At 46.5% G+C, this 288,358-nt stretch overlaps 3 protein-coding genes and 2 long non-coding RNA genes across 7 annotated transcripts in view; 2 read left to right on the top strand and 3 right to left on the bottom strand.

Moving 5' to 3' along the window:
- HIPK2 (homeodomain interacting protein kinase 2) overlaps window positions 1–49,552 on the bottom strand; it is a 174,251-nt gene extending 124,699 nt beyond the window's left edge. For all 3 annotated transcript variants that reach the window (XM_041002163.1, XM_041002164.1, XM_041002165.1), the window contains exon 1: window positions 49,320–49,552. In XM_041002163.1, the coding sequence (XP_040858097.1) occupies window positions 49,320–49,338 (19 nt within the window). In that variant the 5' untranslated portion in view covers window positions 49,339–49,552. The remainder of the gene's footprint in view (window positions 1–49,319) is intronic.
- On the bottom strand, window positions 25,211–37,874 carry LOC121170827. The gene is made up of 3 exons (XR_005886060.1): window positions 37,076–37,874; window positions 28,564–28,568; window positions 25,211–25,223 (listed from the first exon to the last, which is right to left on the bottom strand). It is a non-coding gene; the product is annotated as an uncharacterized LOC121170827 (long non-coding RNA).
- Window positions 38,825–44,372, top strand: LOC121170826. Its single transcript, XR_005886059.1, has 2 exons — window positions 38,825–38,973; window positions 44,185–44,372. It is a non-coding gene; the product is annotated as an uncharacterized LOC121170826 (long non-coding RNA).
- Window positions 49,553–87,541: 37,989 nt separating the features above from the next.
- On the top strand, window positions 87,542–234,909 carry TBXAS1 (thromboxane A synthase 1). Its single transcript, XM_041002369.1, has 13 exons — window positions 87,542–87,798; window positions 123,031–123,124; window positions 125,636–125,688; window positions 157,792–157,888; window positions 173,465–173,581; window positions 186,833–186,921; window positions 187,683–187,831; window positions 189,271–189,401; window positions 193,485–193,799; window positions 227,509–227,600; window positions 229,686–229,823; window positions 230,649–230,811; window positions 234,655–234,909. Exons 1-13 carry the CDS (start codon window positions 87,710–87,712, stop codon window positions 234,727–234,729), a joined length of 1,602 nt encoding a protein of 533 aa, XP_040858303.1. The 5' UTR covers window positions 87,542–87,709; the 3' UTR covers window positions 234,730–234,909.
- A 2,798-nt stretch (window positions 234,910–237,707) lies between these two features.
- Window positions 237,708–278,994, bottom strand: PARP12 (poly(ADP-ribose) polymerase family member 12). The gene is made up of 12 exons (XM_041001945.1): window positions 277,800–278,994; window positions 272,650–272,785; window positions 269,437–269,737; window positions 265,895–265,996; window positions 258,842–258,965; window positions 252,581–252,776; window positions 249,498–249,639; window positions 246,918–247,014; window positions 242,162–242,237; window positions 241,018–241,148; window positions 240,111–240,262; window positions 237,708–238,834 (listed from the first exon to the last, which is right to left on the bottom strand). The coding sequence occupies exons 1-12, from the start codon at window positions 278,138–278,140 to the stop codon at window positions 238,512–238,514; spliced, it is 2,121 nt and encodes a 706-aa protein (XP_040857879.1). The 5' UTR covers window positions 278,141–278,994; the 3' UTR covers window positions 237,708–238,511.
- Window positions 278,995–288,358: the final 9,364 nt, after the last annotated feature.

Here is a 288,358-nt window from a genome sequence, read left to right as displayed (position 1 = left end):
TATGATATGGCTGCTAACCCTCTTTAAAAAAACAAAAAGCAAAAAACATGTACATTCTATTACTCTGTGATGCTCTATCACTGTGTCTCTCAAAATGATACGCTGAAAATTCTAAATCACAAAATGCTGCACGTGACCTGTTTGGAAATAGGGTCTCTGCAGATGTAACTGAGTTAGGATGGGGTCATGAAAGTGAGTCCCAATCCAATGTGACTGGTAAACTCATGAAGAGATATTTACACACACACAAGAGATGTAGATGTGGAGGTACAGAGCTGCAAACCAAGGAACTAAGGATTGTTGCGACCCTCCCCGGAACAAAGAAGGAGGCAAAGAAGGAGTCTGCCTGGCCTGGGACGTGAGTGTCCTGCTGATAACCTTGATTTCTAACTCCTGGCCTCCAGAGGTGAGAAAGTGAATTTTGGTTGTTTTAAGCCACTTCATTTGTGGCATTTTGTTACACCGGCCCCAGAAAACCAATTCACTGTGTAATATACTTTAGGATGTATTTCATGGAAAAAACACATTTGAACTCAGAGCTATGATAAAGTATTTATAACAATCACAGTTATACCAGCCAAATGGCAGGTGCCTTCACAGCCTTACAGCCTGTGTTTGTGGCCTCTGGGTTGAAAAGCAACCACGGCTTTACTCCCACGTTTTAGTTCCAATTCCTGCCAGGGTGCTAAACACCTCCTCTCTCTATGCAAATATATTTATTCATCGTGATGGAGGCCTGACTTCAAACAATGAGACTTCTGAAGAAGGCATACGAAAGTGGAATCTGCCCTCCCAAGTGGCAGCATCAACGGCTCAGGAATGCATTTGCTCAAACCTGCCTTTCCCCACTTGAGCTTCTTGCTATAGAGTCATACAAAGAGACCAGTACAAAGGACTGTCATTTGTGCTCTGCTCTCCCTACAACACCTGTCTGCTGCCTCCTGCACTCATGTTTATGTATGTCTTGGAACATTTCTTTCACAGCCTGTTATCTAACTGCAAAGAAAACTTTGTGAAAGACATTATCCAGACACTGGGATGCCTGTGATGCAGATGCATATAACCCTCTCCCCTGGGTTCTCTTCCATTATAGGATTCCTCTCATCCTCTCCCTAACCTGTAATACTCAATCCTTCCTACTTGGTGTAAATGGCAACCACTGTTTATAACAGCAGCTCTGCGTTGCCACTCTTCTATTCCCTGGAGGGTTGTTCATTCCTTCCAGTTGCCTTTAACTGACATCTGACTAACCTCCATTAGTGATCACTTTGGGAAGGTGGAAGAAGCACCACCTCCACAGAATGACAGAGAGCAGGAAGGGCAGCGAGTTACCAAAGGAAAAAAATCCACAGGGACAGGGGGAGAGAAGGAGGACAAGGAAAAAAAGAAAAGGCAAGAAAAGAGAAGGCTGGAGAAATCGACAAGATGCTCAAAATAATAAAGTAACACCATCATAAGCTTTGGAAAACTACTAAGCACAATAAAAATATAATGTGCTATTAATTACAATACTAAAACTGGTCTTTCTGTATGCATTTGTGGATATGAAAGTTTAGCCCAGGCTAAACTGTGCAAGTTAGTGAGTTCTTTGGTTCCATGCAAGGAAATTTTCACATTGTAGGTCACTGTCATCCAAAGTGCCACAGTGCCAGGAGGAGGTGCCACTCTGATCATGTTCCATTCTTGCTGTGGGGCACCTTCCTCTAAGTGCTCAGCTGAGAGGCAATAGCACTGCAATGGTTTGCTTCCTAACAGACAGGATGGCATTTGGCCATGCAGGCCATTGTCTCCAACCTAACAGTGTCTGTATTACCAGAGCCCATTTACAGATTGTTTCCGAGTTTCCTACCACCAAGTCAGCTGCCAGCTTGCCCGGTGCTGGATGTGTGACCTCAGCAAGTTAACATCTTTGTGTCTTTATCCCTTTGTCTAGAAATGGAGGCAGCATCTCACAGGGCCCCAATATTTGCGGCATTTATTTACAACTATACACTATGTGATAACAACGCTCCTGAATACACCCACACACATGCACACGCACATGTAAAATCACTAGGCGTGGTGCCCAACACAAAGTAAACCCTAAAGAAGTGTCTGGAGAAAAATGAGAAGACAAAGGCCAGAAATCTCACCCAGGCTATCCAGCCTAATTTGGCCAATGCAGTGCTTACCAGAAAGATGAACACTCATGGCACTCAGCATGCTTCCTGGCACATGGGATACATTCAATACTCTGTTTCTGAATGAACAGACAATGGAAATAGACCATGGAATGGGATAAGGGCTCATTTGTCCCTTTTTTCAACTGCGATTCCTTGAGAACAGACAAGTTAATTAGGAAGACTGACTCCCCAAGATTCCCTAGAGGATGCTTGGGAAATGCCAAGGGCTTCCAAAGACTCAAATACAAGTCTGTGCTTTATCTAATTTACCTTCAAAACTTGTATTTTCTAATGTATCATTTTCATCAAAAGCACTAGCCTTTGTTGTAACTGAGACCCAGTTCCCATGCACAATACATATACAGTACAGGTACTGCATATTTGTATTTGTTAGATACATAATGATGTCACCTTTGTAGATGGAGTGCCTAAAAAAATTGGATACTCACTTTTTAAAAAGCATTTATTTATTTTTGTTGGAAAGGCAGATATACAGACAAAGGGAAAAATAGAGAAAGATCTCCTATCTACTGGTTCATTCCTCAGTGACCGCAAAAGCCAGATCTGAGCCAATCTGAAGCCAGGAGCTTCTTCCACGTCTCCCACAAGGGTGCAGGATCCCAAGGCTTTGGGACATTCTCTACTATTTTTCCAGGCCACAAGCAGGGAGCTGGATGGGAAATAAAGCATCCGGGACACGAACTAGCATCAGTGTGGGATCCTGGTGCTTGAAGAGGGGAAATAAGCTAACCAAGCCATTGAGCTGGGCCTGGACATTCACTTCTAATATATGTGATATTTATTTTCTTTAGAATATGTGTATTTGTACATATGTCCACTTCACTAGTCTATTTACTAAAAACACAAGGATAGAAAATGTTGAAGGATGAAATAAAATATACACATCAAAATACTTTCCTCCGTGTCCTAATAAATTGTGTTGAACTCACTTCATTTTGAAAATGTCTGCTAAAACTTGGATAACTTGAATGACGCAAAGCAGGATTAGTCCTGGCTGAAGAAAAGTACATAGGAAGTTATCCTTTTTGGGCCAAAGCTTTTCAAGCCAGCATGTCGGTTGCTCGTTGGAGCTCTTTCCTTTGCTACCGTAATCGGCAGAGATCCAGGAAGGAACCCTCCTTAGCCTGGGAAGTGAATAAGGATAAAGAAGAGACTCAAGAGGAGTCAAAGCACAGAGTGGGAGAGTAAGTGTGAAACAAATCTTTGTTTCCAGCCCCTGAGATGGGAGTTGTTTGTTACTATAGTGCAACTTGGCCCATCCTAAGTGCTGTAATTTTCCTTAATGCTGCTGTCCCTAATGAGTCTGAATTAATGAGGTTTAATGCAATTACACTGTGATGCACAGCATACTCACCCATTAAAACCAGACCACCCATTCTTAGAGACAACTTTACATTTTCCAAACGTTCCACATTTTCACACTGCTTTCAAAACTTATCAAATTGTTTAATGAGATCAACGTGTTCAATATTGCAGGAGTCCTTGTCATCACCATTATCAGTGATTTGAAATGTGCATATACTAATCACCACCTATAACTTGTCTGCACAACTAGGAGGCTTAGGATTATCGGCTACAAATGTGCCTGCTTTGGAAACACTGAATCAAATTACTTTATGGTGACTAAATGGGAAAAATTTCCTTCAAACTGGATGTAGGAGTTTGGCACTACTGACTAAATGTCCTGATGGGAGAAGCAGCTTTTCCCTGGGTTGGTGTTCTTCCTGGGGAAAATGGATTCCACACACCCTGGCCTCAGGGGCATTCTCACATTCCAGGAAGCAATGGTTCTGCTCTTGGTGAAGAACATCCACATTCTGATGTCATAACAGTTGTGACTACTCCCAGTAAGCTCAGGCGCTCGACAAGGCACATTCTGTCCCCTCTTTGTCATTGAAGTCAGCATTGAATTTAAAAATAGCATTGCTTATAACCTAGGGTATCATGGATTCATTAATGGGCCAAAAAGTGCTATTCTAGGTATCTAACTTAGATGGGGGTTTAGATAGCAATTTCTAGAATTTGTGAGGTGCAGGCAATTGTTATTTCTCTGGTAGAGGCATTATGTTATGCTAATTAAGATTTAATTTACAAAGAGCAATTTTCAGATCCTAACAGGGAATCATAAAAAATTATAAAATGATCAGCCTAAAATGCAGTTAATGAGGATATCTATAAACTTGGCTCTATAATATGTTGACTTTCACAAAATGAAGAGCTGGTATCATAAAGACCATCGGCAGTGCCTGTAGTAAAGTCAAGAGGTAAATAGTCTGAAGTTTCTTATTGCTAAGAAGAAGGATTTGACTTCTAGTCCCCTAAGTGGGCCCCCGGAAAGGGGCCTCTGAGCAGGCAGGAGGTGTTCCCACACATGTAAGGCTCACCTCTCTGGATGCTGGGCTCTGCCTCCAAAGTGATTCAGGCTGATCACTCGTGGGGTGAGTGCTTAGTGTAGCAGTTAAGATGCTACTCTGGACTCATCCCACAGAACACTGCCTGGCTCCAAGTCCCAGGCCTACTCTGCGAATGTGTCTCCTGGAGGGGGCAGCTCGAGTTTTTTGGGTTCCTGATAGCAATGCGACTTCCCAGTTCCTGGCACTGGCCTGATCCAGCCGCAACATCTGGAGAGTCTAATAGCAGATACAACATCTTAAATCCACTTCTTTCCCTCTTTATCTTTCAAATAAAACTATGAAATGAAAAAAAAAAAATAGTGCGATGCAGTCCTTCAGAATCTAATAATCAAATCAAATTCCCAAATCTGTTACGTGGAGGAGTCTAGAGGTCACAGTGAGCACCCAGCCAGACCCACTCTTGCCTGTGGTATGCAGGTACCACCCCAGCAGCTACAGGCAGACTCCAGACATTGCACAGAAACTCCTCCTTGCTTTTCAAGATACCAACATTACAAAATGGGTAAGACCAGAAAAGGGAACTGACCAATATGGTAGCTTGTGACCATCACTGATGGAAAGTCATAGGGCTCACAGGAAAGATGGGGTGCTCGTGGCAGTGGATGCCACCTTTTACAGAAAAAGTCACCTCAAGGGAAGGAGGAAGGTACCTGAAAAATACAGGTGAGTAAGCAGCAAACATTGCACTGGATTTGAGGGGACAGAGTCGAACCATTTTTTTTTTAAAGATATAAATCTTAAATTCAGCTACATCCCAGGGGACCTGGAATAGTTTGCAGGTATATAAACAACGACGGAGAAATGAGATAAAATAGGACTGAAGCCATCAGAAGGGAACACAAAGAAGAGTGAAGAAGCTGACCACAGCTGAGAGCTCCCATAGGACAGGAGCAAACAGGTTTAGAAAGACAGGTTGGAGTTGGAAGATAAGAGGTCTTGAGTGCCAAGTTTTGATTTTATCTTGCAGCCATCAAGGAGTCACAGGGGGTGTTTCTGGATGGGAAGCAGGCTTGGACCTACCCTGGAGATGTGTCTGTGAGGTAACGGGAACCTGAAAGAAAAGATGGTGCCAACAGAAGGCAGGGCCAGGCCTGAGATAAGAGACGCTGAGGAACAATCTAGCAACCTAGACCACTGACTGGAAAAGGGAGATGGCTGCAGAGGACTCCATGCTAATGTGGAAGGTCCAGGCCCAGGAGTCAGGGGGATGAGGAGAAGGGGTGCCCTGCTGGTCACAGGCCAAGCTGCTGCGTAGTTAGTCCTCTGCCCTGACCAAGGCTGATCCATTCTGCTGCTAGCAGGAATCCAGATACACCTGGGTGGATCTTACTAGAGAGCACAGAAACTCAATCCCTAAGTAGGGGACCTTGTAGAACTACAGGGTCAATCAAAGCAATTTTGGCAATCACAGAGAACATGCGACTTTCTGTTTTCCTTCTGATGGCTGGAGGCAGTGAACTCTGCTTCTTTCACCAGCAGATACACTCAATTTACTCCTCCAAATGAGCGGAGCAGGCACAGGCTGGAAGTCGTTTTGGTCAGTTTTCAAAAGGTGGAGAAGGGCAGACACTTTGGTGTGCTCTTGCACCACACAGCTCTCAGCTGCTCGCCTAGCAGTCCTGACCCTGCCAACCAAGCCCTTTTCATTCTCTTTTAGTTAAGCACAAAATAAAGTTATCAGCTCCATTCCCCCTCTCACTGCATGAATCCATTTCCCTTTTCCATCTTGGCTCAAACTATATGGTTCATAGAGGACTCCCACTGAGTTCTTCAGTGATTTTAACTTGCCAAACAGTGTTCCCTCTGAAAAATTGCTGAATCAAAACATAAGGTGGGGAAAGAAAGTTTAAAAACATATTTTAAGGACAAACAAATACAAGGAAAGGACAAAAGAGCAAGCCTGTTGACTTCTTGTTCCCCAGTTTTTATATCCATCAAAATGCTACAGATTTTGAGGAATAAGGGCAGGGGGATTTCTATGGATGCCAAGTCAGCAACCTGCAATCTGCTTTTGCACTTACTCATTTCACAAAACCCCACTAAGTCACCAGAAATCCCCTAGAAGAGAAGCTCTAACTCCAGTCAGCTCAAGAGAAGAAAACACTCTGTAATTTCTTGATTTCCCTAGCTCTTTGGGCAAACCTTGTAGTAGCTCAGTGGCAGGAGTCTGCTGGAGGAGAGCTGATGACAGCCAGAAAGGGCATTCCTGGGTCCTGCACATCTGCCTCTGCCACCCACATGAAACCTGGGCAGGAAGTTCCCCTGTGTCCCAAGAAGGAACCCAGTGCTCCAGATTCATGACTTAGCCAAGAAAACAGAAAACAAACATGGGACATGACGAGCTTTTGCTTCATTTCAGGGTAAAATGTGGGCAAATGATTAGAAAAGAAAAACAGTAGTGTTGCTGGGGAGACTGATTTCCTTTTACTTACAGGAAATCTTTCCTGCCGACTTCAGAGCAGGGCTGCACCTGCTCAGAGACCAAATGTAGAAGAGGAGGAAGCCGTGCTTATAACACCAGTGACAAAGACATGAAAACAATCCATAGCTACAGAGATCCAAGCTAGGCTCCAGGCCTCAGACCAGCTCTCTCACTGCACATGGGTTAGAGGAAGCATTCAGGTTCATGGAAAGAAAGGCTGTGCAGAGGAACACCCTCAACTCTCGACCTCACAACCTTTACTCCATTCATGTGGCTTGAATTCAAACTAAGCAGATGTGGGCTCACAAATAAGACCTAAGACCTACATTCCACAAGAAATGAGAACACAACTGGACCAGCCAATAAAACTGGATTGCAAACAATGGGTTAGATAACAATGTCAATCAGTGTTAACTTTTTTCAAGCTTCTAATTGTACTGCATCTCTCTGTGAGGGTGGTCCTTCTTAGGAAACACACATTGAATCATTTAAGGCAAAGCAGCATGGTAAAGCAGAACTATGAGCCATACCCAAAATGCCTTATGGTAGGCTGTCTAGCTAGTCACACATGTGGCTACTGTGTCCTTGAAAATGCAGCTAGTGGGCCCGGCGCGGTGGCGCAAGTGGTTAAAGGTCCTCGCCTTGCACGCCCGGGATCCCATATGGGCGCCGGTTCTAATCCCGGCAGCCCTGCTTCCCTTCCAGCTCCCTGCCTGTGGCCTGGGAAAGCAGTCGAGGACAGCCCAAAGCTTTGGGAACCTGCACCCACGTGGGAGACCCGGAAGAGGCTCCTGGCTTCGGATCGGCGTAGTATCGACCCGTTGCGCTCACTTGGGGAGTGAATCATCGGATGGAAGATCTTCCTCTCTGTCTCTCCTCTCTGTACATCCGCCTTTCCAATAACAAAATAACAAAAATAAATCTTTAAAAAAAAAAAAAAAAGAAAATGCAGCTAGTAAGACTGAGGACCTGAACTTGGAATTTTATCTAGTTTTAATAACCACTGGTTAACAGGTGGCTACTGTAATAGATGGCACAGTAATAAAAGGCCTAACTTACTCTCAAATCATTCAGAAAAAATATCATCCAAGAGCCAGTATTGTGGCAGCAAGGTGAGTTGCCCACTGTGACACTGCATCCGTATAGGCAATAGTTCAAGTCCACATTGCTCCACTTCTGATCCAGTTCCCTGCTAATATGCCTAGGAAAGCAGTGTAAGATGGCCCAGCAGCTTGGGCCCCTGCCAACCATGTGAGGGACCCACATGAAATTTCTGGCTCCTGGCTTTGTGGTCATCTGAGAAGTAAACCAACAGATGAAAAGTCTATGAGTGTCTTTGAGTATTTTTGAGTGAGTGAGTGTGTGTGTTTGTGTGTGTGTGTGTGTGTGTGTGTGTGTGTATCTCCCTATAACTCTTTCAAATTAAAATAATTTTTTAAAAATAAAAACATCTGCTTATGTAGATACACCACCAGCCATGCAGCACTGGTTCCAAGAACCCCAGAAGATTCCAAAATCCATGGATGCTCAAGTAGTTTACATAAAATAGTGTGGTCTTTGCTTACAGCTAACTCACAATTTCCATATACGATCCATCATCTCTAGATTACATATAATGCATAATACAGTATGTTATCTAGATAGTTGTTACACTGGACTGTTTAGGGAATAATGACCAAAAAAGGTCTAAAGTCATTAAGCTTAAATGCATTTTCTTCCTGAATACTTTCTACCTGTTGTTGGTTGAACCCAGGGATGTGGAGTGCAGAGTCACCAAGTACCAACAGTGTACACATACAAAAGGTCTTCAAGTTCATAGAAATGCCTAACATGAAATATGTAGGGAGCTCAACTTTTTTTTTTTGCACCACATAAACATATCTTTTAATTCCACTTTCCACAAATCTTTCAAAGTACCTTGTACACACACAAACATGTTGATGCCATGGTCCCAGTGAAGGCCCAGAAGGCAGTGCTATGGAAATGTCTACTCTTCTGTCATTCCATGAAACACTATAATCTACATTCAAAGCAAGAGTCAGGGTCTGTTTGATTTGAGGTAAATAAATGAGAGAAGCTGTGATTCGCTCGTTGCCAGCAGTATGCTTATCCTTGCAGCATCTTGGAGAATGAGCCAGCACCTGGCATGGAGGACAAGGGCTGGCACGGCTTGCATTTGGTTGCCAGATGAAGAGCCCCTCTGTGTGAAGCGCAGCTGCAGCAAGATGCAAACTGGCAATCTCTTTCACTGTCCCATCACAGGGGCAAGGCTGTGCTGTGGGTTAGGGCCTTGGGGAGTGCTACTGACTGTCATCCACACACTGTACTCCTCAGAGTGCCTGCGGAGAAACTGGCAAAAAGAAAACCTAGAGGGGATATAGACTGTGAGGACTCTGAAGAAGGTATCAAAGAGACTGGCCTTCAGGACTACATGAGTGCTGGTGCTGGTGCGTCCCACACTGGCTCCACCACTGGGGCAACTGGTGATTTGGTATTAGGCACATGTCCTCTGAAAGCTGGCAGTAAACAAATGCTGGAGCTTCATGTTCAGGCACTAGACTAAATTCCTAGGCAGGACTGCAAATTCCAAAGTTACACAAGCAGGCTGGGAGGTGGAGGAGCTGGGTTAATGAGGCAAGGAAGAGTTCTGTAGAGGAAAAGAACTGAGCAAATCCTGCCGTGGCTGCCTCTGCATTCTGCTTCTCTCACAGCACTTCTCTCACAGCACATCCACCCCGAAAAGACGCTTAGCTTCACCACAGTCCCTGCGCTGTACCCTGTGGGACCCTCCTGCCACTGTGAACCTCAGGCTTGGCCTCCAACAGTTCTCTGGAGGCATTTCACTTCCCTTCCTTTGTCCTTCACATGTCTCCCTTTGGGACAAATTCTGTTGACAAGTCTGACACTATTTTTGCTTTTTAAAGGAGTCGTATTCCAAAGGCAAAATGCTATTGTTTTAATAAGGACACCTCGACAACACTTTTCCTCTATGGGGATAGAGGAGGGAGAGATAGGTAGCTTGAGATCCTGGACACAGCCCCTACTTGCAATCTGTTCACTTGGTCCCAATTTATCACTATACTCCAGTCCATCTCACTTGCATTTCCCATCTCTCCTCTGTAATCTCATGAATTAGATAACTGAGATCAAATCCTGGTGTGATGACAAAAAGTCAGCAGAAGCAGAAATAAGAGTTCAGAATCTTTATGTAAGTGGTTCCATCTGAGCCTCATAGCATCCCAGGGAGGTCGTCTTTGTCATCCTCATTTCATGGAAGAAATTCAGATGGACCAATAGGTTTAGCTGCCCAAGGTCAAAAGCTAGGAAAGAGAGCCAATATCATGGCTCAACTGGCTAATCCTCTATCTGAAAGTGCCAGAATTCCATATTGGTGCTGGTTCATGTCCTAGCTGCTCCACTTCCCATCCAACTCCCAGCTTTTGACCTAGGAAGGCAGTGAAGGATGGTCCGAATCCTTGAGAACTTGCACCCATGTGGGAGAACAAGAGGAGGTTCCTGTTTCAGATCACCTCAGCTCTGGCCAATTTGGCCATTTAGGGAGTGAACCAATGGTTGAAAAATCTCTGTTTCTTCTCTCTGTAAATCTCCCTTTCCAATAAAAAAAAAATTGTTAAAAAAAAAAAAAGGAAAGGATTCAAATGTATGTCAGTACAACTCTAGGTCTGTGTGTTTTTCATTAATAATGTAAACAGGTTTTTTTTTTAATCATAAACCCTTATTTAAGCAGGATATGGTTATAATATGTGAAAGGACAATGGAGTAGGAGGTGGAAAATCTGGTTTCAAAGTTCACTTTGCATTGACTTTGGGCAAGGAACTCACTAGTTCTAAACACAGGCTTACTCATAAACAGGGGAGGCAGTGCTTCCCAATGTGCTCACTGTCTTGTGAGGTGCTAACATCTACTATGGAAAAGAAGAAAAAGCACTGCTAGCAAAATGATTTAAGAGATGTTGGGTTAAAGCAACTGAAACTACTTTCTCTAATGATGGCTTTGACAGGCTGGCATATATTCTGAATATCCAAGGTGGCCCAGCAATACAGTCTGTGACCTCTATTTATTTATGCAAGGAAAACTTTTTTTCAACAAAGAAGATTTAATATTTTCGGTCAGGATAGGAGATGGGAAAATAACAGGTTGGTTAATATCCAGGCTATCTACGAGCTCCAACACTGAGAAATGTCCTGGTTTGACTCACCCTTGCAGCTGGAGTATAATGTACTCAGCTATAAAATGGGGAACACGGCAGGGAGGTAGCAGAAGGTCAGAATGCTCAGAGAAGCAAAAGGAGTCAGAGTTGGGTCTGCCTCAGAAACTGTTCCCATCTACGGAGGGTGTGTCTGACTCAAGGTACATCCTTCTAAAACATTAGCCAAATACTTTTGGGCTGGCTTTGTCCTCCAAAGGAAATTCCTGGACACTATATTTTAAACAGTTTTGACTGACTTAAGGGGAGGAATCAATAATGCTTGCCCATAAACTGTTGAACCCACAACTTGGCCCAGGCCAAAGCTTTAGGACCAGACTGCAGGGCAGCTCCACAAATTGGCAGAGATGGCTCTCTGGAGAGTGGTCCAGGCAGGAGTGCCCAGCTCTTCTAGGCACCTCTTCTCCAGTGTGCAGGAAATGGCTTCAGCCACAGAGAGCTTGAAGGCTGTGGAGGAGGGAGAGGAGACCTAGCTGCGTCTGATGAGAGATGGTTTGGGGTGAGTAAAACAGCAAACTGAGTTATTAGAGGAAGAGATGGTAAATGGGTAACATGCACAAAGACCAAGGGCAGTAAAACAGAGACCATGTCTCAAAGATGCAGAAAACAATTTCCCAGAATAATGTCCACATCCTCTTAAGTAGCTGACAGGGTTTCCTCCTCTTTAAAACAGACCCATGATTTTCCTTGGGACATTTTTATATGACTTAGGATTGTTAGATCACTCTTGGAAAACTCATTACTCATCCTGGCAGTGGAAACAAGCCAACATCCTCACCTATATCTCTTTGTGGTCTCCAGCCCCAGCGTCCAGACACCCACAGCATAGAAGGGAGGGTATGCTAGTGCCGCAGCAGCAAAAGAGCTATAAAATCACCCCAAGTTAAATTGTCCATCTAGAAAAATCTGAGAGAACAGCTCCTGCCCTACAGATTTAGCCAGAGTTCATGTCAGAACCTAGCTATTCCCTGCTGTCCCACCTTCCAGATGTGGGCTTCTGGATCAGAACATTGCATGGCTCTGTGCTAGGACTCAGAATACAGCAGACTTAATAGCTAGTCAGCTAGTTCTAGAGGTACCCCAGAAGATGAGACTTCCATGAAAGCCCTTAGACGCGGAACCAACACTGATTATCTGCCTATTTAAAAGGCACTGTGGGACAGATACCAGTATCCCATAGCAGTACGAGTTCAAGTCCTGGCTAGCTTACCTATGATCCAGCTACCTGCTAATGCGCCCGGGAAAGCAGTCAAAGATGACCCAATTACTCAGACGTGGGAGACATGGATGGTGCTCCAGGCTCTTGGCTTCAGCTTGGCCCTATTCTGGCCATTGTGGCCATTTGGGGAGTGAACAAGTAGATGGAAGATAAATCAGTCAATCTTTCTATCCACCATCCCCTCCTTCTCTTTTTCTATCTCCCTCTGCCTTTCAAATAAATAAACAGGTGTTAAAAAACAAAAGCAAAACAAAATGCTAAGCACAGTATCCAGAATATATAAAGAACTCTTCCAAATCAACAATAAAAAAAAAAAATTTAAAAGGAGCCAAGACTTTACAACCTCATTTCTCTAATGATGGTATATAAATAGCCACTAAGCACACACTCATGAAATGATTAACCATTGGAGAAATACAAATCAAAAGCACAATAAGACACCAACTGAAAACATATGTCCACACACAAACTGACACACAATGACTCACTGCAGCATTATTTATAACAGCCAAAAAGTGGAAACCACCCAGATGTTCACCAAGGGATTAATGGATAAGCAAAACATGGTACATCCATACAACATTTGGAAATAAAAAGCAAGTGGACCCAGCAGTAGCCTAGTGGCTAAAATCTTTATATGCACTGGGATCCCATATGGGAGGTGGTTCATGTTCCGGCTGTTTCACTTACCCCAACTTCCTGCCTGTGGCCTTGGGACCCTGCACCTGCATGGGAAACCTGGAAGGGGCTCCAGGTTCCTGGCTTCGGGTTGGCTCAGCTCAGTTCCGGCAGCTGTGACCACTTGGGGAGTGAACCAATGGATGGAAGATCTTTCTGTCTCTCCTTCTCTCTGTGAATCTGACTTTCCAATAAAAATGAATAAATATTTTTAAAAAGCAGTGAAGTACTGGTCCATGCGACAACATGGATGAAACCTGAAGATATTATTCTAAAAAAAAGGCATCACACACATAAGAAATTTTGCTGTATGAGTCCATTTATATGAAATGTCCAGGACAGGCAAATCCATAGAGACAGAGAGCAGATTAGTGGTAGCCAGGGACTAGGAAAGAAATGAAAGCAGAATGACTGCTAATGGGAATGGGATTCACTCTGGGGTAATGCAAAGGTTCTATATTAAGTGATACTGATATACACTTTGAGAATGGACTAAAGTGTGAACAAATTGCACATGTCAAGAGAGTAAACTTCATGACAGGTGAAATATATACACTATTAGCATAGGCACCAAAGTACAGTGGTCTTCCGTTGCCTGAAATACCACTTTCTACAGTTATACTTCAGTTAACCTTAGTCCACTGTGGTCTGAAAGTATCCAATTCTAGAAATAATACATAAACCCTAAATTCAGGTCCACTCTAAGTGGTATGATGCAATTCTGCTCAGTCGTGCCTAGGCCATGAACTCCTTTGTCAAGCACATGCACTGTGTATCTATTACCTGCCCACTAGTGGTGCTGGGTATCTTGGTCACCAGATCAGCAGTTGGAGTATTGAATGTTTGTATTCCAGTAACCTTTAAGTAGTAATCCAACACTGTTTCCCAGCGCCTACTTATCATCTCACTTCATCCCAACATACAGGCCTTGTATCAAGTCACATCATCATCATAAGGGGAAGGGTGAACACACTACAATAAAGATATTTCGAGAGACAGACCACATTCACATTAGTATTTATTATAGTACATTGTTACACTTGTTCTATTTAATGTTGGTTACTGCTACTGATCTCTTGTAGTTCCTAATTAGCTTATCATAGGTATGTATGGATATACATGAAAAAATGGTGTACATAGAGTTTGGTACTATTTAAAGTTTTAGGAATCCTTTGGAGTCTTAGAACACACCCCTTCCCCTTGGCCAGAGAAGGGAGACCATTGTGGTTGTCTGATATGCATTATCCTTCAGTGAACCTGAAATCCTATCACATTCCCATTTTATGGGTACGAAAATTTGAGGGCTGGTGTGGAGTAGCTAAGGGCTAAGAGTCACACTTCTGGCTGTGTGATGACTGGGTGGAGTGCATCTGAATAAGGTCTGCTGACTCCAGAGGCCATGTGCTGCTCCTCTCACCACACAGGGTGTGCGAGGATGAACCAACCAGCAAGTGTACAATGCACTGGACCCTCTGGGAGAAAGCTCGCTCCCTATACAAAGTAACAGTGACCGACATAAAATGCTAGTGTCGGAAGTCACAGCAAATGGCATCTTGCCAAATCCCTTCATCCTTTCATTGCCAAATCTCCAGATGAATAAGTAGGACTTCAAGGCACTAAACTGACCTGCCCAACCGAGGCTGCAAGGCTGATGGGCACACTCACCCTCTCATTTCACAGGAGACAAGCTGGTGCCCTGTTCCCTGCAATTAGTTAGGAATCAAAAGGTGGATGGAGTTCACCACATTGAGGCATGCAGGTCAACAGGCATTCACTGCCCTTCAAACATGCCAGCCTTGTTTCCAGGTCCCAGCTAGAAGATCACTGGGGCCAGTTATAGCTCACATTATTCTGCAGTTACCCCAGAATTTCTCTTATAACCTGGGGAGTGCTCTGAAAAGTCCCACCAGGGTGCGAGTGTTTCAAGGATCCCTTGGAGCTTTTGAACTACTTAGCAGGAATAGGGAGTTCTGGATTTAGCATTCAAACATGAGGATAAATGCCAGAGAGACTGAGGAAGAAACTTTCCTCCCCCCTAATCTAAAATGACTCAATGGGGATCCACTTAAGAAGGATAGGAAAGAAAAAGCCAGAACCAAATGAATTCACACTGTAACTACAGGACTTGAAGTACTCCAAGTTGGGGGTCTTTTTACTGCCTACTTCATCTCCATGGGGATGTCCTATCTCAAGCTTAGAATATCCCTAACCAAGCTCATTATCCCAGGTTTGAATCCCACAATCTCATTCCTTCTTTTGTTTTCCTTTTCTCTGATGACTACGTCCTTCCCTGGGTGGCCTAAGCTAAGTACATGGGGTTTACCTTTCATATCTTGCTCCCCTCACCTCCAACTTCTAGACAGAGGCTGATGCCTGCTGGCTCTCACTCCTCATCCCTTCCTGCTTTGCAAGCACATGGCAAGCATCATCCTAGACACTTAATAATAAATGTGTAGTAAATCAGAGGTCAACCCCACCCACTACTAGTTAGGTCTTTCATAGCAAGTAATAGCCATGACTAGACACAGAAAAAGAGAAAAAGAGGAGAAAGAGGAGGTGGATGACCTCATGTGAGCAGGTGACAGATGTTATAAAAGCAAAACTTGAGCCAGAAAGAGCAGAGCAGGTGGGGCTGGAAGCCCCTGTTTGTGTGTATTCTGCTGGAACACAATGGCACACCAAGACACCAGGACTACCAACTATATCTGCAAATTATTCATTGGTTCCTTGTAGTCCCTATGAACACTCCCAGCCACTGATGGCTATTACAGTCACATAGTCACATTCAAATGCAGAAAACCTGTGACCTGTAACTCAGTGAGTCAGAAATCCACTGTCCTCCAACCACATGCACCCCTATCTGGGGCAACCTCAGTCTGCTTTGCTGCTTATCCAACTCAAGGTTATCCTGCAAACAAGGCAGTCCCAGTCATTGGGACCTTTGAGTTTCTCTTTGTGTCGCTCCAATTTTTTTTTTTTTTACTTGAAAGGCAGAGTTAGAGAGAGGCAGTACAGAGACAGAGAGAGACAGGTCTCCTATCCACTGGTTCACTCTCCAAATGGCTGTCCCCCAAGCCTAAGCACATAATGCCACACTCAAGTAAGCTACCAAATCTGCAAACATGAACAACAGATTTCCCTCAACATCTTTTCTCTCCCTAACCTTTTCTCAAGACCCCATAATTCTGACTGGGTGTCACCATTCCCTCTAGGCCATCACTCCTCTCCCCCAGGCCTTACAGAGTCCTATCGGCCACCAGCAGGCAATTTCTGGGGAGAAGCTGACCCTTTTCTGACCTACAGTGGCTCTGCATAACACCTCTTGATTATCTCAGGGTTTAGAAAAATTATAAAAGATGCCATTTGCTTCTCTCTGAAATCAGAATGATAGCTAATTAGAGTTGGAGAAAGAAGCCATTTTTAAATTATACCAGGCGCAGAGCCAAAGTCAGTGGGGATACAATGACAACACTCATTTATCCAGGACTGGCCTAAACAGTCACAGGGACCCATTCTATTTCAGTGTGAAACTACATCTAATAATGCCCAGTTTGGGGTTCTATTTTGGATTCTGAAATATTCCTCACACACGCATTCCATGCAGTAACATCAGTTGAGAGGTAGAGGGGTGGGGGAGGTGGATAGTCACGAAAGAGCCCGTGGTAGCTGAGCTCTGTGGGCTGTCCCTGGGCACTGCTGATCACAGGGGTTGTAGAAACACTGCAACAATCTACCTTCCTAACACTGGGTCCAGAAAGAAGGCCCCTCAGGGCACGTCAGCAGCCAGCACGCAGAGAGCCTCCCTATTGCTATTGCTGGCTTTCCTCTCTTCTCCCCTCTAGTGTGTTCAATCTCTGTGTCTCTTCAGAGTGCTACACCAGTCTGAGACCCTATGGAATACAACACTGGTCTAAAATAATTACGCTCAGAAAAACAAAAACACAAAGAACAATGCCTTGCATTAGCATCTTTTTGACATAGCATCTAGAAAAGTCTGCTTGTGTTACTAACTTTCACTCCCGCCAGAGCCCCTCTAATTGAGAACAGAACTACAAGTGAGGGCCCCAGCAAAGCAATCCAAAGAACCTCGTTTTTGCCCTTGAGTTCAGTCCCACTGCTATCCTCATGTTTTAGATCTTACAACTAATATCATTCACATTTAATTAAAAGAAAATGCTTAGTTCCTCAGCCCCACTACCCAACAGTCCTATGTTGTCAAGTGCTATTATACCAGAGCTCATGGATCTAGAGCGTTATCATTAGAACAGAGCTGTTCTAAATAGTAAAACTTAAACGTGGAGGTGGCAAACTAAAAAAAAAAAAAAAAAAGAAAGAAAGAAAGAAAGAAAAAAAGAAACTCACTTTATGGTCTTGAAGAAAATGAATTTCCAACCCCAACGGACCAAGCTGCTTTTCTTAAGAAACTTAATCAAGTAAAAGGTTGCCAGAGCAGTGACTTTGGGACAAAAGCTTGTATTTTGCAGAAGTTGGGCTGCTTGTTGGGACTGTATCTCCTCTTTCTACCACCTAAACATTCAGCCCTAACTCCAAACTTACACACTGCAGTAGAAACTTGGGCCAGGTCACACACAGCCTTTCATTGCCCTTCTGAAGTTGGTAGGTCACTGCTTCTGCATTGGCCCTCCAGGGCTGCAGCAAAAGGTTTAACAATGTGGAGGCTTAACAAACTGAAGCACGTTGTCTCACAGTTCTAGAATCTACAAGCTTGGAAGCAAGGTATGGGAGGGTTGGTTCCTTCTGAATCTCGGAGGGGGAGCTTAATGTATTTCAGGCCTCTCTTCTAGTTTCCAGTAACATGCTGGAAATCTTTGCAGTCCCTCAGCTTGTAGACCTACTGCTTGACCTCTCTGCCTTCTTGTTCGCATGTTCATGTCTTCTCCCTGTGAGTGTGTCTGTGTCCAAATTTCCCCTTCCTATATAGACATTAGTCCTGTTGGATTAGAGACCCTCTCTGTTCTGGTGTACTTTCAATTTAATCGAACCTGCAATGACTGTATTCCCAAGTCAGTTCACAATCTGTGGTATCAGGTGTTAAGACTTCAACAAGTGAATTTGAGAAAGAAGGGAATTCAATTTGTACCATAACAAGTCCTCTAAGCCTCAGAGCAAAGGCATCCTCCTGGGACACCAGCTGCCTTACCTTACTCCACTAATACATAGGCTACGTAAAAGATCTCTGTCTGCTCAGACTTGCAGGAGCAGGTGGTGACCCCAGGCAGGAGCTTATGCTACGAAAGGCTAATTCCGTGATACATCAAAGTCAAGCTCATGCCCAGCACACTACATTTAACTAGGCCCCATACCAAAATGAAAAACCTGGACTTGCACAGAAGTGTAAAAGGAAACTGGCTACCAGCCCAAGTGTGGTGCTGATCATCTTTTCCAAGTTCATCTAGTTGAACCACTTCAGTGTACAGGCATGTTCTCCGGGCTGTGATGGCAAATATACATCACTCACATTCATTAGATGTAACCACAAAGCACAGAAAGTCATCTTGGTGGACCTAGAGAAGGTTTTGGTTGATGGCTCACTTATACCAACAGAGTTATCTGTAAATTACAGAACAGAGAAAAACAACAGGGCTTAATTTAGTGCTAAAAAACTCAGTCTGTATTTCAGCTTTGACACTTATTAGATGAAAGAGCTTGAGTGAACTAATTTGCCTTCTTAGACCTCAGTTTATCCACCTTTGCAATGGGGTGCATGATGCTAAACAAACCCATTTATGCTAAGACAAGTCTATGGATGACTGTCATTATATTAACTAGCATTTCCTGAGGTCTGACAATGTATTCAGACAGCTCCCAGTGAGTTTGGGCTAAGGCACCATCGTATCTCCATTGTCTTTTGGATGGAAACATTTGGACTATAGTCTAGAGCAAGGAGTCTCTGGCTACAAAGTCCTGTTCACCACCATTTCCTGATACTGTTTCCCAAAAGAGGTCAACAGGTGTATGCTAGGGACACAGTAGGAGCTCCATCAATGCTTGTTCCCTCTACTGGCTGATCTGCCTCCATCACCCGCTGCTCACCCATTTGAGATAACATGGAACCAAACAGTCTGGCTTTTGACATCCCCATTCCTTTGTAAGACCATATAGAATGACTTTGGTGTGTTGGTTATGGCCTAATGGCTTAAACACTCAGGCTTTGTCCCTGAGAAGCAGTTAAATAAAGACAGTTATTAGCACAGCTTCCCACCCAATTATCCTATTTACAGAAATAGAACTCTCCTCTGTGAGCATTCCAAATAGAGGTCTTAATTTCTACAGATGTCAATGTTACCAGGTCGGTTCCTAAAGCCTTCATCAGGGAGCTAGAACACACTGCAGTAGGCAATGGAATGTAATCTCCACTTGTTCTTGGCCAAAAGGCTGAGAAGTGATGGAAGTAATCTCAAACTATCTCTAGTTCTATGGGTGTTTATCCATATTACACACACATAGTCTTTACCTGTCTGAAGAGAGATAAAGCCTGTCTGAAGACGTGTACACCAGTAAGGCCACTGGGTATTCCGGGTCGCAGCACTGCACCAAACCCCTCCAGGGGAAGGTTAAGCACAAGTGGGAGACTGCTTGGAGAGGCAGATTTGCTGGGCTGCCTGGGGTGCTGTGCCCTGAGCTCCCAAGGAGGACTGCTATGAGAAGTCAAGCTTCCATGTGCTGAATACCCTGGTTCAGGATACCATGCAGTGCTTCCCTGTCCACACACAAAATGCAGCTGGAAGAATGAAAAGAACCGCTTTGCCTCTCCTGTGCACCTGCCATGTCTTCCTCTGGCCACATTTCCTGTTCTCACATATGTGATGTAGTCAGAGAAGCTGTGAGGCCTGGCTGGGCAGTAAAGTGAGGGCTTGAGTGTTCTGATAGCTGTGATTCTCCTCCTGACTCTGAACTTCCTTATTTATTCCATTTATCCTTATTTATTCTATTCTATTTATGTTAAGCCCACTCCCAAATTTTTGTATCACATTGTCAATTACAGTGTAAATAAAAATTTGCAGAACAAGGTGAAATATAAGTAGTTAATTGAACAGACCTCCTCTAAATAATTATCACAGTTGGCCTAGTGTGATGGCTCAACTGGCTAATCTTCAACCCTGCAAGCACAGGGATCCCAAATGGGTGCCGATTTGTGCTCTGGCTGTTCCCCTTCCCATCCAGCGCTCTGCTTGTGGCCTGGGAAAATAGTAGAGGATGGACCAAAGCCTTGGGATCTTGCACCCATGTTGGATATCCAAAGGAAGCTCCAGGTTCCTGGCTTTAGATCGGTTCAGATCCTGGCTGTTGTAGCCACTTGGGGAATGAACCAGGAGATGGAAGATCCTTCTCTCTGTCTCTTTATCTCTGTCTTTTAAATAAAAATAGGGCCCAGTGTTATAGCGTAGCAGTTAAAGTCCTCGCTTTGAACGCTCCAGGATTCCATATGGGCGCCGGTTCTAATCCCGGCAGCCCCACTTCTCATCTAGCTCCCAGCCTATGGCCTGGGAATGCAGTCAAAGATGGCCCAAAGCCTTGGGACCCTGTACCCATGTGGGAGACCTGGAGGAAGTTCCTGGCTCCTGGCTTCAGATCGGCGCAGTACCAGCTGTTGCAGTCACTTGGGGAGTGAATCATCGGATGGAAGATCTTCCTCTCTGTCTCTCCTCCTCTCTGTATATCTGACTTTGTAATAAAAATAAATGAATCTTTAAAAAAATAAATTAATCTTTTATTAAAAACTACTATAAGCCTGAATACTGTCATTAAAAAATAATTACACAATCAGAACAAAAAATGGAAAAAAAAAAAAAACCACTGAAAACACACTGTAAGCTGCCTCTACCTTCATTCCTTATTTCTCCTCTGGCAGAACTTTGATTTGATTCTGACGTCACTTTTGCGTCACTTCTCACCTTCCCCCTGCTGACTCAAGAGCCAACCGTGCTTCATATAAATTCATCATTTGCTGCCTGGGAGTAACCAATCTGGGTTATGCATGTTAACCAGTTCTCAAGTCTAAAAAAGCGAGAGAAAACCGCTAGAGCCTTCAGGAAAAGTTTCCTTATTTTATGAATGATCTGCTTAGATGGGTGGATAGACAGATGGAAAAGTGAATAACCACAGATTTTTTTTGCTGGGTGAGGGCTCCACACTAACTTTTAGCATCACAAAGCGCAAGGCGCTAAATAAGCTGCATAATTTGAAAGAGAGAAGTATAAATGAAAAATGACCAAGGGTTAGAGCAGATGGATGCTGTAAGTACTACTGCATTACTATAGCGTTCTCTTGATTCTTCCTTGAATAATGGGTGGTGTAGGACAGGGCTGGGAGCTGAAAAGGAAATCCCTGACAAACAACTGGGGAACTCTATGGAAATCCCAAATCACCCTTTCCATCTTGGTCCCCAGAGAAGAACCTCTGCAGGTCCACAAGGAACACAAAAGGGAGGCAGGCAGGCCAAAAAAACTTACTGGCCCACTCTAAAAGCATATTTGTACACTCCGAAGATTAGACAGAATTTTTTCCATGTGTCATGGCAACTACTCTAAGGCCACCAACAATCTTTTCCGATATATCAGACAGCACTGCAGGTTTGAGAACTATTTCAGATGTTCTCCAAGCCCCACCCGCCCTCCACCTAGAGACACATCTTTGTGGCAGATGAGGGACTGGAGTCCGCACTACCTATACTTTTCCCTGCTCCCCCTCTGGCCCAGATGTCAGGCACGACCCATTAGCCCACCTCTCCTTGCTATCTGAGAGGCACCACCCTGTGGTCCCTAAAAGTGCCTGGAATGTGAAGCAGGGCACAGCTCTTCTCCACTCTCTGATTCACCACACATATGGCAGAAGAAAATGACAGTCACCCTCAACTGTCACACTGTGTGCCCTCCCCTAGCTGCTCATCACTCGCACCCTGCTCTCCACTTCCCTGAATCCGAATCATGCTCACCTCCCTTCCGAACTGCCTCAGAACCAAAACCCTCTGGAAGGCACCCAAAAGCACTCTGATCTTTAGGGTTTTTTTCTTTTGAGAGTCAACTTTTATAAAGTAAAATATATTTCTTGCTGATCCATATTTTATCAAAGAGTTGACGCCGTTTTCTCAAAGCATTAAAAAAAAAATCCAACAATAAGCTTGGCTGCAACACAGGCAAGAAGCAGCCACAGCAGACCCACGGCTACACAAGGGACTTTCCTTCACTGGATTTCCCAGGCTGAAAATTCCTGAACTTTCCTCATTAGTGCAATGTGGGCTGAGCTCGTGCACATCAGATTTCATACTAAAAGGGTCCCAGGTGACAAGCAAGACAAAAAAGTAAGCACAAGTGTGGTCCCACTACCAGGAAATCAACTCCAAGTACACATTCCACATGAGGGTTGTCTCTCCAGGCCTGGGAGGGCACAGGTATGTATTTGTCCCAAAGTTCTTCTGTGCTGCACGGTTGTGTATCTGTTCTGTGCTTGCTGCACCACCCAGCACTGAGTGGGTCTCCAATGTGGCTGAAACTGACTTTGGAAAGTGACATGATGGGACATGGGTACCTCCAGGGGACACAGGACAACAGCATTGGCAGGCATACCCTTGGAGAAGCCTCTGGTGTAAGGTGAGCAGCAGGTGCTAAAAGCCAAGTCCCAAAGGAACCCAGCTTAAGGGGCTAGCCTGGCAGCTGGGCTGGAAATCAGGGAGGACGAGCAACCAGGGGACGTGGTACGTGGCCAGCTGTCCACTGAGGACCAGCTCTGACTTGCCAGGGATAAACAGTACCAGGACACACCTGCAGCTCAGAGTAAAAGCAGAGAAAGAAATACAGGTGGAGAATGACACCAAATGTCCTGCGTGACAAAGCAAATTTGCCTTGGGACTATGTAGAGAAAGAATACTTTTCACTTCAGGGTACAACTTTTCCAGCATTGTACCAAAAGCTTTGTGCGTCACAGTAACCAACTTACATTCAGAGCAAAACCAAAACATACCTGGGTTGAGAGTGGCAGGAAAGATGCAAAAGTAAAGCTTATGTATTCCTAATGACTCTTAACACTTCTGAGAAAGATCACTTTGGAGGGCTAAAGGATGGGACATTTGTGCACAAATACAGGCAAACACACAACAAGGCACCGCCCACCCACACCCACACCTCCATCTAGCCACAGTACAAGCAGTTAAAAAGGTGAATCTGTCCCTTTAATTATGCCAATTGTGAGATGGGGAAGGCGCCAGTGGAGGAGGCATTTAAAACAGATTGCCCCATTTAGGGAGATAGGATTCTTGGAAATGAAGACTGGCACTTTTCCTAGACTAAAGGTTGCACTAAATAACCAAAGAGCAGGAGGGCAGCAGCCCTGCCTGTTGGGCTCCCACCTGACTTCAAAGGCCGGCGCCACGCTGGAGCCAGCCACCGAAACGGAGCAGTAAGGGGGGAAGCTCAGGGCCTCAGGCTGCTCTCTGCTCCAATTTAGGGTCAAGTCCTGGTTCTCTGGGAGCCTACTCCTCCCTGACACACACCCCTAGAAACTGCAGAGAGAAGATGCTGTCTGTCAGGCCCTTGCCTTTCAGTGTCAGAACACTGATTTTTTTTCTTTTTAATCTGTGTCTTCTGTAATAGAAAGTGCACACTTGGTGGTTGCTCAAGAAGCATGAAGCTGAGGATCAGAACATCCAAGCTCCATTTTGTATTACTAGAAGAGGATCATTGGACGTGTCCGAACCATCATGTGGAACCCATAAGGAAAAAAGCCAGAAGCACATACCTTAGACCCAATCTTTCATAGTAAGACTGGGAGGTTGAGCAGGAAGGAGTCTGCAGATAGAGCAATAAAGCTGGTTCCATCAAAAGCCAGGTCAGAATAAAGATATAGGCGCGCGTGCGCACGCACACATACACACACACACACACACACACACACACACACACACACACGGTGAATGTGTGTGTATGGGGCCAAGTATGAGTTTGTATAGTACATGAAAAAAAACCCTATGGTTAGTTTTCTTTTACATAGTCACCTAAAAACTTCTACAAATTAACTTCTAGACAATAATGAGTTTCCTAACCAGTAAAACAGGCTGCCACACCTGAGGAGGCATCATCACTTCTGTGCACAAGCCACAGAGGGTTTGACAAGAGACTTCTCTGCAGAAAGCAGCCCTTGGGGAGGGTTGGGGAGGGTTGGGGAAGTAGGAGGGCACAGGAGGGAAAGGCAGGATGGACTCCAAGGCAAGAGGGGGCCACTCGATGCTCTGTGCTAACGAGGAAACGGAGAGGGGATGTGGCTTCCTGGAGATGACACAGTGAGTCTAGCAGGCACTGCTGACAGCAAAGAGGACACAGCTACAGTAGAACTCTCCACACTCACTGTAAAAGCATCCCGTACCACACAGTGTTCCTTAGGGAACACGACCTTATTCCAGGTCTAGGGGTACACACATTCTGATCAGTTTCACTCAGCTGGGGTTCATTCTACTCCTGTCCATGATTGGACTTAAGTCTCGGCACGGGACACCTCGCGGCCAATGAGATGGCATGGGAGGTCAGTAGCAAACTTCTGGGACAAGCCTCCTTGTTCTTACCAAAACAAGTCACCTAGAGTCACCTAGGAAAGGAGGCTACTGTGGCCACTTGGGGAGTAAATCAGCAGATGAAAGATCTTTTCCTTGCTAATTGTGCCTTTCAAATAAATAAACACAAATATTAAAAATAAATAAATAAAGATCAACTAGAAAGACATGCTCTCTTTTTGCCAAGCATCTTGCTAAGTTTGGATGTGCTGCCTGAAATAGTGGCATCCACTTTACCAATACACTGTGGGCACATTGTGGAGAGTGCAAAGAAAAGTACAGCAAGTGATTCTGTGCAGTTAACCTGCACACCTCACAAGTGCTTCTTACAGGCACTGAGTTTCCCTGTCTATTTTAAGCACTTAAAACTATGTTTCTGTCCCTGTAAGCTAAGAGTGCCCTCGTCAATGGTCTAATAAATAGTCCATAAAACAGACAGCAATTAGTCCTCTTCTATCCTGCTGTCTCCGAGGAGAAGTGAGTGCTGTTGAGGCCCCAAGGGGACTCACTACCTGCCTATTCCCCTACTTCTTCTGCACTGTGGTACAGTGAGTTAAGCAGCCACTCCAGATACCCTTAGCCCATGTTAGAAACAGGTGCATGTTCTGGTTACTCTGCATCCAATCCAGCTCCTGGCTAATATATCTTGTTAAGCAGTGAATGGTGGTTCAAGTATCCAGGTCCTTGCCACCCATGAGAGAGAACTGGATAGAATTCCTGGCTCCTGATTATAACACAGTCCAGCCCTCGCTGTTGTGGCCCATTTGGGGAATGAACCATTGGATGGAAGATCTCTATCTGTCATTCTGTCTCTTTCTAATATGAATCAATAAATCTCTCTCTCTCTCTCTTTTTTAGTCACATTTTAAAACAAAACTGGGGCAAATGCAATACTGTCAACGTCTAAATCCATGGGCAATGTCAAAAGTCTGCTGCAAAAACACATTGTAAATATGACATGACCCAACTGAAATACCTTTCCTCAATACTATTTTTATGACACTTAATATTCCCCTTTTCCTACAAAATGCACGTATTTCAGCAATATTCTATTGAAATTTTTGTGTATTACATTTGTTTTTAGAGAAGTTTATGCATCACAGCAAAACTGAGTGGAAAGAACAGCTTCCTCATATACTCACTGTCTCACATATGCACGAGAGCTATGTACGTTCTCTTCTATGTTCTTCAAGGCCATCTTGATAGGCAAATCTTAAATGATTCTCACTCTTTCTGTTATAAACAATAACGTGTATGAAATCCCCTTTAAAAAAAAAAAACAAACAAGTACTGGAACACAGCCCTCAGTAAGCTGAAGACTTCTTGAATGTATATGAAGTCATTGATTTCATGCAAAACTCCCTATTGCCAGTCCCAGACAAACAACTTCACCTAACTTCTCACTTCTGTTTTATGTATGTGGCCAAGCAGTGTCTAATAATGATAGAATCTAGGGCTGAGAATTATCCTCCCGTAAAGATAATGAAGCTTTTGGACATCTACCAGCAATGCTCAGTCATTTTAATATAAGAAGGAGTAATGCTGATCATTATAACCACATATCATACAAAATGGCTTTTACTAGGCTCTTTGACATAACAGATTAAAACACACACACACACCTTCTAATTACATCTTACCTAGGGAAAAACAAAAAACAAAACTTACATGTGCTAAACCACATTTTATCTCTAAACAGTAGAGCTGCTGGGACTGTTGTGGCACAGCTAATTAAGCTGCCACTTGAAATGTTGGTATCCCATATCTAAGCAGTGGTTTGTGTCCCTGCTGCTCTGCTTCCTGCTTACGCATCTAGGAAGGCAGCAGAGAATGCCGCAAGTACTTGGGCCCTGACACCCATATGGGAGCTGGGGATGTAATTTTGGCTTCTGGCTTTGGCTTGGCTCAGCTCTGGCAGTTGGGGGCATATGGGGAATGAACCAGCAGATGGAAGATCTCTCTCTCTCTTCCTGTCACTGTGTTTTATTTATCTATTAGATAAATAAATATTTCTACAGGGTAGAGGTGACCTAGAAATATAATAAATGCAATCATTCCATTAATAAGCAATTATTGTATATTAAATATTTGCCAAACACTATGGCAGGGAGTGGAGATTCAGAATTGAAATCCCATTTTTCACATTCAAGAAATCTCACAAAAGCTGGAGATGGGCATTGAGGTACAGTAGGTAAAGCCATCATCTGCAATGCTGGTGGCCAATTTGGGCACTGGCTCCTTCCCAGCTGCTCCACTTCCATTCTAACTCTTTGTTAATGGCCTAAGGAATATAGCAGAAGGGAGCTTGGGAGTCCTGAATGAAGCTCCTGGCTCCTGGCTTTGGCCTGTCTTGCCCTGCCCACTGCAGCCACCTGGGGAGTGAGTGAGTAAATGGAAGACCTCTCCCTCCTTTCTGTCTCTGTCTCTTCTGTTTCCGTTTCTGTAACTCTTTCAGATAAGTAACAAGTCTTTAAAAAAAAACTCTCTCAAGTGGGTCTTGAAAGAAAATTACACATAGAAATCAGCTAATCAAAGCCACAATTAAGATAGCATTTTATGCTCTGAAGGACAGCTACCCTAAAAAAGACATTGGTTTGTACAACATGCTTGTATTTCAAAAATAGTATGCTAAGTGAAGTAAGCCAGTTGCAAAAGACCATATCTTATATGTTTCCATTTACACAAAATGTCCAGAATAGAAAGTAAACTAGTTAGTTCCAGGGGTTGGGGGAGGATGGTAATGGGTAGAGTTTCTTTTTTAGAACGATGAAAAATGTAAAATTACAGAGCAGTAATAGTTGCACAGATCTATGCATGCATTAAAATCACTGAACTGTATACCTTAAATATGTAAAAAGTTGTCAAAATACATATGGAAATGAGATTGGCATTGTGCCTCAGCAGGTTAAGTCACCATCTGCAATGCTGGTATCCTATTGGGCATTGGTTCGAGTACTGCCTACTCCATTTCCAATTTAGCTCCTAGGCAATGTGTCTGGGAAAGCAGTGGAAGGGCCCATGCACCCATGTGGGAGCCCGAGATGCAGCTCCAGGTTCCTGGTTTGGCTGACCCAGCCCTTGCTATTGTCATCATTTGGGGAGTAAACCAGCAGATGGAAGATATCTTTCTCTACTTCCTTCTTTCTGTAACTCTGCTTTTTAAATAAGTAAGTAAATCTAAAAATATATATATACAAGGAAATAAAAAGTCTCCATGCATGTAAACAATCAGAAGAATGCAAGCAAGCAATTAGTTGGAAAGATATTATTTATAGAAATTAATAAGAAATATGTATATAAGCTATACACAGAACATTTTTAAACATTGCTAAGAAATGCATAGAAAAAGAAGAAAACATAATGTTTTGAAGATTCTACCTTATAAAGATGTTAATTCTGCTAAGCAATTTCTAAATATAATGTGATCTCCATGAAAACATCAACAGGTTTTTTTTGATTGTAAAGTTCATACGGAAAAACAAACATGGAGAATAACCAGGAAATGACTTACATGGAAGAGCAATGAGGGAGAATTGGTCCTTTCAAATATTAAGAGACAATATAGCTGTAAAATAATTAACAAGCAATGGAAAAATACATACAGTCCAGAAATGAACCCCCAAACCTATAGAATTTAGTGTAGGATATAGCAAACACTATGACACCATGGGAAAAACAGACTTTGAAACAGATGTTGAGCCAAGTAAGTACTGGGAAAACAGAAAGGCACAGCCAAGCCCCAGGATGGACTTCAGGACAACCAACTGCACAAACCAACAAATAAGTGGGAGAAAAAATGAAATTACTGAAGTACCCAAAGGGTCATGAAAACACAGGTAGGAAAAGTCCTTCTAACTCTGACTCAAAATACAGAAGCCATGAATTTGATGGAATAAACATAAAGACACTTTCAAATGGGAAAATTTCAACATCAGTGAATCAAACTTTATACATGAATCGTGGAAAGAAAGCTCATATTAAAGATAATATACACTGAGCTTTTAGAAATTAAAAACTGGTTAAGAATACAGTGAGGAAATGTCTAGTATATGTGCTGCCAAAGCAAGCAGGAGAAAATGTCTAAAGTATAGAATGCAATTCATAAAAATATAACATTAAATAAAATGATATTTACTCTCATTTATAACAAAATAAATATAAATCACAACTTCAGTGAAATATCATTTCTTATCTATCAGCAACTATTAAAACATTTGACAATAGAGTCTGTGAATACCGTTCTAGGGGAACACTTTTTAAAAATTTATTTATTTTATTATTTTTTTATTGGAAAGGTAGATGTACAGAAAGGAGGAGAGACAAAGAGGAAGATAACAGGCACTTTCATATATTATTTGTAGGAGTGAAATACGGAACAAACCTCACAAGGGAAATTTTCCAGTATGTTCTGAAAGCTACAGATGTAGCTATCCTTTGACAAAACAAGAACAACAACAACAAAAACCTAACCTAACTTCTAGATGCACCTGCTTGAATGTGAAATGACATGCAGACAAGATTACCTATTCCAGATGACTTATAAAGAACAGAGAACTGGAATACTTTGTGGCCATAAAAAGACCGAAGAAAATCTGTATGAACTAACTGGAGGGAGTTCTGGAATATGATCTTAAGATAGAGAATGCAGATTACACTTTATATAAAATAAAATAATATACACACAAACACACAACCTGTACAAAGGCTAAAAGGGTTAGCCCTCTAAAACAAAATAGTTACCCACGAAGAAACAGAGTGAAGATGCCAAGATTTCTTCCTGTATGCCTCTATATATTATGCTTAATTATTCTAACTTTTAAACATAAAGAAATAAAGACAGGATAACTCATCAAATTCCTAGATATCATCATCCAGATTTAATATCTGCATGATTTTGGTCTTTCAGTCATGTTAAATCCATACTTATCTTTAAAAAGCTCAATGAAATTTTTTTTATTAAATTGTAAAGAAATTATAAGCTCTGAGCCTATGTTTAATATTAAACTAATGACAGTCACTCTGAGTAAGAATCTATTCCTAGAGACTTCAGAAGATGACATTTTAAATAAATACCCTTGGTGGGATACATTCTAAGGATAAAACAAAATACAAAGAAATGTTAAAGCTCCATTTTTATAATATAAATGTTAGCATTCTAAAACTAAATTCTCTGTAGGCTAAAGAAAAAAATAAAGATTTTCTGCATGGGAAAAAGGAATTACAACGATGAAACCAAAGAAAGCACAGGGATGTTACATCTAAATTAAACAGAGGCCAGCATGACGGTATAGCATGCTAAACCTGTGCCTGTGCACCAGCATGCCATATAGGCACCGTTTCCGCTGCTCCACTTCTGACCCAGCTTCCTGACTGTGGAATGGGAAAGCAGTGGAGTATGGCTTAGGTCCTTGCATCCTTGCACCCTTGTGGAAGATCCAGAAGAAGCTCCTGGTTCCTGGCTTTAGACCAGCCCAGCTCTGGCCAGTGTAGCCATTTGAAGAGTAAACAGGCAGATGAAAGATCAACCTGATCTCTGACTCAGTCTACTGAAATACGATAAAAACAAGTCAACCCCACAGTAATAAGCACTTCCAAGTCCTGGCTGTGGTCTCCATTACCACTGATACCGTAGTCTAACACCTCTGAAAAGTGCAATATGAGATGGGGCATCTCACACCACAAGGCAAGAAAGCTTTTCAAGATTATGGAAGCCCTGCTATAAAGTCACAGGAGCTTGCTGAAAGGGTCCTGCTACCCAACGTTGTAATAAGAGACTAATGATGAAGCCAAAAGTACCAAGTCCATAAAGTTCATGACTGCATGGCAAAGAAGGAAAACTCAGGTCACTAGTCAAAGAAGTTACTGCAGAATTCCTAATCCAGAAATAGTAATTAGAAGAAAAATCTTACAAGAGCTCCCGCCTTTCCAGCTGGAACTAATGTCATAGTAACCAGATAGCCCCGACAAATGAGGGAAAAGCTCTATTCTATAGAGGAAGTCAAAGAATCAGAAAAATGGCTCACAAAACTTCAAGTATGGATCCAGGCAAGAATGATCATCTGATGCCATGGTAATTAAGTAAATTGTCTGTATACCAAAGCTCCACCACACAGATGCCCTTCAGTTCTCAAGGAGGAAAATGTAATGGACAATGGAGGGTTCAAGAGCGACACAACCTCGAACCAGGGGTCCATCTCAGCATCACTAGCAGTGGGCCTTTTCAGGGACAGACAGTGAAGTTTTTTTGAAATCACCTCTGGTGCAGTTAAGTCCAAACAATGAACTTGAATACAGCATGCCTTCAGATACAGGAAATCAGAGGATGAAGAAATCGACCCTATCACAAGGGAGCAAGCCCATACAGCCAGCAAGAGTCCATTACTCTGATAAGAGACAACGCTAGGTTTAAAAAAAAAAAAAAAAAAGGCTAAGAAGTCCTAATCAGACAGAGGGCATGGGTCTGATTAGATACTCATTTCAACAAACTAGTTTCAAAGGATATTTGAGGGCTGATTATGGAAATTTGCATAGGACTTTACTACTGAAGTACAAAAATGTTGGAACCTGTTAACCAAAAAAGTCAGGAAATAGTAATATATTTTATTTTTTAAAAAAATTGTACACATCTATATTAAGAGAGTATGTGTGGGGTGAGAAAAGGGAAGTGAGGCAAGGCTTCCTTGACTTCTCCAGAAAGTAACAATGTTATAGGGGTGGTGAGGGGGGTAGAATCTGAGAGGGCTGGGGTGAGGCCTTGTGAGAAGAAATGAGAACTTTTTTTTAAAGAGGTGCTGAAATGCTGCCTCAAGCACACTTTAACTCTACTTCCTGGTTTGAATACCTTACCAGCAAAATTCCAGAAAATTCCAGAGGAAAAGGGAGGCTGATAGGATTTAAGACAGCATTCAAGTCCCAGGAAGAAAGCCTCGGGTATTCCTGTTGGCAGAACATCACCAATCTCAGAATCACCCTTTAACACTATTTACAATGGTAACTTTGTTTCTAAGCATCACCGTGTAAATTTCAGAAGATACGCTGCACACTCTAAAAAGGGCAGCAGCTTCCTCTACTGTGACGTTACACACAAAAGACTGTGGTACCATCAGTCACTGATTGGTAAGCTGCAGGAAGTATCCATGACATGTGTAACAGCCACAAGGCAGAGGACACAAACCACCACAGAAAAGTTCCTAACTTCATGGAGCTCGGAAAACAAACACACACGGATAACTAGATGGCTGGGAAGTGTAAGTTTTATGAAGGCTAAGAGTCAGAGCTCTGAGATTAAAAGAGGTATAACATGATTTGCACTGCAAGGTCAGAGGAAGCCTACCAGAGGAAGCTACATTTCAGGTCTGATTGCAGGGTGAGCCAGGATATCCAGGTGAAGAGAAGAGCATTACAGATGGGCAAGTCTTTGTAAGGATAAAGTTCTTGTGCAGGAAACAGCTGGGAACCAACTCAAAGAACCCAGCATGTAGCAAAGTGAGAGAAAGACTGGGGTCAAATGGGCTTGAGAAACCAGCAGGGACTGTGATGTAACTCAGGTTATCTAGGACTGGGGACTGCATTCCAGGTATGCTGGGAAGCAGCCGGACATCTCAAGTGTGCCAAGACCAACTCCACACTTCTTATCACTAGGGGAAATCAATGGGGAGGCTGAGGAACAGTGTGAGGGGACAAGATAAGAGGTCAGGCCAGGTGAGACACGAGCATCTCAACTAGAGCCTGCAGGCCCAACTGCACTCCAAGTCTGCTTCTGTAAAGAAAGTTTCACTGGATCGCAACTCCACCTCCTCTTTCAGGCCTTGCCTGGGTGCTTTCACACTCAAATTAACCTGTTGAGGAGGTACAGCAGAAACCACACATCACATGGCTGGAACGTTGTCACCCCTGGGCTGGGGGTGGCAGCAGACAAAGAGGGATGGGTTTATAGCAGTACAGTCCACATTCATTTTTCTCCAATTCTGTGATTGTGAATTCACTAGCTTACTAAGTCAGAGCAACAAAAATTTGCTGAGCTACTCACACGCACCTGCTCATCTGAGGCCTAACAAGGCGAACCTTTGCCTTCTCCAGCCCCTACTACAAATGAACATCCTTTAACCATTCTATATGGCACCACAGTTTTAGCACGGTTGTGTTTTTGCCGGTTATTTCACTGTTGAAAATGGCCCACAAGTTCACAGAGCTCGAGTGCTATCTGGTGTGGCTCAGCGTTGAGATGGCTGCGCTGTGCCTTATTAGCAGACATCTGTGCCAGCTAAGCTCACTCAGGCATGAGTTACAGCGCTCTTGGCTGAGTTTGATGCTAGTGAGTCAACAATATATATTAAATCATTTTCAAAAAGAAACACAGGGACTGGTGTGATGATGCAGAGGGTTAGGCTGCCACTTGTGACCCCCATGTCCTGTAGCTTGGAGCCAGTTCCAGCTACTCTGCTTCCCATTTGGCTTCCAGATCCCATACCTGAGAAAGCACAGCATGTGGCCCAAGAACCTGAGCTGCAGCAACCCATGTGGCAGATCAGAACAGAGGTCCTGGCCCAGCCTGGCTATTACAGCCGTGCGGGGAGTGAACTGGTGGTTAGCAAGTGTCACTCTCTCAGGCTTTCCCTCTCTCTGTTGCTCTGCCTTTCAAATGGGAAAGAGAAGAGAAGGGAAGAGTGAGGGAGACAAAAAACAACATCTGAATAGAGACATCAACTAGGTTGTTGGCTTCAGGACTTTGTAGCTCAGAGAAGTGCAGATAAAGATAAAATTTCAGAGTCACTGACACATATAGATGGCACTAAAAGCCTGGAGATGATATGTCACCCGAGGAGAAAAAGCAGAATGAGAACAGAACCCAGGCTTGAGTTCAGCAATGAACTGTTACTTCTCAAATGATCAGATGGGTTAAACTAAGTCCTTATCTAGTTATATGTATCTAGAGCCTGATACATGTTAACACTCCTTAAACTAGTAAATCTGTTTTGGTGAAACTACCCTGGAATTCAGACAAGCCTTAATGTTACATAACATTATCCTGAGGAATAATTCATGACAGTAATATTAGAAATAACCTGAACATTTGAGGACTGTTTATACTGACAAAACTAATGATATTTTCCTCCATGTTCTAATCTTAGAAATTTCAACCCCTCCAGAAGTCTGATAAAAATAGCCACTTCTATTTCCTTCAAGCTTTTGTTAAAGTGATACATAAAAAATGTGCATACTGGTTGGTTATTGTTGTGCGACGAGTTAAGCTGGGTTAAGCCACTGATTGCAACACTGGCATTCCATATGATCCTTACTCCGTGTCCTGTCTGTTCCACTTCCAATCCAGCTTCCTGCTGATGGGCCTGGGAGAGCAGTGAAGCTGGTCCAAGGCCTTGGGCCCATGTATCCATGTGAGGCGTCTGGTTCCTATCTTTGGCTTAGCCCAGCCCAAGCTGCTGAGGCCATTTGGGGAGTGAACCAGTAGTGGAAAAATCCCTTTCTCCATATATCTCTATCTACCTCTCTCTATATATGTGGCTCTGCCTTTCACATAAATATTTTTTTAAATTGCACTTATTTATGTTCTTATTTATTTAATACCATGTAATGTTTCAATTCATGTATACACTGCACAATGTTCAAACCAGGGAAAGCCAACCCATCTCTTCTAAAAGTTCTTTGTCTTTTGTTAAGATTTAATAATTTGTTTGAAAAGTAGAGTCACAGAGAAACAGAGAGCTTCCATCAGCTGGTTCATTCCCTAGATGGTTGCCACAGCTGGAACTGGGCCAGGCCAGAGCTAGGCATCTGGAACTTCATCCCGGTCTCCTTTGTGACTGCAGGGGTCCAAGATTTGGGCCATTATCCACTACTTTCTCAGGTGTATTTATAGTGAGCTGTTTTGGGTAGTGACATAACTGAATGTACCAAAATGCCAATATTCAAAATCTTTTTGCATTAAAAAAAAGGTAAACCATCATTATCTATAATCACCTTACTGGGCATCAGAACACCAGAACTTCTAACTTGGCACCCATTAATCAGCCTTCTCCAGTCTTCACTCCTTCAACCTTTTTTTTTTTTAAAGACTTTATTTATTTATTGGAAAGTCAGATATACAGAGAGGAGAGACAGAGAGGAAGATCTTCCGTCCGATGATTCACTCCCCAAGTGATTGCAACGGCCGATGCTATGCCGATCCAAAGCCAGGATCTACGAACTTCTTCTGGGTCTCCCACACAGGTGCAGGGTCCCAAGGCTTTGGGCCGTCCTCAACTGCTTTCCCAGGCCACAAGCAGAGAGCTAGATGGGAAGCGGAGCTGCCGGGATTAGAACCAGCACCCATATGGGATCCTGGCGTGTTCAAGGTGAGGACTTTAGCCGCTAGGCCATGCCGCCGGGCCCCTTCAACCTCTTTTTAAAAACTGTTTGGGTCCTGCACAGTAGCCTAGCAACTAAAGTTCTTGCCTAGCATGCACTGGGATCCCACATCGGTGCCAGCTCTAATCCTGTTTCCCATCCAGCTCCCTGCTTGTGGCCTGGGAAAGCAGTCAAGAATGGCCCAAAGCTTTGGGACTCTGCACCCACATGGGAAACTTAGAAGAAGCTCCTGGCTCCTGGCTTCGGATTGGCTCAGCTCTGGCCATTGCAGCCACTTGGGGAGTGAATCAGTGGACAGATCTTCCTCTCTGTATATCTGAATTTCCAATAAAAATAAATACAGCTTTTAAAAAAACTGTTAATTTATTAGAAAGGCAGATTACAGATTAGACAGAGATCTTTTATTTGCTGGTTGGCTTCCCTAACAGCTACAATGGCCAAGGATGGGCTAGGATGAAGCCAGGTGCTTCTTTCAGATCTTCTACATGGGTAACAAGGGCACAAGCATTTGAAACATCTTCCTTGGTTTTTCTAGATACATGAACAAGGAGCTGGATGGAAATGGAGCAGCCAAGACTCGAACCAGTACTCTAATGGGATGCTGGCATTGCAGGTAGAGACTTAACCTGCCACAACACTTTGCTAGCTCCTCAAGTTCTTTCAAACTGTGTATAATTTGCCTCTATCTACTAAAAGGCAAGCTGCTTCAGGACAGGGATTTTTATGCATTTCATTAATTACTCTATATCCAGGACCTGGAAGAGTCCTTGGCATTCTGAACAAGATAAACAGATTTTTTGTTGTTGTTGAATTTTTTTATTTTAATCAGGTAGAATTTATGGTGGTGTAACGATGAGAGATGATGAGACCTGTTGAGATTTTTCAAATTGCTGTCACAATGTCCCACTCCCATTTGTCTAATCAGTTTTCCTTTCCCTGTTGCTTTGCGGTACTTCCTGCATCATCTGTTAAATGCTCACAGACTACAGGGCCTCAAATCTGGCTCACCTACTCTGCCCCACGGATGTGTCTGTCAAACTGTGAGCCAAATTTTAAGCTTTATGGGTCTGTTTTCATATTTTCAAGAGCCGGTTGCGCTGCACTCTTACCTTTTAGATCTGACTATTCTATGCTCACCTGCCACCTTATCTTTCCAGAGAAGCAAGAGAAATCAGTTTCTCAAAAGTTAAGAGACTTATTCAGATTTTAACTGAAACCAAGTCCATTCACATTCAGAAGAAAACTGGCAAATTTACACATTTCATATCCTCATCTGGGAAGGACCTGGGAAGATTCTCTAGGATGTAGCTACAAGCTGGTAGTCACTGTTATGATCTTTGGATGTAGACGACCTGGGGTCAATCTAGTCCTGCACTTAGAACATGGTGGAACTAGAGCCCACCATGGAGCACTAGCGCAAGAACTCAATGAATTCATGTCTGTAAAATCTCAGAACAGAGGTGGCAATGGCAAAGGTTCTTTAGGTATTTACTGCTCCAATCATCTTTTCACAACATTTTTTCTTTACAGTCTTAGTAAAGTTATTCTTAGTTGATCTGTTCTGCTGTTCTAGAAGGTTCACTGGAGGTAGGGTCGGGTTCTGCTGTTGCTGCTGAGAGTGTATGTCCCCTGTAAGAGTGCCTGATTTAAATTCCTGCTGCTCTGCACTTCTGATTCAGTTTCCTGCTAATGCTCCTGGGAGGCAGTAGCTTAGAGCCGAAGCAGATTCCTGCCACCCATCTGGGAGACCTGGATGGTGTTCCTGTCTCCTGGCTTCAGGATGCTGGAGTGCTTGGGAACAAACCAGTGGACAACAGATCTGTGTACGTGTGTGTATATGTGTGAGTTTCTGCATGCGTGTGTTTTTCCTTTTCTTCCTGTCACTCTGCCTTCTAATAAAGTAATAAGTCTTTGAAAAACCAACATCAACAAAAGAGGGTTCATGGCTAGGCTGTCCTTCACCAGACCCCTCCACTGTGCCAGTACTGGACTAAGTGCTTTACACCTACATGATGACTGTGAAGCAAATGAGACCACAGAGTGTGACATTTATGCTTAGGTTACTAACACCCTGTCATTAGAGGTCTCTAGCTTGGTTGCCTCTTCTCCAAAGAGAATCTCAGATCCATATTACTTGGGTTTAGTCTTGTGTCTTCTTGCTTTGTGCTCTGTGGACTGTTCCAGATCACCTGGGAGAGGCAGGCAGCCTGCCCATCAAAACAAGAGTGTGCTGTGGCATCAGGCAAACTCAGGTTCAAACTCTGGCTCTGTCAATTACTGGTTAGGAGACTCTGGAAACACTATTTCATATCTCAAAGCCTCAATTTCCTCTTCGGTAGATGAAGAAAATCACAGAGCTCTTAAATGTTAGTTAATACTAATAATTTACTGTTGAGAAGAATATCTGCCTGTTCTATTCTGGGGCTCCAGGACCAATGTGAATGGACTACAGACTGGCTCCTGCACTTGCTGACCTGCCCTAGAAGATGAGAAGTAGGGAGGCTGGGTCTACTTAGTTCCATGGTTTCTGGAAGTTGGAGACAAAAGGCACTAGAACAGTGAATAATATTAATGCCAAGTCTCTGGCTCTCACATGTCCAAGAAAAGCTGATTTAAAACTTCTGATTGTAATGATTTAGTGGTTTGTTTCCTTCTGAATGTGTTCTTCCAGAACAATGACCCTCAATAGGAAATATAATTTTTAGCCTCTCCATAGGCCTACTGATTTAGAAACTCTGAGGATGGGCTTAGCATGTTTCCTTTTTGAAGAATTATTTATTTGAAAAGCAGAGTGATAGAGACAAATTTCCTATCCCCTGGTTTACTCCCCAGCTGGCCAGCCAGAATGAAACCAGGAGCCAGAACTCCAACCGGGTCTCTCACATGCCTGACAGGAGCCCAATTACTAAGGCCATTTTCTGCTGCTTCTCAGGCACTTAGCAAGAAGCTGGATCAGACGAGGAGCTGCTAAAGTTCCAACCAGGACTCCAACTGGTTTTTCCATATGGAATGCAAGTGTCATTGGTCAGGGCTTAACCGCATTGTACCATAATGCCAGCATTCCTTTAGTATATTTCAAAAGGCCTTCTAGGAGACTGATGACCAAAAAAATGTTGGGGAATCACTTCTCCAGAAAAGTTCCCCACACAGATACACCTCCAAAAGAGTTCCAGGTGTATGTCCACAAGGACCGTCAGACCTGCAGGTATGTAGTAAGGCAAATTCCACATCAAGGCCTATAAAGTCAAAAGAATAAACACGTAGGGAAAGGAATCTGCGTTTGTGGGGAGATAATAAGTGGGTGGAAGCAGACAGGAGATGCCATCAAGGATGACAGAAGGAGAGGCCGTGTCTACTAATACCTGAGACCCACAAAGAGAAGAGCAGTCAGGGTCACTGAGTTCTCTGTGAGGTTTCATGAGTGGGATGGACATACCAGTTATGGAACACATTGAACAACTGCCTCAACTATGCCTTACTAAGCAACTATAAACCTAGGACCAAGGTGAGGAGGGAGAAAAGGAGGGCAGAGCTTGCCGTTGAAGCAATCAACAGCCAACGCTTATATAAATAGGAAATGTTTCAGGTTGCCTTTGTTGCCTAAATGTTTGTGGCAAGTTGTCCCCCTTATCTGCACTGCACAAGGGCTCTAGCCCTGGAGCTCATGCTGCCAACGCCCCTGCCACGCCCTCTTCCAGGGGAGAGGAGCTCCCAGGGTCTAGGCATATGGCTCGGCCACTAATGGGCACCCACCCTCTCCCAGAACAGGCTCTGTGTACCCAGAGCTGTGGGATTCCCTGTCCCAAGGCCTCACGCCCACTGTCAGACTCTTTCCCGGAACCTGGAGGCACAGACTTAGACGTGCCAGGTGGCAGAAAGCATCAGTAGGCTCAAGAAAAAGGTAGGGGTGGTCATGGTTTGGACATGTAAACCAGAAGCAGAAAAAGAATGGGACGGGTGGCAGGCTGGGGGCCTTGCGTTATATTCTTGCCCCAGGACCACAGGTGGCAAGGACAGCTCTTTGCTTGTGCCCTTAATTAAGTGTGAAAGTCTGTGTGTTTTAATGCTCCAAAAGGCCACTCATTTAAGCTGAAACACTTCCAAGGCAGGTCAGGAGCAACACCACACTAAAGATGCACCAGTAGAAGCCTGTTTGGGGTCAGAATGTTAGGCCTAAAAACTCATTTTGGTTCTGCCGAAAGCAAAGAATAACTATCAACTGTACTTTAGGAAATCAGTTGTGTTTTTGTTTTTTTGTTTTTAAGTGTAACGACTTCAAAGTGCTTTCAGGCTCTGTGAAACTCATCAAGATTTTACTGGTTTCTCTCTTGTGATTTTGCTGCTGTTGTTGTTAATGAGTAGCTCATGGTGACAAGCTGTGAACTTTCTCAGGGAAACATAAGGAACCACTTCCTAATAGAAGACTAAATGCTGGAGCTGAGGGTATTGCAGCCCTGCTCTCCTTTGCAAAAAGGGGACTCCTCCCTCAGGATGGGCTCGGGCAGCACAGGGGCTGCAAGGGGGCCCAGGAGGACTCCAGCAGCAGCTCCTTAGGGGTCTGGGCAAAATAAGAAATGGCTTCAGCAGCCTCAAAGAGATTGCTGATACCTGAAGCTCTACTTGATGGCATAGTCCAGTGACACTCACACAGGGGCTGTAGAGGTTCTGGGAATCCCACGCACACTGCCTGGGGGCCGGGGTATAGGAGAGCCCTGCTCACCCTCAGCCTCTGTGCCACACTGGGCCAGCCTCTTCACTGTTCTGGATGTTGGCTAAACATCTAGAACAAGTGAAGAAGTGAAGGCCCACAAAGGTTCTTCTGTGACCCAACAAAAGGTAGCAGGAGATAAGCAAACTTCCATGTAGGAGAGGTGTTTTAGAGAAACTTTTAGAGAAGCTTTCCACAACCCAGAGCTCCATGGCCCCAGCAACAGAATAAGGATATTCAGGAAAAACCAGTTGTACTGAACTGTTTATTCTCATCATCATTCCCTTAACCATACAGTATGACAAGTACTTACATGGCATTTGTCTTATTATTATGAGTATCAGTAATATAGAGATGATTTCAACTACATGGGAGGATGTGTGTATATTTAAGTACCTGGGCATTCACAGAGTCTGGTATCTGTGGGTTTTCCTCCAAGATACTAAGGGATGATCGTAAATATCATGGTATTGCCAACACCACTTAAGTTCTCCTGATTCTAAACCACTGCCATCAAGTATGGAGGGGAAAGCAAAACAGAACAAATACTGAATCCTCTGGACCAGATGACAGCCCTCTGGTAGTCTCGTACGACCCGACGGGATCCCACTCCAATCCTTCATGCTCACCTCTTCCTGCTCTCCCCCACCTCCCAGCTGGGCTTGCCCCAGGCTGCCTCCTTCCTTCTATTACATACAGGCCTGTAAAAATTACCTTGTTCAAGTAGCATTTTGATTTTATCGGTCCCCTTCTCCACACCATAAAATGTCTCTTGAATTAGAACCCCTTTTAAACCTTTCAACAACTGAGCCCAAACACTTACCATTCTCATCCACTGCTCTATTTTGTGCCTTACCACTCCAGCCAAGCAAAAATTACTTTGCAAATGAATTGCATTATGCACTCTCCTTACTCACCTTGTTAAGCCAGCACAAGAGCTTTGACTGTTCCTGTTGTCTCTTTATATAGGAATATCTCATTTATCCAGCTTCCTTGGAAATAAGCTGATCCACAAAACTAATCTACATAAATGAATTCTCCCTTCTACCAGAAACTTAACCCTTGATGTAGTCTTAGGTCATGGTATAATCACACACAAGAGTTCCTTTATGGTAAGCATTTTCATGTCTGCAGTACATTAGAGAACCTCCCAGTCTCGGTTAACAGAACATAATGAACATCGATTAATCTTTTCCTGATGGTGCAGGTCATACTTAATGAATGTCAGTAATCAGCCTGTGCTGTGGCTGCAGATACAAGTGGTTGAGGGGATAAAGCTGCATACAAGTGTGTGTTCCTCCTGCGCTCTCTCTATCTCAATCACCTTCTTGCTATTTCTCCCTGTCCAGGTCCCTCTCAAACCCACTCTCTTCCCAAAGATTCTGCTATCATCTTGGGTCCTGGTGAGCAGATGCAGTTACACAGACTCAGGAAGGTGTAGCTTGATATCTTTCTGCAAGCTTGCAAAAATGCACATGCTGGTTTTTGTTGGAGCCCTGGAAAGCCTTTGTGTGCAGTGGGTTAGGACACTGCCTGCAATACCTGCACCCCATTCAAGCATCCATTCTGAGTTCCAGCTACTCCGTTCCCCAACCAGCTCCTTGCTAACACATTTGAGAAAATAGCTGAAGATGGCCCAAGCACTCAGCCCCTGCAATCCATGTGTGAGAAACTCATGGAGTTTCAGGATCCTGGTCTGAGCCTCCTTTCTGTGGCCATTTGAGTGTAAACCAGCAGGTGGAAGATCTCTCTTTCGGTCTCTATTTCTGTAACTCCACCTTTCAAATACATAAATCTTGTTTTCAAGAAAAAAAGCCACATTTTTAAAAAGATTTATTTATTTATTAGTTATTTCTTGTGCTAAGTCTTTGGAAAAATCATCTTACAGTATGAATAACAATTGCACAAATCAAATCTTAGGAAGATACTGGTATGGGAAGAAAGTGATAAAAAAGTATACAAATGAGTCTTTTTCATCCAGATGGAGTCTTTCTAACTGTGGGCTGGAAGTGCTCCTCTGACCAATATTACAGAAGACTCCCCAGCAATCTTTCACTGCAGATGGACAGAACTACCTGGGGGGAATGCCCTTGTCGGCTCATACGTTATAGCACCTTCTGTGTGAGACAAAGGTTTTATAAAGTCCAAAGCACTAGCACACACAGAAGAGTCGATCAATCTTAATTCTGCTTAAGCACGGTGGCATTTAATTAATCAGAAACTACTAGGGCAACAGCAGTTAGGGGAGAACTACTCAAACAGATCGCTTGCAAAACCCTACAAATCTGTTCAGTGTTGAATTCAGAAAGAAATGATTGTAAAACCACAAGATCATTTTACAGTTTAAACTGTAGGCTGGTTTGGGGGTTTTGCATTTTTTGCAGTGACTTTATGAGCCTGCTCTCTAATGGTAAAGTCAATCCATCAGGAAACACACAGGCCACACTGAGGCTGCTCTCACCTCTTCCCTCAGCTTCAGATCAGAGTGAGGGAGCACTGCCTCCGAAGGAAGTCAGACCTGTGCTCTAAGACACCTAGCTCACCTGCCTCCAACAGCCCCGTAAAACAGGTATGGACTGTGCTGATTCAGAATCTGCCCTTGGTAAACCTGGACAAACTGACACTCCACTGAATCATCGGGATGCACCTGGAGTCTCCCAACGGTCATTCAAAACTCTGATGCTCATGTCCATCACTTGCAGTATGTCAAATCTGCAGATTGTTAAGACTCCAAACAGGTGGAGGCAGCAGGATGAAAGTCAAAGCAACCAACAGCATCAGACAGAGGGGTGGCTGTGTCAGGGAGTGGGATGCCAGCAGTCTGTGTGAGAGAAATGGAGACTTGAGGGTGAGGTTGATGTGAACTGAATGTGAGTCACCGAGCCAGGGATGCTGGGAAGTAAGTTATTACTTAGATCTATTAAAAGGAAATGTCAATTCATAACGTATTTATGAAGCACCTACTAGGATGAAGGCTGCACGGTTATTGTAGGTGATACCAAGATGATTCAGAGATGGCTCTTACCCTCCAGGGATTCACAATGATGCAAGAACCCTGAAGTCATTTCTCTTACATGAGCTGTACTAATGAGAACATTATTAAAGAACTATATTCAGTTTTGATCACCAGCATATTTTGTTTTGTTTTGGGGGAGAAACTAGAGAGAGTTCAAAGGAGATACTGTCAGGGACACAGAATGGCTCTGTAAGGAAAAAGCTACGGAAACCCAGTTACTATTTTCAAGTGTATGAAAGGTTTTTCGAGAAAGGACCTGAGCGAAAGAAAACCAGTTTGAATGACAGCAGGTGAGATTTCAGCCAGGGTCAGGAATGTCTCACCCATCAGGTTAACAGAACACTGGAACTGGTCACTGAGGGACTTCTAATGCCCTTTTCTAGGGGAAAAAACAAAATACATGAGCAAACCGACAATTTTAAGTTCTCCAGTGCCAGACATTCACCTTCCTGAGGGCAGGAAGTAAACCACATCTCCCCAGAGGCCTCCTGCTTTGTGATCTCCACGTCCCCAAGGGCAGAGCCCACCTTTTCTTCTCCCACAACTCCCCGGGTGAGCCACTCTGGGTAATTCGCCACTGATCAAGACGGGTGTCACTCCATCTACTTCCCCACCAGGAGCCACACAAGGCCACTTGAAACACAAGAGCTCAGCTGGGCAGCAAAGCAGGGAACACCTCTCCAATAGCCACGTGTGGGTGCCAGAGTTCCATGTGCAACACAGCCAGTAATACTAAACGCAGCAAACACAGGACTCCAGGCCAGCAGGTGCAAGTGAGAAGCATATTTGCATTGACAAGGAATGTAAAGTTTATGTAACGAAAAGAGGAAGACAGAATTATTTGCAAATGAAAAAATAGCAACACCTGAGAAATTTCTAAGGAACTTCACAATGAGTATTTTCTACTTACAGAAAAAAAAAATCTTTTTGAATCCAAATGAAAAAAATATTTCAAGAGAGAATGGGGAAATACAATCTTTCCTTTATACCTCAATGAAACATGAGCTTGTAAAAAGTAAGTACTGTCACTAAAAAAAGAAGAAAAAAAAATCCACTTTAAGTCAGACTCAAGGCCCAAGCAGTCCATACTTAAAATTCTTGACTTTCATTTCCTACCACTCAACACTTTGAGCACAGGGGCCAAGGCCAAGTCTCTGTCACTTCCACAACCCCAAAACCTACCTAGCACAGGGCCTGGCACAGAGCAACCCTACCTTACCAATGTTTGCCAAGTGAATGCATGCCCTGAACCCACATGGGCAGCGGGGACAAAAAGCAGAACAGCAGGTGGGGCCTAAGACACAATCATCATCACGAAGCTCTGTAAGGGGGAAAATTAAGAATCGCCTACATTTCACATTCACAATCTTCTTTTCTTCCTCCAACAGGGCACTGCTGTATGAAACGGAACTGTTACGAGCCTGGGACTTTCAAGTTCACACTGCATAGGTGGTTATATAAAGTCTGCTGACATTATCCTGTCTTTGATAGCAAGCCTGGGTGCTTGAATTGTCATAAGACTTCCAGAAAGCACTGGGAAATTGCGTGTTCAGAGAACAATAAAATAGCTCACATATCACACCCTGCCGATCATCACTCCTTGGTTCCGCGCAGACCTCAAAGGTGGTTCCCCCAGATAGCTCTCCATGGGAGGAAGGAAGAGAGAATTGAAGAAACATAACACGTAAGATACAAAGAATATGAGCAGCTGTAGCATGCATTGAAGCACCCAATTTTCTTTTGTAGGAAAGTGATGTTTTATGCATGATGAGGCAGCCCCTGGCTTGTGCTTGGCTGGGTGGGGGGTGTCTCTCCCCCACCCTCAGAGGAGACGGTGGGGAGCAGCTCAGGGGCGTGCCCTCACCAGGCGCCAGGCCCGCTATTTTGTTTAGGAATGGATCCTGCAGTAGGGCAGAGGTTATCTTTCCTCCTTGGGGATACTTTCTCAGGGGCACAGCTGCTGCTCCTGAAACTCAGTCCTGCTATAGCAATTTCCATGGTTTTTTAAGTGACATAGAAGGTGCCACTGTAGCAGAGAAATTCTCTACCTGAAACCAGCAGAAACTCAATGGAAATAAAGAATCTGGAAAGGTCAAGGAGAGCGGAAAAAAAAAAAAAAAAACAGGTTCTTTCTTCTGTGGCTATAGGGGGCTTATTGTTGCTGGTACCCAAACTGGAAAGGGAATAGCAGGAGATTAATAATTGAGATGTTGCTATTATTGGTTTTCTAAACTATTTGTTGGTTATTCCTTCCCTGGAGTCACCACGCCTGTCAGCAGCTCAGAAGACAGAGGGATGTAACACACACCATGAAAATGCCTGCGACTGCCGACACCTTATACACACTTGTTTCTAATGGAGTTTACACAGGGTCCAGTAAAGTTTAAAAAAATAAAACGAAACAAAACTCGGAGAAAGTAAGTATTATGCTCCCCCCGCCCCCGAAAAGCACACGGCTAAAGTCAAACCAGTTTTTTCTGACTCAAGCATCATATCAGATGTCTAAAACCAAGAAAAACTGTATTGATATTTACTCATTTTAAAAAATACAAAACACAGAAAAAGAGATTTTGGAACTTGTGCTATCAAATTCTCTCTTTTAATTTTTTTAAAAAAATTATTCATTTTTATTTGAGAGGAAGAGAGAAGGAGGTAGACACACAGAGAGCATCCAGCTGCTGGGTCATTTCCCAGAGGTCAGCAATAGCCACTACTGAACCAGGCCAACGTTAGGAGACTCGAACTCCATGCAAGTCTTTCTTGGAGACAGCTGTGACCCAAGTGCGTGAGTCACCACCTGCTGCTTTGGAGGGTCCACATTAGAGCAAGAAAGACCTAGAAGCAGAGCTTGGCACTGATCACTGCCAGATGCTCACCTCTCAAACTCTCTGGAACAGAAGATGACTCTGAATCTCATTTCTTGGTACCTTGGCACACAGGTGTTTACCAGGTACATGTGATGGTGGGCTGCAGCATGATGGCTTCTGTAAGTCTAGCTCTTTACACGTTCGTGTTCCCTAATACGAGGGAACGCTTACAGGCATAAAGCACGTCCTAGGTACAGTCAGGCATCATTAACCCGGAAGTTGCATCCCTCTGACTCTGAACCCACGGTAGAACAGAACTTTGTGGCTGGCCTTTGCACCACATATTTAAAAAGGCTTGCTAAGCAAGTTGATGGGGGTAAATACAACTGCAAGGCAAATGTTTAACTTTCTAAAGAAAATAAACCCTTTTAAAAGAGGTTTAACTTAATCAGCACCAAACCAAGCCATGGAAAATGAATGTGCTATTTATGAACCTATCCTTGAAGTGAGCCCTGGAAGATCAATTACACTTTGTTATTCATGAATTCATACTGTCAAACATACCCTGCTGGAGCAGGCGCAGAGCCTGGCAGCTAAGACACCCGAGTACCTGGGTTTCCATTCTGGTTCTAGCTTTCTGCTAATGCAGATTCTGGGACGCTGCAACGATGGTTCAAGTTCCGACTTGGGCTCCTGCCACCCATGTGGGAGGCATACATTGCATTCCTGTGTCCAGGCTCCGGCTGCAGCCCTGGCCTCGCCCTGGCAGCTACAGGCATCCGGGGAAGGAACGCATGCATAGGAGTGCCCCCTCCCTCCTCTCTCTCTCTCTGCCTCTCAAGTAAAAAAATCTTTTAAAATACATTCTTTGTTTCAAAAACAGCATTTCTCTCAAATAGCTGGCAGTTCTGAATGCTCCACTAAGCACTCGAGCCTTTGCTGGGTATTCCAACCTGGCGTGGCTGCACCCCATTTAACCAATTCCAGCTGAAAGGCCTGCTGTGTCATTAGACGTGTCTGGAAAAGAATGATGTTCAATTTTTAGAAGCTCAAAACCCATTAGAAATGCATCTTCTTGGAGAACTGCACAGGAAAACCCTGCTCACCCCAGACCCAATGCAGGCAGTCCTTGCATCCTGATGGGAGTATGGTAATAATCCGGTCCCCTGAATCCAGCAGAGCTGGCCAAGGAGGGACAAGGGACTCACTGGAATCTTGGAAGCACTTGTCACAGCAAGTGAACACAGTTCCCCGCAGGGGACCTCTGATCGTTTGATTGTAGAGATGATCTGTCTATTTTAGAGCATGCCCTACAATCCCTTTCGCGCAGACCTGGGCCTGGGCTTGGGGCACAGTGAAGCTGTACTGGGTAAGGAGAGATAAGACCAGGAAAAGAACTTTTAAAGATGCCAGAGAAACTTCAGCAGATAGGAAGAGGACAAGGCATGGAAATCCCTGAGAGAAGGCAGGGACAGACGAAGGGAAATCCCGCCTGGGAAGAGGTGATCGGGAGGTCGAAAGGTCGGCAAATTAAACACTGCCATCTGAGAGCTCTGAGCTCTCCAGCCAGCCTGAAGGAAGAACACCTTGCAACACACCTACAGCGGGGTTCTGTTACAACGCAGGGGAGACTGATGGGGGCTGGGGTGAGGGGAGTAAGCCACAGACACAGCTGGATGGCCCACATTCCACATGGAATGCACGATGTATGCAACAGGAGAACAACGCAATTCCCACGACGGCCTTCCACCAAGTTGAGAAAACGCACCCCAACCCAGCCCATCCTAGTAGCAGTCCAAAGGGCTACCACAGTTCTGAATTCAATGCCAAGTTCTTTCTCTTAAGACTCGCCCAGAGTGTCCAGCAGAGGGAGTCCGAAGGAGGTACTTAATAAAGAGAAAACTGTTTCATTTTAACACTCCAGACTGTGGGAGCGGTGACGGTTACCCCCTCCCCTAGACACAGAGGAACAATGAATGCCCACCACGGTTTCTCCTGTGTGGTTGCAGACTCGGCGGCAGGTTCCATTCTGCACGCTGAAGTGATTAGAAATTGCATTTTGTTTTGTCCCGCGGTTAAATGGACCTTGTGTTCTTCAGAATCAAAGAGGAAAGCCCCTGGAATAACATCTCTCTGTTGCCTTCTAAACAGCCCCTTTGTTTCTAAGAGAGTCCAGAAAAAAAAAAAATATTTACAGCGGATAGGTTATTTACAACCTTGCTATCCAGGGCCTGACTGGTAATTTCATTCCATCCAGAAACCTAATTCGTGCTGGAGCTCTGGAACTATGAACAGATTTTCTTTTCAGATAAGTTTCTTTCTTTCCTTCCTTCTTTTTGAAGGCACCTCTCGTCGGGGAGAGAACAGTGCATACGCCACCCCTGTCTCACTCAACACAACCGCTCTTCGGGTTTGCAGAGGAGCAACTCCTCTTGGTGTCACACAGAACCTCTCGCCTCTCACTGGCCATTTCACCCACAGGCAACAGAACAAAACCGAAAGAAAACCGGATAGACTCAAAGTACCGGGGAGGCTGCTCAAGCAATGATTTCATGAGAGAAACATGTTCGCAAAGGCATGACTGAAGGAAAAAAAAAAAAAAAAAAAAACCGGCACACTCTAGCTGGGGATTCCTCTTACTACAAGCACACACCAAAACACATCCAAGAGTAGAAACTTAGTTGATTCTGGTCTGATTCCGGGCTGCTGGCTGACAGAACGAACCAGAGAGAGAGGAGACAGAGAACAGGCAAGAGTGTGCGGGCCAGGCAAAACAAGCGGGAGCTCTGGCCTCAGGCTCCTTTCTTCCCCCGCGCCCCGCCAGGTGAAGTGCAAGCCCACGAGCTGGCCCCCCAACCGGTCCCGGCTGCCCCCCGACGGCCACCGCAGAACTCCCCTCTGCCTTCCCGCACGCCGCTGCGGGGAGATTTCGGTCAAGCTCATTGTTCTGGCCCGGGTCGCTAATGGACTTTTTTTTCCCCTCTCTACCAACTCCCCCCGCCTCCCCAACACACACACACACACACACCCACCCAGTCACCCACCCACTCCAGCCCACCCCGACCACCTCCCCCCCCGACGCGTGCTGACCCGACGAGGCACCCCTCTCCCCAGGTCCCCCTCAAAGCCAGGAGGCTGGCAGAGAAGAAAGGAGTGAGCGACATGGAGAAGGGGAGCCGCGAGGGCAGCCGAGAAGTAGAAGGGAGAGCCCCGGAAAGGTAGCGCTCTCCGGAGGGGCAGGGCTGGGCCGCATCACCTCCATTGATCACAAATAAATCCGAAAGCCTGGCCCCGCCGCCCCCTCTCCGTCCTTGTCTCGGGGCAGGAGCAACCCCCGCCCCCCCACACACTCCCCGCTTCGCCCCTTCCTCACCCCCTTATCCTCCCCACACCTACCCCCCCACCACCCCGCCCCGGCGCTTTCTCCTCCCTGGAAACAAGATCCTGGGAAATGCCGGATCCCGGTCATTTTCTGGGCCGGGGAGCCCCGCTGCAGTCCGCGGTGGGGTTGGTGGAGAGCCGGCGCTCCACACACACCCCCGCCACCATCCCCCATGGGGAGTGGGGGGCATCGGGCCGGGGAAGGGGAGAGGGGGCGTGGGGAGGGAGGGGGGTCTCTGCCCGGCCAAGGGGGGCGGCGGGCAGAACAAAGCTGCGGGGGCCGCGGCGGCCGGGCGAGCGAGCGAGCGAGCGGGGGGGGGGGGTCGTCCCCTTACCTTCGTACACGGGGGCCATCGGGGCCGGGGTGTCCGCGATTCATGGCAACGGAGCCGGGAAAGCGGCGCGCGAGCTCGGCCCCCCCAGCCTCAGTCGGAATCTGCCATCTTGAGCCTGTGTCTCCGCTCTCGGCGCAGCCGAGGCCGCCAGCGCCCGCATCACCGCCTCACTTGGCCGGCGCCGGGGGAGGGGGCCGGGCGGGCGCGCCACCGCCGCTACCGCTACCGCCGCCGCCGCCACCGCGGCCCGGGCCCTGCGCGACGGGCTCGGGCGGCTGGGCGGCCCGGCGGGCGGAGCGGCTGAGGGGGCCGAGCGGGCCGAGCGGGTCCGCGGAGGGGCGGGAGCCAGGGGCGGGCTGCGCGCGGCCAGGGCCCGGCCGGAGCTCAGCTCAGCATGGCTGTGCGTGTGTGTGTGTGTGTGTGTGGTGTGTGGTGTGTGTGTGGTGTGTGTGGAGAAGGGGGGTGCTTCGGCAAAAGTTGCTCGGGAGGAGGAGGAGGAGAGGGGAGGGGAGGAGGGGCGGCGCGGCCGAGCGAGCGAGCGAGCCGGGAAGAGCCACAGGGAGTCCGCGCGCAATCGAGCGCCGATGGCACGGATGCGAGGTGGGAAGGCCGAGCCGAGGGCAGGCCGGGCTGAGGGCGGCGGGCAGAACGCAGGGGCGCAGGGCCAGCAGAAGTTTGTGATGGGGAGGCCCCTCCCGGCTCAGCGGGAGCGCTTGGCAGCCGGTGGCGCCCCCAGAGAGACACGGCGTGTGTGGGGAAGGCACGAGGAGCCGCTGCTCGCCGTCCCCCGCGGCAGGAGGAGGACGGAGCCAAGGGGCTTCCGAAATCCACCTGGACCAGAGCCTTAGGGCGCTCCCTCTGCGGGCATCGGCCCTGCAGCGCTGTCCTGCGCGTCGCCATCCCCAGGCATCCCCTAGGAGACATCCCACCTACCCGGTTCCCCGGGCCTGATCCGAGCCCCCAGCCCCAGCCCTAGCCATTCAACCCCGGTGGTCTCCTGCTCGCCTGGGCAGGATGCCCCGCGTCGCCTCCAACTTTAGGAGGACTTGTTGAGCCTCTTCCTCTCTGGCTCTGTTTTATTCAAATGGTGGGTCGTGATGCAGGAGTAGATCATAAAAATACATGAGTGGAATAAAATCCGAAGACCGTGAGTCCATCGCCCTTAGCAAGGACGATGGATGTGTGGTGAACCCTTTGTTTCCGTTGCATAAAAACTGTACCAGTGCGCTGAACCGTAATGAAATTGCATTGCCTGCTTGAAGGTGGTGAGTCTCAAAAATGAAAAGCAGAAAGGCTGTCTTTGGGGATGTAACAAATGCTTTCTAACACGGTGCAAGCAAATTATGATTTTCTCACTTCTGATTAACCTCTCTGTAAGTCCCATACGCCATGACCAGTCAGTCCCCATCCCCCACTGCTTACCAGGTCTGGGTAGTGGGGCTACACGCCCGCTTCCTTTCAGGACCATCTTGGCACCTGCTGTTCCTTCTTGGCCATGATTGCAAGCAAGGCTGCCCTTCCTAGGGCTTCCCTTGGCCTAATGTCATTGGTCCTGGCAGAATCCCTTTAGACTCCTGTGGCTCGCAGGGACCTCAGAGATCCCCTGAGCCAGCCCTCCTCTTTCAGAGGTGAACTGAGGCCTGGAAAAGTCAAGTGCATTGCCTAACATCACAGTGGGTTGAATCTGAGGATTAGATCTCTGAGCTCCTGCTCTGCGGGGCTTTGTTTACCCAGTTCCTTCATCCCTTCTCTTCCAACCTTCCCACAATCCTTGACTGATCTCCCTGATTTGGGCCTTGGTCCCACTCCTGCTAAGTACTGCCATCTTCTTGTCATTTGCACTGCCCCAACTGTGTACCTGAAAGGACTTGACCCCTGCACGAAGAGCTGTTTCCCAGCTCCTTGGCTGCCAATCAAGACAGGCAGGTCCTGACTTACCTTGAGGATCCGAGTTCAGTAAGTCACCGCCTCTCTGGCCAGACAAGTTTACTTGTGGTCCTCTGCCAGCCTTGCCCATTAAGGATCTTTGCTTAAACTGTCACTTTTCTACCAGGGATCTCTTCTCTAGCTTTTCTAACTAAAATCCACCTACACCTGCTTTGTTCCCTGCAGCGCGCAGCCTGCACAGGTGCATGGGAGTGAGACAGGACTCTCTTTGAGTTGCACTTTTCCAACTGGCTGTGTGCACTTGATTCACTTGCTTAACTTCTGTCAAACCCAGTCTCTGCCTGTTGGTTGTAATGAGAGTATTGAGTATTAGTTTGTTGAGTATTAGTTTTGTTGAGTATTAGTTGAGTATTGAGAGTAATGAGTATTAGTTTTCTCCCTTTACATCTATACTTCTCCACCACAGCCTTTGCCATTGAAAGCATATACATACCTAGTGTTTCTCTGTGTCTTCTCAGTGCCAATCAGTAGAACTGTCTACAGTGATGGCAATGAGCTGCTTTGGCTGTGGATCACATGAACGATGACTGATGAATCTCATGGTTTAGTAGCCGCAGGTGGCTCGTGGTTACCATATTGGACAGTGCATCTGTAGCCTGTAGACTCAAGGGGAGGAAAAATAAAAATAAAACATGTATGATTGGCTTGCCTTTGCATTCCTAGTAACTACATTGTGTGGCACAAAGCAGGTAGGTACTGCACAAATATTGGCTAAATGGATGATATAGGTCCTGAGGTGATACTAGGTTGGAGAGAGTTTGTATGGCATTTGGGTACATAGTACGGGTTCAATAAAAGCTGGTTGTTTTTTTTTCTATGTGTCTTGTAAAGACACCGGCTCATGTCTACACTTCCAAAGCATTTCTTGCCTATAGCACACACTTGTCCCATGGCCTAGCTCACCCTAGATGGCCGACTCTCCCCTTCTGTGTAGGTACCCTAGGTTGGCAACTCCTTGGGGCAAGATCCCTGGCATCTTCTCTTGGATGCCGCTGAGCTCTGCATCTGCCGGAGTCCAGCTCCAGCTGAGTTCGGAACTCGCGAAGGGTGCGTGGATGAGGCGTAAAGAGGAAAGAAAGAGACGGACCACTAGGACTTCATGATCATAATGGACAAAAGCTGTCCGCTTTATTTATACAAAATCAGTCAAATTCTGGCTCAGACTTTTTACGTCATGACCAAGTGGGTGTTTCTAAGGATAATTCTGCCATTAGTTTTACCTAGAAACAATAGAGGTTCCTGCTAACATTACCTAGAATTTCCTGCTACGATTCTTATTCTACAACTCAATCTTGTACCACAAAGAAAAGGGGAGTCTAAAGAATGAGGAAAGAATGAAGGCCTAAATCTAGATCCCTTGATCAGCATAGGTTCAATGGGCACAGCCAAGACAGTAGGAATGATAAAGGGTCCCATTTGCAAGACACTGACCTCCAAGCTCAGGCTGAGCAAAAGGTTAACCTCGCAGTAGCAAATGCCAGGATGGATTACAATTCTTCCGCAGGGTGGTCCAGTGTCCATGCAAAAGAAGGTGGAGTTGCATTCAGGTGGTTGTAGAGACATCCTCCGGGTGGGCCCTGCCGAACAGCGGGAAATTCCTTGCGGCCCTGCCTGCAATGGAACACTCTTCACCCCCTCAGGTCCTCCACATCTACTGCACGGACCCCAACATGCATCGATTAGTGCCCAGTACTTGGCTCTAGCTCTATGTGACAGCCTTGGCTGTTGTGATTCTGAGTAGTTTTCCTTTCTGGAGTACTGCCCCATCCTCAACCCCACAGTGATCCCAAAGGAGATCACTTTGTCAACTGGAAAGAGCTGAGGGTGATCTCCTTCCCATGGAAAGGGGACTTTCCTGGACAAGGAAGTGGAGTCCCCTGAAGGAGAATAAATGTGCCACAAAGGTGGACACTCACCTCCTCTTCAGAACACCACCATGGCCACAGCGGTCTCTGAGTGACACAAAAACTCAGGAAAACTCACTCAGTTGAGCAAACAAACTTGGTAGCAAGTAGATTGAAAAATTCATTTACTGAAATGAATTGAGATTCTATTTTCCGTTGTTGGCAGAGTGAGTACACCTAATTGCCTCCTTTTCCTCTGATCACTGAAATCAAACGGATGCAACTCCCAGCCCTAACAGTAACATACACTGAAGAGGGGGTGGAGCTATGGTGCTACAGGTTAAACTGTGGCCCCTGAGGATGCCCACAACCCATAGCAGAATGCCTGGTTTGAGTTCTGGCTGCTCCTGCTTCTGTTCCAGCTTTCTGCTGGTGCACCTGCGAGAGGATGCTGGCTCAGGTATCTGGGTCCTTGCCAGCCACATGGAGGAAGACTCAGAGTTCTAAACCCCTGTCTTCAGCCTGGCCCAACCCTGGTTATTTCAGGAATCTGAAAAGTCAGCAGAGAGAGGAAGAGATGACTGAGAGAAAGGGAGGAGAAGAAAGAGTGTGAAAGCAAGACAGTGAGAGGATCTGAGACAACCCTGGAGCTCGTCAGTAATCAATGGATGAGAAAGAGGGGAAAATTCAGTGGAGGGGAAGGGAGAGAAGTACAACAGCTGGGGGAAAGTGAGACTTTGATATTCCAGGGCAAAAGTCACTTGAAGCATGGTCAGTAATGCTGTGAGCTACTGAGAGAGCACAAAAGATGAATATGGATAGTTATCCATTGGCTTTAGCAACGAGAGTTGTACTAGTAACGTTGATGAGACTACTAATTTCAAGAGAAGCCTAAGGCTCTCAAATTCTGCCTGAAACACGCAAGTATTGATAGGGAGTGGGATGTGCAGGGCTGGCAGGCACCAGAAGAGGGCACTAGAGAGCATTTTGGCTGGAGAGTAAGGCTAAAATCCAGGCACTGAAATGGGTTCCCAAACAGTGCCTTTTGGCTGTAGATGCTATGTGCTATATTTTATTCATTTAATAAACATATGAGAGCTTAGTGTTTTAAGAGGTTTACAGATCATGCTGGGCTGGGGACCTTTCCCACCCGGGGCAGGTGGCTCCTCGGGTCTCCAGGCAGCACACTCTGGGGATTTGAAGGTGTGGATTTGTAAGGGGACTGGGGGATCGCAAAGGTGAGGGTGAACAATGACTCGTGACTTCATGCCCATGTGAGGAATTACTGCTGAGGGGCAATCATGGACGGGGGCATTGTATGTGTAGGTAAGTAAGGGGCTGAGACCAAATATGGTTTGGAGGGGGAACAGGAGGGCCTTTGAAGGTCAGGGTGTAGGACTAGCACACATGTGAGATCTGAGCTGGGGTAGTTAGCATAGACCATCACCTAACACCACTCATTGGCACGCACTAAAGCTAAGGCTGGGGCCTACCTGTCATGGCAAGATCACAATAAGAATTGGAATAGGGAGTGGGTGATGTTAGGTTGAGCATGACAAGAATCAGGTCTGGTGGCAGAATCTGTAGGGGATATGTGGGCTCACCCCCTGTGAGACTGCAATCTCTGTTGGCATACCCAGAAGCTGTGGATGGGAACAGGCCTGGCTGGAGAGTTAAGGGGATGCCATAGCTGGGTCTGGGCTGGGTCCTGGGCCGGGTAGGGGGGGAGCGCCTGTGAGGTGGTTGTTGGGTTCATGAGCCCTGGGGTCGAGGGATCCAGGGGATCTTGGGTCGCCTGACTTGGGTCTCTTGGCCTGCCTGAGCAGTGGGTGCCAGGTTCTTGAGCCCTGGAGTGGGGGCTCTGACAGGGCTCAGTTCACCTGGTCCAGGTCCTGGGTTCCACCTGTAAGTGAAAAAGACAGAGCAGTGGATACAGACCCTGATGCACAGGGAGAATATGGCAGCTCGTTGGATACCATAGCAGAAGAAGGAGAACTGAACCAATTGAACAACTATCCTAGCCAAACAATGACAGCAAAAATCTGGGTCGACTTGAGGTTGACTATGGCAGCCAATGGACATTGGGAGGGCTGCCTCATCCTTGGATAGGTGAAACCAATAACATTTCAGAACTATCCAAACCACTTGGGCAGAACCCTTAGAACATACACTATAGCGGGACGATGGGTTGATACCGGGTGGCAGTTCCCCATCCCTGGGTGATTTGGGAGACTGGGCATGGCTTCCTCTTTATCTTTCCCCTTCCTCTGAGAGAAGAAGAAGAAACAGAAAATTTGGAAATAATGATTTCACCCACTTTTTGCTTGATCCTTCTCACCCTGATCAACCATATAATCATCGTCAAAAACAAGAAAAAAATAGGTTTATAAACACTAGTTTATTTCGTAGGTTGTTTTTTTTCTTTCTTGTAGTCCATAGAATACTAGTTTGCTAAAATACTGTTTGAAAGGCTACTTTGAGAGAGAGAGAGAGAAAAGATAAAGTAAGAAAACTGGAATGGAAAAAACTTGGTTACCACCTATGCAAGGTACCTCTTCCTAAAACCTCTTCCTCTGTGTCTTTCTACAAAATGACACAGGTTGTATCTTTCCCAGGAGTCAGCAGAGTAGATGTGGCAGAGCTTTGATCTTGTTTCAAATTGGTTTTGCATGCAGGACAGGTAACAGAGAGTCTTTTGTCCATGAATGCCTGGACTTGTGAAAATGCACCTGACGATATATTCAAGGTCACAGGTGGAGATATTTCTCTTTTTTCTGGGGTCCATTTATGCGTACATTTTGTCATTATTCTTGGCAGGTTCTTCACACGATGTCTGAGCAGGTGCATCTTCTTTTGGTGTGGTATCTGTTGCTCTCATTTCCTTGACAGCCCCCAAATTTCTGTGCCTGGGTTTGTAGCCACCTTTGCGAATGTATTGGGGAGATGCAGTTTACTATCTCAAATTCTCCCTTTCTAGGCCATGTGTCTTCTTTGGTCTCTAAAAATTGTTCCTATTTTCCTCTTTCTGAAAATGTGTGTGCTTCCTTTTCTTTCCCCGTGTATCATCTTTCCAACACATTATTTTTTCTTCCTTTTTCCCCCTGCTTTTTCTGTTTCTGAACAAGGCAGAATATTGACCTCTTTTTTGTTAATTCTTCAGAAACGACTTCATATTCCTGCTGTAAGCTTTTGATTGGTTTCGGTGATACATTTTGCAATAGAGTGGTGTTTAATAACTGCAGAGCTCCGTCACTGAAAGCTTCAGTGCTAAGACATTTCATGCACAGGGAATTTGAAAAGAGTAGGCACTGCATTCAAATGAGGAACAACAGAAACTATAGCTTTAAGGGCAAAGGGTAGAATGAGGCTTGGCAGGGTAAAGGCAATCAGACTGGAGATGGCAGGCTTGGAGAAATTACATAGGCAAAACCGGGGAAATAAGGCAGCATCCTTTTCTGCTTCAACTTCTCAAAGAAAGAGGATTGGACACCTGAACAGAGGTGTTGAAACAGTAAAACAGTGACAGCACTCAACAAAATAGCAGTTGTGTTAGGCCAAACAAAAGCAGCAAAAACCCACAACCTCACAATCCCCTTGTGCAAGAAGGAGAAACTGTAATGGAGAGGCCCGGAAAGTAGGGGTGGTTTTGAGGGATGTTGCAAGGGTGCAGGTGCACATGAGAAACTTGAGAGGAGCAACCCAGCCCCACAAAGAACTTTCTCAGTGATGGGGAGACCAGTAACACCTTGGTTTGCCTGACATGTGGGCCAGGCTGAACTTGGCCCAACTAGGCAGGAATGACCCAGAGAGAAACTTGGGGGAGGTGGTAGTATAGAAGGTAGAAGAGGATTCTTTTAAAAAGCCTACAATTCCTGTTAAGCTAAGTTAAGCCTTGCTCAGTGATTAATCAGTGGGCTTGAGCACTTTTGTGTCGTGTAAAGCTTGAATTGTGAGATTTCCTCCCACCAACATGAAAGAGCTTGTCCCTGTGTGGCAACTCTGGAGGGGCTGACCTTCGTGGCTCAAGAGCTGTCAGGACTGACTCTTTGCTTTGGGGTTGCCAGGGGCCTCCTGGGTGCCAAATCCTGGGCCTTTTCTTGGTCCCTCCCCTGCTTGATCTCTAAACAAACATTAGTTAGATGCTACTAATCACTTCATTCTTCTTGAGTCTCTCCCCTCCCTACATGTAATTTCGTAGTTTCCCTTTAACCTTCCTGGGGTCATTCCTTCTCTTTCTTTTGTTTTCACACCAAGAAATTCAATTCATTGTATTTTCAGCGGGTGGTGTACCGTGTGCTAGATCCTGTAGCAGGGCTGAGTAAGACACAGCCCTGGCTTCCAAGGAGTTCAAGTTCAAAGAGCACACTATGATACAATGAGGGGTGGGGGGAGAAAAAAGAAAAAAAAGAATGTGCATGGTCGAAAGGGATAACAGAGTGACACGTGTCAAGGAGTGCATGTGGAGGCAAGAGATGTGACTCTGGCGAGGGATGGCAAACAGGACAGCAAATGCATTCAGGATCTGATCTGTAAGAAGTCAGGATGTTGCTAAACAAGAGCAAGGTAGAAATCAGTAGTCAAGAACACTGGAGACTAAGCTCCCTGCCTGTGGCCTGGGAAAGCAGTCGAGGACGGCCCAAAGCTTTGGGAACCTGCACCCGCGTGGGAGACCCGGAAGAGGCTCCTGGCTTCGGATCGGTATAGTATCGGCCCGTTGCGCTCACTTGGGGAGTGAATCATCGGACGGAAGATCTTCTTCTCTGTCTCTCCTCTCTCTGTATATCCATCCGCCTTTCCAATGAAAAAATAATAAAAATAAATCTTTAACAAAGAACACTGGAGACTAGACATCAAGGGAAAGAACTTGTATTTACACAGGGAACACTTACTTGGTGCGTTTCTCCAAGCGCAGTCCCTGGACCACGTGCATCAAAACCCCAAGGCAGGGGTAGGGTGGGGATGCTGTGAGTTACATCCTTGTGGTGCATAGGGCTAAGCTGCTGCCTGTGACTCTAGCATCCTTTCTTAATCCGACACTCACGTCCCATCATCATCTGCCCCACATTCTCTTTTCAATTCCTTTCCCCCACTTTGGCCCCTTGTGCCTCTTGCACGTCTTCATCCTAGTGCATGCCAATCCCTCTGCCTGAGGACCCCTGAGCTCTGCATGCCATTTCCTGCACAAAGCCTCTCCTCCTCCCCCCATCCTATCTTAGCCCAGCCTTATAAGTATTTATCCTTTCATCTCCACAAAACACATTTTAGGTCCATTCTTGTGGCACATGTTTTCTACCTATTTATCATTATAGCATTTAAAAAAAATTTTTTTCAAAAGAGAGACGGAGAGCAAGAGGTGTTTATTTGTTTGAAAGTCAGAGCTATGGGGCAGGGAGAGGGGTGAAGAGTGAGAACAAGAGAAAGAGAAAGAGGTCTTCCATCTTATTGGCTCACTCCTTACATTGTTACGATGGTAGATGGAAGCCAGGAGCCAAGGACTTCCTCCAGTCTCATAAGTTGATCGCAGGGGTCCCAGATAAAAACCTGTTAGATAGGCCCGGTGCGGTGGCGCAGTGGTTAAGGTCCTCACCTTGCACACCCAGGATCCCATGGGCTTCGGATCGGCATAGCATCGGCCGTTGCGCTCACTTGGGGAGTGAATCATCAGACGGAAGATCTTCCTCTCTGTCTCTCCTCTCTGTATATCCGCCTTTCCAATAAAAAAAAGTAGTAAAAATAAATCTTTAAAAAAAAAAAACCTGTTAGATAAAAACCACACCAAACCAGTGGGGCTACCAAGACCAGAATAATAATAAAATCAGGCTTTACTGGGGTCTGCTCCTGGGCTAAGTTCCCTGGTCTACAAGAGAGTGGGCCACTGAAGCCACACCCAGACTGAGGCATGCATTCCTTAAGTAGTGGTGATGACAGGGCTTGAGGTAAAGGTATGTGTTGTCTTCTGATTGCTTGGCTCCATTTGAATGAGTCCTGGGTGGCTATTCTCTGTGGGAACTTTGGGCAGAAGCTAGGGACTTTGCACCTGCCCCTGGGCCCTCCGGGCTAATAGGACCATCCTCTGCTGTTTGTCCTAGGCCATTAGCAGGGAGCTCGATTGAAAGCATAGCCGTTGGGCACAAACCAGATGGGATGCTAGCACTGCAGGTGGTGGCTTAACTAGCTACTCCACAACGCCAGTCCCTTACTTTTTTTTAATGGCTTGCTCCGGGAGCAGTGAAAGGAGGGTTGCCTATCAGGAAACTTAGATCCATATCTTGATTATCTCGCTGCCAACTGATTGACAAAGGGGATGCTATTTAGCTTCTCTACAGTTGAGCTTTCTTATCTATACAGTGGGAAAGTAATGTCTGTCTTTTAAATAGAAAGTATGCATGCAAAGAAGGGGAAGGCAAGACCCCAATGCTGTGGCCTAGTGGCTGAGGTTTCACTTTAAATGCGCAGGGATCCCATGTGGGCGCCGGGGTTCTGATCCTGGCAGCTCCACTTCCCATCCAGTTCCCTGCTTGTGGCCTGGGAAAGTGGTCGAGGTCAGCCCAAGGCCTTGGGACTCTGCACCTGTGTGGGAGACCAGGAGGAGGTTCCTGGTTCCTGACTCCAGATCGGCACAGCGCCAGCTGTTGCATTCACTTGGGGAGTGAATCATCAGGCAGGGGATCTTCTTCTCTGTCTCTCCTCCTCTCTGTATATCTGACTTTGCAATTAAAAAAAAAAAAGAAGGGGAAGGCAGAATGTGCAAGGCTTTTGCCTCTAAGAGAGTCCCTACAGTTGTGAAGGTGTTTCACGAAGGTGTGCCAAAACAGAGAGGCTTTGAAGAGTTGTAGGATATGAGAATTAAATGACGTGATGGAGGATGGAATTAACTTGGGAGTTATCTGTTTTTATTTTAGCAAAGGTTTGTAATAGTTGCTTTACTAGCAATACTTTCAAAGCTTAGTTTTACTTTTAAGTCCAGGCCTTTTTTTCCCATTGAATTCTGCAACTTCTTACTCTGTGTAGCTGGCACTTGTGGGTGTTCCCTCTCCAGGTGTTGTCCCTTCTTTCTCACTCCCTGAACTCTCATCTCATTTGAGAAGGAAGGTACCCAGTCTCTGGCAGTGAATCATAGTGGTAAAGCAATCATAGCTCCAGAAGCAGAACGTGACAGTTTTAACCTAACTGAGGTGAAAATGGGGTCCAATATGATGGCTCAGTGACTAAATTCCCACCTTGCATGCTCTGGGATCCCATATGGGAACCAGTTTGTGTCCTGGCAGCTCCACTTCCTATCCAGCTCCCTGCTTGTAGCCTGGGAAAACAGTGGAGGATGGCCCAAAACTTTGGAACCCTGCACCTGTGTGGGAGATATGGAAGAAGCTCCTGGCTCTTGGCTTCAGATTGGCTCAGTTCTGGCCATTGCAGCCACTTGGGGAGTGAACCAGTGGATGGAACATCTTTCTCTCGGTATCTCCTTCTTTCTGTAAATCTGCCTTTTCAATAACAATGAATAATTTTCTTAAAGGTGAAAATGGCTGAGGGCCTTCTGGGAAAGTGCTTTTTGGGAAGATTGTTGCACTAGGAGAAGTGGTTCATTCTTTCCCCTCTTCTGCCACTTTAGCCTATCATAGCTGATGGGATTCTTTGAGTTGTCATTGGGGTCTCAAAGGAATCTGAGTGACACCTTGATTATGAAGAGGTCAACAAGTGAACTAACCTCAGAACCTCCAATCTCCAGGCTTATTGGCTGATCATCTTATTACTTGCTGCTAACAGCAGTTGAATTAATTTTAGGAAGAATTAAATTTTTGTGATTTTCTGAGAGTGCTTTATCACAGTCCACATGTAAATCTTTGGAAAAAAAAAAACTTCTATAGCATCAATGGGTAATTTTGAAAAACAAGGGATCTTTTATCATAGAATTGTGAGGATTTTTGCTGCCTGCATGAGGTACATTTGAATTTTTAAAGACTTCCTTTTGGAATATAGCAATACCTTCAGCTCACATTCCATTTGCCCTAGGTGACACGCTTAATCAACGTCAGAAGCTGCTGACTCGCTTATCTTTTCTTTAGAAGACTAGTGGATTGGAGCTGGTTTGTCTGCTTAAGGTGGATGTTTAAATAGAAGGCAGAACAATAACAAAATGGAATTTTTTGTATGTTTGAATTTACCTGTTATTTTAAAAAAATTTATTTGAAATGTACTCTAATAGGTGAAGAGAGAGACGGAGCAGAGAGAGCGCTCTTCCATCCTCTGTTTTATTCCCTAAGTGGCTGCAAAGTCCTGGTTGTTCTAGGCCAAAGTCCATAGCCCTGAAATCCACCCAGGTCTTCCAAGTGGATGGTAGGCATCCAAACACTTGAGTCATCCTCATGAGGGAGCTGGAACAGAAGCAGAGCAGCTGGGACTTGGAACCTTCATTGTGATATGAAATGCTGGTGTTGTTGTCAGTGGCTTAACCCTCTGCACCACAATGCCATCCCCTTCCTTTTGTTACTTCAACATACCAAACTGCGGAATGTTAAATCTTGTGTTAAAAGTCCTCTCATGGGGGGGAAAGCAGTGAGCTTGGGGAGAAGTGAAATTGGCTGGTATATAACAAGATGGTACTTTCAGGTAAAGCTAGGACCGTGACAAGATGATGGAGAGAGCCTGGGCAATGGATCAGCCCTTTAGCATGAAGCCACCCCTGCTTGTCCTACTTAGTACTCCCACCACTGTTGTCCACTACTGCCCTCTAGTTCTCCTTACCAGGTACTCTTTTTCTTTAAAAAAAAAAAAAAAGATTTATTTATTTATTTGAAAGGCAGAGAGAGAACTCTTCTATTTTCTGGTTCATTTCCTGAATGGCTGGAGCAGGCAGGCAAGCAGGCAGGCAGGCAGTGCCAGGAGCCAAGAACTCTTTTCAGTCTCCCTTGTAGGTGTCAGGAGTGCCAAGTTCTTGAGGCATCTTTTGCTGATTTCCCAGATGCCTTGGAAGTGGACTGGATTGGACGGAGGGCTTACTGGAATTGCAAACCCTGGCCTATCCTGTCACATCACAGCCAGACCCCCTTCCCAGCTTTTCTTAACCTTTTTTATTTGGTGAAATTCTTTGACATTCTGGCCTGGCCTCAGGATTCCTTCTTAAAACAAGGTTTTTGAATGCATTTAACTCGATACATAAGGTTACAAAAGTAACTGCATAAAAAGAGAGTTGCTAAATATGCTTTTTTTTTTAATTGATATGTTATAGAACATGGTCTCATGGAAGGTCGCCTAGCCACAAAGTAGTGATGAACGTAAATCATAGTTCAGAATCTCTGCAACAACCACCAATAGCATAGAAAAATTCTGTGGTTTCAATTGATCACGGAGTCACAGGGATTACTACCACCACAGTGGTGACCTGTCTGTAGTCATATTTGAATGTTTAACATCATTGAAAATAGAAGAGTCAACTTTCCCCCTATTCAACTTCCTACATGCCTGGAGTTGTGTGAATAAACCACTTGCAGATCTGGGACTCCAGGACAAGAAATTCTGCCCTCAGCCTATGGTCCTATTTTTGCTTAATACTGATCATCTTTTAAGAAGATAGATGATAGATTGATTGATCACATGCTAGCTTATGCCCACTGCCTCACTCCCTAAATGCTGGCAATGGCAGCAAGTAAAGCAGCAAGTAAATCAAAGTGTCCTATGTGGGTTGTAGGGACCCATTTACTTGAATCATCTCCTTCTGTTCTCAGGTATGCATTAGAAGGAAGTCAGAACTTGGAGCACTGTCAGAAACTCTGATACAGGCTGTGGTGTTCCAAATGGTGTCTTAATAGTTATGCTAAGTGCCCACCCCTCAAGCTTATTTTGGATGAAATGATTGCAGGAAATCTTTTAGTATGTTGCTCAGTGTTATATCCTGTGGGTCTGAATCAGTGTTGACACTCTGTAAAGACTGATCACATAATAAGGCCAGAAGGCACCAGCATCTGAGGTTAGGTGGAGGACAGAACATTCTCTGGCCTGCACTCTTATTTCTTCTTTTATTCCTTTTCTTATTTAATGTTTACAATCTCTATCTTTTTTCTTTGTCTTTTTGTTGTCATCTGTTTCCCTTATTTTTTAAAAAATGTATTCAAGAAATATTTTCAGAGCATGGAACTGTGAGGAGATAGACCTAGACCTTGAGTCCTAGACTATCATTCCCTGGACAACTGATAAGGACCTAGCCTTTGGAGTTAGACTAGCCAGGGCAACGTCTCTGTCATGCTTGCTATCTGATCAAGAGAAAATTCCTTAATCTCTCTGTGACAGTTTTGTTTTATGTCATTGATTCATTCATTGGTCAGTGGAGTGCTTCCTATGTGCGAGGTACCATGCCCAGCCCTTGTCATCAGGTGTGGAGACTCAAGACAACACACAATACTGATAGGCATGTAAAGCCAGGGTGGGGAATGTCTGGCCCATGGAACACATAAGGCCTGTGAAATCATGTGGTCTGGCCCTGCCAAGGCAACCACAGGCTGGACTTAAAATTCAATAAATTGATAGCAAGCTAATTTTTAAGTTAGTAATGTTATATTGCCTGTGAATGATGTAATAAATATACAAATCACCTTTGGTAGGAGAAAGATTCCCCACTCCTGCAGTAAGGCACCAAGAGCAAAACATGTTAGGAAAGAAGCTTTTGAAATTCTGATCCATGAAATTCAGTCTTAGGGTGGGACTTTAGACAAAAAGGACAGGCCATTAGCCTCAAGTCATGTTAAATGTATTCTGTTAGTTTCTTGCACATGTAAAATAATATTAAAGAAGGAGATTCAAATTCACAGTGCAGGACAAGGATTAGTTCACCTTATACTTCACCCCCATGTACCTTGGGACATCACAGTGCAAACTGACTTGAACTTTTCCTTCTAGCAGTGAAGGAAATGCGAAGGGCAGAAATTTCATTGCTGATGACTTTAGGGCTTCTTTGGTAGACAATGGAAATGAGTAGCATATGGCTATGACCTTGCAGCTAGCTTTGCCCACAGAAGCATGTGGGATGGTAGACAGGCAAGAGGAAGTGCTATAAATGCCAAACTCTGAAGGAGAAGTGTGGAAGGGTCGTATCCCTGGCAGGGTCAAGGTCTAGGAAGGAGAGATCATGGCCACAGCCAAAGGAAACCCACTCTTTCTGGAGCAAAGGGGGGGTTAAAGAGAGAAAGAGTAAGAAGGATGATGTAGTACAGTAGGTTAAGCTGCCACCTGTGATGCCAGCATCTCAAATGGGTGGACTTTCCTGCCCTGGGGGACTCACATACACTGCCATGTTGCACAAGAAGCCCTGAGCCACTGCACCCAGAAAGTCAACTGATCTGCTTGTGTTCTGAAGGGGTTGGGGAGGAGGGAAGCCTGGCTATGTTGGGAAGGGCTTGGGATACTAAGCTCCACCCACAGTGCCATGGGGCTACATAGATATGTGGAGGGGAAGAGGGAAATCCAAGGGCTGGAGATGAATGAATGAATGAATACAGCACCTGGATTGGTCATGTCTGCAAGATGATCCTGTCCCACACAGGGGACAGAAGTCAGGCATACAGAATACAAAATGCACATTGACGGTCAAATTAGACCTGGGGAGAGCCTTCAGTACTAAGCAGATGTGTTGGATTCCTTTCCAAAGCAATTGAGGATTGCTGTTTTTGAGCAGGAGTCCAGCTTTGAGAGTCTAAGCTAGAAAAGAAACAATAGGAAGCATGAGGTTTTGAGTATAGGAACTCCTCTTAGAACTCATTGTCAAATACTAGATGTAACCTCTTCCTCCAGTTCTGTCTGAGGCATCTTCAGACAGTTCATAGGAAACGAGGATTATGAAAGAGCCATGTGTGGATTCCAGCACTTCTGCGGTGAACTGTGTGTGTGTGGCAGCCCCGGATCAACTAAACGGGGAGATCTTGGTGGGATGTTCTCACCTGAATGAGCACTCCACCAGACACACACAACCACCTCTTTATTGTCATTGTCAAAATCTGAGGAATTTCAGAAGATATCCATCCTTTTAACATGCTTTCTCTTTTTATTAGTAAAATATCTGACCGAGTGGCTAAGATTTGATGGTCTTTTTGTATGCCCTCAAATCACTGCATCCCATTTTTTTTTTTCCTAGAGTATTTTTAGGTCTTTATGTGTAGTTCTAGGTCAATTCCTCCATCAACTCACATGGAGACCTAATTGCGGTTGCATAATCTGAGCCATGTGGTTAGTTAGGCCCATAGGCGAAATGCCTGAGTTGCCTGCTTCTGTGTTGCAATGTTCCCTCCGCGTCACAGAGTCTACTTCGATTCTATGACAGTGTGCTTTTATCCCACCTGGACCTGGGGCCAGATGGCAATTATCTTAGTCTAAACTGCTGTGGTGAGAAGTAGAGGTCTCAGGCTTACTAGAAAACTTGCCTTTAGCCATGGAATTGTTGGTGCCTTGGTTTCAAATGCAAGCAGGACACATGAGTATCTTTGGGGTTACAGGTTTGAAAGAAGCCCTCAAATTACTGTTGCTACTTACAAGTATGATTTTGGAGAACTGGACTATCAAAATTCTGCCAGTTTGCTTCAATGCCCCTTTCTTTCACTTCCCCCAGTTGTTTTCTTTTTGTCCTTTATCCTATCTTCAAAGCAAGAAAAACAAACAATTTATTTGGGAAATTTCCAGTCCTGTAAAATAACAAAGCCATATAAATCCAGTGATGAGTTAGGGACAATGACAAAGGACAGTGCTCAAAAAGGAAAACTGGTTCCTTAGACTTCTGAAGAGGAGAAATCCAGTTTGCACTGTGATCAAACCAAATGCACTTACCCAATAATAAGCTGAAATTTGAATGTCAGTCATTTTTTCCCCTTCATTTTCTGTCTTTATTCTGATGGATAAGGTAGGTAGTAGGGACTCCAAATTAAATTTGCATGAATTTGTGGATATTAGGATGGATAATGAATCCCTGCAGAATCAATAGTGTCCATTGGATTTTATGTTGTATTATCATGAAAAAACAGAAACACTTGTGAGGCAAGTGGTTGTCTCAGCCAGGTAGAAGAAGCTACAGGTCAACACCAGCACAAGGGGTGCTTGCTTCTGCTTACAAGAATGCAGTAGGAGTGCTCAGAAGGTGATCTCCTACCACCAAGAGAGAACCTTGGAGTCCTTCACTTCCAGCTGGTATACAGGAGAAGAGAACAGAGGATTCCCAAGAGGAGTTTGTTTGAGCATGTCCTTGCAATGGTGTCCTGTCTTCTGTCTACATTCTCAGAGTCCTAATACAGGACCATGGCTGTATCTAACTACAGTGGGGGCTAGAAAATCACAAATATGGTGAACCCACTAAAAATAACAAGCTTGCTTTATATTCCTTGGCCCAGGGAAAATGTCTGTGATGTGTTAGTGAGAAGAGTAAATGTATTGTGCAATATTTATAAAAGAAATGTGAAATTCCTCACTAGACTGTGTGTCTTTGTATGGACCTAATAAAAGGTGCAGAAACCTGCCCCAGCCCCATGCTCTCTGTATCTTTTCATACAGCGGCAGATAATAGGTTGTTGACTTTTCATTTACAACATTGGTGGATTTTTTTTTAAATATTCATTTGTTTTCCTTGGAAAGTCAGTTATACAGAAAAGAGGAGAGACAGAGAAAGATCTTCCATCTGTTGATTCACTCCCCAAGTGGCCACAATGGCCAGAGCTAAGCTGATCCAAAGCCAGGAGCCAGGAGCCTCTTCTGGCTCTCTCATGTGAGTGCAGGGTCCCAAGACTTTGGGCCATCTTTGACTGCTTTCCCAGGCCACAAGCAGGGAGCTGGATGGTAAGTGGGGTTGCCAGGACACGAACCGGCATTCATATGGGATTCCACGGCATGCAAGGCAAGGACTTCAGTTGCTAAGCTACCATGCAGGGCCCAGGGATTGGTTTTTTTATTCACTTTTCTGCAAAGATCCCATGCTTAATTTCAAGTTTTAAAAATTTAAGGACCTTGTCTTTTAAGTCATATTTCCTGTAGAACATGGTCCAGCAGGTGGATACAGTCCATTGACAATAAAAATGGACAGATAAACAAAACAGTAGGAGGGAGTACAGGTCGTTGCTCTTGAGGGATTGCACAAAACCAAGTTGGACGAGTGGTTAGCTGGCTCCCTTGGCTGCCAGGAGTGTGGGCAGTGACTGGCATCAAGTGCTGTGTCTGTTGTTGTTATAACTGTAGGAGCCTAAGTTTGCTCTGCCGGAGTCTTTGACTTCTCAGTTAACTCTGCCAGGGAGGGAGAGGGAAGGAGGAGGGAAGGGCTGTCAGCCTTACCCAGAGCAATGTCTTGGAAATTCACTATTTAAAAACATATTCATTTCTTTTTACGTGAAAGGAAGATTTACAGAGAGAAAAGAATGTGTATATACGTGTGTGTGTGTGTGTGTGTGTGTGTGTGTGTGTGTAGAGAGAGAGATTTTCCATCCACTGGTACACTCCCCAAATGCCTGGGGTATGCTAACAGGTACTATAGCCAGGCCTGGCCTGGGCTTCTCCCAATCCTGGTTATCACACTCACCAGCAAGAGATGCAGCTCAGCAGGAGAGTTCCCCAAGTTTCCTATCCAGCCAAGATCTCACAGGATCCTTGTGGATGTCCATCCCAGCTGGACATGGCCTGCAGTGGTCCCATCACTCACTAGTGAGTACAGGGGCCCCTGTCCAACCAACCTTTACCCATTCCAGGTTTTGCTGGCATATACAACAGCCCAGCCCTGACTGGTCTACTCCCAGATCTGGCTCTCATGTGGGCTGACGGGTGTCACAGCCTAGCTTATCCTGCACCCACTCTGGCTCTTGCAAGTGCCAGTGGTTGTTAGATCCTAGCCCAGTCTAGCCTGTTAATAGACCCAGCCCACATGCATGCTGAGGGGTGCTATAATCATGTTCAGTCCAGTCTGCCCCCTGTCTGGCTCTCTTTCACCAGTGACAGCTGGAACCTACTAGGGGAGCGCCCATAGTTTTCCTTCCAGGCCAGCTCCCAGTCCCAGATCTTGTGTGAGCCTGTGGGTGCTTTGACCTAGCCTGGCATGGCCCACCCCCTGTTTTGGGTCTTGCCAGTGGATGCTACAGCCTGGCCTAGCCCACCTGCAGTCCTGGCTCTCATACTCATCAGCAGGAACTGCAGCCTAGCAGAAGAGTTCCCCAAGTTCCCCTACCAGGTCCTTTCCCAGCGCAGGATTTCATGTATGTTGGCATGTGTTAGGCCTTTCCCAACCTAGTCTTCCCCCAGTCCTAGCTTTTGCATGCGCTGGTGAATGCTGTGGTCTGACCCAGTCTGCCCCAGACCCAGTTCTCTGGTGCATCAGTGGATGCTGCAGCCTGGGCTAGCCCAGCCTGCTTCTAACCCCAGCTTGCTTGCCAGTTATTTCTGTTATGTTTAGCTGCGCTCATCACCAATGCCCAACTTTCATGCAAACCGGCATTGTCTGGACCGTAATTCCTTGATCACACTGTCTCTGCTGTTTCTCACCTTCCTAAGGCTTCCCAGAGGCATTTATTGGCCACCCTCTGCTCTGTTTCTTGCCAGGCAGGCACCTGTCACCTCTTGCGTCTTAGCTTAAGTATACTCAGAGAATGCCTTCTGGGCTTCCCTAGGTGGTATCATTTCTTTCATATCATTTTAGCATAATTTGCAATTATTTTTTGTTATTTCTTGTTGATGTCCCCCCCCTTGGACCTTTAACATCAAGAGGACCTCAGCTGTGTTTACCTGATTTATCATTCTCCAGCTCCCAGCACAACATTCAGTATATGTTGCCTGCATAAAATATATATACACAGAATATATAATAAATACAATGATTCACAATGCTAGTCTCTTTTTCCATTACTTTTAAAAGTACTGTCATATGTAACAAATGCATGCAATAATAAAATCCACTAAGCGTTACATAGCACACAGGAACTATACTGCAGTATTACTGTTGTTTCTCAGTGGCTCTAATTGTTTCAGGTGACCGTCTTCCCATCTTTCCTGGGGGTGTCCATGCCCCGTCTTGTGTCCTATCTTGTCTCTTCTGGGTCTCCTAACAGTTAGCATCTCAGTAAACTAAATGTGACTGCTTAATTTTTTTTCTTTTATTATTAAAAGCCTCATTTGGTCCAATCCAATCTTTCCTCCCTTATTACACAAACCATCTGTAGGGATAGTTAATGCATCACCCCAAGTCCTTGTTCCCCTACTGCTGTCTTTCCTGTATTCAGCTTCTTTCCATGAACTGTTTTTATTACTCTACCTTTAGAAATGATTGTAGAAAATTTCAAAAATAACCCCACTGTATTTTACAGCCAAATGCAGGGTGTGGAAGGAAGCTGGGGGTGTGAGTTATCCCCACACAGAGTTCCAGTTACACTCACTGCTCATGCTAACTGGGTACATACCTTGTCTGAGAAGTGCACATGGATTGCCCTACTCAGTCCTCAATAACTCTGTGAGGTGTATGTCATAATAACTCCATTTTATACACAAAGAAACTGAAGGTTGAAGCTGGTGTTGTGGGGCACCAGGCTAAACCTCAGCTTGAAGCACCAGCTCCCTGCTAATGGCCTGGGAAGACAATGGGAGGATGACTCAAGTACTTGGGTCCTTGTAACCTACATGGGAGACCTTAACAAGCTCCTGGATCCTGACTTTGGAACTGCCCAGCTCTGCCATTACTGCCATTTAGGGAGTGGAAAAAGCTCTCTCTCTCTTTTTCTCTCTGTAACTTACTTTCAAACAAAAATAGGGCCCGGCGCGGTGGCGCAAGTGGTTAAAGGTCCTCGCCTTGCACGCCCGGGATCCCATATGGGCGCCGGTTCTAATCCCGGCAGCCCCGCTTCCCTTCCAGCTCCCTGCCTGTGGCCTGGGAAAGCAGTCGAGGACGGCCCAGCGCTTTGGGAACCTGCACCCACGTGGGAGACCCGGAAGAGGCTCCTGGCTTCGGATCGGCATAGTATCGGCCCGTTGCGCTCACTTGGGGAGTGAATCATCGGACGGAAGATCTTCCTCTCTGTCTCTCCTCTCTGTATATCCGCCTTTCCAATGAAAAAATAATAAAAATAAATCTTTAAAAAAAAAAACAAAAAAACAAAAATAAATAAATCCTTTAAAAATACACATACAAAAGAGAGAAACTGAGGAGCTACAGGTGCATATAACATCCAAGCAATAGTCAGGAGAGCCAAGAGCCAAGCCCAGACAGTGTGGCTCGCCCTTTGCTGTCTTGCCATCCACTAATGCCACACAGCTTCATTCCTGCAGGTTTTCTCCCTTCATGACTATTTGCCTGTGTCTGCTGGGATCAGCGGGTCGGCTTCCCAGGTTAGTTGAGGAGATTCCTGACCATCCAGGAGAAGCCTAGTAGTCAGGGGAGTCTCCTTGGAGAGGCCATGGCCTTTTCTTACCCCTGGGCCTAGGACCCTTGGGCCCGGGGCGGGATGTGGCGATCTTCTTGTTCCTGTCACCACACTATTGTTCCATCCTGTGACACACACTGACAGGTGAGTGCCATCGTGAGTCTGTCCTCAGGTAAATGTCCTCCCCTGATTTTGGTAGCTACAACAAATCCCTAGATTTATTGACTGTGAGGATGTCTATTTTATTTATTTGTCTTTTAAAAGATTTATGTATTTACTTGAGAGGTAGAGGTAACTTTTATCTTTCTCATCTGCTTCACTCCCCAAAATTTCACAACAGTCAGAGCTGGATCAGGAGCTTGGAACTCTAACCCAATGGGCCCATTCCCCATTGCCTTTCCCAGGCTCATTAGCAGGGAGCTGGAAGGGAAATAGAGCAGCCCGAACTCTAACTAGTGCCCACATAAGATCACAGAAAGTGGCTTTACCCACTATGCCACAATACCAGCTCCTCCTGCTTCTTGCACCCACTTGTCTACATTTTGCTTCCTTCTCCTCACAGCTTTTCTGGTTCGATCTCTCCCTGAACTCCCTCTTGCCTGTCGTCAGCCTGGTCTTACTCTGTTAGCCTCCTCGGTGATCTCTTGGTCCCTAAAGCCCCCACTGGCATCCACAGGCTTGGTGTCTGGTCCCGAGATGCAGGTCAGATGTCTCTGAGGCTTCCATTTAGCAGTCAGTTGCCTGCTGAGTATTTCTGTTCAGGGGCATCCTGAACCAGATACCACAAACTCGACATGTCATCTCTTGTCACCAATGTAAGGCAGATAAATCCATCTGAGGTGGGAGTCACCTGTGATTCTTAGCTCTGATTCAACCGCTCACAGTGGCATCTGCATGGCGAATAGCTCATCCTAACACCCTCCCATGCTGCCAGCTCCAGCTGGGCAGTGTTCCTACTGGGGTCATCCTAGATGTAACGCTGTGGACTACCCAGGCCCTATCTACTTCAGCTCCATGCTGCGCATATTCCCAGACCTCAGCATGGCCTGGAGTTAGGGCTCCTTGGCCCTGTTTGCTGGTAAATGGTCTTGGGGGCAGTAATTGGGGCAGTTTGTAGCAAACAACTAACATGACTTCATTGGCTGTGATGTCGGGAAGCAATGTGTGGGGCTGCCATCGCAAGACAGGAAGTCTTCCATACAGATGCATTAGACCCACTCAAGCACATGAATCGTAGTCAAATAATTAAGGAGTGATACATTTTTAGTATTTGCTCTCTTTAACATCATGCGAGTATAATCTTACATAACTTAATTTTTAATAATGTCCACATTTAGCAATCTGGCAAGATTCCTGAACACTCAATGATGGCCTATGCTGGCTTGAGACAGCACCAGTGTTTTGCTGAGCTCTCATCCAGAGGTTTTTCATCTCCACTGGCATCTGGGCAGGATTCATTCTTCCCTTAGTCCAGTTCTGCTTACGCTGAGAGGGTGCTCTACCTCCACTCCATCATGGCGCCCACTACATTGCAATGATCTAGTTATGCTCCTGTCTCCCCTCCTCCTTCATGCGCTTGTTGAAGACAGAGGCTCTCTTGTTCATCCTTGTGGTCCCGGTACAATGCCCAGTGCTGAGCGAGTGACTGCTTAAGGAGTGGGTTCTGAATTTTCTGTTGTCACTATATCCTCATCCTAATCGCTTTGAGATATGCTGTTGGCTGCAAGATGGAACAGTGTGCCAGGCCTCAGTAAAAGATGTTTGCTGATTGGATGAGCTGACCAAGTAGACCAGAGCATTGGAAGTCATAATAGTTCACTCGTATTTATTGAAGGTAGGTAGGGCTGTGCACTTCTAGCTAGTGCCCAGACATGGGAATCTTCATTTCATGACTGTGGAGGGCAGATCTTCCTCACCCAGTCCACTGTCTCCCATGGCAGTCTCCCCTGCCAACACCCTCCCTGCTTCCACTAGGATACTCCTCACTCCAGCCAGGTTGGTGTCTGAGATCAGCCATCGTGGTGAGCATTGGGGGAAGGTTGCACATTTGATGTTCTGCAGCTCTGTAAGGCCAGGGTCAGCTTTTTACTGAGTATAAATCCGCATTCTAAGTCGTCATTCTGACATGAAAAATCAGAGTGCTCCATGGGGAGGAGTTACATGAGGGATTGAGCAGGACAGTGATTGAATGTCCAGCACATCCGGGGCAGGGAGGGGGGTGTTCTGTTAGCCCTTGGGATGGATCAATGGAAAGGAATTTGTGAATGTCCTGATTTTTTTTTTTAGCTTTTCAATGGAATGATGGCTATTTTAATGACGCAGACTAACTTCTAAGCATTTTGGAGTGACTCACATGTGTGTGACCAATTAACTGGATAGGCCATTGTCACAGAGACTGCTGTACCATTCAGTTACAGTATTCCACACAACCCTCACTGAGAGGCAGTGTACTTTCTAGAAGTATTTTATACGCCGCTAGGATGACTTGTTTATATAACAGAATCTTTTTGTTTTCCCAGAAGATTCACAACAGTTCCATTAAGCAACAGCAGGTCTAGTAGTCACAGCTCCAGAGCAGACTTCAACCTTAGCAAGATTTATCTTTCATGAATAAATATTTAAGAATAAATCATTACAGAGCTAAAACTAACTATCTCACAGGCCCAAATGATGCCAGTCAGGTCTACATCTTGTAGAAATTATGTGTGTCTAAAACTGAGCAAGATCTTACTCTTTCCCTATAGTAAAGGCAAAGCAGGTGTACATCAGGTTATTCGGGATCTAGTTTTTTTTTTTTTAAGGATGTATTTTTTCCTATTGGAAAGCAGATTCACAGAGAGATGTAGAGACAGAGAGAAAGGTCTTTTATCCACTGGTTCACTCCCCAAATGGACACAATGATTGGAGCTGAGCCAATCCGAAGCCAGCAGCCAGGAGCTTCCTCTGGTTCTCCCAAGCAGGATCCTGACTCTTTGGGCCATCCTCTGCTGCTTTTCTGGGCCACAGGTAGGGAGATGGATTGGAAGTGGAGCAGCCAGAACACAAATCAGTACCAATATGGGATTCCAGTGCTTACAAGGGGTGGAGTAGCTCATTGAACCATCTTGTCAGGTTGAGACCCAGTCTTCAAAACAGCTAGGAGAAAGGAGGTCAAGAGGTGAAGATTCTGCCTCTTTCCTTTTTTTTACCAAAGCAAAGAGCTTTGCTGCTGTCTTCGGTGGTTGAATCACGTTTTCATCCTTCTGCCTGGCCCTATTTAGACATCTTTCTTTTGCACAGTTCTTGTGGCCCTCCGTCAGTGCACCTTTGCTTCCTGTGCCATGTTCGCAGCTCACTTCCCAGGGCTTCAGCCTGTGTCCTGGCCATGAAGGTTGGGAGTGTGGAGGCAGTGCATGACCCCAGCCCACTCCTCTCCCCTGAGTTGGCTGGGAGATCCAAGTGGCTGGACTCTGTCTGTAGTTTCCACACAACGGCAGAGTTCAAGTTGAACACAGTGTGGGGCCAGGAAGGAAAGCCTGTAATCCAGGTGCATGTTTGCCCAGGCTCAGTATACAGGCCCAGCTCCAGTGTAACTGCTTAGTCAAGCAGGTATCATCACAGCCTTACTTGAGTCCCAGAGTGGTTGTCACCATCAAACAAGAGAACAGGGGAAGTCCCGATGTGGCTTCCCCAAATTCCGATGGGTGAGTTCAAGGGCCTCAGTGACTTTGGGCCACAGGGACATAAACTATTGATCCTGGATCTATCAACAAGAGAAAGGCTGCTTGATGCGGAAGGGAGTCATTCCAGCAGAGACCAGGTGACGGGAGCCAGGGACACTATGAGGATAAAAGGTTAGGCCAAGTGCCTAGATTCTGTGATTCTTGGCACTGACTCACACAACCTCTGTCTGGATCCTATGGGCTTTACCTGGTCTGGAGTCTTGGTCACTGGGTGGTACACTCCCTGAGCCCAGGGCACTAGTCTGGGCTGTGGTCATCTGCTGACACCTGCCCCAGAGCCTCTTTCTCCCCTCGAGGGTGCTCCACAGGTATCTACTAAATAGGTTTCGGTGTGCTGACTCCTCCAGCTTTAGTGAGCAGCCTTAGTCCTGTGTCAGATCCACAGTGGCTTACTCAATGGACAAAATGGAGGGGAGAAACATCCAGATGATACTGACAAGGAATAGGAGAATAGGATTGAATCCCACTTTTGCCCTCCAGGGATTTTGATACACAAGTATATGAATTTCAAACTCACATTAGGAACCAGGTGTTTGGGAAGAGAGCCTTGGGCTTCGTGTTTCAAGGCTGTGAGAGAAGCGCAGGGAGAGGATCAGGCTGACAGACACAGGCTCTGCGAAGTAGCTCCCCCTGGGAGCTCCCAGGCCTTACCCTGGCCATCTTCTGAGTGTCCAGGCAGCTCAACCACAAAGACAGAGTAATTTGACCAATTCCATGACGAGGCTACCTCTTTTGAAATGTGTTATTCTCATTGGCAGCTCATTCAACAAAGCAAGCATAGTGAATAACACACCTCAAACTGATTTTGTCAGTAAACACCACCCAACTGTTTTCTTATTAATTTACCTTGGCAGTACCTCTCCATTATGTAATGATGTGGGATTCAGACCGTATTTACTTCCATCCCACACACCTTATGTTACATCAGCTTCCACTGCCATGCTGAGGGAAAGGACACATTTCTTGGTTCCCGCAGAACCTCAGATAATCCAACTGGGAGGTGAGGCAGACATCAGCTCCCAGCAGGGGAATGGTGACAGGGAACAGGCATGAGGGTGGTAGGGGACATAAGGGAGAGAAGAGAAAGGGAGGCTTCGTCCTGATCAGCAGGTGAACAGGGAGCATCCCACCCTGGGGAATAGCTGGAGCAGGTGTTTCTGGACTAACAAGAGAAAGCCAAGTGATGAGTGCTGATTGTGAAAGCTTCATCCGAAGGAAAGTCGGGGCACTTCTGGCTGGTTCACTACACCTGCCATGGAAGGTTGGGGAGCAGAAGAACGTGCCAGAGACACAAGGAAAGAGACATACCAGGAAAAAGCAGAGAATTTGTGTTCACCACCACCACACTGCAGCCTAAGTACAGATGCCTCTTTAAGTTGCAGGGGTTCCCTGGGGACAGTCGTTGACACTTAAGGATAGGTGGAGAAGTTCTTCCACCTGATTTTGACTCAGTTGGTCTGGTTAGGGGTTGGACTTCAGAATTAAAAACAAAAACAAAATGTAGCGTCCTCAGGGCTACTAGGGCACATGGGGGGCTAAGAAACTTGGATGCTCTAGGAATCTCCTGGGACCAGTGAGCTCAGGCCCCCGGGGACTGGGCAGCAGTGTGAAACCTCTGGCCTCAGTTCTAAGCTACTGAACCAGATGATGCCGGAGGGGGCTCAGCAACCTGTGCATCTGACCCATTCTCCAGGTGATCACGGCACTTGCCACAGTTGGTGAACAACTCTGTGTACTAGAAAGGCGGCGAGTCACCACAACTCTACTCAAAAAGTTGTCCCTCCCTTGGGCCTGGTGTGGTGGTTCAATGTGCTAATCCTACCCCATTTCAAGTGCCAGAATCCCATATGGGCACTGGTTCTAATTCTGGCTTCTCCACTTCCCATCCAGCTCCCTGCTTGTGGCCTGAGAAAGCAGTCGAAGATGGTCCAAAGCCTTGGGACCCTGCACCCGCACAGCAGACCCAGAAGAAGCTCCTGGTTCCTGTCTTCAGATCAACCTAGCTCTGGCTGTTGTGGTCACTTGAGGATTGAACCAGTGAATGGAAGATCTTTCTCTTCATTTCACCTTGTCTCTGTAAAGTGACTTTCACCAAAATTAAATAGATCTTAAAAATAAAAATGAAACAGTCCTCCCTTTGCCTTCCCCAGACCTTTCAGAAATCTGGCTCAATAAGCTGATTCCTTCATCCAGGCGTGGAGCTCAGGGTCTTCCCAGCAGGGCAGCATGGAGCAGCAGAGCAGGGCTCAGTTTGCAGGCCCTCTCCATCCGTGAGCTTTGGGCACAGGCTAATTTTCCGGTGGGTGGAAGTGAAGCTTCCTGGGGAAGGCCGGTGGGCCTTTTCTTATCCATGCAGTCAGTGCTTAGCCCAGAAGTCAGACTCTTCCTCTTCTACCTCCTTCCCAGTGAGTCTCCAAACCTTCTGCTTGCTCCAGCGGGGAACCATGTGAACGCACTCCAGATGTGCATCACCCATTTCCTCCCTGTCCCTTTCCTCAGCCCAGCTTCCCAGGCTCCTGGAGTGATCCCCTGCCATGGGTTTCCCTTGTGTCAGCCCCTCTCCCCACCTGCCAGCCAACTTTCTCAGCATCACTTGGTATCTGTCCATTCTGACACACAAGGACTTGAAAATCTGTGCACCCACCTGTAGCCACAGGAACACACATGTGCGTGACCCACAGGAGTGGTTTCCAGGCAGGCGGTGGCCTGTAGGGTAAAGTCCACAGCATTCAGCTGGGTATCCAGAGGCCTCCTCCTACGGGCACCTCCCTGCCATCCAGCCTTATCATTTACTGGCCTTCTTCATAATCCCTGTCTCCAGCCAAACTGGTCTACTGGTGAAACTCTGATAAGATAAGCAAGTAAAATTAGAGCCCACAAACCCGGAAGAGATACAGGCAACCAGCAGGGTGCCAGATAGGGACAGGTGCAGAAACCCAAGATGCTCCGGTGTCAGAATGGACATACCAGGCCTTTGAGTTCAAGGGCATTAGGTAGGGATCATGAGAATGGTGCCAATGAATGACTCCATGACTCTGTGGTGCCTCCCTCTGCCTCTCTTCATTTAGTCATACACTACTTAAGTCTTTCCTAAAAGATATAGTTTGAGAAGTGATTTTGCAATGAGTTCAATGAACTGATATATTGTCTAGAAAATGTACCAGGTGTTTCGATAATGGGACTAACCTTCAGGTGTTACCTGAGGGCATTACCAGCTACTTTCAGGACCTGAAGAGCACTATTGCCATCTGGTGGCAGCTACCTAAAATACAGGCTAACTGCCCTCAGAGTCATTCAACAAACGTTTCATGAACACCTACTGAGTGCCAAACAGGAATTCTCCTGGCTGCTGGGGAGACACCACTGACTCCATTAGAGTCTCTTTTCTCCAAAGGCTCATATATAGAGTGTGAGTATAGGCCATCCTATGGTGGTAGCTTGGGGAGCTGATTTGAAACACCTTGGAAAGTGTTTTCCTAAGGTGACATCCACTGAGTTCTGAAAATGCAAAGAAGGAGTCTAAAGTGGGGATATCAGATGACACAAGACTGTCATAAGCCAGGTGCACACAGGTTCAAGGAAGGTTGGGATTGCGGTACACAGACCAATATAGACAGGGTAGGAACTAGGACCAGTTAAGCCAAGTGCTTGGCCAACTATTCAAAGTTGGCTTATCCAGGCAGAACAAATATTGGCAATTTATGTTATTCATCAGGGTGTGGTGACTTGGGCCTTGGGTGCAGTAGGCGCCACATTCTCAGAGGGTCTAGCTAGGTGCCTGAGGAAGAAGATGATGTATGGACAGATTAAATGGCTTCACAGAGCTCAGGGCAGACACCCAGGTTAGAAAACATAGAGCAGAGTCCCAGGGAGACAGTTGGAAAGACTGACTCAAACATCAGCATGTGTGAGTTACAGCTTAGTCCATCTGCAGCCCGGATCCCTGTGTGCACTACTGGTCTTTAGCTATCCACCATTGTATGTACGTGTAGGCATCACTGGATGGAGAACACGCCCAGGATGGGGTTGCTGGAAGAAATACTGCATGGTTCTTCAACTTTTCCCCCTTTACTTCATGGGCTGTCTCCATCTTCCAGCTTCCTTTGCAGTTTGCTGTAGACACATTTGAATTCTGGCCCAGTGAGGTGGGTGGAAATGTTTGCACCACTTCCTGGCCCAACCTGTAAAATCCCTTACATCATCCTCTTCTGTGCTTCCTGTTTGCCAGCTGTTGATTGATGACTCAGCAGAAGCAGCTGATGTTCTAGAGCATGGTGAAGTCACATGGCAAGAGGAGCTTGAATCCCTGAGTCATTGTGTGGAAGGCTGCCTCCTGGACATTCACATTCAGACATGAGTAAGAAATGCACTTCCAGGCCTGGTGTGATGACTCAGTTGACTGACCCTCCATCTTGTAAGTGCCAGCATCCCGTATGGACATCAGTTTGTGTCCAAACTGCTCTACTTCACATCCAGCTCTCTGCCTGTGGCCTGCGAAGCAGGAGAGGATGGCCCAGAGCCTTGGAACCCAGCACCTATGTGGGAGACCCAGAAGAAGCTCTTGGTTCCTGGCTTCTGCTTAGCTCAGCTCTGGCTGTTGTGGCCATTTGAGGAGTGAAACAGCAGATGGAAGATCTTTCTCTCTGTCCCTCCTTCTCTCTGTAAAGGTGTCTTTTCAGAAGATAGGGAGGAAGGAAGGAAGGGAGGTGGGAAAGAGGCAGGGAAGGAAGGAAGGCAGGCAGGAAGGAAGGAAGGAAGAAAGAAGGAAGAGAAAGAGAGAAAGCAAAGCACTTCCATGGTGGTAAACCCTCACGATTTGGTGGCTCCTTATTGCGACACTTCATCCACTCTTGCCCCTGTACTCACTTATTTTCAAGTTGCCATGTTGGGTGGGAACCTATTACCCACTGACATGTTCCTTGGAGGCAGCAGCTTGGTAACCCTTCTGATTATTTTCTGCTTCAGGGTTTCTCATGATGAAGCCCTGAGCACATGTCACAGCAACCTCTTGACTATGAGGAGGGCCTTCCTGGTGCTAAAGCCTTGCCTGGAATTCCTCTGTGCTGTCTGACTGCAGATTGGAAACACGGCTTCCTAGGCACTCGGTCCGTCTCCTTCCACGCCTGCCTCACCCCGAGAAATTAGGAAGAGAAACGTGGCTGTTCCAGACACTGACTTACCTGAGCGTTTCAAGACCTGCCTTGAGGCAGTCAGGCCATCTGCTGACTGTCCCCGCTCCCAAGACGATGTCTAATCATCAGCATGTGGCCACACTCAGCCACAAGGAGAGATTCGACGACCATTCAGAGAGTGCCCACATCTGACAAGCTGAGATCATGGTTGACATAAATTGTTTGAGAGACTGAGATGTAAAAGAGATAGCGGGGGCCATGTCTGATGGGCATCGGGAAGAGCTGCCTGAGGTTTGACCAGTTGGTCTCTCTTGACTTGTGGCAACATGTGCAGCCACAGTCTAAATGGTGTGCTGATGCTGTGTGACATGGATACCTGAGTGAAGAGCGCTTTATTCGTTTTAATAGTGAAATTTTTACATGGCCCCAACGTTGCACATTCTGACCTCTACCTATTTCAAATCTCCTGCATAGTCCCCTCCTGCACGTTCCCAGCTCAATGCTTCCCAGCCATGCTTGTCTTCATGTCCTCAGGAACTCTCATCACAGTGACACACACCTAGGATGAACCCAAGGAGTAGCTGCATGAGTGAACCTCAGGCTGGGAGGCCAATCACGAGCCTGCAGCCATCTAGTGAGAGATCATGAGCTTAGATTTTGGGGGAGAGGACCGTGCCTCTTTGGGTAGAAGCTCTGTGAGATCAGACACATTGTTGTATCTGTGCCATTCCCATGGACTGGAATGGCATCTAACACCAAGCAGATGCTACTGTGCTGCTGAGTCAGTGGAATGGTTGAAGGGAATAGTATGCAGAAGGAGAGAGACTTAGTAGATAGAAACAAGAGGGCTTGATGACTAACTAGAGATGGGTTCGAAGAGGAGCAGAAAGAGAAGGAAGATATGGGAGGGAGCCTGTTTCCAACTTGGGGACTGAATGGAAGGAGATATGATCTACTGATAGGGAACTTGAGATGATGATGCATCCAGTTATAGAGCTACTGAGTCCACAGTCTCTTTGGGACAATGGTTAGAGAGGATCCACTGGGGAGCTGCATATTTTGATCTGAAACTCAGAAAAAGGAATTGGCTTGGAAGGAAGGATTTGGGAGTGATCAGCCTGTGTGGATGCTAATAAAAGCCAAGCAAGTGCCTGAGATGGCAACGTGACAGGTGGTGTGTTTGCACAATGATACGTAAAATATGGTCCCTGCCCTCACAACCAATACAAAATCAAGATTTGACATAGACCTTAAAGCTGTTTATGAATCCATCCATATCTCCATAGCAACCATGAAGCCAAGAGATGGCTCTGTCCTTACCACAGGCAGGGGGAAACATGCACAGATGGCCACATCTTGCACTCTGCTCCAAACGCAGGCTATATTCTCACTTTATGTGGGCCCACAGATCGTGACACTTGGAAATCCTCCACCTCTCACAGGCCCAAACCTGCATGATCTCCCATGCCTCAACCAGAGTGCTATAGGGGCAGGGGAGGGACAAACCTCCTTGTCCGGCACTCCACACCCGGCACTCTTCCCAAGCCACTGGGAGGGTGCTTGTCATGACTCAGTGGCCGAATCCAAAGACACTTGGGCCAACCATTTCTCTTCGCCCTGCTGTAATAGTCCATGGCCCCTGGGCATTGCCTGCTTTTTTGTGGCCCTCTGTTTTCAGTGTAGACAATCAAAGCATACACAGGTTAGGTGAACATCACCTCTATACCCTGGTTTGCTCACAACCACCCTGGGCAGCTGGGACAGCCGTCCCCACTTGACAGATGGGAGGTTGTGGTTCAGAGAGACTAAGTAACCTTTGAAGATCCTTTGGGAGAGAAAATTGGAGTGGCAGAGTTTGACCCTAGGTCTTTTTCAGGCAAATAGCAATGTTCTTCAGTGCTATAGTTAAGACCCTCTGCTGACTTTCCCTCCTGTTCTCACCCCACCTCCTCTTTCTTCCTCAACCTTTTCTTCAGGCTTTTCTTTGCTATGCCCCAGGTTTGCCAGTGCTCCTGGGGCTCTGCCCATAGCCTGCTGACCTGCCTATCAGCGCACTGCCTCTGTGGCCAGTTTTGTGTTGATGGTGTTACCCATTCCTTGGGCAAGTAGTGCTCACAGTGGAAACAGTCTCTCCACTTCAGATTTTTCTCTTGGTCTCTGCAAAGCTGGCCACTTTTTTCTTTAACATCTTTACCAGTGTAGGCACCAAGGTCCTGAGACTCAGCCAGCCAACTCTGAACCCACAACCCTTTCCCTATAAGTGTGTGAGCCCCCGGGACCTTCTGATGGCAGATGGTACCATCTTGGACTCAATCAACAGCTGTTATTTAATGTTATTTACACAGTTGAGAAGGATGCATGCCCATGTGGGCCACCGACTAGAGTGTGAGGGGTCAAGGCACAGAGGAAGGTGGGTGGGACAAATGTTTCCATTTTTTTTTTCTTTTTCTCCTGTATCTTTGGGGTGGAGATGGAGGGTATTAGAGGAGAGGGCCACTCCATGCTGCCAAAGTACATCACTGCTGCCAAGTTTTAGCTCCCTTTTCAGCTTTTTCTAACCTGGGAATGAGTGATAACATTTGTTGGGTAGGTCCACACAACCATGTAGGATCTGGCCCAGCGTGTTTTCCAATGTTCCCTTGCCCCTCCCCAGCTCACCATGTCTTTGAGCAGTGTTGGCTGTGTACTCTCAGCCCAGGACATCTGTCTGACTCCCAACTGCCTGGTGAGTTCATCTGTCTTGCCTAAGTTCAGGAATCATTGGTTTCAAACTTTTTACCATTCTTCTGTCTTTCTCCTTTTGTCCCTGAACTGTTTCTTTGTCCATACCCTAAACACATTTGTGTCATCACAGCTGTAGGTATGATGAGCTCTTGGTTGGCAAGAACTGGATCTTGTATATGAGGTTTTCTTGTTGTTTTCTTTTTCCAAAAAGAGTTCATGGAAAACTTATTTTTTAAATAAAAATACAAAGTTCATGGAAAATGAGTACTATGAAAAACTGCAAGGATTTCAAGATTTTTTTTGCACTAAAATATGCTGTTGTAATTCTACTGTCCACAAAATTTTGAAAAATTCTTGTGTATTGGAATTTTTTAAAAAAGGTTTACTTATTTTTATTTGAGAGACAGATTTACAAAAGAGATAGAGAGACAGAGAAAGATAAAGAGAGAGAGAAAGAGAGGGAGAGATATCTTCCATTCATTGGTTTACTCCCCAAATGGCCACAGTGGCTGGAGCTGAGCTGATTCAAAACCAGAAGCCAGAAGCTTCTTCCAGGACTCCCACTTGGGCACAAGGGCCCAAGGACTTGAACCATCCTGCTTTTCTTTCCCAGACTATTAGCAGGGAGCTGAATCTGAAGTGGAGTTGCCAGGACTCAAACCAATGCCCATAGAGGCTGCTGGTGCTTGCAAGGTGAGTATTTAGCCACTGAGCCACCACACTACGCCTACTTGCCTCAGCCCTAGGCAAGGCTGTAAGCTTAGCGCTGAGCAGCTGGGAAACTTCGGCGTAGAGCAAAGGCATCACTTAGACATCTGCACAGGCCATTTTTAAACATAGGGAACATGGAGGAAATACCACAGAATTTATGGAGTGAAAGCTTTTCAAAAGAAACATAGGACTTAAGTCAAAACAGTTGACTCAATGCTGGAGGAGCTGTCTGCCTGTAAGTAGGAGGAGAGAAAGGAGGCTTTGTCAAGGGGAAATACAGACAAGCAAAGCTCTGTGGGAATGCCCCAGCAATCAGGGGTAATTGGGCTCCTCCACACTCGGCTCAGCCTGGGACAAGCCATGCTCATCTGTACCCGGGGTGTTATCTTCCAGAATTTTAGAAACACATGTCCATTTCTAAGTACTCATTGGAAACAACTCACCCAGAGAGGCAGGGTGGCCAAGTCCTAAGTGAGAAATACTGAATCTCTGTGGATAGGGACAAAGAAAGGAGTGAGTGGTACAATCGGTAAAATAGGCCAGTTGCAGCATGACATGGGTATGACAATTACATCCATGAAAACTTCAAAATATACCTTTGTACAGGCAGAAAAAAGGATGAGAGAGGATAATTAATCATTTTTGCACAGTCTGTTAGTGGGAGCTGACACGGTATATTTTCTGTCAAGTTTTGGAGATTGTTTTTAATTGCAAAACTATTAAAAGAAAACTATTCAGGAAATAGTTAAAGACCTCATGTTTCATTATGGTAAACACTACGGCCACAGTCTGCTCTTCATCCAGGAAAAATCCTGGCTGGCGCGTCCCTGCATTGCATCACGGATTGTAGTATGTCCTTAATCATGTTATCCTCCTGATGGAAACCCATCAGCTCTCTCACGTGTGCCTCTCCCACTCCATCCAGGTTCACGTACTCTCCAGAGCCCTCGGAACATTTCTTCCACTCTGCACCCAGCCAAGAAAGGGTGGGGTCCTCTCCGTGGCACTTACAGTCTCCACAAATCACAAATCACTCAGGAAATGAGCCAAGAATGTTAGCCAGAACAACAAATGGATGAACTCTGTGCCCTGGGGGAGGCAGAGATCCGTGCAAGAAACGGGGGCATCTCTGAGCTGGCCAGGGACATTGGGAAGCACCACCGTCAACAGAATGGGACAGTGTCCATGGGGTGATGCGGAGGGCACATTTTTTCGAACGAGTTTAAGAAGCAAATCAGAGGCCTGGCTTCTATCACTAGTCCTTGTTCCAATCACTTCCCCATTATGGATTTTCATTTTTCCCTCTGTAAATAAGTGTTGGGCTTGGTCAACATTTCTCAAAGCACATTCTTTAGAACACTGCATCTGGGATGTATTAATAAATGCCCCTGGAGAAGGATCCTGTTGCCAAGCATACTTGAAGATGTTGCCCTCTGCCTCCTCCTCTTGGAGATGCCCAGGAGAAGGTTCAAGTCTCTGAGAAATCCTGCATTAAGAAAAGGATCACACTGATGGGGACTCTAGCATTTCCTAAGTTGATTGCACCCTGCACTCTTTAAGAATTCTTTTCAGCATCTTTCTGATCTAAGGCTGAATGAAATCATACCGAAGGTCACTTCTCCCTCTCTGAATCCACGGCTGTGTCGAGCCTGTTGCTTCCACTGTGTAACCTGGCTAGTGTTTCCTTTGGCTGACAGCAGAGTATTTCAGATGACTTAAGACAGGCCTCTGTTTTGTGAGAGAACACACACATCTGTTAACAGGTCAGCACAGCCATGAGGGAGTGGAGTAGGGGAGATGCAATACAGCAAGGGGAGGGGCAGGTCAAAGCTGCTGCCTGGGACATTTAGGTCAGTTGGGACAATGCAATCGGTGAACCCAAAGTGGGTTGACAAAATAGGGCAAATGTCAGGGGGAGGGAAGGAGACTTGGAAGGTCCTTGGTGCTTGTATGGTTCACTATGTTTTTTTTTTTTTTTAAGGTTTACTTATTTTTATTGGACAAGCAGGTTTACAGACAGGAGGAGAGACAGAGAGAGAAAGATCTTCCATCCACTGGTTTGCTGCCCAAGTGGCTGCATTGACCGGAGCTGAGCTGATCTGAAGCCTGGAGCCAGGAGCTTTTCTGGGTCTTCCATGCAGGTGTAGGGTCTCAAGAACTTGTTCAATTCTCTACTGCTTTCTCAGGCCATAGGCAGGGGGCTGGATAGGAAGTTGGGTAGCCAGGATATGAACTGATGCCCAAATGGGATCCTGGCACTTGCAAAGTGAGAATTTAGTCACTAGACGATCGAGTTGGGGCCTATGGTCTACTACCTAATTGGAAGTTGTGGTTCATCTAGACCTCTGGATTTAAATACTGCATTTAATGTCTATGATGTATACATCTCATTACTATCTTTTAATGAGGAGGATGGGCTCCAGGATTATACAGCCCTTGCCTGTTCCTTTTGACCACAAGCTTTGCCTCTTAAGCTTCTTCCCGAAAATTAGATGAGTAGACACACACGAGCCCTCTTTGCCTAGTGACTAATGCACAGGGTGAGTACTTTGAGTGGCATTATCACAATTCGTTGTTATTATTGCATTTTCAACCCAGAGTCCTCTCTAATTCAACAGCTTCACTCAAACATCTCCCAGGTATCTTAGACCTGGCAGGTCCACATCAGATTTCTTAATTTTTAAAAAGTATTTTATTTCATTTTATTTTAAACATTGTTTACATAGTTGAGGGATGCATGCCCAGGTGGCTCTCCACTCAGGGTGGGGAGGATGGAGGCATGGTGGGAGATGGGTGGGAAACGCTTCCATTTTTTTCCTTCTCTAATGTTGACAAGGGTAAAAGGGAAGGAGGCTACTCCTTGCTGTCACTTTACATCAGTAACTGGGGAGGGGGTGTGGTCATCTCTTGATGCCCTAAAGACCCTAATGTGGGGAAGCATGTTTCGAGGGTGTTACTGGAATGGTTTTGGTAGTTTTGAAATGTTGTCAGCATGTTGAAGAAATCTTTCCAAGGACTATTGACTGACCAAGTCCACCTTAGTGCCTCCACAGACCCAGACACCTGCTGCAAAGCTTGCCCGCGACAGTGATCCATCTTGTTCTGCTTTCCATCCTCTGACAAGGCACTCATGGCCTCTGCTGGCCTAGATGAGATACAGAGAGAGAAAGGAAGAGAGAGGGAAGGAGAGAAATCTTTCATCTTTTTATCTGCTGGTTCATTCCTCAAATGGCCATAATGGTTGTAGCTAAGTTGATCCAAAGCCAGGAGCCTGGAGCTTTTTCCAGGTCTCCCACATGGGTGCAGGGGCCCAGGGACTTGACCTGTCTTTCACTGGTTTCTCAGGCACATTAGCAGGGAGCTGGGTCAGAAGTGGAGCAACAGGGACATCAACCAACTCTGGCTTCCATGTCTGTTTCTCCTTTTTTTTCTTTTTTAAATTTTATTTTTGAAAATATTGACATTGTTGGTCAGGGTGGGAAGGGTCAAGGATCAGGCAGAAATGGCAAAGACCATTGTTTACACATTTTCTCCTTCCTCTATCTGGCAAGGGAAGGATACAATAGGAAAGAGTACCTGATACCATCCGAGGATCCCCGTTGTGGAGCATGTTCTGAGAGTTTCGATAGTCTGTGTATCTTTAACACAGTTAAGTTTTTTTTTTTTAATCTAAGATTGATAGACCAGGTTGAGGGTCAGATACACTTCTTTATTTGTCTTCTTGATTATTGTCTGTGCTGTCTGGTGCCAACATCATAAACTCAGCACAGACCCTGGCACCTGCATGCATGAAGAAAAGAGGGGAATGTCACAGTGGATGCACCCTTCTCATCACCAAAAGTGCGCTGTATTGACTGATATGCAAACAACAATTTGGTCTCTTTTGGTCAGATAAGCTATAACAAAGAACCTGTACATGAGCTTATGAATCTGCTTTCAAGAAACCTTTCCAGCCTGTGATGACTGCAACAGCCCAGGGCCAGCTTTGAGGACCCCATCCTAGCCTGGAGGAGCCTCAAGACCCAAAAACTAAGGACCTTGATGGGATGGCTGTTGCTACAGTTTGGCCTGGTTTAAAAGTGTGCCCAGAGGTTCCTGCGCTGGAAGGCTGGTGGGCGCTGTGCTGACAGGAGATGCAGGAAGACCTTGCAGGGAGGAGCCCAGCAGGACGAGTGCACGAGATCACGGTAGTTCTCATGGAACCCTGCTGAGTCCTCCCAAGAGGGAGCTGTGGAAGGGTAAGTCTCCTTGGCATTTGCTCTTGCCCTGTGCTGCCTTCCTTGTGTGTCCTGCCAGTGGCAATGCCTTCTGCCATGACACCCTCACCAGAGTCTGGGTCAATGGGGGCTGCCTGATCTCCAGCTTTCAGGTTCCAGTGAGCTCAGGAAACCTCTTTTCTTCACAAAGCACCTAGGCCCAGATGGTGCATTGTAGTGGCAGAAAGTGGACAGGACAACTGTCCTTAGAATAGCTGACGTTTTTCCATCAGGCTGGTACCTGGTCTCAGCTGTTCCTGGCATGTTTAGAGTCGCCCAGCCCATACTTTTGCCTACAGGTTTTTGACAGTGCAGAGACACAGATAGTGGAGGTGAGTCATCCCTTTGAAGACTACTTGACAAAAAGTCCACATTTGCAACCATCTTGTCTCTGGCAAACACGGGGCCGGTCTGCTGCTCTTCCCAGGAAAGTTAACATAAATGTTTATTGACAGAACAGTCATCGAGAAAATAAAGTTGCTGATTCATTGCCTTACACTGAAACCCTTTGTTTTCCCCCTCTGCTTCCTTCCTCTTTATAAAGAGACACGCTGAGAAAGAGAACATTTGGTGGGACCCGCTGGCTGGGATGTCTCCTTGATCGCCTGTTCCTGCACCTGCAGATCATAGTGGCTTCTGCCTGGACGGTGACGTTAGCTTCTTTGCCTTCGCCTTGAGACTGCCCCTTGGAGCCATGGGAGCTGCAGGCCTTCTCACGTTGGAGGTGAATGTCCCTGTGGTGACAGTGGCCCTGTCCGTGACTCTCCTGGCCCTCCTGAAGTGGTAAGTGCAGCCTGCCAGCATCAGGAATTGGGACATCCTGGGACATGTCAGCTCTGAAGCCTTGCTGGTGCCAGGGTGGGGTATGTGGGAGTGTTTTTCTTCTTCTCTAATCTCCGGGGAGTTGAGTATTAACACAGCTTCAGAATGAAAAGCAAACAGTCAGGTTAATCTTTTGCTAAAATGCAGGAGATTGAAGTGTTGGGGGAAGGCTGGTGATTCAGTGCCTGAGAACCCTACACATAATTAAGTTTGAAAGAGATGGGAAAAGAAACACATGGGAAAGGCACTGGCTTTGGGTGGAAGCATTTCCTTCGACCTGGTCACGTCTTCCCATAAACTTAGAGGCCAGTGCAGACTTGAGCTGCGAGCTGCTCCCTGGGTTTCTGGCAATGCTACCGCAGGCTCTGGGGCATCTGTGGATGGAAGGCCTTCCAAGGACGCTGCCTTTGTGCGGACTCAGGCTGTTGGTTAAACTCGTCAGCTTCCTCCATCAAAAGCACCTGGATCTAGGTGGCTTGCGTTTTGGAGGAGCAAGTGGAAAAATAATGGAATTGGAACAGCATTTCAATTTGTTTCCGGTGGTAATAAAGCCTCCTCTAGATTAATAACTGGGAAGGCACTTTGAAAAGCATCAAGCATTATGCAAATGTAAGGTATTCTTCTTTTGGAATTTGCATAGCTGAAAGTGGGATTCACGTTTGATGTTCTGTGATGATGAAATTACTTCTTGGAAATTGGCTCTGAACCTCAGCGCAAGTCCCAGTGCTGGTTCGCATTTTAGCTGGTTTAATTACCTTTTGAACCTTCCAGTCTCAGTGTAGCCTATCTTGCATTGAAACCGGTCAGGTGCAAACCAAAAGCCAATGGCAGCCTCTGGCTTCCACCCCCCAGTACCCTAGCTCAGGGATCCAGCACAGGGCCGGACACACAGAAGGTGCTTGGGAGACCTCAGCCTCTGTAGCGAACCAGTGACAGCAAGTCAGGGAAAGCAGGTCTTTTGCGGTTTAGTTTTGTTTTACTTTTTTAAAAAAAAACTAGTATGGTTTTTATTTAACATTTATTTTGTTTTATTTGAAAGGCAGAGTTACAGAGACAGAGAGAGACAAAGATGGAGTGCGACAGAGAGATCTTCCATTCAGTGGCTCAATCCCTAGACGGCTGCAATGGCTGGGGCTGGTTCAGATCGAAGCCAAGAGTCTGGAACTCTCTCTAGGCCTCCTGTGTGGGAGATAGGAGTCTAGGCACTTGTACTATCTTCTGCTGCTTTCTCAGGCATATTAGTAGGGCCCTGGATCAGAAAGGGGGCAATTGGAACTCAAACCCGTATGGGATTCAACATTGCAGGAAGCGGCTTAACCCACCATACCACTACACTGGCCCTACTAATAGGTCCATCTGTATTAATTTCTCATAGACAACAACGCACTGATGATGATTCCCCAAGGAGGTTCCCTGGAGTCCTCCAGATGGGCTCACCACGTCAGTGTTGGTGCTGCACACTTGTATCCATGTCTGCTTCTGTTTTTTCTTGTGTCAATTCATGTCTGTATTCGTAAAACCAATTTTAGTGAGTGACATACAGTGTGGACTCCATCAGTGCTTGATGAGTGAATGACTGAGTTGCGTCCATTAGTGTTGTGCTCACAAAGGGGTGTGTGTCCTGACTGATAAGCGGCTGTGGCTGGTGTTGACAGTCAGCTTGCAGCAAAGGCTCACAGTTGGCCACCTGACTCCAGCCAGCAAGGCAGCTGTACATTGGTAATCTATTCTGGGGGCCATATTAATAACCCGGTTCAAAGACACGGAGATTTAAGATAAAGGTGCTAAGTACAGATGGCAAATAGAGGTGAGAGCTGCCTTCCATTTGTTATCACCAAAATATTTATTGATCTGTTAATGTGTGCTAGCCATGGTGGGAGGTCCTGGTACAAGGTCAGGGAACAGGAGGAGTTCAGGGTCAAATGCCCAAGGCAGGTGTGGGGGACAGGCAGAGGCTCTGGGGTTGAGCTCTGTGTCTGGAGAAGGGGATGCTAGGGGAAGGAGACTGCAGGAGAGAATGGCCTTGGTCATGGTTATGTCGCCTGGGGCCCCATTTCTGATCCAGTTCCCTAAAGATGATCTTCCTCAGGCTCACATTCGTCCTATCTTGGGCAAGACCCTTGGCAAACACAAATGAAGCAAGGCTGGCAACTGGTCTCCCACTACAGAGGGGACACATGTGGAGGAGGGAGGTTGCTTGGACGGCAAGGAGAGGCTTCATGGATGGAGAGGGCTGCAGGTGTGGGGACCCTCACAGCCCCTGAGAAGGAGCTGTGGCACATGTAACATTCTGAAGGTTCAAACTCACTCGACCATCTTTGAAGAGCCGCACCTGCTACCAGGCTAGGTGAGACAGCACTGGGAAGCTGAACACTGAGCAGGTGAAGCCCCGAGGGAGCACAGGATGTGTTTCGAAGGCAGGGTCAAGGTCTCCTCTCATGCAGTTCTGGCAACGCATGCCCGAGGCACTGTTGCCCTCTTCGCCTCTGTCTGGATGTGGTCAAGTTCAGGAATCCACAAACATCAGCCCAATATCGAGGCTTCCCGTTTGGCTCTGCTCCTCTGTCAGCCTCCACTGCTGTCCCTCCTTCTCTCCCCAACACCGTGTGTGGTAGTCATATTGACCTGGAGCATTCTGCTCTGTGCCATGCCTTTGCCCCTGGCTGCTCCCCTTCCAAGGTATGCCCTCCTTCTTTCCCCAGTGCTGTGCCTAGGGCTGACCCCTCCATGAAGTGTTTCCTGCTTGCTCAAGAAACCCCCACTCTCCAGCTCTACTTTCATCAGATCTCTCATTCTTTGTTTCTCTCATAGCACCTGGCACTTGGCTAGTTCCTAGTAAGTGTTGGCTGAAGGGTCCCTTGAGTCTTTTATCTTGGCCAGTGCTTTTGCCTTCCCCTTGGCCTTCACAGTCCATTCTCTTGGCTTGGGGTCTCCCCACTGGGGCAGGCCTGCTGTGCTCGCAGCTTCCGTCTGCTGCCTGGCTGAGTTGGTGGTTGTGGTCCCTCACCTTGTAGAGCAGGGAGCCCCATGGACTCAACACACCCTTCCTAGCTATCAAGTGTGCATGTGAATCTGGAAGAAAGACAAAAAGGCTAGTTTCATCTAAAAAAAAAAAAGAGAAAAAATGATAAAAAAAATAAGCACATATATTGTCTTTTTCTCTTTTTCTCAATGATGATCATTTAAACTGACTGAGCTATCACCGAGTGGTTTGAACTGCACTGACATACGCTCAGGCCTCGCCACCTCCCCCCAGGTACTGGGGACAGAGTTGTGGATGTACATGATGGTGGCTAGGAACGCGTGCCAGGGTGATCAACATACAAGATAAAAATATTTCAAAAGTTCATTTTCTGTACAAAGTGACTAAAACATTACCGTTCTGGAAGACATTCTATGTGCAAGGACCAAGTTTCATGAGCTGAGTATTTCTGGAAGCAGCCTGAGAGACTTGTGTATTTCAAACCCTGCCCCCCCCTTTTTTTTTGGTTAAAAATGTTTTTAAGTTTGCATGAACTTGAAAAGCAGACTTTTCACAGATCTATGTAGTTCACTCCCCAATTGGCCATAACAGCCAAGATGGGAGCCAGGAGCTCGGCTCCTTCCTGGAATCTTACGTGGACACAGAAGCCCAAGTACTTGGCCATCCTCTGCTGTTTTCCCAGACACATTATCAGGAGGCTGGGTTGAAAGCGGAGCAGCCAGGACTCAAACCAGCACTCAAACCAGCACTCATGTGGGATGCTGGCATCACAGCTGGTGGCTTAACGTGCTGAGCCGCAATGCTGCTTGGGGTATTTAAACTTTCAGGCAACATTTGGGAACTGGTAGCTGCATTTCTCTTTGGAGGATCAAGATTTCTTTATTCTTCAAGAAAAAAAGGATAAGGAAATATCCCAAACACGAGTAGCAGCTTTTCCCCTCCTCCTTTTAATCTTTCTATATCTTTCACATTTCTTTAATGGGAATGAATATTTAGCAGTAACAAAAAAAAATAATGAATTTTACTGAAAGGAGTGGGAAACCTTTCTTTCCTTGGGGTGAGAGAGCAGCTTCACGGGTGTGGTGGGCAAGGGGGTTGGGACTACACGCTCACCCTCTAATAACAGAGGAGTGGAGTGTCGGGGAGGGGTGGGAGGACTTGAGGAAGGGGGCGTTTCCTAGGGAGAAAAAGGTAGTGAGTGCCCTGGGGGCTGGGGAGAGTGGCCTTGGGAAGGTGGAAGGGCTCCCCAGGCCAGCCTGTGTGGAGCGCTCGGATGCCAAGATGCACGTCCAATGTAAGAATAGGACTCAGCAAGGCAGTTCCTCACCGTGTATCCTCCTGTGCACGGTTTAAACTAAGATGCGAGTGGTGATTGAGACATAAAGTTCATATGGAAAAGTCCGCCACTACCCCGCTAGTTTCTCAGTGAACTTTTCTTCGCATGTAGAACTGGATTGTAATTCTAGACCCACTCCCACCTCCAGACTATATTTCAGAGAATCCACTGGAGTGGGCTTATGGACACCCAGAGAAGCCTGCTAGAGCTTGGCAGAGCTAGAAGCTGTTTGGAAGTTCCCTGGTATGGTCAGGGGTGGAGGAAGGTGCCCAGAAAGGGAGTATTTGCAGACAGAAGGTCAGTTTGGCCACCTCTTCTCATGTTCTTTTTGGGAATTAAAGTTGAGGCAGGCCTTTCATGGAGATTTGGAGCTTATCAAAGGCCCTGGGAGACTCGGCTCTAAAGAATCTTGTCTGTAGCAATTCAGACCAACAGGGACTGTTCCCCTACAATGGGCGGGCAGCTGGATGTGTCTGTGGTCAGGTGGCTGCCCCACCTGCTTGGAAGCTAAGGGATTGCTCAACAGGAACGGAATGATAAAATAACCCCCTTGGTCAGCTCTGAGGTTCCAGGCTGCTGTTTTGTTTACATCAGGACCAGGAGTGTAGGGCTGGCTCCAAGTTCAACATCAAAGGAAGCAAACAGCCACTGCTGTCCCGTAGGTGGCAGGGGTGCTGCCTCGGGAGGTTGTGGATATTGCCACAGTATGTATTTGGAAAGCACTTGATGCACCATTGAAGCAGTTGCAACCAATGACCACTGTGCCTTCCAGAGCTAGTTTACATGCTCAAAAGCTGCTTGTGCTGGTCTGTGCTGGTCTGAGCTGCCACTGGTGTGAAGGAAGTAGGGTGCAACACAGTGAGCCTTCTCTCACCTAGGCTCCCTGCTCAGCCTGAGCGTCAATTCCCAGGACTCACAGGGAGTCCCAGGGGGAGGTGTGGAACTGTTGTTGGCAGGCAGCTTTGTGGGGCCTCCTGGCCGCTGTGTGTGGTGACTGCTTTCCTTCTCCTTCCAGCCCCAGCCCACCGGTCTTTTAGGGTCACCAGGTAGCCAGATGTGACCCAGGGAAGTCGAAGCATCCTGCTATGTGGGTAGCAATTGGCCTGGCAGAGGAGAGGAAGTGGGCAGAGGGAGAAAAGGCCCAGGCAGCAAGTGAGGTAGCAGCCTTTGGTAGAACAGCACGCTGAGTGGGAATAATGGGCATGGTTTACAAAGACATTTTAAAGGCATGGACAATTTCTCTGAGCACCGAGAGAGGGAAGCGCACTATTTCCCCTTAAGCTTTTTTTTTTTTTTTCATTTGTCTGGGATACAATGATACTTGGGTTTAATAACTCAGCGATGAGCTTGGAGATAAAATTGAGCCTGCTTATGAAAGCTGGGTCTGTATTTCCTAGAGGACTATTTCTACAGAATATTATTTGTTTGGTTTTGTTTTCCCTGTGTTAAATAGTTATGCACAGTCTTCCTCTCTTTCTTCTTTATTGATTTTCCAGAATGGGAGTACGAGGTGTGACTGTAAAGTAATGTGACTGATGATTTTAGCATACACACCAGGCCTCATACAGGCAAATGAATGATATGACCTTGAGAGCCAGGCTCTACCCTCGCTGTAGATAGGCCACTATCAGCGAGCAGGATCCAAGGACATTTCCATGGGACTGGAGCTGGAGGTTTACATACCATCTTCCAAAAACCTCCAGGGCAACAAATCTTTGTTTGGGGTAGATTAATAAAAAAAAAAAAAAAAACAGAGAGAGAGACAACAGGTGAACTGTGGCAAGTAGGTGATTAAACTGGGTAAGTAGTCTTTGTAATCCAAATGGAAAATGTGATTATAGAATAATAAGGCATGCAATCATTTACTCAAAGGGCACACACATAGGTTCTGGAAGCCAAGAGTTCTGAGGAAGGGATCATGTGCGCTGGGCATATGTAAACACATACAAAAGTAAAGTTTAATTACTTCATTTGTTTTCATTTTATTTGACACAAAGAATTCCCATCAATGGCCAGAACTGGGCCAGGCCAAAGCTGTGATGTGGTACACTCAATCCAAACTAGCAGGGACTCAATTACTTTAACCATCACCTGCTAACTCCTAGAGTGCGTATTGTGAAGGGAGCTGGAACTGAGACTGAAGCTGGGACTTGAATCCTGGGATACTGGTATGGGCGCAGGTATCCCCAGCAGTCATTGCTTATGCATTTATTTATTTTATCTGAAAGGCAGAGTTATAGAGAGCAACACACACACACACACACACACACACACACACACACACACACCCCAGAATCTTCTACTTGCTGTTTTACCCACCAAATGGCCATTATAACCAGGATTGAATCAGGCCAAAACCAGGAGCCTGACACTCCATCTTGGTTTCCCATATAAATGCAGGGTCCCAAGTACTTGGGCCATTTCCATTGCTTTCTTGGGTGCATTGGTAGGGAGCTGAATCAAATGCTAGAGATTTTCAAAACTGTGTGTTGATCCTACCTCATCGATGAGCTCTGTGGATAACATCTAATAAATGCAGGTAGTCAAGTAATTCCCACTGTAAAAACTGGAGAGCAAGATTGCAAAAAAGGGAGATGTGGGTGAATGCAGGTCCCAGCCCTTTAAAAGACAGAGCATGCCTGAGGGAACGTGCCCAGGCTCTGAGTGGAGTGTCCTGATGACAGTATGTGTCATTCCGGTTCTGGCAAAGAGCAGAGTGCTTCCTGTTGCACTCCGCGGAACAGTCAACATGTAAAGCAGTGACGTCTGACCTCTTCCCCGACCCCCCATTCTGTTGTCCCAACCACAATGTATATTTAGATCATGATTGATTGCCTTTCCTTTTTTAATTATTCAAAGACAAACGCGTTGGAAGTCCTGCCAAGGAGCATAGCTGGTCAATGAGATAACCAGTATTTGTATGTCAAGTCAGAATTCCACCCCAATGCAAAGAAACTTGACATTTCACTTAACCTGCACCCTCTTGTTGTCAATACATGCACAATGTACATAAGGCTCTTTGAGGCATGGAGCTCTCAGATATCCCCTCCAACCATTCACAAATCAATACACATCAGGGAACCCTGGGAAGTGAAATACTCAGAGAGACAGTGTCGTCAGTCACACGCTTAAGGGTTTTGCTCCACCTGCACATAGAGATTGCATAAGAGGAACGGCAGCATCTTAGAACACATGAGCTTGCAGAGGGAGGTAATTGGGAAGCTCTTGGGAGAAGTGTGGAATTGTGGAAGTCAGCCAAAGTCTTACCATTTAGAGTCAGACATTTTTGTCCATAGGCCACAGTGGCTAAGTCGCCCCCACCCTGGCTAGCTTCCTTATTGGTGGGAGAGGGCCAATGGTGCTACCTCTCCACGTGAGACACACTTCCCCCTTGGCTACTGGGGCAGCTCTCCAGGGATCAGTCTTGTCCCTTTGCTTCCTCTCATCCCGACAGTCAGCCAGCCCCCAGGCTGGCCAGGCTTCCCTCCTAAGTGCTGCCAGAGCCAGGCCTTCTTCTCTGTCTCTTTCCTATGAGAACATCCCTGGCTGTAACAGCCTCCCCACTGACTTTCCCACCTCCTGTCTTGTTCTTGTAAGGATGTCCTATAACTGCAGCTGGAATAACTGCAGCTGGAATAACTGCATCTGGAATATCAACTCCTCCACTGGTCTCCCCTCAAGGTTCAAGAGACCCTCCCCATCCCCCGACCTGGTCCCAGCTCCCGGTGCAGGTTCATCTCTCATTACTTCTCTCTTGGCCCTTGCTTCCCTGCTCCCAAGTCTTTTGTATACCATACTGCTCCCTGCTGATTTCCTTCCCTCCACCAGCTCCTATTCCCTCATCATGCAGGACAGAGCTGCATCAGGAACTTCTGTATTCCTTTGGCTCTTGTTCTACTGTATTTGCTAGCTTCATATTCTCTCTCTCTCTCTCTCTCTCTCTCTCTCTCTCTCTCTCTCTCTCTCCCTCTCTTTCTCTTCTGCATCACTTACCTAACTCCTATATTTGAAAGTGAGCTTCCCAAGGCAGGACAGGTTTATATGAAGCTTCAGCCTGATGCTGCACATTGTACGAAGGCACACAATGCATTTCTATAGGGACATAGGGATACAAGTAGTTTTTTTGAATCAAATGTAATTCAAGGGAACAGCATAAAGGGTTTTGTGTGGCACATGCTTGGCATACATAGACACCCGAGCCTGTGATTTGGTCTTTGTTGCTTTGAATGTTATTTTAGAGAATCTCCATTCATTTCTGGCTGCATACCACCACAGCCAGCTACCTCCTCCACTTATACAACATGATTTCATTGAGTTGAGATATTGAGCTTAATAAAATATTTTGTCTTTGTAATTCAGGCTAGACTGGGTTGACTACTGATTGGTGTTCATCTCTGGGCTATGTATGAAAGAAAAATTGCAACACAAGACTGTAGTGCAAAGATGGCAGTTGAACTCATTTTAAAACAAGCAACTCTCAAGCAGTTTAACATTTTGCAGTTCCTTGCTGCTGCCTTGACAACACAGCACTTTCCCCCACCTTTCATAGTAGCCCAGAGCTGTGTGAGAAGCTCTCCTGGGTTCAAGTCCTGGCTACTCATGTGAGCTTAAGAGGGTTGTCTAAGATATCTGGGCCAGCTTCCCAGCATATACATAGGAATAATAATAGCACTTGCCTTACAGCCTGTTGGGAAGATTGCATGAGTTACAACATGGAATAGACTTGGAGCAGTGCCTGGCCCAGTTAGTGTTCAATAAATGTTAGTTAATAGCATTATCCAATGACCGCAGGCTTAGGCTCAACAACAACTGTCTAGGTGTTAAGCACATAGATCTTGGTTTCCATTTTGTTGATTTATTTTTAAAATAGTATTCTAATTTCTCACATCATCCCCAGGAAGGCATTGGAGTGAAAAGTGAAGAGAACTGTCTTGTAAACAAGTGATCTCATTTGCAATGAACCTAGACCTGAATGCCAGTAGATATCTTTTAACCCTGAACATATACAATGTGATTTAAAATGTCTGTTGAGCTTAGCAACTAAGGAGTCTTTTCTTTAAAAAGGGGGGGGGGGAGGAGGGAGGACACTTATTTATTTAAAGGAAGAATAGCAGAGAAGAGGAAAGAGAAAGTGACAGAGAAAGAGAGAAATATCTTTCATTTGCTGGTTACTCCCCAAATGGTCATAATGGCCAAAGCCAGGATCGTGGAACTATAACCAGAACTCCTATCCACATAGGGGCCAAAGCACTCAGATCTTCTTCCACTGCCTTCCCAGGCACATTAGCAGGGAGCTGGATTGTAAGCAGAGCAGCTAGAACTTGAATTGGTGTTCTGATATGCTGTGCTGGCATTGTAGGTAGTGCCACCACACTGACCCCTTGAGCTAGAGTGTTAGGATGTCAGGAGTGGTCACACATGCTGAGGTGGTGCCAGAAGCCAACATGCACCAGTGATGGGGAAAGAGGGCAGTTGAGAAGTCAGTGGGCTTTTCTTGGAAGGTCACAGATACCAACTGCCCCTGTGAACTTGATCATTTTCCCCTATGATGAAGTGGAGGTTGTTGTTCTTTGCCCCATCTGCTTAAGAGTAGGATGAATGCTTTATGAATGGTAAACCTTACATCTGTTGCTATTAGTTTGTAGATGGAAACTGTTTATTTCTAACTCCTCAGTAGTTAAAAATGAAAAGAGCTTCATTTCTTAAAAAAAAAATTTCTGTAACTCAAGATTTAAACTCAATTTGATTTCCGGAAATTTTTCAAATTTCCTTATGACAAAATTCACTTTTATCTTCTGAATTCAGCAGTAACAGCTCAGCTTCTCATTTGTTTTATGTTGGTGGTTGACACCTGTCTTGCCCTTGGGCTGGTGAACTTGAAGTGTAAATGATGCATAGCAAATCAGTAAATAAATCCTGCGGAGCCTTACTTTTCTCTCTCATAGACCAGACATTTTATTCCTTACTCTTGAGTCCAAATCCTTTACCACTGCCACCCTCAATAACTGCGAGGTAAATGTTTCTTTGCATGTTTTATTATCCATCTCACAGAGCAAACAAGTAAGCCAGTCAAACATCCCACCAACCAACCATCTCTTCTTTAACCGTAGGTTCCACCTCCTCCCCTACTCCACTCATCTTTCCCAGCCCAGCAAGTGACTGGAAGAGGCTCCTGTACTCTCTCACCTTCTTATCTTCATCATTCCTGCAATGGGGATTCTGCTCCATTCTCCACTGAAATGTCTCACTGTAATGCCACTGTTAAGTTCCTAAACGGAATGAACACTTTTTCAATCCTCCCCATTCTTTAGTGCTTTATAATATTGGCCTCAGGTATGTCTAGTCAGTTACTGCTGGGTGTATGTTAAAGAATGGGGGAAGAAAAAGGTTGATCAGCATTGGTGACAAGCCTGTGACAAGCCAATCTGACACATGCGGAGATGAAGTTCTTGAAAAGTTAAGTGAATTGACTGGTATTTGTCAGCTATTGCGGCAGTCACATTTTGTAACAAACCTCCACAAATTCATTGGCAACTGGAAACATTTTTCTTTCTTGTGATGCATGGGTTGGCTGGGGTAACTCTTCTTTAAGCTGAGGTTGGGCTTCAGATTTACCCCCACCTGCTTTTAAGGGGGTCAAGAGGCTACTTGTGGAAAGCTCTACTCCTTACAGATCATTGGAATGACAGCAATGACAAGGAGACAGCAATGTCTCTGTCTCAAGGTCTCAGCCTAGAAATGGCTTGAGACTTCTTCTGGGAGCTGGCGCCTTAGCACAGCAAGTGAAGTCCCCCATCTCATGTGGGCACTGGTTTGTATCCCTGCTACTCCACTTCTGGACCAGCTCCTTGCTAATGTGCCTGGGAAAGCAGCATAGGATGGTCCAAGTGTTTAAGCCCCTGCACCCATGCAGAAGACCTGAAAGAAGCCTTAGTCTCCTCCTTTGGACTGACCCAGCTCTAGCTGTTGCAGCCATTTGGTGAGTGAACCAGCAGAAGGAAGACTTCTCTCTCTGTTTCTCTCCTTCTCTCTGCAGCTCTGCTCCTCAAGTAAAAATAAAGAAATCTTATTTTAAAAAGTTTTCTTCTACTCATATTCCATTGTCCAAGCAAGTTCTACATCAGCCTAACACAAATGGAGTGAGGAAAAAGAAGACTCTGTCCATTGTGGTAGGAGGGACTGTCAAGTAATAGAACAATGAGCATTGAAGTGAGATTTTAATACAGAGAAGGAATGAAGAAATAGGAGCAAGGATTCAATCTAGCACATGCTTCAAGATCTCACATTGGAATTATCATCTTTGGCAAATCAGAAAGAGGCCATGAGAACAGCAAGGCAAGAATAAAGTAAAAACAAAAAATATATATACCAAAGTCTTGAAGTAAATGCATAGTTAGATTTTTATAATAAATGAAAACAGGAAATCTCTGGAAAGCTCAATATCAACCATAGATGCTGATGAGGAATAGATCAGCCAGACACTGATGTGGTGAGACAAAGGAGGTCTTGGTTATTCACACAGTGAATTTCATGTAAACTGTTCAAAGATAAAAGAGATTCCTCTCTTGCTCTCAAGCTCCTCCTTGTCATAAACTTCCTCTAGAAGTACATACTGGGGCGCTGCCCCAGGAGTGATTTATAATCTTGAATCAGCTACAGGATTTCATCCCTTCCCCTCTCCCTCAAAAGGCTGTGATGATTAAAACAACTGAAACAAAATGAGCTAGCATTGAGCATTGCTAACCTGGGTCCAGAGTTCACTGTAGCACTCATATTGGATCTGGGCGGAACTGGGCATGTCAGCAGGCATTTCTGGGTAAGTAAGGGGTTGGGATCAGGTGTTAAGTCCTGGTAGAGCAGAACATACTCTTGAAAACAAACAATGGACTCAAGGGTGGGATAGGCCCTGAGATTTCAACTCCAGCTGGAAAGGCAGGACTTAGGAAAGGCTTAAGATCAGGAGATCTGAGGCGAGCTACTGCAGAAAGCATTGCATGTTTACCATGTCCTGAAACACAGCAACCAGGGGACAGCCCTGGAGATGGGGAGCTGTATTGTTGAGGATAAATACATTGTTTCCACACTAAGCAGTCAATTTATGGATGTTGTTATGCCAAGAAATAGTTATGCTGAAAAAATAAGCAGTTCCAGAATTGTTTAAAATATTCTCACGGGGGCTAGAGCTCTATTGGGTTATTAAGGGAAAAAAGTGTTTATGATGTACTCCTTTGGCAACTACCCTAGGTAGTTGCCAGAAGAAAGGGCTGTCAGAAGAAAGGGTGTATTTCAGTAGCACAAGACCATTAGCATGTGATGGATTAGGCTTAGGTTCTCAAAGGTACAAAGAGACTTTTGTGCTACTTCTGAGCTCCACATTGTTGTGTATGTTGGTCCACTCTCTTCTAGAAGGGGAATCCAAAAAGAATACTCAATAACGATCTCTTAGTTGTTACAATCCATAGAGAAAGAGCGTGCTGGGCTGGCATGGTGGCATCACTTATAAAACTTTTGCCTGCAATTCTGGCGTTCCCATATGATCACCGGTTCAAGACCCAGCTACTCCACTTCTGAATCAGCTCCCTGCTAATGCTTCTGGGAAAGCAGTGGAAGATGACCCAAAATACCTGGGCCCCTGCACCAATGTGGGAGACCAGGAAGAAACTTTTGGCTCCTGGCTTCAGCTTGGTGCAGCCTTGGCTGCTGTGCCCATTTGAGGGAGAGAACAAATGGATGGAAGATCTCTCTGTCTCTGTGTAACACCACCTTTCAAATAAATACATCTTTAAAAATAAGAGTGTGCTGCTTACCACTAACACAGAGATGAGTTACAATAGTAATACATAACAAAACCAAAACAAAATAGAGAACCCAAGCCTAGCATTCAAAGTGAGCCAATAAAGCATAATTTCAGAATGAGTGTCTTCTTTCACTGGGGACAGTTTCTTTCTATCTGACCTCTTCTAGGATGGTGAGGAAGACCCTCCCGCTCACACCCACAGATGGGATGTTCTCTTTGGGCTTTTCCAGGAACTGTTGCCCATTCTGATGATCTTTATACTGAGCTGGGTGGGTCATCCCCTCCCTGCAAATGTATGTCCCCTGGGACCTCAGAATATCATCTTATTTGGAAGTTGGCTCTTTGTAGAGGTGAGTTGAGATGAGGTCATACTGGATTGTCGGGGAAGGGATTGCCTAATTCAATGCATTCTGTCTTTACAAAAGAGAGGAATTTGGACAGAGAAACACAGCAAGGAAGACAGGGAGAGCATGCTGTGGTGAAGGAGGAGAGACTGGAATGAGTGATGCGTGTATAAGCCAGCCAGTACCAAGGAGTACTGACTAGTCTCAGAAACTAGAAAGAGGCAGGCAGGACTCCTCCATTAGTGTCTTCAAAGAACATCTTGATTGAGACTGCTGAAGCATCTTTGTGGTGATCTGATATAGTGGTACCGGGACGCTAATGCTATCTCCTGCCCCTCATTGAACTTGCTGAGCCAGCACAGCCAAGCCAGCGGCTTGGTTTGAGGCTCCAGAACCTTCATTTAGGTAGATCCTAGGGTCAGTCTCTAAGTCTCAGTTTTCCCATCTGTAGAATGGTCATAGTAAGGATTTTAGAGTGTGAAAGTCTCAGCATTTGTCAGGTGTTTTTGAAATTGTGTTTGATGGGCCAGTCCGATGCCGACACATAACAAATGTGTAGTCATCTGAAGTTTCCTTGATTTTATCTTTCCAGTAACAATGAAGGTGATCCTGTATGTGCTGTCAGTAACGTACATGGCATCTGGGATAGTGCCAGGCCCAGAGTGGGCACTAAAGTCATGCTTAGCGGGTGAGGCATGGCTCACCTGCTCTTGCTTCCATACACCAGCCCAGGAGGAGAGAGCTCAGTGGTGGGATGAGGTTGTGATCAGCCTCACAAACCCAAGCTGCACTTTGGGGAAGAAGGAGCTCATCGCATGAAAGCCACCCAAGCAGGCCGTAGGTGATGTGATATTTGGCCTCCAAACACCTCATGGGGATCCAAATTTTGTTGGCCACACCATGCACAGTGTCTCCCCTACTGCACAGGAATCAGCACGCAGGCAGCGTAGGTGGTCACTGTGCAACAACCTCCACGATGAAGCTGCTGATGCCTGGAGCTTTGCTCCTGAGCCCTGGCTCCTCTTCTTTTGAGTTGCTTGTTCTGGGGGAAGTCAGCTTCTGCGCCGAGGAACCCCAGAGAGAAGCCCCCGTGGCCAAGCCTGCCAGCAGCTCTAGAAGCTTGTTCTCCAGCTTCATGGTCTCTGTCCGTAAGCACCTGAGCCAAACTACCAGCTAATCTGATCCCAATTGCTTCTCGGCCTTTTGGCTAAGATCAAGTGTAGTAATCTGATCCCAGATTCTTGACCCTCAGACACTAAGAAAATTAATGTTTGCTGTTTGAAGTCAGTTAGGTTTGGGGGCAATCTGCTTTGCATCAGTAGTTAAGTAACACTCAATGAGCAAGGGAAGGCTAGGATGTGTCAGGACCAGTACAAGGGACTATACTAATGAGAAGAACCTCAAGGTCCAGGGGGCTGACAAGGGACCAGACCCAGATGGGCAGGCCATGGAGAAGGGCCAGGCAGATCCTGTAGATCTTTGCACTTAGTCTAAGGCCATGGAGGGGGTTGGGGGCGGGGGAAGGACCAGGTTGAACCACACTGAGATGCAACAGGCACTGAGATGTTGATATTAGACTGGAATGCTCAAGTTTGCTTTCTCTAACCTCTACAGACCCACAGTTGAGCACTGTAGCTAAGAGATGGTCAAAGACCAGTGGGAGAACTCACTAAGAATCAGGTCATGATAGATTTTAGTGACTGTAGTAATAAACAAGTTGCAATGGGATTAAAAGTGGTGGGTTTTTTTTTTTTGGAAACACAATATTCCTTTGTTAACGGTGAGTTGTCTAAGCTCTTTGAGCTGCCTGCCAACCTGAGAGTCACAATTGGGTTTCCCAGGCCTTTCCCATTGCAATTGGGTGAGTCACAGAAATATTGGCTGGGTTTATAACTCCAATGCAATTGAGAAATCTTTTTTGAATGTCTATGAGGGTTCATATAAAAGAAGTTAGAGTCATTCCATGCATCCATTGCAAATGCCCAATATTCCTGCATACCAACACTGGCGACTCAGAGATATCTAAACTCAGTTGGCACAACCCTTCAACTTCTTGCCCAGGCCAGGCCTTCACGGCACAATTATCCATCCTTATTTCGTATCTAGGAGCCCTTCAGATTCAGTGTTAAGCTGATCAATTGTCATGGATTCTGGGAACAGCAGAGCACTGTAGAATGGCATGTGCCTCTCTAATGGTGTGTGTGTGTGTGTGTGTGTGTGTGTGTGTGTGTGTGTGTGTGTATCTTTGAGTCCTTAATCCACAACAGTGAACAAAGTAGAGTCGTTTCTCCCCTGGCTAATAGACAGGAAGAGGTGAAGGCCATTTTTGCTCTGCAAATACAGAACGAGAAGCAGTGGACACTGCCAGCTGAAAGCATGCACTCTGAATCTGAGCAGTTTCGCTTTGAAGCTCTGCTCTGCTCCTTACCGGCTGTGTGATTGCTGAGCCTCAGTTTTACCATCTGCAGAATGGAGATGACAGCCACAGCCTGTCTCCCACAGAATTAAGCACACCTGTGTGTGAAGCACTTAGAAGGACTCCCGGCCCACAGGGTAGATAGAGTCAGGAACGGTTTCCTTTTACATGCAGGACCCAGAGGTGTAAGTGTCCCTGACGATCCTTGCTGGGCTCTAATGTAATTATCTGCCAGGGTTCACTCCAGCAGATGTCGCTTTCACAGCAAGGTCTCCAGGGTTCTTTAAGGACTTCAGAAAAACAAAGGATTAACTACAGATGACTAAGCTCACACGATGGAAACAGAACCAGGTACAGTAAATAATGTACTTAGGCAGGATTATATTCCCACAAACAATACACCATGTTCTCTAGCTCCACCTTGGCAATCCTCCCCAGTAGGGAATCAGTGAAGCCCTAAGCAGCTGAAGAAAACATCTCCGTGTGTGTTCAAAAAAGTCTAGGTGGGCTCCTGGAGGAAGTGCCTTTGAACAGAAGGATCAGGACTTATGTGGGGAAAGAGGGCAGAGCGGGCAGGCATCAGTGTGAGGGAGGCAAGAGGCAGTGATGCTAGTAGTACAATCTTTAAGGAGTCACTGGCTCATAGACTATGCAAATCAAGGGGTGGCACTTGTATATTTCCTGGGCTTCCTTAAAAGTTGTGCCCTGGAAGCCTTACTCTTATCACCTTAATCCTGGCCCTGCAGAAGGCATGGTTCATAGCCTGGCATAACTTGGCCTCACTCAGGTCACAGAGTCATGCAAGACAGCCTGAGCCTAATGTGGGGACAGGTAAGCTGGAGAGTCCGCCCAGAGGTAGAGCATCAAAAGCGCTGTGTGCTAAATAAAGGGAAACGAGGACTGGGTCTGCAAGTGACAAGGAGGTAATGAGGTTTTCTGAGCAGGATCTCAGCATTGGTCCCATCTGCATGTGAGCCACAGTCAGCCCTCGGTCCTGGTTTGGAGGGCTGAGTGGGGGATACCAGTGCAGGACTTCCTTGAAGAGTCCATGAACGAAGGAGAGACCATGGGGACCCCAAAATAGGGCTGTGTTGGTTAGGCGTCGGATGGGGGTGAACTCAGTCAAGAGAGGGTTTGCAGGCAGAATGACAGCATGTGCTGACTGATGGCAGATGAGGACCAAGACGCGAGTCAGAGGTCACTCAGGTGTCCAACTGGTGACCAGCTAGGGAGCCATGGGGAGTGAGTGGCTAAGAAACACACAAAAGGCAGTTCTCCCGTCTTTCCCTGGTCCAGGATCCAGCCCCAGGCACCTGCCTTGTCTCCCACAGGCTGTGCTGTGTCTTACTCATCTTTAGTATGGTATCCACAGTCTATATTAACCAACTGAATTAAGTGTAGTTCAGACTGACCCTTTCCCACTTCAGCCTCCTCACTGGCTTCCCAGTTGGCCTTGGGGAGGATCCAAGTCACCCAAGAGAGGAGAATCCAGCTGAGGTAGAACCATTACAGACATGGGTGGCGCCCAGCTGGGAGCTGCAGCCCCAGAAAGGCTGACTCAGCGGTGTGCGGGAGGGCAGGACTTTAGTGGTATCCCCAGAACCAAGGTCTGGGTAAGGGGAAGTGCTAAGGCTGCAGAGGAGCATTTGGACTCATAGGCTGGGTCTAACTTCCTCTGCACTCTGATCTGGTGGTCAACAAGTGTCCGGAGCCTGTTCTAGGAACCCCAGCCAAGCCTAGCCTCACCCTTCCTGCATTTGAGGTTTGGAAAATGCCTGCTTTGCACGCATTGTCTACCCATTTTCATAAAAGTAAGACAAGTTAAAAAAAAAAAAAAGCAACTTTTGAGTTCCTTGAAACATTAATTAAAGGCACCACCGTTTCCTTGTTTAACTGAGGGCTGCTCCTTCCTCTGGGATTATTAACAAAGCAAGAGGGCCTTTGTTGCGCCTGACAAAGTGATTAATTCCGACTGTAGGTGAATTTGGGCTTCTCAATGTCCTTTGATGTGCTAGGATTCCCCAATGAGGACAACATCATCAATTACTTAAACAAGCCGTTACCTTGAGAGCACAATTATCAGGAAGGCCCAGCCAGCTAACTGGCAGACCGAGTGACAGAGAGGAACTCCAGGGCGGTGGCCTCAACCCTTCCCCGTTCCAGGACGAGCAAAAGTCCTTTAAATTGTTTCGTGGCAATGCTGTGCTGCGGACCGAGGGCGACAGCGTGCTTTTTCCACCCTTGCAAAAGGCAGCTGGGTCTTCACCAGGAAGCGGTTGCTGATCACTGATGGGCGTTCAGGTTAGCGGCACTCCGCGCTGAGGGAGGGGAAGGGAGCGGGGTCCCCAGAAAGCAGTGTCCTCCCGTGGCTCCCAGGACAAGCATGATGGAGCAGGAACTGTTATCGCCTTTTCATGAGGAGCCACAGCTGGGCTTCCAGGCCCCCTACACACACACACACACACACACACACACACACACACACACACACACACACGAGGCATGCACAGCCTAGCTAGAAGGCGCTTTGCAAAAATTTGTGGAAACGGAATTGAAAGCTAAGTTTCCTTTGGTGCAAAGCAATCTTGAAACTTGTTTTTTTCTTGATACGCGTTTTCTGTGACCAATTGCAAGTGCCCTAACGTAAGAGACAGCATCGAAATCTTTAAATATGTGAGTTTCTGTTTAAACGTGTCTACCGTCTATACTTTTAATAGGGCTGTTACGTGTTTTCCACTTCTTGAGCCTAGAAAAGTGTTTTTTATTTTGTTTTGCCAAGTGAGAGTGAATTTTCGGTTGCCTCTGATACCGGGTAGCTGAGGAGCCTGTGTGGCTTCGATGAGAGCTGGAAACCAGTGGTGAGCCAGCAAGGTGCGAGCAGAGCCGCCATGTAAGAACAAGCAGCTCCGTTAGGGCGAGCAGCACCGCGCGTCCCACGCCTTTGTGGGTGTCGGCAAAATGAATGTGACCGGGCAGCATACTCATCCTCTTTCTGAGAAGTTAGCGACTTCTAGGAATCACAGAGCCTCCTCGTTTCCTTGTGAGGTCACGTCCGTCTCTGGGTTGTTATAAGCTGTTACGGCGTGAGGAGTGTGGCTTCTGCTATGCGCTAATACTTTATCATGAGGGTTCCAGACTTCTGGAAGCGCCATCTTGGGTTTGGCTGATGCGAAGCAACTCAACCCCCTACATCCTGTTTTTAGGTCCCCTTCTTGGTGGGTGAGCCAGGGCTTGCCACGGTGGCTCGAGGCGATGGAGCTTAGTTTTTAATTCAGTAAATAACCAATACTTTGTTAACCTAGAATAGTCATCCGCGTCAAGCTTGGAGGAAATGAAGTTTATTTGGGGCTGATAGAGGATTATAATGTGGGAAAACAGATTCACGAAGCCTTGATGTGAGGTCTCACAAGGTGGTGGCTGTGTTAGTTTAAAAGTCACAAAGCTTGTGGTTGGCTCATCACTTTCCTGTCGTAAATTGTGATGGGCGCTTAGGAGAGTCATGTTGTCGTGTAAGGAGGGGATCGGCTGTTTCAATCGGTAAGTGATTTGGGAGAAGCAGAGGTGTTTACAAACAGTGCATTTCAGTCTGGCACAGTCTTAATATTAACATCACCTATGTATGCTTACATCCGCAGCTTGGGTGCAAGGTTCCGTTGTGCTGTGGAGGTGTGGTGTGTGTGTGTGTGTGTGTGTGTGTGTGTGTGTGTGTGTGTGTGTGAAAGTCGGTGTAACAGTGGCTTCCTGGCTTATTTCAAATGCCCTGATCCAGCACTTTGACTTTACTATATAATTAATGACCCTTTTCTGTGTTTATTTGAAATCGTAGTTATCCATTTGAGATTGAGTATGTAAGTATTCCCATATGCTGATTCACTCCAAAATGCTTGAAACGCTTGAAGCTGAGTTAGGAGCCTGGAACTGAATCTGGGTTGTTCGCGTGGTGGCAGGGACCCAAGACTTGAGCCATCACTGCTGCCTCCCCGGATGCCCCTTGTTAGGAAGCTGAGGTCAGGAGCTAGAACTAGGCTTAGAGTTGGGCTATACTCCTCCTGACCACTAGGCTTAGAGTCTGGGCAATACTTGTCCTGACCACTAGGCTAAGTGTCTGCCTTGTTCTATATTTAAAGTAGGAATACAGGTTGCATATTGTGTTTACAGTTGGCTGAAAAGCCATCATTTATCTCTTTAACTTCTTGTTAGGGCAAAGGGCAAGACATTGTCCCAGAATCCTCTGGTGGTCAGCTGTGTAGAGTGGTGGAGAACTGAGGTCCAAGCTGAGGGTGACCCAGCCCGGGACTCACTGTTAGTCCCCAACATTTGCCACCACAGTTCCAGCATCAGTACCAGTTGCTGCTGTCAGTGCTGCAAGATAGAAATTCTGTCCTTCTTGAAGGGCTGGATTTTCCTGGGATGAGATGGGCGTATCTGAGGCATGTATGCTTGGCACACGTGTAAGGGCCTGTCCCGGGACTTTCAGATCCCACAGTGAAGTGCCTGAGCTTGGGTGAGCCCCATTCCTGATCTCAGCTTCCTTGTAATGTACGCTCTTGGAGACAGCAGTGATAGCTCAGTGATGGGGTCCCTGCTACTCATGGGGGAAATGAAAGATAAGCTCCCAGCTCTTAGCTTTACCACAGCCCAGGCTTGGCTATTGCAGGTATTTGGGAAGTAAACCAGTGGATGGAAGATCTCTGTCTCTCTTTCAAATACATAAATAAACTTTATTTTTTAAAAAAATGCAAACAAGGGCCTGGCACAGTAGCCTAGTGGATAGGATCCTCGCCTTACACATGCCAGGATCCTGTATGGGTGCTGGTTCTAATCCTGGCAGCTCCACTTCCCATCCAGCTCCCTGTCTGTGGCCTGGAAGGGCAGCCAAGGATGATCCAAAGCCTTGGGACCCTGTACCTATGTGGGAGACCCAGAGGAGGCTCCTGGCTCCTGACTTCAGATCGGCTTGGCACAGTCGTTGCAGCTGCTTGGGAAGTGAACCAACAGATGAAAGATCTTTGTGCCTCCTTCTGTTTATACATCTGCCTTTCCAATGGAAGTGGATACATCTTTTAAAAAATGAAAACAACAACAACAACAAGATACAAACAAAACCTATTACTTCTAAAGGATTTTTGAGAAAGTTGAACATACTGAGTTTTTAAGATGTATTGATTTACTGGAAAGAGACAGTGACAGAGAGCGTGTGAGACGGAGATCGCCACTGGTTCACTCTCCAAAAGCTCTGAAAAGAAAGATCTGGAACAGGCTGAAACAAGGAGCCTGGAATCCCGCTTGGGTCTTCCCCACGCACAGCAGGAATCCAGGTACTTAGGTTACCATTCCAGTGCTTTTCCAGGCACATTACTGGGGAGCTGGATTAGAAAAGCAGCGGTTGAGCCTGGAATCAGCATTGCTGACGTGGGATGCCTGTGTTGCAAGCTCAGCCTAACGTGCTGCACTACAAAACAGGGCACCTCAGCAGGTTTTAACACAGTCTACATCTGCGGTCCTCCCACATCAGCCTCTCACTGCGTCCCGAGCCCTGTGGCCTCTTGGTAAACCAGCCCTTTCAAGATAGCTGTCCCTTCTAGAACCTTCACAGATTTTGGTGCCAGGATCTGACTCTGGTTTGTTGTGTGGGCTCTGACAGCTGTTTTCAGGTTAATGAGTTTCTGTGGAAAAGTTGTCCTTGGAAGATTCTAGGATTTTTTTTTTTTTTTTTTTTTTTTTTGCCCATTGGCTTCATGGAGAAATAATCAGCAGGGGGACCATTTGTCATTTTTTTTTTTTTTTAGGGTCAACAAATACCACCCTGTAGTGGGGCAGAAACATAGTCAAAAAGGAAATTATTTCTTTCTACCTGTACCTCCTCTGCAGGTGATGCTGCTTGCTGCAGGATCCTGGTGTCAGTGCTTAATTGTCCATCATGTCTGCTCACCAGACTGTAAGTGACACAGGCAAGATCAGGCAGCATCCCAACCCAGCAGGTAGAGGCTGCACATGCACACCAGTTGGCCTGCTGGTTGTCTTCATGTAGAGTGTGTTGGGAGAAGGCTGAGGTTTTCTTTGCCATTGTCTGGCCAGGATGTTTGGCTCTCCACTGAACCAGGGCAAGCAAGTTGGGTCGCATTTGATCCTGGGGTCTACAGGGACCATTCTTAGGAATTAAATTTTCCCAGCAGTGGCCAAGGGACCATGATGGCAGATGAGATCGTTTCGGGTACACCACCTCTTAAAATCTGTCATTGTTAAGTGCTTACTTTTTTCATTAGACCTTTTTCTTTTTTATTGCTATTCTTTTCCATGATACAGTTTTGTAGGTAGAGAGGTTCCCTCTTTTCTCTCCCCTCTCTCCTTCCGCATTTTACGCTACCACCATTTTCCCCCATGTTCTCACGGTAGTATAGTCCTTTCAAGACAGTCACAAGTTAAATATTTTTCTATTTAAGTACATCATGACATTGTAGGTATAGACAAAGGTAGAAAATCTAATATCAAATTGTCAAGGTGTATTTTTACCATTACTTTTTCTTTACAGAAATGGTACTGACTTGTGATCATAACATAAGGTTTGCTTTTAAAATAATGCATTTAAGTTGATTTAAAGGACATTGGCAAGTAAGTCAGAGAACGGAAGACTTGCAGATATAGCAAACATTTTACAGATGTTGTACACATGCCTGGTTTTAAACGAGTGAGGTCTTAGTACAACTTGAGACTTGCTGATTTCCCTGCACCGTGAAATTAGGATAAAAATTGAAAAGCTAGTTAGCCGTCTGCACTACAAACTCATAAGCTCAATGACTTGCTTTCAAATTTACAGGGGCAGTCATTTTGGCATAGCAATTAGGATGCCACTTGGGATGTGTGCATGCCATTTGAAGCACTTGGATTAAACTACCATATTTTAGAGGCCAATGTTGTACTGCAGTAAGCACAGTCACTGCCTATAGTATCCACATCCCAATTGGGTGTTGGATTTTTTAAAAAATTATTTCTTTTTATTTGAAAATAGATTTACAGAGAGAAGGAGAGAGATGTCTTCCACCCGCTGGTTTACTCCCCAAAATTGTCCCAATAGCAGAAACTGAGATGTCTGAAGCCAGGAGGCTCCTCTGGGTCTCTCATGTGGGTGAGTGGCTCCAAGGACTTGAACCATCCTCTGCTGCTTTCCCAGGAGCATTAGCAAGTAGCTGGACAGAAATGAAGCAGCTAGAACAGGAACCAGCATGCATTTGGGATGGCAGCACTACAAGGTGAAGGAATAGCCTGTTGCTGGCACACTGGTGCTGTGGGCATTGATTTTTGTCTCAGCTGCTCCACTTCCAATTCAGCTACCTGCTAATGTGCCTGGGAAAGCAATGAAAGGTGGGCAAGGCCCTGGACCTCTGCAACCCACACAGGAGACACAGAAGAAGCCCATGCTCTTGGCTTTGACCTGGCCCAGCTGCAGTAATTGCAGCCATTTGGGGAGTGAAGCAGCAAATGGAAGATATTTCTTCCTCTGTGTTTGCCTCTCTCTGTAACACTGACTTTCAAATAAGAAAGTGCCAAAGTTTGAGTCTCAGGTCTACACCTAATTGCAGTTTCCTGCTAATGTGCACTGTGGAGCAGGTGATGACCCAAATTCTTGAATCCCTGCCAACCACCTGGGAGACTCAGACTGAATCCCAGACTCCTGGTTTCAGCTTGGTCCAGCCACAGCATTAGGGAGGTAAGGGCTAGGAATGGAGGTGGTATTGCAGTAGCGGATGCAAGACCTCTTGATTTCTATTGCTCTGTGTCTCCCTGCCTTTCAAATAATAAACAAAGGCAGTATTTTCTGTAAAGTGTTCTTCTGTAAAGTGGCTGCGTGGGTGGTTTGCTACTAAAACTTGGTTCCTTGTTGTGCGAGTCAGGGGCTGGGCTGTCCCCTTCTGTCTAAACCGGAAGCCGGGGCCAGCTCATGTCTTCACCACAGGCACTTCTGCTTTTCCGGCACACTTTAAAATAAAGTCAGGATCTGTGCACAGCAGTAGCTGAGTAAGGACCTACAAAGATGCCTGTCCTACTCCTCATATGGTAGAAGAGATTTTGAAAATTCAGTTAAGGATCTAGAGAGAGGGAAAGGATCTAGCCAATCTGGGTTAGCCCTACTTGTAGTCACCATTTTAGGAGTGTTCTTAAAAAAGGGACTTAACACAGGGCTCAGCACAGTAGCCTAGTGGCTGAAGTCCTCACCTTGCATGCACCAGAATCCCATATGGATGCCGGTTTGTGTCCTGGTGGTTCCATCCAGCTCACTGCTTGTGGCCTGGGAAAGCAGTAGAGATGGCCCAAAGCCTTGGGACCCTGCATCCGTGTGGGAGACCCAGAAAAAGTTTCTGGCTCCTCTTTTCAGATCAGCTCAGCTCTGGTTGTGTCAGCCAATTGGGAAGTGAATCTGCAGGTGGAAGATCTTGCTCTCTGTCTTTTCTTTGTAAACCTGACTTTCCAATTAAAAATAAATAAATCTTTAAAAATTAAAAAAAAATTTAAAGGGACTCGGCAGTAGTCAGAGGCAGAAGGTGGTGGATTGGCTGCAAGCAGAGATGGAGCTGCTGTGGCTATCAGCCAACGAGGCATGGCGCAAGTGCCAAGGCACTTCCCTGGACCCCACCCCCAGAAGGATACAGGCAAGTTAACACCTTGACTTTAGACCAGTGAGACTGACTTGGGACTCCTGGTAGCCTGTGTCTTGTGGTTGTTCCAGGGGAGTACCTATTACTTGCCTCCATTGGTTCATGGCCACATCACTCCAGGCTCTGTACCATCACAGCACCTGCAGGGAATGGGATGGGGAATAGCAATCATATTTCAAATAATTATACAACTGATCATGTCTCAGAGGTTTCTGGCCTGAGCAATTGGTGGCTTGAAGTTGCAAAGATGAGGTAGAGCTGACTCGTAAGCAAGGGATTTAGGGTGAAAACAGAAAATCGAATTTCAACATGCTAAGTTTAGGATGCCCCATAGTCTATCATCAAGCTAGAAATTGGAGAAAGATAAGTAGAGTTTGATGGAGTTAGAGGCAGAAAGGTAGGATTGGTGACCCATAGGTGGCATTTAAATACTGATAGCAGGGGAGGAGCTGGCAAAGACACTGAGGAACAGCCCAGAACCAGGAAGAGTGATGTTGTGGGAACAAAGAGATGACTGCTGAGAGCAGGAAGCCTTCGTCTATATTAAAATGCTGTGGGGAGATTGAAAAGGATAGCAGGAAATCATGAGTGACCAGATCAAAATCATCAGTGACCCTGTGAGGGTCAGGTCAGTCGCAGTGAAGTTGTGAGTACAAAAGACAAGTTGTGGGAATAGGCAGAGAAAGAACCGAGATCAGAGGAGACTGAGCAAGCTACATACTGCAAGGAATCTTACTGAGAGGAAAAAGAGAAAACTAAGGTTGAAGTCAAAAGCCTTTGCCTTTTTCCTTTAAGATGGAAGACACTAGAATATGCTTGTATAGTGATAGGAATGATCCAGTAGAAAGAAGAAAAGAAGTGCTAATGACAGGGAAAGCATCATTGAGAATAATGAGTAAGATGGGCAGGGGAGCAGAAGGGAAGGGATTGGTTTTAGATACATAAAGACTCGCTCTCCTCTTGAGCATCAATTCATTAGTATCTGTTGTTATTATACATTTGGTTTCTTAGCAACCTGCCTTTGTTCTCAGCAAATTCTCTGCATGTTCTCATGCGGTGGTTTATCCCCGAGGTCCTCTCCAAGAGGGCAGGAAAGGACAGGTCACGGGAGGGAAAGGACCACAGCACCTGTTTAAAACGTGGCTGACCTGCTTTCAATGCTGACACAATCACTCAATAGCATTGTCATTTGCATACATTATTTAACATCTTCAGGCTGTGATTTCCTAATCCATAACAGGAGAATAACACTTATATCTATGTTTATATGAGCATCGGAAGGGTCATACAACACAATGGACAGAGTTCACGAACATGGGAAATACTAATAGTTGTTAGAAATTGCAAGAATATCATGCTGGTATAACTCCTGTGTATCGTATAAATGTATGATGCATCTTTCCTGTGTTGTGACCAAACTGTTTTCAGGCTAGTAACAGATGTGACTATGCTTTTGGTATGTGAGCTTCTGGGGGAAGAATTGCACATCAGCCAGATTCTCTTGCATTTACTCAGCAGTCCTTTATTTTTTTCCCCCCACAAGAATGAAGGTTGTGAATGATTTTCTTTTCCGGGCGTTTGGGGACAAATTCCTCCCTAAATGGTAGGGCTAGACAGAATTGAAAAACAAAAGAAGTTGCAAAAAATAAAAAGGAGTGTCTTGTCAATATGTCTGTTCTTCTGAGAATGGCACATTTCATATTCAGAAATTTTCTATTAGACTGCCAAAATCAGGCAATAAAACTGGTACATTTCAACATGTGTGGATGCGGCTAATAAGGTACTTAGAGGGAGATTTATAGCTCTAAATGGATTCACTGAAAATAAGTGAGCTAAATTATTAAGAATAATCATTAGCAAACTGAAAGAAATAAGCAACATCAAAGAACAAAGAGTTCTTGTAAACAACAATGAAGAATTAAATTTGGAATAGAGGAAAATGACTGTAATCCAGGAAAGGATGTGTACCAGAAGCCTACAGCAAAATCTCATGCAAGATTTTGAAACATTACCTGCTGTAGAGTCATAAGTAAGGGGAAAAAATTCTCGTTTTCATGGCTTCCTTTTTACACTGGACTAGTGGTCCCAGACAGTAAAAATAGGAGTAAGAAAATGAAAAAATGAGACAAAAGGATTAGAAAGAAAGGGATCTGGTAGATGTCAACATAATTTGTCAATATATATTGTCATAGATGTCAATATAATTGTCAACATTGGAACTCAGAAAGATTTCACATAAACTTGTACAACTAGTGGAAAAGTTTAGAACGATTATCCACTGCAAGAAGAGCATTGAAAAAGTGGTGCTTCTGCAAGTGAGCAGTATTGGTAACAAGTACATGTAAATAGAAGAAAAACACTGTTCTGGGTATGAAATAATAAAATGTTACTGAAGGTCAGAGAGAACAGAATCAGTGAAAAGATACGATGCCTTCATGAATAAAAGGACTCACTATTGCAATAATTCTGACATTATCTAATTAAGGCAATTCCTGAAAAAGCTCAACAGATTTCTTCATCAAACTAGACTAACTAATTCCAAGTTAATATGAAAAAACAGATTATAAAATTAGGGGATTTTTTTTAGATTTATTTTTATTATTTTTTTATTGGAAAGGCGGATATATAGAGAGGAGAGACAGAGAGGAAGATCTTCCATCCGATGATTCACTCCCCAAATGAGCACAACGGTCAATCCTATGCTGATCAGAAGCCAGGAGTCTCTTCCAGGTCTCCCACGCAGGTGCAGGGTCCCAAAGCTTTGGGCCGTCCTCGACTGCTTTCCTGGGCCACAGGCAGGGAGCTGGAAGGGAAGCGGGGCTGCCGGGATTAGAACCGGTGCCCATATGGGATCCCGGGCGTGCAAGGTGAGGACCTTAACCACTTGCGCCACCGCGCTGGGCCCTATAAAATTAGTTTTTTTTTTTTTTTTAAAGATTTATTTTTATTATTTTTTCATTGGAAAGGCGGATATACAGAGAGGAGAGACAGAGAGGAAGATCTTCCGTCCGATGATTCACTCCCCAAGTGAGCGCAACGGGCCGATACTATGCCGATCCGAAGCCAGGAGCCTCTTCCGGGTCTCCCACGCGGGTGCAGGTTCCCAAAGCTTTGGGCTGTCCTCGACTGCTTTCCCGGGCCACAGGCAGGGAGCTGGAAGGGAAGCGGGGCTGCCGGGATTAGAACCGGCGCCCATATGGGATCCCGGGCGTGCAGGGCGAGGACCTTTAACCACTTGCGCCACCGCGCCGGGCCCTAAAATTAGTTTTTAAGGTAACGATAATTAAGGTCTGGCATGATGGCACGATTGACTGATCATCGGCCTTGTAAGTGCTGGAATCTTCTGAGGATGCCAATTCATGTCCCAGCTACTCCACTTCCCATCCAGCTCCCTGCTTATGTCCTGAGAAGGCAGCAAAGGTTGGCCTAATTCCTTAGGAGCCTATACCCTCATGGAAGACCCTGAAGAAGCTCTTGCTTCCTGGCTTTGGATCAGCTCAGCTCCAGCTGTTATGACCATTTGGGGAATAAGCAAATGGATGGAAGGTTTTTTCTCTCTGTCTCTTCTTTTCTCTATAAATCCGCTTTTGCAATTAAAAAAAAAAATCTTAAAAAAAAAAAAGAAAAAGAAAAAATAAAGCGCTATGGCCCAGTGTGGTAGCCTAGTGCCTAATGTCCTCACCTTGCATGAGCCAGGATCCCATATGGGTGCTGATTCACATCCTGGCTGCCCCGCTTCCCATCCAGCTCCCTGCTTGTGGCCTGGGAAGGCAGTCAAAGATAACCCAAAGCCTTGAGACCCTGCACTCACGTGGGAGACCCACAAGAAGCTCCTGGCTCTTGTCTTCAGACTGGCTCAGTTCCAGCCAATGTGGCCACTTAGGGAATGAACCAGAAGATGGAAGATCTTTACCAGAAGATGGAAGATCTTTCTGTCTCTCCTCTCAGTAGATCTGAGTTTCCAATTAAAAAAAAAAGTTATAGTCATTACAATGGTGAAGTATTGGTACAAGTTAGACAAATGGATCAAAATAGACTCCAAGGTGTGTGATGGAAGTGGCATTATAGATCAGAGGGAAAAAGAGGGTAGGGTGGTAAACACAATGTCTCTTGGCCATTCCTTTATGAGTGAGTATCATCTATTTCATCAGGATCCCATTGAGATATCTATTTTTTAACATTAATTAGTTAACTTGAAAGCCACAGTGACAGCAGTAGGGGGAGAGAGAGCGAGCCAGATTGGTGTTTGGGAAACATGTAGTTGATCATCATTTACTGCCTTCCCAGGAGCATTAGAAGGGAGCTGGTTTGGGAGCAGAGCATTCAGGACTCAAACTAGCATTCCAGTAGGGGATGCCAGAGATGTAATAACACCAGCCAAAGACACCTATTTTCATGAACGTCTCTCACCATAGAATCTGACTCAACAAACCTCCTCTTGATTTGACTTCTGAGAATGTGAAAGGAAGTGCCCTGAACAAGGCACTGAATCCTTATTCTAGAGGGGAGGGAAAAGCCTGCCATTATAAAGGAAATGAACTTTCTTGTTTGCAGGTTGTGTCTTCGGAGAGAAGAGCACAGATGAGCCCCAGGGCAGGCTGGGGGCAAGGTCCTGGGGAGGGCGTGAGGGAGGGGAGGGAATTGTACTTGAGGATGATAATGGCAGAGCAGATAGGAGGTAGGACAAAAGGGCAACTGAGAGACCTCGCACTTAACTCCAACTTTCACAGTTTCTCCCCAGGGTCACCTGCTGGAAGCACAATTTAAGCACTTTCTCTCCTTGTGGCTTCTCTCAATGTGGGTATTGGTGTGAGGAGGAGTGGGGTAAGAAAGAAGGCGGCAATGGATTGCCAAGTTAACTACTAGTTATTTCCTAAAGGGATGGAAGCCATTCAGAATTCATGTACTCAATTTCCTCTCCATGCTCCGGCATGTGAGCGAGGTCAGCTTGTAGTTACCTATCAGCAGCTGCTGGCTTTCCAATCAATTCTTCACTTAGCTGGTGTAGCCGGGTTCTGCCTGCCACTGAGAGAGACTGTAGCAGGAATGAATGGCAGTAGAGAGTGAAAAGGAAAGGAAGAGAAACGGAAAGGAAGTGGGGAGGGGAAGGGAAGAAGATGAAAGGGAAAGAGAGAAAGAGGGAAGAAAAGAAGGGTGAGAGGGATAGAGACAAAATGGGGGAGAGAGGGAGAGAAAGGCAGAGAAAGGGAGAAAATATTTTTGAAACTGGAGAAGAGATGGCGAAAAAAGTTCTCTTTCTCTACTGATAAAAAATGCAGATATCAAGATATGTTAATTTTGCCTCTCAAATTAGGAGAGTTTCATGGGAACTTTTGGTGAGAGAGACACACAAACAGTGGAACATAACTGGAATGAACTTTCTGGAAAGCACTTGACATTGCGTACTAGTGTTTAAAACCAGTGACTCATGAGTTTCAGGACTGGAAATTTTTCATGTGCAAAAATCTGGAAAATCCTGATACACAGAAATGTTCATTGTAGTAGCATAACATAAATCAACCAAAAAACTGAAAACATCCTAAATATTTAACAATAATGATGGTTTAGTAAATTGTGGTATGTCCGTAAGAGGAATGTAGCCATAAATATTCATAACGGATTAATAAAAAGGGATTGTATTTGCTTATGTTAAATGAAAAAGTACTTTGAAGAACCCAAAGAAGAGAAATATAAAACCATATAGAGAACATGATCACAGCTATAAAAAAAAAAATACACAGAGAGAAAGTTAAGAAGAATTACAACAAAATGGGAGTAGTTTTTCTCCATGAATGTTCTAGATTTTCTTTCAAATTTCACAACATTTCAAGCAGGATCTTCCGGAAAGCAGCAAATGTCATGTTCTGCTCCCATTTCTTAACAAAATCTTTTGCAAAGTGATTAAAGCCTGTCTCTAATTAGCCTTCTGATGTAACCACAACTTTTTCTGGAACTTCTGGCAAAGCCTGTGAGAACCATCCACTGATTAACCATAGGAAAGGGCTTCTCTTCTGCAGCGGAGAGCAGGTGCGTGACGTGGTGCTCCCAGATTTTACTGCCCTCGGATCATCCTAACACCCCAAGGAAGTGTTCTTTGACTTTCAAGGAAGTAAGGGGCTTCTGAAATTCCCCCAAAACAGCTCCCCCAGTAGGAATTCTTTGATGGTGTGGTCGGTGGTGGTGGTGGTGAAGGGGTAATGAATGAGGCAGTGAGCTGGCTGCCCTGCCCCCTGCCATTGCATCCTGGAAAAGCCAGTTCTTGCACTGTGTCTCCAGACACACGAAGCTGGTGAGCTATCTGTCGTTGGACTGGTTCCCTCTTTGGCTCCAAGCCTCAAGCAATTCGACCTTAATACATGATTCAGCAAAGTATCCCCCAGTGTGTTATGAGTGGCCACTCTGGCTACACAATGGACTTTCCACCCTTGTTGAATCCGTTGAGAGGGGAGCTTTTGTTTTGAAGAAAATGAAATATTGGGAAATTTCCCGCCTTTAAAAATTGATTCTCATTTTGAAAATGATCTGTATAGTTCAATTTGTTCCAGAATGGACACTCTAATTTGCACTATTGCCTCGGTGGAATTTTGCATCCTGTAGCAGTTTGGTGGGACTGCTCTAGTTGTGAAAATAAACCCAGAGAAGGCAACCTGAGGCTACTCATACTTCCCATGGTCATTTTTCAACTTAAGTGTCCTTAATGTAAACAATGATAGATGCCCATGATCACAATTGGGGGCACATTTGCATTCATTCCCAACCAAGAAAAACTGTTCCACCACAAGGGATGAATGTAAGGTGACTAGATAATGACCTGCTTCTCACATGGCAGCGTACCTGCAGTTTCCTGGATGGCACAGGACTTAATGATACAATTTGGCATAAAATTTTTGTTATGCTGACAAATTTTTAAAGTAACAATTTTTTTTAAAAAAAAAACATCTTTTTTTAAGGAGGTGGGTGCTTGGTGTAGCAGGTGGAGCTGCCTGGGAGGCCCACGTCCCATGTTGGAAGGTCTGGGTTTGAGTCCCAGCTCTGCTCCCAATTCCAACTTCCCGCTAATGTGCACCCTGGAAGGTGGCAGGTGCTAACTGAAGTAGTTGTGCCCCTGTAGTCCATATGGGAGACCTGGATTGAGTTCCTTGTTCCTGGCTTTGGCCTGGCTCAGCCTTGGTTATTCCAGGCATTTTGGGGAATGAGTCACGGGATAGAAGATCTCTGTCTGTCTTTGTCTCTCTTTCAAATATATAAATCAATTAAAAATTTGAAAATTGTTTTCATCAACTCTAGAACTCATTCATGGGTATTCATGGGGTATCACTTTCCTATGGCTGCCAAATCAAAGCACCACAAAAAGGAGTGGCTTAAAATACCATGGGGGATTTCCTGTCTCACAGTTCTGGAAACCAGAGGCTGAAGGCAGAGTGTTGGCAGGCTCTGTTCTCTGTGAAACCGGTGTAGAGAATCCTTGCCTGTTGCTGGCATCAGCTGCCTTCAGAGTCACCTGATGTTCTCTGTGTGTCTTTGTCTCAACGTGAACATCTTTTAAAAGGCTACTAGTCACTGCTCATCTATATTCACAAGATGCTATCCCCAAATAGGGTCCTATTCTTTTGGGGGATGATATGGTTCCATCCATTTGACGTGATACAACAGGGGGCAGCACTGGGGGTGCTAGGAGTACAAAACAAGAGTGCAAAGAAGGAAGTGAGTGAGACCCATGGAGCCCTCTGTGGGATTTTCCCCATAAATGGGGTAGCAATAACCTCTCCTGTGTATTTGGTAGCAGGGGCTCAGTAACTTTGGCAATACTTAACCAATTCCCAACTATACACACTCAACTTGCATATTTGGGTCCAATCTGCAAAGTGAAGTTTGTGGTTATGTCCAGGACACTCGCAGCTGCTGCCATATATTTGAAAATGTCTGAATTTTGTGCAGAGACACACGAGCTGTGTTTTCATAAGTGGAGTTACATAATTCAGGGATGGACTTGCATACTAATTAGCATGTGTAATTAGGCACCAACTTCTTGTCCTTTAATTAGATAATCAAGAGAGATAATCACAAAATTAAGAGGTAATTACATGGCCCAAGATTTACATATTTCTTTCTCATTAGAGAGTACATTTAGAAAAGAATTTTTAAAACGCTGATGAATAAATGAAGTAAACACTAGATTTAAGGATGTTAAAGAAAATATTAAATGGATTAGAAAAATCTCATTTGTTCTTTCCTCATGAGTAGAAGGGAAACTACTGAAAATACCATCTATATGGAAGCATAATCTTCCCAACTGTACCACCAATTTTTAGTACATGCACCAGCGAAAGGGAGGTTGGTGAGACTTATCCATGCAATTCACACAGGGCCCCTGAATGACTGGCAGTTCCACTTGAGTATGAACTTAAGTGTGATGCTCTGGGAATTCATGCAACCCCATCATGCCCCAGAGATGGAAGTCTTGAAAGAGGTAATAGTCTGCTGCCTGCTTCTTCTATTCTGTGTGTTTTTCTGGTGTGGCTGCTTTAGAAACATACCCATTGCTCTGAAAAACAGGTTGTTCCTTCCTTGAATATTTTCCTGAATGTTATTTTGAAAATATTTATATATTTGAGAGGCGGGTGACAGAGAGAGAGGGAGAGATAAACAGAGAGAAAGACGTTCTATCCATTAGTTCTCTCCTCGTGGCTGCAACAACCAGGGCTGAACCAGCTCAAGGCAGGGGCCAGGAACTCCGTCCTGGTCTCCCGGTGGGCAGTGGGAGCCCAGGAACTTGTACACTCATCTTGTGCTTTCCTACATGAGTTAGCAGGATGCTTTGTCAGAGGCAAAGGAGTCAATACTCAAACCAGTGCTCTGAAATGGGATGCCAGCACTGCCAGGCAAGGCTTAAACTGTTGCACCACATGGCAGCTCTGGCTTATGTATGAATTTATTTAAAGTATATTTGGAAGTCAGAGAGAGAGAGAGAGAGAGAGAGAAAGAGAGAAGGGGGGGGAGAGAGAGAGAGAGGAAAGTGAGCTTTTTCCCTCTGGTATACTTCTCAAATGCTTTCAACAACCAGGACTGGATCAGATTAAAACCAGGAGCCAGGAACTCTGTCGAAGTTTCCTACATGGGTGCAGATACCCAGGTCATCACCTGTTGCCTCTCAGGATGCAATTGGTGGTAGGATGCTGAATCAGAGGCAGAACAGATGGAACCTGACCTAGGAGTGCGGACACTTAGGATGTGGATATCTCAGGCGAGAGCTTAACCCGGCCTTCCCCAAAGTGTCTTTATTGTTAGTGCTCCTTGTTGGACTCTAAGCATGAAAAGGAAAAGTCAAAGAATACAGTGAACATTCCATCTTTCTATTGAGGAATGTTTTTTTTTTCCTCTTGGAGATCCAGACTGTAGTGTCGTTCTCTGTTTTTCCTTGCTCCTAAATTGTGATTTGGCTGATCTCTGCATGATGCTAAACACCCAGTTTGACTCATTAATTTTTCTGAACTAACTGAACTTTTGACCTAATTGGCTGGCTGGTTAGGGATCGAGGCCATATGTCTAGGTTTTTCTAAGCCAGTTCTGACTATAACTGTTATCCCTCTGTTCCCATAAACTGCTGAAATATCCTATAACTCAATGTTTTGACAGCCACGCTGCATTTCTCAGACTGCTGCTTTCTCTTGGCAAGTGCCACAATAACCAGTTGGACTGTGCTTACTGGTTTGGGGTTGAAAAATATGGTTCCCATATGGTAGCAGGCTGGGAAACAAAGGCTTAAAGAGGTTGTAAGCAACTGGTGATAGCTTTCCCCTCCATGGTGTGCTTTGGGTCCTATTTTAAATTTGTTTTTATTAGGCCAAGGAATGTGAGAAGAGACAAACGATGCATAAAGAGGCTGGGACCAGTCTGGACAAAACGCTGCACCGATTTGCTTGGGTTGCTTATTTCCTACCACTGCTAGCTTTCTGCTTGGCCTTCTGAGCAATTGCTTGTGACAGGGTTGGGGCAAAGAAGCCGAGCAAGGGATGTTTCTTAAAAACATCTTACTGGGGCTGGTAGTATAGCACAGCAAGTTAAGCTGTTGCCTGGGTAGCTGGCATCTCCTATCAGAATGCAGCTTCCAGCCTTCTTCCCTCCATTTCTGATCCAGCTTCCTGCTAATATGCTTGGGAGCAGCAGATATTGGCCCAAGGACTTGGCTTCCTGATTTGCAGGTGAGAGACCTGCATGGAATTCCTGGCTCCTGGCTTTGGCCTGGCCCAGTCCCAGCTGTTGTGAGGATTTGGGGATGGAAGATCTCTTCCTCATACTCTTTTGTTTTTTCCTTTGTCTTCCTTTCTCTGTCTCTTATTTCTGATACAAATAGATAAACACAATTTTTAAAAAACCCTAGGGTTTATTGATGGAGATTCAAAGTGGGGCAGGGGAGTGGTGGGCTGCAAACACCACTGCATCCAGGTTTGCAGACTCCTTGATCTCAAAGCCATTGTTCCCTAAGGAAGAATTTCTCAGCTCCTGTTCTACTCACTTCCCTCTAGGCCTCTACCTCTCTTCCGTCTTTAGGTATAATAACTGGAAACTTCTCCTGTCCTTACTTTCAGAGAGCTCATTAATTCTACTCCTAAGGGGAACACAAACTCCAATTTTTCGTTTTTCAATTTGCCTCCCCTTGCAGGTACTCCACGTCAGCGTTCTCACGCTTGGAGAAGTTGGGCATCAGACACCCCAAGCCCTCTCCTTTCATTGGAAACCTGCCATTTTTCTACCAGGTAAGGATGAGATGTGCCATGCCTGAGGCCAGCTTCCTGCGTGAAAATACGCTCTTGGGCAGGCCTCCCATGCCCTGTAGGTCTGTATGTGGAGACCTGGGTGACCTCATGAGCCCTTCTCTGCTCGAATGAACTCATTAGTGAGAGTGATCCATTGTTGCTGTGTGAAGTCATGTCATCCATTCACCCATCTCTTCACCCCAAACCCTGAGTGTCTGGAAGCAAACGAGGCCCTAACATGCCCGACTAGGAGTTATAAAAGGCCTCCAACGAGCCATCACATAATAGCGTGCAACTTCAGAAGGGATATACACTAGTACTAGATTGGGGGGCACAGGTAGCCTATGGTCTTCTTTCAGAGGACAACCCTGAGAGCTGGAACTACCCAGGGTACTTCCCAAAGAGGGCCTAGTGGTGCAGGGGTATGGGCAGCAATGTACATGGGTGCCCCAACATGAGAATCATGGTGTAAATCACCCAGTGCTTTGGAGCTGAACATTAGTGAGCAGTGGGGAGTGCAGCTGGGAGAGAGAGGTAGACCAGATGACCCATAGACTGGCGAGCCAAGAAGGGATCCTATGTTTTACTAGTCTGTTTGAGTACAAGAGCGAGCTGGAAATAGGAAATTGCTTGCAAGGAAGACAAGTTCAGATAAAGGCTAAAGAATCCAGCTGCTGCTAAAGTCTAGGTGAGAAGAGCCCAGGACTGAGGGCAGGGTGGTAATGTTAGCAAAGAGAAAAGGAAGCTGGAGGCAACAGGAAGAACTCTTGGGACTAATTGCACATGGAGAATTCAAGGCAAAATGAGCGCATGTTTTGAGTTAGGATACAGAGAGAATGATTGTGGGCTGACCAGAGCAAAAGACCAGAAGGGATAGCTAGCTAGTTAGCAATAAGATGGGTTTTATTTTAAGCATGTTGCTTTCGATTTCCCAGAGTGACATGCAAGTGGAAATGATCAGCAGGCATTTGCAGAAATAGACCTTATCTCTTCAGTTCTTTTTTCCCCTCACATTGGGTTTTCTCTGCTGATTCATGGGACACTGCCACCAGCCCCAATCAGGAGCCCCCAGATCCTGACAAAGGCAGGAAGGGCTAAGGGGGAGACTAATCTTAATAGGATGCCTTTCATATCGCTGTAGGACAGCCCTGCCCCTGCCCCCCGGCAGGAGAGTCAGGGCAGCTATTTCTGTCCTTTCCCTCCCTGCTTCTTGGTTTTCTGTTCCTTTTTATGCCCATCACTCCTTTCTACTTTGCTGTAGTCTCCTTCTTGCTATATTTGTTTATTGTTATTGGAAAGGCAGAGTGAAAAACAGAGGTTGTCCACCTGCTGGTTTACTCCTCAGGTGGCTGCCACAGCTAAGGCTGGTCCATGCCGAAGCCTGAAACTCCATGTAGTCTCCTACTCCTATGTGGATGACAGAGGCCCAAGTGCTTGGGCCCTCCTCCATGGCTTTCCCAGGAACATTAGCAGGGGAGTGGGTCAGAAGTGGAGTAATGGGGACTCAAACCAGCACTCAAAGAGAGTGCTGACAAATGAGTGGCGAGTTAGTCCACTGTGCCACAATGTCAACCTCCATTTTTAGATATTATACACATTTTAAAAAAATTGTTTGTTTTTGTTGGGAAGGCAGATTTATAGAGAGAAAAAGAGAAAGAGCTTTCATCTGTTGATTCATTCCTCAAATGGCTGCAATGGCCAGAGCTGAAACAATCCAAAGCTAGGAGCCAGGAACTTCTTCTAGGTCTCCCATGTGGGTGCAGGGTCCCAAGGCTTTGGGCCATCCTCTATTGCTTTCCCAGACTATAAGTATGAAGCTGGATCAGAAGTGGAGATTTCAGGACCCAAACCAACACCCATATGGGATCCCAGCGCTGGTAAGGGGAGGATTAGCCATTTGAGCCATCATGTTGGGCCCTTATACACACATACTTTAAGTGCTGATAATCTGGTCCTTTAAAGCTGTCTAAAACCTTTGATTGACAGTATCTTTTACAAAAATATTTGCTAAACTCCCACATTCTAAACATTTTACCTTCAATTCTTTTTAAAGTTATTGTTTGGGATGGGAGGGTTGATGTTCTAGCAAAGTGAGTTACGCCACCACAGGTAAAGCCGTCCCCGATGACGCTGGCCCGGGTCTTGACTGCTCCACTTCAAATCCAGCTCCTTGTTAATGTGTCTAGAAAAGAACTGGCGAATGGCCCAAGTGCCTGGGTCTTTGCACTTACATAGGAAACCCGGAAAACGCTCCTGGCTCCTAGCTTCAGCTTGGCTCAGTCTCAGTCATTATGGTCATCTGGGGAGTGAACTACTGAATGGAAGATCTCGCGGTCTGTCTCTCCTTTTCTTTTTCTCCATATGTAACTATGTTTCAAATAAAATAAAAATTTAAAAAATATATTGTTTCTGTAATTGTGTTCTTACTCTTTCAGATCTTGTTTTTCTGTATAAAAGAATAATGGAAATTTTGGTGAACTTTGTTCTGACTGTGTGCTGTATTTTCTTCAGGGTTTTTGGGAAGCCCACAAGGAGCTCAGAAGGCTATATGGACCTCTGTGTGGGTAAGAAGGAAATTCAACCTCTCCACTAAAGATTCTTCTTTCTGTGTGTCGGACTGATGTGTACCTTGGGATAAGGGTAAGAAGGTTGCATGTCTGTATTTGTGAGGGCCACAAACAGAGCCCGCAGACAAGGTTCCCAGAGAAGGGACACCCAAGCGGGCACTAGGTCAGCATCAGAGTACACGTCCTAGATGGTAAAACTTTGGTGAATCAAATGCCTTAATTTCCTCTCATCCCTGCACCAAAGGGTATGTATGCTCCATTGGGACAACATCATGGCCCTCTATGTTTCAGGGCACAGTTTATTTTGTCCTGGCAAGCCATGGCAGGTCTTTCCCTATGAACTTCCTTGACCTGCTGGTTCAAACTGCAGAGTTAAGTTTACTGCCCAAAGTATGGCTATATCATAAGAGTAAAAGCAGGTACTACTAACAATTATCCAACAACAAAAATGGTAAGTTAAACTGTCCTAGCGAATCACCCTAGTTCTTGGTTGTGCACAAAAAGACAGTCCTGTCCTTCGTCTTCCTGTGTTTTCCCTTTTGACGTTACAGTTGGTCTCCTCTGCTGCTAAAATTCCAGAATCTGGTGAACAAACCCATGTCCAGACCATTAGCTGTGTTGGGACTGAGCAGATGTGGAGTGTATCGATTTTCAACCTGTTGTCTTTCCACACTGGCCTTCTAATCATTTTAGTCTGTTTCCACACAGCATCTTCTCAGCCCCTGGGTGATTGTTAGTCGCTTTATCTAGACTCTGGGGTCTGTGGTAACTTCTTTAGGTGTATTAAATTCAGTTGTGTTGCTAATTCACATCTTAATGGAGTCCAGAGGTTTGAGAGCCCTTTTGTCTATAGCATCTGCCACAGCTCTTTCCCCAGGGCTCAGCTCTGATTGGCTTCTACCATCTGTGGACACAGTCCTACCCAGGTCACTGGCAGCATTGCACAAGATCATCTGCCTACTCTTCTGTTTTCCAAATAGCCTTGGAAAAATTAACAAATTGTATGAGTTTATCACTGCAGTTGTACAAATCATTCAGTGGCACAAACAACAAGGTATAACACACTATGTCCCTAGTGCTGTGGGTCTAAGGCTTGGTGGGAGGCTGAGTGTGAAAGCCATGCTTGGCTAGAAGGCTCTGCTGGACTTACAGATGTATCTGCTGGGGAAGGGGTCATCTGGGGCAGCTTGGTTCTGTGTGTCTCTCATCCTCCTTGGAATACCAAGCTTGTCGGGGCAGCTGTAAACCATGCTTCTTCTCATGCTGTAAACCAACTTTAGAGAGTGAGCCCAGTGGTGCAAGAGCATTTGAAGTTTCTGCTGTATCAGAAACAGCCTCTTGATCAAATGAGGGTACATGGCCAAACCTGAAGTCAGGACAAGAGGCACAGAGATCACCATGAGGCCAACACGAGTCGCTTGGACAAACCTGAAATTGATAGAGCAGGGAGGGATACTGTTCTGATAGTCAAAGAGGGCGGGGCTTCTCTAAATAACAAGCAACTTGGTCTCACTCTAAGATCTCTTTTCACTTGGTTCTTACATGTTTCCCTCCTAGTGTGTAGTGTCTGGTTTTAAACATGATGGTACTGAAGGGAGTGAACTGTTTGTCTTTCTCTTAAAAGATCTTGTCCCCACTCTCCCTTTTCTGTAGTCTCATTCTGCAGCTCATTTGCTTGACTTGGAAGACTTCTTTGTTTCGTGGATGTAGCACTGATTCTGACTGAAGCATCATCAGAATTAGACAAAGTCTTCTCAGAGTTTGAATTCTAGGAATGCCTTCCCTTGAGTACTTCTTGTACAGATTTTCAGAACAGAACCCTCCGGTGTTTTTAAATGCCAGATGAGGCTTTTAAAGGCCACTGTTTTTAACGTGTGTGCGTGCACACACGTAAGAGGAAGAAGGGGATGGAGAGAACTGGTTTCCTTGACAACATGATGTCCAATCAACTTTTCTCCTCGAACTTTAAGTTAACACAATTTATCCTTTCATTTCAAGAATATTTAAATCAAAGAGAATGATCTCAAATGGGGTTGTAGAGATGAAAATTGCAGTATCATCTCTACTCTTTGTTCCCACCTCTGGTGTAAAGGGAAGAAGAGAAAGGTGATGGCATAATTTCTTCATACAAAGCTATCAACTTTTTCTCCTTTAGGGAAAAAAAGATTGTCTGTAAAATGCTAACTTCTTTTTAACCTTGCTCACTCCTGGATTTATAGGACAGATGATAATGAGCAGGTTGATTTCAAAATCTAAATATTATTTTCTTACTGCTTACATTTTAGCAAAATAGTCTTCACTAATTAGGAATGTCAAAAATGGACTATGTTAAAGAAATAACAATATCCCTTCTTTTAGGAAAAAAAAATTTTTGCTTGAAATTACATTAATTTTTAGATGACTTTAATCATTAGGAAAGAAAATCCCAGCTTGATCCTCTTAAAAGTGATGGTAATAGCCTAATCGGTATCTGACAAGTGAAGCCCCGAATTACTGGCGCCAGGTAGGAATCCATGTGACTGTCAGAGGACATGTGTGCAGGGAGGAGTCCTCACTGCTCTGGGCCTGGAAGACAAATATGGTGGCTATTTAGGTTCACGATCTGGTTATCATTACAGCAACACAGCCATGGTTTAGGACCCAACACTTGAAGTCTGTTCTTTACCCATTTTCTCTCTTGATCCACGGGTTGACAGCATCAGTATTTTATCATCCGCACTGTCATCATTGCCACCACCATGACTGAGGACTGAATGCCTTCACCAAGTAACTCAACATCCTAGCCCACTTCTAGCGCTGTGTAAATAAAGCTACACAAGGTGTTGCTGCCTTCTTTGAACATGAGTGCAAAGTGGGTGGACTGGTGTGTACATCTATGCAACTTCCATTTACGGCACTTGATTAGAACTTACCTGAATCACACAGAAGTACCATTGGTCATGTGTGTGAGGAAAATAAGGCTTGCTGCTCTAGACAACCCTAGCCAATTGACAGCGACCTCCTTCAGTCTGAGAATGATCCCCGCACAGGATCTGTACGTCCTCCCAAATTCTGCAAGATTAAGATATCGTCATGCAGTAGTGATTGAATATAAACAGGGTGGAGATTATTCCCCTTGCAATTTCTTGTTGACTTCGTTGTCTAGTAGGTGCCAATCCTTTACTATAATACTATTGTAATTCCTTACAGATACTTCTAGTGTTCTACTTCTGCTCACCAGCAGCAACTAAAGGCCTTACCCAACTCCTTTTCTCTTTATCTCATCTATCACCCAAGGACTGAGTATGTAGTTCTGCTTTTACTTGGCTTCGCCTTGCCTTCTTCTTGCTCCCACATTGCATTAGTTTTGATCTCTAGCATAAGCCTCCCTCCCTCTTGTTAAACTTAACTTTCTAGTTTGCTATGTCCATCACCTACATGGTTCCATTTGGTAACTGGCATTTGCACCACTGTCTCCCTCCATGAAGCTAGCTTTGTTACGAAGCCTCTTCTACTCCCAACCGAATGCTGAACTGGCAGTGCGCAACATGACCTTGCACATAATCCATCAAGTTCCGGCAAGTATACAGAGAAAAGTACTCCTACTCCCACATAAACCTCTTGTTCTTCATTGAGGCAATTCCTATTCCCAATTTTTTTTTATATACTCTCATGGGTGATGAATACTTGGTTTGAATTTTTCATTAATAGTTTCATTAATTTGGAGCATTGACCCATTTCGGTGCATTCAGTCTTGTTAAATGCTGCTCTGTTTTTTTTTTTTCTCAATGTTCTGTTATATGAGTGTATCCTAGTTTTCAAAACAAGTTCTCAACTGATGAACATCCTTTGTTTTAATAAACGACACTGCAGTGGGTATTCTCATGTACACATTGTAGTTCTCTTGTGTGAGTAATGTCTGTGGGATAAACTTCTAGGTCTGGAATTATTAGATCAAAGATTATTTGCAATTTAATGAAAAGCACTAAATTGCTCTCTCTGGGCATCATATCACTTACATTCCCAAAAGTCAGTATGAAAACACTGGGTCCCTCACATACTTGCCATGAGAATGTGTGGTCACAATTTTAAAACTTTATCATTGGATAGTGTACTGCTACTGCTTAAATTACTTTTTGCAACATTATTTATGTTATTTATTTGAGAGACAGAGAGATAGAGTGCTTCCACCTGCTGGTTCACTCCCCAAATCTCTGCAACAGCTGGAGTTGTGACAGGTGGAAGCCTGGTCTGCTGTGCGGGTACAGGATCCCAAAGCTTTGGTCCATCCTTGACTGCTTTCCCAGGCCACAAGCAGGGAGCTGGATGGGAAGTGGAGCTACTGAGATTAGAACTGGCATCCATATGGGATCCCGGCACATTCAAGGTGAGGATCTTAGCCACTAGGCTACCGTGCCAGGCTTGGGCACTGGGATTTTAAGGGCTCTGAAGGATTCGGCCTGTCTGAACCCTCAGGTATCATGTGACTACACTTGACTGTGAAGTCAGAGCCATCTGAACACATTGGACCTGAAAATGGGGGCAAGATGGGTTGCAGCAGAAATCATTGCTCAGTTTCTGATGAAGATGCAAGTATTCAGACCCAAACTAGAAAACTGGCATCTGGAGATGGTATGTTTTTTATGCCAGAGTTACAGAGAGAGAGAGAAAGAGAAAGAGAGAGATTCTATCTGCTGGTCACTCCACAATGTGGAGTGAAACTGCATCAGCTGTGCCTGTCTGAAACCAAGTACCAGGAGATTCTTCAGGGTTTTCCATATGGATGCAGGGGCCCAAGGACTTGAGCCATGCTCCACTGCCTTCCCAGGCAACAAACAGGGAACTGGATTAGAGAAGCCAGGACTTGAGCCAGTACCCATCTGGGATGCTGGCGCCCCATTTGGAGGATTAACTTGCTGCACCATTGCAATGACCCGGATGGCACTCTTTTTTTTTTTTTTTTAAGATTTATTTATTTTTATTGAAATGCCAGATTTACAGAGAGAGAGAGAGAGAGATCTTTTGTGCACTGGTTCACTCTCCAAGTGGCTGCGACTGCTGGAGCTGAGCCAATCCAAAGTCAGGAGCCTCTTCTAGTTCTCCTATGCAGATGCTAGGTCCCAAGGCTTTGAGCTGTCCTTAATTGCTTTTCCAGGCCACAAGTAGGGAGCTGGAAGAAAAGTGGAGCAGCTGGGATTCCATATGGATCCCACGTACACATGGCGAGGACTTCAGCCACTAGGCTACCGTGCCAGGCCTGGTACTAATTGTTAAACTGGACTGAATCACAGATGTTGAAAGTGGGTGGAATTCAAGCCACAGTGGCAGAAAATTTTCCCAGTTGGGACCACTTAGGAAGCTAAGCTTTTGCTGAGGAAATGGAGTATAAGCCCCGAACACTGCTTGTTTCCTAAGAGTTTGAGCCCATATGGACACAGGGGCCCAAGATTTTGTGGCTCGGTTTTAAGAGGCCTGGATAAATGTAAAAATATTCTATGATCATTGAGACAATGTAAGACTGTTAAAACAGTGAAATTTAGTGCGAAAATCCTAAAGTATCCTAAACTAGGGGGCCAAATTGAGCTATAGTTGGATCCTCCTGCTTAGGGAAGGTTGTCTTTCACAGAAGTGGTGGAAGCAAGCTGAGGAGTGTCAAGTTCAAGTAATGCTAGTCTGGCCCCAAAATTTAATGTGAGCCCTGTTGGTCTGGATGACATAATTATTGAGAAACAGTCAGTTAAATATCAATATTCTCGCTGGCCAAAAGAGATTAATCACTGTACACTGTGCCTCTAAGAGCACATTTTTAAACAAGTGGAATTTATTCAACTGGATTGCATTTTAGGCAAGACATTATTTTGTAAAAGGGGGTGCTGTGATGTAATGGGCAGCTTTCCAGGAAGCTTTTGGGAATAGAAAGACTTGTTCAAACAACCATCACTAATCCATGTATATTCTAAATATAGATAGAATTATCAAGGGAGCAATTGTCCTCAGGTGAATAAATAACTTAGATGCAAAAAACAGTTCTTATATGCAAAAAAAAATCATTTCATGTTTTTGAATTGAAACATAAGTAGCTGTATGTATTTGTGGGATATAATATGATCATTAGACCCATGTATACATAACTATTGATAAAATCAAAATAATTAGCACTTCCAATATTTTGCATTAAAATTTTATTTTGAACAGCAGAGTTACAGAAAGAAAGAGAAAAATTGCTTGGACCATCTTCTGCTGCTTCCCCACACACATAGGCAGGAAGCTGGATTGGAAGTGGAGCAGCCAGGTCTTGAACTGACACCCGTATGGAATGCCAGTGTTGCAAGAGGTGGCTCAACTCCTGACACTACAATGCCATCCCATTCATATTTTTTTTACATAACAATTTATTTTATGAAAGGGAACATGGCAGAGAGAGTAAGAGATGGAGAGTAAGGGAAATCGTCCATCTGCTGATACTCTTCCCAATGGCCACAGCATCCAAGTCTGGGCTACGTTGATGCCAGGCACCAAGAACTCCATCCACGTCTTTTATGCAAGTGGCAGGGTCCCAGGCACATTAGCAGGGAGCTGGGTCAGCCAGGACTTGAATCAGTACTGTAGTGTGGAATGCCACCATCACAGGTGGCAGCTTAGCTTGTTGTGCTATGGTGCAGGTCCCTAGCTCCATTCTAAGAATCTGTTATTTCTTTGTGTTAGGAATATTCAAATTCATCTTCTAAATCTTCATAAAATAAATAAAAACGTGTACTCCGTAGCCCCCTCCCCCCCCACTGTGCTGTAGTGCACTAGTGTGTACTCTTTCTGCCAGGCTGCATCTTGGTACCAATTAACCTCCCTCCACTCTTTGCTGCTACCCTCAAGTGACCACTGCTCCACTCCGTTTCTTAACCATATGCGTGTGAGTAATTGTGCAATGTTTTCCTTTCTGGGCCTGGCTTATCTCACTCAACACAATGTCCTGGTCTAGTCCCATCCATGCTGCTGCAAACGACAGAATCTCGTTTGATTCCGCATTTTGGATACAGTCCCACTTTTCTGTAATGAACTTTTAATAGTCTCTTTATGTTACCTGTCATTCTCATAAGCTGATGTTTTACCAGATGGTGAGTTGCTGTAAGCTTTCATTCTTCCTTTGGATTTAAGGGTCTTGATCCAAAGACCCTTTTGAAGCTCATCTAAATTTCTGAACTTCTGATCTTATCTTTTATCTTATCAGTTTCATAACACTTGTTTCATATTCACCTGTTCTCTGCAGCAACATATAGGTGACAGTGGTGCATATTTTATTTATTTGAAAGGTAAGACCTCCTACTAGGTCTCCAACCTAGATGTCAGGGATCCAAGTACTTGATACTTCATCTGCTACCTCCTAGTAGCATTGGAAGCAGAGGCAGGAAGCCAATGCTGGCATACTAAGGAGTAGCTTAACCCACTGTGCCACAATGCCTGCCCCAGTTGGTGCCTATTTGAAGACAACTGCTATCCAAAATTTGGGACTCAAAAAATATCTAGAGCCCACATTCACTTCCTCTTGTTTGGGTAGAAATATTTAACAGAGCAAAACAGCTTATAACAGAACACTTGGGTTAAAAGCCCAGGTTGCTAGCATCCCAATTAGGCACTGGTTTGACAAGGCTGTTACACTCCCAATTCAGCTCCCTTGCTAATGTGCCTGGGAAAGAGGTAGAAGATGACTTAAGTGCTTAGACCCCTGTATCCATGGGGGAGACTTAGAAGAAGCCTGTGGTTCATGGCTCCAGTCTGGCCCAGCCCTGGCTATTGTGGCCATTTGGGAAGTGAACCAGCTGATTAGAAGACCTCTCTCTGTCTCTCTTTCTCTCTCTCTGTCTCTTTCTCTCGTGTAATTCTTTCAAATAAATGAAATAAACTTAAACAATGAAGTCCAGGTCCAATTCTGTCTACCGTCTGTTAGCGTAGTGAGTATAGATCGGTCACATCTCCCTCTTGAGCTTCCATCTTCTCAGATGTAAAATGAAGGATTTGGCCTAGATCACAAGGATACTTTGTTTAATCATGAGCCTCAGTGAAGAATATAGCAACCACATCTGCTCCCTCTCACACAAATGCACACACATGCAGGATCAAAGGTTTATGCAATAATGCCTTCTTTACCTCATAAGAACCACTCTGATCTATTCTATTCTACTCTATTATGTTATTCATGAAAAAAAAAAGAACAAATGCAGGCTGGTCATGACCACTGAATTGACTTTAGAATCACTAGTGAGTCAAGATCGGGGCTTTGAAAGGCAGAGAACCAGATGACACCTGAAACTCTTTCCAGTCATAATCAAACAAGCTGCTGGTGACTCAACCATCTCTGTGAGTTTACACTGCATGATTGTTGGGAGTCTCTGTCTTTGCTCTACTGTGGTTCAAGATTCTGAGAAAACTCTGATAAAATCAGCTCCAGCACACTGTAGAGTCCAAGCCGAAACACTCATCCGCCCAAGGTGAGGCTCCGGCACTTGGCTGTGGGCCCAGGGTCGGTACTTCCTGCCCAATAGCACGTTCCTTCTTGTGCTTTAGATTCCAAAGTCTGTTATTTAAATTATTTCCTAGTCTGAACCTAGCATTTTCTATGCTAAAAGGTCTCCAAAAATACAGTGGTTGACAATTTAAAACCTCTGTCTGTGAGACTATTGTACTAAGAGAACAACTAAGAAGTTCTTGTGATTGTTCGATCTTGGCTGGATATGGCCAAGGGGAGGGGACAACAAGATGGAATGGCCTAGAAATTGGAAGTGGACCTGTTGGTACAAACGATAGAATCATTTGAGTAATACTTTGAGTAAACTGAGTACAGAGAACTGAGCAGGCTGCAAGTACAGATGGAGCACATTCTAGCTGATGAGAAAGGCACAGTATTTGGGGCCAGCAGTTATAAACTCTGATGTAGCAGACAGTCCAGGAGAAAACTGACACACTAAGAGATGACTCAAGTAATGGAAATGGCTCCAGGCTCCAAAAGAGGAGCCTTGGGTCTTGCTTCTGGGGGCAGCAGAAGCAGAGCAGACTCCCCAGCTCTCAAACTCAGAAGGCAGAGCTGATTCCTGCTACTATCAGTTGGAAAGACGAGGTTTATCCCAGCCAGAACAGGCCCAGGATGAGGAAGCAGAAGCTTGTATGTATGTATGTGTTTAAAAGGAAAACTTACAGAGAGAGAGACACACACACAGATTCTCAATCCTAAGATGCTCAGTGTGGTGTTGTTGCAGGGCTGGGACTACAGGGGATGGAAACAACGGAGAGCTGCAGAGGCTGGACAGTCAGTCCAGATGTTGGGTGTTGGCAGTCCTTGATGTTTGTAGGTAAAATCCACCACAAGAACAGCATATCAAGTTCAAGGTGGTAGAGAAGTCAGTCTCTGTCAGTGACAATTGAATATGGCATCAATAATAGCTTTATCTCCCAAGTGACAGTTCTGCACAGATGTGTTCCCAAACAATAGAACATCTCCAATTAAACTGGCATAAAAGATCTATTTCCAGCTAATATTTTCAAGTAATGAATTCCATATTTAATTGAATTGTACTTGTAACAAATCCAAGTTATTCAACTCAAAATGCATAATGGGACTAGCATTGTGTCCTGGTGGATGAAGCCACTGCTTGAGTTGCCCTCATTCCATGTATTTGGAATCCTGGTCACTCTCTAATTCCAATCCAGTTTCCAGCTATGGCATGCCCTGCAAGGCAGCAGATGATGGCTCAGGTGGTTGAACCTCTCCCACCCATGTGGCAGATAAAGATGGAGATTCAGGCTCCTGACTTGGGTCCAGACCAACCCTGGCAGTTGCGAACATTTGGGGAGTAAAACTGTCAATGGAAGATGGCTCTCTGTTCCATCTTTCTGTCACTCTCAAATAAATAAATCTTTTGAAAGAAAAATAATTAAATTTTTATTGGAAATGTAGATTTACAGAGAAAAGAGGAGACACAGAGAGAAAGATCTTCCATCCACCGATTCATTCTCCAAATGGGTGCACTGGCTGGAGCTGAGCCGATCCAAAGCCAGGAGCTTCTTCTGGGTCTCCCACATGGGTACAGGGTCCCAAGACTTTGAACCATCTTCCACCGCTTTCCCAGGCCATAAGCAGGGAGCTAGATGGAAGTAGAGCAGCTAGGACACGAACTGAGGCCCATATGGGGTGCCGGTGATTGCAGGTAGAAGACTAACCTGTTGAGCCACTGTGTCAGTCTGACAAATAAATAAATCTTTACAAAATGCATGCTGGTAAGTATTGCTCAACACAGGCACAAATCACTGTGACATTTGTCAAGGCACTCCCTCATCTGGAATTAGGTCCAGTCAACACAGGACTCTATGCACACATCTTCTATCAAGAACTTCTTTGCACAGTCTCAAAAATTGCATGCACTTGCCTTGTGCTTGGCGCTGTGAACTCTAATCACCTGAGATTCCAAACAGCATTCCCAATATGTCTAAAAAGAAGAACTACAAGTATTCTTTGATTTTGTAATTTTGTAAAAAATTCTAAATTTGAGGAATTAGTGAGTCTCTGGTTAACACAGAGCTCGGAGTTCCACTTGCGATCACCAGTTTGTGAGCAGAGCATCTTCTATAAAATCAGTTCTCAGAACCCCTTGAATGAACAAAAACACAGTGCTAAACCTTGTCATTGAACCCAGGGAAAACTAGGGGGAAAATGTATATGTCTACAACCAATTTAAGTCCAGATATTGGTGTCAATTTTAGAACAACAGAAAACATTTACCACCATACCCACATCTGAAATTCTACTAAGTTCTGGTTGATTGGAATTTTCATCTCTAAAAAGAAGCATAGTCTCTCTCTTTTTTTTCCTCAGGACCCTTCAATCTTTTAGAGTTGAAGTTGTTTATTATGCATTCCAATTATTCCCCATCAGCCTATGTGTAACTTTCTACAGCTATACACACAAAGTAATCCCCCAGCAAAGCACTGCCAAGTTTTATGACGCCTTCATGCCTGGGGCAGATAATAGAAACTCAACTATGAAAATAAGTTGCCTGATGATTCTTCCTTTCTCAAGATCATGTGCTTAACAACTCCCCCTCCCCCAAACACCCCAAAGCATGCCATTCTTAAACTGCAAGCATTTTGCAATGCACCCCATGCAGCTTCTCTACCCGGGGAAAGGTTTTCAGTTTATTGGTCTAATTATATAAGTCTGATTCTGCCATGTTCTCCTGGCTCCACACATAAGCCACTAAGGAACCACTGTTAGCACATAACGCTATTTTTGCCTCTGATTAAAGAGGAAACCTACTAATCTTTGCCTGGAGTTTAAGGAGGGCGGATGGCCTGTCATCATGTATCAGGTGGATGCAATAACTGTGGTCTTTATTGCGACAACATCCACTAACACTTCGATACTGTAGAGTCTACAGGGGCATCTGAGTGTTGAGTTGGGAGAGCTATCCGTGGCAATGGAACTGCTGTGGGAAGGAAATCCAAGTCAACCCTGTGCTGTGGCCTCCAGCTTTTCTGTTGCTAAGGGAGTGCGTGGTGCCTCTTAAGCTCTGAAGAAGCAATGGTTGAATGGAGTTTCCACTTGCCTTTAAAGGTGGTCTGTAACTCCTCAGGTTTGTACTCCATGATAGACATAGTCATCGGTCTTTCCAGAAGACTTTAGCCTGGGTGGTATGGGTTATATTTCCAAAGTCTTGGACTTCCAAGCTGGAGTTTGTTTCCCCAGGACCATCTCAGACAAAAAAGTTTCATGCCTGTCTCCTCCTCAGCCTGGAGCTGACCAGCCTGTTTGCATGGCATCCTGAGTTCTACCTTCTTCAGTCCACACTTGTTAGTGAGTGCCAGAGCTGCAGGGTATGAGAAATCACAATTGACTAACAGCCATGAACAAAGGGCTCAGGTGGGTGAGTGGGTGGAGGGCATTTTCAGACCTTCTCCAGAATGGCCAGTGGGAGGAAGGCTGTGACTCCTGCTTGGGAAGGTTGTGGTGGTTTTGGGATGTATGGTCTCTGATTCCAGGTCAGATCCAGTTCTTGAGGATACCATGAAGGACATTTGGCCGAAGGACATTTTTGCTATTGTGACAAAATACACACATAACGTTTATCATTTCACCTGTACGATTCAATAGCATCGAGTGCATTCATTTTACTGTGGAAGCATCACCAACTTCCACTTGAAAAGTTGAATCTTACTTAATACTCCACTCCCTATCTCCCCTAGTCCATGGCAATTTCATTTAAGGGAATTCAGGAAATAACTGTCCTTTTGTGATTGGCTTATGTCACCCTCTTGACCATAATCCAGTGGCCATTCCTTCTTGTTTGGTAAACCTTGAGGATGGATGCCAGATGAAATCCACGCTCATTCTTGTGCTCTGGAACCCAAATGGCCAGTGTGAACCACACATTTCTGATGGGAATGAATGACCCTAGGCGTCTTTCCTCCAACCTCCTATTGGTGATCAGCCAGTGCACATTTCTTTTTTTATCAAACAAGTCCCATTATCAACAAATGCTTGCACGGCACCATAAATTCAGTTCGTTTCAATAAATTTCCCAGTAGTTCCCATCCAGAGCTCCTGCTTGTCTTATCTCACTCCTCTCTGCCAAGCCCTTTACAATTTATGTGTCTGCATGCCCACTCTGTTTCCAGCCCCCTCCAAGTTTCCTCTTTCCCACCAGCTCTCTGCAGCCTTTGTGTCTCACATAAATTTTGCCTTCTCTGTGACGCTGGCTGACTTCTGCTTTCTTGCTTTGTACTTTTCCTTCTCTACTGCTGAAAACCAGTCCTTCTACCTCTAGGCTCCCTGCACCGGCTGATTTGTCAAGGTCATGTCCTTGCGGTCAGTAGGAGATGTATTATCTTTCTATGGGTTTCTTCCACACAGTCTTTTAGCTGAAGAAGTGGTTCCAGTTTTGTGACTGTTTACTGGGGGATGCCTGTTGAATTCTTCTTCTGCACCCCACAGTTCTCTCACAGAGAGAGCACTTGCTGAGTATGACAAGCTCCGTGTCTGGGCAAATAAAGAAGCGACAGTAGGGGGCCCATGGAGGAGAGGGTGTGTGTATCCTGGCAGGAAGCTCAGAAGTTTGGGCTGAGGTAGAAAGAGGGAGAATAGAGTAGCTAGTATTTGAGACACCAGTTTGGAGGACAGCCTTGGCAGTGCCAAGAAATGAGCTCAACCTAAGGAAAAAACTAAAGACATTAAATTGCAGGAGCACAGAATAAAGAAGGGCAGGACCAAGGGTATTGGAAGAAGAGAGATTTGCATTAAACAAATAAACACATCCCAATAGCTCAGGTTAAAGATAACAGCAATGGAAGAAAAAGGAGAATTTTACATAGAGGTGAGGTCTGATAGCAGAAGCAGAACCAAGCAAGTCACTGATTGTGAGGACTAGTGAATCAAGTCTTCACACTGCGAGGGCAAAGTGGCTAGCCCCCCAAAGTAGGAAGGATGCGTAGGTCAAGGACAAACAGTACCATCGCGTTGTCATATGTAGCAGGAGCGTGTCTCAGTCCACCTGCACCGCTATAACAAGCTGTAAAACAGCAAGGCTGGGTGGCTGATAAGCCACAGAAACGTATTTCTCAGCGTGCTGCAGGCTGGACAACTCCAGATCAATGTGCTGGTGGATTTAGTGTCTGGTGAGGGCTGCTTACTGAAGAGACCAATGGGGGCTCCTTCAGGCGGCCTCACCTGGTGAGAGAGGGGAAGGAGCTCCCAAGAGCCTGCCTTCGTGTTCGAGAGGGCTCTGCCACCATGCCACAATCACGTCTCTGGAACTGCCCTCCTCACACACACACACACCTGCCTTGGGACTTGGCACTTCAACAGATGCATGTATGCGGGTACAAACATCCAGATCACAGCAGAACTGCTGGTGAAGCATGGGTCCCAGGTGACTTGGGAATGAAGCAGTTAAGGGTCAGGAAGCAGCCTGAGGATGGAGAGGGGAGGACTGAAGACTTCCAGGGAATGCTTGGAATCTGGACTCTCCTAGCGCCCATCCTTCATCACTCTAACATGACATTTTCCACAGGGTGTCCTTGGGACCGTTTCCATGGACAACAATCATTGTTATGTGGAAAATGGAACCAGGAGGCTGCCCCTTTGTCACATGCTGGGAACACAGGATTCATCAAAGGAACACAGGTCCCTTGATTGGAGGCTGTCTCAGAACCTTCCATGGAATAATGGGTTTGGAAAGAATCCAAGACAGAAATTTAGCATGCAGTGTTTATTTGACCAAAGGACATTTTTGTTTTGCTTTGTTTTGTTTTCTAGAATGTCTCTCAGGACTACAATATGGAGAACAGGTTTTGAAAGAAAACTGACCTAATAGCTTCATTTTACTCCTGAAGAATGTCATATTGAAAAAAAAAAAAGCAATGATAGGAGTCATTTACATCACTGTTGTGAATTACCAATATTACAATCAGTAATTACTAATCACCTCCACTGTGAGTTGATTGGAGAGGTGTTGCTGTTTTGTGATGTTATGAAGAAGCTACGGGGACCCCACTGCATATTTTTCTTATTAATTTATTCCCTTTTATCCCCATATCTTTCTCACATTCCTCTTCCCTTCCCCCGGAGTGTATCATTCTGTTGTACTTAAACGTGTATTTTAGCACATTTTGGCAAACATGTATTATTTTGTGTGTATTATCCTTAGTTTCTGTCAAGGGCGACATCATAGATCCTGTTCTATTCTTTCATGTTTTCATTATGTTCTCTGCCTGTGAAATCCATCAGGTATGTGTTCCTATCAGATCTGTTGCTCCTGATTACTGCCTAACACCCCCTGGTTACCTGTACCATCCTACCTGTTTACTGTCCCAGAGGAGACACACAATGGCCTCCAGTCAAAACAAAACAAAACAAAACAGAAGCCCTTGAGTGAACAAAAGCCCTTCCGCAGGCACAGAGGGACCTGGACAAGATCTCTATGTTGCTTCCGTGACTCTGTGTTCACTCAGGCCACTGCCCTCTGAAATGCTAATGCACGTAGTTTGCCAGCACTGTCCATGGGTCATTTGCTTCCAAGGTCATGTCTAATGTTACCATCACAGCAACACTTGCAGACACACATGAGTGACTTAAAGATGACAAGGTCACGCCATCAGAGGGAGGAGAGAGCAGGATTACGTGAATCCTCCTTGTTTGCTCATGGGTTTTTCCATCCTGTTGTTCCTTGGGGTCATCAAGCATCCTGCCTCAATGTGTTTGTCCAAACAATAGATGACGTCATTATTTGGTTTTTGTCCTGTTTTCCTGACAGAATGCAAACTCCAGGAGGAGAGGAACTTGCTCTCTCATTCCTGCTACTATTCTGTGTCCAGACCCTTCCTGACCCAGACCATGGGCTAAGTCAATGTGTTTTGAGTAATCCGAAAAGTTGCCTCTCAGCAATTCTTCCTAAGGGTTCTAGCCAGGAAGGATTAGTTATTTGGCTGATTTTGGTGATTGGTTTTACTTTCTTGGAGACAAGTGAATAAGGAGAAGAAGCTGTTTATTTCTTTTATTGGAAAGACACAGTTACAGAGGGAGAGGAGGAAGAGAATCTTTCATCCACTAATTCACTCCCCAAGTGGCCTTTACAGCCAGGGCTCTACCAGACCCAAGCCAGGAGCCAGGGGCTTCTTCTGATCTCTAATGTGGGTACAAGGGCCCAGCATTTGGACCATCCTCTGCTGCTTTTCCAGGTGTGTTGAATGAGCAGATGGAAGATCTTTCTCTGTCTCTCCTTCTCTCTAGATCTGCCTTTCCCATAAAAATAAATAAATCTTTAAAAAAAAAAAAAAACAACTACTCAATAACTGCCACCCTCACCAGTCTGCTGTGAGGATCAAAGGGACTCCCAGGCCATCAGTCCTGCCTAGGTTTCCAAGGCCTCTGTGAAGCCAGCTGGCTTGAAGTGGAACTGTGACCGCATCAGGAATCCTTCCCCTCCACAGGGGTGCCCAAGGTCCTACTCACAGCTCCTGTCACCTTTGCTCTCGTGGAACCCCTGCCATGTCTGGCATGCCATCCAGGGTCTTCTATGGGGCCCATCATTCCAGCTAGGAGTGAGGGACTGTTGGTGGACAAGAGGCAACGTGTTTAAGCTGCTTCTTAGGTAGCCCTAACTGTCATGTGAAAGTCCCTGGGCTCAAGTCTGGCCCCATTCTCAGCCCAGCTTCTGCACATGCTGGAAGGTAGCAGTTGATGCCTTAAGTATTTATGCCTCTGTCACCTGCATGGGAGACCTGCATTGAATTCAGGTTCCTGACTTCCACCTGGCCCAGTCCTGGCTATAATGGGGATTTGGGGACTAAACTAGCTTATGGAGGAATCTTTCTGTCTGTCTGACTTCAAAGCATATTTGTTTAAAAAACAAAAAAACAAAACAAAAACACCAAGGGGACTGTGGACTACTGGACTGCAGTGATTATCTGGAAGCTCTTTCAATCTCCAGAGGTGGGTGTCTGCGGTTCAGGCTTAGTTCCCTTGCCTTTTGTTTTCCCCTGTGTATCTGAGACTCTCTTGCCATTAAATCCTTTTGGCGGAGTTTCACATCTGGGCTTTCTCACACCCAGCCCAGGACAGCACATTCTTCTGTGGCACTGGCTCCGCCCCTGGCCTCACGGTTCCTTCTGAACTCACAGTAGGCGTGGCCAAGCCTCTCCATTCAGATTCCGTGTTGTTGCACCATCTGGAGGTGAGGGGAGTATGCCACAGTGCACAAAGCGTATGTTCTGCCTATCTTCTGTGTTGACAGTACAGACACACACACACACACACACTCACTCACACACACACACACACACACACACACACACGCACACACACACACACACACACACGCACACACACACACAGCGCTTGCCAGTTTCTTGCAATATACATGCCTGGGCAAAACATGTGAACAGAAATGTTCAGGGATGGCCAAATAACTATTTTAATGTTTCTTTGTCCCTGTGGTGCCATCCAACTATTTATTTAGTAGCTCGATGTTGTTTGCATCAACAACTTTGCCTTATAGGCTGTTCTTCATGTTTATGATTCTTACTGTGAAAAAAATTGCTTGCCTAACATCTGTTCTGAATTTGCTTCTTCTTTATTTTTATTTATCTATTCCCGATTGAATTAAATCTGCGCCAAGGACAGTAACTTGAATTGGAATCTTCAATGTCCTTCAGGATTTCTACACACTTCAATACATCTCTTAATTACTCATTTTTTTATTATTATTCTGAAATATACACATAGACCCATGCATACACAGGCAGATTGGCTTGTAGCTTACCTCTGACTGCCCCTCTGGGGAATAAGTTTTATTAACTGAATAAATTAAATGGGCAGGCGTATTCAATAGAAGAGGGAGGCTTATCGTTTGAGGTTTCTTTCATATATTTCTCCCCCTCGCGTGCTGCCCGCTGTTCCCAACGCTTGGCTCTGGCTCTGTCTCGGAGAAGGCTTTGCTGGAGTTTGTCATGGCTGTAATTCAGCGGCATGAGGAGCGCCGCTTCGTCTTGCAGATGAAGAAGCTGGGGAGTCAGGAGAGAGGCTGGCTTCCTGCCGACTTCCAGAAAGGATGGGAACAGCTGCCTGGAGCCTTGGACCCAGGCAAAAGGGATCGTGGCTCTACCCTGCATTTCCAAGGCTGCAGGAGGCCCTGTGTGGTGGCCTTGGCACCATCTACCCCTGCTGTGGCTGCAGTCCTTGTCCCTACCGGCCTGCTCGGTGCCCCTTGGCCACAGGTGTGATGGGGTGGGAGGAGGGCTAGGAAAATGTGTGGGAGGCAGTTTAAGGGCAGGGAAGGGCACAGTGGAGCAACCTCTTTTTGGGGGACACTCCTTGTGGAGTGAGGTCTTTCTGTCCTTCCCTAAGCTGGCTCAGGTGACATAGGACCTTATTAACTCCCTGCTGTCACCACTTAGAAAGCAGCATAGGGACCAAGCAAACACAACCAGCAGGAGGGCTGACAAGGTCCTTAAGGAAGTCAGGCTTTTTTAACCTCCTACTTAGGAAATCTGTGAGGGCTGGCAATAGTGGCTCCATGTTGCAATCTCGACTGCAGTGCTCTTCCTGTCTCCCTTTCTCAGTTTACCTCTTCATGACTCTTCCAACACTCTTCAGGGACTGTGCCTGGGTCTTCCAATGGCATGGAAACAGACTGGAAGGTTCTTCTGGTCCTGAAGGGGCTCACTGCTGGCCCCACTCCAGCCATCAACAGATAAGTCAGTGTTGGCTACAGGACAGCTTTGAGTTATGACAGATACAGAGACCACCCGCCCTCCTCTCCATAAAAGAATATCAGCCAGGTCTTTTGCTCCAAAGGGGGGAAAAATGGACATCAAGGGGCTGGTGTGGCATAGTAGGTTAAGCCTTCATGTATGGTATTAACATTTCATATGAGCACCAGTTCAAGTCCCAGCTGCTCTACTTCTAATCCACCTTCCTGCCATGCAAAAATACTGCAAATTCAAGGAAGGTCAAGTGCCATTTTTACAGCAGGAGTCAAAGGCTGCAGTTCCGGAGCTGTGTGGTAAGGCACCCCAGGGTAGGACAGTTTAAAAATTCAAGGTTAACACAGCGACATCTTTCAGTCACTGTGAGAACTGCTTTGAATTTATGTCAACTATTTTTTTTTTTCAGTGCTCCCTAAAGTGTTTGAACATAGTGCTTTTTTTTTTTTCTTTTGTGGAAAATCAGATATACAGAGAGGAGGAGAGACAGAGGAAGATCTTCCATCCACTGATTCGCTCCCCAAGCAGCCACAATGGCTGGAGCTGAGCCGATCCGAAGCCAGGGGCCTGTAGCTTCTTCCAGGTCTTTCACATGGGTGCAGGGTCCCAAGGCTTTGGGCTGTCCTTGACTGCTTTCTCAGGCCACAGGCAGGGAGCAGAATGAGAAGCAGGGCCACCGGGACACGAACCAGCACCCTTATGGGATCCCATATGGGATCCTGGTACGTTCAAGGCAAGGACTTTAGCGGCTAGGCTACCTCGCCAGGCCCAAACATAATGCATTTTAAGTTGTTCGAACTTAACTACTTAAAAACAAGACTGTGACACATTACTTTTAGCCAAAGGAAGCACTATGAAAAAAAAAAAATGGCTGAGTCAAAAGGGCATTGTGACCTGAGTAATTTTGGAAAGATTGGTATGGGAAAAAAGTGGGGCCAAGAAAGAAGTTATGAGTTTCTGGAAGGTTCCTGGTTATAAGTCAAGAAGCTGGGACTTGTTGCTTCTAATAAGAAATACCCCATAAAGTAGAACAGCTTGAGCATCTGGTTTTGCAAAGGCAGATTTGGCTGTGGTTGCTCTGGAGAGAGTCCTGTTGGGAGCTACTGCCGTGGTGTCAGCGTCTGAGCCCAGATGGCAGCAAGGTTTGAAATTAGAACCCAAGACTCTACATTAACACAATGGCAAACACTGTGGTGAATCCTAGACATCTAAGACAAGTAACACAGAGTCCCTGTGTTTAAAGCACTTAACAATCAAACAGGAGGAAAAAATATTAGATAGTGGAGGGCTGCTAAGCGTTGTTCCAAGCAAGCCAAGAGGGACAGCCTGTGAGAAGGCATGGGATAGGAGATCATGGAGCCTTTTAGGAAGCCTGGTTGGTCATCAGGACTGGCCTTTGGGTGCTGGACATTGAATGCTCATTGCTTGGCACCCAGGGTCTTGACTTAGCCTCCAGAAAGATTTCACAAGCCTCTCTGAGAAATGAGAATAGCCAGTGGCAAGTGCTTCATTGAGGAAGTGGAGTTATACCCTCCGTGGGGTATAACTGAGGACAGTGGGGTCTCCTCAGAGGGGAGTGGTCTCATCTCGGACTGAGTTTAATTTTTAGGGTTGTTTAATGAAGAGGAAGGGCATTCTCATACAGGGGAGGAGTATTCATGTTTTTCCCCCCTGGGAAGTAGATGGAAAGTTCCAGAAATCTGCCTGCCATCTCTTTTAAGGCCTTCCTATTGGTCTGATGTTTCCTGCTGTGCCAACTGGTGGGGGTGCCATTTAGCGTGTTAATACATTGCAATGAGCATGTAATGAGCTGTAGGTCAATCTGGGTCAGCATTGGTCCCCCCTAAACTGGTGTGAACTTGGTCCAGGCAGGAGGTCTGTTTATCTTCAAACCTGCATCCTGCTGGCCTTGAGATAACAGAAACCATCCCCAGGTGGCCTAACCACTCCCTCAGTCTGCCTGTATCACTTTGAGTGGGGTGAAACAGAGAAGGCAGGGCGAAGAGTAAGGCAGGACCAGGTGGTAAGAGATACTGTGCTCCACTTTCTCTTACCACCAAGGACTTGTTCTTAGCAAACCACTGGAAGGGTTTCCATCAAGGACTGGCCTAATTAATTTGTATTTGGCAAGGTCCAAAGTGATTCAAACAAGTTGAGAGTCCTTTATAAACAAGCCTTGGGCTAGAAAGATAAAGAATGCTGGAGACAGAAATCTCAATGTGGGAGGCCGGCCCAAAGTCTGACCAGGAGCGAGGGACCAAGGATGCCATCTATGGAACAAAAAATCCAAACAGACCCTGGGACACGGGACTGATTCATACCGTGCGCCTGTGCAGCCCTCTGTCCCCAGGCGTGAGTGCCCTGACGTTTCCACAGGGAGGTCATGCACACCCATGTTCGGAGTGACAGGTTGGAGGCAGGAGAAAGAGATTGGTCTCCAAGGCTCTGTCTGTGATGGTCACTGGCTCCCCAAAGAAGGTTGGCCTGGCGACTGGAGTCAGCTCTGCTATTCAGCAAACTCAGTCCTCTGGCTCTAACCGCAGATTGGATAGCTGAGCCACCAGAGCACAGCAGGGTCGCCAGGCAGGGATGCACCCAAGATTCCTGAGGCCACACCCTCTCTGCAGCACTACATAGTTCCTGGGAACCATGGCTCCTGGCACTCCCTAACCCCAGACTTTCAAGCTTTTTCGGAACTTCTTGGAAGTTGATGGTCTCTAGCTTGCACAGCTGCCATCTGCATTTGCATATGCCCCTCTGCTGCTGAGCTCTCCACCCTTCCTTACCCACACCCGGTGGCAAAGGTTAAACTTGAGGGAGTCACCCGCTTGTGTTGCTGAGCAGTGGAAGGGGCTAAAGGTCCCTATCAGCTCTTCCTGGCTCACTTGGAGGACATAGTCTCAGAATAGGGATGGCCTCAAGTTCAGGGTGTTGGGCTCTTGTCAGGAGCCTCCTGGCTTTCCACACCTCTCCTCCTCCATAAATAGGCGCTTCTTTTTGCAGTCGCACCAAATGGCTCTGCCAGGGGGCGGCCCACTTGCCCCTGCTGGTGTGTACAGGAGCCTCCTTTTCTTACAGGAAGATTATCATCTCCCACAGCTGCCCAAAGCATGACTGTCGACACACCTTCCCATCGACTCTCTTAATCAAAGAACAGGTTCCCAAAGGGTGCCCTTTGCTCAAAGTGGACACAGCTGTTGAATCACAGAGCAAGGGCTTGACCCTGAGCCCCTAAGAGCCTCTGCCACTATAGCACTGAGGACTTCCACCTGACCATCCAGAGACCAGTCTTCAACCCCCTTTTGTCTTTTTAAAGAGATCATAGAAAACATGGACACAGGAGTTAAATAACATCGAAAGTAGATGTCTCACAATTTCCTGCTTCAGGCACATGCACTGTTCGTTGTCTCAGTCGTCTTCCTCCCAGACTCTGCCAGGGAGTTGGCTGGTGAAAGCCACCACAGTGCCTGATTCATAGTACTACCCAATAAACTCCCTGACCATCACTAGCGAGAAACTCCCTGGTCTGGACATCTTATTGGACAGCGTGCTTTTTCTGCTCAGCTGGGTAACTTCAGCATCTTTCTGAGTTGGTGCCTGTAGGTGACCAACTGCCATAAGCAGTCCTTTCGGCTCTGTCACCCTTGATATGGCCAGGCTTTCTGGAACAGCACTAGCTTCTCCTACTTTGGCTCTAAGAAGTGGTTATGCTATTTTGGTTGAACTGACTGGTCAGTTAAAAATAAAAAGGAAACCACTAATTCAACTAGTCAAACAAGTGTTATTTTTATCTACACAATACTTCACTGATTTCGCCTACATTTTCTCTTCAACCAGGTGCTCTGGAGTTGAAGACTCAAATTCATAGGAGCATAAATAGTTGTCCATGAATAACTGTTTAGATTCTGCCCCCCATAAAGGAGTCTGGATTAGCAAGAATCAAGGCCTTGCCTTCTTAATTGGGCTGAGGTTTTCTGGTCCATTAAGTAAGAATCTGCCCTAAACCTCCACCTTTAAAAGACTCAGTTTGCACAGCTGGGCTCCTGGCTCTTTTCTCTTGCATGCCTGCCAGCTCTAGAGCTGTCACACAGAGGAAGCCAGCACTGGCAGTGGGGCAGCCACAGGGGGATATGGCAGCATGCACAGTGGGAGGGGACCTGACTTGGGCAGCTGGGGTTGCGTCCCTGTCTTGGGCAAGTTACTGAGCCTCTCTGGGTCTCGGTTTTCTATCCTACAAAGTGACTGTTATGACCATTCATCCCCTGGGAGGATAAAATGAAGTAATACTGGGATGAGCGCGATGATACGCTGGCTAATCCTCTGCCTGCAGCACCGGTATCCCACATTAAATGTCGATTAGAGTCCTAGTGGCTCTATTTCCCATACAGCCCCGTCCTTATTCTGGCCTGGGAAAACAGTGGAGGATGGCCCAAGTCCTTGCGACCCTGCACCTGCACAGGAAACCCAAAAGCTCCTGGCTCCTGGCTTCAGATTGGCTCAGCTCCAGCCATTGTGGCTACTTTGGGAGTGATCCAGGGATTGGAAGATCTTTCTGCCTCTCCTCTCTGCAAATCTGCCTTTCTAATAAAAATAACTAAGTCTTTTTTTTTTAAGTAATCCAATAAAATGAGATAATAAAGTAATGCACTCAGAACGCAGCCTTGTAAGTAGTAAGTGTTCAGGAAGTACTAAGTATTGTGGCTCCCTCAAAGGTGCTGAGAAGAAGCCACAACTCAGCCACTTCTGTCTACTTCCCGGCAGCTTTTGCTTGGAATGAGGAGTTTCTGCACTCTAGAGGGGACTTAAAATTCACCACCTCTCCCTTGACTTCCTCTGAACTCTTGAAATGATCAAATCGAGAGCTGCAACCAGCTGCACACAGGATCTAGGCTTTGCTCCCACATCTCAGCTGTAGCCCAAAATATTCTAGCATGGGATCTGGCCTCCCCAAGGGGTGGAGACCAGCTGGCTGGCCCTGGGTGCTGCCTGCCCGACTCTAGCACCAAGTATTCCTAGGATACCGTTTCACCTCAAGACCATGCTGTACCATCAGGGTCTGTTTTCTGCTGCTATGAATCAATACTACGGACTGAGTAATTTATAGAGAAAGAAGATGTATTCGGTTCATGGTGTGGAGGCTGAAAGTCCAAGGTAGCATACTACATATGGTGAGGGCCTTCTTCCTGGTTAGCATGAAGCTTCCCGTGGCAGGGGCTAGAGGCACGATCCCCAGGTGGTGTGAAGCATCCCATGGTAGGGACCAGAGACAAGAACACAAGGCACAGGCTCAGACTGTGTTTATCATGGGTCCATTCTCTAGGTAACCTGTTCATGGATGGATTCATCACATCTTCATGGTCCCATTTCTTTATGTATGTTTAAAATGAACCTATTTATTTGAAAGTCAGAGTGACAGAGAGAAAAGGAGAAACAGAGAAAAGAGACGTTCCATCAGAGCTTCACACTGCAAATGTCCATCACAACCACTTGGGGATGACCCAAGTGGAAGCCAGGAGCCAGGAACTCCAGCTGGGTTTCCCACATGGGCGGCAGAGATCCAAGCACTTTAGCCATCCATGCTGCCTTCCCAGGCATGTTAGAGGGAGCTGGGTCAGAGGTCCAGCAGCTGGGATTTAAACCAGATATGTGTTGTATCACAAGCAGTGGCTTAACTCACTGTATCTCAAAGCCCATCCTTGGTCCTGTCTTTTTAGCATCCCACAGTGGGTTTACATTTCAACCAGAGTTTTAGTAGGGAAACTAGAATCATTTGCACCTCAGTGTGCAAGACTGAAACGAGACCCCTATAGGGCAGTGAACTTTGAGAGGAAGTATGTCATCATGTATCCCTAGCCTTGAGGAGGGCAAGGGACCGCACACGAGTTACTAGTTAAAACTTCTTGATTACCAACGACAGAAATCCTCTTAAACTAACTTTAGCACAAACTGGCTTGCTTAAGCTTAGCAGATCAAAGGCAGAACCTTGGGCTTGTCCTTCAGAGGCAGTCTCTGGGTCTAACTTAAATCTCTGCCAGTTTTGCAGTTTCTACAAAGATAGGTTCCGTCCATGCAGATGAAAATTGTCACCCCCACAACCCTGGTTTCCTGTATTCCCAGGGAGAGCCAGGACTTTTCATGAGCCTATATATATAAGTCTCAGTGGAGAACTGTCTGACCCTGACCGGTTGGGTGTTCGCCCTGTGCCAAGTCATTGTTGCCAGGGAGACAAAACTGCACGATTAACTGTGCCTAGATGGTGAGCCCATCCCTATGACCAAAACGGTGGAGTTCCATAGCCAAGAGTATTTTTCAGAACAGTGGGAGAAGAGATAAAGAGAGTGGAGCCTCCCCTGGCACCCATGAGGAAGTCATGCATAAGACTAGTTTCACTTGCATTTTTCTCTATTTCGGAGCTTTCTAGGGACTGGTGGGGTGGCACAGTGGGGTAAGCCACCACTTTTCCCGTTAGCATCTCACATTGGATCTCTGGCTTGAGTCCTGCCTGCTCCATTTCCAATGTAGTTTCCTTTCTGCTAGTGTGCCCTGGACAGTAGTGGAAGATAGCTCCAGATAGCTCCAGTGTTTGGGTCTCTGACACCCATGTGGGAGACCGGGATGAAGTTCCAGGCTCCTGGCTTCAGCCAGGCCTGCATCAGGCCATTGGTGCCATTTTGGGAGCAAACCATTTCTCTGTCACTTTGCCTTTCAAATATAAGCTGTATCCTGGGGGAAAAAAATCTTTCTAGGAGCTCCTCAAACTGCAGATGAGCATTTTTATAAATATGAACTCCCACAATTACACAATTTACATGTAAAATGGGGCCAGTTTTCTCTTGAGGTTCATAAACCAGCTCCGAAGCTAGAATTGGAATTATTGCAGAATTGTTTTTAGCATTAGCAGTATTACTAGAAAAAGTAGAAAGACTCCCAAGGTGACCACTTGGAAGGACAACTTCCACTGGAGTGTAGAAGCATTATTTTGTTTCCTTAAAAAAATCCAAATTATGTGTAAGGTTATTTTGCTAATGGCAAATATGGTATTACCCGATAAGTAGGCACCCCGCTGTGCAATGGCTTTCCTCTCGGATTGGCAAATTTAGGGAAATGAGAATGGGTGTGAACTCTGGTGAAATACAGAGCAGATTGTTTACTGGGTTTCCTATTTGGCTACTGTCAATCACATCAGGACTCTGGGAGCTTGTTAAAATAGTGATCACTGCTCTCACCCCAGAGACCCTAGTGCCCAGGCTTGGGTATCTTTTGAACACTCCACAGTTAGTTTTCACTAGCCACTGAAGCTGGACATCACTATCCAAGGACCACATTTTCAGGGTATAGGTAGAGCCTTTTTGCATTGGAATCCGAGAGCCTGATCAAACACAGATTCCCAGGTTTCTCCTCCACCCACTAAATCAGATTAGGTGGGAAGAAGGGCTGTGACTATATAGCTTAGCAAACTCCAAACTGACTTCTAGAAAGTCTTCTTGTCTTGGAATATTTATAGATTCACAAGAAGTTGAAAAAAAAAAAAAGAACAAGAAGGTTGGTTGTGTATCGCCTCTTCCCAGCTTTCCCCAGTGGTAACCTCTTGCATAACCATGGTTCATTATTAAAAACTGGTACAAGACAACCCAGAGAGAATTCAGATGTATGGGGGCCTATATGTATGCCCGTGTGTACATGTTAGGTATCTGTCCATCCATTCGTCAATACCACACAGTCTTGACCACATGATAGCCCAATCTTGGGATCTAGCATTCTTATTCCTCCTGCTTCATTCTTATTTTTCAATACTGATTTAGGGGATAGGTCTTTGGCTTCAAGGTTAAGACCTCCACATCCCATAGCAAAATACCAGAATTCTATGCCCAGCTTCAACCCCTGATCACAACTTCCCATAAATGCAGACCCTGGGATGAACATCTATGGTCAAAGTAGCTGGGCTCTTGCTTTACACTGGTTGAGTTATTCTAAGTCCTTTGCCTTTCTATAGACATTTTAGAATATTTTTATACATAGATGCAAAATTCTCTGTGGGACTTTCATTGAGAGTACGTCAAATCTATGGACCAGTTTTGGGAAGAATTCGTATCTGTGTAGTGTGAAGTCTTCCAATCCATGAGTACACTGTGTCTCCCTGTTTGCTCAGGTCTTCTTCTGGTTCTTTCATCCACGTGTAAACAATATTGTATCTTAATTTTGCCTTCCACATGTGTGTTGTTCACATATAGAGATGCTACTGGTTTTATATTTTGTACTTTGTTCTAGAATCCTGCAATCTTTTTTTATTTCTTATTTTCTCTGTGAGACAGCATGCCTTCTGAAAACAGACACTTTTATTTCTCCCTCTCCGCATTGTATGCTTTCCAATGTACTTTTCTTGTCTTATTGTACTGACAAGTCCTTCCAGTACTATGTCAAGTAGGACTAGCGAGAGCGCTTTGTTCCTAGCATGGTGTTTACTGGAGGTGTTTGATGATGCTCTTCTCAGACTGAGCAAATCCCTTTCTAATCTTGAGTGTTTTTCACAGACAAGTGCTAGATCTTGTCAAATGCTTTCTCAGTGTGACTGTGATATAACTACACGCTTTTTTTTTCCTGCTTTAAGTCATATTGGTTAGTTCTATAGAATGGATTTTAAAACATCTAATTAGTGATGGGGTTTGGGCATAGCGGTGTAGATGTTTCAGGAACACCTGCAGCCTACATTGAAGCATTCTTACTTGACTTCTGATTCTATTTCCTATTGTAGCTTCCTGCCAGTGCTCACCCGGGAAGGCAGCAGGTGATGACCCATGGAATATGGATGTCTTCCTCTCATTGGGAAATCTAGATTGAGTTCCCAACTCCTGGCTATGGCCTGGTCCACCCTCGAGTGTTATGGGCAGTGAGGGGATATATGTGTGGTTGAGAATCTGTAGAGTGTGTGTGTGTGTGTCCATTTCTCAGTTTCTGTATCTCCAGAAAAAGTAAGTTTTAAAAATTAAAAAGAAATCCTATGCTAACTGACATGAAGAATTTCTTTCTTTTCTTTTTAAGGTTTATTTTCATTTTTATCTGAAAGGCAGAGTTACAGAGAGAAGGAGAGACAGAGAGAAAGAACTTCCATCCATGGTTCACCCCCAAAAGGCCACAATGGCCGATGCTGGGCTGATCAGAAGCCAGAAGCGTCTTTCTGGTCTCCTGGATGGGTGCAGGGTTCCAAGGACATGAACCATCCTTTGCTGCGTTCCCAGGCCCTTATCAGGGAGCTGGATCAGAAGTAGAGCAGTCAGGACATGAGCCAGCACCCATATGGGATGCTGGTGCCACAGACTGAGGCTTAGTCTGCTACACCATTGCACTCACTCTGGATTTTTTTCTGTTGTTCCTTTTTTCTGTACTATCTTCGCTGGGTTTTTTGTATCAGAGAAATATTGTGTTCATAAATTTAGCTGGGAAGTGTTTCCTCCTCTTTTGTCTTCTGGAAGAGATTGTATAATTATTGTTAATTCTTTCAGTGTTTGGGTAGAATTCTGCAATGAAGCCATCTGGGCCGAGAGGCGCCATTCCAGGACATGTAACATTACAAATTCAGTTGCTCTGTAGTTACAGAATCATTCACATTATGCTGTTCACCCTGGTTGAGTTTAGTAGTGCAGTCCTTTTCATCCTGGTTGTCAAATGTAGCTGTTGGTGTTAGTCCTTCACTGTTTTAATGACCCCAGCTTTTATAGTGATGTCACAGATATTTGACTTGTCAATTGCTCTGTTTTTTCATTTTTTCCCTCCTTGTTAATTTTCCTGGAGGTTTATTAATGTTATTGATTTCTGGAAATAGTCCTTTCCACTATTTTTTCTATTGTTTTCCTATTTTTAATATCATTGATTTCTGTACTTCATTGTTTCCTTCCTTCTGCCTGGTTCGAAATGTTTGCTCTTCTGTTTCTGGTTTCTTGGAGTAGGAAGATTGGTCATTCATTTAAGATCTTTTTTATTTTCTGAGGTAATTTTGGTGCTGTAAATTTCCTTCAGCACTGTTGTAACCATACATTTCTATGTGTTACTACCAAACTTAAAAATAGTTTTGAAATGCACAGAGATAGACAGACAGAGAGAGCAGGGACCCAAGCATCTGGGCCATCACCTGCTACCTCCCAAGGTGCACGGTTAGCAGGAAGCTGGAGCCAGCAGCAGAGACAGGACTGAAGCGCAGGTGCTCTGAGAGGGGATGCAGCTGTGCCACCCAATGTCTTACCTGCTGCATCAGACACCTGCCCTGTTGTTACCTAATTGTCACATTATAATTACAACATAGTTGTCCATACTTGTGTTCTTTTGTTCACTCTCTTGCCTGTTTCACATTTCTTACCTTCCTGGGAGTTACTTGAGTGATTTTTACGATTAAGCATTTTTGCACATCATTTTGTACAATTTTGTGGCAGTACTACACTATCGTGCTGGGCCCTGTTTTGGTTTTTTTAATTGGAAAGTCAGATTTACAGAGAGAAGAATCTCTCATCCATTGGTTTACTCTTCAAATAGCTGCAATAGCCAGAGATGAGCCGATCCGAAGCCAGGAGCCTCCCAGGTCTCCCAGGCAGATGCTGGATCCCAAGGCTTTGGTTCATCCTTGACTGCTTTCCTAGGCCACAAGCAGAGAGCTGAAAGGGAAGTGGAACAGGCTGGGACATGAATTGGTGCCCCTATGGAATCCCAGCGCCTGCAAGGCAAGGACTTTCTCCACTAGGTTACTGCGCAGGGCCCTGCTCTCTCTTTATTTTTAAAAATAGACAGATAAAGAAAACTGACTTTAAAATAAATAAAACACCCCAGCTGTAGGCAGCTGCCTAGGTTCTTAAAGTGTTACATTGCCAGGAGAAAAACAGCCAATAGTTGATGAGCTTTCTGGGCCTAGTTAATGTCATGTTTGTGTTAACTATACCAATGTGTCAGCATAGCTGTCTATTTGACTTTTTTAAAGATATGTGAGGAAGATAGGACATGCTGGGCTGGCACACATGGTTGGGTGAGTGTAGTTGCATATTGCCTGGGGGAGGGGGTCTGGGGATGTGTTGGAGTGGGAGTGGTTGACAGGGGAGGATTGATTTCTTGGGTCATGGACCAGACCACTGCACTCACAGTTAGGCAAGGGGATTGGTATACAGTGATTTAGAAGGGGAAAACCAGAGGATATTTTGGGTCAGGCCAAGGCACCCACTGGAGAGATCTGGGCTGGGCTAAGTAGCATCACCCACTGGCTGCTGGCACATGTGAAAGCTGAGGCCAGGAGACATGCCTGTTTAGAGTTGCCTGCAGTACCCACCTGCAAGTAGGTGGGCCATGTCTCTCTGGACCACAGCACCCACTGGAATGTGAGAGAATCATATTTGGGAGAAGACTTGGGAGTAGATGACTTGTGGGCTCACCTTTGTGAGACTGTAGCATCTCCTGGTTGGCATGAGAACTGGGAGTAGTGATAGGGTGAGCCAGACCGTAGAACTCACGTGACAATCCTGGAAGCCAAGCTGGGAGGAAGCCAGGCTGCAACACCTACCAGCACATACAAAGGCTGGGACTGACCATGCCAAGCAGTGCTGCAGCACCTATCAGTTCACCTGAGATCCAGGTCTGGGAATGGATCTGTTGCGAGAACTTAGAGAATTCCTTCACTAGGCTGCAACTCCTGCTGGGGAGCCAAGAACCAGGGCTGGGGGTGGGCCAGGCTGAGATGAGCTGCATTACCTTACAGTTCACATGAGAGCTGGCAGTGGGCTAAGCTGGGCTCCTAGGCTGCCTCTGCTGGTGAGAGCTGAGACTAGGGGTCTGGCTGGGCTGAGCCAGGTGGCAACACCTGCTAGTGAATGTTGACACTGGGGGTGGGACATCCCAGACTGGGTAGCAACACTACTGGCATGCCCAAGAACCAGGGCTGGGAACAAGCCTGGTAGGGAAGCATTGGGGACTCCACTGCTAGGTTACTGCTCCTACTGGTGAGTGTGAGAACTGAGACTTGGGAACATGTCCACACTTCTCAAGAGACCTTGACATCGTCTGCTTAATAAAAATGTTAGTTTATGGACTCGCTGACTTGTTTTTTGGCTTCTTGGCTGCAAAAAGTCAAAAAAACAACAACAAAAACAGCCCGCATTAGTATCCTTCTTTTCCTTGTACCACAACTGTTGAATTCTCATGTCCCAAAGATTTCTCCAACAGTTTTATAAAATATAAACACTCCAGTGAGTATTTTCTGTCTACCCAGTATGTCAGAAAAAAAAATGTTTTTGAAATGTTCTCCCTAGTTAGTGAGGAGGAAAGGAGGTAAAAAATAATGTCACCTTTGACTCACACAAGGGTCTTGAGTAGCTAAGAATGCTAGGAGTAAACTTGGCCACTTTAGCATAAGACTTTCCTTTTAAACTTGCTTTCTTTCCCCTCTGAGCTGAACGCCCCAGCAACCAAATTGCCTCCATGAATGTCTCATTTCATACACTAAACTCGCGGTATCACACCATCTCCCCCTTGTCTCTGCTCTGCACAGCCAGTGCTTGCACACTCATCCTTGTCCCCAGCAGGCTTGTCCCTGGACAGCTGCTCAAGCTGAATTCTCTGCTTAGCACAGCCTCAACTTCCTTGTCGCTCACCTTCCCACACTAGTTTCTGCTCATCATTTCAGATCAGTTGGAGAAGCACAACTTCTGGGAAGCCTTTGTTCTCTCTTCTCCAAGCACTGAACCAAGTGTGGCACCAGTGCCACCCAGGCCTGCCAGTGTCACACTGCATCCTGGAGGCCTAATGGTCTCTCCAACCAGATGGTGAAAACCTTGAAGACTGTGACTAGGTTGTTTCTGAGCCCCCAGCCTCCTCTACTTTTATAAATACAATAAGAGCTGTATATAAGCTCTGCCTCTGTATCTAAGCTCTGTTCAGTACCACCAGCTGGTTGGCGGAGACATTCATCTAGTTCTTCATCAGTATCAGAACTATCTGTTGAGCTTCTTTACATGTAGGTGTTGAAACCAGATGTTCAGCGCTTCCCCAGCAGGTTGGAATCTTGCCCAGCTCCTCACAGCATCTGTTTATTAATCCACTGCAGACTTCTTTCGAGAACCAGTATAAAGGTTCTTGATGTTCTCTTGCTAGATTGCTTCTCTCCCCAGTTATGAGCCCCACCAACCCTGACCTTGTCGTCTTCCTTCTCCACCTCACTGCTGGATCTATTCCTGTATTTACACTTACAGAGTTGTCTTTCCCACAAGGCCATGAACTCTTTGGGGAAGGGACTGGTTCTTACTCAACCTAGCATCTCCAGGGACTAGCCGAAGGAGGCATTCCATCAAGGCTGGAGGAAGGAAAGGTGATGTTAGATGCTCATGACTGCCAATCTTCTTCTCCACAGCTTGACTTCTTATTTCTCTTTCATCCCCTTTGAAGCCACTGTGGGTTCCCACTTCTTAAAAAAGATTTATTTTTTTACTTTTATTTGAAAGGCAGAGTTACAGAGAAAAAGGAGAGACAGGATGAAAGGTCTTTCATCCTTTGGTTCACTGCCCAAATGGCCACAACAGCTGGAACTGATTAGATCCAAGGCTAAGAGCTATGAGCTTCTTCCAGGTTTCCACATGGGTACATGGACCCAAGGATTTAGGCCATCTTCCACTGTCTTCCTTGGCCATAAGTGGGAAGCTGGATCAGAAGTGGAACATATGGGACACAAACTGATGCTCTTATGGGATGCTGGCACCACATGTGTAGGCTTAGCTTACTATGACATGGTGCTGGCCACCAGTGTGGATTCGTTTTTTTGGTTTTGTTTCTGTTTTGTTTTTTGGTTGTTTGTTTGAACAAATGTTTTGGGCTGTCAAGCAACTTTTAAAATCATATTTTCCTTCCTCCCAGGTACTACCTTGGCCGCCAGATGTTTATAGTTATTTCTGATCCAGACATGATCAAGCAGGTGCTGGTGGAGAACTTCAGTAACTTCACCAACAGAATGGTATGCTGTTCCTTTTTACCTGTCAGTGTATGGGGATAAAATGCGGTGCATGTCAGATCTAATGCCTACTATCTGGCCCCTTATTGGGTTTAGGTCCCCCAGGAATTTAGGGAGTTCAAAAGAGATTTATGTTGACAATAAAAGAGCGGCATTCAAATTTAAGAAAGCTAAAACTCCAGAGAAGTTAAGGAAATACTAAAGTTAGGAGAATTTCCTAAAACTGTTTGACCGTAGACAGGAAGCTGAACCTGTAAGAGCCTTGAATTTCAGTTCAATTCTCTAGCTTACGAAAAGATGCACACCCCTATTGATCCAGGAAAGGACACACCTTGTGTTTTTTAATTTGATGAAAAATTTCCAAGAATGACAGAGCAACAGAAAATGGCAGAGGTAAAGCTTTGTCCACATTTTCCAAAATGGGAGATAGGAATTCTAGCAAAAAATACCAAAAAAAAAAAAAAAGTTTTTTTTAGTTGAGAAAACAAACTAAAGTGGGTTCATAAACAGCTGCTGTGAGAATTCAGAAAATGACTGTGTCAATCATTTTGTGGGGTTCAGGGGATGGAAATAAACCACCAAATCCTTTCTTATGGAAAAAATAGGTAATATACTCATTTACTTGTTGGGCAAACTTTTTTTTAAAAGCACCTGTGCCATACAGCTGGCATTGCCCAGGTGTTGACTGTAAATAGACAAAAACAAAACAAAACATAACATTGCCCCCTAGGAGTTCACAGATCAGTGAGGGAGGCAGAGAAGACTAGCAACACCCAGTGAAAAACACAGGTTCCCTAGTATGCCAGCTGGGAGAGTGCTGGGGCTGACAGGAATGTTTGTACTAGTTGAACCATTCAGTGTATTTTCTCAGGGTAAGAACTTGAGAGATTGACATAAAAACACCTTTGTTGTTGTTGTTTGGACAAGGAAATTAAGGCTCCGAGAGGCAAAGGGGACAGTCCTGGTCACTTACCAGGTACTAGAAAGGGCAGAGAGTTTGTGCCATCTCCTAACTTTAAGTTCAGAACTCTCTGCTGTCACTACTCTAGCAAGTGGCATCCAGTGGCCTGAGTGTTCAGATTTAATCAGTTACCTGGCTACCCACCCACAATATTCTCATCCTCTAGCCCCAGGACATGGGAAATACACGGGTTCCAGACAACCTGTGGTCAATAGAAGCAGGTGACCACCCTCTGGCTCCTCCATCACCTCACAGCAGTCAAAGGAGATGCAAAAAGTCAACTGCTTCTCCGCTACCTCCAGCTTTCCTTCTCCCATCCTTGTGTCCTGAGCCCTTCGTGCAAAGCCTCCTGAAGGCCTTCTGTCTCATCAGGAACTTGCGGAACAAGTCTGAGCATTCATGACATGCTTCTCATCCACTGTGGCAAGGAATATTGATAAAGAGGCTAGGGAACCAATGGTGCCAAGGGGCACTAGCCTCCAAGCTGGCAGCACAGGTGCCCCCAAGAGCCTGCACAGTTTAGGAGTCCACCTGGCTGCTGAGCCCTGACATGGGACATGGCTGCCATGGTCTCCATGTGGCTTCACATGACCCCCACAGCAGGGTATGACACCTCGAAAGCTGATCTTGAGAGAAATGCACTGGGATAAGTTGCTCAGCACAGGCAGACCCAGTGTAGAGGGGACCAAATAAAATTGCCTCCCACTCCTATCAGTTTTTCTGCAAGCTGTCTTCAATTTCTTCTACCCCCAAGCCTGAGATCCCAAACACCAGTGTATGGTTCCAATTTCCCTCTTCTTCCACTCAGCACAGGATTAAGCCTTCAGGTTCCTTGGGCAAGATTTCAGAGTACCTGTCATTTAGATCCATTGCACATGTCCCAGCCTAATCTCCTCATACTCCCAAATTCAAACTGCATTGGCTTGATCTCTCTGCTCTTTCCCTCTCACCTGTCCCCGAGCCTTGGCCCTGGGTGGACACACGTCCCTGGAACTGGAGGCAGTGAAATATTGCAATCCCCATTCATAAGCCCCATGAGCTTGGGGAAATTTCCTAACTTCTTTAAGTCTCCTGTTCCTCCTTTGGAAAATAAGGCATCTTGCTGAACTGCTGTAAGACCAAAGAGTGTCATAACCCTATAAACCCCACCCTGCATCTGCACAGGACTTGACAGGCGAGAGTAGCCTAAGGTGCATTAACTGTGTTTAACAAAAACATCCATCCCTTCTACACAGGTACCAACACCAGCTGTCCTTCAAAGTTCTGCTCATGATTTGCCTCTTCCACGAAGTCCTCCCCCTCTCCTTCTGCATTCACTTCCCATCTTCTCTGGGCTCTCACATAAACGTTTGTCCTCACATCTCTCATTTTTGCATCTGATCCCTCTGGGTCTTCTAACTCTTACATCTTGGTTATTCAGGTCACAAACTCTATCTTGACTTTTTATTTTTCTACTCCAACTGGCTCAAACACATGATGATTATTCCATCTACAACCTATTCCTCTTTAAACTGAACTGAGTCTCTACCAACTTGTCATTCTCCCACAAGGATTAGCTGGCACCTGAACTTGGAAATTCTGTTTTCATTTCTTCCGCGAGGTCATTCACAGGCGTGTAAAAGGCCCATCTGCAGAATTAGAGCTGCAGGAAACCCCAGCGTTCACCAGTTCCATCTGGGAATGTATCTGCTCGTCGTTAGCTTTGTTGATGATCTTTAAGCCAATTCCATATTCATGATAAAACAACCCTTAGTGACTCAATTCTTTAAAAACAGTCGTTAGAGGGGGATTTTCTCACAGGTTTTTGAAAGTCAAATTAAATCGGGTTCTGTGGCTCCCTCTTATCCATCTGCTTGTTTATCTGCTCCAGGAACTTGGGGAGATTAGTGAGGCGTGATTTCTCCTTCTCTCTAATAGGCCCTGTTTACTTAAGTGTTCTAGTCGGCTTTATTATACATTCACTCAGTAAACATTAAACGCTGACTCCATGCAAGCTCCTTCCAAATGGTCCCCTGTGAGACAGAAACACCTCGGCATATCAGCTTGATACATTAAGTGAACAGGAACTTAATGAATGTGTGCAGTTCATTTTCCAACAGTGAGAGCCCATCCCTGCTCACCAAGCCAGACCTGTGCTGTGTGGGTTCTATGGCCCTGCACAGTCTGGCCAGGGGTCAGGGCTAGTTTTGAGGGGGTGGCGTGTGAGCTGGGAGCACCCCAGAGGAGACCAATAGTGGGCACCAATTGGATGTAAGGTGATTCTGGGCAGAATTCCCTGGTGTACATCAGCAATGGGCGAATGTCAAACTCCTCACACCCCTCCCTACATTGCAATCGCTGGAACTTTCAACTCCAGGACACAGCTGAGTGGGCTGTGGGTGGGTCAGATCCAGACTGATGGTTCTTACATCTACATTCCCTATCACTGTATTTTGCTTTATTTTCCCAATGTTTGGCTTGTCCAACTTGTCCATTCGTACAGGGTACACTGCTTCAGCACATCTTGTCTGGAACCATTCATTTATGTTACTACAGCTCTCCCCATCCCCAAGTGTGTGAGGTGGCTGCAGCTTCTTGCCCACAAACTCTGTGGACCTCAATCAGCACCCTCCATGCTTCTAAAGACTTCTTCAAGGTGCTCTGGACACTGTCTACCACTCACCCCATCAATCTTGCGTGTGTTTACCAAATCTCAGTTGTCCCAGCACCTCAGTGCTTATCTTTACTCAGATAGTTTTAATGAGCTCCTCTTTCTTATTGGGCTCTCCTCATGTGCAGCTCTTTCTCCTAGTATCTGCAAACATGGGATACTCTGGCCCACGTGACCCAGTGGCCAGATCCCATCCAGAGGGAGTGCATTGGGTGCCTGGCTCCCACTGAAGCTTCGAGTTAGGGAGGCCATGGGAAGGGTGAGAAAGCCAGGCTGATCTTTGGTCTATGGACAGTTGGTCTACTTGCCTGGGGACACAGGAGCCATTGTCAAATCACTGCATCTGATGCTTGGAGCTGTGAGGTCAGGTCCAACATGGCCTGTGGTTTGCTCCTTCACAGGTGCACTGCTGGAACGTTAGAATGCCAGTGGAAGGTGATAGTGATTGCATATGTGTCTTGGAGGGGTATGCCCTTCAGGTCCCCAAGCATGCCCCGAGAGGTCGCCTCTCCAAGCACAGGCCAAGCCACACCACTGACTCACAATCATCACCTCTAAAGCCAAGTCATGCATTTGGTCAGTGGTTTTTATCTAGCACTGTAATAACCCAGTGGTCTGGCTGCTCCAGACTCAGCCATCCCCCTACAAAGGGCTGTTTCATCCAGCATAGCGTGTGGCTGCTAGAACTACAGGATGAGTCACGGGGAAAACCACAAACCTCTTGGCCCTGGCAAAGCTGACTGCAGTTAGGAGGCAAATTAGTCCCTAAATGTCTAACATCCCCTCCATCTGCGGCAGCACCCCATTCCAGAGAGGCGCAGGAAGGCATGGGCTCTCTACCAGGATGGTCATCAAGCAAGACTTAATCCAGAGCTCCAGGGAGCTCTGCTGCACCTGTTGGCTTCCACTGAGAGAAGGATGCTGGCGGGTTGGCCATAAAATACTTCCCTGACCCTTTAACTTATTGCTACACCTGAGTCTGGCACTTCTCCCCTGAGAGTTTTCAAAAACTTGCCCATCAGAATTCCTGGTTCCCTTTCTTTTAAATAAAGCATCGACTAGCACCCCCACTCCACGCCCCCTGAAAAAGATCCGTGTTTTCAAACATGAGATGTAAGATTTAGGATTGTTGTGTATGACTAAGGGATTTCTTTCTTTTCTTTCTTTCCTTCCTTCCTTCATTCTTTTCCTTCCTTCCTTCCTTTCCTTCCTTCTTTTTAAAGATGTATTTATTTTAATTGGAAAGTCAAATTTACAGAGAGAAAGAGAGACAGAGGAAGATCTCCCATTTTCTGGTTCACTTTCCAAGTGGCTGCAATGGCCAGAGCTGAGCTGATCTGAAGCCAGGAGCCAGGAGCTTCTTCCATATCTCCCACATGGGTACAGGGTCCCTAGGTTCTGGGCCATCCTCTACTGCTTTCCCAGGCCACAAGCAGGGAGCTGGATGGGAAGTGAAGCAGCCAGAACACATGCCAGAGCACATAAGGGATCCTGGCACATGTAAAGCAAGGATACAGCCACCAGCTTACTGCACAGGGTCCCCAGAATTTCTTATCGCTTCAGCCAAACCTTGGGGATTTTTGAGTGTGTTTCTCGGGAAGGGTTCCTCATGTTACAGGTCTCTATGGACAGCAAGCAGCACTTGCTGCAAGCAGACAGACTGCCAAAAGTAGGTAGCCAAAATGGTGGGTGTTCCTCCCTTCCTCGACTCCTCTCCATGTGGAGGCAGGAACCTTTCTTTCTAACACATCGTGTTGTGCAGAGAAATCCTTCCAGCTGAATTGTAATCTTCTTGCCCTGAGACGAGCAGGCCCCTGGAAGTCCTTGGCAACAGTCATGATGAGCTCCCTGGCCACTGCCTACCTCCCTTAAACCTGCTTTTCTCTATCTGGGTATAGCAAGTCCTGGAAGAGCCAAGTGCACAAGAATTGCGTTTAATCTGCAAAGCACGCTTCGCTTTGAGTTTTCCACAGCATAGCTAAGTTTGAACTTTAACATCTTTATAAAGCACCAAGTGCCTTGTGAAGCCGTGGGAATGAAGAAATGGATCCTGTTAAGTGGTATTGATTCTGAATGTTCAAATGTTCTGCTCTCCGCCTTGCAGAACTTCTGTCTTAATTTCAAAATCTTGCTAAAACTGACTTCATATTTCTGTCTTATGAGACGCTTGGTTCAATGGGAGGTCATTTGTATCTTTTTTTTTTTAATACAAAAGGGAGTAAATGAAATTTGAGGGTTTTAAAACTTTAAGGCTTATTATTCATTTGAACTAGAGAGTTTAGAGGGGTGGAGGGATGTCTTCCATCTGTTGGTTCACTCCCCAAATGGCTACAAGGGCCAGGGCTCAGCAGGTTCAACCCATGAGCCTGGAACTCTGAGTTTCTCAGGTGAGCCCAAGCCCTTGGGCCATCTTCTGCTGCTTTCTCAGGCACATCAACCGGGAGCAAGATGGGAAGTGGAGCAGTCAGGGTACAAACTAGAGCTCAATAAAGGACGCTGGCTTAGCCTGCTGTGCCATAATGCCAGCCTCCAAACTTTGTTCTCGCACTTAAACCTTTTATTCTGACTTTGTGGTGGCAAAAAAGAGAAATAATTTGTAAACCAAGAGATTAGTATGTAGATTTGGGGAGTGAGAATAGTAAATAAGCCACAGAGCCATAGAGAGCCATTCCGGTCTCTCTATGGTTTATGTCCCTGAATGTTCTTTGGAAGTTGAATCGCACTGCTGAGTCCTGACGACCACATTTCTCTTCTGCCTCCTTTCATCATGCCCAATTGCCTTTCCACTTTCTAAGATGTCATCCAGCTACTGCTAAAGGGTTCTTGGATTGCATGCAAAGGAATGATGTCAAATTCCACGTTTATTTCCTATTCCTAGCTATGTGACCCTGAGACAGCCTACTGTCTCTGAACCTGTTTCCTCGGGTGTAAAAGATGAGCACCAGGCCAGCTAATGTCTGAGGTCTGTTTCATGCTTGATTCCCATGGTGATCAGCAGCAGTAGGAGGCCTGGGGTGACCAGTGGGCCCCTAGCTGTTCTGAACCTTGCAGGCAGGACACCAGCTCCTTCCCAGGTCTCTCTCAAAAAGCTTTTTCCTGGCCAAGAGCCACAGGTGCTGTGCCGGCCACCCACCTGGCTTTCTCCAGCCCCGCTCCAGCAAGGCACTCCACTGCCATCTATCCAAGGGTTTCCCTGGAAGGTGAGACTCACAGGAGCCCTGCTCACTTGCTCTTTTGGAAGGGCCCTTGTGCCTTGGTGTGTGCTGTTGGGTAGCAGCTCTGAGCCCGTACCTTCCTCCTCCTCAGCAGATTAAAAAGCTAAGAACTCTCATAGGCAGGGTCTCGGCAGTCACATCAACCCTCTTTCCTAATCAGCAGAGACTACCCTAAGCAGAGGGAAAGAAGACTATGTAATATTTATGACTATCTCCATCGATAGAATAAGTGAATGAAAGTTGTCCGATGTCACAGTAAAAGGAACTATTGACTGCTCTTTTGAGACATCATGGAGCTCATCGGAATCTTGAGTCAATGCTCTTGCATGTTCTAGAACACAAGAGAACTTTTCAAAAATTCCATTTATTTATTTATTTATTTGAAAGGCAGGGCATCAGACAGAGAGAGGGAGGGAGGAAGGAAGACAACCAAAGAGAGAGAGAAATCTGTCTACTGGCTCATGCTCCAAAAGGCCACGATAGCCAGGGCTGGGCCAGACTGAAGCCAGAATTGTGGAACTCCATCTGGGCCTCCCATATGCGCGGCAGGGCCCAAGCACTTCAGACATCATCCCCTGCCTTCTCAGGTGCACAAGGAGAAAGCTGGATCAGTAGAAGTGCTTCCTAAACTTGAACCAGCACTTCCATAGGGGATGTCACTAGACAATTCCTTTTTGGTACGGTTTCATAGTCTATTGTGCCTCTTATCCCTTTCTCATGATAATAAGTAGATTTGTTTATAATCAAAAATGCAAGGCATGCATTTGGCAGCTCCCTAAAAGTCAGTGGTTCCTACTTGGCTCTCGTAGGATAGTTGAGGATTACTGGCCATGAGTAATGCTCAGCATATGGTTGCTCTCTCCATACAAGCGGAGGATGCCAGGGTATTGGTTTTCTTTAGCAAATTCTCCTTAGAACTCAACAGTTCTTCAAGGTTTAAAGTTGGTGCTTAGCTGGTCTAGTGAGAAGTAAGGCTCAATTTTAAAGGATTTTAAAGACAAACATGGTTCACCCGTCCCAGGGAATCTTGGCAGTTGAGCTAAGATGCTTCAATGAAACCATTCCTTCTTATCAGGACCATGAGTCCTAATTACTAAAGAATAACCCAAGAACTGGAGAGATATGACAAGAAGCATTTGTTAGCTGTAATGTGGACAAATGTTGATGATAACCCACTCTATTCACACCTTCCAAGTGAACCATGAGCTTCTCACAGGCCAGAATTCCACTGTGCACCCTGGCAGTTCCAGAATAGTCACTCCAATACTCATAACTTGATCACAGTCACCATTCAAAGCCGATCTTGCAAAACCCTTAGATGTATGACGTAATAATCCCACCAAGCTCTTTGGCTCCCATAGTCAAGTCACAGATTTCCAAGGCCTTGGCCAGTCCCTCTTGAACATGGCAGCTGTCCAGCTGCTGCTACGGGTCCAATGGGGAGGGCGGGAGATGAGAGTCTCCACAAATTCGGATGTGGTGTTCATCCACATGGTCCCAAACATTCATCTTCCTGAACACTCAAGGCATGGCTATTGCAGCCAAGCAAGGAAAGACAAGGAGGGGCCCTTGGGCTGGGTTTCCTGTCCTCCTCCCGCTGCCAGCACTGACTTTGTCCCTCACCAGCAGAAAGGCAAATGCTTCAACCACAACCTCCTCCTCTTGCCCTCACTTCTCCATCAACTTCCCACTCAGTTGGGTTCCTTCCCCATGCCTGCTCTATCTAGAAGGTGGGTGTACAGGGGCCACTGAACTCCAGACAGGGGCCACTTGCTGGAGGAGGAGCTAAGACATACATGTCACGTGGTTTCCTAGTGATAAACCACATTAATAAAAGAAGTTAGTCACCTGGCTCAGAGAAAAGTTGTCAGGCCGAGCAAACCACCGTGATGACCCAAACTCAAGGAGACTAACATGAACCATTGCGGGAGAAGGTACAATCCATCCACCACAGGAGAATATCAAAATGTGGAGACCAGCCATGTACAGAATGCTAGGAAATCCTGATCAAACCTGTCAGCGGGTTCCTGAGCAGAGACGATGCCCTGACAGCTCTTACAATCCTTTTAAAATATAGTCTGTGGCTAAAAGCCATCCCCTAGATAACAAGACCTAACCCATGTATCATAGTGGGACACTTCTTCCGGAGGCCGGAGACTGCTCCTATCAGCCCAGCAGGCCCAGCTTCCTCTGTTCCTGGTAATGACATTCCAACACAACCCAGTGAACTTATGCTCAGCGAATTGTTGCAGGCCAGGTTTCTTCCATTGTATGCACTAAGCAACACAAATTTTAATCTAACTAGGAAGCATTATAGTTATTGATTTTGATCCTAAGTTTATCCAGCATTCTAATACATCCAGATTAAATGTCTGTGGTTATTTGTCCTTTCCTTTCCTTTCCTTTCCTTTCCTTTCCTTTCCTTTCCTTTCCTTTCCTTTCCTTTCCTTTCCTTTCCTTTCCTTTCCTTTCCTTTCCTTTCCGTTCCTTTCCTTTCTTTTCCTTTCCTTTCCAAGATTTGTTTTTATTGGAAAGGCAGATTTATAGAAAGAAGGAAAGACAGAGAGGAAGATCTTCCAGCTGCTGGTTCACTCCCCAAATAGCAACAATGCCCAGAGCTGAACCAATCTGGAGCCAGGAGCCTCTTCCGAATTTCAATCCCACATGGATACAGGATCACAAGGCTTTGGGCCATCCTCTACTGCTTTCCCAGGCTATTAGCAGGGAGCTAGATGAGGGATGGAGCAGCCAGGATATGAACAGGTGCCCAGATGGGATGTCAGCACTTGCAGGTGGAGCATTGATCAGTTGAGTCATTTTGCCAGCCTGCTTAGTATTTTAAAACTGAGATAACTTCCATATGTAAGTCTTGGGTGTCAAGTTCAGTGCCTTTTTGTGTATGTACCCACTAAAGTGACAACTAGCCAGATCAAACACAGAACATTTCCAGCACCAGAGGGCTCAATGTGCCTCTTATCAAGTCATCCCCATCAGCCTCTGACCTCTGTCACGATAGATTTGGTTTCTCTGCTCTTGAACTTTATGTAAATGGAAACTTACGGTATAGGTCCTTGTGTTCTGCCTTGCTTCGCTCAACATAGTGTCATATGAGATTCATCTACATCATGTATTAAAATGAATGCAGTTCATTTTTTATTGCTGTGCAATAGTCTAATGTAGCATAATTTACTCCCCAATTGTTAGATCTATAGCTTGTTTCCAGTTTTTTATAACTATAACTCAAGTTGACATAAACATACCAAGAGATGGCTCTTGGGTTTATGTTCCTAGGAGGGGAACCTAGGTCACCACGGTAGGTGTGTGTTTGACTTCTGTGCAAACTGATGAACAGATCTTGAAAGTGATTGAGCCTGTCTACTCTTGCACTATTGCTCAAATAGAATCCCGCTTGCTCCACATGAGTCAAAACATCACCTGGTCATTGTTTTTCATATCTCTCTAACTAGTTTCAAGACTCATTTTTTTGGTTTGCTTTTTATATCCAAATGCCCTAGTATCATTCTTGGGAAAGTCTACCCACTCTCCCACTGAATTAAAAGCACCTTGGTCCTAAGCCGAGATGCTATGGACCCAACATGTGTCCTATTTCTTAGCTTTCTATTCCACTCCATTGTTCTACTTGCTTATCCTTGCACCAATATTATACTCCCTGGGAAATTATAGTTTTATAATAAATCTTGAAAGATGTCAGTGTAATTTCTCTGGGCTGTTTCAGGTCCTTCGATCCCATTTTTGTATTAGAATCAGCTTCTCAATTTTTGAAGAATTGATATCTTAACAACATCAAGTCTTCCATATCATAGACATGGAATTTCTATCTATGTTGGTCTTCTTCAATTTACTTTAGTGATGTTTTATATTTCAGTGGAAAGGCCTTTGACGTTCTTTGTTAAATTTGCTCCCAGGTATTTGGTAGTAGTATAGTTATAGTATATTTTGTTTTAATTTTCCCATTGTTTATTATCCCTCAGCATAAACAAAATGATTTCTGTGTGTCAAACTTATATTCAGCAATCTAATTAAGTGCAACACTGAAATTGCTTTTTTGTAGGGTTTTTTTTTCTATGCTATAAAATTGTTTCTTCTACAAATAGAAACTACTTCTTCCACTTCAACTTTTACATATTTCATTTCTTTTTCCTGCTTTATTGTACTCTCCATCACGTCAAATAGGATTGTGACAGTGCACCTATTTGTCTTGTTTCCAGTCTCAGCAAGTGTTAAGTATTGCACTGTTGAGAATAATGCTAACCAGGATTTCTTTGTAACATACATTCATTATCCATTGAGAGTTGTCACCATCAGTGGCGTCTATCACATCTTACCACTTTCTTTCTGCATCCATTAAGGTATCTGCTGTTCTATTTTATTCTGTTCCTGTAGCCAGTTACACCAATTCTCAGAGGTTGCATTTCTAGAATAAGTCCCACTTGGTCTTGATGGATTATTTTTTGAATATATCAGTGTGTCCAATTATTTTCTATGTTGGTTATGATTTTTGCATCTCTGTCCATGGATGAGCCTAGCTACAGATTCTTTCCTGTCTGTCAGGTTTGGGGTGAGCGTATGCTGACCCTTGAGATATTCCAAATAAATGTTAAATGATGATTCCATAAGCATTCATATTTTTGACTGTGATTTCTGCAAATTAGTAATTAGGAAAGTAACTTTAAAAATTGTATCCTACTGAGCTAAATGTAGAGGGTTGTGGCTTTCCATCTGATTCCAGACTGATAGCGTTCTGTTTGTCTTTGTTGTTCTACCAGCCATGAAACCATGTAACAGTATTATTTCATAATCCTTTGCTTTGTCTCTTTCCCCATTACAAATGTCCTTGGATAACATATTTTCATTTCCTACACTGACTGATTCATCTCCCTATGAAAGGGGAGGGAACTGTGTGCTGTTCACAGTTGTGAACCCAAGCTCCTGAGTCAGGCCCAGCTCTTGCCAAGCTTGAAACAAATACTCTTTAAATAAAGCCTCGCATCCATCACAAGAGGATGGGGGTCACTGGCATCTTTATCTTCATTTTTACAGCTGGGGAAGCTGAGGCCTGCAAGGCCAGTTCTAAAACATCACACATGGGCACAGCACAATGACTCAATTGCTTAATCTGCTCCTTGCAAGTGCCAGGGTCCCACCTGAGCACTGATTCATGTCCCAGATGCTCCACTTCCCATCCAGCTCACTGTTTATGACCTAGGAAAGCAGTGGAAGATATCCCAAAGCCTTGGAACCCTGAACCCTGTGAGAGACTTGGAAAAAGTTCTTGGCTGCTAGCCTCACACTGGCTAACTCTGACTACTGCGGTCATTTGGAGAGTGAACCAGTGGAGGAAAGCTCTTTCTTTCGTTCTCTTTTTCCCCCTCTAAATCTGCTTTTCCAATAAATAAATAAAACATCACACAGACTTGAACCTAGAGACTAGGTGTGAAAGCAACACTCTTTTTTATCCTTTCAAAGCCCAGCATAGGAAATACAGCCAGAGCTCGCAGAAAACCCCGGCTGTGTCTTAATACAGACTCTTAATACCTGATAGGTTAAAGAGCTCTCCCTGGCTTTCTGTTGCACTCAGAAAGGAGGGAACTGTCAAAGCCAGGACTGACCACAGGAGTTTAATTGAGGGCAAGGAGTTTCCAGGTTTGGGGTCTGGGTTAGAATAGGCTTCTCAAACTTTTGTGGCTAGGATCTACACTGAGAATCCTGTTTGGATACAATAAGCTTGGGAAGAGATACGCAGACACACACAAACACACATGCAAATCCATCTAGAACAAGATCAACAACATCAAAATATTGTTGCCTTGAGAAATGCTCATCTGTGTTTCCTATTCTGCTCTAGTTCTTCTTCTCTTTATAAATGCAGGTTGCCGCTCACTGCATTGATTTTGCAACTGCTCACAGCCTGTGGCATGGGAGTTCCTGGTCAGAGAGCCCCTGGAGGTACCTAGTGGGGACTCAGGATGCAGGGCTGCACTGGGGAGCCCTGCTTCGCTGTTCCCCTTTCTCACAGCCCAGAAGCCCCTTCCTGTCCAGCACCCACAAGCCTGCCCATGGCTCCGTTGTTCCTCCTTGGGTAGCCTGCCCTGACCTCAGGCATGGTTCTGTAAACTCTCATTAAAGAATGTATGAAGACAGGGTTCTTACAGTATGGCATCTAGAAAGAAAAATGCTATTGTAACCGATGCCCTTGAACTTTCCCATCCAAACACGGTGAGCTCTAGTGGCACTTCCAGGTAGAAGGCAGAGGGATGCTGTGGTTAGCAAGGGAGGGATTTGGGGGCCATGCTGACACAGTGCCTGGAGAGTGAAGTTTGTCCATCAAATACAAGATAAGCCGTGGTGTTCAGGATAGGTGCAAAATCCTATCCATCTTCCTGCTTCTCCCTTCTCATGTATTCCTCCCCATCAGAACCCCACAAATCACCATCCCACTCTCTCGCTGCTAAAATGCTCAGCAGCGTGGCACAGGACTGGCTTTGGCACTCTATAAATATGCACAATGTGTGATTGTCTCCTTTGACTCTGGAACCTAAACAAACGGATTCTATTCCAAAAATTCCATCAGACCATAATTTAGTGGCCATGGCACTCCTAAAGAATTTCATTCTAAATATAGAGAGGTATTCCTCGGCAGAAAAATATCCCAGCGACTCGGGTCTAATATATAATTAAATCCTCCCCAGACACTTTGCCAGTTATGTTTTATGGCTTATTTTGAGTGTTCATATTTTATCAGAAAATTATAATTTTCCTCTAAATAGGAGTTTTTACAAGGCTTTTGAATTATGATGGCTGGCTTCATGTTTCAACTATAATTAAAACAGTGAAAAGAAATAGCGAAACCACACTGCACACAGGATTCCTACATGGCGGCTCTCAGGCCCTGTCGCCCCTCACACTGCAACCGTGGCGCCAGGGGTACCCTGGCCAGCAGTGGACCTGGGGGTGGTGGGAGGCACTTCTGGCCACTCAGTGAGAGAGCTAGAGATGGAACAGCTTGGCCAGAAAGAAGGAGGATGCTGAAGGCATCTCTGCATGTTGCACGCTTTGCTCCAGGACCTCCTAACCCCATGCTCCATCTCCACCCCCATCCTGTTGGGCCCCTCACCACACTGGCCCTCCCACCAACCAGAAGGGCATGTGCCTGTCAAGTGTCCTAGCCATCCCTGCTTCCTCCCTAGGCTGTTAGCTCCGAGGGGGCCAAGACAGTCTTTTCCCTTCCCCTTCCACCCTGGAGCCTACCTCTTGAACTATCCGTTCCGGGGTACTCAAGCCACCATCACAGCACGTCCCAGACGGGGCCTGAAGCCAGAGTCATTCATCTTCCCGGTGGGACAGGCCAGGACCCCAGGTCAGGGAGTGGACAGGGTGGACCTTGAAGGCTTCTCCTGGCCGGTAGATGACTGTCTTCTCCTCGGGCCTTCGTGTAGTCTGTGCTCGATGCATGTTTTTGTCCTAAGCTCTTCTATTTTTTAAAATTTATTTTTAAGGCTTATTTATTTGAAAGAGAGAGAAGAGACAGATAGACCATCCATTTCCTGGTTCATGCTTCAACATGGCCAGGAGCTTCAACCAGGTCTCCCATATGGGTAGCAGGAGGTCTAAATGCTTTGGCCACCTTTTGCTACTTTTCCAGACCATTAACAGGGAGCTGGATTGGAAGTAGAGCAATAGGGCTTGAATAGGCACCCACATGGGATGCCAGAGTCATAAGTGGTGGCCTGACCCACTGCAATGCAAAATTTCTTCTTTTAAGAACACAGGCTATGCTAAATAAAGGCCCACTTGAATGACATTATTTAATCTGAATTCCTGCTAATGTCCCTACCTCCGAATACAGTTCCTTTCTGAGACTCTGGAGGTTGGGCTTCAACAGGTTCAGCCTGTAACACACAAATACGTGTTGGTTAAAGAGAATCAAAAGGGGAAAGGGCCGGTGGTGTGGCAGAGTGGGTAAAGCCACCACCTGTGACACCATATGGGTACCAGTTCCATGCCCACTGTTCCTCCACTTCTGGTCCAGCTCTCTGCTTAAATGCACATGAGAAAGTAGTCAAAAATTGGCCCACGTTCTTGGGCCCCTGCATCCACATGGGAGAACCTGGAATAAGCTCCTGGCTCCTAGCTTCAGACTGACCCAGCCATGGCTGTTGCAGCCATCCAGGAAATGAATCAGCAGATGGGAGATCTCTCTCTCTCTTTCTCTCTAACTTTTGAATTATACATCCTTTTTGTATACATACATAAAAAAGAAAGGAAGAAGAAACACCATTCTTTTGGAAGCAGCTATTCCGGGACACGCTTCTCACAGCCCCTTCTTTCCTACTCCCTTCTCTCCTCTCTCCACACCCACACACCAAGGACCCAGACACTTAAGTCTGTCAATCCCGACCCTCCCTAACCAATGCAGCCACATCAAAACCCTGCCATGGCATAGGGACATGAAGCCCAGCCTGCCTCTACAAAACCTGCCCAGGGAAGTGTCCCTTGGTAGGGGACCTCAGAGTGCCCAGAGGTCCCCAAGCTATTTTGATGACAGGGCAGAGCTAGGCCTGCAGAGCCCTGGACCTGAGCCATGAGTCTCTAGATCATTGCCCACAAGCTTCCAGATTCTTCTGGTTTCTTGAAGAGAGAATGTGTTAGCTACCAGGATGATCATCAGGAAGCTGGCCTGCTGCCCAGGTGATTGGGGTGCGCTGACCCTCTGTTCTGATGCTTCCCCACAGGCCTCAGGGCTGGAGTCAAAGCCGGTGGCCAACAGCGTCCTGTTCTTACGTGACCAGAGATGGAAAGAGGTCAGGGGCGTCTTGACTTCGGCTTTTACTCCTGAGAAGTTGAACGAGGTAAGACCCAGGTGGAACAAATTCACTTCTTCTGGTCCTCTGTGACTGAGAGCAGCTCATCTTGTGTCCTCGCCTGGGCAGCAATGTGCCAACACCCTGCCCCTCAGAATCTTCTAGCTTCTCTCTTATCCTGTGGAGTTTCCATCCCCCAGCTGCTTCCATCTGAGTCAACAGGTACACGGGCTCTGACCCTGTGCCCTCAGGTACCCAGGAGAAAGCCGTGAGGGCAAGAGCGCTGCCACACTACCGGGTCCCTGCTCAACTGCAGGTTCTAATGCAGGTGCTTCAGGGTGGGGGTCTGGGAGTCTGTCCTTCGAACAGCCTTCTGGGGTAGGGCTGTATCTGAACAGTGGACTTCGCATTCCAGTGAGGGAACTGAGACCAGACACGACCTAAAGGAAAGTTGAAATGATGGCTGCTGAGCCTCACACCTGCACATTCTCCCCAGGTTTTAGGGAAGTCATGGTCAGAGATGGCTGTGGAGAGACAATGGTTTCCTGGCATCACTTAAGGCAGGCAGGACCAGGTTTACAGAGAAAAAGAGAGGCAAAGAGAGAGCTCTTCCATCCGTTGGTTCAGTCCCCAAATGGCTGCTTTGGACAATCTGAAGCTAGGAGCCTGGGACCTGGAGCTTCTTTTGGGTCTCCTACCTAGGTGCAGGGGCACAAGGACTCAAGCCATCCTTTGATGTTTTCCCAAGTACACTAGCAAGGAATTGGATCAGAGGTGGAGCAGCCAGGACTCAAACCGGCACCCCTATGGGATGTCAATAGCTCAGGCAGAGGCTTAGCCATCTCATGAGTTTTTGAGGCCAGGTTAAAGGAAAATGCAGGAGCCACAAGATACTGCCAGCTCTTCCAGGCCTGGGCTCCCTGTTTCCTGACCCCAAGGCCTGGTCTGTCGTATCAACTGCGCATCTGAAACCTGTGCTTTGGGATGCCCCTGCCCAGCTCCTATCTCACACACCCGATGCTGTCTGCTGGGTTTTGTACAGAGGCCAACAGGCTTCCCCAGTGGCTGCCTGGGCCCGGGCGTTGCTGTTCTGAATTGCCCAAAGACACAGGTGTGAGAATGTGAGCAGTTAGGGGAAAAACAAGAGCAGCTCCAGTGCCACAGGGCCCTGATCTCAGCTGTCTGCCCTGTCTGGTCGCTCTGGGGTGACTGAGCTCCCAGACGCCTGTCGTCAGCTTTCCAGATGAGAGCTACTGCTAGCCTCGGCTTGGGATGCTCACCATCTGGTCGGCATCAGAGCCCTGTAAATCCTCCCAAGTCTCCAGAAGAGGAGCAGGGTCCTCACCTTGTAATAGCCAATTAAACTCACAAACTTTTCAGTGAGGTTTTGATTTGTGTTCCCACGGGCCAGGAGCAGGACCAGGGCCCTCTCTGTATATGTGTAAACATGAACCTGTACCGTGACCTGTGGTAACACCCACTTCACAGAAGGAAAGACTGAGGCACAACAGTTCCAGAGTAGTGGGGGACAAGTACTGTGGCAAGTAAGCAACACAGCCAGGTTGGAATACCACCAGGGAACCCTGCCCACATGGTTGTTAGTGTGTCGGTCTCATGCATGTGTGGTCCTTCACCAAGCCCCCTGAAACCCTTCCAGGGCTTGTGTCAAGGCTGAAGGAATGGTAAGGGGGCTGTGCAAAGTGAGGGTGGCAGAAGCCACTTCGTGTTTGGCTTTTGGTGGCTGCTGGCATAGGGAAAGACGTGGCAGCCCTCTGAGTGGTCAAGCTGTGTTAAGAGACTGAGTCCCAGCCCAGCGCCCTGGGCTTGCAGGCTGCCCCCAGTGTGGGTACCATCATCCTGGCCCTTGGCCCTCACACACCTCCGTTCTGTCGTCCAGCTCAGCCTCATGAGAGCGGCAATCAGCAGACAGCAGTCCTTAACCATAGGTGAACGTTGGCCTCACCTGCAGAATCGGCCTGGGTCTCACAGCAGGGTGCGTTCTAATGAAATAAGCTTGCTTTGGTGGGAGCACAGGCTGGATCGAAGGCCTCTGCCAGTTTTCTGGGAAAATTCCAATGAGAGGCTGCCATTGAGTGTGGCTGCTGGAGTTCCCCACAGGGAACAGCAAGCAGTGAGTGCGCACCCCTACTAGGAGACCTAGCTCCTCCCAATGTTTAGCATTGTTGTGGCTTCCTGGGAGAATCTGCAGGCAGGACCTAAAAAAGGGCCTTACATGGCTCTAAGAAACCAAAAATCCTTGTTCTAAACACCCAGGCAGATGGATGGATGGCCTGGTCACCTCTGTCAGCCACGGAGATGTGGAGCTGCCCATGAATGCAGAGGCAGGGAAGTGAGGGAGATAGCCTAGTACATTACCAGCTCTCATAGGTCATCACACACTGTCTTCTTCCTGAATAAATGATGACTTCCCAGTGTTGTACAAACAGATGCAAAAGGAACTCACAAGAAAGCTACAAGAGGTATGGAGAGAGGGGAAGAGAAAAAGAAAGGCTAGGGGCTGGCTGGCATTGCCCAGGTTAAACTGCTGCCTGCAGTGCAGACATTACACATCAGAGTACCAGCTTGTATCCCAGCCGCTCTGCTTCCCATCCAGCTCCCTGCTTGGTCTCTTCTGCTGTTGCTTTGCCAGGCACATTAACAAGGAGCTGGATTGGAAGTGGGGCAGCTAGAACTAACTTGCACCCAAGTGCTTTGACCTCTGCCACTCACATGAAGACCTGGATGGAAAATGGAAAATCTGACTTCTGGCTCCGGACTGGCCCAACCTCGGCTGCTGCAACCACTTGGGGAGTGGACAGGAGCCTCTTCTGGGTCTCCCACATGGGTGCAGGGTCCCAAGGCCTTAGGCCATCCTCTGAGACTTTCCCAGGCCACAAGCAGGGAGCTAAATGGGAAGTGGGGCAGCTGGGACATGAGCCGTGCCTATATGGGAACCCGGTGCTTGCAAGGTGAGGATTTAGCTAATTGAGCCATTGTGCAGGGTCCATCAAATAAAATTAATCTAAAAATATGGAAAAGGTGGAAAGTTTTAATTCATGAGCTGTTCCATCAGGCAAATTAAAGAACATATCAAATTGTTGGCTTTCTCTTTTGAGAGGCACAAGAATATCCATACAAATTTTTAAAACAAGAAAGGAAATAAAGACACAAAAAGGAGACTTAAAGCCAGTGGTAGCAGGTAGCAGAGACGCTGTGCTCCCATGCTTAGCAGCATGAACCTCCGTGAGCTGTCCACAACGAGCTCTGCAACATCCATGGCTGCCCTCTCTGAATTCACAAGCAGCTTTTGGACTTTTGTCATCCAATCTCAGAGTTTATTTTTGACATGAAGGCTTGCTTTCCCTTGGAATTCTGAGGGTTTTTGCTTTTAACCTTGGCAGCTGAAGTCTTTGTCTACCTGTGCCTTTAAATATCATTAATATTCAAAAGCTCTCCATGGCACTGCTTTTATTTATGTGAATAATTATTCACTTTTATTTATATGGATATTAGGCTGCCTCAGTCAATAATGCTTGAAACTCACTTTAAAATCAGCCTTGCGGGAGCCAGTGTCTCGCCTGGAAGTTAAGATGACTGCATCCGGGGCTGATATTATGGTGTGGCAGCTGAGGCCTCTGCCTTTGGCACCTGCAGATGGCCTGGGAAAGCAGCAGAGGGGGATCCCAGGTCCTTGCACCCTTGCACCCATGTAGAAGACCCAGAAACAGCCCTTGGCTTCTGGCTTCGGATTGGTCCAGCTTTGACTTTGCAGCCAGCTGGGATAGGGGGGTGAATCCGCAGATGGAAGCTATCGCACTCTCTGCTTCTGTCTCAAAGCTCTGCCTTACAGATAAAAACAAACACAAAGAAATAAAAAGATGCCAACATCCCATATCAGGGTGCCTGGTTTTAAATCCCAGCTCTGGCTCCAGACTCCAGCTTCCTGCCCATGTGGACCCTGAAAGACAGCAATGGTGGCTCATGTCATTGGTTTCCTGCCACTTGTAGGAGAAATCTGGACTGGGTTAGTGGATCCTGGATCCTAACGTTGTCCTCAGCCCAGTCTTGGCAGGCTGCCTAGCCCCAGCCCACTGCAGGCATTTAGGAGTAAACTCAGAGAAAGGAATGTTCTCTCGTGCTCTCTCTCTTTTTCCTTCCCTGTTCTCTCTGTCCCTCTCAAATGAATACATAAGTAAAATGTTAAATTAGCACCATATCATGGAATCATATCTTTCTTTATAATAAAATGGATTTGGGAGTGAGGTCACAATTAAGAGCCGGTGACGATTTGATTGCTGCTTGAAGATGGGAGCAGCCGAATCACAGTCCTGTGACAGACAAGTTGTTGAGCTTTATTTTCATAATCCCCAAGTGTTTCTAAGACAATTATCGCCTTGCACATGCAGGGATCCCATATGGGTGCTGGTTCTAATCCCGGCAGCCCTACTGGCAACCCACATGGGAGACCCAGAAGAGGTTCCTGGCTCCTGGTTTCGGATTGGCACAGCCCGAACCGTTGTGGCCACTTGGGGAGTGAATCATCAGACAGAAGATCTTCCTTTCTGTCTATCCTCTTCTCTGTATATCTCACTTTCCATTGAAAATAAAATAAATTTAAAAAAATTGATTGGAGCCAGCAAGGTGGTACAGTAAGTTAAGCTATCACCTTCAATGTTAGCATCAATTAGAGTGCTGGCTGCTTCATTTCCCATCTAGCTCCCTGCCAGTGCCCTTGGCAAAACAACAGGTGACCCAAGTTCTGGGTTGCCTGTCATCCCACATGGGAGACTGGCTGTAGCTCCAGGCTTCAGCCTACCTCAGACCTAACCATTGTGGAATAAACTAATGCATCGAAGCTCTCTCTCTCTCTCTCTCTCTGTCTCTCTCTGTATCTCTGCCTTTCAAATAAGTCTCAAATGTTTGCCTGATTAACCCGCCAGAGCTTCCACTAAGTTCCCCTAAAGGATTCCTGCTTTCAAAAAGACAACCAGAAGTAGATTTTCCCAGTCTTTTCCCAGATTCCTTACCAAAAACCATGAGTAACAAACCCATGATTGTCAAACCCACTTCCGCTGGACCAGTCTAACGGTTCCTACATTTTTGTCCGTGTAAGCACAGTGTAAGCGACGGACCTTTCCTTATTCAGTCACAGAACTACAAGCTGACAGTGCCCCTTGGAGCACACGGAAGAGAGTGGGCAACATTACAAGTGACTACCTGAGGATGTCCTCATCACTCAAGTGTGAAGGAGCCGATCGCATCTCCAGGCCTGGGGACCCAGTTGAAGAAAATCAGACAAACAGCTGGCATCTAGCACCGCCCTGAGAACCCGGTGCTCAGCCTAATTTTTCACTTTTCATCCAGATGTTTCCTGTCAGGAAGGCAGAGTCAGTAATGTATGACTCTTAAAGGCGCAGGCAGATGTGGCAGATGGTCCCTGTAGGCCTACCCTGCCGTGGAGAAGACGTATTGCTCAAGAATGGAGTCAGTTGTTAAAACTTTCAGTTGCTGTAGCCAGCTTATGAGTAAATGCATAACTGGGACCGTTTCAGTGCAAAAGGCTTTGCAAAATTATAGCCATTGTTGCAATTGTGTGAGGCCTTTCAATTTTCCTTGCACACACACACACAAACACACACACACACACAACACGGCTCCTAAGGCACAACATGGTTTTCCAATAGCGTCTGAGCAAGCAGCTTTCTCGTCTGCCCCAGCCTCCAGCAGGCTATTTTTAATATTTGCTTTTAGGTCTTAATCCTTCTGAACAATAAAAATGAAAAGTCATTATAATCAAATGCGGCTGCGGTAATAAATACTTCGCAGCACAAAAATACATTGTCCCTGCCTGACCGGTTGCCCATTTTCCAGAATGTCTGGGCATTTATCTACCAGCAAGAGGCCATTATCCTGCGACTCAGTTGTGTTTCACTGACACCTAATCTCCTAATTAAAATCAGGATAATGATGGACTGTTTAAATTCTGGTTAAAATGCAGCCCCCCTTTTCCATTTGCATTTAAAAGGCAACACGCTCCTCAATGTGGGTACCCCATCCTGGGTTGTAATTTGGCCTTCCTTTGCCAGAATCCTCGTGTCACTCTGACTTGCCCACTTGCTGCTGGTTACATCTAAAAGAGCATCTAGATGTGCCTCAGAGCCTGGCTGTTGCTTGGCAACGTCGGCAGCCTCCTCCTCCTTGAGGTAGATTCCAATTGGCCACAACTCTTGACAGGAGTCACTGACTTATTAGAAATGACACTTGATTATGCACCTAGATGGCTGGAGCTGATTGTTATCAGCAGGAAATTTTGCATAACAACGAGTCGTGGATGTTTTTAATATCTGCATGGCTTTTAAGTATAGTAGAAGAGTTGAAAGGGGATAAGTTTCATTAGCTGGAATTAATTTTTCACTTGTTAGCCAGCAGTCTACAGTACTTAAAAAATCCATCTTTACTCTTTTTAAAACAGAACTAAACAATGGCATATGTCAAAACCTGCTCCCATCCCCCGTAACTGACCCTTACGATTTGAGAAAAATCCCCTCTGACATCAGTTCCTAAACAACTTGGCCCACAGGGTCACTGAGCACCAAATCGGATGAAGCGTTACATCCATAAGTGTTAACGTAGGGCTCCTGTCTTTTATTTCTTTTCATTGTTTATTGGAAAGGCAAAGAGACCAAGATCTTCCATCTGTTGGTTCATTCCCCAAAGACCTGTAAGAGCCAGGGCTGAGTCATGTCAAACCGGGAGCTTGGAACTCCACGGGGGTCACCCACAAATGTTTAATAATCAAATTCTGCCTTCCTGGTGCACTTTACTAGGAAGCTTGATCAGAAATGGAGTAGCCAGGATTCGAACCAGGAACTCTCACGTGGGATGCAGGAGTCCTAAGCAGTGACTTAACTGCTATGCCAAATGCCTGCCCCAGCTCTTATCTTTAGGAAGTTTACCATGTAAAAGCACAACAGTAGTATGCAAATTTCCACTTGATGATCAAGTAATGGGAACTCCTGACTCAACTGTGTTCTGTTTGCGCTCTGCTTATTAATTCAATACTCAGAGGGGGAGAGAGTGAGAGAGCATGTTTCCTCTTCTCACGTGCCCACAGTGGCTTGGACTGTGCCAGCTGTACCTGGTAGCCTGGAATTCATCCTGATCTCTGACATGGGTAGCAAAGACCCAATTCCTTGAGCCTTCCCCGGCTGCTCTCCAGACTCTGCTCGAGCAGGAAGCTGGAGTCAAGAGCAGAGCAGAGACTGGAAGTTGAGCATATCGCGTTAGGATGTGAGCATCCCAGCCACTACGTCAATCATCCGTCCCCTGTGTCCCGATCGGAGTGTCAGAAAACACTTTGGGGTGGGGATAGGGGATAACATTGGGCCTTGAGGGCATTGCTCAGTTCTGACCGAGGGAGACAGTATCTTGCAGGTGGCAGAGCTGCTGGCATAAAAGCATTTGACAGAGTAGAAGAGGCTGTGTTTGCAAACTAGGGGAGTACATATTGGCTGGAACCACAAGCACCTGTTAGGGATTAGGGAGAGAGAAAACTGGAGATGTAGGTTGAAGCGCACAGAGATGGCTGCTTCCGTCCCAGGAGTGTCGGCTGCCTACTTCACCAGGCAGTGAATAGCTATGAGCCACCTGCGAGTAGACGTGGAGGGAAGCCCGCTAAGAACTCTGCTGTAGGAAAAAGGGCCTCAGGTCTGCTGCCCAGCCTGCAAGATGCCTGACATCCCCTAGACACAGGGGGCAAAACTTCCAGGGGACAAACTTCCAGGGCAAAACTTCCTCGAGGGAGGAGAGAGGGGCAAGTGGCCAGGGCCCACGTGTTAGTATGAGGGTGACAGTCTCTACTCTGGTTGTTTTCTTGGGCATCTCCATTTAGAAGTAAGATGACTCTGCCCTCTGTCCCTGTGCAGGAAATAGGTTTCCCTTCCCTTGAGGAGATTCCAAAGGCTTAAAATACGGATGGTTTTCATTTTCTTTCCTTCTCAAGTTAGTGACATCCGATCGACCTTAAGTAAAATTCTTACCTAGAAGTGAATGAGCTGGGGCAGGAAAGGCACTAGATCCTACAGCCAAGCAGGAATCAAGCTAGTCTGGAGTTCTAATTCTCACTTTCACAGTGCTGGCCAGATTCTGCCCTTTACATATGGTGTCATTCTGAAGTCAGTGCATCAGAGGTGACAACAGGAGGCCTTGTGGGTGGGCTGCATTGTGGCAAGTATTCAAGCCCAACAATCTGATCTCTCACTGCTCCCAAAGTAGGCAACAGGCTGCTTTCTCTGATCCCAGGTAACCGTCTCACTGTTGCTCAGTGACTTTCCTGGACTCCTAGAACATCTCGGGGAAGGAGGGGGCATTGCAGCCCTTTACAATTATCTCTTGTTTGGGGTGGAGGACTCAAGTTCAAAAAGGTCTGAATGTTATGCCTGGAGTAAGAGGTAGAACTGGGGGGCTGGCATGATGGCTCAACTGGCTAATCCTCTGCCTGGCAAGCACAGTGTTCCCATACAGGCATTCGTTCATGTCCAGGCTTTGCTCCACTTCCCATTCAGCTCCCTGTTTATGGCCTGGAAAAGCAGTCAAGGACGGCCCAAAGCCTTGGGACACCCTACATCCACTTAGGAGACTTAAAAGCAGCTCCTGGCTCCTGGCTTCGGATTGGCTCAGCTCTGGCCATTGCAGCCAACTGGGGGTTGAATGAACCAGTGAATGCAAAATCTTTTGTCTCTCTGTCTCTCCTTTCCTCTGTGTGAAATCTGCATTTCCAATAAAAATAAATAAATTTTAAAAAGAAAAGCAGATGTCATTTTCAGTAAACTACGCTGAGTTCACACTCAGATGGAAGGAGTACTTTTATCTAATAGTTCCTGGTACTTTCTAAGTCTAGGCTCTTGAGGAATATTTAGTCCATTATTCATCATCCAGAAGCTTCTAGAAATGCAAGTGAATGAGGGACATGGAGCTTCTTCCTTGTATAACCAATGCCAACAGCCTCAACACTACATGACAACACTCAAGCACAGTTTCCCTGAGAACAGTGTTGAGTGCCATCTCTCTGTTGCTATCTAATAGTGTGAGCCCAAACCTTGGTAGTTTAAAATAGCCTTCCTGTTAGCACATTGATTCCTATGGGTCAGGAATCCAGCACGGTTTGGCTAAAGCTTCCCCACATGGTGGTTGATAGGATTCAGCTGTCCATGGGCTTTGGCATACAGGCTAAGATGCTGGTACCATATCCTTCAGCTTATGGTGACCCCCAAGAGGGCTCAGCAAAGGAGCTCTCTCCGATAACAATATTTTTGTTAGATCCATCTGGTGACTGGTATAGGAGCGATGGGAAAGTGAAAAGATCAGAAGCTGGGAATCTCTTTCCAAGACTTTATTAGGAAACCTATGTGTCAGATATTATTCTGTGAATGCCTTAAGCTAGGGTCTTTGTTCTTAAGAAGCAGGCCAGCAGCCCTATTCCAAGTGACTGGGGATCAAGATGAGGGGGCTGATGGAAGAAAAATTAAAAACACTGTTTACAGCATGAAGCAAGAGTGGGGATGTGGAACTGGCACTGTGGCACAGAGGGTAAACAGCTGCCTGTGATGCTGGCACCCAGCGTGAGCACAATTTCAAGTCTTGTCTGGTCCACTTTTGATCTAACTCCTCCTTAACGCACCAGGAAAAGCAGCAAGTGATGGTCTGAGGACCTGGGTCCCTGCCATGCATGTGGGCACTCTGGAAGGTGTTCCTGGCTTTGGCTTGGCCCCGCCCCAGCCATTGTAGCTATTGGGGGAATAAACTACAAAATGAAAGCTTTGTGTGTGTGTGTGTGTGTGTGTGTGTGTGTATGTGTGTGTGTGTATCTTTCCCTCTGTCCTGTAACTCTGCCTTTCAAACAAATAACTATAACTTAAAAATAAGCAAATTAATTGGAAAGGAATGGGGAGTTACTTGGGCAGACAAGAGAGGAGGAGAGAACGGATCCAGGTGTCTAACCCAGGCCACACGCCACAGGATGACCCTCATGTCTGGACCCTCACTGCATTTCGGTGCTGGGAGTTTTGCTTCTAATCTTTGTCCCAAGTCTTTCAGACAAGGATTGTTACTGCTCCTTGGCAGATGACAAGTTAGACTCTGTGTGGTTAAGCAACTTGCCGTGGGCTGCCCATCTAGAAAGTGAGGAGAGGAACGCTGATGTTGGCAGTGCCTGCATGGGTTTGCTGTACCCCAGGGCAGACGTGCTTTATTCAGGTCAGGTTCTCATCCTTGGGAGGAAGAAACACTGTTGATGAGATTGCAGGGCTCCCCTAAAAGGAAAGAGGAGGAAAGGCTTGAAGTAGGGCTGTCTCCCAGCTAATGATCGTTCTCCCATTAGCTGGCTCTCTGCCGGTTCATACAGGCCCAGCACCCTGACTCAAAATGCCTCACACACTTGGTAGAGGATCCATGGGTTGGTGCTGGTACTGAACTAAGCACCTGACCATATAACAAGCCCCGGGTGAAGCAGGACCTTCTTTCCTGGAGAATGTCCTTCCCAGGCTGGGACGTGCTTTATTCCCAGGGTTCACTGCTGGTTCCCAAAGAGCTGCCCAGACAGACGCTGGGTGCCGCTTTGCACAGGACAACCGGTTGGAGTGAGAAGTGAGAGGAACAGAGGCCCGGCTGTTGGCCTGGATCCCCTGTCCCAGCTTGGGGGCTGCCACAGCTTGAACACCACACATTGACTCTCACGGTTTCTGAGGACGGAAGCTGGGTTGTGATGGTCGGCCCTGTTGTGTAGGTGGCCACCATCTTGCCAGGTGCTCACTTGAGTCATTGTATGCCTGTGAGGTGGGAAGAGTCTGAGACAGCAAACACTCTGAGGTCTCTTCCTGTCATTTCTGTATCCTATTTCATCTCCCTGTAATTCTTTGCTTAGAGGCCCCCATCTCCAAGTACAGCCACCCTAAGTATCATGGCTTCAAAATATGAATTTTTGGGGGGATGGAGGAGATATATTTAGTCCACAGCAATTCCTAGAAATAAATTAGTTTTGTAAACCAAAATAAAAACCTAGTAATATTAATATTTTATCTGCTTGGAAATGAAATATATATACCTTATGAAAAACTGAGGATAAAGCAAAAATAAAAACCACTCATTACCCTACAAAAAATGATGAAATGAAACAACTGAAGTATTGTCATTTGCTAAGAGCTGAATGATGGCAGTATTGTGTGTTACACTTGCCATTGTTGCTGCTTGTCGGAAAATCTAGGGGAAGAACGGCGGGGTCTGTGGATGGTATGGAGATTATGCAAGTCCCTCAAAGAGAGCTTTTGTTTGCATGCAACTCATGTCACAGTAAACATTCCATAAATGCCTGCGTATAATGCAAGGGAGAAAACCGGAAATGGTGGCTACCGGCCAACCCCCAGATCCTGCTCCGCCGTTTGATCATGCTTGCTCTGGGTTGCTTTTTAAAACATTTTTCATATTACATGTCCCATCTCATATCACATTAACCCAAATAAAAAATGTGATTATCCATTCCATCCAACAGACAGCAGGCAGAGGATAGTAGAAAATTACAATCACGTTAGCCAGCAGCAAGGCATTCTAGTTGAAACCATGCAGCACCGATGATGGGCAGCCAGTCCCAGCTCCTTTCACACTGTCTGGGCCTCCATTGGCGCTCGGGGTGAGTGGAGTCCTCCTCAGACCCAGGGCTGTCTTTGAAGGACTGTGTGTAAGTCACATTTTATGGGCATCTCTTTTGTTTCATGAAGGAAGCTTCCAGCCGGAGATCTAAAGAGACTCTCCTTTCAAACAGTGTTTTTCTTTTTTACTACTCTTCAGAAATATCTAACAGCTACTTTGGTATATGAGATCTTAACAGAAGAGGGTTAACTTGCACGACTATGCATATTAAAAATAATTAAAGAAGGGGCCTGGTGCTATGGCATAGTAGGTAATACCACACCCTGCAGTGCTGGCATCCCATGTGAGCAGCTGTTTGAGTCCAAGCTGCTCCACTTCTGATCCTGCTCCCTGCTAATACACCTGGGGGAAGCAGAACTCACGTAGCAGATCCTGATGATGCTCCCTCCTGGCCCAAGGCAGCCATCACAGAAGTGAACCAGCAGATAATGGATCTCTCTGTCTCTACCTCTCTTTCTGTCTGTCTTACTTCTCTCCGTATGCTCTTTCTTAATAAATACGTCTTTTAAATTTTTTTAATTTAAAAATTGAAGAAATATAGAACATGAGTTTCATCATAGAAACGAGCCTTAGATGGTAGAGTTCTCTAGACAGTAAGGTAAACGGACACTTCTTAGAAGCCATGGCCCAACACAGGCACCAACAGAAGAATATTTAAAATTCATTTCAGCTTTTATTTGAAAGGCAGTGACACCCGGCAAGAGACAGAAAGAAAACTTCCATCTGCTAGTCTACTTTCTTAAATGCCTGCAGCAGCCAGGGCTGGATCAGGCTGAAGGTGGGAGCCAAGGAACTGAACCTGGGTCTCCCACGAAGGTAGCAGGGACTCACCCGCTGTCTCCCTGGGTGCACATTAGCAAGAAGCTGGATGGGAAGCAGAGCAGCCTGGATTCAAGCCAAGCACTCAAACATGAGATGCAGGCATCCTTGGAGGTGACTCAAGCCCTGCACCAAACACCACCTCCCCACATAAATAGTTTGTCATCAAAACTAAATAAAAACCCCATAATTGTGGGACAAGGGCGGCCCTCTTGAAGCAAGGGATCCTAAATGTTGCACATTTAAACGGCTGAAGCACAAGTGAATAACCATCAGTTAGAAATGCCATAAAATAACGTCTATGTTAGTAAAGATGCTGAAATGGATGACCTGAAGTTCCTTTTGATACCAAGATTTTATAGTGGAAAATGTATAATTGGAACAAGCAAGCGTGGATTTGGGTTAATTCCAGAGATAGAACATATGGAACGCGGTCTATTTGGTCTTTAATGTTAACCAAATGTCATGAAAGGGAGCTTGAGTCTCAGTTGTGTCTAAGCACTTAATGATCATTTCCATAATTATCTCACTATATTTATCTTAAATCCTTTCTTCTTCTTCCTTTTTTTTTTTTTTTTTTGCTTTCAAAACGATTAAAAATGTTGCTGAAGCTAAAACGGTTGTTTACAGCTATTGCATTTTAGCAGTATTTGTGAATGTGAGTCCTTCTCCAGTCCCAGCTGTGTGCAAAGTGCCCTGGAAACAATGGCCGTTTTGCCGGAGAGAGGTGCGCTCCCTGCAGGGTGCCCCAGTCACACCTGTGTTATTCCCTGTCAGATGATGCCCCTCCTCAATCAAGCCTGCCACCTTCTGCTGGCTCACCTGCAACCCCACGCGGACTCCGGAGCTGCCTTCGACGTCCGCAGGTAAGGACACCGCTGGGCAGGAGAAGAGACGGTGGCTTCGAATTGCTGCTGCTTGCTGCTGCTGCTTGGAACTGCAGGGCAGTCACCTACTGCCTACTGACAAGTGTGGATAGAATACTGTGATCAGAAAGGATAGGAACCCAGGGGGAAAGGCCAGGCCTTGTGCGGTGTCTCAGCTTAGAAGGCATGACCCAGCTAGGAGGCAGCGAATGTCCGTGATGCTGCAACAGCTGTGGCTGAGCCAGGGCCAGGAGCTGACCCCAGTCTCCCAGGGAGGCAGCAGGAACCGAAAGCACTTGAGCTGGTTGCTTTCCCAAGCATTTGGGCAGGACACGAACTGGTACCCATAGGGGATGCTGGTGTTAATATGCTGTGGCTTGTTACACCACCTTACCAGCGCCCATCCACAACAATTTGATGGATATGAATTGGTCATTAGGTTCTGGCCTGAGAAGAGCCACACACAGCCTTGGCACAAAGCAATTGGGCTTTGGGTCACCTCTTTTCCCTCCTCCCCAGGGAGGAACATTGGGTCCTGGGCTGAAATCTAGCTAATGAAGGCTCCCCAAGCCCAGAGGCTGTGAGAGCGAGCGATGCTCCTCCCACAGTCCACCACAGCCAATCAGAAGGACTCACCCTGCCACTGCTCAAGTCTACAGGGGAGCTCCTCTTTTCCCCTGTGTGAGGCCAGGAGCAGCGTCCCACGGGTGGACCCGTGCCAACACCCCTCCCCACCCAGGCCAACATGCTGTCTCCTGCAGGTGCTACTCCTGTTACACCACAGACGTGGTTGCTAGCGTCGCCTTCGGCACCCAGGTGGATTCGTGGGAGGCTCCGGAGGACCCCTTTGTGAAACATTGCCGACGCTTCTTTCAGCTCAGCATCCCCCGGCCTCTGCTGGCTTTAATCTGTAAGTCCCAAGCACATCACGGGTAGCTGCAGGTTTGGCTCCAGCCACTGGGAAAGGGCACTCCAGTGTGTCTGACAGTCACTTGCAGAGGAGCGGCCCTCCTGGAACACACACTCAGCAGACCCAGCCTCTGGATACTGAGGACAGCCACACATCCCTGTGCTGACTGCTCTGCCCCTAGGGCTTTCATTCTAGGCAGCAAAGGGTCCTATGTCTACTTCTCAGGTGGGCAAACTGAGGCTCAAAAAGTCAGAGCCAAAACTGGAATGAGTTCAAAGCCTGTGCTTTTCTCCCATCTAGCAGGCTCCTCTTTAGAAAAGGAACCCAGTGTGTTGCAAACCTAAAAGCCAACATAGCAGGGAAACGACAAGATGACCTAATGCTACAGAGCTGAGTCCTTGATTCTGTTCTCTGCTTTAGAAGTGGGATTTTGCCCTCTGTCCCATTCCGGTGTTGTCTTATGTCTATGGCTGCGTTGCAGGCTTGGTGATGATGTTACTGGTGATTAATGCGGTGATTTGTGTTCTGCTGGGCTGATGGATTCTGCCCATGCCTTGGCCAACTTTATTCCCATATCTGAACCAACTTCAGTGGGAGCCCCTGTCACCCTAAGGACTCCACACTGCAGTGGTGGAAGCCATCCAACAGCTTCTTCCCTGACCCCTTTCCCCCCGCCCCCTTGCCGCCCTCCCTCCCCCGCCAGCCCCAGAGAGGCTGTTCAGGCCAGGGCCTGTGCAGTGGGAGGCCTCCTGAGAGACCCCAGCTGCTCACATCAGCCCCACCACCATGAAGACTAGAAACAAAATGGGAGCCAGCTCCTCTGCAGCCAGCCCCCAGGCTCCGGGGCCCAGCACCTGTCTCCTGGAGGTATTCAGAATTCCCAGCCCTCTTCCGCAGGACACAGGAAAGGGTCCAGGCTGCCCAGAGCATAGCGAAGGAGGCGTTCACAGTAGACAGGGCCAGCATCCTTATCAGCGGCTAGAGCACAGCCCTAAGGGATGAGGCAAGGGGTCTCCTCCAGAAGATTCCAGAGGGCACAAACACAAATAACCAGAAGCTATAGGCATCTTCTACTTCTTGCTGAGACAGGACAAGGGGCCTGTACTCTGTCCTGTTATGATGAGACCCAAGACCTGGGACCTCAGACCCAAAGCATTGAAGGATGACTTTGACCTCTTGTGGCCCACAAGCATTTTTTACTGAGTGCTTCTTATGTGCAAGGCAGCTGGAGGAGTACAGAGAGAGCATGAGATGTACGCCCCTGGGTGGGGTGGGGGTGAGGGAGCAGGGTCTCCTCTGGCAGGGCAAGGGGAAGGAGGGGGCATGCCTCCGAAACATCTCTGGTTTCAGGCCAGCCTTGGCTTCCTGGTAACAGGCAGCTCGTAGCCCTGGTTGACTATTCTTCCTTTTCAATGCCGCTTTTGTTTTTCTCTTTCAAGTATCGTTTCCCTCCATAATGGTCCCACTGGCCCGGATTTTGCCCAATAAGAACCGAGATGAACTGAATGGCTTCTTTAACAAACTCATTAGGAGTGTGATTGCCTTGCGGGAGCAGCGGGCAGCTGAAGAGGTAACGTATTTTAATAGGACACAGCTTCGAAATGGAGTGGAGCCTCATTTGGGCCTGCTCTCTCTTTTCTTTCCTCTTCTCTCCCAACTGCACACATCACACCACTCTGGCCTCTAGCACTCAACCACTCAGAACGGTAGAGGGAAAAACGAAAGGTCGAGGAAGGTCAAATGAGACAGAGAAAGGAGAGGGATGCTGGGGAGGGACAGGAGTGGGGAAGAAGCCCAGAGCCGTGGGTCTCTCTTCTGACAAGAGCAAGTTGGCCCCCAAAACTGCCTTTCTGGTTTAAGTATCCCCCCAAGCACAGGTTACAGCGGCTGCAAAGAATCTTCTAGGTAAATGTACCCACATGCAATTTTCATGAGCATATTCCTTCTATGAAAAAAGAGTGAGGCACGATTTTACAGCACGAGCAGCATAACTATTAGAAAGAAGTGCAGGCACCTGTCACTCTATCTCCCACTCCCTCTCTGGACAGAGGTTTGTTGCTACACAATCCCAAGTTGAGGGCTGCCAGGTCCCCTTTCGAAGGCTTCGTCTGACACCTAGAGCCGCCATTCTTCCCTGGAGACCTGCACTCGGCTTAGCACCCAGGCAAGTCAATTTTTGTCAGTTGAACTTGGCTGAGCATAGAAACAGGATCTTGGTATGGGAAGGAAGATCATTTCAGTATCAGAGACAAACATCCATTGTGAATGATGCTCTGGAAGGACCTCGTTGCTCTACAGAAAGTTGCTTAAAATGAAAGGCAGGCTGCAGCTTTCAGAGGGCTTTCTCTGAGGCTGGGTGGCTCCGAGCAACTCCCGAGGCCCCACTTGGGCCAAGAATGAAATCGGGGTCCATCTGCCCTGAGCAGCCTTGGGTAGCAATTTTGTCCCTCCCAGCTGCATATCCTGCAGTCACACCTGTCAGCTAGGCAGGAGTGCTTGGCCCCTTGGCCCACCTTGAACACGGCCATCATGCCCTTGGAGGTGTGGAAACAACCAGTCAGCTGCCTACTTCACCTGTCTCTGGTTCGTGCTTCTCTGAAGAAAGTGGTGGGGGGGCATAGAGCCTAGAGTGGGGGTGCAAAAGAAGACCCATTTTTCAAACCTCCGTATGGCTGCAAAGGGCAGCCCTCTGAAAGCTTTGTCTCACACATGCAGCCCTAACCTGCTGGCTACAGAACCAGGCTGAAAATGCGAAAAAAAACCCGTTGCACTGAATGACTTACGAAGAGGGGTGAGAGGTTATTAAAGATCCAATTACTGGGATTGCCTAGAGCCTTCCTTGCATGAAACACGAGAGCTATTTGTTTCCAACAATGAGTTGATCTGAGAAAAACCTCCAGACCGCAAATCCAGGACGGCCCATGTCAGGACAGAGCTATACAGTTACTAAGAAAGCTAGCGGTAAAACCATCTGAACTCGATAGACATTCCATCAAGCAGATGTGTGTTTGTGCAATGAAAATGCAGCACAGATGTTAAAAGGTAAATATTTTCCTAAGCTCTAGCCAGTGAGGGGATTAGACACCTACATCGATCAGGGTGCATATTTTTCTTGGAGAACACCATCCCCCTGCCCTGCTTCAGTCCTAAATGGGCAGCGTTCAAACAGCCTCCGTGCAAATAAAAGCAGCCCATCTGTGCGATCACGTGCCCCTGGAGGGAGCCCTCCCCGGTGTCCGTAGCTGGGGGTCAGGACAGAGCTCAACAGGATGCCAGCGGCCTTGTGGCGGCTTGTCTGAGTCGTGGGACCAGGAAAGGATGCCAGCTGCAGCTGGGCCTCTGGAAAAAGCTGTGGTGTGGACGCAGCTGTATCCACCCCTTTTGTCAATGCTCCTATAGCACCCCGGTAAAGCCACAGCCAAGGCTTGGGGTCCGCAGTGGTATCACAGCCCCTGGGGAGTTTCAAACAGACCACCTACCAGGGAGGTCAGAGCAAGCGCTGGGATGCAGAGCCAGCATCCCTGAGCTGAGATGGCAGGCATGGTTTCTCCCACATCACCTCTCTCTGCCCATAAGAGTAGGGTTAGCAGAGGCGACAGCAGCCCCCAGATGTTGACCTTCCTCAGCTGTTTCAGCCTTGTCTCCTCAACCTCAAGGTGTGTGAGTGCCACTGACTTAGCCTCAAGCCTCTCCAGGAGCTCAGCCAAGGATGCCTTCCAAGGTAGTGGGCTAGGAGATGCTGGAGCTGCAATAAAAGGGCTCAGGGGCCAAAATTCCTGCTAGAACCAGTTCACAGTCCTCATTGACCCAACGCATCCTTCCTCAAAATGCGTTTATCACTTTACATTTGCATGTGTGGAATTATTAAATTACAGACTGTACATGTATTTGGCACAGGTCAGGGGGAGGGTTGGCCCTTAATGTGCTTATTTATAATATTATGGAACAGAAAAAGCAACCACACATGAGATGGCAACAATCTTAAAAGACAGAATTAAGTGCACGTGTATAGGGCATAGATTATTAATGCCATTGAAATCTGGAAGGCAGTGCATGGAGGAAATGCTGTAACGAGGAAAGTACCTTGAATTACAGCTGCTGGAGGTTCTGCTACTCGCCTTTGTCAGTCTTTCCAACCTCCAGGAAAGAACAACATATTGGTTGTCATTCAGCACATTAAAAAGCATTTCAAAGAAGGGCTGTGCCAGGAATACACTTAGATAAAGCTAAAGCAATGTGTAAACCCTCTCATTGTTCCAATTAGTGGCAGGAGAAACATAAAGAATATGCAAATGACTGATAAGGAAGGTAGGGGACACGGTATGAAAGCTCTAATCACTTCCATGGGGAAAGGGTTTACAGGGGAAGCAAGCAGGTGGATAAGAAACCCAGCACAGTCTGGGGACTGGGAAGACAGGCATCACCCAAGCCAGCCCCTCCCCTCCCCTCCCCTCCCTTTCCCTCCCCTCCCCTCCGTTCCCCTCCCCTCTACCCTGCCATTCCTGATGTCATTGCATTGTGGAGAAAAAAACGGAAGACCTGCACTGTGCGTACAATGGGTCAGCTGCTGTGATGGGAATCCACATGATTTTTGTTGTTGTTGTTGTTATTGTCGTTGTTATTTTACTGTTAGAAAATCAACCAACAGGACAAAGACATAGAAAGAGGTAAAAAACGGAAGTCTCTCCCTACTCCTCCACTTGGTTTTCCCACCTCCTTGAGCTCCCGAGGAACTGCTGGGCATGGAGGTTGCTCCGCATTTTCTTTACAGAGACAGACACGCAGGATGCTGGAGTATGCATTTAGTGTCTGTACAAGATTGAGATCCCACTGTGCACACTGCTGTGCAGCTAGGCTTTTCTAACCAGGTGGCTCCGCCCTTTCCAAACCAGCCTATGTAGAAAGGCCACAACGCCTCTAATGGCAGCATCCCTATCGGAGCTCTGCGACATACCAGACCAGGTGCGGGCAATGTCTGGCCCTTACACCGTGGGAGCCCCAGGAAAACGTTTGTTCTGGCCCTGCCAAGGCAACTGCAGGCAGGACTCGAAATTCAGCAAATTTATAACAGGCTCATTTTCAAGTTGAGAATTATGTACGGCCCATGACATCTCCAGATAACCCTGGGCAGAATAAAGGTTCCGCCCGCCTGGAGGGACATTTAAGGGATTGTCATCTCAGCTAACCCAGCAACGAAGCTCCTTACTCCCACTGAGCTTTTTGAAGGCTATTCCCTCTGACCAACCCGGTTTTCCTGTTCTCCACAAAACCTCTCCTCTTGGACCCTAGTGGCTAAGTCCTCACCTTGTATGTGCCAGGATCCCATATGTGTCCTGGTGGCCCCGCTTCCCATCCGATTCCTTGCTTGTGACCTGGGAAAGCAGTTGAGAACAGCCCAAAGACTTGGGACTCTGCACTCACATGGGAGACCTGAAAGAGGCTGCTGGCTACTGGCTTTGGATTGGCTCAGCTCTAGCCATTGTGGCCTCTTGGGGAGTGAATCAGCAGATGGAAGATCTTCTCTGTCTCTCCTCTCTGAATATCTGATTTTCCAATAAAAATAAATAAATCTTGAAAAAAAATAGAAATTAAAAAGATTTAAAAAAACCTTGACCTCTCCAAGCCCAAATGTGCATCTCTTCTTTGTCCCTAGAGGCGGGGAGACTTCCTTCAGCTGATCCTGGAGGCCCAACATTCTGCCAGCTCTGCAAATGTGGAGAACTTCGACATGGTCAGCCCAGTCCTCTCCTCCACCGAGTGCCCCAAAGCTCCCTGCCGGCAGCACTCACCCAGAGCCCTGTCCAAGCCCTTGACTGAAGATGAGATTGTGGGCCAGGCCTTTATCTTCCTCATCGCTGGCTACGAGATCATCACCAACACGCTCTCTTTTGCCACCTACCTGCTGGCCACCAACCCTGACTGCCAAGACAAGCTTCTGCGAGAGGTGGACCTTTTCATGGAGAAGCATGTGAGTATGTGTGTCCATGTGTCAGCCACAGCACGAGGGACCCTGGGTTCACGGAAGGGAAGCTTACTCTTGAAAACTTACCCACAGTCATAGTGTAAGCTTGTAAGGTACAATGGCGAGATTGCTTCTCTCTCTCTCTCTCTTAATAAGTAAACTCCCATGTGCTCAGAGAAAAGACAAATTGGGCACAAGCCTTCATTACCTGGGGCAGTCCCAGGATCTACATCTGACTCAAGGAAAGAGGCAGGGTCTGTGGACATTGGCTGGGAAGGGACAGAGAGCCATCCCTGTGGAGAGGCAGGGATGAGCCAAACAAAATAGAGCCAAGACCTGGAGCTGCACATAGGCACCACCCAAGCTGCCCTGGCAAGGAAGAGTGGCTGTGCCGGGGACGAGACCCACTCAGGGAAGAAGGAACTATGGGACCATCAGTGCCAAGTGCAGGTCCTAGTTAATCCTTCTAGGTAAGGTCCTTCCCAGAGGACTTACAGTCTGGGCTGGATGTGTATGTGTGTGTTGCTTTGAACTGTGGGTTATTTTGGAGGATCATTGTTCAATTCTGGGCTGTAAAGGCAAGTTGACCACAACAGAATCCTCTCTGTGACTTTCAGATGGAATTAGTGTTGGATTTGCAGCTTTGGCAGGTAGCCTGTTTGTTGTTGGAACTACTAGAAAAGTTTTTGATACTATAAGCTGAAAGCTACTTGCCAGAAAATTCCATTTCCCCATCCTACTGAGATAGTAGAAGCAGACACGTCTTTCTTCTCTGTCGCACTTTTTAACTATTTGAAAATTGCATTAACCGTATTACAGCCTCAGCTTGTGATTCAATGTGATTTTGTGGTCAACTTCCAAGTTCTATGTTGTTACGACAATCGCCAAGCCAAGTCCCTTGCACCCTCTGCTGATACAACTGATTGTTTGAGCCTAGATGCAGGGGTTTCTATTTATCTTTATTACTGTTTAAGTCAGTCAAAATAATTTTGAATCTTGATTCTGCCATCTGTCATATTAGCAGCTCCCCCAGCTTTGTGTCATCTGAGACTTGCCAAGTATGTCTCCTGTTTTACTCAAGTCATTGATAAAATGTTGAACAGGACAGGGCTTCCCTCTGGATTGACATTGAACTATTAATCAATATACTTTGAGCATGGAGTCTCAATGAACCATGAACCCAAATAGTCACACCACCTAACTTCTCTTGCCTCATAGGTCACTGCTTCTGGTTTGTTTTTAAATTGGAGTGGGGGTTGGGACCACAAATCACTGGGATACATGTATGTAAGAGAAATGGGGGAACTGGCTTCAATTGGTTGTAGGTAACAAAACTCCAACCCATATGGCTTTAAGGGAAAAAAAAATCACAAACAAAAAACTATCAATTCACATTCATTATTACAGATAGCAGCTCAGGCACAAACAGGAGGCAAATCTAGGCCTCAAAGAGGCACTCACTTCCTGCTTTCTGTCCCAGCTGTGTGTCCTTATGCCAGCCCCGTTCTCAGGCCCATGATTGCCCTGTAGTCTTCCCAGAAAGTCTGGGATTGTACACTTCTGGGTGACTCAGCTGTGGAGGAGGGCGCGGCCGTGTTCTAAAACCCCCCAGTAAGCACCATAAGGATCACTCTGATTGGAAAGCTTGGGGGGCACTGCCTGCTCTTAGGGAGGGAATTGGCGACCTTTGGGCTGACACCAGTCAGAGCCAGGAGTCAATTGTAGTCAAGTCACATGATTTGGGAGGGTGATTTCTCAAGGGAGGTGCAGGGTGCTAGCTCAGGAGGGCAGTAGAGGGAAGTTCAGCTCCCTGGTCTCAAATAAGCCAGAGTAGAGTGCAGGTGAGTGCCTGGGAGGCATCAGGGTGGGGTGTGGCCAGCAAGAGGCTTGGTTAGGAGCCCTAGGCTCTGAGAGAAGTAAGTCAGGTGCCTCAGCTTCAGGGGCTGTAACTGCCAACCGAAAAACACTTGGGTCTCTTCCACAGCACCTCCCTTCCAAGTGCAACACTTCAGGGCAATAGAAAGCAGCTAATAACCCAGCCAGCATGGTTGGTGTCATTTAGAAAGTTACAGGGCTCTCGAAGTCAGTCCCACAAGCCATGTCCTCCACCACACCTGGTTGTGTTGATTCACCAGGAGGACATGGTGACTTTCCATTCAAGGCCTTCACGCATACGGCCTCTTACCCCCGACCTGATTGTGATGCTAAACCAGAGCCTTCTCTCCATTCACTGATTAGGTCCCCCAATGCCTGCAACAACTCTCAGTTGGGATAAACTGAGAGTAAGAAACTCAACTCAAGTCTCCCATGAACGTGGCAGGAGGCATGTCATAGAAGCCATCATGCCTGCTTCCCAGGGATTGCACTGGAGGGAAGCTGGAGTTCAGAACTACAGCATCCAACCCCCGGAGTCCATCACAGGACTCAAGCATCTTCTCCCAGGCACTGTTTTTTTTTTTTTTAATACATTTTTATTTTGAATTTTGAATTATGTGGTACAATTTTGTTAGGCTGGGATTTCCCCCCAAACCCCTACCCCTGACAGATTTTCCCATTTTACTACAATGGCATAGTCTTTCATAGGAAATCATAATTCTGTCAGTCTCTTATCTAAGTGCACCCCAACATTGTTTGCACAGACAATGTCAGACAGTCCAGTATCACATTGTCTACACATGTCCAACAGTTTCATTGGGAATCCATCTTTCGTCTGGAAGCAGGGATGCGTGTTCCATTATGCCCCCACATCCACATATAATAGACCCCACTACTCCATCACTATATAGTTCCATAATCGAGAAGCCATAAAACAAGGTCAACAACTGGTATGAGTTAGAACAGCCACAACAACAACAACATCAACAACAAATTATAGCACCATGTGCCACTGAGTAACCAACACGTGAGTGATAAAAGGAAACACAAAGTCTCTTGGGGAAAATGATGTCACTGAGGATTTGATGAGAGCTACAACTCTCCAACAAGAAGACAAAAGGAAGTATGCATGGCATTGGTCAGTACCCCTGCTGAGGACAGGGACCTTAGAACTGCAAACCCCAAAGAGTTCGGCTTGGGGCAGGGGCCCTCTCTCTGGACCCAGGCTGTTGCTCTTGCTGACCCTCAGCTCCAGGAGCATCTCTCCTTATGGTCTTCTGGAAGCAGTGTAACCAGTACTTTGAGCAGTGTGAGCTAAGCGAGGTGTATCAGCAAATGGCCTTGTGTTGTCCCTGATGATTTCTTTTAAATGTGCTCTAAACAGATGCAGGAAATCTTCAGACTTGGGACATATTCTTTGTGCAGTGGCCTGCCAGGCAGCTCCCACTGCCATCCCCTGCCCCTGGGTCCTTGGTTCTGGAATCTCCTTCTGGTAGTCAACTATCTTGAGCAAGTTACTAACAAGTGGCTTGAGCATCGATGACTCCCATGTTGTCCACAGGATCCACGGAAGACACATGTGTTGGCCACACCAGTGGGGCCTGCTCATTCACTGTCCCCAATCCCCACACTGCCATCTCTCTCCAATTATTTTTCCTTGGCTCAGACAGAGAGCAGATTAGCAATCCTGCTGTGTAAGTGGACAATCTTAGAGAATAGAAGGTGAGGCTTGGGAGCTGCCTCATCTCTGTGAGTGGCTCTGTGGGGACACCCTGTAGGTGCCTAGGAACGGGAAGAATAATGTTCCTTGGGGGGATGGTGCTTGCGCTGAGATGTTTTCTTCAAACCCCTGTTATTTCTTCAGAGGCTGAAGATGGAATAGTAGAGAACAGGTTAAAGTCCATCATGGAGAAATAAGAGTTTCTTTCCTGGAAGTCTCAGCCAAAATCTCACCATATCTCGAACATGCACCTGCTCTCTAGGCAATCGCAGAGCAGAGGGAATGGACTGCTCTGATTGGCTTGGACCTTAGCTGACCCTGATAACCTCCAAAGACCTTGTTTGTAAATGCCCTCAGTGTACAAATTTGGGGATCAGTTTGCAACACATGAATTCTCAGGGACAAACATTCAGGGCCCCAGTATCTTGGACCACTCTGTTTCCCTGTGTTGCATTGGTCCGTAGAAGAGAAGGTGCATTCATTAAATCCAATAGCAGTGGAATAGGGAAAGGTTTGTACTGTTCATACCATCTGTAAAATTAAATACACACATACACATACACATGCACACCAGCTTTTTAATAAGACCTTTGTCTTCCGGGTACTTCATTGTATTCTCCAATATACGACTTTGAAAAAAAATGAGTGGAAAAAAGGCCAACTACTTTCCATCTAAATTGTTTTTGCCATAGCTTTAGCACTCCATGTTGAAATTATTGACTTTTGATCTGGCCAAACCATTCTCTTTTCTTCCCTTTGGTGCCGGACTGTGCCAGCCAAAATTTATGACCCATTTTCCTTCTGCTTAATTGTTGTTATAAATCTGCTGTGCGAAACCCAGTTGTAAATTTATCACAAACTGGATCAGATTGATATACGACCTCTCTTTAGGATAATTTGAACACAGTTATGCCTTAGAAGGCAGGCCAAATTTTTAAAAACTTCTCTTGAAGAGCTGCTTTGTAGCCATTATAAATATCTAATTAAAATACAACTTACTCTCTCTTTTTCTCTTAAGGATAAAAGAACATTCCGTGCTGGTTATTTCAGCTGATTAGCTCATGCTGCTAATGTGAGCAAGGGTGGGGATTTGTTCTTTAAAGCAGCTAGAGAAGCTCAGAGGAAAAAATACACGTTCTGTGGCTACAAAAAAAAAAATAAAAGCCATTTTACCCCCAGCCAGCTATTTCATAAATACATGTTCTTTGTTGCAGGGGGAGGCCTGGGTGGAAAATATATGAATAGCTTAACCAAATTCATCCTCACTCTGGAGAAAAAAGAAAATTCTCTCATTCGGGATCCCACACAGGGTCAGTCTTGACACAGGGAGTGGGCAGAGCCAACGTTGAAATCAAGTAAAACACTAAACATGGGTTCTGCTCCCTAGGGAGGGCGGGTTTTCTCCCCTTTGCCCAGGGCTGCCAGGGCCACAGGCGGCTGCTAGCCCACTGCCCCCCACCAGCTCCTTCACTCAAGCTTTGTGGGTCTTCTGGATCCTGCCCTTGGTTACACACGCCATACGGGAACATCAGAAGACAAAGCAGCCAGGCCTGGGAGAGAGTTGACAACAGAACAATTCACAGCCCAACTTGGAATATCAGCCAAGGGAAGGTGGGAAGGAGCAAGGTGACAGCAGAGGCAAGGTCGGCAGCACCGGCTGCTGGCGGGAGGCCGAGGGATCCCCTGGGCATCTCATTAAACCTGCAGGTTCTGGAGACCCGTGTCTGGCCTCGTGGTTGAGATGCCGCTTGGGACACCAGCCTCCAGCATCAGGGTGCCTGGGTTCAAGTCCCAGCTCCACTCCTGATTCCAGCTTCCTGCTGATGTGCACCTGGTGGGCCACAGGTGATGGCGCAAGTATGTGAGCCCCCGCCACCCACGTGAGAGACTGGGTGGAGTTCTCTGTTTCCAGCTGTGACCCAGGCTGGCCCTGGCTGTTGTAAACATTTCCGGACTGAAGCAGCAGGTGGGAGACCTCTCTCCGTGTGTGTGTGTGTGTGTGTGTGTGTGTGTGTGTGCGCGCGCGCCTTTCAGATAAATAATTTACAATACATTAAAAATCCCTGCAGATTCTGATTCAATGACACAAAGCAGCAAGGTCTGGGGGAGAATCTGAAGAGCAATGGCCTGGGGTGGGTGTTTCTAACCAACTCCTGCGTGAGACTTATGATGCTGGCCTGTGGCCTACGCTGCGAGAAGCTAGGTTCTCAATCACAAGTTTGAGGGTTTTCTCTCTCTCTGTTGTGACATGTGAGGGATCTTCAAAAAATGCATGGACAATACATATTACAAGCAAACTAGGTATGTATTTCAAAACTACTTGAAGCAAAACCAACTTTTTTTGTTGTTAGAGTACTAAAGGCTACTTCACTCCCCAGATGCCCCAGACAGCTGGGACTGGGGCTGGAGCTGGCCAAAGGCATGAGCTAGGAACTCAGTTCAGGTTTCCCATTTGGGTGGCTGGAAACCAGGTACTTTCACTGTCAGCTTCTGCATCATAGGTGCACATTAGCAGGGAGCTGGATCACAAGCCGAGCTGAGTCTTTACTATGAACTCAAAGACTCCAGTGTGATTGCAGCCACACCACAGTGTCTTGACTGCTACACGATGTACAGAGTTTTAGTTGACTCTTCTGCAAACTTTTGAAGTACTCTCAGTTGGAATTCCCAGTGATAGTTAAAGCACCAATGTTTTGAAACAATTTGCCTTTTTCTAATGAGTTGTCGTGGCTTCAAGATAATTCCAGTAATGATGCCCTCAGTTTATTGAGTGGGAAACAGAGTGAATGTAAGAATTAGCCAATCCCGGCACACACCAGCAATATGTAGATCCTTCTAACTGAATCCTAAAATCCTCTTGCCTTGCTCAATCTTCTCCATGGTGAAGAGGCTAGGGGGCGCTTCTGAGTTGAATTCAAGTCATTTTCCAAGCAGATGAAGATGAATGGTGACCAAGTCTTCCCTCAGATACATGTGCAGACTAGGGGCCTACGGCACCCAATGGGAGCCCCCCAACAAGCCCCTATAGTGAGGGGCTCTGTCTGACCCTTAAGCTGCACAAGTGAGCCTTGATATATATAGTATCTGGCTCCAGAGGCCGTCTGACTGGCAATGCCAAAGCATTATGGGCAAAGGGCACTTCCCCCGCTGCCATCTTTTGAGCGGCCAAAAACAAAATCAGCCCTATTTCCACAGAAGGGTCAGGGGCTTCAGTGGAAACACCTTGGAGACATCCCACTTCCTGCCCTCTTCTTGGCAAGCATCCAATCTAGGGAAGTAGACATGTGCCTTTCACCCCGGCAACTGCTATGAGGGCCCAGAATCCTTCATGACCTTCGTCCAGGGGCCTCTCTGGGTGCATGCCTGGAACTCTGCCTCAGGAATTATGATCAATGGCTACCACAGCCACACATCCAGCTCCTACAAGGAAGATGGGATGTTAGGTTCTTCTGGCCCCCATGAGTGGAGAACCCAAGGTTTGCCAAAACAGAAAAACTATCGGTCTAGGCCAGATGACACAGCCCTGAGTTTTTCTTCACAACCCCACTTTCTTCCCACTGTGGGGAGGCTAGCCCTTGTTTCTCAGGGATCAGCAGAGTCATGCCTTTGCCACTACCATGCTCCAAACACTTCCTCCTCTCCTGGAGACTTGCAAAGCCTGGGTCACAGTGACATCCACCAGTGGGCTGCTCCCAGGAGCACCAGCCCAGCAGCTGCATTAGTCAGATTTGTGCCATCCATAGCACACACACACACACAGCCGTCACAGTCCCCTAGCTCTTCCTTGCCCTTCTCCCCCTTCTCTGTTTCCCCCGTCAATGTGTAAAGCACCATCTAACCAGCTTCCCCCCCCCCCATCTTCTTCTGGCTCCATAGCCCAGATCCAGAGAGACATAGAATCTTCCCCACTCCACCTTCCTGCCCACAGCCCACATGAGAGGCAGTGCTTGCACACAGCAAGGCGGCAAAGTGGGATTCAGGTTGGCAAGCAGCAAGGACTGAGTGGCAAGTGCTTTCCCTGGAACACCTGGCTTCATCAAGTGGAGTTCTTCAGCACTTGGACATTCCAGCAATGAATGCTCTGCCCTACTCACCCTCGAGCCCTTGCCAAGAAGAGGCAGAGGCCACCTATGCAGAGATGTTCCTCCTGGAGACAGCCCATCCCAACCAGCATGGTCACGGGTCCTTTCCTGCGGTCAGCCAGGCTGTATGATGTTCCCTGTCTGGCCCTTGGAGAATCCAGATTTCATTAAGAAAATAAGTTAGTGGGGTTGGTGTCAAGTCAAAAAAGTGAGGATTAAAAATAAACGTGGGAAAATTATCTCCACAGGTAAAGTTCAGGGTCCTGTTGCACCAGCTGACATTGAGCTGGGTTCAGGGCTGAATGGCTCATTTATTTAATTGGCTACATTATGAGTTTTTAAAGCATTAGAACAATGGGTTTTATCCGCAATAGTTAGTTCTTGAGATAAAAGAATGAACACATGCATTTCTAAAAATCTTCCCTCCATTCTTTTTTCAAAGATTTATTTTGCACTTATTTGAAAGGCATAATAGCAGAGAGATAGAGAGAGGGCTTCCATCTGCTGGTTCACTCCCCCAAATGACTGCAATGGCCAGAGCTGAGCCAATCCAAAGCCAGGAACCAGGAACTTCTTCCAGGGTCTCTTACGGGTGCAGAGCACAAGCACTTAGGCCATTCTCTGCCATCTTCCCAAGTGCATTAACAGGGAGTTGAATTGGAAGTGAAATAGACAGGATTCAAACCAGCACCCATATGGAATGCAGGCGTTGGAGGCTTAACCTGACACACTACACACAACAACCCTACTTTTTTTTTTAATTTAGAAGGAGAAATAGACCTTCCGTTCACTGACTCATTCTCCACATGCCCACAACAGGGCTGGGCCATTCTGAAACTAGAAGTCTCCAAGGTGGGTGGCAGAGATCCAAGTACTTGAGCCATCATCTGCTGCCACCCAAGGTGACCATTAGAAAGCTGTATGTGGGCAGCTGAGCAGAGACTTGAACCCAGGCCCTCTGGTATGGCAAATGGGTGTCCTAAGCACAGTCTTAATCACTGTGATGAATTTCTGCATCAACCCTTCACCCAGTTCAATCGCCCAGTTACTTTACACCAGTGGCTCAAGGAGCATCAAAATGGAACCACCTTGGAGGAATTTTAAGACTCCCACTCCCTACAAACACCTTGTCTATCAGTCATGACTAGGTTTACAATTTCCGCATGAGGAGGGTCCACCTTCATTTTGATTCACTATCCTTTATTTAATAACTCTCTACTACTCAGCATAGATGAGAGAATCAACTCCCCATCAGCCTGCAAGCCCCTCAAGAGCCAGGAGCCTCCAGTGTTGGGGTCACCAGTGCGTCTTGAGTCCCAGCCCAAGGCTTATGAGAAATGGTATTACACGCACAGGGAATGCAGTTCAGTCCTTCTTTCCTAACTGGAGACTCCTGTGAGCTGGGGTGAGGGAGTGTAGCCAGGCACACGGGTCAGATGGTGAGTTCCTCCAGCCTGGAAGAAGGCATGGACTTCAGTAAGGGAGACAAGGTCATTGCTGAGCAATGGGGCCTGTGGATGGCACATGGGCAGCCCCTGCAATCCTGCAGGTGGGTCCCACAGGGCTCCTCCCCAGGTCATGCCTAGACCATGTCATGCCATGGACAGGAGGGGACCCGCGCCCTGAGGCTCCTCGGGGACTTCAGAGGCTTTGTAGGAACAGAGGAAGGTCCTGCAGCTGGGCTCCAGGAGCGAGGAACTCACAACCTAGTGCCCCTGCCTCGCTAACTCCCCCCTAGCAGCCTCTGTTCTCTTCTTTCGGCTCCTAGAATCTGAACATTAACTAGAAGTCAGCGAATTAGTAATCTCTGCAGGGGCTTCTTCCATGGCCACTGATAGCCAGTGACCAGGCATCATGGAGCCAAGAGAGGAGGGGCAATTAGGAAATCCACAGAGATAAAAGACTTTCCAGAACCTTTTCCTGTAGCTCACACATCCATTCTCCCCTCCTCTGCTAAGTTTTCTGGTAAGTCTATTCAGTCCTAGGACTGCTGACAGCACTACATTTGGTAAACGGAGTGTGTGTGTGTGTGTGTGTGTGTGTGTGTGTGTGTGCGCGCGCGTGCTGTTTTGTTCTAGAAAATGCTTTATAACTGAATATGGCATGTGAGAAAATATCACCTGAACAGTCTTCGGGTCCAAGCAAATTTGTATTCCAGATGCCTGACTCCCCTGTGAATTGTAATGTGCACGGTTTATGAAGTTAAACATTTAGAAATCTGTCTCTAAAATTTAAATATTTAGATTGGCTCTCCAGGACACAAAGAGCAATGCCTGTGTCTCGCTCATTTAATTTGGGTTTTTATTTTTTTTTTCCTTTTGGTAGCATAAGTTGTTTTTCAAAGCCTCTTTTCTCGAATGTTCCCTATAGGAAGAATGTAATTAAACTCCACTGGCTTCCCCCCGCTGGGACCAAGCTGAGACCAGAGCTGTAGGGTGCATAAAACAGACACCCTGTAAAAAGAATCCTTATTACAGAGATGAGAAGAGAGTCAACTTCCCTCTGGTTATGAACAAGAAGGTTTAGAAAGCCACCCAGGCTCTTTCTGCGAAGGGCTTAGATTCCAAGACATTTTAATTAGACTGGAAGGAAGAAGATAAACTCCTCACCTCCTTTGCGACAGGCCAGAACTTCAACTTGATGTGCAACTGGCTTGAGTGGCTAAGAAGGAGGATGGGCAAGAGGGGTCCTTTTGAAGAAGAGCAACATTTTTCACGAGAATAGTGCAGCCAGGTGTCCTGGCTTGTCCTGTTCTTGGGGATGCCCTCCTGAGAGCCCCTCCTCTCTCTGAGACACTTGGCTGGGGCCAGGATGAAGAAGCTGAGGCTCTCCCCGTCACACACAGACCACCACAGGAACCCCAAGACCATGCCCCTCCCACTGTGGCCGACAAAGCACACCAGGCACTGAGCTCACTGCCAGCATGGCACAGAAGGCTGACATAAAATCCTTGTTCCTTAGCTTTCCTGTCTGGAAAATGGGGATAGGACTCCAACAGAGCTTGTGAGGCTACCGCAAGGAGGAGTTAATACATGCACAATGTTTGGGGCAACGTTGGCTTCGTATACACATTAGCCACTGCCACCCCTCTCTGTGCCTCGGTTTCCTTGTCTGTGAAAGGGAAGACATTTGGAGTAGACCTCTTCTCTGCCAGCCATGACGGGGAGGAGGAGGAGGAGGAAGAGAGCAGTTGGATGTTCCTATGCCAAAATGTAAACTAGGCAGTTGTCATGGAAAGCTAACTTGGTCCCTAAGGCCTTGAGAATGTGGGCATTATTGCCATCTCCATTTCATTGGCAGAGAAAGTGGTCTTATTAGTCATAGGTCACCTAAGGAGCAGAGTCCCCGGGAGGGAGAGAGAAGCTGATTTTAAGGAATTGGCTCACATGGTTGTGCAGGACTGACTGGCATGTAGGCAAGCAGCTCAGACCAGGTCAGAGGCTGCAGTGTGAAGAATCGCTTCTTGTCCAGGAAAGGCAAGTTTTGCTCTTGAGGCCTTCGCCTGTGTGGGCGAGGCTCACAGCTCTAGAGAGGGTACCTCCATTACAGGGCCTGCCTGACTGTAAGCGTCAGCCCCACCTGCAGAGCACAGCAATGCCAGGATGGTTGGAAGCATCGGGAAGATAACACACGAGGAAGGGCCTAGCTCAGAGGGGCCCTGCCATCTCTTGATGACTTGATTTGTGTTATTTTCCACATGTTGCTAATATGTGGGGATTCCATTGTCCTGTAACTGCTTCTCCAGGCTATGCTGTCCCTGCCTGACGGGGCCGGTCAGTGGGCACCCCACATTTCCACATAGGCCTTCAGGGTAGGGGGCTTGGAGCTGGGTCCGCACTGTCAAAGAAGGGAATAGTGAACCAGTAGATGGAAGATCTTTCTCTTTGTCTCTCCTCTCTGAATCTGCCTTTCCAATGAAAATAAATAGATCTTTTCTTTTTTCTTTGAAAATGAATAAATCTTTTTAAAAAGTGAGAACATGCAACAGTGTTGCCAGGCCCATGAGAAATAAAGGCCACATTAGCTTCAGGGGAAAACCTTGTTTTCTTAAACATTAAAAGGAAATTGAGACTCAGAGAGAAAGTGGCCAACCCAGTGCAGACATTGAGTTTAGCCTGGATCCTAGATCCATCAGCACCGAGGTTTGCTATCTTGGGGGTGACATGGTTTAGGGTAGATGGCTACCTGGGAGCAGGTGCTTGGGCCATATGGCAGGGAACCCACTTAGACACATTCAGGGCTAAGATCCGGTCTTTCCCTGGGTTAACCCGGCCTTTGGGCCCTGTTGGGAAATTCCCCACACCATCTTCTCCCCACTTCCTGTCTGCTGTCACCAAGTCCATAAGGACATCAGAGAGTCAATCACTTCATTTACTCGGCTTCTTTGTTTAAAACAATTAAGGAACCCTAATAAGTCAGGAAATCCTCATAAGTAATATTGACCGTAAAAATATATTAACTGACTTCAATCCCCTACCAACAGATCAAACAACACAAAAAAGAAAGGGGGAGAAGACCTAAGCCAAGAGGCACACTGTGGCTTTTGTACTTAACATTTGACAAACTGACATTCTCCTTGTCTGCCCTTGGATGCCTGAAAACAAAATTTTATTGATGCTCCCATGTAACTCTGGGTTTTTTCCTGTGTCAAATCCACCATATCAGAAATTCTTCTTTGCATCCTGTCCTCTTGAGGTGCAGGCAGTTTCTTCCCTTGGGAATAATTCATGTGTCCAATCTCGTTTATCACTGTGTCTTTCTGCACTTTTCTTTCTGTCTCTCAAGTGAGCTTGAAGCCCACTTCATAAGGCCTGTGGGTGTTCTTTGCAGGCCATATTGGGATTTCCAGTGATACAGGCCACCGTTTAGCAAACTCAAGTCCTGCCCGTGGCTGGCATCTGAACAGCGCTCTGCTACTTCCCACACTGGCCTTTCTTCTCGTCTCAAGTTCTGCACCCAGAGGAAGGGATGGAAACATCTCCGGAACCTCCAAATCTTATTTCCTGTGTCGAATTTCAAAGCTTCTGCAGAGACCAGGCAGAGGCAGCTTTCTTCTGATTAACTCATTCTTTAGCATGGGTTGCCCTACAGCAGGGAGTGGAGCCTACGTGGCCCTCAGCCTCGCAGGTGCTGCTCAGGCACACATTTCCAGAAACCAATACCACCCTGTTGTCCACATCTGGTCCCTCCCTCTTGCTGTAGAACTGGTGACCAAGACAGCCACAGATACTTCCTGTTGGACTTGATCTCCCTCGGTCTTTACAGGAACCCACCACTTCCCTCCTTCCTCTTCCCTGCCCTATCTTCCTCTATCCCCTCCTCTCTCTTCTGCTTGTTGACTCACTGTGGGCACCCAAAATTCAGAGTCCTCGGGTGCCCAGTGCTGGTGGAATGAAGGAAATAAAGTCAAAGTGCAAAGAAGCCCAGAGATCTCATTGTTTGCTACAGCTTCCTGATTCCCAACCAACCCACTTCCCAAGCCCAGCCTGCCAGTCTTCAAAAATGCCTACAGGCTTCCTGCTCCTGCAAGCTGCCAGTTAGGGCACTGCTAGCACCAAAGACAGTCCTTGATCTTTTTTTTTTTTTTGAAGATTTATATTTATTTTTATTGGAGAGTCAGATATACCTAGAGGAGAAGAGACAGAGAGGAAGATCTTCCGTCCGATGATTCACTCCCCAAGTGACTGCAACGGCCGATGCTGTGCCGATCCGAAGCCAGGAGCCAGGAACCTCCTCCAGGTCTCCCACACAGGTGCAGGGTCCCAAGGCTTAGGGCCATCCTCCACTGCTTTCCCAGGCCACAAGCAGGGAGCTGGATGGAAGTGGAGCTGCTGGGATTAGAACTGGTGCCCATATGGGATCCCGGTGCGTTCAGGGTGAGGACTTTAACCACTAGGTCACCGCACCGGGCTCAGTCCTCATTCTTAACATCATGAAAGCTAACACAAAAATGCCACTTATCAGGAGCCTCCCAGAAGATGAGAGTCATCAGTGAGAATTTCAACCCATGAGCCTGCATACTGGCTGGCTTGGAGCACATCTGTGAGTGTCCCAGATGCTCATGCAGCTGCTGGTGGGCAGTAGTCATGCTCCCTTCCGAGAGGGAGGGAGCACCGGGCCAGCCTCGTCCCTTTGTGTGTGATCCCTGAAAAATGGGACAGCTCCAAGAGGAGAGAAAGAAGCCCCACTGACTTGTTCAGTCAAGCCCACCTTCATGCTCCTGCTGCTGGACAGGGCCACTGCCTCCTACTATTTTAATGCCAAGCTGTGTTTCTCCTAAAAGGCATTAAAATGGGAGGAAAGCAACTCTTGGCCACTCTTGGGAATTGTTCTTGAGGATTCTCAGCAGACCAGAAGTAACTCAATGAGTCACTTGCACAGGCCCTCACTCTGTGCCTTGGCAGTCGTAGCCCAGGCAGCCAAGGTAACCGGGCCAATGCAGAGCCAAACTCTTATCAAAAAATGCCATTTTTTCCCTGCTGAATGTCATATATACAATTTTTATTGGAGCGTGATGAAAGAGAATAACTTAACATAAATTTGCATAATACAATGCAGCTGTTAATTTATGGTCATATTAAGATACCAAGTTTTAGAGTTTGAGGCATTAAGGAGTCTTCATCTTCTGAAACTTTCCCTCCTGTTGGCTGTTTGTTTATTACATAGGGTTGTCCAAGAAAACAGACATCTGGTTCAATCTGAATTGCAGATAGCAATGAACTTTTTAGTGTAAGTATGTATCACACAATATTTGGGACATATTTATACTAAATATTACTGTGTACCTGAAATTCACATTTAACTGAGCATTTACTTTTTCTTTTTTAATCAAAAGATAAAGGTCTCCCATCCACTGGTTCACTCCCCAAACACTTGCAATAGCTAGGGCTGGACCAAGCTGAAGCTGGGAGTCTGGGTTTCCTGTGCAGATGACAGGGATCCAGGTCATTGGAGCATCACCTGCTGATTCCCAGGGTGCACATTGACAGGGAGCAAATTAAGACCTGGGACATGGGTCAGGCACTCCAATATGGGAAAGCAGGTAAAGCTTAAACGTTGCACCTAATGCATGGTATTACTAACCACTTCCTATTTTCTCAGATTTCCAAGCATCTCATCATGTCTGATCTTTACTCCTATTTTTTAAAGATTTATTTATTTTATTGGAAAACCAGATTTATAGAGAGAAGGAAAGACAAGAAAAAAGATCTTCATCTGCTGGTTCACTCCCCAAATGGCCGCAACGGCCGGAGCTGAGTTGATCAGGAGCCAAGAGCCTCTTCTGGTTCTCCCATGCAGGTACAGGGTCCCAAAGCCCGCTGCTTTTCCAGACCACAAGCAGAAAACTGGATGGGAAATGGAGCAGCCAGAACACAAACTGGTGTCCATATGGGATCAGAAACAGAATGACCTAGACTTGAGCCAGCACTTTGATGTGGATATGGGTGTCCTGGATCACCCATAACATCAAACGCCAGAAACTGGCTCTCTTCAACCCCATGGGGCCTGGCATGGGGGAATCTGCAAAGAACATGATTTGGAATCTGCGGTCCTTTCATCAATTTTATCTCTGCTAGCCTGAGGTAAGCTGGGCTGGTGGCTGAGTGCACAGGCCCCAGAGTGCAGCTCCCTGCCTCGTCCGGGGCTGAGACCTGCGGCAGACACACACCCTCAGCAGCTTTGTGCCACCGTCTCTTCAGAGAGCACAGGTGTTTTTTTTTAGGCTCAGGTCTGAGTAAACAGGGTAAATGGGTACAGTGCTTAGCACAGAGCTCGGCTCCACCTGACTTTTGGATTCAAATCCTCTTGGGAGCCATGTGTCTTAGTACAATGGATGGGCTGCACAAGCAAGGCACTAGCATCTGGTGTGGCCCTTTCTGTCATGGTCTGCCTGAGGGCACCGAGGGTGAGGCAGAGCCAGGATAAAGCTACTGCTGCCCCCGAAGGCCTCCCATCAAAGCCTAACCACTTCCTGCAGTCTATAAGCACCAGTCTATAAGTTCCAGGGGGCACTTCCAAACCATAGCATCTTAGACACATGTCCCCTGGCTCTATCCTGGCCCTGTGTTGTGCCTCTGCCCCAGCCAAGGCCTCAGCACTTGCATGTCACCTGCCTCAGTCACTAGGCTCCCTCCAGGACCCTTCTGTGTCACTCCCTTTCTTATAGCTCTGAATTTTCCCCACCCTTCTGCCCCTACAAGAAAACTATCATACTCCCGGGGACCAGCAAGACAATGATGGAGCTGGCAGGGCCTGACGACCCATAAGGATTTCAGAGATCATTGGTGGATCCTTGCAATCAGGGCCCAAGTGCCCTCTTGCATGTCCTGCTCCCCCTCCCCACACCCCTACCCATCACGCCAGGAACAGACGCTCTTCTCTTCCTGGGAGAGGCTGGGCCATCCCTTGGGCATGTTCAGATTACACCAATGTCTTTCCTTAATCAACCTCTGGCTTCCATCCATGGAACAACCCTCTGAACTGCTGCACACTTCTGAGTAGCTGCAACTCATCAAGTTCCTTGCCCACCCACAAGCCCCTCCAGACTGGCTATGTCCCTCTGCAGGGCAAAGACCCCACGTCGACTGATGGTATGGAACAGACCTTGGCAACTGCTGCCATGCTTGTTCTCATGAGCTAGGGTGGCCCTGTTAATAAGTTATCATCCTGGAGTTTACCTACATCTGTCTCAGTGTAATGTAACCCTTTAGGGTGGTAAGCTCCTATAAGTTTATAATACCCTGGATGGAAATGGTTCTCCCCTCACGTGCTCAAAAAAATTAACTCCTTCAAGTCTTGAGGAATTTGCAGAACTACGTCCTCTTCTACCTTCCTCAACACTTCTGCCCCCTTCGCACTGTGACTGTGCCATCTGCCTCTACCTGCTGGCTCTATGCAGATAGGGACCCACACTGGCATCCCCAAGAATCACTGTAATGTCCCCGGACATCACAGCGCCCTGGAAGTGAGGAGACTGATCACTCTCGTTACTAAAGTCCCATTTCCTCTCACTACACTCTACCCTCTAAATATCATGTGCCAAGCACCAGGGAGCCCTAAAACAGAGACACCCAGGAGCCTGTTAGCAACACAGATCATGGTGAATCTCAGTGTCTAGATATGTGCTCAGGTGCTAAGCAAGCATTCTATGGGCATCTTCAGGCATGGAAGAGTTGGCCAGGCTACCATCTCAACGGGCTAGCTGGAGGAGAAAAGCTTGGCCAGTGAGGAGTGAGAGACCACGCAGGCTTCTAACACCAGACATGATACAGGCCATTGGGTTCTGCCTCATGCCAGACTTTGTTCAGGAGCTGCTGTGAGCCTTGCTGTTGTTGACCCACTCATTTGCTGACTTCAGTAAGGCCTAGTACTCTCCCTGTTGTTGTTTGGTGAGAAGCTGAGACTGCCAGGGATAAGTAGTTTAAGGCCACGTGGCTGGTAAGGCGTAAAACACACATTCAGACTCCAGCAGTTGATTTGGATGTGCAGGAACCACATTACTGGCTCCGGAGGTGGAAGCTTGCATGAGAAAGCAGGAGCCAAGCCCTAGGAGGATTGCCCAGGCTGTGGATCAGGGCTGGGCTTGGGAGAGCATTTCTGAAGCCAGGGGCTGGAGCAATTCTGTGCAACTTAGAGGGTCAGCCTTGGGCCAACGCTCAGTCAGCTGCAGTCGCCTTGGAGAGCTTGCTGCCTGGGGCTCCCTGGGGAGTCCATGCTGGTCTGGATGGTGGCCTCAGCACTGGCATGGTCACGGGCTCCCTGGGGAAGCTATCTTCACTATGTACCAGAGCCCTGGGATCCTGGGAGGCATGGAACTAGAGGCTCACTGCCAACAAAGCTTCCTTTGCAAGTTCATGTGCACAGACTGAGAGGCCAGCATGAGCGGGCGGAGGGAATATGCTCCTGCTGGGAGCGGGCCACAGTTCTGATACTGAGGAGAGCCTGGAAGTAGCTTTCCTATTTGGCACACATCACTGTGTCAACCCATCCAGCCCATCCTCCCACAGGAAGGCCCAGGTGGAAGGTTCCTTCTAAAGGGCCATGCACATCCAGGCTTACCTCGGGGTCTGGCCACACATCTGCTTTTAGGTTCCCGACCTTACCACAGTCACATTTGACTCTAGCCACCTTCTTTTGCTTAGACAACTCGCGGAAAGAAAGGTGATGTGAAGGAACAGGAAAGCTGTCTGAAGTTGGTGCCTGCTTCGCGTGTCTTGATCCTGCAGAAAGATTGTCTTAACTTGAACGTACTTTTTAAACATCTTGGAGGGGCTGGGTGTCTTTAGATTGCAGGAGGTTAAACAGGCCACCCCTATTTGTCCTAAAAGACCCTGGGAGTGATGGGTCTTACCTTAGAAAACGGTAGTCTGCCACCAAGGAGTGGTGCAGGGCAGGCATTGGGCACAGTGGGCAAGATGCCTCTTGGGACACTCATTTCCCATATCAGAGTGTCTGAGTTTGAGTCTCAGCTCCATTCCTGATTCTCGCTAATATGGGAGGCAGGCAGCAGGTGATGGCTCAAATACCTGGGCTCCTGACACGCGTGTGAGAGACTCAGATTGGATTTCAGCCTGACTTTAGCCTGACCCAGGTCCTTCCCTCTCTGGGGGCACTTAGGGAATGACCAGTAGACGGGACATTCTCTCTCTCTCACTGCCTTTCAAAAAAAAATACAAATTTTTAACATTTATATTAGAAATAACATACAATAAAGGAACGGTGCCATTCCATCAAGTGGCTACCGGTTTTACAAAATTCAATTCCCAAGCTAGAAATCCACCCCCTCCCCCTACCATTAGTTAAAATCTTGGGAAAAGACTCCTCGTCTTAGATCGCTGGAAAGGAAATCACAGCATCCTATTCTGTGGGTTGAGTCACAATGGAAAGATATCACAATGTCCCAGGGGCTGGCCAGCCCAGAGTCCTGTCCTAGGAGGACGCCAGCGGACAGGATCAGAGTCAATCCACAGACTGGGCACAGGGCCAGAGGTTCTGTTCTGCTTTGAAAATTTGAATTAGTTGCCAAAATTTCTAAATCCTAGGGATTTCATGGAAAGCAAGGTTTCAGCTTTTTTTTTTTTTTTTTTTCAACATGGGAAGCCCAGGCCACCCTGAATCCATCTCCAGCAGCAGCAGCAGCCACAGGCTCAGGGCTCCACCCCCACATCAAGGCCCGGACACAGTTGCTCTTCCCTATTCTAGTTACACCACAGACTCTCATGGTCATGGCACCTGCCTGGACCAGCCCTGGCCATTGTGGCCACTTGGAGCATGAACCAGCAGATAGAAGATCTCTGTATCCTCCTCTCTGGGAACTTGGTTTGCTGAACTGTGTGAGTGAATGACCTTGACCTTTGACCAGCCCCCAGTTCCTTGCTTGTTCTTTTTGATCCCTGGTGTCATTCCTCAGGGATCACTACTACCTACCTAGGTCTCCTTCTAACCTTTTACACCATGGGGAACTCTGGCCATCTCATCTACCTTGACCCTCAACACATGTTGTACAGACATCAGCTCGCACATGGGGCTGCCTTGGTCCTGCCTCAGGAAGCATTCTGCCCTGGTGGTCATGACCATGATTTCTCTCCAGACCCCAGCCCAGGAGCTCCTAAACTTGCTATCAAGGGCAGGGGAGCAGAAGGCGCAGTCTCTGAAACTCATCTGACTCTCCACGTGGTCAGAACATCCTTGCTCATCCCTCGTGCATATCCTGCTGTGGTCAGGGACAGGGACTTGTGGCTCGGCTGGCTGTGTGTCAAGCCCAGGGATAGCACTCTGTGACCCCCCCAAGGAGGGAGAGGACTTGTGTGCAGTGGGGGGGACCTTTAGACGATCCTGGTGGTGCGCCTCCTCCTGCTCTTGTTCAGGCCTTGCCCTGAGTGGAGATCCAGAACAGCTGGTAGCACACTTTAGCCAATAAACTTGTGGCTCTGGCTAGGACCCCACGGTTCTGGGGACAGTCTCGGGGATCTTGCTCCTTGTCTAAGAAGCAGCAGTATCAGCTGGGGACAGAGAAGAGGGACAAGTCCACTGGGCAGAGACCTGGGGGTCAGGTGTATGCGCTTATGCAGGCCCACTGTCTCAACACTGCTCAAGGAGAGCTGAAGGCCAAGGTTAAAGCTGAGACTCCTTCTGTCCAACCACATGGTCTGCAGAGCGATTGGGAAGCTGTTCCTCTTAAGGAGCCACCCTACACTGTCCATCTGGGATAAGACTTGGCTCTCAGCAACCAGGGTAAAAGGAGTCATGCCCTTTGCTGGGCTCAACTCCGTTGAAGCTAGCACCTTGAACTCCACATTCCCAAAGTCTCTACTTCCGCTGGGAGCCACTGGTTGCAGGCACCTACTTGCTGGAATTGGCAGACCTTGTCCATAATACTGGACTTTATATTTCTGCACTACAGAAGTTGTGTGGGGGCCCTCATTGCAGAGGGGAAAGACTGCAGAGCGTCCCCCCCAAACCCCACCCCCACACACAGAGCTGTCTGGCTGGGACCCTGAGACATGCGGTCCCACCCATTCACCCCTGCCCACCTCAAAGCCTTTCCAGTCCTGAACACCTGGGGACCAGAAAGGGCCGTTCGGCTGAACAAAGCACCTGTCTCCCAGCCTCTCATCTGCCTGTGGTCCCAGAGTAGTCAGTGGCCGGGCACACCCTTGTCCTCATGCTCTGTAAGGAGCAGACATAACTCACCTTATCATCTTTGCTTGCTGCCATTCCAGGCTCTGGGGTTTCTTTTACTGCACACTGTTTTTTTAAAGAATTATTTTATGCATTTGAAAGAGAGATCTTCCATCCATTGGTGTACTCTTCAAGTGGCTGCACTAGCTAGGACTGGACCAAGTGGAAGCCCAGAGCCAGGAGCTTCTTCCCAAATATTTAGGCCATCCTCTGTTGCTTTCTCTGGCACATTAGCAGGAAGTTGGATGACAAGTGGAGCAGCTGGGATTCCCCAGGCATTCTTATATGGGATTAACCCTCTGTGCTGCAGTGCTGGCTCCCCATATGCCAGATTCCCTGTGCCCCTGCCTTCTGTCTCCAGCACAAACCCCTTATTTGCACTTCAGTTTCTTATCTGTAAAACACTTGGCACAACTACATGGAGGAGCCCCACAAGGCACAACCAATAAATACTCTCGACCCCTCGCTTTCCTCCTACTGTGTCCACGCTCCGTCCCTCTCCGAGGCCAGGCTTCCACTCTCAATCCCAGCCTTGCACACACAGCTCCCCACTTGCCTCACCAAGGGCACACTTGACCCAACCGGCACAGCATGCCTCTTTCCTGCACCCACACCCGAGCCTAGCACTGATGGTCGGGGCATGCCAGCCCCAGCATAATGGTGCCAACTCCAGCCTGCGCCTCCTAGTGGATGTAGCCACTTCACAGCATGTGCTCAGGCTCTGCCTTCAGCCCCACTGTGCCCAGGACCAGCATGTCGGTGGCATGTCGCCTTCACGCTTGCCGGGAGCCTAGCCTGCTTCTGTCTTTGGGGCGTCATCCCCACGGCTTCTCATCCTGACCCTGGGACCTCCTGGCCTAGCCCTGCAGGGCACAGGAAGGCTGTGCCTGCCAACTCAGGCTACTCAGGAGCCTTGGCTGCTGCCCTGGCACTCCCACTTCATCTCCTGAGCGTCTGTGCCCGCGGACTTAATCTTTCCCAGCTGCATGCAAAAATGCTTCCTGCCAGTTGGCCCCATGCTTTGGGGCCCTCCTAGTGTCACCTCTGATCCCTGGCGGGAGCTCCATGCATCCCTATCTTCTGGTTACATCCCTTTGGGAGGGCTCACGAGCAGGAACAGCTAGGGAGAGTGTAGCACCAGAGCTGAGAGGTTGTGTGTGAGTGAGGCATCTACGCACGGGGAGTTACAGCAGACACAAAGGCAGCACACGTTCCTGAGCCCACGGCAGGGACAAGCTGCTGTGCTTCACATGCGTCCCTCCAGGATCTACCAGCTCGGACGGGGCTGGGTGAGGCAGAAGCTGCAGCGGGAGTGTACTCTGACAAAACAGTAACAAATGGCAGGGCTGGGACGGAACTGGCTACCATGTCATTCTGAAACCTTGTCTAAGTGCACCTGTATGGCTTCCGCGTGAAAGGATGCAAATGCTAGCTTTTGTAAAACTATGTCTGCTCGCACTTCAGTCTCCCTAGGGAGTCTTTCTGAACATTCCATCCCCACCTTGGGTCGATCCACAGTTGTCCCCTCCTCTCCTGTGTTGCCCATGCTCCCTGGCTCAGCTCCTCCGCTTCTGGGGACAGAGCTGTCCTCCCCACCCCACCCCAGGCCCACAGTGGGTACATGACGGCCCTGCCATGGGAGACACACAGCCCACAGAACGACCATCGGCTCCTCAACACCAGGGACATCACTCCGGTTGCTAAGGGGGGTCCTTGTAAGAAAGACAGATGAAATACTCACTAGAGAGACTCGCAATTGATTTCTCCATGAACCAATCAATCCATCAGAGTGTGAGCATGGAAGAACAACTGCATGGTGGTTCCCCACGGTGGGAGGAGTGGCGCAATCACTCCTTTGAGCTTTTGTCCCGCGTGGGAAGAACAACAAAAGAGCAGAGATAGGAAAACCAGACAGGTGAACCGAAGCTGGGGCCAGCCTAGTGGGAGCCCCGAGATGTTAGTCTGTGCCCTGGAGAGGGCAGCTGCCAAAGGGGCGTGGCCACCTGCAAAAGGAGCTGTGGTCTCACTGGAAGCCTTTGGGCCCTGCAGGCCCAGTGTGACCCCCACATGGGTCACACTCCAGGCTCAGGTGCCAGGGGGAGAGGAACCCTTCCCTTCCTCCAGAGCTGGAGGGTGGCTGGCCCTGGGACCCTTTCGTGTCTAAGAAGAAAGATGGCACAGTAGCCTGTGGACCCCCATTCCAGCTCTCCATGCCTGCCCTGTGATATAGCATGTAGCGGGTGCATCTGCCTGGTCCCCCGGAAGCCAGCTGGCAGCCCCAACCCCAGCATCTGTGGCCCAGCCTGAAGCCACCAGGTCGGGGTGGGGGGGTGTTAAGGTTGGGGGTGGGACAGTTGGCAGACAGAAATTAGCCATCAAAGCCCTGAGGCATTGTACTGCATGCAATGTACTAAGTAAGCCTTTAATTTAAACACACCTTTTCCTCTCCCAAAGCGTCTCATCCTTCTGTCTGCACTCCCCCAGCCCCGAGAAGGCAGGCCCACTCTCTGTGCATCAGGGCCCACCACAGTAGCAAGTGAAGGGCAGCCGTTTCTCAGGGGCCCGTTTTTACTTAGCTATTTTTTTTTCCACCACGGAGACTGTTCTTGGCAAGGAAACCTTTCGCTAAAAGCCACCAGCTGCAGAAAGAGGAAAAGGCTAGAACAGCATCAGGTGGAAGAGGTGGGAGGCAGCAACTGCAGAGGGTCAGAGGCAGCCCTGGTGATGGGCCCGGCTTCCCAGCTCTGCCAACGCCACCCGAACTCCAAAAGTTCCCATTTCCTCCTGTGCAGAGCGGGAGGCCCTCCAAAAGGGCTTGACTTGGGTCTCCGGAAAGGGCAGGCTAGAGCTCCGCACATAGACAGGCCTCTCTCTCTCTCTCTCTCTCTCTCTCTCTCTCTCCCCCCACTCGCCCACCCCCCACTCCCACCCTCCCCCTCCCCCCCCCGTCAACAAAGCTCCACGGAAATTGCCTGGACATGAGACTTGCCTGCCAGCTGTGCTTCTTGCACCTTGCCCATCTTGCCAGTCATGCGCCAAGCAGGGGCTGCGTCTCTTTCAAGGGTATCCCAGTTAACAGGAGGACAAGGCCACCCCAAGGTACAATGGCAAGGCCCCATGACTCCCAGCTCTGGCACATTTACTGCCTGCCAGGGTTGGGCACTGCAGGTGCCTCGGGCCCTTACGGTGCCTCTGTCCTGACCAGTCAAGCCTTGCTCCCTCCTTCTCACCTGCAGGAACCAGCCTTGGACCTGTGAGTAGATGCCTGTTTCCAAGCAATGGCTGTCACAGTTATCAGGTTGGACCCGGGTCTGGCTGTCTCAGCCACTGCACCTGTCCCAACCTGTCGGGCTTATCTGACAGCACCCTGCATTCTCTTCTGCCACATCACAGGGGACCTCTCTGCGCGTCTCCCCCAGACAGCCCACTTACAGCAGGGGTAATTTTTGTTAGCGCAGTTTGCTAAGACAACACCTGCTAGCATGGATTCACAGGGTCTCTAAGCAGTACTTGGAAAGACAAATTTGCTGTGTGCACTCCTCACCTCACCTGTGTGCTGAAGCAGAATCATAGAATCAAGAAGTTCATGGTAATGTGTGTTATGAACAAACTCTGCATGGATTTGGAAAGTATCTACATCAAAGTAAGTCTATCTCTTCAGACATTTTTAGTGAGCTTTTAAAAGTCTGCACTTCCAATGCCTCCCCTCAGAAGGAATCCCCTTGGTGACTCTCCGGGATGTACCTTCTCCCCATTTTACAGATGAAAAGACTGAATCCTGGGCAGTTCCAAACTTGTCCACTATGTCCAGGAAAGAGCTGCTGGATTCTACATTTCCCCTGTTGTCTCGGGCTGCCTGTGCCCAGCAGGTGCTGTGCACTGTGCACAGGTGGCTTTACCTCTCTGGGCATCGAGATGTTGAATTTCAGCCTCCAGATCTCTCCTTTAGCCGTGCCTGACTCAGCTCTGGCCTGATTCTCTCCTGAGATGCACCTCGCTCTCTCACCAGTCACCACAGTCTGATACCAGACAGCCGTCATGCCTTGGACATCATTGTTAGGCAAAAGAAGTTTCTTGATGTATCTATTTACTTAGAGTAACTTGTGCCTAACCCTCCCCATGTAGCTTCTGATCTGTGAAAATGGACTGAGCAGGCAAGAGGGAATTTGAGATGAGCTGGGAAAGAAAAATTCTGCTACAATAAATTGCATCACAATGGAGATCTCTCTCTCCCCCTCTCTTTCTCTCTCTCTCTCTAACCAAAAGATTCTGAGCGCAGACAATGGCTGATTTCTCTCAAACAATATTCAATGCAACAAAATTTTGGGTCAACAAAGGGGTTTCCACAGAATCCTATAGTTAGTTGCAGAGGGATTGAACCCACGCAGCGGAGAGAACTGTTCAGCAATAGATTTTGGGCAAGGGAGACCTTGCAAATAAAGCCCAAGGTGGTCTGTTGACAGCTCGGGGGTCTCCGGTGAGGGGCGCCCCACCAATGGACAGCATAAGAGAGGCACCATGCTGTGCCTGGGAAGGCATTTCGGTAAATATTTGGGCATAGCCGGCCCCTGGTGGAATGGTGTGCAGAACCAGGGGCTAAAGGAAATGGCCCCTGCCTCCCAGGCCCTCGGATGATACATTTTTATAAACATCCAGGCAGGCGGACTGGAAAGACCCCTGGGCTTTGCAAGCACATTTCATCTTCCACGGTCAGCGGAGACCATGTTTTGAGCACGGGCGGCAAAGAGGAGGCAGGAAGCAGACGGGTGGGGAGGGGTCTGGAGCGGGTTTTCTAAATTTAACACACAGTTGCTTTTGGGCTGGGTGGATAAAAAATAAATTCCAGTGCTTAAAGCTCTTATCTTTGTTTACCATTTCTCCAAACAGTGAATGACCTACACTCCGGCTCTTAGACAGAATTATCAGCAGATACACACAGGAATGAGGGGTGGGAAGCCCTGGGGGAAGGGGGTACAAGATAAACAGAGCGAGCTGACCACTCTGCCTACGTGGGACGTTTGCTTGGCAGAGGGACCAGGATCTGCTGCAATCACAGGATTGTGCATGGGTCGTTAGAACACGGTCATGGTGTGTTACATCCCCGAAAAGCGGGAGGCACTTTGGGGTCACCCACAGTTGATGCGAGCTGTACGCACATCTGTAGTGCCCACCCCTCCCACGGTCAACTTGGAAATCCTTAGCTTTGCCAAATCAGTGCTTCTCCCTGGACCCCCACCATTCATCTGGCTCCATCCCAGCCACTCCAAGTTGCCCACAGGCTTTTCTGCTGTCGTGTGGCTGCCCTGTACACTTGAGGTGCTGCTCACAGCCGTTTCTCCCCTGGCTCTGTTCTCATCTGTCCTCCCAGTAAACCCACTCCCTCTTGCTCCATCCCCCATCCTCTAACCCCAGTGGGGCTAACTCCGGCCTCATCCATCCATGTCCCATCTGAGTTTAGTTCTGAATCTCCCTGGCCCCTTGTAGGAGCTGATCTGAGCCACTGTCCGGGGTCCTCCACTTCTCAGGGGCCTCAGTTGCCTCTTTGTAACAGAGCATTGCCAGCTGTCTGTCAGGGCTGTAATGCAACCCTGCAGGAGCTGAGCACTGCTGCCATGTTGGTCCTGTCTCTTGGGGTCAGCCATCTAAGAGTATCTTTACTTCTAAAGATTTACTTATGTGTTTGAAGGGTGATGTTTCTGAGAGGAAAAGAGGTGGGGGAAAAGCAGAGTTTGGAAAGAGGTCTTCCATCCACAGATTCACTTTCCAAATGGCTGGACCAGGAGCCAGGAACTCAGCACCAATTTCCCAGGGATGGAAGGATTGCAGGGGAGAGGTATCCAAGTCCATGGGCCACCAGCACCTTAACAGAGAGCTGGATAAAAGAGGAGAGCCAGGACTCAAACCAACTGTCCCTCAGGGAGTTGGTAAAATTGTGCTGATTTCGGCATCCCTGTCCAGACCAAGGAAATCGGAATATTTGGGGATGGGGCGCTAGCATCTGCAGGGATCAGCCAACATGGAAAAGCACCTGTTGTGCCACTTCTCTGGCAGCTGACGTCATGAATGGAGCTTGTCAATTTTGCCTGGACCACAGCAAAAACCTGCCTGTCCTATTTCCCAACCCTTCCTACTCCAACCACCTGACACAACACTGTCAGGTCACCACTGCTCCTCAGTGACCGTCACTGGCTCCCTATTGCTGTCACAGTATGACCTCTCCCCCCAGGACACAGTAAGTCCTCCAGCCTTCCACCCTCTCCCATGCCTATCTGTGGAGTGAGTCAACAAAAACATTTTCTCTGCAAATTGAATTCTGTCCACTGTCTCCCCAATGCAGAAGGTGGGCTGGGTGATTTAACATTCACTGAGCAGCTTTTTTTTTTCTCTAAATGTCATACTCAATCAACTGTGATGGGCCTTGCTAATTACAGAGCTGGGGCAGGGGGCACCGAATCCTAAATATTAGAAAACTCAGAGACTACATCTGGTCAATATTGGATTGCATTTGTGCTCATGAATTCTGTAACCTGGCAACTGGCACAGTTTTTTAAAATTAGGTAATTAGATGTGTTTCGTTTGTTCCTACCCCCTGCACACACACACACACACACACACACACACACACACACACACACGCCCCAATACAGGACTAAATATCTCAGCTGCCCATGGCATGAACTATTTTGTTTCTTGAAACTTTTTTTCCTGGAGTAGATATGCCAGCAAGAGAGGCAAGGAGAGACTCACAGTTAGAGTAAATAGAATGAACCAGGATGTTAACAAGCTGCTACTTAAATGTTCCCCATTGTTCAGCATGAAAAGAACAATTTGTTAACCCTCCGGAGGCTGAGCACACACATGCCCTGTGACACAGCAGGCCCACTCCTAAACAGGTATCTGCAGAAGTTTGTGCACCTGTTCAGCAAAGCCACACACAACTGCTTCACGCACAGTGGCCCAGTGCTGAGAACTACTCAGATGCCCATTGGTGACTACTGACCGTATGAACACATCGTGATAGCGCCACCCAGTGGAGCCCAACATAACACCAAGAATAAGAACACACAGCGGAAGGTCTGGGGCTCCACAGGTGCCTGGAGCAAGAACAGGCACCTAAAGAGGCCAGAACCCCGACACTCCTTTGCTGGAATGTTCTAGAAAACAAGGCAAAAGGAAAAAAAAAAAGTATTTACCCTAAAGGGAGCTGTGACTGGAAGCAATGACGTATGCCTCAGCGTACTAAAAAGTTTTGTACTTTGATCTTGGCGCTGGTGCCTTAGATGTGTTTGTGTAGCTTTTTCTGCATGCATGAAGGAAGGAAGGAAGGAAGGAAGGAAGGAAGGAAGGAAGGAAGGAAGGAAGGAAGGAAGGAAGGAAGGAAGGAAGGAAGGAAGGAAGGAAGGAAGGAAGGAAGGAAGGAAGGAAGGAAGGAAGGGCCAGGAAGAGCAGCACAGTATGGCAGCGAAAGCTTGGAGACCTAGATTCAGTTCTAACTTTGCCTTGTGACTTTGGACAAGCCACTTAGCCTCTCCGAATGGCTGATTCTCTGGTTTATGAAACAGACAACAAAATCCTCTAGCCGCCTCACAGCGGGGTGGTGATGACCAAACGGTGTCACGGACATAAACATCCCTCCGTGAGCAGTAAGCACTGCATAAAGTGAAGGACTTGGGCATGTTCCAGACGTCCGTCCTGCGGCGTCTCTGCGGCTGGGCAGGGGCCTTGCACGGTGCACAAAGCATGGGGCCGGCGGCCCGGTCAGGCGGTTGGCGGCGGGGAGCTGGGCAGCTTATTTCTGCTCTTGCTTTGCGGCTCCTCACCTAATCCCTTAATGGCCTGGGCCTCGGAGGCCAGGAGCACCTGGAATAATCCCTGTGTTTACAGATTCTTTCCTTTCCAAGTAGATAAAAACAGAGGCTGGGATCACTCCCCACGACTCGCATTCCTGCAGCTACATCAGCCACAGTTTGTAAACCCGCACCTCTGACCTGCTGCGCACCCCCTCTCCAAGACCTCAGGCCCCCCCTCAGGCTCCTCCTGGAAGCCAGTGGCAAAGGGAGAAGCTTGGCTTCCACGTTTGTGTCCAAAGACCAAACTAAGGTCCCTCCTTCGCTGTGGTTTGATTTCATATTATAGTCCTGGACTTCCAAGCGAGCCGGTGCAAATGAAAATCTATTCTTCCTGTGGCTATTTTGGCTCCAGCTGTCCCAAGTTTAAGGGCTTCTGGACAGCGTGGCTGGCAGCATCTGGCCCCGCTTTGGGTGACACCAAAGCTAGCAATAACATGTCACTTGCTACTGCTGCTGCTGCTATGGCAGAACAAAACTGAAGCCACTGCAACTGCTGGAACCTTCCTCAAAACAGCAGCACGTTCACTTTTCTGTTAGGTTCCTGACTCTGCAGGAAGAAAAAATACTTGATGAAAGCAATGACATTTTGGTTTTCTTTCTCTCCTTTACGCTGCAGATCGCCTCTGCACCCTCCCCAGCGAGTGATGCTTGTGTAGGCGTGAGGGGTGCTCCGCATCTCTAGTTTTCAGAAAAAATAATTTATAAAAATCCTAACGCAAAAAAGTGAGCCTAGGGTTCAACAGTTGTCACCACCAGTGATGGTAGTATCCCATACAGCAGCAGTTCGAGTCCAGGCTGCTCCACTTCCAATGCAATTCTCTGCTAAGGTACCTAGAAAAGCGGGTGCTGGGCCCCTGCATGTGAGAGACTCAGAAGAAGCTCCTGGCTCCTGGCCTCGGCCTGGGCCAGCTCCAAACCATGTGGCCACTTGAAGAGTGAACCACTGAAGTTCTCTTTCTCTCCTCTCTATCTGTAATTCTTCCTTTCATTTTTTCCAAAGTGTTTTTATTTTTATGATTTGTGTATTTTTATTTAAATGGCAAAATCACAAAAAGAAGAGAGCTCCTCCATCAGTTGATTCACTCCTCTAAACAGCCACAACAGCCAGGACTGGGCCAGAAGCCAGAAGCTTCTTCCAGGTCTCCCACATGGGTGCAAGGGCCCAGGTCTCCCACATGGGTGCAAGGGCCCAGGTCTGCCACATGGGTGCAAGGGCCCAGGTCCCCGACATGGGTGCAAGGGCCCAGGGACTTGAGCCATCTTCCACTGCTTTTCCAGATGCATCAACAGGGAGATGAATAGGAAGTGGAGCAACTGAGACTCAAACTAGCACCCATATGGGATGCCAACACCGCAGGATAAAGATTAACGCACGATACCACAGCACCAGCCCCTGTAACTCTTCCTTTCAAATATATATATATGTGTGTGTGTTTATATATGTAAATATATGTATATACATCTTTAAAAAAAAAGAAAAAGTGAGATTAATAGGAGAGGTCTGTATTATTTTCCACCTAAAAAAATTTACTGGTTTTTCCCTGCCCATGATGAAATCACCCTACTGTACTTCCATATGAGTTTATATTCTAAGCCATACAATAGAAAGATGAAGAGAATGAGAAATTTAGAAGTTACCATCCACTGAAAATCAAATACAAATAAAAAAGTTTCAGGAGGATTAAGAAACTGGATCAAGAACATAAACCCCAAGGCCGAGATTCTGTTTATTTTTTTAATTTCTGCTTCTCCCAATATTTGGTTCTCAACCATCTAAGAGCACAGTTATTTATTTTCTAAAATAAATCCCAGCTGAAATGAATTCTGTAGGATTTTCAAATTGCTTTCATCCTCGACACATCCATATCGAGTTGTTTAACACAGCGAACCCAAGGTCTCACTTTGAAATGAACTCATGCATTTGCAATGACACATTCTGGGTGTCCAAACCAGAACGGCCCGCTTGCTGGACACCTATCACTCCCCACGCCTGTCACCCTGACCGTCTGAGGTGCCTCCTGCTCGGTGCGTGGGGTTCATGATGATCTCCATCCTGAGGTTACCCTAGCAACTGGTCCAGGCCCAGAGCCGACTAGTGTGGGTCATGGATTCACCCCCCCACCTCGGGCTGGGCCTCCCCTAGCCGGATCGTCCCCCCTCGCCCCGCCTCCCCGAGGCATGAACAAGGCCTGTTGGCAGAGAGCCCTAGTGTGCCAGGGGTGGCCGCACAGGGCGTGCCGGCCCACAGGGCTCAGCCCTGAGCTCCCATCTTCCTGGCTGTGCTGTTGCCTAAGTTTTCCTTCTTTCTTTTGCTTTCTAAAGCATTCTATCCTGCTTCCAAAACGAAACTCGTTGGTTAACGTCTCCAGAAAAAACACTATTCATCCCCCATATTTTACAAAGTCCCTTTTCCATTTCTTCTGTTGGCAGCCCCACACCTGCTATGAACCACGCCCTACAGCCAAGCTGCTCCCCTCGAGCTTTCCCACACCTTCCAACGTGGCCCCAGCAGGTGCCCCGACAGGAGACCTTTGTCCCCTCAGATCAAGTCCAAGGGTCACCTCTCCTAATTGGCCAATTTATTCTTTCAATGCACCTCAGAGCCTTTGCATAGCCTGGCTCCTACACTGTTGCGGCTTATCTTGTTATTTAGAATTTGTGGAAAGTTATACCATTGGGAGGGGAGTTGAGCGACCGCTGCAGCCTCAGCAAGTTTCAGCCTGCGGCCACTCGAGTGCCCATGATTTCTCCACCATTTCCTCACTGCCAAACCTAAATGAAATCCCAGACATCATGTCATGTCCTCTCTAACATGTCTGAAAAAGGAGACCTCTTTCTTTGAAAAGAAAAGGTAGTATATATATTTCATAAGAAAGGCAGGGGAGGATGGAGACGGGAGATCTTCCATCCTCTGATTTACTCCCCTAATGCCCCCAACTGGCAGGGCCTGGCCCGGATGAAGCCAACAGCCAGGAATTCCATCTAGGTCTGCATACGGGTGACTGCTGCCCAAGCACTGAAGCTGCTGTGGGCTGTCTCCCCGGGTATGCATTAGCAAGAATCCGGATGGGAAGGTGGAGCCACACACTGCGGTGTGGAATGCCTACCCTGGGACTCCTGCGTAACACATGGCCACCGCACCAGCACCACATCAAAAACAGAATGAGCAGAATTCCGTAGGAGTGCCAAATGTCCAACTGAGTTCAAATCCAAGGTCTGAACCATGAGGGTTTTTTGTTTGTTTGTTTCTTGGGGTTTTTTTTTTTGTTTTTTTTTTGTTTTGTTTTGTTTTGTTTTGTTTTGTTTTTACCTGTGAGTTTGTTTGAACCAGCATGCAAACGAGCTTTTCCTGGGTTTAGTACTAGTCCTTATAAAGATCTCAGCGTAGATTTGTCTTCTGGGCGGCTTCCCCGACACCCCCTCTTCCCTTCCCACCCCCGGGCTGTGCTCCCATCATCACCTTCTCAGCTGGCGGCCTTACAAGCCGCGGAACTCCATCAGGGCTGTAGTGCGTTTTGCAGCGGTACTGGTGTGCCTAGCCCACAGGTGCTGCGTGGCATGCACGGACTCAGTGTGCACCTGCCGTGCCCGCGAACTCGGGTCCTCAGACGCCCGTTCCACATCCAACCTCACAGCTCCCTGGAGGACCCAGGCTTCACCGTGTCTTCCGACCCGGATACCCAGCCCTGCACCTGACACACACACAAGGTGTTCATCGCGGGACTGTTGAGTGCGTGACGACATGTAGGATCAGTCTGCGTGTGAGACGCTGCGCTCGCAGGCTTGGCAGGCTTGTTTTGCTTTTTTCCCCTCCAATGTGAGGAGTCGGAAGCGGTGATTTCTTGAGTCTTCCTTGGCAACTGCGGAGGCCTCGTTTACCATACGCTTGCTGCCCTCTGCTGGCAACAAGTGGGCATGACCACTGGCAAGAGAAGGTCGAGAAGGGAAGATTGGTCTGGAACTTCCCTGGCGACTTGGATTGAAATCCCTGGGCTTGATGAGTCTAAGACCCAGAAGATGCTTCTCCCCAGAAGATGCTGCTCCCTTCCTGCAGGCATACTCCGTCCGTCCGCTCCTCCTGGGGTGGGGCTGGGGGCGCTAGGGTGGGTGTCAGGCTTTATAAGGAGGACTTGGCAGCTGGAGCCCTGGGAAAGGTGGGGCTTGCGTCCTGTGTACTGGAAGCCACCCAGAGGAGACACCTAAAGAAGATCCTTAGCCCAAACTGTGGACCCACAGCAACAAGGCCACCCAGGGAGGGAGTGCACACAGACTTGAATCTGATAATGCAAACTCTTTCCAAAAGTTTTTTTTTTTGTTAACAAATCTTGGGCACATAACGTCTTTTTTTTTTTTTTGCATTTATTCATTTTTATCGGCAAGGCAGATTAACAAAAGAGAAATTGGGGGGGGGATTCCATCTACTGATTCACTCCCCAAATGACCTTCAACGGTCAGAGCTGAGCTGATCTGAAACCAGGAGCTTCTTCTGGGTCTCCCACATGGATGCAGAGACCCCAGGCATCGGGCCATCCTCCACTGTTACAGGCAGGGAGCTGGATGGGAAATGGAACAGCTGGGATGTGAACCGGAGCCCATATGGAATGCTGGTGCTTGGAAGTGGAGGATTAGTCAACTGAGCCAATATGCCCACAAATTCATTAGTAGGGTCCAGGCAAGATGACCTGGGGTCTCTCGTTCCTGCAGGCATGCCCTCCCCACCTCCCCACACACATACCTATTCACAGTAAACTGTGACTGTGCTGGGACACATGCAATACCCACACCCTAGACAGGCAGGCTTGTGCCATCAACACACACAGCCTCTGGCCAGTTCCACCATATACCTTTTGTACCGTGCGTGTGACCATGAACCACAACAAAGTGCATGTGTGTGCCCCAGCCCAGTCCTCCCTGTGCCTGGGCTCAGTGGGTACCCATGAGCCCAGCGAGACAGGGTGGGAGAGGCCAGCCTGGCCAGAGCATCCAGGACACAGGAGAACATGACCTTGTAGTAGCTCTGTATTTTGTTACTATTCTTCCTTCATAGACACTGCAGGGTTGTTTTTGTTTTCTATTTGCTGATTGTTTTTCAACTTTATGATGCCTCGATTGCCAACCCCTGGGAGCCAAAGTTTTCTCATGTAGCAGATGGGTTAATAGCCAATACTGATGCTGGAGATGCCACGCCCCACGCCCTCAGAGCTCAGCAAAGGCCTGCCTCTGTAGCTGCCAACAGGAGTTTTACAACTACTCTCGCTTGCCCTCTAAGGCCCCCAAGTCCAGGGCAGGCCTGCTTGTCTTCAGGGCTGTGTAAGCACTTGACATTTAAGCACAGGAGAACATGGCAAGAACCAAGTGATGCAAGCTGGGTGGCACCTTGTCACCTTGTGGGATTGTCACTTCCATGTTTGCTGAGGTTGGAGCTTGGCAGTTCATGGAAAGGATGAACAGTTGCAAGGAAGACTTTGCTAACACCGCCTTCCTTTTTCTCATAACCCTTCTGTTAGGCAGCCATGGAGTACTGCCACCTCCAGGAGGACCTGCCCTATCTGGACATGGTGATTGCAGAGACACTGCGGATGTACCCACCAGCTTTCAGGTGTGTCTGCTGCCCACTGCCCCACAGCCCTGAGACTCTGCTGAACGGCTGTCTGGCAGGGTGTGTGTGTGAGGGGGTGATCCCCAGTTCAGTGGTCCTGAGTTTTGCATCAAATGGCTCAGATGCCTGGCCTGCCTTCCCACAGGCTGACTGCTTTTCCAGAGGAACGCTGGCCTCCCCAGTCCAAGCCAGCCTCTTCCACCTTGTAGCTTTCCAGGACTTTGGCCATTGCCCCTTGCCCTGTTCATTCCTTCATCCCTTTAGCACCTGTTTATTGAGCATCTATTCTGTGCTAACACTGGGAATTCAGCTGCATGTAAAACAGCTCGGCAACTGACACTTAACAAGGGACCATTCAGGGACTGGATGTGACACCCCACCCCCAGGCCCAACAACCCCCACCTGTTACCTCCTTGGAGCTCCAACACCACACTCCCCACTTGAGGAAGTGTGACTCAGCATGCCACACCTGCTGCTCCTCCCAGCCGCTCCTCCCAGCCGCTCCTCCCTGCCTCTCCTCCCTGCCACTCCTCCCTGCCATTCCCTCAGCCGCTCCTCCCTGCCTCTCCTCCCTGCCTCCCTGCCACTCCTCCCTGCCGCTCCTCCCTGCCGCTCCTCCCTGCCGCTCCTCCCTGCCTCTCCTCCCTGCCACTCCTCCCTGCCTCTCCTCCCTGCCTCTCCTCCCTGCCTCCCTGCCACTCCTCCCTGCCACTCCTCCCAGCCGCTCCTCCCTGCCTCTCCTCCCAGCCGCTCCTCCCTGCCTCTCCTCCCTGCCTCTCCTCCCTGCCACTCCTCCCAGCCGCTCCTCCCTGCTGCTCCTCCCAGCCGCTCCTCCCTGCCGCTCCTCCCTGCCGCTCCTCCCAGCTCTTTCAGCTGGAACTGTACTTCCTGACATATTGCTGGACACACTTCCACCACCTCGTGACTTGTCATTGATGTGTACCTATCACAATGACCCAGAAGTTCTTCAGAGTCCAGTCTCCTGCTTCTTTCAAATACCACAAGGTGCGCACATTACGGAGAAGGACATCTCAACCCAGGTCCCCAGGCTCTAGTTCGAGAAAGAGAAGCAGCAAGCAGCGTGAAGCATCTCACTGTGTCCTGTATACTCACTTCACGCTTTTAGAATGTAATACACCACAGAGACCTTATGTTTAATGACAAATGTGGATGATTTGAAGATATCCCAAAGGGATATTTCAAACCAGAAATAATACATAGAGTGTGACTACAGAGAGTATCCAACATGCTAGGTTCAGAAGCAAATAGAGAAAATTGCAAGGGTGGCATTGCATGGCTCTTGCTAAAGGGCAAGCCAGCAACTAGAGCGTCTCTAGCTCCTGATAACCAGCAGTAAGACTGAATCTATAGCCCTGACCGAATTCTCTGGGCAACTTCAAGCAGACTGTCATACCACCCCACCACCTCACTTTTTTTTGTTTGTTTGTTTCTTTTCCCTTCCTGATTTACAGCCAGCTTTCTTCCATGGCAACCATGGACAGTGGCACGTTCAAATGAAGTTCAAAATAAAACACAGACTGTTTAAAGGGTTTAGTGACCCCCATGAAACCAGGCAGGCTTGGAAGGGGGTTTTGGCTAAGCAGAACATGTCTAGTGAGCAAACCACTTGCTCAAGTGAGCAGCCTCCTGTCCCATAGGAAAGCTGTTTGCATTCATTTCCTGAAGCAGACGACAAAGTGATTCATTGGTTTCCAGTCTTATCTGCCCAGGGAAGAATTCTCTGGAGCACACAGGAAGTCACGGTGACACAGATGGGTTCACTTCTTACTCGTAGGGGTTGAGTTATTTTGCAACAGGTAGGCTTACTACTCTGTGGAGACTACCAAGTCCAGAAAGTGGCAAGAACTGTGCTGGCTTTCAGACTGCAAGGAGTGGAGACTCACCATTTCTTGAGTGATGGGGGTCCACAGTAAGAACCTTTGGTGGTATGAAGGCACTAGAATTCCTGCCACCCAGCCTTTTTCCACACTCTCTGGGCAGCCCCAGCCCAGCCCTCATGGGGCTCCAGCATGCCCCCAGCCTCTCCACCTTGCCCCATTCAGCATCATCTGCATCTCCCCACAGGTTCACACGGGAGGCAGCACAGGACTGCAAGGTGCTGGGCCAACACATCCCCGCGGGTTCAGTGCTGGAAACCGCTGTGGGCGTCCTCCACTACGACCCAGAGCACTGGCCAAACCCGGAGACCTTCGACCCTGAAAGGTGAGCCCTGCCCTGCCACCTTGAGGGATGTGAGCACATCGGACAGTTTCAGTATAGACTGAACATGGTCCTCCCCAGAGGTGGCAGTGCAGACATTAGCAGGGCCTCATTTCCAAAGGACATAATGGAGCTATTTTGTAAAAACTGAATCCTGACAGCATTTTGGCAGCAATGCACACAAGGACTATGGCAATTTCAAATAATGGCCTTCCATTTTTCCAAGTCTAGCCACAGGATACAGGATTTGTATTTTTGGATATGGACTGGAAAATAACAAAATGTGATTTATTTTCTTAAAAATCAACTTGGCAGCTATGCCAAGCCAGTAGCATCAGCTCCATTTCCTTGTGAGCCTAGATTCATGAGTCTGTCTGGATCCTCTCCTCCCACTGGCGGGGACTTGATCCAGCCCTAATTTCATTGATAGCCTTTGCGACTGCAGCGTCTCAGCAGGCCTCCACATCCTGCTCCTTATCAGCGTCATTCTGATGTCTCTTCCTTTGAAAGGTGGAAGGTCAGGGCTGGCCTCCCACGGTCATGGTTCCAGCGCTCAGGCCACCAAAGCAAATGTAGGCAGGCGTGGCAGCTGCTGGCATGGTCACAGCAGGGTATACTGGCAGGACAGAGCCCCATGGAGCTCAGGAGTCCGTGGGCACCACACCCAGAGCCTCCAGTACAGTCCAGGAGGAAGCAGGATTCTGCTGACAGAGTTGGGAGATCACCTTGCTACTTGGAGAATCTCAGGGCAAGAGGTTGCCAGATGGAAGCCTTTAGATGGAGGGGGCAGCAGCTCCCAGCCAGCTCTGACTTTACTTGGACCTTTAGGTTCACAGCTGAGGCCCGAAAGCAGCGACGGCCCTACACCTACCTGCCCTTTGGGGCTGGTCCCCGGAGCTGCCTCGGCGTGCGGCTGGGGCTGCTGGAGGTCAAGCTGACGCTTCTCCAAGTCCTGCACAAGTTCCGATTCGAAGCCTGTCCTGAGACTGAGGTGAGATTCCAAGGATCGGGGTCGAGGGGGCAGCTGCCCTTGTTCTGTGTGCCAGAGCTGGGCCAGCCGTGCTGGGTCATGTGGACTTGAGCCAGTTTCTCCACCTCCCCCTTGGCTTCTGTTTGCCTTCCTCCCTTCTTCTCCATGCCATCCCCTCCCCAGGAGCAAAGTGACACCTGCTGTTCCCAAGCCCTCCCTCTCTGCCCCTTGTTGGCTGCTCCCAACATCTTCAGCATGCTCCTCCATGGCTGGGATCATACTGGTCCTGCCACCTGGACAGGAGGCATGAGGGGACAGATAAGGACACAGTGCTCGACAGTGACTGGGGGATGGGTGGGACCTTCAAACAACAGAGAAGTGGCCAGACTGCTGGTTCCGGAGGAAGAATGTGGTGACTGCAAAGGAAGATTTCCCAAAGGTCTGAGGTCAGGGTTAGGGAGAGGAAATTGCCACGCCAGAGATGAAAGAGGGGGCCCCAGCACCTCTGAAGTTCAGGGGAAAGGACTCCCTCCTGAAACTTGACCTTGACACAGAGTACAGCAGCCAACACAATATCCTGAGACTCTCCTTATGCCTCACTCTCCCCAGCTTAAGGATAACTGAAGGCCAGGGCTTGCTGGACCAGAGAGCTCATCCTGAATTAAGGACAGGCCTGACCTTCCCTCCATCTCCTGGCCAAATCCTTCACAGCCATGAAGACCTAAGACTTTTGTTTTTTGTTTTGTTTTTTAAGATTTTTTTTTTTTTTAATTAGGAAGTCAGATACACAGGGAGGAGGAGACAGGGGAAGATCTTCTGCCCGATGATTCACTCTGAGTGGCTGCAATGCTTGGAATTGTGCTGACCCGAAGCCAGGAGCCCAGACCCTCTTCTGGGTCTCTCATATGGGGGTGCAGGGTCCCAACTGCTTTGAGCCATCCTCAACTGCTTTCCCAGGCCACAAGCAGGGAGCTGGATGGGAAGCTGGGCTGCCAGGATCAGAATCAGAGCCCATATGGATCCTGGCACATTCAAAGGGAAGACTTTAGCCGCTAGGCTAGCCCAAGATTTCTAATTCCTTCAGGAGGCTCTCCTGTTCTTGGCCAGTTCTATACTTACCGCTCTTTTTTAACTCACATGGTGTTTGGAGTTGTACAGACCAATGCTAATACAATGCACTGACTTCACAAGATTATTTAATTACAATTTAATTCAAGCACTGGTGCAGGCTATCTAAGATGTCTACAGTAGCCCCTGAACCCTCAAAGGCTCGGAAGCGGTCTTCTTTGCTGCATGCAGTCACATCAGCCAGCAGTCACCGCTTCCATTCAGGCTCCAGTGAAGCCCACTCTCCATCACTCTCCCTGCCTTTGGGGAGGGACGCAGGGAAGATCCCAAATGCCAGCAAAGTCAGACCACAGCACACACGAGTGGGGAGTGGCATGGAACTGTTCCCTTAGACACGTCTGCTGGGCTGTGGACTGGCTGCTAGGACAGAGTGGATAGAGCAGTTGAGTTGGTTTTTGTTTGTTTGTTTGTTTAACTAATGCTACTAGGGTTTGTTTTTATTTTGTGGTTTAAAAAATTATTTTTGAGGATATTTACATAGTTGATCAGGGTGAGAAGGGTCAAAGATCAGGGGATAGAGGGAGAAACCCTTGTTTACAGATTCTCTTCTTTTTCCCATACAGAGGGTAGAGGAGAAACCACACCCAGACCCCCAACTGCTGCATTAGCTGGGGATCGGGGAACTGCTATCCATTGTCATCCCAAGTTCCCCACTGTGGAGCATTTTCTTAGGGTTCTCTTCATGATATCACTGCCACACAGATGAGGAAATCTTTCCAAGGTCGATTGGCTGACATAGTCCACCTCTGAGTCTCCACTGGCCCAGAAATTTGCTGTCAAGTTTCACCGAAGTAGTTGATCAGTTTGTTCTGCCCTCCATCCTCAGCAAACTAATGGGTGCTGCAGCCCAGCCTTGTCCTACCCAACATATGCTCAGTCCTCATGTACCACAGGGAGAGCTGCAGACCAGTCAGAGCAATCCCCAGTAACCCCCAGCTCTGGTTCCTGTGCCTGCCAGCATGTGCAATGGTCTGGTCTGGTCTGTCTCACATTCCATCAAGATCTTGTATACATCATTGGGCATCAAAGCCTAACTCAACCCAACCAATTCCACCCTCCAGCACACACCCATGCCAGCAGGTACCACTGCCTGTCCAGCCAGACCCACTCCCAGTCCTGGTTCTCATGCTCACCAGTGGGAGTTGTAGCCCACAACCCCTCCACTGCATCCACTTTCCATCTCGGATCTCACTCTCCAGGTGATTTTGCGGTCTAGCTTGACAGGACTAGCCACCAGTCCCAGCACTCGCCAGCTGATGCTACAGCAAAGCCCAACCCACCTGCCCTTATTCTGGCTCACTCATGTACCAATGGCTACAATTGGCTACCCCAGCCTGGCTCTCTCCCTAACCTGGTTCACATGTAGGCCAATAGGTGTTGTAGCCCTGCCCAGCCTGGTCTGCCTTCAGTTCCAGCTCTCATGCTCGTTAGCATGAGTGGTCCTCACTACTCCCCCACGAGGCTCAACCCGCCATTCCAGTCTTGCGTGTGCTGGTGGGTGCTGTGTCTGGTATGGCCTGTGTCACCTTAGCATTTGCCAGGAAGTGCTGTAGCCTGGCTTGGCCCGATCTGTCCCCATTCCAGCTTGTGCTGGTTGGAGCTGCTACCCAACCCTGTGTAGTCAGCCCTCAGTCCCAGTCCTAATGTGAACTGGCTGGTGATGTGGCCAGATCCAATCCATCTCGCATCCCATCCTGGTTTTCAGCTCTTCCAGTGGGTGTTATGAACTGGCCCAGCCTGGCCCACCCCCAGACCTGAGCAACACCGACAGGTACTGTAAGCTGGTCTGCTCTGGGCTGCGCCTTGCTTTGGTTCTTGTGCTCACCTGTAGGGACTGTGTCCTGACAAAGGAGTTCCCCAAGCTCTTCTATTGGGTCTCCTCTCAGCGGCAGATCCCATGTACACCAGTGGGCCCTTGGTCCTAGCTTAGTTCACCTCCTGTCCTGGCAGGAACAGTAGCCTTGCCCAACTGGCCCATACTCAATTCAGTTCTTACTGTTGGGTGTTACAGCCCAGCCACACCTAGTCCATGTCCTGACATAGCTCTCATGTGGCCCAGTGGGAAGGGTTTATTTTTAAAGATTTATTCTTTTTAATAGTTGGAAAGCAAGGTGACAAGGATAGATAATCTTGCATACAATGGTTCTCTCTCTATAATGCCTGCAACAGCCAAAACCAGGAATCATAAATCTCACCTGGGTCCCCCACATGGGTGGCAGTGACTCCGTGCTTGAGCTGTTGCCTGCTACCTCCTGCATACTCACAGAAAGCTGGTCTGAAGCAGGGACAGACAAAACTCAACCCAGGCACTCCAACATGGAAGACCCGCATCCCAAGCGGGGACTTAACTCTCAATGTCACAACACTCGCGCCCAGCTCAAAGATTTCACCTTCCAGTTTGTGACCTTGGAAGAGTTCCTTAACTCTCCGACCTGTCTATTGGCAAAGAGAGGCACTCTTGTCTCTTAGCTAGACTCTTCCTGTGAAAGGAAGCAGGCCTAATGGACTACTGACGTTATTAACACCATGTTGCCGGGGCCCAGTGCTGCTCCATGAGGGGACAGCCCTGTTTGGCATTTTAAGGAATGCTGATCCAGGTGAGGTTTCTTGCCTCACTGGCCTTTGCCCACACTTTGTTGCCAAGGCGCCCACAAGCCCTGGGACAGGCTCAGTTCTGTGGAAGCTTTCCCGTAGATATGATTAACCTGACAACTATTTTAATTTCTTTTGTTTCAGGTCCCGCTGCAGCTAGAATCCAAATCTGCCTTAAGTCCAAAAAATGGTGTGTACATCAGGACGGTGTCCCGCTGACACAGAGGCTGCTGGGAGCCGTCCTGTGTTGAAACCCACAAGCCAGTGTGACGAGGGCACCACAAGTACAAAGAAAATCTTGGTGTGGATTCAGATGTTTGAAGGGTGCCTAACATTCAAGTATAAAAGAGTATTTATGGAACATTTACTAAATACTTAATAAACATTTGTTACACTTGATATTGACCTCTAGGGTTTAAAATCCTAACTTTCTAGATGGAGAGTTGTTGAAAAAAAGTGAAAACGTAGTTTTGACAAAATGACAGAACATGGGGAAGGCCTGGCCTAAGGTGGAGGAAATCTAGAGTGCAGAGGACAGCAGAGCACACAAGACAGCTTGCCCTAACACCAGGCAGTAGCTTTTCAGCTTCTTCTCTTGAATGACTTTCATCAGAAGGTGAACCTCAAAAGTGCCTCTAAAACTTTAGGATGCTTTGATTTTCCCAGATAGGGTCCTGCTAACTTCACAGTAAGTGCCAAAGACAGAAAAATGGCACAGGTTGAATGTATTTTAAAAAGAACATTAATATTTTTTAAAAATGTGTTTGAAAGGCAGATTTACAGAGAAGGGGAGAGAGTGAGAGAAATAAAGAATTTTCCATTTGCTGGTTCACTTCTCAAATGGTCCCAGCAGCCAGGGCTGGGCTATAACTGAATTCAGGAGCCAGGAGGAGCTTCTTCTGGGTCTCCCACATGGGTTTATGGAACAAGGACCTGGGCCATCCTCTTCTGCTTTTCAGACATATGAGCAGGGAGCTGAATCAAAGTGGAACAGCTGGACCTCAAACCTGCACTCATATTGGACCCTCTATCTTTCCTTAATTTTTCACTAAGGTTGAGAAATGCAGAGGTGACTTTTAATAAAACTGTCCCATTACTAAGAAAGTCACATTCAACAAAGCATTTGCACATAAAATCTCAGAAATGCCAATAGCATCTAAGTGATCATGGCTGCTATGCCTCGGTTACCTCATCTATAAAACAGGAAGGCTGAGATTAAAGGTCCCTCCTTTATTAGACATCTGTGTAGCATTAAGCATCTGCTAATCTTAGAAGGAATCTGTGATCCCTTTCTGTGAACCTCACTTGCTGATCAGCCAACTGCAGAAAATGACCATTTTAGGAGAGCTGCCAGAATGGCTGGGAATGTTCCCAGGGTACCCCAACACTTCTCTCAAAGCCTGCCCTGGAACGTGTCCCTTCTCACTCCCTAGCCCCCAGAGAGGAGAGCACCGCAATACTCAGTGTCTGTCACTATTCGTCTGTCTTTTCAGAAGTCTGAGAGCCTGTCACACACTCCTCCCCCACCATCCTGGCTGCCACTACCTGTCCTTCTGTTACCCAGCCCCTCTCCCATGGCTGGCCAGAGGCTCAATCCACTGGAGCAAACCAAATGTTCCTAGGGCCCGAGCCTCCTTAACTTACGCCTGCATAGATGCAAGTAACACTCAATTCTCTGCTGGGAGCACAGAGCCCCATGATCTGAGCCTTCACCACCTCCCGCTGGTGACCTCTGGCTCTATATACTGAGCCCTGTCACTCCACCTGGCTTCCTTTCCCTTGCCCATCCATGTGGTCCCAATCCTCAAAAATACCCTGGAGGCCTTCTACCGTGCAAGAACTGCTGGGCCCTTCTGCTAAACACCTCAATTCCTAGCGCTACTTAAAGCCTACAACTCATGCCCATCACCAACCAACACGAGGAAGGACAGGGCAGGAGGCTCTGGTTAGATCCGCCACAAAATCTTCTCACTGTACACAGCCTGGTTCCTCACACAGCCTGGCCGACTGACTACACGTGTGTCCCTGCCTTGGAGCCTCCTCTATTCTCTGCACCAAACACCCTCGGCCATTCTGATAACCTATCAACACAACAGCCCCCTTGTCCTGCACCCACCAGGCACCCTGACCACGGGGATCCCATCATGCTGGCACTGCCAACCCAAGGAGCTGCTCTTTCCAACTTGCTCCTTCTCAATTCTCACCGACCACAGTGGTGTTGTCTTCGGTCTTCACCTTTACTTTGCTGCAGTTTCTGGTCACTCTTCCCACTCACACTACCAGTTGAGCTGCTCCTGTTTCTCATTGCTCCCCAGCTCCCAGCAGTCAGATGGTTAAAAACCACTTGACACTTAAGACTTTGACAAGAATCTAACTTGGTGGCTCTTCAAACACCTCTTCGCCTCCTTCCCAGCTCTAAATATCAGGAACAGTGATCATCAAAACACATTGAATGAACATTCAGGATTCACAAGGGGAAAGCTGGGAGAACTAAGTTACAACCTGTGCAGTTACAAGGCTGGTCCTGCTGGTGGGTGAGGTTGTATTGTTAAGTCTTCATTTTTCTGATCATTTTGTTCAATTTGCCTGTGGCCTGATGAGTAACACTCACTTACATAAAGTTTCAGATCACCCCTAAGACGGAAAAACACAGCCTTGGATCTGAAAATTTCAGGCCAAACTTCGTTAGGAAAGTGGTAACTTCTCTGCCAAATGGACATGGCTGAGATCCAGGGAAAAATGAAAATATGAGATCTTCAAAAAGTTCATGGAAAATGTATTATATGATAAAACTACACACTGATTTCAAAAAAACCTTTTTTTTTTGCTCTAAAATAAGCCCTCGTGTATATATGAATATATATGACATATCATGTCACCATATTGCCAGGCTCCTTCCAAGGGCCTTGGAAGGACAGCAAGTGGGGACCTCTGAACATTGTTTCATCAGCTCCATGACAAACCCATACACATCCCAACTAAGGGCTGTGACACTGTGTCTGAATACTTATGTTCCCCTAAAATTCATATGTTGAAATTCAACACGATGGTCGTAGGAGGTACTAGCCTTAGCAAGTGATTAGGTCATGAAGGTGAAGCCTTCATGATGGGATTGGCGCCATTATAAAGGTCTGATAAAGTACCTGGTCCCTAGCGTATGCTCAACAGACAATAAAGAAAAAGCCACACTCTTCATCTAGTTCAGATAAATATATTTTTTTTATTATTTAGAAACCCTTATGTGACATTTGCAGCACAGGTATTCACCCTCACAGGGACATAAAACCCATACTTAGAGGGATTTAGGGGTAATGGTATGGGCAACTGAGGGTCGAGGGTTCTGGTGGGGCACTCCTCCCGACCACCTGGCACACCCCCTGCCAGGACGGACGTGCTTACTCTAAGGGAGAGCTGACCCCCACCAGGACAAGGAGAAACCAGCAGGGACTTGATGACAATATGACACAAGCCAAGTGACTCCAGGTTCCAAGAGGAGCTCCTCAGAGCTGCTTGGATTAGTGCCAGAGCCACAAGCAGCGGGAGGATGCTGCCCTTGGCCACCCCGGGTCTCTTCTACCAGAAGCTACTGTGTCATTCTGACATAGGTAAAAGAGACCACAAGACCCTGAAAAACAGAAGTGCTATCAGCAGAATCTCTTAATAATTAAAAGAAATCCATAAAATAGTATATGAAATTCTGCGTCTAGTACTGTTATGCAGCAAAGTAAAAAAGGGTAAAAATGCAACTCTAACACATTATTAAAAAGGCAAAAATGAGCTCCCCCACAATCACTACTAGGGAGTCCACTAGTGAGCCGAAAAGTGACTTAAAAGTGAAAACCCTTACCAGCAAAAGATTAAGAATTTGACTTCACTGAGAAGTCCATATTAAACAGTTCATTAAAAGCTTTTTTTTTTTTGTTTCTGAAAAATGAACTCCCGAACAGCTCCTTCAAGGTCAAGCAGCATGAAAAGCCGCACAGTGGCCCAAGGAGTTCTCACTATTGGTTCCCAAACAGGGAGCCCAGGGTGACTAGGATGGAGGCTCCAGACGCAGGCCTCCCGGAGGTGGTATACTGAATGAGGTACTCAGGGTAGACCTGGTGCTTCTCAAAAACCACAAAGATGGTTGGGTCAGACATGCTGTTCACACAGCTGTCATAGAAGGTGTTGCTCTGGCCTTCCTTCACTGGGGGGCGGACGTAGGCTGCATTGCCCCTGATGAAGTCACCCACCAGCACCCTGGCCAGGAACATGCAGTGGGTCTGAGAGTTGGATTTGCTGTAGTGATGAGAGTACGCAGCGTCTCGGGCAAAGTAGCTCCCTGAAATGACACACAAAAGCTCCATTGAGCGCTAGAGGACAGGTGCAGCAGAGGAGCCTGGAGCTGGCAGCCCAGCCTGCTGGTGGACAGCGTCCTGACAGCTGGCAATGGTAGAGGCCTCTGCTCTTCTGTCACCACCTCTCCATCCTCCCTCTTCCCCGCTTCCTTCACTCTTACACACCTCACACGCCTCTGGTGTGGCTGGCCTTCATAAAGGGGTATCTCATGCAGACAGAAAACCTAAGTTCCAAATCCATCATTCAAACCCACATGTCTCTAGTCATATTGTGACTGAACCCCCTGAACCTGTTTCTTCAGCTCCACCTAGACTCATGGGGTTTGTGTGTAAAGTGCACATGATGCCACTGTGCAGCCCCTGTAGAGAGAAGCAGCCCAATGTGCAAAGGCACAAAGCTTGTCAAGGGCAGCCCTATGTTGCAAGCTGCCTTTCCACACTGACTCACACCCTTCCCTGGCTCTTGTTCATTAGATCCCGTGGTCATCGTCTTGTTGGACTAGAACTAAGTGATGGATAACAGAATCAGAGTATGGACCACAGATTATTAAATTTGCTGAGTTCAGTCACTATACTGTGGGTATAGGTTCTTAGAGCTAAAGGATGAGGAGTATGATATAGCCCATGTCTTTGCAAATAGTTCAGAAAAAAAGATGATAAAACCAATGTGACAAAATGTTATATCTGATGAATCTAGGTAACATTTAAGAAAATTAAGAAACGATATTTACATATACACATAGATACAAGTTATTCTTGCAGCTTTCCTGAGAGTTTAGAATTATTTCCTATTAAAGTTTTAAAAAAACTAAGACGCATTCCTACACACACATTAACTCTGACGAGAGCTGAGAGGCTTCGTGGCTGTGCCTGGGGTTTTCAGGTTTGTAGTTTAAGCAAATCACAAAGGTACAGCCCTGGGACTTCATGCTTGGGCAGGTGTCTCCTCTTCTCTCCCAACCTGTGATCACTTTTCAGGGCCTCTGGTCCACAATATTGCAGCTGGGCTGAACCATCTTGCCCATGCCTCAGGTCCAGTCCACAGATGGAGCAACTACAACAGTACTGCCTCAGGGTGCCCACAGGGGTCCAGGGCACTCCTCACCCCAGAGGACCAAGATGTCCACAAGGTGGCCCAGGCTGCTGCTGCTCATGACCTGAGTGGCTCCCTCATGCCCTCCATCAGTCTGCTCTAAGATGATTTCCTGGGCCCGGGGGAGGCAACACAGCTGCTGCTGCTAGAGGTTGCCCCTGCCTTACCCTTGCCATAGGAAGTGCCATGAAGGCCACAGATCCGCCAGTCAAAGTTCTGCTGGCAGATGGCGTCCACGAAGTTGTGGCTGGTCCCATGGAATAGCTGTCTCTCATCCACAGCCTTCCCTCCATTTTGCTTCTGCATCTGCATTTTTTGCCTAGAATTACGAAAGAACAACAACAAAAAAACAAAAACAAAAAAACCAAAAGAACACGAGTTGTGTGCAAACAGCAGAGGTCATCAAATATAGTCTAGCTGACTCAAAGACCTATGGGGGCTCCTGAGACTGCAAAAGCCCAGCACTTGCAAAGTGGGGACAACTCCTCCTCTGCCCTGTTCCTGAGTGAGCTGAGCTAGGAAAGCTGGGAAGAGGAGGAAATGTGGGAGGCTGCTGATCAGCAGGGTCCATCTATCCCCTCTGTGCTGATCCTGATTTCATCACAGTGCCAAGGGCGTCACCCCAGCCCAGGTGGAGATAAGTCAGTGTGCCCCGGCCTATCACGGAGACCTGCTATGCATTTCTATTTCATATGGAGAAGTGACAATACATGCTGGGCCTCATGTCCCAAAAGGAGGTCTCTGAGGCACAAGAAAAAAAAGTGAGCAAACTGTCCTGTCCTACCCCAGCAGTCCTCAGAGGGCACACTGGACAGCATAAGTGCAGGATTTACTATGATCAAGACAGGAGCGGAACCAAGCTCTCAATAGGAAGCTCAGGCTCCCTCTTTGCAATAGGATATGCTACCCCGCAGCCCTCAGCAGAATGAGCAAACACATAGCTCTAGGCATGCAGCAGGGTGGGGAAAAGCAGTGCTACTGTCTGATTTCCTGGAGCTCTGTGGCATGTTTCCTACACAGCTGGTGGGGTTAGGTGACATTGCTACTGGCCTAGCAAAAGTGAGCCCCACATACCACTGATAAACTTCCCAGAGGGCTAGGTTCTGGATGCGCTCAATCTTCTGAATAAAGTAGGAAGGCAGTGTACGGTTGAAGAGGGTCCAGACCTTCTGATACTCCTCGGAGGAAGAATGGAGAGTGATCTTCTGCAAGGAGTATTACATTCAATATGTCATCATCAAAGTGCAGACAACAGATCAATCCCTTCCCAACACTGACAGTAAGTGTTACAACTACAGAAGCAGGAAAATTCAGATGAACTCCCCAGAGCTGTGATGACATCTTCTACATGTAATCTCTCCAGGCACAGAATATTTGCAAGTTGTAATCATTTCCCTCTTCTTCATTGAAAAATCAACCCAAAGGTGTCCCTGAGCTATCTCTGCTCTGTTCTTTTATATCACAGGCTAAAGGCACAGGGTCGACAACAGGTCTGTGAGACCAGAGTTGGTGTGGCTAAGTGTGTCTGACCTTCTCCAGTGCTTAGCATCCTCTACCTGCTCTGAGGTAACTGCAGGTACTACAACCAAACCCAATGAGTAAGTTGGCCCAAGTCAAGGATCAGATTGTAAACACCTGCTTGCCCAGTGCTTGGGAGGAGCACAGCCATTCAATTTCATTTGGAGCACCCCATGCAGACCAGCCATTGAGTAGGACATTGGCTGAGACCTCTGCAGTGGTCAGCACAACTCCCACTGAGGGCAGGCCCCAAATGAACTAGAATTAACTGTCCATTCTCTGTCTCCAGTATTGGTGCCTACCAACAGGAATCTCCCCTGCCCCCAATGTCTCTCATCATATTCAAATCCTCCCCTGCTCTCGGTCCTTTCATTTGCTCTGTAATACTGAAATTCATAGGCTAAACCCAATCTTAAGCTCCATATTTCTGCCTTTTCACGCAAATTTCACAGCTCATTCTCCTCCATCCATAACACATATTCTTTCCTCTCAGAGTCACAGCCATTTCCTGAGTTAAAGCACTCAAGACTTGAGAGAGAGTGATGGGGGCCACATACTCCTGTGGCTCTGTCTTCTTGCCACTGTGAGCCACAGCCACCTGGCCTTTCCAGTGGTAGAAGCAGCAGCAGCTGTGGATCCACGCTCAGCTGCCTCTACAGAACCCCTTCCTTTCCAGCCGTAGGCAGCAGAAATCCCATACCTTAAAGCCTAGGTCCGGCAGAGATGAGGAGTCCCAGTAGTCTGGGATATTCTTTGGGCCTTGCAACGTGACATGGCTACAAGATGTAAACAAAACCATTTCAACATTTTATTCTTAGACATAAGCAAATCTATTGTAGGTGGTCTACTAACCAACATGACCATCTGAGCCCATCGAACTTGACAGAGATAGGACAAGAAGCACATAAATCTAATATCTGCAATGCAAAAGCACTTAATCTTTGAATATGTGACTGAATCCTAAATAATCAATCATGAAAAATGTATTTGTGTCCCAATTATTATGTAGAAGGGAGAGTGCAAGTTGTTAGAGCTGCGCATACAGGGCCATAAATCTACCCAGTTTGAAATTCAGAGAGCTTTAAAGACAAACAAAAACAAAATCACCTCAATGAGATATAAAGGCCATATATTTCTAAGAAAAACACAAAATGTTGGCTAGTGTTGTAGCACAGAGAATGTTAAGCAACTGATCATAACCCCAGCATCTCATGGCAGCACTGGTTTCAGTTCAGCTACTGTAGTTTCCATTCAGCTTCCTGCTAACGTGTCTGGAAAGGGAAAAGACAACCCAACTACTTGGGTCTCTGCCACCAAGGTGGAAGTCCCAAATGAAGTTCCTAGCTCCTGGTTTCAGCCTGTTCCAGTCCCAGCTGCTCCTGCCATTTGGTAAGTGAGCCACGGAATAGAAGATGTCTTTCTCTCTAATTTTCGAGCATATATATAAATATGTATGTATACATATATATATATAATTTATTTTTATTGGAAAGGCAGATACACAGAGAGAAGGAGACATAGAGAGAAAGATCTTCTGTCCACTGGTTCACTCCCCAAGTGACCATAATGGCCAGAGTGGAGTCTATCCAAAGCCAGCAGTTTCTTCCAGGTCTCACACACAGGTGCAGAGTCCCAAAGGCTGTCCTCCTTTGCTTTCCACAAGGCACAGGTCACAAGCAGTAATCTAGATGGAAAGTGGAGCATTCTAGATTAGAACCGGCACCCATATGGGATCCCGGCACTTACAAGGCAAGGGCTTTAGCCACTAGACTATCCTGGGCCCTCAAATAAATATATTTTAAAAAGAAAAAAAAAGAAACATAAAATTGGGGGCTAGCACTGGGTAGACTGCTACTTAGAACACCAGCATCCCACCTCAGAGCACCAGCTCAAGTCCCGGCTACTCCACTTCCAGTTCATTGTCCTGCTCATGTGCCTGGGAAGCAATGGATGATGAACCAAGTACTTGGGTGCCTGTTACTCACGTGGAAGACCCGGACAGAATGTCTTGCTCTTGGCTTCTACCTGGCCTGGTCCTTAGTGCTAGTTTACTGGGAAGTGAACCAGAAGATAGATTTCTGTTGCTCTGCCTTTCAAATAAATAAATTTTTTTAAAAAAGAAAAAAATTCTTTTGCAGGAAGTATTTATGTGAATGGGTAAAAGGTCACTTGTGCTTTGTATTTACACTCCTAGGCTCAAGATATAGCAGCATGTCAAATTACAGGGAGTCTCATTAGCACACTATCACTCAGAACCGAAAGACGTAAGGCCCAAAGGTCTAGGAATAAGGGCTGTGGAACTATAATTCCAAATCATTCCCTTCATGCTTTTAAACACACTATTCATCCTACAATAAATCTATCTTCTGTTACTGCTGGCATGAGACTTGTGCCTTCATCCTAAGCCTCCAAGAACTCCCACAAATAACTTTGTCAGGAAAATGGCACAGTTTAAAAATAACTGAGGAAGAACCTATCAGCAAGTCAGGCAGAAACAGACCCACAAAAATTTAAAATGATGATGATATTAAACAGATTAGAAAATATTCTTCCTGTGCCTGAAGAAATACAAATGCTTAAAAACATTTACAAGAAAACTAAAAAAGCATCTGGAAGATATGAAAAATAACCAACTAGAAAAATATTATCCTTGATAATATAAATTCAAGAAACAAACTTACTAGCAACACAGACTGCCTGAAAATAGAATTCATAAGCTGAAAGAGACAGGAAATGTAATTATTCAGAATGTGGCCCAGAGCAATAAGGAGACAGGAAATGTGCAGAAGTCAAGACATGGGAAACAGAGGAAGACGGCCTCATGGGACTCTACTCAGAACCTGAAGGAAGCTTAGAAGACAGGACAGAGAATAGAACTGATGAAACCGCAGCTTACGGAAGCCCGAAACGTCAAGCAGCATAAATAAAAACATAAATCACGACAGGCTAAGGTAAGGGTCCATGACTACCTGAAGCTCTGAAAAGTGGGGCCATGGGGTTAGGACATGGCAAATAAAGCTGCAACCTCCAAAACTAGCATCCTATAGGGGTGCTGGTTTTAGTCTTAGCTGCTCCTACTTGTGATCCAACTCCCTGCTAATGTACCTGGGAAAGCAGAGAAAGATGTCCCAAGTGCCCAGGCTTCCTGCCGCCCACAGGGGAGACCCAGCTGGAGCTCCAGGCTTCTGATTTCAGACTGACCCAGCCTTGACTACTGCAGCAGTTTCAAGAGTGAATCAGTGAATGGAAGATCTGTCTCTTCCTCTCTATGTAACTCTGACTTTCAAACAAATAAAATGCACAATAAAATCAGTCAAAAAGTAGCCAGAGATGGAGCAGGTGTTTAACCAAGTGGTTAAGACATTTACATGCAGTATCAAAGTAGCTGGGTTTGATGCTCAACCCCACCCGAGTTCCTAGCAGCTAGGACTGGTAACAGAGCCCAGGGACTTCAATATTTAAGAACTCCAAGAGGGGTCTTAACCACTATGCCAAATATTTTCCAAAGACAATTTTGAAAGACAAAATAGAAAAATGTGAATAAATGTAATGAAACATTCACAATGCAAAATGATACACAGATGGAACAATGGATGAAAAGTTCTATATTCCACTGAAAAAGGAAGATGATCTCTACAGTTTAGGAAAAACACTGAATCTCACTCACAAGAGAAAGTAAACTTTAGTACCCTTTCCTACCATGAATAAGACAACTGTGCAAGAGCTTTAAGACCCTCTCTATAGCAATGTGGAATAGTCAGGAATCTCAATAGGCACCTCATGCATCCTGCGGGGAGTGTGTGCCTACTTGTCATGCCCATGAAAAAGAACTTCATCTACCTTCTAGGACTGATCTGATGACCTATCTTCAAAATTTAAAACAGCACTGTACATCAGATGGCTGTGACATTATACTTTATGATAGCCAAACACTGAAAACAACACAAACATCCATCAAAAGGAGACACATAATAAAACAAATTATGGAGAACCACTTATGCAGTTCAGGGAGACCTAGTGAACCAAAATAGAGTAATTATCAGGATCTATCATTAAGTGAGAAAAAATGGTACAGAACAGTATATATAGCAGTTAACCTTTCATGCAAGAAAGAAATCAGTACTAAACAAAGGAAAAAGGCAGGCACATTCCCAGGAACTTGCTCTGGTAGACCTGACTCAGCAAGGCAGTTCCTTGTGCACAGCACAACTTTTTCACACCTCACAAAAAACCACTGAAGTCCAGCTATGAGATTTTAGAAGAACCAAAAAAGTCACTATCAATGTTCTGTGAAGGAAAACTGAAGCAGGTTTCTCAGGCTAATGGAAGTGGCAACAAGCTAACAGCAACACTGGCTAAAATCAGCACACTGGCTCGGGCAAACCCAGATTATAAAAGGGGCATTTTGGGACCCCTCCTCTGCCAGGCCATTCTCTCCACTTGGGTGGCCAACTGGGAGAATACTTGGCCTTCTCTTGCCTTGCTCCAATCCCATCACGCTTGCCCAAGACTAAAACAGTGTTATTGATTCAAAGGAGCTTTGATCAATGTAAAACTGGAGAACTGACCCACCATCTGTAAACAACCTCCCTCCCTCCCATATGCTAACCTGCAGGCTCCTGGCAGCCACTGCGACATGAGGAATCCCACCCAATGAGGCTGGCCCATTAGCGACTATAATACCAGTCCTGGTACTTTGGTAATGTATCAGTTACAGTGCTATATCAGTTGGAATACCAGGTTGAGGTACTTCTGTGACATCCAAGTACCAAAATACATGAATTTACACTGATGTAAATGTATCATTATTTCAATATTCTAAAAGAGTCAGGCCTATGACTCAAATTGTCTCATTAAAAACAGACACTGATGAGCTGACTTCAAGTCTGGCCTAGCTTGCAGATCACAAAAAAATGGTATAACCTTGCCATTATGTCTCACTAAGCTTCTACCCAGAAGCAGACATTTGGGTAAGCAGTTAAACTCCTTTAGGTACCTGTGCCTCCCATCAGAGTGCCTGGGTTTCATCCTTAGCTTTAGCTTCACGCTTCCTACTAATGTAGAGCTGGGAGTCAGGTGACGGCTCAAGGAGCTGAATTCCTGGCACTTAGACTTACTTCCTGGACTGACCGAGTTTCTGACTAGTGCCCAATGCAGGCACTGAAAGAATGAACCTGTAAATATAACCTAGTGTGTACACTTCCTCCCTCCCCACTCTCTCTCTCGTGCGTGTGTGTGTGTCAAAAACAATTTTAAACAACAGCTTCAGTTTACAAGGATAACTCATAGTTCCTACTCTGCTTCAAAGACTTTTTCAACTAGCAGAACATGAAAGATAGCAGAGTGCTAGGACATTCAGCGATGCAGGTCAATCAATGCTCTGTATCAGCGAAGGTGCTGTAACAGGAACACCAACCAACACACGCTAAGCGACTGGCTCCCCACATACAACTCACCAGCTTTGCTTTGTCTTCACATTCTCTGGGGACACGTATCTGGGTCTGCGGCAAACCTTTCTGGCTGTGCCATAGACCAGGTTTCTCTGAACGAAGGCTGGAAAAAAAACGGAAAAAAAAAAACCCCAGCAAATGAGAAAAAAATCACACATACAGACATATATGCATGATAGATCACAATGTTTTATAAACACAAATTAAATGGGTTGGGAAGCTAATTCAAGTGTGTAAAGCCCAAAATCAGTATGCTAAAAACAAGGCAGTTTTCCACACTTCAAATATTCATAAAGAAAATAGGTATTCTTAGGAGACTGGGCTGAATGAATAGAGGAATGATTAGTAATTGACGTATCAATTATACATGAGTGCTTTTAAATTGTTCCTTCCGATCTTGTTTAAACTATTATTTTGTGTAGCAAATTTCCCCAGCTTGGATATAAAAAAAGCTACGGCTCAGCCTGAGACCAAATTACCACATCTTGAGTTAGTGGGATTTCCAGTTAATACAGTAATTTTACTCTTAAAACTTTCTTTGATTAAACTAATTCTTTAGCCATATTTATTAATCTTTTAAACTCATGTCATCTTTAGTAAATGGTTGCTGCCCACCACACGAATCTCATTTATCCTCGAGTTGGTGGGAATTAGGAAATTCTTCAAGTTAAAAACTGACCAACACTATAGATTAGAACACATCCCCACCTCTAATCAGAAAAACCCTGCCAAAGATGACTATCCACTTTCAGGGTTCAAACACAACTTTTTAAAAATATTTTAATTTTAAAAGAGTAATTTACTTTGTTGCATTTGAACACATCTTTGACAATCCAACTATGTGTCCTTACAAAACACTTGTGAAGGGCTACCTGTGTTCTTACCCAGAGCTTCTAAGTCCCATGCAGCTACATGACCCATTCTGTTACTCACCCCATAACTTTCCACTAATGCTTTACTCATTAACATACAGCAACTGATTTTTAGTGACCATCTGTGATGAATCTTGCTTATTCAACAATGACAGACTGGCTGTGGGTCAGACATCTTCCTCCTCTTCCATGGACAGTATGAAGTGAGGTCATTTCCCTAACTCATCCTGAAAAAGGATACTCTGGGCTATATGTTTAAATAATCCCTGACCTTGACAGTCTGCCTTAGTCTTGATGTCAGCTAACAGGATGCCAGAATTCTGCTCCTGCAATCTTGGTACTTGCCTAGAGTGAATCTTTATGATGAAATCCCTAAAAGAACCAAGTCTTCCTCAAAGCTTAACATAACAAGTCATTTGGAGACTGTGTTTTAAAATGTGGTGGCTTCCAAACAAATAACAATCATGTGGCAGTTAGATCTGAGACCTGTTTCCATTTTACCCAGTGATAAGGTTGTGACAGGAGAAGTCAAATCATTTCAAACTCTTTTTGGCTACTATTACCTATCAAAAACAAAAACCAGAAAGACTGCACCTGCTCAAAACTCAATAAACACACTTAGCAAACTGCATTGATGTATTTTTCCCACCCTCTTCCTGAGAGCCTGTTACGTCCCAGGGGACAAGCTGACACAGGTTACGCATTACACCTTTGGTGTATGTTTCCACATTTTCCCAATATTTAAAAGGAATATTTCATACTGCGATTAACAGCAGTGGGGTAGCCCTGTGTCCCATCGCCCGTGCTCTCTGCCCAGCCAAGCACTTGTGGCCATCAGCCAGGAGCGGCTAGCACACCCCTGTTCTAACAGAGACAGCGCTCGCTAGAGAACCGAGGAACGTCTCTGAAAGAGCACATCCACCTTAATGAAAAGGCAATTCTACCAACCACGGGGAGAACCAACTACTGTAGGATCATTTACCCAAAGATACTTTGCTGCCCTCTACATACAATAAAGGGCCACAAAAATAGTAGAGGAAGTTTCTCTTATTTAAATGTGAATTGGAAGCAAGTCAGAGCTGGGCTGATATATCCATGTCAAAAAGAATTAAGAGAAACTACCAAAAAAAAAAAAAAACCACTAAAACTTAGAAAAAAAATTTATTACTGAAGGAACGAGTCAAAAGATGTTGGGCCCATGTGTGTCCCTTAAAACAACCAGGACAAATTCTTCAAATCCCACTTTTATGACACCAACTACATGACTCTACATTAAAGTATGTAGAACCCATGTTTAACATGGTTGGCACTTCACCAATGTCATAAGTGCTTGTGGAAGGCCAACAGTAATACTGCCACCTGGATGGTGACAGATGCTGCACAAGAGAGCAACCAAGACCTTCACAGAGGTCTAAGGTTAACTCTCAGAAACTGAATGACTTACCACATCACTCACCTGCTGAGCTTGCTGCACCCTCCCTACAGCAGCTCCAGGCCCTTCCTTGAGTCCTTCTACCTCCAACTCCCCACACAGCTTCTCCTCAATCCTGCAGAGCCAGCACCATCCTCTGACAGCTCTGTCGCCTATTCTGGATCACATACCTTCCATTTCCTTCCTGCCCCAGTCCAGGACCCCAACATGAACATCCAGCTCTCCTAGGTGAATGCAGAAAGGCAAGGCCCAGGCTCTGCTGGGTGAGGGCAATTGGGGTACCTTTGAAATCTAACTCGTATTTGTGTTTTCCAGCTTGGAATTTCAGCGTAGCTGCCTGGGCATCAGCGCCTGGTGCACAGAATGCGAGGTAGGCCTTCTCCACATCATTGCTGCTGACGGTGGTTACAGGGTGTGTTGTGCCCTGTGAAGAAAAAGCCAGATACTTCACAATGATGAGCAAAGATGTGGGTGGTCTCTTGACAGACAGTCCTGTTGTGAGAAGGAAGGAGCCAAGAAGCAGGGTGTTGCAGAAGTGGGGAGGTACAAATGCAAGTGGCAGGGCTCTCCTGAAAGCTGGGCTGGGAAATGGAGACAGTGAGGATGGGTCCTGCTGAGCAGGATAACAGGGATGGAAACAGTGAAAAGGAACGTGTTCAAACTGCCAGCAGGGATAATGTAGCCATTCAATTGTGTGAAACATCAACTATGAATTCTAAACCACTGCCCGGTGGCCAGCCCGTGCAGTGCTGCTTGCCATCATTACCCTTCAATCAGAGTTCAGTACTCCTCGTGCTGTTTTTTTAATCCCTTGACAAACTCTTTTATTTTTTTTCTCTGAATTACCCATTTCGATCTTTCCTGCCCTGTATAGTGACTTAACACAATTCTTTAATATTTTGGTTGAGTTGACTGAGATCCTGCTAAGATCTACAGGAGTATACCCCACAAAGGTCATGTGCTGGACTCGTGGCCCCTGGAGTGGTGATGCTGTACAGAGGGAATCAAGTCACAGCGGAACTGTGAAGGGAATGTATCCTTCCAAAAGTAGGTTCTTACTAAAGGTTACCTCACACACTTCTGCACACTCAGTCACTCTGCCAAGTTGTAGCTCAGCCAACAGGCCTTCACCAGAGACCAGATATGGTTGCCTGATCTTAGTCTTTTAAGCCTCCAAAATTATGAACTAAAGAAATCTCTTTTCTTTATGAAGTACTCATTTTTGGCATTTTTTTATATACACAAAATAGAAGAAAATACTCCATACTTGTTGACTTTATAACGTTTGCAAATTATTTCAACCTGTATTAGCCTTACTTATCTCAAGTATGTAACAGTTCTCGGGCCACTGTCATCCTATTATACAAGATTATATCATCCTCACTAGGTCAGAAATATAATAAGGTATGCAAAGTACTTATGTTAGCTACCACAAAACACTCAGTATTTGTTGTATAACATCATCATTATATTTGATAATTCACTAATAATTAAAGCTCAAGTTATGGAATATGTAATTCTCTCTATTCCTATAGTGTCTTACTCTCCCTAGCACTACCACTCCAGCCCACTGGTGCCTAAGCTTCTGCTTCTGAACTCTGGCTTCCTTTGAAACTAAACCATTAGACAACAGTGGGGAAGACAACAAGGACAAAAGGAAAACAACCCTTTCTCTTTGGCCTGAGGACGTGAAGCAAGGGGTGAACAGAAACAAACAACTTAAGCAGTCCTTGCCCTGCCCTCCACCTTCAGTCAAAATCCCTAAAGATGTCACTACAGGGCTGAGCAGAACAAAAAAAAAAAAACTGATTTCCTTCAACAACGTTGAGGGAGAGCCTAGAGAAAGAGACCAACAATGGTAACCACAGTGTATAGTGAGGAAGATCTAAGATTTACATTTGGGGGCACTAATGAGATGTGGGAGGACCACATTCCCATATTTTCCTAGGGCAGAACCAGCAGGTGTCTAATTTTTGACATGAATTTGTTGGGCATATCTTGAATTCAGATAGTAAAGCAGAAAGTGAAGAAATCCAAGTATAAGGTTACACCAGAAATACGTAAGCAAAGGAAGAATGAACAATCTATGAGGCTGACTGGCCAACAGCACAAAATGAGATCTTACAGCCAAAGCTCAGTGCATCCACACCTGTCTCTAGAATCCACCAGCAAGAGGGCTTATCAAGGACCTCCACAAGCAGCTCATTGCCACAGACTATCAAAAGGTGAACCTAAAGCTTAGGATATTGGAAGAGAAAGACCACCAACCTGAGTTGTAACAAATTCAGTTTGGACTTCCAGGGAACCCTACTTTTGCCTGGGTCACTCCAGCGCCTCCACGTTAGCCAACTTGACAGCCACGGATGTGCCATTCAACTTATCTGCCACTGTCCCTCTTCTTGTCACCAAGCAAACTGAACCCCTACAGCATTGTCAGTCATCCTCCCTCCTACTCCTGCCAAGCCACAGACTTGTCCTTTTTCCTGGTCTATAAAGGCCATAGAGGAGAAGGAGCCAATGAGGAACAGAGGTAGGGTGGAGCAGCAGGTGAGGAGAGGCTGACCACTGTTAACAGTGACCATCTCCAATAAGCAGCAGACACAGGCAACACTTTCTCCTTCAACTGGCTGAGGACTGTTTCCTGAAACAGTCCATGCACCTTTGTAGGCAGGCGGAATACACCAGGACAAGAGAGACAAAATGTGCAACCTGCATGGAGTTCACACCAGAGTATGGCAGAGAGAGGGGGACAAAAAAATTTCACTGACTTCAGTTAAGAACAAGAAACTAATACCTATCAGGTCACATATGTCATCTTCCTTTTGGAAAAGGGAACCCTATATACACTACTCTTCCTGTACTTGCACATGTAAAAGTGACCAGGTTGAACATGATTCATCTATGAGCATCTTCAAACAACTTACAGTAGCAGTTACCTGATCTTAATTCCAAATCTACATTTGATAATCAATTTTCTTACACTGGACCACCTGCTGTAAAGTTGCAGAAATGGCACAAAGTAAATTAGAAAAGCCTTAAACATTATACTCAAGCTACACCTTCCCACACAGCCTCTAACTCTGACATAACATGTTCAACAAGCAAAAGAAGCATCTGTTTCATTTAACAAAACCAATGAAGAAATCTGATCTGTTTTTTTTTTCCCCCTTGGTCGTTCAGTCCCTGCAAGCCAACAGATATCTAATCATTCAAGGATGGACACAATCACACAAATGGGCACAAAATTATATAATTTTGCCATTAATTTTCCCACACCCAGGGATCTTAGGGCTTCCGCTCTATCAATGGGTGACCCTGGTGACATTTCCTTGAGCTTGCATTTGGAATGGATCCATCACACTTACCTGTTTTCCATATTCCTGCCAAGAACCAACCTCATCCATCCAGTACCAAATCCAGTCAGTGGTTAGGATGAAGTGTGGGGGCTTGGTGACGGAGGAGGCTGTGGAGAGGCGGCGAGCCTGGGCAGGGCCAAACATCATTGAATCAAAGCGCAGAGTGTCATCGTGAAAGCCACTGACCGACGGAGCACACACAATTCTGCAAAGGAAAACAAGAGGTACTCTGAAAAGCCCACTAGCAAAATGAACACTGATCTCTCAGCCCCACCCTTGCAGGAACAAGACAGCCAGTCGATAAAGAGTAACTGGGACATGCAGATGCTTAAAAAGTGCTTCTAGAAGTAGACTAGTTTGCTTTTTCAAGTAGGTTTTGCTGTACAAAAATAATAAAAATCAAGGTAAAATGCAAAACTAGATGTATTTGCATTGGATACAAACACTTTTGTCATTATTGCATAAATAACATAGTATAATTGCTATTCACATATCATTTGCCTGGTATTAGTTAGAGATTATTTAAACTATATAGGAGGATATGTGAAAATATTATACAATCTTTTTTAAGGGACTCTTATCTGCAGATTTTGGCGACTATACAGAGTCCTGTAACCAATAATTGCAGATTGTGAAGGATGACTCTCTTAGGACATTTAGTCTTTATAACTCCATGATATTGGAGACTATTATCTCCACTTAACACAAGGGAAACAGAAGTCCAGGAAGGTTAGGAAATCTGACCAAGGTCAGCTATGTGCTGGACAGTCAAGCTGGGATGTAAGGGAAGCACTCTGGTTTCACAGCCTGCACACTTGGCCACCAGGAGAGCTTCCCTTTCTAGATGCAGTACTGCCTGCTGGCCAAAGGCAAGGAACAAAAGCAGAGGTGAGTGAGAGCTGAAGCCAACAGCTGTCCAAGGGCAGTGTCAATGCATAATGACCAACTGCCTTGTTTTGGGTGGCAAAGAGGAAACAGAGAACAAATATAGGGTCCCCATAAAGGACAGGACCGGATCTTGAAAGATATTTCTGCATAAAAATTGGATCCTAAAAGATGACATAGTCTAAGAAATGGGGAGGGGTTGAAAACAGTCAGAAACCTGCTTTGTAAAGCAAATTTGCCAACATTCATGTTGGCCCTGGATAGTGGAGGAAAGCTTAAAAATCACTCAAGCCTCACAAAAGTTTTAGGCTGATTCATACTTTCTGTATGGAAATTAATAAGATCCAAAGTCTTCCCAGAAGTAAACACAAGTTCACTTTGGAGGAATTCACCTTTAATGCCGGACTCAAAAATATACCCAAATTTAATAGTTTCATCAAGTGTTAAGCTCAAAATCAAATCACAGAGCATACATTACATACAATACCAACTGAGCAAAGTCAGCAACAACAAAGATTAAAAGCTGACACCTGAACTGAGTTTCAGAAACAGCAGTAATGATCAAATCTATAAAAATCAACCAGTTAAATTTGAAGGAAAAAATAGAATTTTTATATGTAAATAAAAAATTTTAATTTCTAAATCACAGTAAATGGGATACACTAAGTCTTCGATGGAGCTGAACTAGTGATTTGGGAAATGGGGGGCATGAATAGCTATTCCCCTGAATGGAGGAGTTTTAGCCTGCGGGCACCCCACTACCATCATCACTGCCATAAGCATGTGAGGGGTAGGCTTAAGAGTTGAGGGACAATGGGGCTACTGAGGGCTTGTTCAACATACAAAAAATTATTTGAGGGTTTTTGCAGAAGGGGGCCATAGCACCCACAGGAGACAGGGTGGACCAGAAGGGGGGATCCAGAGGGCCGCCCTGGTCAGAGGGAAAACCCACCAATATGCACAAGAGCTGAGGCTGGGATCGGACCAAGCCAGGCTAGGGTACAGCTCAAGAGAACTGTGTTGGAGGTGAGTCTGGTAAGGGTTCTTTGGGGACACCCTGACTAGGCTACAATACTTTCTAGTGAGTATCAAGGCTGGAAGTGGGCCATGCCAGGCTAACCTACAGCAACTACCACCAGGACATGTGAAAACCAGGGCAGGGCGGGGCTGGGCTGGGCAGGGATGCAGCCCCTGCTGGCAAAAGCTGGGAATGGGGGTGGGTTGAGCTGGGCTAGGCTGCAGCTCACCAGGTTTGGCAGCAGGCCAGGTACAGGTCCTCAGAGGTCTTTCCGGTTAGGCCATAGCATACACCAATATAAGAAAATACTGGCTCTGGGGGTGGGTTGAACCAAGTCACAGCACCTACCAGAGTACATGAGGGCCAAGTTGTGGAGTGTGTCAGCTAGGCCACAGTAACCACTGGGGCACACAATAACCAAGGCTAGGGTCAGGCCTGGTAGGGGTCTCTCAGGGGTCTTCTGACTAGGCCAGAGCATCCACCAATGCACACAAGAGCCAGGGCAGGGGTAGGCCAGGCCAGGCTAGGCTGCAGCACTCACCAGCACATGTGACCTAGGGCTGGGGAAGTCCAGGCCACACTAGCCTGCAATATCTGTCAGTGCATGTGAGAGCCAGGTCTGGGAGTAGGCCGGGAAGGGTTTCTCGGTGGTCTCCCTGACCAGGCCATAGTATCTGGCAGTACAAAAAAGTGCTGAGTCTTGAGGTAGGCCAGGCCAGAATGCAGTACCTGCTAGTGTACATGAGAGCTAGGCTGGGGTGGGCTGGGGTGGGGTGGGGTGGGGTGGACTGGGCTATAACACCTGCCAGTGCACACAAGAGCCAGGGCTAAGTATGGACCAGTCTGGACCAAGTCAGTTACAGCACCCACCAGCACAACTGAGAGCCAGGTTGGGAACAGGCCTGGGAAGGGACCTCAGTGGTCTCCTTGACTACACCACAGCACCTGCCTGTAACATAAAGTGCTGGATCTTGGAGCAGACCAGGACCGATTGTAACACCTGCTGGTGCACACAAGAGCCAGCTCTAGGGGTGGGCTGGGCTGGGCCACAGCACCCATTTGCATGCACAGGAACCAGATCTAGGTGTGGACTTTTCTTAGGAGTCACCTCAACTAGGCCACAGCACCCATCAGTGCATGCAAGGCTGGGTGTGGGGGCAGGCCTGGAAGGAATCCTCAGGGATCTCCTAATCCAGGCCACAGCACCATACTGGTACAAATGTGTGCCAGATCTGGAATAACACTAGGAAAGGCTGCAGTACCTGTTGGAATGACCAGGGCCCAGATCTGGATGCAGGCCTGGTTGGGGTTCTTGGGAATCACCCCAGCCAGGCTACAGTACCCACCAGCACACATGAAGCTGGTTCTGGGGGCAGAGCAGGCTGGGTTGGGCTCTGGTGCACATGGGCTCTTAGGAGTCAGCCTGATGGGTCCACTCCGCCTCAAGGAATAGTACATGGACATCTAGTCAGGCCTTGGAGCACATGTTGTGGGACTTGGCCCTTTCATTGCTGACCCCATGAAATACAGTGAAATCACACCCTCTTTGATTCAAAGAGAACTTTGAGTGCCTCACCAAAAGATGGAAAGAACAGCAGGTTGAACAATGTGGCAGGTCAAATTCTGCACCAAGCACCTAAGGCTATGGGTATACTGAAACAGACAGCCAGCAAATATGGGAAGTGGTATCTCATACGTGGCACACAGAAGCTAACTATCTCAGAACCATTGAGACTACTCAAGTAAAACACTCGGGCCATTCTTCCCTCCCATCACGGTCCCTGGGACAAAAACAAGGGTTTGAGCATCTCTGTCCTATGGCATGGAGGTGATCTGGGCAACAAGGAGTGACACAACATCTCCCCTGGCCAACCCCATGGCCACAGCAGAGTGGGATTTTTTTTCTCTCACCTATCTTCCCTCCATATCCCTTCCCTTCCCATCCCACCCAGAGACCTGCAGGAATCTACAGCCCCCTCACCTATACAAACATTTAGAAAGGAATTTCTTAAAAAAAATCAATATGTAGATCTTAAAGATATCTTACAATAACAAAGAATGGCAAAATATTGAAAGCAGCCAGAAAGAAAATAAATTATCAACTATATTGGGTTGAATTATGCTCCTAAATAATATGGTGCAGTCCTAACAGCTGGTATCTATAAAAATATTCTTATTCGTGAATAGGATGTATCAAATCAAGATAAAGTTATTCTGAATTGATCACATACACACACACAAGAAGTGCAAAGTAAACACATTTTCAGACAAGATAAAATCATATTTTCCAACAGACTCTTACTAAATCAAGTTCTAGTAAATGGACCAGAAGTGTAAAATGATACACAAGGAGAGCTGTGAATAAAGGGATGGTGAATGAAAAACAAAAGGGCAGTTGTATAAATTTAAATAAATACTGATTACAGGTAATATTACCTTTTAACTTCTGTGATTAAAAAAATAACAGTAATAACTCATACCATATCATGTGCCTGGCACTATTTTGAGGGTTGTTTTTTTTTAGAAGCTTGCTTTAAAAGAAAGAGATTTATCTACTTTACTTAAAACAGTTACAGAGAGAGAGAATCAGTCTTTCATCCACTGACTCACTCCGCAAATGGTCTCAACAACCACAGCTCAGCTGAACTGATCTGACCTAAAGCTGGTAGCCAGGAGCTTCTTTCAGGCCTTCCATGTGGGTGCACAGACCAAGGCCTTGGACCACAACAGAGAGTTGGATCAGAAGCAGAGCAGCTGGGACTCGAATCAGCACCCAAATGGCATGCCAGTGCCGCACGCAGAGGACTAGTTTGCTATGTCACCATGCTGACCCCAACTATTTTGAGTTTTACATGTATTAACTCACTTCTCAAAATAAAACTCTGTTCTGTAGAACTACTAAGGAGACCTGGACTGAGACCCTAGTTACTGGTTTCAGGCCCAGCTATTTGGGAAATGATCAGCAGATGTCCCTGTCTATTATAAGTTTTTTATAAAAATTAGTGGAATAAGAAACTGATTCATTCATAGTGTTAGCGTATGTCTCACAGTACCTGATAAAATAGGCATGCAAAGAAATCAAAAGGGAGTTGGTATTTGGAGCATCAAGAAGAAAACACTTGGGCTACCCACATCAGAGTACACAGGGTCAGGTCCTGGCTCTGTCTGCAATCCAGCTTCCCGCTAACGTGTACCCTAACCGGCAGCAGGTAATGGCTTCAATAATGAAGGCCCTACCACTCAGTGGGAGATGAGCTGATCTGCCAGTTTCAGGATTTGGTATGACCCAGGCCTGGCTGTTGTGAGAATTTGGGAAGTGGATCTGTGCATGGAAGATCTGTTTATGTCTTTCAAACGAATAAATCATAAATTAAAAAAAAAAAACTAATCCATGTTGAGAGAAGTCAGAACTGTGTCTACAGGGACTGAGAGGAACATAAAAAAACTTTCTGATGTTAATAGTGATCTCTATCACAATTGGCATGAGGTTATGCATTTGTGAAAACTCACTGATCTGCACACTTACTAATGGTGCACTTTCGTGTATAATCTGCTTTAAAAAAAAAAGACTAGGAGTAGTGTATGAGTTATTTAGTAATTCTAGGGGAACAAATTTGTTTCAGATACTTTAAACTCAAATTTATTTTACATACTCAAAAAGTAGGCCCCAATTCCCTTCTTGGCAACATATTTAACAAGTTGAATTTGACACACGTTCCAGAGGTTTTACAAAAGTTCATGGATGCTTGCTTCAAGCAGTACACAAACTAATGCTGCAACAAAAAGCTCATGGAAATGTACATTATGAAAAAACTACACATATGTTTCAAAACTGTTTCATCCAAATTTTTTAGTTCATTTTTCTATGAACTTTTTTGTAGTACCCTCATCTGAAATAAGTCTACTCAGAACATTTCTGTTTACTCTCAGCTGAGTGAAAATACTGAAATACACTTAAGAAACTTAAAAACATCAAAGTTTACATAAAATAAATGGCAGTTCAACTGTATGAGTTTACAGAAAAGGCTAAAACTTAACAGATCCTGCAACACTAAATGAGCATGCATGCACATGACTAAACCCAGCACCAAATAAGTGCTAACTTATTTTGTCTTGGTACTATCTTCTCTTTTATACACAGTTCCTCTCCATTCAGGAATGAAGAAAACTGTTCCCAAGTACCTATGTGAGCCAGAGCTTCCATCTCTAAATCAGGCTGCTCTGTGTGTGTGTGTGTGTGTGTGTGTGTGTTTGGAAGCAGGATTGCAGGGGGAACAATCGAAACCAAACACCCCTGTTCAAATCAAACTTTTCACAGCGCACACAAAAACCAAGACACAAGGCTGAGACAGAGGCATACTTCCTACCTGTCTTTCCTGGGATTGCTGTATGCCTCTTCAATAAGCTCCATTTTGTCCAGATCTTCCCATTTGCCTCCATTCAAGAACTGCCACCGATATGGCAAATGGAAATGAACTCTATAGCATTTATCTGCAATAAAAACAAAGATGACAATTCAGCAGCACATAGCATAGCATAGCCCTGTGACTGTCAATGAGTATGGTGGTGCCAGCTAATCTGAACATATTCTGGAAATTCAGGAGGCAGTCTTCATTTTGATACTGTTCATACTTGAACATGTAGGTACATATTGAAATACACATTTTATATTACACATATTCCTTTTCTGTTCTCCTTTTGAATAAATTCTATATTCTTTTTCATTTTAAAAATTAAATGTTAATATTGTTCACATAACTGAGTGGGTCTCCCATTAGGGTGGAGAGGGTTGAGGCATGGAGGAAGGTGGGTAGGACCAATATTTCAATTTTTTTTCTCTCCTGTGCCCACAGGGAGGGCCTTTCTGTTAAACAATATCAGCACCCAGGGATGGGAGAGTCATTTGATGACACATTAGAGACCCTGAAGTGGCAAAAAGTATTCTGAAAGTGTTACTTGAGTGGTCTTGATAGTTCTGAGATGTCATCAGCCTCATTACACCAGAGCTGAGAAAATCTTACCAAGCTTGACCAAGTCCAACTTACTGAAACTACAGGCCAGGAGAGTCCAGAACAAGTCCAACCTGTTCTGTTCTCCATCCTGACAAGACACTCAATGTTCTCTATTGGCCTAGATGAGCCATCATGTCTCCTGTGTGCAGTAGGGCACAGGAATCAGCACCCAATGAGGCCCAGTCACAATATCTGCACTCCAAGGTTGGTCCACATAAATTGTGACTTTCCTTGTGGCCAGGGTTTGAGTCCAGTGGAACAGCTGGGAGTTCCCCCAAAAAACCTCACCTAGGGTGACCTCAGATTTGACTCTTGTGAGCGCCAACCAGTGCAGGGTCAGGTACAGTTCATCACCACCCAATGCACATACTAGTAGATGCAGCCGCCTGGTCAATTCCACCCCTAGCCCCAGCTCTCACACGAACTGATGGGTGCTGTGGTGTAATCCAACCCAGCCCGCCACAGGCCCAGTTTTCACACACACCAGTAGATGCCATGGCCTAGTCAAGGTGACTCCCTATAACTTCCACAACACCTGCCCCAAGCCTTTGTTTTCACATATGACACCATGTGCTGTGGCCCTCACCAGTCTGTCCTGCTCCCTAGCTGTCTTTCATGCACTCTCATTGGTGCTACAGTTTAGCTCAGCCTCACCAGCCCCCAGACTTGGCCCACACATATGCCAATGGGTGCTGCTACCTTGATCAACACGGCCAACCCCCAGCCTTGGCTCTCATGCTCGCCAGTGGGAGTTGCAGCCCAGCAAGAGAGTGCCCACAGTTCCCTTACCAGGCCCACTCTCAGCTCTGGATCTTGAACCTGCCAGGAGGTACTGTAATTCAGCCTGACATCATTCACACTTTTTGGCAGATGCTAGGACTAGCCAACTGCCCTGTACCCAATCTATCTTACACAATACAGGGTGTGGTAAACTAGCCCACCCTAGTCCTTCCCCAGTCCAAGCATCATCAGCAAATGCTGGAGCCTAATCTAGTCTAGCCCACCCCAAAACCCAGCCCACAAGCATGCCAACAGTTGCTGCAGCCTTACCCAGTGCAGTCAGCCCCTAGCCTAGCTCTCATACTCACCAGTGGGAGCTGTAGCCTAGCAGGAGAGTCCCCAAAGTTCTCCCAGGCCCATTCCTACCTCCAGATCTTGCACATGCTGGGGAGTGCTTCAAACCAGCCTGGTGTGGACACCTGAAGCCTCAGCTCCTATGGCAGGTTTGCAGCTTAGCCCAGCCGGACAGAGCCAACACCCTGTCCTGGCTCTCATGTGTACCAGTAAGTGCTATGGCCTGGCACAGCCTAGCCTGTCCTCAGACCTGGCACACACAAATGCTGACCAGTGCTGCAGCCTTGCTTGGTCTGGCCTGCCATCAGCCCTAGCTATTGTGCTCCCCAGCAGGAGCTGTGGTCTAACAGGGAAGAAGATCCCCAAATTTCCCTACCAGGCCCATTCTCAGCTCTAGATCTCATGTGTGCTGGTAGGTGCTGCAGTCTGCTGGGCCTTATCTGACCTTAGTCCCGGCCTTTGCATGTGTTGATGGGTGCTACAGCCTGGCCAAACCTGGTCTCCTTCCAGCCCTAGCTCCCACAAGCATCAGGGTTGAGTTCTGTGATCCAGCCTGGCTCGGTCTGTCACTATCACAACTCTGTACGCAAACCAGTGGCTGCTACAATCCTACAGAGGTGGGCCCAAAAAATCTTCTGTAGTTCCCCACAAAATCTGCTCCCAGATCCAGTTCTCTCGCATTCTGGTAGGTATTGCAGCCCAGGCTGACATGGCCCACTCCCTGCTCTGACATTCATGAGCTGGAGTGTCCCGTGTCATAACCCAGCCATGCATGCCTCTCAAGCCCTAGCTTTTGTGTGTGCCAGCAGGTGATGGTATCTAGCCTAGCCCAGGTCTCCCACATGGGTGAGTGCCTTGGTGTGATCCAGACATGCTTCAGGTTTCCTCCCTTCCTCTCTTCCACTTGGTCTTAGCTCCCTCACCTGTTTGTGAGCACAGTGGTCTGGTCCTTGGAATATCCCAGAAGCTATTCCTCCCCTAAAGTCCTCAGTCACTCCCACTCTAATAAGTCACCAGACCAATATCCTGGGTGTTCTGAGCTCTCCACCTGAAGGCTGGGGTGATGTGTTCCAGCCTAGCATTGCCCAATTCAACTTCCCCACATCTTAAAAAAGAAAAAAAAAGGAATAAGCAACTCTGCAGGCACACTGGTATAATTAACAGAGTTGGCAGTAACCAGGCCCAGAATGCCTGCCAGATATTGGCTGCTTTTCTCCTAGCAGTGTAACATTTACCAAAGTACAAGGCTACCTAGGGTGTTGCCTGTAGCATGGGGACATTGATTCTTGAAAATGTCAGAAGGTTACACCATTTACTAATTTCATTTCATGACTGTAAAGAAGCTGATCATGAGAAAGTCAAACACCCCACTCGGAAAGCTACTTTGCTCAATATTGCTATACATTTGACCACATGAGAGATTCAACTACACCAGAACCCCATCCCAACCCTGACATGTCCTACACCAAAGTCACAAGAGCAGTATGATACCAACTGTTTGGACCTCTTAGAGGTGTCAAAGAGATCTAGTCTACCCTGAAAACACTTTCACCTCCTTACGGGACTTTCTATGATGCAATGCTCTACCCACACTGCTACTTACATAATATAACTCAGACCTCTGGTTTCCAGCTGGCTGCTCTCTTGCACCTTTGCCTGGCTCCTGAGCAACCAGGTCCTCACGTGCATGTTGCTTTTAACACTTGCTGCCCACTTGCCTCACCTAAGTTCAAGCCAGCCCTGCTACCTAGAAAATCACCAATAGCCTCTTCAAACTGTGGCAGCCATCACACGGAACTGCCACAATCCCAGAGGAGAGGATAGGGAGAAAGGAAAGAAACAGCATGGAAAGCTCACTGTACTTCAACATGAAGCTACTGGCAAGAATACACGCTATTCGGTAGAAGAAGTACAAAGCACAGGATGCCACTCTTCAGGTAAACCATAATGATGGAAAAAGGTGAGAGGTACTTTGACCAAATACACAGTCAGCTTTCAGTATCCACAGGCTCAGTACCTGTAGATTCTACCACCCTTAGATCAAAAATATTTGGGGGTAAAAGTTACATTTGTATTAAATACAAATTTTGGTGCTCCGTATTTCTGAGTATAGCAACTACTTACAGACCACTTATATTAGTACAAAAAATAATGTAAAGGGTACATGTCCTACCAATAAGGACACCAACTGGGAGGGGACGGGTGGCAGGGAGTGGCACTATGGCAAAAATAGGCTAATCCTCCACCTTTAAGTGCCAGTGTCCCATGTGGGTGCTGGTTCCCTGTCCTGGTTGTTCCACATCCCATCCAGCTCCCTACTTGTGGCCTGAGAAAGCAGTCGAGCATGGCCCAAAGCCTTGGGACCCTGCGTGGGGGACCTGGAAGAAGATCCTGGCTTTGGATCAGCTCAGCTCCAACCACTGAGGCTAATTGTAGAGTGAAACAATGAATGTAAGATTGATCTCTCTGTAAATCTGCCTTCCCAATAAAAATAAATCTTAAAGAAAATGATACCCATGGGTACTCCACATCTCATATCTGAGCACCTGAGTTCAAGTCCTGGCTCTACTCATGATTCTGTCTTCCTGCTAGTACTCACTCTGGAAGGCACAAGATGATAGTTCAAGTATCTGGGTCCCTGTCATCCACATGGAGACCTGGATTAAATTCCTGACTCCCAGATCCAGGTTAGCTGTCCCAGCCAATAGACACATTTGGTGAGTGAAGCCGTGGATAGGAGCTCCCTCTACCTGTTTTTCTGCCCCTCAAATAAACAAGTAATCTAGAGATGACCTAAGAAGGATGTGTGGAAAATTCAAGAGGATTGAATAGTGAAAACATACACTGATTTTAACAATGAGAAAATGTCAAAGAAATAAATGGAGGACCACATACCCAGGGGACAGTTGGAGAAATTTTCAGTAAAGAACTTAGATTACAGAACAGAGATTTCATGGAGCACCAAAGACAGTATTCACACACAGGAGCAGATGTTATCTAGCAGCAACCTGCATGGTCAGTGGTGGATGGGGAGATGCCATCTTTCAATGTGAGGTGAGGACGCAGCTACAGTGGCCAAAGTGCCACTAAACTGAGAAGCATTTAGGGGTGGTTGGATGTGAGAACACTCACCTAATCTGACTAAATTCAGAACTCTGAGTGTTGAGAAAAGACCTTGTGGAGCATTTTGTGAATCTTCCAGGGTGGGGTGGGGCAGGTGGGCAGGCACTGTGATATCACACTCCGCAGTGAAGCCGCGGGGTCACTTGGGCATGCCAGCCAGTGTGATTGCCCTTCTCCCTACTGATTCTAACCAGTTCTAACACGTCCAACCTGAACGTCACTACGGACTCCTAACCTACCTACAAGTGCTGGCCGCAGCTTCCTGACCCCCAGCCAACACACACCTTGGAATATTCACTGTAAATCACAAACATTCCAGCAAACCACAGAGGCACACTTCCAAGATCAAGGCCTTCAGAGCAGATACCAACAAGTGATCCCTTAGACATGTAAAAATAAACAAATATAAGAAACAAGAATAAAATGACTCTGCAAAAGGAACAGTTACATATCAATATTATGGCATGAAGATAAAAATGTCTGAAAAAAGCCTGAAAATGAAAATGCCAGGAAAAAAATGTCTGAAAAAGCATCATCAGGAATTACTAAAAACACCTAAGGCAAGAAATCAGAAAATCTAAAAAAAATAGACAGATTTCTGGGCCCGGCGCGGTGGCGCAAGTGGTTAAGTCCTCGCCTAGCACGCCCGGGATCCCATATGGGCGCCGGCTCTAATCCCGGCAGCCCCGCTTCCCTTCCAGCTCCCTGCCTGTGGCCTGGGAAAGCAGTTGAGGACGGCCCAAAGCTTTGGGACCCTGCACCCGCGTGGGAGACCCGGAAGAGGCTCCTGGCTTCGGATCGGCATAGTATCGGCCCGTTGCGGCTCACTTGGGGAGTGAATCATCGGATGGAAGATCTTCCTCTCTCTCTCTCCTCTCTGTATATCCGCCTTTCCAATAAAAAATAATAAAAATAAATCTTTAAAAAAAAATAAAAAAAAAATAAAAAAAAAATAGACAGATTTCTGAAGAAGAACTATTTATCAATATTGATACACAAAATCATAGATAGTCAACAGAACAGCAGTATAGTTAAACACTGCACAGTTTTTTCAAAACTGAGGTTGACAGGGCCAGTGTTGTGGTACAGTGTGTTAAGCTACTGCCTCAAACACCAGCACCCTATAGTACAATGCTGGTTAAGTCCCGGCTGCACTGTTTCCAATCCAGTGCCCTGTTAATTCACCTGGAAAAGCAGCAGATTATGGTCCAAGTCCTTGGATTCCTGCCACCCATGTGGAATACCCGAATGGAGTTCCTGGTAGTTTCAGGATGGTCATATATGGCTATTGTGGCTATTTAGGAAGTGAACCAGAAGACAGAAAATTCTCTCTGTCACTCTGTTTTGGCAAATAATTTTTTTAAAGTAACATACATGATATACATGTATTAACATAGCAAAAAAATAAAATCTCCACAACATTGCTAAATAAAAGTAGCCTGCTAAATACATTATGACATGATTTCATTTTAAAAACAAGTATTACAACCACAGAGTCAGAGATTACTTTGGGGAAGAATAAAGGACTTCACTCTTTAGTCTATATCTTTTGACTCTTACAAAGTTAAAGTATTCATGAATTGTTTGGATAATTCTTAAAGACTGAAAACAAAACAAGATATCTTAGTCGTTTTTAAGAGATGTCACCAAATTTTAGAAAACTTTTTTCTGTCAAGGCTCAGGCCAGCAGTTAAGAAAATAAGTTGATTGAAAACACATATACACGCATAGATACGACTGCTACTTCCGAAGAAACAGGGACTGTGGGTCTCACCGGATAATACAGAAGAAACCTCTGACTTAGACAAGTCCTCACTGCCCAAGAGCTAACACACTACTCCTCAGAGACGTCTTCCCCAGCTTCCAAGGCACTTAAACCTAAGCACCCTCTGGGAGTGATTACCTTTAATCCCTACTCTGAGCATTCTTGTACCAACCATGTAGGCCTATGAGTTTGTGTTAAGCTGTCTAAAGGCTAACACTTGACATTCATTTGCAGTATTAACCAGATATGCTAACCAAAACTCAAGAGCTACACTCTGATAAAGAATTTTTTTCTATCCTAAATTCCCCCAAAAGGGTAACTTCAATACCAGTAGGATCAAAATGCCAGGCCCCAAGCTCTCTGGAGAGTACAAGCTCGCAGGGGATATCTCAGGGCAGAGCTCTAGAAACCAGAACAAGGGAGAGAAAGGGGCTCCGCCAACTTACCTTGAAAACTACAGTTTTTCCGGATATGATACAAGCAGATCTGATCACTCTCCTCCTGGCTGGGAGTGTTTGGGGACACAGGACCTGAACTGCTTCTTCTTTCTACAAAGAGATATTACAAAAATCTGTCAACTTCCAGCAAAGCCTCTGATATGGGATTATAGTACTGCAAGGTATAAGGGAGAGAAGAGAATTCATTCATCTCTCTGCATGAGACCCAGGTGGGAAGGCATGCGGAGAAACGCTGTTAGGGTTGAAAGTACCCTAGACATACATATCTCTTTTCAGGGAGCAGCTGGGAACTCAAGGTCACATGGCTGCCCACCAAAGCCAGGATGCTAGGGACAGAATTCTTTCTCTACTCTGGCTGTCATCCAATTTTCTATGAGGTTAAACAGAGGACTATTTTTCACAAACTAGATAAGAATCCATTAAAAAAAAAAAACTTGACAGTGAACTATTGGAAACGGTTAATAATAACAAAGAAAAAAGCAGTAAGTGGAAAACTTCCATCTCAAAGTGAAACCTCCTTAATTTTTTTAAAGATGTTATACAGCAAGGGCCTGTAAATGCTTTCATTAGTCCCATCCCAACGAGTTTTAACCTGTCATACACACCCCTATGAAGCATATAAAACTCATTAGCAACAGTTATTCAGAATCCCATTATTTCAATACTCATCTTTTTAAGAAGTCTATCAGATATTCTATGTATTCCTGATGGATTTTAAGGTCACCACCTTCTCCTCCAGGGCAGTGACTGCTCTTAGAATATGGCACTACCTAGGAATGGATCCACCCTGTTTCTGAAAAGGCTATAAGCCCAATGACACTCATGTATTGGTTCAAGGCAAAATCTGTCTACTTCCAGGCTTCTGAGAGTTGTAACAACTTAAGAAAAAAACAACTGAGGAGAATACAGAGGGAAAAAAACCACACACATAGCAAGGAAAACTTTAACATATGTGTCGGAATCCATCCAACAGGACAGCCGGGATGGCAGAGGCCTGTGGGATCCTGTTGAGAAGAGGCTCCGGGAGAGCCCCCAGAGTGCGCTCTTGTCCCCAGTGAGTCCTTGGATGTGCTCTCATGCTCTCCTTGACGATAGGCAAACATCTGTGCTCTGTCTAGTCAACCAAGGGCAGACAATACTCCTTATCTAGTCCCCATTTCAACAACGCTTTGACCAAGTTGTCTTGTTAGCCTCCTTGAACTCTCTGCTCCCAGACATAATTCTGAGGTGTGTCTGAACTACTGTTTTACTAAGTGTATAAAAAACTGTAACCCTGGAAATAAACTTTGTCAGTGCCTGAAGAGCACTGTCATCTCATTTCTTTTCGGTCACATCTCCTTCCCAGAAACTCACAAGGTAAACTTGCACATACGAAAGTCAGGGGCAGTTATTTGGCCTTGGTAGTTAAGATGCCAATAGGGGAGGTGGGGAGAATGGAATTGTGGCAAAAAGTATAAAAACTGCATTGCCAGGAGCCAGTTCAAGTCCCAGCTAGTCCTCTTCTGATCCGGCTCCCTGCTAATGCATCTGGAAAAACAGTGGAAAATGGCCCAAGTGCTTGCATCCCTGCATCAACATGGCAGACCTAGGTGAAATTTCTGGCTCTGGCCTGGCCCAGCACTGGCCATTGCAGCCATTTGGGGGAGTGAACCAATGGTCACTTAGGGAATGACTCTCTTTCTCGATGCCAGTTGGACTTCCCACCTCCCTGTCAGAACACCTGGGTCCCAGCTCTACTTCTAATTCCAGCTTCCTAACACCGACTCTGCAAGGCAGCAAGTGATGACTTAAGTAACTGGGTCCTAGGTCAGCATCCAGCTAGTGGCAAACTCAAAGAATAGATAACTTCAGGCCAGTATCGTGCAGGTTAAGCCAATGTGTGTGAAGATGGCATCTCATATGAGAACCAGTTTGAATTCCTGTCAGTTTCACTTCCCATCCACCTCCCTGTTAATATGCTGGGAAAGCAACAGAAGATGGCCCCCATTTTTGGGTCCCTGCTATTCCCATAAAAGATCCAAATGGAGTTGTAGCCTCCTAGCTTAGGCCTGGCTCAGCCACAGTTGTTGCTCCATATGGGGAGTGAACTAGTGAACAGAAGCTCTAGCACTGGCTTTTTTCTTGCTTTAATTCTGCCTTTCAAATAAATAAATCTGAAGAAAAAAAATCAATAACTAAGATGGCTAGTCCAGGGCCTTTATGACAGAATGCAAAGGACACTAATGTATTAATCATTCTGAGAAATCACATTATCCATTTGTCACACAATAGGTATTCAAGAAATTAATTATCTCTGCTCAGAATTTCCCGTTTGTCACTGAGCCTGAAATTTCTTTCTAAAAAGTCTCTGGGGTGTGTGCTTGGTACAGTAGTTAGCATGCGTCAAGACACTGTATGGCATAATTAGAAGGCCTAGGTTCAAGTCTGAGCTCCACCTCCGATTCCATCTTCCTGTTAAGGCGCACCCTAGAAGGAAGCAAGTAACAGGCCACATACTTGGGTTCCTACCACCCACAAAGGAGTTCAGGAATAAGTTGTGGGCTCCCAGTTTCAGCCTTGTCATTGCTGGCATTTGGGGAGTAAATCAACAATAGATAATTTTCTCTTTTTCTGTCTCTCCCCCCCACACACACAGAATAAAAATAAAATTTTATAAATAGAGTGTTGTAGCACATTCGACTGTATGATTGTCTACTATAGACTAGGCACTGTCTATGTACTGTTGACAAGCAGAGAGCAAGGTAGAAAAATTCCATTTATTCAAGTAAGGAGGATAGTCACGACTCAAAATTAAAAGATGCTCTTTTCAAGCATTTTTAAAAACCAAAGCAAGGGTCACCATCAAAGTGCAACAGGCTAAGCCCTGACATGTGACACTGGCATAAGCACAGGTTTCAGTGCTGGACTGTTCCACTTGTAATCCAGCTCCCTGTTAATGTACCTGGGAAGACAGCAGAAAATAGCCTAAGTGGTTTAGGCATCCGATAACTATGTGGAAGACCTGGATGGACTTCTGGGCTCCCAGTTTGGGTTAAGTCCTAGCCACTGCAGCCATGTGGGTAGTGAAGCGCCAAGTGGAAGTTCAATTAATCTCTCTCTCTTTCTCTCTCTCCCTCTCTCTCTTTCTTTTTCGTTTAATTCTTTTGAGTTAAGTAATAAATCTTAAAAAAAAAAAAGGATAAACTAGAAACAATACAATGTACAAGATGCCCCTTTACTTATGCAGCATGGCACTCCCTATTTAAGCCTCCCTCGCTGAGAGGCAAGCTGAGGAGTAAGAATGGGTTAGGGGTAGGGGTAGCAGTGGACTGCACAGGGTTGGAGCTGAGTCCATTTCAGTTTAGACTGAGCCCATTTGAAATCCCTTTCCCTCCATTAACTTACCGTTGTCTAGAAACCCTGCTATCAATTTATTCTCACAATCTTATTAAAAGAAGCTCTGACTTGTCCAAAGTCCCACATTGCATTTGCTAGCCAACTGGAATCCTTTCCCCCAGCACAAGGCCTGGAGCTCTTCCCCCTGGCCTTACCAGAAGTTGCCTGTGGGCCCGGAGGGGGATGTTGAGCCTTTTCAGAGGCAGAGCCCTTATTCTTGATGTCCAGTGCATTTCTGTATATGGAAGACAGCCTTCTCACCAGACCCGAGCTCATGCCCAACTTCTCCAATTTTTCCAGATTCTCAGAATCGGAGAAGTCATGGGATCTCTTACACTGGGTACCAAACTTGCATTCTCCCTGTAAAAAATACTGGCAGATATGGAGTTTGATGCACTGCTTTTGAAAGGAACAAGAGCCGTAGGGTCCATCTCCTTTGTTATAATGCAGGCAGATCTGTTGACAGAGAAGGGGGTGGAAAAAAATAACAAGTCAGGGAGGCCTGAAAGGACACCATCTCCCCATCAACCAGTTCACTGGCTAGAAGAGGCAAGCCCTGGAAGCCACAGTTGTGAGTATGTCATCTATGCAGGTCATAGCTAAGAAAGCATCCCTCACTCAAGTCACAGCTTCTGGCACATGCCCTTGGATAAGATGGGAACCAGCTGGAGAGTGGGTTCCCTGGAATGGACTCTTCCACTGGGAAAACAAAGAGTTTCAAAATGACTAGAACCACATTGTTCACAGGAGATGGTATTTTAATGTCGATCAGAAGGCAGCATCTTAATGATCTCTGATACTCCTTCCTGACAGACTTGACAATTCTCTACTACCCCAGATCTTAGATTTTCCCAATTCTACAATTCAAATTCAAATTCATAGAACAAGGAGAGTTGAAATCATCTTAGGTAAGGGCAAGTACCACCACCTTTCATGTCTCAAGGGAGCAAAGAGAGAAGTTCAAGGCCTGGACCTACTCTTAGCTATCCACAGCATCTGGAATAGCACTGTGAACTGGGTTATTGACACACATGGGACTTGAACTTCAGTCTGGTTCTCTTCTGTACTCCTAATTTCTGCATGTGAGAACCAGGCCAGAGCCCACCAAGGACCCACTCATTCAACTCCCAGGTATGACTTTTCACAACATGCAGGAATGCCACAAAGGCTGCAAAGCCCAGGCTTAGAGCAGCAAGGACCCACCCGGGAACTGAAACCCCAAGCAGCAAGCCAGAGGAAACTGAAACCTAACTTCACTTCAACTGCTCACAAGCCATGCAACCCATAAACTCTAGATTTCCATTTCTTAACCTGTTGCTGAGGTCAAACACAAAACAAATCAAGGGTCCAATATACACAAAATGGATACCTGTTTTGTATGCCTACCAACAACTAGCCAAGCAGCTAACCCAAGGGCAGAAGCTCTGGCAGCAAAGGCACACTGAGTGGGCATTTAAGGTCTAGGCTTCCATTTGCCAGTGTGTTCTCAGCTAGTCTACACTCATACGCAGACAAAGCCCATAAACACAACTGGTCACTTAGTGACCTCTTCTGATTTGATTTTCACACTACTGACAAGATGACTGTTCTAAATTATTAATGCCCACCCCACCACACACATACTCTCACTTCTTCCTGATACAAGAAAGCCTGAGTGAAACAGCCTCTATCCACTAATTTCTCTTTCTTCCCCCTTCCCACCCTACATTAAGGTCCCCTGGCTGTGCCAGCTCCCTATCTGGGCCAGTCCCACATAAACCAGCTCCTCTTCCTGTATCTCCTTTCTTCCATCTACACCAACCTCCTCTGGCCTTTATCACTCAAAGTAAACATTTATGCCACAAGGCCTTCCCCAATTCCCAAACTGCATCCCAGATCCAGAGTGCAGCCTTTCAGAACATCTCAATCATCCACTGACAGTGCCACAGTAGATATTCCGTAGGGCTAGCTGAATTATTAAGTTACTACTAATTTCCAAAAGGAAAAAGAAAAAAGTTGGCACCTACTATGTGCTAGTCTCTTGCACTTCAAGAACACCTTTCTCACATGGGTGGATTTAATTGAATAGTAGTAAAGTGTTCTCATTAAAGTATTCCAGTCTTGGGCCCGGCGAGGTGGCCTAGCAGCTAAAGTCCTCACCTTAAATGCACTGGGATCCCATATGGGCGCTGGTTCTAATCCCAGCAGCCCTGCTTCCCATCCAACTCCCTGCTGGTGGCCTGAGAAAGCAGTCAAGGATGGCCCAAAGCTTGGGACCTTGCACCTGTGTGGAAGATCCGGAAATGCTCCTGGCTCCTGGCTTCAGATTGGCGCAGCTCTGGCCATTGTGATCAGTTGGGGAGTGAATCATCAGACAAAAGATATTCCTCTCTGTCTTACCTGCTCTCTTTATATATTTGACTTTGCAATAAAGATAAATAAATCTTTCAAAAAAATATTCCAGTCTTATCTGTTACTTCAAACCAAAAAGAGTGACAAAGCATTCCACATCTATGCTGTGCTGGCTATGGGAACACACTGGTCAGAACTGAATTTGTGGCCTAACTGCAGTGACTTTAGCTCAAGTAATGCCGATTAGCACAGTGGGACCTTTATTCAAAGTATGTTGCAGTCAGAATCTCTTCCCACCTCTTCCTTCCTTCTCTTGCCATAAATGACAGTCCTGCCTTATGTTGCCAATAGGCTTTCCCCATCTTCTCCTGCCTTCTCCCAGGGTAAATCTCTTGCATTTCTAACTTCATATTGTTGGCTGATGAACTGATGCAGTGCAGATACCTGCAACACAATCTGAGAATTCACATCAACCAAAGTTCAAAAGTTCCCTAGATGTGAGTCTATGACTACCATGTGGCTGTTAGTCATATTGGAAGGAGGCTGCACTGTGGATCGCCTGGCCAACAGTGTGGTTTTAGTTTCTGCTGGATAAGGGTTAAGACTCAACAGCAAGGGGAGGGGAAGGGGGAACATCAGAGCTTATGAAACGTTGTTATAAAATTAAATGCAATAAAAAAAAATCTATGTTAAAAAAAAAAAGACTCAATGAAGTCTCTCATCCCCTGAGCTCTGTGTAATACAGTTCTGCAGGTGCAGGTCAAACAGATTCCCCATGCCTCTCACCCCCCACTGCCCTCTCTGGCAACCTCACAGAAGTCCTGTAAGGGAGGTACCAGCATAAATGACAGTGGAGGAGAGGTTTCAAGGAGTGGCAAGTTAGTCCAACGTCAGGCCTAGAAACCACAGAGTCAGGAATTCCACCCAGGTTGCGTGGTTCTTTGTAAGGATGGGTCCACGGATTCTCTTCAGTCTTCCAACCACATGGCCTTTAGTCTATTGCTATAAAGAAACCTCCCCTCCCCACTGGCACTCACATCCGGCAAAAGCAAGGGATCGTTCTGAAACAAGAGCTGGCACAGCTCACTAAACTTGAGGTGGTCAACACCGTGAGTTCTCAGCACACTCAGGTTGTGATCAGTCGTCAAGCTGTGATTGTTTCTACAGTTCTTCCTGCAAACAAATAGAGACGGTATTATAGGCTGGACTGTTATCTCCTCCAAATTCTTATGGTGGAGTCCTAACTCCCAGAACTTCAGGATGTGACTCTGTGCTACAACTTGGATGTGGTTTGTCCCCCAGGGGTCACTGGGAGTTTGACACCCACGTTCATGTTATTGGGGGTAATGTGGAACCTGTAGAAGTTAGGGCCTAGAAAGTGGTCCCTAGATGGGCTGAGGGCATGCCCTCAAAAAAAATCAGCTATTCCTTTATTTCTCACCAGAGGGCTACATCAAATGCCCGAGACTGACTTCACACCCAGTAGCTCCAACTTCCTGTTTGGTGATGTGACTATTCACTCCGGCATATTATCCTGCCATTGCCACCTCTCGTGATGTGACAGACAAGAGGGATCTCCCCAGAGCTGAGCTGACATGGTGCCATGCCCTTAAACCGCCACAATCCTCTTTTCTTCCTAAGTAGCCTGCATCGGATATTTTGAAAAGTAATGAAAAATGGATCAATGATAGCATCTCAAAAGAGATATTTAAGTTAAAATGAGGTCATTAGAGTGGGCCCCAGTCTCACACAACTGGTGTCCTTATAAAAGATCAGCACACACACACACGCACACACAGAGGGAACCCATGTGAGGACACAGTGAGAAGGGGCCATTCAGAAGATAAAGAGAGGCCTCAGAAGAAAACCAACCTGCTATCACCTTGATTCAGGACTTCCAGTCTCCAGAATTCTAAGGAAATAAATTTCTAGAGTTTAAGCTCCCCAGTCTGTAGCACTTTGTTATGGCAGTCTTGGCAAAATTACACAGCTGGTAAAATCAATCTTCATGACAATTTTTCAGAAACACTTCCTGGTCCTGTTTACCAGCACCAGAGAAAAACCAGCAAGTTTACAAAATGGAAAAAACCTAATGCTTATTTACCAAGGAAGAGAAGGAACTATGCAAGGTCAAGGGCCCAGGAGAGCACCTCTCAGCAGGCATGTGAGAATGACAGAGTTCTCACCCAAAGAGCTACAACGTACCAGTCACAAGACAAGTACTTAAAAATGGACTGAATGAATAAACAAGCAGAGTACTTGATAGTCATATATGTGCCTTATGGCTATATGTATGTATACACACACACACACACACACACACACACACTTTAGCCATGCCTTTTTTGGCTCCTGTCCTCCATTCTTCTGAGGCACTAGCAACTGGGAGCACTAGCTGTGAGCCAAGCACCGGAGCCCCACCCTGAAACCAAACAATAAACCTTCAAGGTAGGTCAGGATCACCAGGACCCAGGGGCTAGGCAGAGAGCATTCACTTGACTTAGACACTGACACATCTGGTACTAGATGCCCACAGTAAATTCTTCAAAGAACACCAAACTCCTGATCGAAACCCCAAACTTGTACTTCCCTGTTGTGATCATCCACCTCAGTAAAATGTATCTTCCCTATTTCACTACACAGAGTGAAAATCTTGAAGCTTTAGTTGGTTCCTCTTATTCTCATCCAGCAGAGGTACAGGACTCAGAGACGGCTCATAGCCATCTATAGACTCAAAGTGCAAGGTCAGCCATGTTCAGAATGTATCAGCAGAGAGAGGCTGGGGCACCTGATCCTGCCTGAAGTAGGGTGACAGCTAAGGAAGAAACCAGGGATAAAGTCTGAGCTTGAAGGGTGAGAAGGAGGAAGGCAAGGAGAAAAAAGAAGAGCATCAAATGAGCAAATAAACTGATGCTGCCAGACTATATACAACCAACATCATAACGATGAAGGCTAATGACAACTACAAAAAAATTTAATGGGCATTTACCACAAAAAAGGGATTGCCTAAATATTTTAATATTCTGTTATTTACGAGACAGATTCTATCCCTTGGGGCTTACACCCCTGAAACCCACATTTGCTCCAGCTAGGCCAGACTTCAGCCAGAAGTCTAGATTTCATCTAGGTGAGCCCAGCACAGTAGCCTAGTGGCAAAAGTCCTCGCCTTGCACACACCAGGATCATATATGAGTGTTGGGTTGTATCCTGGCTGCTCCAGATCCCATCCAGCACCCTGCTTATGGCCTGGCAAAGCAGTAGAGGATGGACCAAAGCCTGAAAACCCTGCACCTGCATGGGAGACCCAGAAGAAGCTCTCGGCTTTGAAGTGGCTTATCTCAGTCTTAACTGTTGCGGCCATTTGGAGAATGAACCAACAAATGGAACATTCTTCTCTCTGTCTCTCCTCTCTAATTCTGACTTTCCAATCAAAAATAAATAAAATCTTAGAGCCTGGCATGATAAGTTAGCAGCTAAAGTCCTCTCCTTGAATGTGCCACTGGGATCCCATATGGGCACCGGTTCTAATCCCAGCAGCCCCACTTCCCATCCAGCTCCATCCTTGTGGCCTGGGAAAGCAGTCGAGGACAGCCCAAAGCCTTGTGACCCTGCACCCACATGGGAGACCAAGAAGAGGGTCCTGGCTTCAGATTGACTCAGCTCCAGCTGCTGCAGCCATTTGGGAAGTGAATCATCAGATGGAAGATCTTTCTCTCCTCCTCTCTGTATATCTGCCATTCCAATAAAAATTAAAAAAATCTTTTAAAATAAAATCAATAAAATCTTAGAAAAAATAAGACTCCATCTAGGTCTCTTGTAGCAGAGACTTAAGTACTTGAGCCATCATCTGCGGCCTACCAGCGTGTGCATTAGCAGGAAGCTGGAATCATAAGTGGAGCCTGAACTTGAATCCAGGTGTGACAAACCTGGGATGCAGGTGTCCCATGAAGCATCTTAATCACTCTTGCAAATGCTTCTTGCCTAAGACTTATTGAGCCCACATGGTGGCTGAATTAGCTAATCCTCTACTCACAAGCGCTGGGATCCCATATGGGCACTAGTGTGTGTCCTGGCTGTTCCACCTCCCATTTAGGTCCCTGCTTGGGACCTGGGAAAGCAGTAAGGGATGGCCCAAGGCTTTGTAACCCTATATCCACGTGAGACCAGGAAAAAGTTCCTGGCTTCTGGCTTTGGGTTGGCTCAGCTCTGGCCACTGCAGCCATTTAGGAAGTGAACCAGCAGAAGGCAGAACTTTCTCTTGGTATTTTCTGCCTTTCCAATGATCCAGTTCCCTGTTAATCCACCTGAAAAGGCAACAGATGACCACCCAGCTGCTTGGTCCCCTGACACTCACATCAAAGACTTGGTGGAGTTCCTGGCTCCTGATTTTAGCCTGGCCTAACCCTGCTCATTACAACCATTAGGAGTGAACCTACAGTTGGAAGATTAATCTCTCTCTCAATAAACAAACAAATCTATCTTAAGACATCTAGGCCAATAAATATCAGACTCCAGATTTCCAAGACAAGCACAGTTTCAGAAACCAGCCTAGGAATAGGGCAGCCATCTTTTATTTTACCAACTGTGAATAATAGAGAGACCTAGCACGGTCCTCATCAGGTGAGCTACATTCTGAGCCTTCTTTCTTTCGGGTTGCTGCTGCTCCTTCCCTGCTGGGATGCCTCACCTCCAGGGAGCAAATTTCCCCGTGCTTCTACCTTCAGCTTTGCGGAAGCCTCACACTCCACATCAGGTCCAATCCACTCCCACATGGCAGCCCCACACACATTGCTTAGTATATCCCAATGCAGAAGTGCAAAGCCCCCAGCTTCCTCCCAGTCAGACTTAAAATGTTCTCCTGCTGTCTCAATCAACAGTCAGCGACAGGAGAGTGGAAACCCTAGACTGATCATCTCTAATACTTTCTCAACACGTTACTGCCAACTCCTCAGCTCTTTCAAATTTCTCATACAACACCCTCCCCTCGGAAAATGCCAATCTAGGTATTTCTGGAAGCTTTCAAGGAGATGCTGTTTCCCAATCCCCTTGCACCTAAGTGGGTACATCAGACACCTTCTGGGCAATGGCATATAGCTGGACAAAAACCCACCACTTCTAGATCCGGCCCACAAGAACCCCCTGCAAGATCCTCTCAAGATGCTCTTGTCCATGTCTCCTTCCCTGAAACTGGATTCCTAAAATGGCCTCGAGCCCACTGTGCTGAGGCAGCAGAGCAGAAGTCAGCCTAGAGCTCCGAATGGCATGGACGGACTGCTCACACCCCACGCTATGGCATCGGGAAATGATGCTTATTGTGCTGAGGTGGAGAGATACCCAGCAGGATGAAAGAAAAAGTTAAAGAAACTGGAGGCAGGAAAAGAAAAATGAAACAAATTCCACAAATAAGTGGACTAGCTTCCAAGCAGGCCCTTAAGACAGATCTTAAGATTTCCACGGAACTACTTAAGATCTTTGCTCAGAAGGCAAACAAACATGATTTTCTCTCTCCTGCCATCTGAAGGGCCAGGATGGAGTCCAGATTCCTCAGCATTAAGCTCAACATCCATTTCACAAATCTCACTTGCCCACCTGCGAGGCAGTGTTCTGTGCTAAGGAGGTGGCCAGTGCAGCCTAAAACAGACCTAAAGGGTGCCATGAGGAAGTGCGATGAAGACAAAGAGCAAGCCAAGTGTTCACTCAAAAGAGGCAAGGGCGTAAACCTGCCAGGGCACACCAGGCAGGGCAAGCAAAGGCGGCCATCGAGGAGGTGCTATCGCTGGCGAGCAAGCCCAGAGCAGTTCCCTGTGGGACCCTAGGGTGCTGGGAGGATAACTGGATTTGGGGCTTTAAATACCGATCGGAGATTCCTTGTGGCGGCGGGTGGAGCAAGGCCTCGGTGTGGGCCTCCAAGCTGGGGGCGTCACGGGGCTCCACGAGGCTGCTGCTTCCCACCACCGCCATGTTGCCACCCGCGGCATCCCACCCACGGCCATCCGCTCTCCATCCAAGCCACTCCCGGTCACGACAGAGTGTCTCCTCGGGAATTCCTGGCCCAGTCTCAGGTACTCAGCAAGTGCTCAATGAAGTCCTCCTAAAGCAAAGCCAGGGAACGGGCCACCTAATCGTCCACCCACGCCCCCCCCCCCAGCCCCGCCGCCGCCGTGGGCCCCAAGGCACGCTGCCTTACCCGGCCTTGAGGAACTTGCAGGTGCCATACATCATGAACTTGCACAGATGCAGCTGTGCGCAGAGCCCCTCGCAGGTGGACTTGGGGGACAGGTGCGCGCGGCACAGGCGCAGCGGGGAGACCGCCAGCACCACGCGCTGTTGGGCCGCCGCCCCGTCGGTGGAGGCGCCGGGCCGGGTGACCACCACGAAGCGCCCGTGCACCTGCAGCACCCGCTCCAGGGTGTCGGTGTCTATGCTCCGCAGCAAGTGCAGCCGCAACTCGGTCAGCTCCAAGGCGCCCCCGGCGGCGCACAGCGCCTGGGTCACCTCACCCACCCTGGTGGTGGTGAGCTGGGCCATGGCAGTGGCAGTGACGGCGTCGACGAAGCGACGAGCGGGGCTGCCCTGAGCCGTCGAGTCCTGGCGCCAGACACACCCGCGGACCCGAGCCGTTCCCGAGAGGCGGAGACGCTGTGGCAGGAAACGAAAACGAAAGCCGCTCGCTCCGGGGCCTCACCACGCCCCCCGGGCCGCAGCTGAGCCGCCCGGCCGCTCGCCGCTTTCCCCTCAGCGCCCTCAGCTGGGAGCCGCCCGCCTCCCGGCTCTCCCCGGCCTACGGGGGCGCCTCAGCCGGGTACGGCGTGGGGGCGTCCCTGGGCGTTCTAGAAAATAGCTGGCACCTTCTGCGGGGCACCACCGCGCGACGCCTTGGCCCAGACAGTAGCTGTGGGCACGGCCGGCGCCGGCTCGACCACCTCGAGAGCTCCCCCTGGCGCTCGTGGGCCGCGGCTTTGAGGAGTGGGCCGTGATGCCCGTCTCTGAGGGAGACCCATAAGGCACCTCACTCAGCCCAGCCGGCTTGCCTCGACGACTGCCGGAAACTGAGGCAACGGCCGAGGACCCGCCCCCGGAACAAACGTTCCCGCTAGGTCCTGATCAGCTTACGGGGAGCCACTTGGTTTTCAAACATGAAAGGCTACATCCTCGGAAAAAAAATAAGTCAATTAAAGACTATTAGGGCAGAGGGCTATCTGTCACTGCTGATGAAAGGCAAATGAGTTGTTAAAGCCCTATTTAGGGGAAAATGAAAGTGATACAGGAATTCCTATGAATATTTTAAATGTACGCATGACCTTTGACCCGACGTTCCTTCTTGGAACCTTCCAGAATAACTCAATAAGGGCTAGAAATGAGGGTTTGGTGGGAAGGGGCTGTAAGGTGCTGGTGGTGGTGTGGGCCGTGGACGCAGCTTTCGCAGGCACACGGTAAATCTCTCCGCGTGGAAGGACATCGGTGGACCAGGCGAAGCGGGCGGAGGACTCGGCGTAGAAATGCCGGAGTCATGGGTGGCAGGATGCTGTGAAGGCTTGCGGAGAAAGATCTGGAAACTTTGTGAACTCTACTTGTGGGAAGCAGACAGGGGAAATACTAAGAAATTGGAGAAGTGAACCATAGAAAGGGTTGGGGGAGGGAAGAATACTTATGCTGTTTAACAGTAACTTAAAATGAGTATCAAATTCAAAATAATATTACTACAAGAACATAAAAGATTTTTTATTTTTTTATTATTATCATTTTATGATATAGTTCCATAGGCCCTGGGATTTCCCTTATCCCCTCCCCAATCCCCTCCTCCCTGAGTTCTCCTATATCATTACTATAGTATAGTTTTGTTTTTAATTTAAAGTTTTAATTTTTTATCTTTTTTATAGGGGCAAATGATTGGCAGGGCACTTAGAATGCAACTTAAAATGTTTACCTCCCACACTGGAAATCCTAGGTTTAAGTCCTGGCACTGCTTTTGATGCCAGCCACTCAGAAATGCAGACACTGGGAATGCCAGTTCAAGAAGTTGGGTCCCTGTCACCCACCTGCTGGCCCTGGGTTGAATTCCTGACTCCAAGGTTTAACCTGAGCTCCAAATGTTGTAGATACTTGGAACATGAACTAGCAGATGGGAGAGCGAAACATCATACATAACAGCAATCATACATAATTAACAATTAATAAAATAATAGATAAAATTGGATTTTAAAATAAAACAAAAAATCGCTTTGCAAGATAAATGGGAGACTGCTTTTCAATATAATTTGTTTTATTTTACATTCAAATAAATTTTAGTTATGTTTCAGTACTTTTTAAAAAGATTTATTTTTATTGGAAAGGCACATTTACAGAGAGAAGGAGAGACAGAAAGATCTTCCATCTGCTGGTTCACTCCCCAAATGGCCACAACAGCCAGAGCCAAACCAAGAGCCAGGAGTTTCTTCTGGGTCTCCCACGTAGGTGCAAGGGCCTAAAGCCTTGGATCATCCTCTACTGTTTTCCCAGGCCACATGCAGGGAGCTGAATAGGGGGAGGAGCAGTCAGGACCTGAACTGGCACCCATATGGGATCCTGACACTTGCAAGGATTTAGCCACTGAGCCATTGCACCAAGCCTTCAGTACTATTTTGTGTAAAATAACGTTTTTTAAAGAAAGGAAGGATGGACCTGGCATGATTGCTCAATTAACGAATCTGCCCTTTACAAGCACCAGGATCCCATATGGGTACCGGTTCATGTCCCAGATGCTCCACCTCCCATACAGCAACCTACTTTTGACCTGGGAAGACAGTGGATTATGACCTAATTCCTTGAGATCCTGCACCCAGGTGGGAGACCAAGAGGGGGCTACTCGCTTCAGATTGGCTTGTCTATTGTGGCCATTTGGGGAATGAACCAGCAGATGGAAGATCTTTGTCTCTCCTCTCTGTAAATCTGCTTTTCCAATGAAAATAAATAAACCTTAAAATTAACAAAGAAAAGAAAGGATGGTATTAGTGAAAAATAGTAGATTGAGAACCCCAAAAAGTTTCCCTTCTATAAAAACAACTTTTTAAAACTTTCCAAATATCAAAACAAGCTTTTTCTGGAATGGGGAGCAAAGCTAAGACACAAACCCATTATGGAATGCAAGTGTCTCAGCTGGTATTGTAAGTGCCAGATCAAACACCTGCCTCAGGAATGGAGCTCTTTTCAAGACTCATTTCCAAAGATCAGATTTACAGAGAGAACCAGAGAAAGATCTTTCATCTGCTAGTTCACTCCCCAAATAGCTGCAATGGCAGGAGCTTAGCCAATCTGAAGCCAGGAATCAGGAGCTTCTGGGTCTCCCACATAGGTGCAGGGTACGAAGGTGCTCATATGGGATCCTAGCTCTTGTAATGTGAGGATTTAGCCATTAAGCCATTGCGCCAGGCCCCATCCACCAACATTCATGAGATCCAGGACTGGGAGTGGGCCTGGTAGGGGAACTTGGGGATCTCCCATGCTAGGCTGGAGCTTCTGGAAAATACTAGGGCTTGCAGGGAGGCCAGGCCAAGCTATAGTACCCATCAGCTTATGTGTGGGCTACGTCTAGGGTCAGGCTGGTCTTGGTTAGGCTGTAGCACACCCTGGCATGCACACAAGAGCCAGGATGGAGCATGGGCTGTGCTGGACTAGGCTGCAGCACCCAGTCACATGAGAACCAGAACTGAGGTTGGGCTTGGCCTGACCAGGCTGCAACCATTGGCAAATGCCAAGACAGTGGGTAGATCACACCAGGCTGAGTCAGATTACCCATTGGCACACACAGGGATGGGTTGGGAATAGGCTTGGTAGGGGAACTTTGGGGATTTCTCTGCTAGGCCGCAACTCTTGCTGTAGTCAAGTGTGAGAGCCGGGACTAAAGATGGACCTGGCTGAACAGGACTGCAGCACCTCTTGGCAGACATGTGGGCTGGGTATGACAGTGAGCCAGACTAGGCTAGGCCCCAGCACCTGCTGGTGCCGAGAACCAGAATGAGTGTGGGATGGACTGGGCTAAGCAACATCTGCCTGTTCATATGAAAGCCAGGTCTGGGGTTGAGCCAAGCTGCACTATGCTGTAACACCAACCAAAAGCCAGAATATGTGTGGGACAGTTGGGGTAGGCCACAGTACCTGCCACTGAATTCCAGGATTGGGGACTGGCCATGTCAGGTTGTTCTGCAGCACTTGTCATCACACACAAGATCCAGAGCTGGGAACCAACTTTCTAGGTAAACTTTGGGAACCTCCCTGCATAAACACAAATCCTGCTGCTGAATATATGAAAGCTGGGCCAGGCTGCTGCACCTGCCAGCAATTACTGGTACTGCGGGTGGGCTGGGCCGAACCAGGCTGTAACATCTGCTGGTGAAAGCCAAGACTGGGTGTGAGCCACAGCACTCACTGACAAATGTCAGGTCTTGGTGCAAATGCTAGATCCAAGGCTGAGATTCCAGGCACTTCCAATGAAAAGAATTAATTCTTATTTTTTTTTTAAAGATTTATTCGTTTATTGGAAAGTCAGATATACAGAGAGGAGAAGAGACAGAGAGGAAGATCTTCCGTCCAATGATTCACTCCCCAAGTGACCGCAACGGCCGATGTTATGCCAAGCCAAAGCCAGGAGCCAGGAATTTTTCCGGGTATCCCATGCGAGTGCAGGGTCCCAAGGCTTTGTCTCATCTACTTTTCCATATATCTTCACTTCCTCCACCCTAATTTGTGGTCCATGTGGGCATGCATCCTCAACTACATAAACATCATCAAAAATAAAATAAACTTGGGCCCGGCATGATGTCCTAGAGGCTAAGTCCTGACCTTGCAACCATGAGAATCTTTCCCAGGCCACAAGCAGGGAGCTGGATGGGAAGTGGAGTTGCCGGCATTAGAAGCAGCGCCTATATAGGATACCGGTGCATTCAAGGCGAGGACTTTAGCTGCTAGGCCACGCCGCCGGGCCCAAAAAGAATTCTTAAAAGGTAATAATAAAGGGATCACTACGTAGGCCTGATCTCCAGGCCAGGGCACAGTCTTTAAAAATAAAAGAAGAAAAGTAATGGTAACTTTCTCCCTATACTTTTGGTGGTTGTGATATAAATAAAATATTCAAAGTCTTGGGTAGAAAAATAACAGTAATTACTACGGTGTTTATTGGACATGTTTGTTGGTGTTTCTGAACACATTTTATTTTTTATATATTCTTTTAAAGATGTTTTTCTATAGGAAAGGCAGATATACAGAGAGGAAGAACTTCCCGTCTGCTGGTTCACTCCCCAAGTGGCTGCAACAGCCAGAGCTGAGTTGATCCAAAGCCAGGAGCCAGGAGCCTCTTCTGGGTCTCTGATGTGAGTGTAGGGTCCCAAGGCTTTGGGCCATCTTCCACTGCCTTCCCAGGCAACAAGCAGGGAACTAGAAGGGAAGTAGAGCAACTGGAATATGAACTGGCACCCACATGGGATTCTCATGGTTGCAAGGTCAGGACTTAGCCACTAGGACGTCATGCCGGGCCCAAGTTTATTTTATTTTTGATGATGTTTATGTAGTTGAGGATGCATGCCCATATGGACCACAAATTAGGGTGGAGGAAGTGAAGATACAGGGAAAAGTAGATGAGACAATTGCTTCCAATTTTTTTCTTCCTGTACCTGGAAGAAGTGAGGAGAGAAGTGGCCTAAGCTCATCAGTACCCAGGGATGTGAGATGACCACCTGATGTCATCTAGGATTCCCGATGTGGAGCAGGTTCCAAGGGTACTGCTCAAGTGACTTCAATAGTTCTGAGATGCTATTGAAAACCTTCCAAAGTCTATTGGCTGACAGTCCACCCTAGAGTCTCCATTCACAAAGATACTTGCTGTGGAAGCTTGGCCAGGAGAATTGCCCAATTTGTTCTGCCCTCCATCCTCTGCCATGGTACTAGATGTCCTATGCAGGTCTCAATGAGCTGTCATGTCCCCCGTGTGCATATGGGCATGCCATCCACTGCACAGGCTTCAGCAACAAAGAAGCCCAGTTTTGAGATATATGCTTTCCAAAGTCAGACCACAGATCATGTATTTTTCCCCATGGTTGGAGTTTTGAGTCCAGTGGTCCCATTTGGTGAGTCCCAAAAGAAACCTCACCTAAAGTGACCCCAGACCTGACTCCTGTGTGTGCCAGTCAGTGCAGGGTCCAGCTCAGCCCATCACCCACACCAGGCTGCACACACACTGGTAGCTGCAGTTACCCTGTCAGAATCTGTCCCCAGCCCGATCTCATATGCAAACCAACAGGTGCTGTGGCACAGCCTAACCCTGTCCACTACACACTTGGCTTTCATACACAACAGCAGAAACTGCAGCCTAGTTAGTCTGACTCCCAATAACCCCCACCAGGCCCGCCCCAAGCCCTGGTTTCTGCACATGTCAGTATCTACAGGAAGCTGGTCTAATTTATCGCCTCTCACATTTGGGTCTTGTACACATGAATGTATGCTATAGCTTAGCTCAGCCAGATAGATCTCACTATCCAACCCACACGTATTCTGGCAGGTGCATTGCCTGTCCAGCCAGGCCCACCACCCACCCCAGTCCTCATGCTTACTGATAGGAGCTGCAGCCCATCATCTGTGCCCACAGTTTCCCTACTTGGCCCACTCCCAGCCCCAGATCTTGTGCTTTCCAGGTGGTTCTGCAGTCTAGCCTGACAGGACTTGCCCCCATTTCTGGCACTTGCCAGCTGATGCTGCAATAAAGCCCAGCCAGCCTACACTTACTTTGGCTCATGCGTGTATCAGTGGATACAGTTGCTTAGCCTAGCCTGGCTCTTCCCCTAATCCAGCTCATTTATAGCCCAAAAGGTGTGGTAGCCTTGCCTAGCCCAGTCTTCATGCTCACCAGCAGAAGCAGTGGCCCAGCAGGGGAGCCTCTACAGCCCTCCCCTGCGAAGGCTCATCTCCCCAACCCGAAGTCTTGCATGTGCTTGTGGGGGCTGTGGCCCAGGTTAGGCAAGGTCCACCTCACCTCAGCATTCACTTCCCAGCCAAGTGGACACTCTAAAGTCTGTTGAGTGACAGAAAACTTCTAGAAGATATTTTCAGTCCCACTTGGGTGGTATTTACAAAGAAGTGGCAAGAACACAAACCATTCCAAAGGGTCATATGGTTCTTCCTTAACAATTAAAAACAGAACATCCAGAAGACAAAGAATATCCTTAGAGTTTGACTAGAGATTGAAATCTGTTAACTTCCTAGCATTGGTATGAACTCAGACATGGAATCCCTCCTCCCTGGGCCTTGGTGTCATCTGCAAAATGGGAAACATAGTACCTACCTCAGTGGGTTGTTGTGCTGGAGAAATAAAACTATTCCTTGTATATAGCAGGCACTCAAATGAAACCAAGTAAAGATCATGAAGGCTTCTGTTCCATAGCACAGGACCGGAGTCTTCCTACTCTAAGAGGAAGTGTCTAGCATCATTCTCCCACAATCATCCTGGTTGGCAGAAATACAAACCGGGCCGGAAGTTGAAGCAGAACAGGCTCTGATGACTATTTCATGGTGAGCAGATCAGCCTTAAGAAAAATAAACATCTCACAGACTCTAAATAATGTATGAATTTTATAAAAGGCTATTTGTTCAGATTCAGACTTCAGAAAGCTGTTCAATAGCAAATCCGTTAAAAGAAAGAGGGAGTGCAAAGTGTTTTGGTGAGAGTGACAGCCTCTGTAGCAGCTGGCCAGGGATCCGTGAGTGCCCAGGGATCCCTCCCTGCTCTCTGATCCTTCTGCTGGCCTACTTTCCATGAACTCACATTTCGCTTCTTCAGCACAGTGGACCCTGGCTGCTTCCCTGCCACCATTTAAGTACTGCCACAGTGTTCTTTCCTTCTCAGTCCATGATTCTGCTCCTTCCCCCTCCGAGACAAGCACATATATCTTCACTGGCATCCCTGACCTATCGGCCCTGTGACCCAAAGTGATCTTTCTCCCTGACCTTGTGCTGAAACTCTTCCTGCCTTTTGCGTCTCACATACACTCTCAGGACTTGGCTTTGCTCACTCCAGTAGCACCAGCCTGGAACTGGCTAGAACACAGCAGGAGGTAAGGACATATCTGCGGAATGCTGGGGTTGGGAGGGGGACAGGGAGGAAGTCTGTTTGCCACAAAGCACCTATATCCATTCTACTTCCCAATCTCAATTTGCCAACCACCCTTTTAGATTCTTTCAACAATTGCTCTTCCCTGGCAACATATCTAAATAAAATATGTTACTTTTCACACCCAATCTTCAAAAACAGTAAGTAGTAGAAGCTTAACAGGGTATCTCATATTCCCAAATAATTCTCCCATGATTCAGTAACCAGAAAAAGGGAACAGCAAGTCAGAATTGGATATAGAATTCAGATTTTTTTTCTTTCAAAGACACATTTTATACAACTTTCAACATTTATACTTTCAAACAAAATGAGCAAAGAAATAACACCGAGCGCTAAAAAAAAAAAATCAAAACAGAAGTAATACAATTTTAATTTCAATATCTTAAAGTACAGAAATTGGAAAGTAAGAATACCAAATACAACTTGAAACAAGTCACTTGTCCTCCCCTATAATAATCAATGTAAGCTACTTAAAGACTTACAAATTTAGAGTAAAACAGAAACAAAATAAATACTGTACACTTTCCCTGCCTGCAGGCAAAAGATGGGAATACTGTTATGAGTCGGGAAAAAAATGCTCTTAAAGCTTCAGCATCCCTCTTCCTAGCCACACCCCGATTCCATCATCACACAGTGTGCTTCTGTATTCAAAGGACACGCAGGTGCACACACACTGGCTGCCTCTACAAATAGACAAGACACTACTCAGCAGACGCCCCACACAAGAAGGCTAACAGTCACCCTGGACCGCGGGCATAAAAATCAGTAAGGAAAGTCAGTCAGGCTAGCAAAACATTACTACAAAACTAGTAAATACCATAGCCAACAACTGTCCCCCTTTTAAATTTCACAGATTTAAAACCCCTAAAACCAATACTACCCCACCCTATCAACCACCCTCCAACACCCTCCCGAAAGGAAACTTGCTGAAGCACTGGTAAAGTTAGACATTTCACAGTAAATGTGAAAATTCATATTATATAACCTCTGAAAATGAACCGTTTCACCCTCTTTCCACAGCATGAGACTGTTATGGCTTCATTTATATTAAAAGTAGAAAAGTCTTTTCCGGAAGGAAACGCAGTCTGCATGGATGCTCGTGCGTCCCCCGCTCAGTGCTATTCCACACCTAACAACTGCATGACTTGCTTCTGTAGTCAGAAGCTGTTTTTGGAAAACTTGAGGTTACAAGCTTTTGATTCAGTCTAACCATAAACTGTAAGGCCCTTAGTTTGGTTTAGGTTTCTTTTGCAAGATAAGATAACCTTGGGGTTCACTTGGCAAGTTACACCTCAGGTCCCTGACGATAATGTGGAAGTTACATGTATGCGTTGTAAAAATAAAAGATTTCTTATGATTCTCAGAGGGAAGAAATGATTCTAGGCAAGGAATCAACTCGTCACTCTATATCTCATTTAATGCTGGTAATTTTTTTTTTTACCAACCAAAACCCATCAAGGAAATACAAGAGTACATCTGGGCTGTTTCATTTCTGCAAAATATATTTTCTAGCACTTATGATTATTGTTCTGGTGAAAATTTTTGGGAGAAAATAGCTGACATTTTGCAAAGGAAATGGCCAAAAAAAAAAAAAAACTGGATGAAGATAAGTTTCACCTTTATGACTAAGTTCCATTCATGACTGCTTGAGAAATAAAAATGATTTCAGAATGTCATAGGTCTTGCATAGGTAAACTACTTGGAGGTCAAGAGCTACGTGGTAGCCAGGTTTATTAGTGAAATAGTGCAGAGCAGATAAACTTGTTGGAAGAAATCACTGAATTGTTTCAAAAAGGTTTCAACAACAAAAAAAAATCCTGTTGAACAGGTTAAGACAAAGCCTTAGGATACCAGAAGGGGCACCGAGGGTCAGAGGGAGAAGTTACAGATATTTCAACAGAGAATTATCATTCACTCCTCTATACTAAGGAGGGGAAAATGTTACAGCAGAATAAAATGAGTCAATCACAATAAGGTAGTTGTTTTGAAAAACAGGCATTTGCTCTTTGATATTACATTTTAAAATGTTTATGAGATATCAAATATTTGCATTATGGCATGACATTTACTGAAAAGCAAGTTAAAAATAAAGGAAGAATTTTTAAGTAAGGCTACAGGATTAATATTACAGCATGGTCTACAGCAACATAGTGAGTACAGGACTCATTCTCCTTTCATTCCATTGGACTTCCAGGAAGCACGTTAGCATCACTGACCACAGGGCAAGGACAGGCTGGCCAGTAGCGGCAGAGGAAGGAAGGTGTTCCCAGACACCTCTCCTATCAGGGATTCACTGGCCTTCTAGATTTACTATAACATCGTTCCTTAGGCTGAGTATCTGACAGTGGATTTTCACAAGGCTGCTTTAGATAAGTATCTAGAATATCAAAATGTTTAGCCTATCTTTAAGTAAGAAGCAATTAGTTTAATATATAAGGGGCAGGAGTAATGAACTTGAAGACTTCTTATATTTACTTCTTATATTTATTCAAGGCCCTCTCAATCTGGGAACTGAAAATGCCTTCTGCTGTACTAGTCATGCAATTACTCTAACTCTTGGCAGAGTGCGCTTCTCACCACAATGAGCATTTTTTCAAACGGCACAATCTTTT

This window comes from Ochotona curzoniae, unplaced genomic scaffold (genome assembly GCF_017591425.1).
Source record: "Ochotona curzoniae isolate NIBS_2020 unplaced genomic scaffold, NIBS_Ocur_1.0 scaffold_2476, whole genome shotgun sequence".
Lineage (NCBI taxonomy): Eukaryota > Metazoa > Chordata > Mammalia > Lagomorpha > Ochotonidae > Ochotona > Ochotona curzoniae.
Note: the sequence above shows the minus strand (reverse complement) of the source record. Positions and strands in the feature narration are given on the sequence as shown.

Coding starts and splice junctions, on each gene's coding strand:
- PARP12 (XM_041001945.1), bottom strand. CDS start 278,140: ATGGCCCAGCTCACCACCACCAGGGTGGGTGAGGTGACCCAGGCGCTG. Junction 252,777..258,841: donor AGCAATCCCAGGAAAGACAG/GTAGGAAGTATG, acceptor TTTCCTTTGCAG/AATTGTGTGTGCTCCGTCGG. Junction 242,238..246,917: donor GTGAAGACAAAGCAAAGCTG/GTGAGTTGTATG, acceptor TACATCTTGTAG/CCATGTCACGTTGCAAGGCC.
- TBXAS1 (XM_041002369.1), top strand. CDS start 87,710: ATGGGAGCTGCAGGCCTTCTCACGTTGGAGGTGAATGTCCCTGTGGTG. Junction 229,824..230,648: donor GAGACCTTCGACCCTGAAAG/GTGAGCCCTGCC, acceptor TTGGACCTTTAG/GTTCACAGCTGAGGCCCGAA. Junction 230,812..234,654: donor AAGCCTGTCCTGAGACTGAG/GTGAGATTCCAA, acceptor CTTTTGTTTCAG/GTCCCGCTGCAGCTAGAATC.